This window comes from Pogona vitticeps, chromosome 6 (assembly GCF_051106095.1).
Source record: "Pogona vitticeps strain Pit_001003342236 chromosome 6, PviZW2.1, whole genome shotgun sequence".
NCBI classification, from domain to species: Eukaryota; Metazoa; Chordata; class Lepidosauria; order Squamata; family Agamidae; genus Pogona; species Pogona vitticeps.
In genome coordinates this window covers 25,839,435-26,127,792 of record NC_135788.1, presented here as the reverse complement: position 1 = coordinate 26,127,792, position 288,358 = coordinate 25,839,435, and the positions used below count along the sequence as shown (strand labels likewise).

General features: G+C 40.7%; 5 protein-coding genes across 21 annotated transcripts; 2 read left to right on the top strand and 3 right to left on the bottom strand.

Annotated features, from left to right (window-relative positions):
• Positions 1–26,662: 26,662 nt before the first annotated feature.
• Positions 26,663–37,930, top strand: PDK4 (pyruvate dehydrogenase kinase 4). Of its 2 annotated transcripts, none has more exons than XM_020785168.3 (11): positions 26,663–26,910; positions 28,954–29,095; positions 30,060–30,131; positions 30,542–30,726; positions 31,350–31,439; positions 32,140–32,217; positions 32,761–32,837; positions 33,244–33,342; positions 33,656–33,766; positions 34,861–34,974; positions 35,607–37,930. In XM_020785168.3, exons 1-11 carry the CDS (start codon positions 26,757–26,759, stop codon positions 35,748–35,750), a joined length of 1,266 nt encoding a protein of 421 aa, XP_020640827.1. In that variant the 5' UTR covers positions 26,663–26,756; the 3' UTR covers positions 35,751–37,930. The 2 variants fall into 2 exon arrangements, with proteins under 2 accessions (XP_020640827.1, XP_072859308.2); XM_073003207.2 differs by having other exon boundaries at positions 26,869–27,347.
• A 21,360-nt stretch (positions 37,931–59,290) lies between these two features.
• Positions 59,291–72,170, bottom strand: ASB4 (ankyrin repeat and SOCS box containing 4). 2 transcript variants are annotated; one of them, XM_020785215.3, is made up of 5 exons: positions 69,039–72,170; positions 67,069–67,371; positions 63,854–64,344; positions 62,142–62,255; positions 59,291–59,639 (listed from the first exon to the last, which is right to left on the bottom strand). In XM_020785215.3, exons 1-5 carry the CDS (start codon positions 69,214–69,216, stop codon positions 59,451–59,453), a joined length of 1,275 nt encoding a protein of 424 aa, XP_020640874.3. In that variant the 5' UTR covers positions 69,217–72,170; the 3' UTR covers positions 59,291–59,450. The 2 variants fall into 2 exon arrangements, with proteins under 2 accessions (XP_020640874.3, XP_020640875.3); XM_020785216.3 differs by having other exon boundaries at positions 67,069–67,368.
• A 14,421-nt stretch (positions 72,171–86,591) lies between these two features.
• On the top strand, positions 86,592–113,750 carry LOC110074724 (serum paraoxonase/arylesterase 2). Of its 2 annotated transcripts, none has more exons than XM_020785191.3 (9): positions 86,592–86,764; positions 96,011–96,081; positions 98,048–98,103; positions 106,340–106,505; positions 107,847–107,973; positions 109,031–109,231; positions 110,544–110,625; positions 111,748–111,876; positions 113,218–113,750. In XM_020785191.3, the coding sequence occupies exons 1-9, from the start codon at positions 86,691–86,693 to the stop codon at positions 113,374–113,376; spliced, it is 1,065 nt and encodes a 354-aa protein (XP_020640850.2). In that variant the 5' UTR covers positions 86,592–86,690; the 3' UTR covers positions 113,377–113,750. The 2 variants fall into 2 exon arrangements, with proteins under 2 accessions (XP_020640850.2, XP_072859307.2); XM_073003206.2 differs by lacking the exon at positions 86,592–86,764 and adding an exon at positions 92,034–92,481.
• Positions 100,252–104,986, bottom strand: LOC144583831 (uncharacterized). Its single transcript, XM_078378709.1, has 2 exons — positions 104,854–104,986; positions 100,252–104,648 (listed from the first exon to the last, which is right to left on the bottom strand). The coding sequence occupies exon 2, from the start codon at positions 104,528–104,530 to the stop codon at positions 100,964–100,966; it is 3,567 nt and encodes a 1,188-aa protein (XP_078234835.1). The 5' UTR covers positions 104,531–104,648; positions 104,854–104,986; the 3' UTR covers positions 100,252–100,963.
• A 4,276-nt stretch (positions 113,751–118,026) lies between the features above and the next one.
• PPP1R9A (protein phosphatase 1 regulatory subunit 9A) lies at positions 118,027–280,087 on the bottom strand. Of its 14 annotated transcripts, none has more exons than XM_078378706.1 (23): positions 279,949–280,087; positions 278,433–278,626; positions 275,760–277,413; positions 205,526–205,658; positions 202,974–203,094; positions 195,738–195,842; positions 181,466–181,601; positions 177,725–177,754; positions 176,579–176,647; positions 173,401–173,556; positions 164,162–164,215; positions 161,221–161,450; positions 160,508–160,604; positions 160,093–160,264; positions 148,685–148,842; positions 147,887–148,178; positions 141,046–141,133; positions 140,869–140,946; positions 138,460–138,646; positions 132,636–132,755; positions 131,514–131,537; positions 128,821–129,003; positions 118,027–125,090 (listed from the first exon to the last, which is right to left on the bottom strand). In XM_078378706.1, the coding sequence occupies exons 3-23, from the start codon at positions 277,203–277,205 to the stop codon at positions 124,878–124,880; spliced, it is 4,092 nt and encodes a 1,363-aa protein (XP_078234832.1). In that variant the 5' UTR covers positions 277,206–277,413; positions 278,433–278,626; positions 279,949–280,087; the 3' UTR covers positions 118,027–124,877. The 14 variants fall into 14 exon arrangements, with proteins under 14 accessions (XP_078234832.1, XP_072859296.2, XP_072859297.2 ...); XM_073003195.2 differs by having other exon boundaries at positions 278,433–278,731; positions 279,949–280,080; XM_073003196.2 differs by lacking the exon at positions 278,433–278,626 and having other exon boundaries at positions 279,949–280,080.
• Between the last annotated feature and the right edge of the window lie 8,271 nt (positions 280,088–288,358).

The window sequence follows — 288,358 nt, the reverse complement described above, 5'->3', positions numbered from 1 at the left end:
AGACCTCCACTGTGTACCCATATAGTGTACAGTACTGCTCCCACTGGTGGGATACAGTGGAAGATCTCCTAGCAACTGCAGCATGCAGACAAGGAGAAACACATCTCTATGAACTGAAGTTCCAGAAAATTTAGGTCTCCAGATGTCTAATGTGTTCTCTAGGGCAGTGGTCCCCAACCCTGGGCCTCCAGATTTTCTTGGACTTCAACTCCCAGAAATCCTGGCCAGCAGAAGTGGTGGTGAAAGCTTCTGGGAGTTGTAGTCCAAGAACATCTGGAGACCCAAGGTTGGGGGCCACTGCTCTAAAGCACTGGTTCTCAAACTTGGCTCCCCAGATCTTCTTAGACCACAACTCCCAGAAATCCTGGCCAGCAGAGCAAGTGGTGAAGGCTTCTGGGAATTGCAGTTCAAGGAAATCTGGACACCCCAGTTTGAGAACCACTGCTCTAGGAGTCAGAGTTAACTAGTACCAGGATTTCTAGTACAACTGATAGAAAGGTGCTTTCTCTAGTACTACTAATCAAAAGATACCATTAGGAACTCAGTATAGAGGTACTGAATGTGGGACCCCTGGAAATGCATAAAAAACATATGCTTTACCACTGATTTATTGGAACAGGAAAATGTTCTCCATATGCTTATATTTCCTCAAAACATTTCTTATCAAGAATTCTGCCCCCTTAATTTGCCAACTAAATTCTGTAACTACATTGCTGCACTTCAGTATTGTGGGAGATTAAGTGTCTTCCAAATGGAATGAACCTTCCTTACCTTCTCCCATCCAAAGGATCCATAGTATTTGACGACTGAGGTAGTGGCTTCCTTACATGTGATCTTTTGTTGTTATTAACTGGCCTTACCTGGCCTGGAACTTTTCAATTCTCCTCCCATTCTCAAACATTGAGAACTGGAGGACAAGAATGTCTCAATGGTAAAAACTTAATTTAACAATTTATTTAGTCCTGTGGTTTAGAATAGCCTTATTCTGCTTAACAATTTCCAGATGCCTTGCACTACAAATCCCACAGTTCCCCCAGCCAAATTGTTGGCTTTATTTTCCAAACCAACTGGAAAGCTCCAGGCTGGGAAAGGCAAAAGAAATTCCTTTTGAAGGAGCCAATAAAACAGAAAGCTTTCTAAGCTCCAAATTCTTCTTAGCAGCTTCATGGGAAAAGCTTGATGCTTAGAGAAGAATGTGCTTGCCTGCCTGCCTTCCATTAATTGGTCTCAAGTGATGTGAAATGAGATCTGTTTACTTATATCTGTGGACTGAAATAATGCAGTGCTTAATTAGTACTATATATAACTTAACTGGCCAAAGCTTGCTTGGCTGGAGAGTAAAGCAACAAGCAATGCACAGTGCCATTATCTCCACCAATGCACTGGCAACAAGCCGATAGGTATATATGTATTGCATAGTAGTTTGGAAGACATACAGGCATGAAGTCAGTTACCTCCAAAAATAGTGTCCCTAGCCATAAAACATTTGTCCTTTAAGCATTAATTTGACTTAATTTGGGTGAACTCTGAAATCTCCTGTAAGGGACACACAGGACCATGGACAGCAACATCTAAGTCCAGAACTGTGACGTATTCTTTGCTCAGCTTAAAATTTTTGGGGTTTGGAATCTGAGGACCAAACTAAACCAGAGATGAGAAAAGCTCTTTTTTGGGACTACCACTCCCAGAATTCTACAGCATGTGTGGTCTGTGGCCATGCTGCCTGGACATTTCAGGAAGATCTGGTCCAAACATTTCTTATCTCTGGGCTAGATGCAAATTAATGACATTATTATGTCCTGCATAATTTTAAGAAAATACATAAGTAGCAGCCTCAGGGATAGGGGCAGATAAAGACTGTTATAGACACAGGAGGAATGACTCTTTAATTCTATCATGGCCTTCATGTGGACTGTGAATGTTCACACCCACTATTGTATATGGGGAGCTTCTGCGAGCGTCAATGTACCCTTTCCTCTTGGGGCAAATAGCAGAAAACCCTCACTTGCTATAAAGTTGAAATTGCATTAATGACCCTTGATTTCAGAGATCTGAAAAGAATTAGAAAAACGCGGCATGAACATCTGGTGAAGAAAAATAATTGCTCCTATGATTGGGTAAACTTGTTTTTTAAACTCATATTTGGCCAGAATCCAGTTTTATGTAAAATTTGCCTAAGTCACTACAGCTCATTGGAGCTAACCAATGAAGAGCCAGGGTGCATTTTGGTCACATGTCTAATTGCACAACTGAGATGCATTCCAACACCTTCCACAAACATAAGTAGGATTCCAGCCATTATGGAATCCATTATGGTAATGGACCAGAATAGCCTATGGATGTTCATTAAGTGGGATCTAATAGTTGGGAGCCCCTTCACGGATTGCTGTCTTGTCATGGTGAAGGGGCTTGAGTAATTCAGAGAAGCTATTGGCTATGCCGTGCAGGGACACCCAAGACAGGCAGGTCATAGTGGAGAGTTCTGAGTAAATGCGATCCACCTGGAGCAGGAACTGGCAAGCCACTACAGTATCTTTGCCAAGAAAACCCCATTAACAGGAACAAAAGGATAGAAGGTATGACACTGGAAGATGAGACCCTCAGGTCAGAACACATCCAACATGCTACTGAGGAAGAGCAGAGGACAAGTACCAGAGGCTCCAGAGCTAATGAAGTGGTTGGGCCAAAGCCAAAAGAATGCTCAGCTGCGGACGCACCTGAAAGTGATAGGAAAGTCCGATGCTGCAAAGAAAAATACTGCATAGGAACCTGGAATGTAAGATCTATGAAACTTGGCAAGCTGGATGTGGTCAAACAGGAGATGGCAAGCATAAACATAAACATCCTTGGTGTTAATGAACTAAAATGGACGGGAATGGGTGAATTCAATTCAGCTGATTACCATATCTACTATTGTGGGCAAGAATCCCGTAGATGAAGGGGAGTAGCCCTCATAGTCAACAAAAGAGTGGGAAAAGCTGTACTGGGATACAATCTCAAAAATGATGGAACAATTTCAATATGAATCCAGGGCAGACCTTTCAACATCACAGTAATCCAAGTTTATGCACCAACCACCGATGCTGAAGAAGCTGAAATTGACCAATTCTATGAAGACCTACGACGCCTTTTAGAACTGACACCAAAGAAAGATGTTCTTCTCATTCTAGGGGACTGGAATGCTAAAGTCGGGAGTCAAGAGATAAAAGGAACAACAGGTAAGTTTGGCCTTGGAGTTCAAAATGAAGCAGGGCAAAGGCTAGTAGAGTTTTGACAAAAGAACAAGCTGGTCATCACAAACACTCTTTTCCAACAACACAAGAGGCAACTCTACACATGGACATCACCAAATGGGCAATACCGAAATCTGATTGATTATATTCTCTGCAGCCAAAGATGGAGAAGCTCTATACAGTCAGCAAAAACAAGACCTGGAGCTGATTGTGGCTCTGATCATCAGCTTCTTATAGCAAAATTCAAGCTTAAACTGAAGAGAGTAAGAAAAACCACTGGGCTAGTCAGGTACAACCTAAACCAAATCCCTATTGAATACACAGTGGAAGTGAAGAACAGATTTAAGGAACTCGATTTGGTGGACAGAGTGCCTGAAGAACTATGGATGGGGGCTCATAACATTGTACAAGAAGCAGCAACAAAAACCATCCCAAAGAAAAGGAAATGCAAGAAAGCAAAGTGGCTGTCCAACAAGGCCTTACAAATAGCAGAGAAGAGAAGGAAAACAAAATGCAAGGGAGATAGGGAAAGTTACAGAATATTGAATACGGACTACCAAAGAATAGCAAGGCAAGACAAGAGGACCTTCTTAAATGAACAGTGTAAAAATATACTGTGGAGGAGAATAATAGAAAGGGAAAAACCAGAGATTTGTTCAAGAAAATTGGAGATATCAAAGGAACCTTTTGTGCAAAGATAGGCATGATAAAGGACAAAAATGGTAGGGACCTCACAGAAGCAGTAATCAAGAAGAGGTCATAAGAATACACAGAGGAATTATATCAGAAAGATCTAGATGTCCTGGACAACCCAGATAGTGTGGTTGCTGACCTTGAGCCAGATATCCTGGAGAGTGAAGTGAAGTGGGCCTTAGAAAGCATGGCAAACAACAAGGCCAGTGGAGGTGATGGTATTCTGGTTGATCTATTTAAAATCTTAAAAGATGATGCTGTTAAGGTGCTACACTCAATATCCCAGCAAGTTCGGAAAACTCAGCAGTGGCCAGAGGACTGGAAAAGATTAGTCTACTTCCCAATTCCAAAGAAGGGCAGTGTCAAAGAATGCTCCAACTACCGTACAATTGCACTCTTTTCACACGTTAGCAAGGTTATGCTCAAAATCCTGCAAGGTAGGCTTCAGCATTTATGTGGACCGAGAACTCCCAGAAGTACAAGCTGGATTTAGACGGGGCAGAGGAACTCGAAACCAAATTGCTAACATGCGCTGGATTATGGAGAAAATCAGAGAGTTCCAGAAAAACATCTACTTCTGCTTCATTGACTACGCAAAAGCCTTTGACTGGGCCGACCACAGCAAATTACGGCAAGTTCTTAAAGAAATGGGAGTGCCTGAATATCATATCTACCTCCTGAGAAATCTAAATGTGGGACAGGAAGCAAGAAATAGAACTGGATATGGAACAACTGAATGGTTCAAAATTGGGAAAGGAGTACGACAAGGCTGTATATTGTCTTCCTGCTTATTTAATTTATATGCAGAATACATCATGCAAAAGGCTGAACTGGATGAATCCCAAGCCAGATTTAAGATTGCGGGAAGAAATATCAACAACCTCCGATATGCAGATGATACCACTCTGATGGTAGAAACTGAGGAGGAATTAAAGAACCTCTTAATGAGGTTGAAAGAGGAGAGTGCAAAAAACGGTCTGAAACTCAACATCAAAAAAACTAAGATAATGACCACTGGCCCCATCACCTTTTGGCAAATATAACAGGAAGATATGGAGGCAGTGACAGAGTTTACCTTCTTGGGCTCCCTGATCACTGCAGATGGTGACAGCAGTCATGAAATTAAAAGACACCTGCTTCTTGGGAGAAAAGTGATGACAAACCTCGATACAATCTTAAAAACCAGAGACATCACCTTGCCAACAAAGTCCGAATAGTCAAAGCTATGGTTTTTCCTGTAGCGATGTATGGAAGTGAGACTGGACCATAAAGAAGGCTGACTGCTGAAGAATTGATGCTTTTGAATTGTGGTGCTGGAAGAGACTCTTGAGAGTCCCCTGCACTGCAAGGAGAACAAACCTATCCATTCTGAAGGAAATCAACCCTGAGTGCTCACTGGAAGGACAGATCCTGAAGCTGAGGTTCCAATACTTTGACCATCTCATGAGAAGAGAAGACTCCCTGGAGAAGAAGCTGATGTTGGGAAGGTGTGAGGGCAAGAGGAGAAGGGGACGACAGAGGACAAGATGGTTGGACAGTGTCATCAAAGCGACCAACAAGAATTTGACCAACCTCTGGGAGGCAGTGGAAGACAGGAGGGCCTGGCGTGCTCTGGTCCATGGGATCACGAAGAGTCGGATACGACTAAACAACTAAAGAACAACAATAGTTGGGAGGTATCTAGAGATCTATTAGCTATCAGACCAAAGGATGGGTCTAGTGTGCATGTCTGTGAGAGGGGGGAGGGAGAGAAAGAGAGATGTTTGGAGGAAAGGGTCATAGAGGACATATAACTATAGCTGGAAAGACCCTGGGGTATAAAAAATTCTGTTACTTGACATATCAGTTTTAGTAAAACTGTTGCCATTTAGAGCTCAGGCTGCTTCCCTTCATCTATGTATTTTTTCAGATAAAACAAATAAGAGAAAATGTGTAAGTCTACAGTTATCTCTTCTGAAGGAAACCAACTCACACAGGGTCCCCAGACCCTCCCAATTCTTGAGAAAACAGTTAAGTAGGTATTCTTCTCCCCAGGTAGCCCAGTTTATAAACTGGCAGATTTATCTGTGAATATGAAGTACATGAGGCAGAGATTGCAGCTCTGTGTAGTGTAGTGGGTTCCATGCTGATACCAGACAGTATCTTTTGCTTGTTACTGTGAGAATCTGTCCAATATGGATCCAGCCCCAGATAATTAATTTGGCACTGTCCCTTCAAGTACAGACCAGAGTCTCTTCCCCTTTAAATTTTCCACCACTAGAAGTCTTAAGGCCATTCCTAAAAAAAGAAATGTATGTGTCTGCTGAACCACCCTCTTCTGCCTTGCAAGAAGATAATGAAAGATGGTGAGTTTAGAAGGAAGGGACTTGATGGCTTGGACAGGAGGTACTCTTGACTACATGGTCCCTTCAAAGTGGTCAATTTGAATTTAATAGGCAAAGTGGAGCAGCTGCCTCAAGCAGCAGGAGGCTATAGACGTTGCTATGTTCTATGCTAATGAGCACACAGTCAAGTCCTGACTGAGCATCTTCATTACCACTCATGACTTTATGCTACATGAATTTGCGAGAAAACCCTTATTGCAGGCCTGTCCTTTGATGGCCCTGCTGGGGATTGCATACACAGTTTGCCCATCATGAGAAGCATAACTCTAGAAGTCCTTAAAAGAGCTAAGCATGATGTTTATCATAGCGTGCTGCTAGGATCTACCTGTTGCAAATATGCTTCCTTCTGTTGTGTGATTAGTTATCAGGAGGCAAACATGGGCTTCAGGACTGATGAGCCAGACATGGCACTTTGAAGGAATCACATCCCTGCAGGGAAAACATGCTGTCATTTTCTAATGACGCAGTAACTGTATCCTGCATCATATGCTAACATTATGAAGACCCATGTGAAGTTGGTTCAATTAGCAACCATGAGACTACAGTATTTATAAATGCTGCAAGAGATCTGTCCCCTTTTTCTTAGTATGTATATATGGAAGCAGGTCCTACTGATTTTACTGCAAGTTACCTACAAGTAAATATTTGTACGAATTCCTTTGAACAAGTACATAACTGTTTTAGTCCAGACTGACATGTGCTCTTGTTTTGTAGAGACAGCAGCTGGCATACTTAGAAAGTACTGTATGAGGAACCAAATAAATTATCCAAGTGTCATCTTGCAGCAGCTTCTGTAGGGCATCTACGCTGGCTGTGACCTTTCACATAAAAACCTTTATATGCCAGATGGCCAAGAGGTATCAAAGATCTGTGAATTGCTGGGTATGAGGATGGAAAATCACAGTTAAGCCTATAACTCTGTTTTTAAAAGAAGAGACTGATCTTGAGTCATCACTGCGAGGAAGGTCACGCATGATGGCAATTTCATCAGCTCTGAAACTTGACGCCCCAAGTCACTCACTGTCTTAAAAGTGGAAACATGCTGGAAAATACAGGTTGTTGGCATGCTGTCATTGACGTCAATGGGAAGGAAGGCGGCCCTAAACAAAGCATGTTGTCACAGTAATTGCGGAAATTATCTCCTATTTCAGATAGGAGCACCATTGTTTTTGTAACTCAAATGGCCTTATCTATACAACAGTGATGTGTACCCTTTTGTAGAGATGCCTGATCTGGCTGCAGTAATGCATGCTTTAGTAACCTCCCATTTAGATTAATGTAATGCCCTAAGACGAGCTGTTTTTCAAAAGTGTCCAGAAACTTCAGTGGGTCCAAGATGCTGGTTTTGGTGACTAAAATTCATTATCGGAAGAACAGCATCCCTTGTTATGACAGCTTCCCTGGCTAGTAGTCTATTTCTGGGCATAGTTCAATGACAGGTGTTGTGCTTTTTCTTTTGTCACATTTTAAAAATACTTTTAAAACTGCTTTAAAGTAGTGCTTGCTTTCAATATGATAATATATTCACATGTTTCTACTATTACAATTTACTGGCTGAACTCCTGTTGCATAGCATAGTAAGTTGTAACTAGAGTAGGTCCACTGAATTAATGGATCTTATGAAGGAGCTGATTCACTATGCAACAGGATTCCAGACATTGTCTTTTTTATGTTATGAAACTAGATTAAGTGTAAAGAAAGATAACAGAACTAAAATGGCTAAGATGAAAAATACAGAAGGAAGAGAAAAGGCCAGAGAAGAGATAGTCTCTTGTGTCTCCTTTCTGTTGTATTTTAGTGGTGTGGAAAATACTCTACAATTTGTCCAACCATTTGGTGAAGTCAGTTAGATTGAAAGATGTCTACTGCAATCCTATTTGTATCTATATTGCTTGTTAATTGATGTAAGATGCCTCCTTATTCAATGTTCTTGTGTGAATTTTAGATACATTGTTATGCATTGCTATTTTGACTGGATTGTTTACTACTACTTACATTTTCTTCTCAGAGTGACATTTTTAATTGTTTGTACACTTATTGATCTTTGCCTTAATATTGCCTGTTAATTGATGGAAGATGCCTACTTATTTATTGTTCATAATTTTTAACTATCACTGTTGTTAACCACTGTTTTACACTCATTGAACCTGAGATGTTGTCTTTCATTGTTGTAAGCCACCTTGGGTCCTTTTCAAGAAGAAAGGCAGGGCAAAAATATTTTAAATAAATAAATATTTAAGCATAAACCTCATTGAGGCCTGTGTGCTTGCCTCTGAGGCTGTTAAGGCCACAGCCTTAATGTCTGTTTGCACAAGGTTTCAGCATGGTTTAACTTCACGCAGTCTTTTCAACCCCTGGCAGGCACAATTTATCCTCAGTTATGGGCAAAGTCATTTAACCGTCAAGGGTGTGCAGTGGCATATCCAGCCCAGCCCTACCATAAGGCAGAGTAAAGCAGTTGCCTCAGGGAGAAGATGCTGGGAAGTACCAGAAATGAGTTTTAGAAGAAGGCTGTGCTCCATGAGACCTTTACCACATCTCCTAAACTTACCCTGCTGTGATGGAGACACGCTCCCATTACTGATGTTGAAGGAAGAGTCAACTGTGAGTCTGGCTATCTTTTGTGCATGGAACAGAAGAAGGTATTGTCCTTCACCAAAAACAACAAAATGTCTAGCCAAGGGTACGACAGGCTAGCCAAGGGTACGACAAAACAGAATATTACCTCAGTCCTTCTGTATTCAAGACATACAGTACGTACATACAATCACTCTCTACAAGCTGACAAAATGTAAGTCTTCACAAACCTAACTGAAAGCTGCAGTTGCTGCAACCTGAAGTGTCAAGAGCCTTGGGAATGGGAGATTGGGAAAATGATGGATTCATTGATAGCATTATAAGTCCAAGAATCCTCCGGCCATCATGGTCAGTAGCAATGCTGTTGAGGGATTCTGGGTGTTAGAGTCACAGAATATCAGGCAAAAAGGAAAGAAAAACACAAAAGACGACAAAAACATTGTGGCACCTTAAAGACTAGCTGCTGTATTTTTATGTGAGCTTTTTTTGGACAAGTCCACGTCCTCAGGTCTTTGTTTTTCAATTTTTCATTTGTTTTCACCTGAAATGCTAGCAGAGTTAAAGGAGTAATTTTTCTAAGCTCTGCAAATGGCATAAGATTGGCTCCTTTTCTTCAATCTGTTCTTCTATGAATGACTTTCATTTGGACTTTGCTTTCCTTCTATCTTTCCTAATGCCCTTCCTTGTCTTTATGACACTCTGCCAAGTAGAAACAATGCTGACAATGTTTTTTTTTTTTGCTTTGCAAACTTCTTTGTTGCAAGAAGCATATGTAGGATAAAATAACATAAAATAAAAAGAGCAGTACAATGTAGACATGGCCACTAGAGGCTCTTTTGGTTTTGAAACTTCTTCCCCAACCACACTGCTAAAACTGAAAAACCACCTAAGTTTTAAAAATCATGTTTCTAAGCAAACAACTGAAAAGAAGAGGAAACACCTGCAAAATCAGCTGGGAAGTTTATCCAAAGAAATGGCACGTAAAGCCAAAAATCTTTTGGTTTGTTACATTTTAATACAGTCTTCAAAATTACATGCCACTGATTTTTGTATGAAATGCTTCGCTATTTGGAAGGAAACTTAGGATGTGGCAAGGAGCAAACTAATGTAGGTCACTTTGAAATGGTTGGGTTTGATTAAAGCAATTTAATCAATCCTAATGGTTCACACCCAAATCACTCCTGCATATATTGCGAAGTGGCTTAATAAACTAGCCACTTCAGGATATTGCCTCGCTTAGGGATGTTAATCTGTGCAGAAAAAATCGCTGCTAAGTGATAACATCGCTAAGCGAAAATAAAAAGCCCATAGAAATGCATTAAAACACAACTAATGCGTTCCTATGGGCTAAAAACTCACCTTTAAGTGAAGATCCTCCATAGGGACAGCCATTTTTGGTGCCTCTTAAGCGAGGAAACACAGCAGGCGGCCATTTTGTCTACCCGATGGCCATTTTGAAACCGCCGATCAGCTGGCCGAAAATGAAGGCTTTGCGACGATCGCTTCACTGCAATCATCGCAAAGCGAAATTTCCCCATAGGGACCATCACAAAGCGATCGCTTTTGTGATGGCAAAAATTCCATCGCAAAGCGATTTCATCACTATATGGAGCGATCGCTATGCAAGGCACCACTGTATTGGCAAATTAATTACTCCTCACCAGAAGGATAGGGGAAGTGGAAAAAATTGACGTTATATGGACTATCGTTGATGTATTGCATTGATGCATTTGGTAGAATAGGATGAGTAAGATGTCAGGCCAATATTATCTTTATCACTCTGGCAGGAATAAGTACTGCTCCTTATTTGGATCAGGAGGAGCAGTACTATCTCTTAAAATTTCACAATAGCCTAACTATTGGGGGGGGGGGTTTCCAGTCACGGAAACCTGTTTGTTTTGCTACATTATTCTCTCTGCATTAGAAGGTCTTGTCATAAATTACCAGCACATTATGCTTTCTTGTAGCTCCTTAGTGCACGTTCTCGATAACACCTATTTGAAATGGATGGAAATCCTGCTGACTGAGGACTCAGATGGGTCCTATTTTGGTCTGTGTGAACCCATACTTATGATTTCATGCCATTTGGTTTTATTAGGTTTTCTCCTAATGGGAGGCATATGTGTTTACCCTCATCCTGCTTCACTGACGACCAGCTGCCTAAGAGGTAGCTGCTTTCACACCTGTTTGCCTTTACTATTGCCACGAAAAGTCAAAAATAGAACACCATTGACAATAATCATTATACACTATAGAAAACCCAAAAGAGCAAAATATTTAGTCTTTGTTCTCAAAGTACTTTGGGCCTGATTACTACAGTGGACATTTCACCAGATGTAAGTTATAGCTCAGAATATATTAAATCAGACAGATACCTTATCCTGTGGATGCACACCGCTACAATTAAGAACAGTTTGGCTTCAATGTCATGCAACCATAGACACACCATGTGTTAAACAAATGGACAAACGTTTTCCAGCATGCCTCTTATCTGCAAAAAATCATGTTTATTAAAATATTCCTGACACAGGTACACAAGGTTGGCTTGTGACAGTGGTCACGCCAGGACTGTGCTGTTAAATCAGGAGCAAAGCAGTGCCCTACAGAAAATTAATGGTTGGAAAGTACATTGCCATGGCACAATGCCATAACAGACCACTTTTCATGCCAGTTCTTGCCCCAGATCATATACGATTACAGTGGTGCCTCGCAAGATGAAAATAATTCGTTCTGCGAGTAGCACCGTCTTGTGAAATTTTCGTCTTGTAAAAAACAGTTTCCCATAGGAATGCATTGCAATGCATTCCTATTGGAAACCTCGCAAGACGAATGAATTATTTTCATCTTGAGAGGCATCGGTCTTGCGAAAAATATCGTCTTGCGAAGCACAGCCATAGAAGAAGCTGTCTTGCGAGTCATCAACCCCATCGCCAAAAACATTCTTCTTGCAGGTTTTTCCACCAGCAAGGCGTTAATCTTGTGAGGCACCACTGTATTTGGCAATATGTAGAATCTGTGATGCCAGGGATGGCCATGCAATTAGGCAAAGTGAGGTTGTCAGCTCATCAAGAACAGCAAACTTGTCATCATTGCTATCTCTGAAATCTCAGCCACCTCTGATTGGCAGCTGCTGCTTTCCACAGAGCACACTATTCTTTAACTGCCAAGCTTTGATGACTTCTCTGTAGCAGGCATTTCTGACTGGTGGTCCAGAGAACTTCCCTGTGCTATGTAGAGTGATCACCCATACCTCAGCACAGGTGACTTCCCTGGACAGCCTGTATGAAATGCCTGTCTCTGACAAGTTCTCAAAGCCCAGCAGTTAGAAAACAGAAGTACGGTAGTTCATTTACACTGTTCAGAGACGTACAGGGCAATTGAGCATGGAGGCAGCATAGCAGCAGCACCAGAGGTGGGGAAGGAAGTGGTAGAGGGTTTGGACCACCCATGTATGTCACTCAACAGAATGTGGTCACAAGATACAACTGTAAGCTCATGGAATTTCAGTACTGAAGGTCCTTTAACAGGACCAGGTCAGACTTACTTATTTTTGTCTGCTTTTTGTTCTTTAAGCACCAGGTGCCTATTCAGCTAAACTGAAGTCTATGGTTGCTTAAAGTTAACCTGAAATTATTCCATATTTGATTAAATACATTTAAATGTATTTGACTATGAATTAAATATTAATTAATTTTAAGTTTAATTAAGTCTTGAAGTAAATACATGTGTATGATAGGGAAAAAATCCACAAAATTCTTCTTCTTCCCCTTAGGCCATGCCCTCTTTAGGTGTACAGACATTGATCAATCTATGTAGGCATCCTTCAGTCTCGAGAGATTATGGTAACATGCTCTGTATGGAGGACTTGGAACAACGTCTAGTGTGGCTGAGGAGTCCAATTTGAGAGTGACAATCCCTTGCACACTGAAGACAAATACAATCTGTCTCTTGTCCATCTCCCTGATTTTGCTGGTTTCAGACTGCCTCTTTGCATTGGCCTGCTGGACAAATGTCTCTTCAAAATGGGAGAGGCCATGCTGCACTGACTGCCTCCAAGCTGAATGCTCAGATGTCAAGGTTTCCCATCTGTTGAGGGCCATTCCTAAGGCCTTCAGATCCCACTTGCAGATATCCTTGTATCACAGGTGTGGTCTTCCTCTGGGGCGCTTTCCCTGCACTAATTTTCCATACAGGAGATCTTTTGGAATCCAACCATCAGCCATTCTCATGACATGCCCGAGCATTGATCAGTAGGCCATCTGGAAAAGTGGCCCCAACATTATGGAAGTTCTCCACCCCTGAATTAAAAACAGTAATAAACAATGTTTTGCACAAACAAAATGCTAAAACCAGTGCTACTCTCAACTATAGTAAGTGATTCTGTACAATCAAGTTGGAACTGGCTTATACAGACCATAATACAGTAAATGAGATATTTAAGAAGTGGTTTTACCAGTTCCATTTCCCCAGTCAGTTTCCATGAGCAAATGGGGATTCGAATCCTGGTCTGTCACTCTATTTATTTTATTTATTTTATTTATATCCCACCTATCTAGTCAACTCAGGACCACTCTAGGTGGCTAAACACTGCTCCACACTGGGAAGCTCTAAACCAGCAATCCCCAACCTTTTTGGGACCACGGACTGTTTGGGGGGTGCAGGCTCCGTCTGTGGACTGGTTGGGGGTGGGGGCACCCTCGTGCTAATGGACGTGCATGAGTGTGACACACTGTCAAAATCTGCCTTGCTTCCAATTTCAGCCCAACCGGGAGCGGGAGCAGCAGCAGCGACATCGACTTGGCAAGCACGGGCTTCCTCATCAAGGGCTCCCAGAAGCCCCTGCTTCAGAGTTGTCTCCCTGGTCCTGGATGGCTCAGGAGCAACTTCGCCACTGACCCTGACCACTTCATAGGGGCTGGGTCCCACCTGCCATAAGGGGAGCCTTCTCCCTGCCCAGCAGTCTTCCGCCTCCGAAGTGGTGGAGCTCGCGGGGCCAGGGATCTGGCACCACTGGGGCTTCTGGTTTTAGGTCTCTCTCTTCCACCCCACCCCACCGCTCTTCACGGGTCACCTGGCGAGGCACTCCAACGATGTGCCAGGGAGGGAGGGAAGGAGAGGGCAATGCAAAACCCTTACCTTGAGCACTTCGTCGGGCCACCCCTCCGGGTGCTGGTGCCACTGCTGCTGCTGCCTCGTCCTTTCTGCAACTGAGGTGAAGGAGGGCCCCCACTCACAACCTGGCCGCGCGCTTCTCCTTCCTCCTGCCTGGCGCTCCTCCGCTCCCTGCTCAGACGTGGCATGGGAAGGGGTGATGCCGAGAGAACAGCCTTCTCACGCACGGTCCCCTCCCCCCCCCCGGTTTCTATCCGCAGCCTGCTGTGGAGAGCTCACACCCGTCCATCCGTTGGTCTTGACGGTCTATCGGTCGTTCCCTCCCTCTCTCTTCCTTTCATTTTCCTTTCCTGCTGCTGCTTGTTTGCTGGGGCCAAAGAGCCGTGGCCAACAAGGGGGAATGAACGTTCCATCTGACAGAACAAAGCAGCCAGTAGCAGGCACCGCCGGCCCACCTGCCAGCCAATGGGGAGCCACGAAAGCGCGACATGCCCACCTGTGAATGTGACACGCCCCTCAGCCAACGCGACAACCCTCTTGTGCATGCGGGAGGGGGGTGGAGATCCATGTCCACGGCCCAGATGAAGGCAGCCCACAGACCGGCACTAGGCCGTGGACCAGGGGTTGGGGACCCCTGCTCTAAACTATAGTAGAGCCATTAAAATCAACAGAACTTAATTTTTTTGTGATGAAGTCTTTTTTGTGATTGAAGTGTGATTCTAGATGCAACTATTATTAGATTTAGAACACAACTGGGTAAAGTATCTTTTCAAAATACAGGATTATCTTATTGTCAGCATGAAATACCCAGATGTGCTTTCACTAACAAAAAGGCAAATGGGGGGTCAGGTGAAAATCATAGTTTATCATATGGAATTGTACATGTGGCATGCTATAAAGAAGAAACAATGCATGCTGAGCATGAGATGGACTGAAAAAATATGTCATTCAACCATATTATTTGTCATTACTGTCACAGGAAAGAACTTGGCTTTCCCATTTACACATTCTGATTGCTGCTACGTTAACCTTTGCCATCAGCTAATTTTTAATGGAGATAATTGGCTTTAAATTAAATTTCCACAAATAAATGTTATTTTTAAAATTCAGTACATATTGCAGACTGGAGGAAGAGGAAGAGGAGAAGGAGGAAATTGGAAAGGGACAGGTTAAATTATTTAAAAAGACACATTCTATGTTGCCTCTTTTTTCCAAGCAAGTGATACATCTAGTAACCCTTCTGACTCAGATTTCAGGGCTATTAAGACTGCTGGAAGTCAAATAGGCAACAAACAATATCTAGAGAGTTAATGTGGCTTACGCTGCAGTTGTAATTTTGCCATAATCCAGGCTACTTCACATCCATACTGGTGATGTCAGCAGAGATAACAAGGCTGAACTATGTCTTTCTTCAGTGTGATTTATGCAGGAAAGAACACTGCAGCAGCAATTTTGATAGAATGGAAAATTGAACTATTCATGACCTATTGTATTGGCAACCTTTGGTCAAGCTAAGCCTGCTCCAGTCCATCACTTAGGGTTCCTTTACATTATAGAACAGGAATGGGCAAGCTTGGGGGGGCTGGGGGTCATTTTTCTGGCCACACAGGCTCTCCAGAGGCTGCACCAAACCCTCAATGTGGCCCTAGAAATAACTAGAAATGGTTTTAAAAGAGTCCGCATACTTCTGATTTTGTAAAAGAAAAAACTATACATATAACCATGTGTCAGAATGCCAAGAGAATCATGCCCTTGGGAGCACATTTTCCCCATTGTTTTTAAAATCATTTTTAAAAGGATGGAATGTGGGACCTCAAAAAGATATTTCACCTGCATGTAGCCTATCCACCATGTACTTCTGATGTTATAAAGTCTGGAATTACTATATTTTGAGGTTGTTCATCTTATGGGACATATTGGCAAACAGAAGAGAACAAAACAGAATAGAATTTTCAGTTTTTAACACCTGGCTTGACTAATGACAGACAGATCTGTCAGTTTCATTTTATCCACATTACTTTTTTTTTCCAGTTTTGTCTCCTATCAAATGTATGAAGAAATGTGCACATTTTGTTAAACATGTATTTTAAAAATGAGGAAACAAAATTCTCAGACGTTTGAAGTGGTCAGATTCAATCAATACCACCAACTCCTGCCTGAAAAGGACTACATTCCACCTGCTACCTACAATACAGGTATTAAAGAAAAAGGATCTGTGTGTGGGGAAAGTGGCAACAATTATTCAGCATCAAAATTATGGCAATTAAAAATCTCTGCTGCTGGTAAAATCATCCTACTGGCAGCAATTTTTGGAAATTAAGGACTCCTCTCTCCCCATCCTTCAGATCCCAATGGCTTTTCCAGGAAGAAGGCAATCCTAAGAGAGCCTTTTGACATTTAGAATGGGTATTGAAAATATTTAATTTCCAAAATAAAAACCCTGCCATTGCTAATGCCATCATTAGCTTTACGTGGCATAACTTTTGGCAACAGGATTTCAGCCAGCCTCTTTTCAGGTTAAATTGTAAGAATCTTGTTGCTGATCATATACTACTTTAATGTCTGAAGTTACAAATAATATATAAATATCTGGTTGATTACACTTATATTGCACGTCTGAACTGAAAATAATTTGACTAATAGCTTCAGACGTGTTTTCCAAACAGGGCCTATAGATCTTCCCTGTTTCATCTGGCACATGATTGTCACATTTAGGAAAAGTACTGTACACTGACAAGGCCTGTCAAATATCATGCCTTACTTTTTTTTTAAGTCTCCAATCAAGCTGCTAAGTGTCAGCAGTCTAATATTAGCCTGCAACTACCGTAATAATCAACTCACTGACGTCTACTGGGTCTCAACGAAAGGTTCTTCCCAGATTAGTTGAAATGACACTTGAACATCTAATGGGTTCAGAATGTACTAAAGCAAATGCAGTAAACTGTTGATTAATATACAGAAAGTGGAGATTAACAAAATCCTTTTCATAAGAGAGAGATGGCTGGAAAGCATTCTGTTAGAAAAAATAATTAAAAGAGACCTCAATACATTTGAAAGATTGTATATGCAGAGTGTTAATCTGTTTCATAATTAGCTTTGCTGCGACTTAAGACTTAGTTAGAAACACAGTAGCACTGAAGACTCTCTTTTCTCCTTTGATATCCCTCTATTAATTTACCTACATACCCAAACATGTGGTCCTAACATTACCTTGCATGACCAGAAAAGGATATGGGTCAGACACTGTGTTACAGAAATGCAGAGGTACCACTATGAAAACAGGAATAACACTGATACTGAAAAGTTTAACCTTCCCTAATAATGCCCCCATAATGTCACTAAGTACAGAACATCCCTTTCCTTTTGTCTGACACAGAAGTAAACACCATTCTAGAGAACACTGTTGTCGTAAGGGCAAAAGCTAGCTTCCATTCATGAGGCTGGACAGCCCTAGTCTTTGTTGGCAGGAATCCAGAAAGTGGTCCAGTGTTCCTGACATGCAATGTAGATCTGAATACATGAATTCTCATTCTAGACTTACCTCACCACAGCCTGTTGCTAATGTACAGTGGTGCCTCACTTAGCAATTGCTTCGTTTAACGATGTATTCGCTTTGCGATGGGTTTCTTTGAGGAATTTTCCACATTGTTTAATAATCTTCTCTATGGGGGAATTTCACTTAACGATGTCCATTTTTGCTCATTTAAAAGTGTCTTAAAATGTTTGAAACCTGTTTTAAATGGTTGGAATAGTTAGTCCACCTTGTGAAACCTATGCACACTTAGTTTGGCTTTGTTCTGAGTCTTCATTAATTTTTGGTGAATTTTTATTTCCCTCATTGAAAAGTATTGGACGGCCACTTTCAAATGTTGTGGGATTAGGGAGCAGAGTGATGAGAAAACATGTAGTTTCTGAAATGGTGGTTCCTGGACCTCCCTTTCTATTATTTTATAATGGATGTGACCCATTAAGTTATGTTATATCTTTTGTGTGTGGAATCTCTCCTTATTCTGTAGGTTATTATCAATAGAGGCAATCTACAAGTCCTTAGACAGAAGCTTAACCATCAAGACACTTCTTGTGTAGGATGACATCAGCAGTACAGTTCGGCTGACATATAAAACCCTACATAACTGGGGACAAGGTACTGTATCTGGAAGACTATCTTCTCCAGCATAGGCTTGACCAGATTCCGAAATCTAGTGTAGGCTGGTGCGTACATGAGACAGGACTTTCTCTGTACCAACATGTTGATTGAAGATTACCCTTCCCTAGAAAGTTAGTCTTATTCCATCCCAGCTAGCTTCTGAGAGGCCATCAAAACACTCTTCTTCCACATGGTCTTTGCTATTTCAAACTCATTTTAAAAACTGGCTTTCAATATGTTTTAAGATATTTTATGTATTGCTTTCAGAGTTCGGGTAAACAGAAAAGCAATTAATAAAACATTTAATAAAGAAATAATAAGACCAATCGAAAGGAAATGACTTCGTATAACTTCAGTACTTTTGTAGTCTACACAGAACAATCTTAAAAATAAAATATTATTAAAAGAGAGCAAACATTGGATGGACAAAAACAGAGATGACACATTTTCACCTGGGAACAGAGAATCATGTTTCTATCTTGGGAAAAGTGCTTAGCTGTTAAAACTCTGAATATAAACAGCCTTGAGAAGTTCAAATACTGTATACATGGGTAACTTTATTTTGATTAGTAGCCCTAAATTCTTACTAGACAGATCCAGTTTTTTCCTTCCATTCTAAGACCATCAAGGATTACCAGAACAAAATTTTTTTTACAGTAAATTTCAGTAAAGGTCAAATGCAGTAAGCTTTCATAATCACACTCTTTGTATGTTTCTTTAAAGTTTGTTTTTAACATACCACTTTACTAAACCAAACTGTTACTTAGCAAGAGTAAATTGGTGCTTTTTCTATATAATTTTATGTCCTCTGTGAATCTCCTCCATTTTAAGGTCTTTGAGTGCTGGGCTCATCATCTAAAGGTAAACTGCAAAGGCCTAACTTAGGGCTTGGATAGATGGCTCAGTTGGAGCAGGCTAAACTGGTCAAAATAGGATAGCTTAAATTTGCATAGAGGTCCAGTATGCCAGAGGTCCCCAAACCCTGGTCCGTGCCCCGGTGCCAGTCTGTGGCCTGAGACAGACAAGGCCATGGAGACAGACCTTCCCCCCACCTGCACCTGCACTCCCCCCAGCCCCTTTGCGCATGCACCCGCACGCCTGCATCCGCACGAGCGCTCCCCCACCCTAGTGCATGCGCACGAGTGCCCGCAAGCACCAAGTGTGCTTTGCGCATGCACACAAGCGAGCACATGCCCGCATGAGTGCCATCCCACTCCTTCACGCATGCGCACAAGCGTGGGGGTGCCTCGCCTTCCCCAACTGCATGGTTAAAAAGGGGTTAAACTGCAGGGTTTTAAAAGGTTGGGGATTGCTGCTGAGTATGCCATTTGGTGTTAACCTTACATCCACATGGTTTACATACCTCAAGCAACCCTATTTGGCTCACCCCAATTACGAAAGAAAGAGAGAATAAATCCCTTTTCTCACCCTCTGCTTCTTCCTTCTTGGAGGAAGCTTTCAAATTATTTTTTTCTGAAAGGTACAGTGCATTAGCATTGCTCTAACAGGCTTAAGTTAAAAATTTGCTTCCTTCCTCTGTCCCTCCATCGTGGTCTCACCTAATGAGTTTCTGAAAAAAGCAACACTTAAAGTAGGGACTTTTTCCCAGTCTCTTGGCCATACCAAGCAGCGCACCAAGCAGGCCAACGAAAGATCTGGATCTAACGTAGATCTCAGGCTGATTTGCACCAGATCACTATGAACCTCTGATTCTCATCTGATCAAAATGACTATCAGCTCAGTGTTAAAATGAAGAAAGTTTGAGGGCAGCACAACCCAAAGTTGATTTTTCTGTTGAAGGCTTCTGACTTCTGTTGAGTTGCACATACTCAAAACAAGTTCCTGTGCTCAGAATTCGTGAGCTCTAATGCCATTGGCAGCAGTTCATAGATCTGAGATCCTCCTAGAAACAAATTAGTACTCTCAAGCATGAAGTTTGCTTGCTCTTGTACTATACCATAACAGTTCTCTAGTACACATATAAGCACATCAAAACCAGATCAGCCTACACCTACCCTTATCCCAGTTTGATGTGTTATTATCTTGAATTCTCTGAGGCCATTTTCTCCAACCTGGTGCCTTCCTGATGTTTTGGACTACAAGTCTCATGCTTCAGACTGTATGGCCTATGATAGGATATTACAGGATACCATATTGGAGGACACTGTTTTAAGTGTTTAATGTCATTGTTTTCAATGAAGCACTCGCAGCACAGCTAAGTCAGGATCCAAGGCAACCCAAGACATTTTGCTGAGGCAGAAAAGGCAGCACCCTTTCCCATTACATGCACAAAATGCTGACTGGACTAGTCAATGATTTTTTTCTTTAGCAATAGTGATGGCACAGCATTCTCCACTGCATCTAAAAGCAAAAGTAGTGGACTGCTGCCAAAGGTCAAATGGTTATCTCCTCCGATGCCTTTATACCACCTAGCAGTATCCTGAGGCGACTACATCATCTGCCCTCCCTGGATCCAAAATAAAATGAGAAAAAGCGTTGCTGTGAGAAAAAGTGTTTATCCTCTTTATTCACATCTCATGATTCTACAGCATTTGTCACATGGACAGGCAGGGAACCAATCCATGTGAGCAATGCATGGATAATGTGTTATTTGTTGAAACTGGGAACTTGAATGAACTAATTGTACATATGATTCAAATGCACATGCAGGCACATCCCTGTTTTTTTAACTAAAAGGTTAATGTGAGTTGACCAGACATGTTGAAACTGAATACCACATATGCACTATCTTCCACAGCAAATTAATATCCACATTCAAAACTGTGCTAATAATATGTATCTTTGAAGCACATGAACCTAACTTGTTATCCTTGTATCATCTCTCTTAGTATTATTTTGACCATCAATAGAACAGCCTTATGTTCTATGCCTGGTAAATATGCATAGGATCGCAGCATCAACTGGCAAAACAAGCCTTTTTAATGAATAGAGATGTAATGTTGTGCTAACTACTGTGTTTCCCCGAAAATAAGACAGGGTCTTATATTAATTTTTGCTCCAAAAAAACAAATTAGGGCTTATTTTCAGGGGATGTTTTATTTTACAGTCATGTCATCTTCTGGTTGCTGCACAATAGTGGAGGGTGGGGTTTCACTTAATTGGGGCTTATTTTGGGGGTAGGGCTTATATTACGAGCATCCTGAAAAACAATACTAGGGCTTATTTTCAGGTTAAGTCTTATTTTGGGGGAAATAGGGTATACTAGAAATAAGCCACACTGAACACATTAGAGCTTACCTCTGAGTAAACATTTATGTTATTGTTCTGCACATTTGGTAGGGGAAAAAAAAGGGTTATACATAATTCACTTCAGGATAAACATGCACAGGACGGTGCTGCAAGAGTGCATAATAATTCATTAATCTAGATGAAGTTATTTTTCTTTTTCTTTCCCAGTCTCTGCATAACTGCTAAAAATATTTAACTTTTAAATAGAGAACCTGTTTTTAGGCAAGGTTTAACCATGTTCTGAAGAGGAGAAATAAACAACTGTTCTACAAGTGAACACAAACACAAGCGGCTGTCTTCTCTCTAGGACATAAATGTTTGTTCCTGAAGCAGACATATTTTTTACATCTAGCTTGCAAGGATAAATGCAGTAGGAAAGCAATCCAAACACTGTACTGACTATTGCGAAAAAGGAGAAGTGGGGAGGATGCTGTTTAACGCCTTGGCAGCTAGAGATGACCTTTTCCCTACTTCTCCAGCTGTGGAGGCACTGTTCCATGTTCAGCACTGGGCAGACTAAATGGAAAGTCTTTGTTTGCAGCCTGATGAACTTTACTCTACTAAACTTCACATTGAGATAAAACGTCTGCTATGTCAGCAAGCTGACAAAGCTTCCTTATTTGTGCATTAAATTTAGCATAGCTTATCAATAGGGGAAAGCTGGACTAAGAACCTACATCTCTAGCTCACAATGTGTACGTAGAACAACTGAGGGTGTTTTTTGCTTGTTTGCTTAGTTGAGGAGCGGCTTCACAGTGTAGAAAATTTAAAATAAAATTCCATTTAGAATATTCTGACCAGTCCAAACTGGCTGTGTGATCAGACCGCAAACTTACTAAACCAATCTTTGCAGGGGGAAATCTACATATTATTTCCTTTGGATTACTTTCCAACTTTAGTCGATCATTACATGGAATGACATTTCTCAAAAACAACTCCATTAATGTTTATTGCCATTTGCAGAATAACAGCCTGTGCCTTGCAGGCAAGTTAAACAAACTTTAACTAACCTAATCCAAATAGCTTTCTCTACCAATATAATCGTATTTGAAAAGTAGCTGCCATTAATCTATGGTTTTACATGGTATGCCTACTGTTCAGCCTCTTGATTCTGCCTGCAGTCAATTTTGCTCCCCTACTTCAATTGGCTGGCTGGATAGCTCAGAGGTTGGGAGATCAATTCCCCACTGTGCCTTCCAAGAGAAAAGCTAACCTATGCGGACTTGGGCAAACTGTATAGTCCTACAATGACCCCAGAAGAAGGGAAAGGTAAACCACTTCTGAGCACTCTTTACCTAGGAAACTCTGAAAAGGGTCACTATATGTCAGAATTGACCTGATGGCACACAGACTACGTCAATGGGACTTATTTGTCAGTAGACATGTATAAGGTTGCAACAGTAACTGCTCACTTTGTTTATGTCAACTTTGCTACCAGGGAAACAGGAATTCACAGCTGTGTAAAGATCCAAAATGAGCAGAATATATTTAGAAAATGCTAGGCTTAAGTGTGGAAAACCAAGTGAAGTGAAATAAGTAACACCCAATAAGATAAAGCTGGTTAGTAACCAAACAAATGAAGAACTCTAAGAAAATGCCATTAAGTCAGCAGTTGTCCACGTTAGAATGAATACAGTATATAGATTCCTGAATGTGTTCACCAAACACTTGTTTTAATCATAATGCACCCTTGTTTAGAAGGCCACATGGTTTAATGACACTTAAATCCATGTGTGCCAATTATCCCAGTTTGGCAGGAACAGCACACATTTCCTGGTCCTAATCATCTTTATGTATTGTTTTCCTTTTACATGTATCTTATTATCAATTTTGTGTATGAATTTCTCAAGTTAGTAGTCTTTAATTTCCTTTCCTTTCCTGAGCATCTAGAATTTTTTTTACTTTTGTATACATGTATATAAATGTTTGCACATGCATGCTAAGCCTCCGTGCTAATTAGTTCACACACTGCAGCAGCTGAATTATACTGTGAATTATTGATAATATATTGTAGAAGTATATCTTTTTGCAATTGTATAACTCAGAAAACAAAAACCTTTGAAATCAGTAGCTTATTGATACATAGTGAATGAATGCAAAGTGTAGCATATGGAAATGTATTTAGGACATTCTCAGTGTGAGAATAAAAATGCAGCCAGTGTGCCTCTGTTAATCATATGTGGAATGTTTTTATATTCCAGATAAGTTTGCTTTAGACTGCAATCTAGCAAAGTCTTTATTTACAAATATGATTAACAAATCATGAGAATTTAGTACGGAAAATATCAGCTCCTTGTCTAATTGATTCACTGATAATCCCCCATTTTTCCCCTGCTCAGATAGGCAGTGTTTGATAGCAAGGCCTGGAAAATGTCTAATTCTTCCAGTCAGTCATGTGCATTACAGAAGCAACATTTTGCACCAGATGGAGGGCATATGTGGAACAGAGAACCAACCAGTACATACAAGAGAATAAAAGAAATGAAGAGAAAAACTTACATAAGACGGTACTTATGTAAACTGTACTTCCAGGCTGATGGGCAAAAAGTGAACCTGATGTATTTATTGCCTTGTGCACAGTCAATTTGATGGGGGAGGTACAGAACTGTTTAAATTCTGGTGCAGTTTCTCAACGCTTCATAGTGAATACTTTCTTCTCTTTTTTTGTAACCATGCTGTCAGAATCATGAATTATAATGAACAAATTTGCTGGTCCTTCAGATAATAACAAATGCCTGTAGGACTTATATCAAACATAATTAAATCAATGTTGTCCATCTGGGGAAGAAACAGATTTAAAAGGCAATGTTCTCTACAGATTAACAAGTAACCTACTACAGGGCTCATTTGTTAAGAAAGTAACAGAAATTCACTGGTTCTTATCTAAAGGTCTTAGCTCATAACCTTTTCCAGATGAACATCATTCCTTGTATAAATTTTAAGTGGAAAGCAAACAAACACCAACCTTAACCAGCTTTTCATTAGTAAAAAGTAACTACTCAACAAAGATACAAATCCCTGCAGCAAACCCCTGTACCAGCTCTATATATTTGGGCAGTGTTATTAGTTACAGGTTTTCTAACATGATATATAGCACCTTATGCAAGCAATGGCATTTTGTCATTTACCTAGGTCAAACCAGATAATTTTTACACAAGACTAAATGTATAGAAATCAAATATTAAAATAATATTCAGGAAAAAATTAAGAGACTCAGATGCCCTCTCTGATGTTCTACAACAGATTTGAAAGTCATACTTTCTTTTAAGTTTTCAAACAACTGGAATTCATTTGTACATTTGGAATAACAGACAGGGAATGGCCAGGTACAGGTCTTGACTACATTTTTCCTTGGAATTCCTCTGAGTTCAGAGGTGTATTGGCTACAGTTTTAACTATATTAGGTATTGCTTGAGGCCAGAGGGCAACCATATATTGTTTCTGTACTAACACAATCTAATCTCGTTAAGAGGTAAGATAATGATCTGTGTAATGTCTAAGATGAAAGTAAGTAAACCTGGTGCTTCTGCACAAAGGGAAAGTTTTATGAGGTGTATACCCTGATAAGTGGGGTTTAGGATTGCACCATTAGGACTGTGTTTCATGTCCATGTGTGACTTTTTCAGTGTATTGCAAAAACGCACATTCCAGACAGGTAACTTGATAATCTGCTGCAGAGGGGAAAGCAGTAGCATAAAAGCAGCACGTAGTCTTGTTTATTTAGGACAGCTTAACCTTCAGCATGAAGACCAGTCCCTGGGGAACTCAAAAGCTTGGTCACTACTTTGTGAGAGTTTAGTTACTGCTACCTGTGGATGCTGGGGAAAGTGGGGAGAGGGATGCTAATGGACCAATACATCTACCGCAATTGTCATTTTAGCATTCTCTCCAATGTTTCAATTTCCCAAACAAGAAGTTTGTGACATGAAAATTCCAAAAGTTGAGGAGAAAAACAGTAGTATGCAAACACTCTTCTAATTGTATTCGCCAAGGCCTTCACGGCCAGGGTCTAATGGTTGTTGTGGGTTTTTCGGGCTCTTTGGCCGTGTTCTGAAGGTTGTTCTTCCTAACGTTTCGCGAGTCCCTGTGGCCCGCATCTTCAGAGGACAGCACTCTGTGCTCTGGTGTAGTTGGCTTGGGAGTGGAGTGCTGTCCTCTGAAGATGCCAGCCACAGAGACTGACGAAACATTAGGAAGAACAACCTTCAGAACACGGCCAAAGAGCCCGAAAAACCCACAACAACAACTCTTCTAACTCATTCATTAATTCATTCCCCACCTTTCTTCTTAAAAAGGACCCATCATTAAATGGCAATATTTAAAAGCTAAAAAACAGTACACACACAAATATTTAAAAAGGCTCCTCTCTCCCCAGGACAGAGCATATCGCTATTTGTGCACGAAGTGAGGGGGTGTATTCATCTTTAGCACTTTCTGTGGGGAATGACAGGGCTTCGGAAGGCAGCTCGCATTCAGCAGGTGAGCGAGCAGCCACAACGTGCTGCCGCCCTCACACACCCACACCCACACACCCCTCAGCCTGATTTCCATGCCAAGGCTGGCAGGACGCCCCATCTCGGGCGCTCCGAATGTTCTCGCCCTTCTTGGAAATAACACCCCGCCCCGCTCTCTTCTCCCCTTCCCTCAGGAATCGCACCGACTTGTTTATCCCGCGGCCGCGAGACCCACCCGAAGCCAGAAAGAGAGAGAGAGAGAGCTCGAGCCTTCCGATTGGTTTTAACCTTTAAAAAAAAAAGGAGCTGTAGTCAGAGCAGCCAATGAGAAGGCGCGGCGCTTCCTTCCCGTTCTCCCCCTCCCCTGCAGCTTGGAGCGCGAGCTTTGACGGTTGTTCTAAGAACGGCGGCGGGGCGGGTGGCCTGGAAACACCAACTAAGAACACCACGGAGTTGGGGGCGTGGCTTGGAAAGGGGAAGTTGACATCGTGTCCTCCGTCCTAACTGTGTAAACAAGGGCAACGGGCTTCGGAGGGACCGGCCTCCCAGGCGGGCCGGGGCCACGCCTACTAGTCATATAAGGACAACGCCCACCTCCCTTCTTGTATAAGACTTCTGATTTATTTCTTTTTAATTAAGGAGTAAAGGTTATCACGTGATACCCTGCGCGGAGGGTGCCCCCGAAAGCCAACGAGTTCAGGACGGGTCCGACTTTTGTCCGTTTCTGACGGTTAGCCTGAGGGGGGCGTGGCTTGGCCCGCGGCTCCGCCTCCCGAAGGGAGGGCTCGAGAGGGTAAATAGGGCCTGCACGTGCGGGGGGAAGCCAGAGGATTCGAAGTGAGTCCAAGTCGGAAGTATTCGTTGCTATCCCTCCCTTTGTTGTCCCGAAGCATCCACGGCAGGAGCCATGAAGGCTGCTCGCATCGCCCTCCGGAGCGCGGCTCCCTTGGCCTCAGCGGGTGGGAGCCCCTCTGCCGGCGGGGGGCGAGTGACCCGAGAGGTGGAGCACTTTGCTCGCTATTCTCCGTCGCCCCTGTCGATCAAGCAGTTCCTGGATTTTGGTGAGGGAGCTAAACCTGTGTTAATTTGGGGGGGGCGGGGATCGGGTTTGCTGTCTGAGAAGTGACCCCCTGCAGGGTGATGGCACAGCGAGGAGGATGGCCTGCTGGTCGAGATGCCCGGTGGAGATGTCCTGGAGATCGCAGGTGGGGCGGTGGGAATCTGTATGAGGAGGTTTGTGCCTAGCTGGGGTTCTCCAAAATCTTGGGGTTTCCGAATTGCAGGTACCTCCTGGGAGACCAAGGAGTGGGTCAGGAAAAGAGCATACCCACATACATCTGTTGGTGTATCTCCCAGCTTAGTTGCCTACAGCGTGCACTAAGGGCAGGTTGGGCCAGGGTGAGAAAGTGGGCTTCTGGAAGAGGATCTCAGGGTTGGATGATAGAGGAAAGCTGCAGTATTCACATCTTTTCACCTTTCTCATTCACCTTCCAGCGGGGTAAGTGTGTTGAGTTTTTTGCGATAAAACTGTGTATTCATTGTAGTAGAAACTTCTGTAGTTTCCAGTGTGCTTTGCCAGGTACAAGAATCTGATCTGATGCAATTCAGAGTAAGCTTGCAGAGGTTTGCATTGTCAGTCTTTAAGGATTGACTTTCACTCTTAGTCTTTCAGTTGTTCTTGCACTCGGGTAAAAGTGTTTTTCGATTCTTCTCTCATTACCTTTGTATGTCAGTACTTGGAAGTATTGAAAAAAATCCTGTTCATCTGTAACCAGTTGAATATATAGACTTTTGTACAGGTTTTCCAGATGGTTTTCTTACACAGCAGTTCAGGTTTTGTCCGGAAACATATTTTGCACGAAATAATACTTGTTCCTCAATCTTGCTGCAACTGAGCAGTTAAGTAGCATTTCAAAAAATGCATAGTATATACAGTACTTTTGATGCAATCTGATTCTCATTAAATCTATTATGCTGTGGAATGTGAAGCATTTGGAAACAATACACCTAAGTAAACATTTCTTAGGAGGCGCAGCCATTAAATACAGGGGTGGCTCATGGACCATGGACAAGAGGGAATCTCATTCCAAAATTGGGGTGGGGCACCCTGTGTCTGGTCGTGAGCTTCCTAGGAGAATGCAAGTATCAAAATATAACCATTTTGATTGCAGAGATTGATCCCACTCTTGCTAAATGTTTTTAGACTGCCAAAGAAACAATTTAGCTTTTTTTGTTTTAAAAAATACATTTATTTTTGATCATTCTTTTTAGGCATTTTAGCCATTCACAATAGTCTCATCGGCTGTGTTTGTTTCTGTATTATTTTGAACTCTAAGGAGTCTTCTTATGACAAGATTCTATCCATTCCTTTGACTTAGGTTAAGTAAACAAAAAACTTTCAGCATTGCTTTTGTTGCTTCCATTGGTAGTCTTTTAATGGGCATGATGAGTCTTTTAATGGGTATGATGAGTATTAGTCTCATGTTTAGTTTGTTCATATATAGTTAGTTTGTTATACATGCTTGCAGTGACACCAAAGCTATGTAAACAATTAGTTAGGACAGCTTTTTTTCATTTGGGAATACAGTATCTGTTTTCTGCAGAGGCCTATGATTTTGACTTGGAGAAAAGCCAAAGGCATTCTTTAAACTAGATAGTCTTAAATAAAGTAACCACACTAAAAATACACCATGCTTAGCTTTGTGAAGTCCATTCACATTTAGGATTTATTCTAAACTCATATCGGAGAGGCGCACATACTCTATTTTCTTGAACATTTTTCTCTCTGAATCCTTATCCAGATAATTTGTCTATAAGATATATAACTGAATTTTCTTGTTACATTTTTGGTAACATACATGGAGTTCTGCTCCCTTAGAGAATGTATGACAAGCAAATCTAAATGCTGGAAAGAGTCCACCAGATTATTTTTGCTAATTTTTACTGTTAATCACTGTTATATAGAATTTTTTTTTAGAAATTAGCAGTTGCTTTACCACTCTTCACCTTCAGCAGATTTACTTACAGTGGGATATGAAGTTATTGACCTGAACTGTACCAGTGCACTGAAATGGAGAACAAACTATCTTTTTATGTTTTTTTAGGATCAACTAATGCATGTGAAAGAACCTCCTTTTCATTTCTTCGTCATGAACTTCCTGTGCGGCTAGCAAATATTCTGAAAGAAATTGATCTCCTTCCTAGTCCATTGCTGAGCACTCCTTCTGTACAGTTGGTTAAAAGCTGGTAAGTACCAGGCTTCTTAACAGATTTAATTATAATCAATTTTATGCTTCTTTTGTATTCTAATCTTCAGGACATATATATTTGTTCTGCGATAAAAATGAAACCCATTACTTGAATTATAAGAAAATATTATTTGAATGATGGTAAGGCTATCTAGGACAGCAGGTCACTGAATAGAATAGGAATTGCTATGGACACAGTTGGTAGATGCTCAGCAAAGTCATTTTGCAGTGTAAACAGGCACTTGTTAAACATGGATCAAGGTGATATAGACATGTTTTGATTTTTACAGGTGTAGTGATAATGACATTTACTCATATAAGTATAAAAGAACCAAGACAGCCTTTTTTTTTCAATTCCCTATATTTGTACATAGGTTTACAGGCACAAACTGGTTACCTAGCTGGATAGCTCAGTTGTTTAGGTATCTGACTATGGAGCCAGAGGTTGGGAGTTCAACTCCCTACTGTGCCTCCAGGGAGAACAGCCTGCCTCTGTGGTCTTGGGTAAGCTGCGGAATCCCAGGGTACTCCCACATGAAGGGAATGGTAATCCACTTCTATGTGTTCTCTACCTGGAAATCCCTGAAAAAGAGTCACCATAAGTCAGAATTGACTTAGGGGCACATGATTTAATTTATAGATATTGTGTGGTGCTTGGCATCAGATGATACTATATACATCCAAAATACTTGCAGCTTTATCAAAAAAGTAGAGTTTAGAAAGCAAAAGATAAAAACCTTAATAGAAATGTTTCTTGGTTTTTCAGTGTTTATAACCTTGATAGATAACCATGGGTTTCTTCTCCCCTCCCCACCCTCTCCTTGTTCTAAACCTATTCTGTACTTGTTCCTAATTTGGGGCCATTTGGGGACCCTAAATTGCTAGAACTCCCACGTACTATTCTGTATATTAAATTTTTGTATCTCCTGTGTCCCAAGACCCGTGTATTGTGTTTTTAACAGGTATGTCCAAAGCCTAATGGAACTAGTGGAGTTCCGTGAAAAGAAACCAGATGACCAGAAAGTTCTATCAGAGTAAGTTCGCTTATGCTGTGTTTTTATTGGTAGGTTATGAAGTTCAGTTCACATTTAATAACAGATTGACAGCGGAGAGTAACTTTGTCAATTCAGAACACAGATGGCTGGGTATAATTTAGTGAGATAAGCTTACAACAAACCTACAAGTGACATCTGACATTGCAGAAATTGTCACACAAGGCAGTGCTGAATTACAAACTGTCAAGGTAACATTCAGTTTTCTTGACAGAAGGATGGTGAAAGAAAATAATATGTACATTTAAGTTTTACGTAGTTTTGCTGTAGCTTTTCGTAGGAGAAACATCGTTTACTGAGAAATCATCAGTTAAGACTAATATGAAAATGTACTTCTGTTTTGATTTTCATTTCTTTCATATCTAAATAGCTGTCTCCTTCTTTCTCCACAGGTTTATAGATGCTATTGTTAAAGTCCGAAACCGACACCATGATGTGGTACCCACAATGGCACAAGGGGTTTTAGAATACAGAGACTCCTCTAGAATGGATCCATTCATTAATCAAAACATTCAGTATTTCTTGGATCGATTTTATATGAATAGGATATCCATCCGGATGCTAATAAACCAGCATAGTAAGTTGACACATAGGTTTTGAAGTTTTTCTGAAACATGTGACAAGGTTTTTGATGAAACATGGGTTTTATTAACCGTTCACCTTTGGGCTGTAAAAGGAAAAATACTTTATGTATTTTTAGAAGTCAATGTGACCTGCAAGATAGGTCAAAAGCAATCACGAAAGAGCAAAGAATGCAATAAATGAAATATGACACACTGCAGAGTGACATAAAGTAGCAAAGAAGAAGCTCATCCAGCTCAGATTTTGGGTTAGTTTTTATGAGAAAAAAATTCTTGTGCAGTTTACACAAAGCATTTGAAATAATGGAAATATATGATCCAAAAGCTAGAATTTGGCTTGAGGTTTTTTAAACCACAATTTGCTTGAGAACATATGATTCAAATTCAGTTTAGTTCAATGAAGCTCCTTGAGTGAACTTGAGTAAGTCACTGTCTGTCTGCTGAGCATACTTTACAGGGTAATAAAACTGAACAATATCCTACATGTCACCCTGAGTTCTCTGTGAGAAGGCTGAGATAAAAATGTGACCTCAGATACTACAACTAAAATTATTCTTTGACTAATAATCATTCAACTTGAAAATTTCCTTTGAATAATCAGTTTGTATCTTTTCAACAGCTCTACTTTTTGATAACAGTGACACAGTGGGTAATCCACAGCATATTGGATGTATTGACCCTTGCTGTGATGTTGTCGATCTTGTGCATGGTATGTTTAAGATTTTTAGTGTTCCTTCCTAGTGGCCTTCATGTAGTTAGACCTACAGATAATATTGATACAGTATAGTGATATATATGTATGCATTGACAAGTTGTAAAAGGTGTAAGAGCAGCTGAACTTTTAAGTGGCAAGACTGACCTAAGCTCTCATTGGAGAACAAAATTTTTCCTTACCTTTGCATCAAGGGCTGACATGCAGTGCTCATGTAAGATGCTCATTCAAAAAAATCTTATCTTAAATGGCCAGCTCATTGTAGTGATGAATTTGGCCATATTACCATAGATTGATACGGTTTGAGCTATACTTTGACAATATGAGGTGTTGCACATGTTGATTGATACCCTGTCCCACCTCCTCTTGTCTATGCCCTAATGTCTGTATGAGATTCTGGTCTAATTCAGTATTGGATTGGAATTTAGGCTGTAATCCAGTGCACACCACTTAACTCAGTGATGTATGAAATTGTTCTGTAAGGGTAATTCCCTCTAATCCTTCATAGTGGTGGTCTGTGTTTGTAGTATTTCAGTGTAGACAGCAGTGATATAACTTGCTATAAATTAAGAAGATATATTTCACAAATGTGTTGCAGTACTAAACAACACCAAGTCACATAATGGGTATTATGTGTAATGCTGTGTCTGTTTGTTTAAAACAGTGCTTAATCCTCCCCCCTTAAAATGAATTTCAGATGCTTTCCAAAGTGCCCAGATGCTTTGTGACCAGTACTACTTTGCTTCTCCAGACTTAAAACTTACTCAAGTGAATGGTAAGTTTTTCCCCCTCCCTCCCTATTTCTATAAGTTCCCCCTCTTTAAAAGACCTTCTGTACCTTAATTGTTACTAATCTTCCTTTCTCTATACATACCCTGGAACTGCAAGCATGTCCCTTTTTTCATTAGAGATACTGCTTAATTTTCATAGTTCTACTCATCTACCTAGACATCGCCAAGTATGCCACTGAGGGAAGAATTTTGACATATGATTGTAAAATAGTGGGATTCAATACTAGAAAAATGCACACAAATTCTTTGTGGAAGTAGTTTGAAAAAAAGACTCTCAGTTATGAAGAAGATTGCAGGGACCGTTCCCTGACAAATTACAGGAAAATACACATCTCTTCTGTATGGTAGAATCTTTGATAAAATGTCCAAAAATAAAGGGCAACAAATCTCAAATAGCAATTTTGAATAGAGATCAAAATTGCACTAAAAACAACTGGTGTGGACATGCTTTCACTAACATTTGCTTGAATTTAAACTTGGGTAATAAAACCAATGAGCTGAACTATGTTTGTGATTTCTCCTCCCAGGAAAGGCAGATGGACAACCTATTCACATAGTATATGTACCTTCTCATCTCTTTCATATGTTGTTTGAACTCTTCAAGGTTCGTATATGTAATTACGCAGCATTTGATTTTATTCTTCTTGTTCATGTGTGCATTAGATCTCCATGTTAACTAAAATGAAAGTGTCAGTGACTATAGTGATTCTTTATAAGCATTTAAAATGTAGCCCTTACAGTCGATATAATGCATAGAACAGAAGCAGGAAAATGAAAATATATGGAATTATTATTACATTATGTATAATATAAATAGGATGATAGCAAAATGAAATATCAAATGTATTTGTTTGGCAATTAAATAAGCAATCAATGTTTTTACTACTGTTAAAAATATTTTTCAGATTTCTCTCTTAGGATAAGAAATGTTTTAATAATACTTTGCATCAAAATTTTTAAAATGAAACCTTTTCATGTTGAAAATAATTCTTAATCTTCGTTTTTCATAGAATGCAATGAGGGCCACAGTTGAACATCAGGAAAACAAGCCCTCTCTTGATCCAGTTGAGGTGACTGTTGTGCTTGGAAAGGAAGATCTATCAATTAAGGTAACTTAGCTAGCTTTTTCATACACCACCTAGCAAACTGGGAATACAATAGATGCAGTTTATAATTCATTCACTGTTGGACAGTCTCACTGATGTAGGCAGGATTAGTGTGGTGGAACAGAAGCATTGTGGGCTATAGACAGTTACAAACAGACAAGTGGTCTCCAGCCAAATATGATTTGGGGCTGAGATTTATACATTAAGAGCTTTCAAACAGAAATATGTTTGTTAGTGGCTTTATTCAGCCAGCAATACTTCAAATTTATATAAATATATTTAGTCCTCGTTGATGGACTGTTTTGTTTTTATGTAGATATCTGATAGAGGTGGTGGAGTTCCAGTAAAGAAGACAGAAAACCTCTTCAGCTACACGTACTCTACAGCACCAAAACCCGTAATGAACAGCAAAAATTCAACTCCTTTGGTAAGAAATAAAGACATAAGACTTAAGCTATAAAAGGAGACTTAGACCATCATAGTTCTGCTTAGTCTTATTACTTCTGTAAAAACACACAGGGCATATCTTCTCTGGGCAAATTAACATGTGGGTGCAACTCCTGTATAAGCAAATTAGTATGTCTGGTATCTTTGATGAGTGCATCACTCCATATGCTGACTTTGGACAATTGAGAGAGGCATCCTTCTCATCACAGAGACCTAAACTGTTGCTGATCTGCACTGATAGAGACTGAGGGTGGTGACTTCCATCATTGAAAGCTTTGCCTTATTCCCTCCAAACAAAAAAACAGAACTGGAGACAAGAGTTTTAGATTCACCCATTCTGTGGTACCGCAAAACATTTAGTCATATGATCCTATCCATATTTGCCATCTTCAATTAAAATTTCAGGTAACAGTGGGCCAGTTAGCTGGTTCACGAAATAAGTACATACAGTATCTGGATATCTTGCTTCACCCTCCTTACCTTTCTATTCAAGATTGCTGAGTATGTATAAGCAAGTTCCTAAAAACATCCTGAAACAGTAATACTGCACCATTCTGTCCTGGTGTAGATTTAATTGGATCAAGAAGGTGAAATGCAACTGAAATAAGCACTTAGTAGGCATCCTTCAGTCTCGAGAGACTATGGTAACATGCTCTGAATAGAGGTCTTAAAACAGTGTCTAGTGTGGCTGAGAAGGCCAATTTGAGAGTGACAATCTCCTCTGTCCAGCTCCCTAATTTTGCTGGTTTCGGGACTGCCTCTTTGCCTCAGTCTGCTGAACAACTGCCTCTTCAAATTGGCAGAGGCCATGCTGCTCTGCCTGCCTCCAGGCTGAATGCTCAGATATCAAAATTTCCCATCTGTTGAGGTCCATTCCTAAGGTCTTCAGATCCTGCTTGCAGGATAAGCACTAGTGAAATAACAAAAAGACAATGCCTTTGTTCTCCTTACATCCTCTTTTTGAATAATCATAGCAGAATAGAGGTTTTCATTTTGGCTTTGTACCAGGAAATTATTTGACTCTTACAGTAGTTCTGTAAAAGAAAGTTTATTAAATGCCATATTTCTTTCTAGGCTGGTTTTGGTTATGGCTTACCAATTTCTCGCCTGTATGCTAAATACTTTCATGGAGACCTTCATCTGTGTTCTATTTCTGGTTATGGGACAGATGCTATTATTTACCTAAAGGTATGTTAAATTCTCCTTATTCCTTTCCTCATTTTCTAAATAATATTGTACTGCTCCAATTAGTCCTGTTGTTAGTTAGTATTTAAAATCAGTTTCATAGCAATGCCACTGCTATGAATTTAGGTTCACCAGTAACAACAGTAGGCTATCAATTTTAATTAGTTTGTGTGTGTTTATATATTTTTCTCCTGTTTTTTCCTCAGTTTTTAGACATCTTGAACTTTCTACCATGTCACATGGTATATATGTTGATATGACAGTACTATTGAAGTACCGTCTTCACAAAATCCAGCCAGACCACTTAATGTGAAAAACAATCATTCAATATTCCATAAATATGAAGGGAAGTTGTCCCATGTTGCAGAAAAAATCCTCATTCATGTTAGTCAGTATTCTATCTTTGAAATAACTAGAACCATGGACTGTTATAAACATCCACCTCAAAAGCTTGCAAAATGTAACATGATCATGATCATTTTTATGCTGGCAGGCCACATAAGTTTCAGATTTTCAACCAAAGTTTCCTCCAGAAAGAGTGCTAGCTAATAACCAGACCCAAATGAATAATACTTTCCCCCCCCCTCAGAAAATAATAGGGATGTCTAACTATATTTTTTTCTCTTCCTTTCTAGGCTTTGTCCACAGAATCAGTAGAAAAACTTCCTGTTTTCAACAAATCCGCTTGCAAACATTATCAGACTGCTATAGAAGCAGACGATTGGTGTGCACCAAGTAAAGAACCAAAAAATTTATCAAGGCAGAGTGCAACTGCATGAAATCTGCCTTTAACTAGGATGTTGAAAGGGGATCAAAAACCAGCGTTTCAGTTGGAACTAATGAAAAAAGTAACTTGATATCACTCCTCTTCTGTACTGGATGTAAGAAAGAAGTGGTCACATTGAACAGGAGATTACAGTGCAGACTGTATCAGTTATTTATGTTTCAGCATGAATAATGAAGATAGATGCATTAAGAGAAATGCATAGGAAGGTGTGCATATTATTTTTAATTTAGAGTTTAAATTGACACTCCAAAGTGTTAATGTTTTCAGACTTATGAGCTCGGTCTGTGTGTTCAAAACCTGCATGTTATGGTTGAATGCCAACACTCAATATTCACTAGATACTCCAGCCTATTACTAAAGTGTGACTTCTAGTTATATATATATTTGAGACACTCGCAGCCAGGGGAGGGCCTACTTGAAATGGCAACTATATTACCCCTGCCTACTTTGACTTGATAAAAATCTTAGGCAGGAGTACAGTGCAACTGTTGTCTAGAGGGGCGGGGTAAAAATCGAATAAATAAATAAAACTTACATCTTTCTTTTAGTACAAACAGTAAATATTACTTCCTTGTGCCTCTCTTCTAAATAGTTGCATTGATGCAACTTCGCGGTATTGCTTTTCTGAATGTGCAAGTTGTATTGTTAATAGTGAAGGATCTTAAGGATATTTTGGCTGTGTATTGCAAGGAGAAGTATAGCAACTGTATCTTGAAACATGGTGAACACTGACATAAGAGTAGCAGTACAATGAAAAGATTTCAGCATGTTCGGATGCAAACCATGTAATTCCATCTCTGAACTGATCAAGCAGGATATGAGGCTATATGTGAGCAGGGAGACTAGTTCTCTAAATGCTGTCACTCTTGTGTGCAACCATCAAAGTGTGTGGATTTACATCAAGTTTGAGGTCTAAATGTGGGGAGCACCTGCTGCCATTCCAGCCTTCAAAATGGTGATTTCCAAAAGAATTAAATGTCAAGCTTCTACCTGAGGCATTCACAGGGATGTGGTAATAAAAAGGCATGGAAAGTGTTGAATGGGATCAGGAAATGCATGGATGGCTTGTACAGATATACAAGAATTAGCTGTATGTATAGCAGTAAAAGCAAGGAAGGTGGGGGGTTGTTTTTAGTTTTTAATGAAGGGATCATAGGGAAAGTGCTCCATTCCAAATAATTAGCACTCCTGAAGGACTGGGAGCTTGAGAAGGGCCCAGCTAGTGACAATCTAGGTCAGTCTGTCTTTTTTAAAAGCAATAATATGCTTACAAACTAATCCTAGGTCTTTTTAAAAGGCTCACTGTGAAGATTTAATGTCTGTGCTCAGTTAACGGCAGTGTCGTAGCTGTCGCATTTGCTGACGTCCACGTCTGCTGTGGACATTGAATTCAATTGAAGAGGTAATCCCAGCCATGTGAGGCTATTGCATGCAGTTGGTACACTGTACCAATAAAGGCTTAAAAGCTAACATTGCTGGAGTGCTGGATGCTTTTGTTGTCACTGAAATGTAGTTCAGATCTGGAAAATACTGAAGATTTTAATTTTGTTACCAAATACCTATTTTTATGCTTTGATCACGAGAAAATGAATGTGTTTGATATGTTGATCAGAAATGCATTACTATGGTTGCCAGCTATATATTACTAAGTAGTTTCATCTTGATGCATTGCAAGAATGCTTACTATTGTGGTGATATTGCACTGAAGGCATTGGACAACAAGTGAACTGTAGAACCACCACCCCTTGTTTTTAGCCAATCTGATTTTGGCAGTTGTGATAAAATGTGTTCACTTTGACTTTGTACAGCACATGATATCTGTTAAAAATAAGTTATTTTGCTCATGTTCTAATAATTTGTACCAAGCTATGCATTGTGAAAAACAGCCAGTGGTGCCATCTTTTCTCTGTCACAGGCTATATTATCAAGTTAATGGGATACTAGGCTTTCTTTAGCTCAATACTTCTCTACTGAATTATTGGGCAGATGCAAAATAAACTTTTGGTGCTTGCTGTACAGTGTCAAACGTTGCCTGTGCAGTAAGATGCACAAAATGGATTTTACTTTTAGAAAACGGAAGTATTTCTGTTGTAGCCTGTCTTCTAGTGCTGAGGCACCTGAGATAGTTTGTAAGGGTTTTTTAAAAAAATAAAATAAGATTATTTTTTGAAATGTTGTTTGACTCTTCCTTTATTCCACCACACCCCAATTTTAAATCCTTTGTATATAGTCTTGCCTTCTCTGCTGATGATTCTCAATCTGCTTTTCATATTATTTGTTCCATTTATGGTCCAACAGTGTATTTCTCATTGTTGTTCTTCCAGTCCTGCTGTTGTCCTGCAGTCAACATCATTTCTATCTAGTAGCAAACTTTTATGACCGAGTGCTGTTTGCTGCTCAGATTGGGAACCTTCTAACTAACCCTTCTGCTAGTTGGGACCAAAGGGCTTTTCAGAAATAAAGTGATATCTCCACCCCACCCTTAAAGATTTGAGAAATGTCCTAGATGTGCACAGCTGAGTAATCAATCAGCATTTATTTGCATTAGTCATATGCCATAGCAAAGTACAGTATAAAATCTACAAAAATACAGAGACAACGCATTTGAGTCAAAATTAATGCAAAGCCTCCAATCAGCAGGCAGAACTTTTCCGTATAGTCCATGATCTATCCGGAGTTGGTCATAGTAACTGGCCTCCCACTAGCATCTCACCGGACCAATTTGCAGCTTTAAAAAATAAATAAATCAAAAGTGGAGTCCATCTGCCGGGATCTTAACCCCATTTGAAAACTGGATCAAGCAGAGACGTCCAGTGCTCCATCTTGCCCGATGAGACTTAACCACATTTAGCCTGTGACATCAGGCATGGCGGACAGAGTGCTTGACCGCTGCTGTGCCACCTCCTCCTCCCTTGACCCTTGCCCGGCTTGGATAATCAAAGCAGCCAGGCCTATAACATCTGAATGGGCTATGACAAGAATTAATGGCTCTCTCCAGGAGGACAAGGTTCCCCTTGCCCTCAGGGAGACACTCATTAGGCCCATTAGGAAGAAACCGAGCTTGGTGGCAGACAATATTGGTAATTATAGGCCTGTTGCCCACATTTCTTTTCTCAGCAAGGTAGTTGAGAGGGTGGTGGCCGATCAGCTGCAGGCTCTTCTGAATGAAACCAATGACCTGGATCCATTCCAGTTGGGCTTCAGGCTGTGCCACGGCACGGCAACAGCATTAGTCACCCTGTTTGATGACCTACTGAGGGAGGCCTACAGGGGCAAAATGTCTCTGTTGGTCCTCCTCTATATCTCAGCCGCCTTTGATACTGTTGACCACGGTATTCTGGGGAGGCTCTCCAAGATGGGAATTGGTGGCCTGGCTCTTGCCTGGCTCTGTTCCTTCTTGGAGGACCGTCCCTGGAGAGAGTTTCTCAGCCCCGTAGAGCCTCAATTGTGGGGGTTCCACAGGGCTCAATTATTTCTCCAATACTATTTAACATCTATATGAGGCTGCTGGGAGGGGTCATCAGGGGATGTGGGGCTTCGTGTCATCAGTACGCTGATGATACTCAGCTCTATATCTCCTTTTTTCCAAGAACAGTGGATGCTGTTTCGTTCCTTGAGCGCTGCCTGGAGGCTGTTCAGCAATGGATGAAGGTGAATGGACTGAGGCTGAACCTGGGCAAGACAGAGGTCCTTCGGGTGGGTGTCCCATTTCCTTGGGGGGGGTGACTCTTACCACCAAGAGTGAGGTTTGCAGTTTGGGTATACATCTGGACCCGGCACTCACCATGGAAACCCAGGTGTCGTCAGACATCCATTCTGCACATTTCCACCTTTGGCAGATTGCCCAAATGTGTCCCTATCTTGATGTAGGGGCACTCACCACTTTGGTCCATGCGCTCGTAGTCTCAAGATTAGACTACTATAATGCGCTCTATGTGGGGCTGCCTTTGAGACTGACTCGGAAACGTCAGATGGTACAAAATGCAGCACCAGACTTCTTACAGGGGTGAAAAGATACCAACATATTTCCCCCACTCTGGCTGCCTTGCATTGGCTGCCCATTCATTTCCGCATTGATTTCAAAGTTCTTATGATTACATATAAAGCCCTAAACGGTTTAGGACCTCGATATCTGGCAGAGTGCTTTCTCCCACCCAGTTCTGCCAGAGTCACTCATTCAAGCCATACTGGGCGGCTGAGGAGCCTAAAGCCGAGGGAGGTCCAGAAGGAAAGAAATAGGAACAGGGCCTTCTCTGCAATGGCCCCTCACCTTTGGAACAACTTGCCAGTGGAGATCTGCCCGGCTCCTTCTCTGGGTGTTTTCAGGAATAAACTTAAAACCTGGCTATTTGGGCAGGCTTTCCCTCCTGCCATATCTTAATTTCTTATTCTTCACCACCTTGGATCTATAAGATATGTTTTTGGTTTTATTGTTTTTAAATTTGTAAACCGCCCAGAGTAGACCTTTGGTCTAGATGGCTGGGATAGAAATCCAATCAATCAATCAATCAATCAATCAATCAATCAATCAATCAATCAATCAATCAATCAATCAATCAATCAATCAATCAATCAATCAATCAATCAATCAAAATAATAGATGAGTACAAACACATCGGATAACGATACCTACCAAAATTAGTCAGAAAAAACTACATAAGTTTACTCCTTTAAAATCATAATTTACCTAATTTTAATTGTTACCACTAAAAATTTGGCTATCTGTGCTGCTACTTGTTTATCTTGGTCTGTGAGAAGAAAAGACAAATAAAATTCAAATGAACCTCCTGGCTTCTTCATTAACAAAGGGCAATTTAACTCTTTGCGCAATTCTCTGTAGAAAGAACAGAACAATAAAACATGAGCAAGCATTTCAACACTCACCGCAAGGACACAGCTGAGTATAAAGTAAAGGAGGACACATCTAAACATCCCAAGTTTTCCAAGAAACCTGACAAGATTTCTGCTTTTTTCTACCCTGTATTAAAATCCAATTAAACATTAATGAAGATTTTTAAAATATTTTAGAAACATTTTAAAAACATTTTTAAATATCTAAATTTTATAAACAGAGCGTTCCTTGGACCCTCACTTACTGCTTAAAAGCCTGACTGAAAAAGAAGGTCTTTGTCCTATGACAGACATCTCGTGTGACACATATAGTACCCATACATAGTACCCATATTACAGATATATAGTAACATAAAGGTAAATGAGGACAAAAATAGATGACATACACCCATATTTTAAGAAAGTCTAGGATATATGACTTTATTTCACTTTTCTACAAGTACATATGCAATGAGCTTGGATTTATAAACAAGCCACGGAACTAATAAAATGTAAATTTACTAGTACTACCTCAAAGTATTAGCTGCATTAGTTTTTGGTTATTTGTACAGGAATCTTGAACAACGCACGTAAAATGCTAATTCACAGTTTTGTGTAAGCCCTTTCTGCAAACAGCAGTCCATATATCCAACACAAAAGCCTTTTGGAGAAGGCGTTGGACATCTGCAGAGCTTCACAGCTTTTTTCCATTCTCTTTATTGCTCAGCTAGATCTCATCAGGGAACATTTTGCTCTTTACCATGTGCTTGTTTACTTTACCGTCTTTCAAGGAACCTTATTATAAACATGGTAGTTAACAGCACACGATGTAACTTTCTTACCTAAAGTGAAACTTTCAGATAACTCTGATAGATAGGGACAGCTATGCCTTAGGGGCATGAATCCATGCATTACGTACAGATGGATATTGCTGGATTACAACAGAGCAATAGGTTCATGTGCTCAATGAGCCAAGTTCAAAGTTCATTCTGCCCTTCCAAGTCTCAGGGTGTGTTTTTTTCTGATTTCTTGGCTGCATTTCCCGTTTGGATTGATGATGGAACCAAAATATATAAAATCTTTAACTATTTCAGTTTCTTCATTGTCACCATTAAAGCTGTGTAGTTCTTCTGTAGTCATCATTTTGGTCTTCTTAACGTTCAGCCACAGTCGTGTTTTGGCACTTTCTTCTTTCACTCTCATCAAAAGTTATTTCAGGTCTTTTCTGTTCAACTGTTGTTACTGTTTTTCAGTTGTTAAGTCGTGTCTGACTCTTCGTGACTCTATGGACCAGAGCACACCAGGCCCTCCTGTCTGCCACTTCCGGAGTTTGTTCAAATTCATGTTGGTAGTTTCGATGACACTGTCCAACCATCTCATCCTCTGTCGTCCCCTTCACCTCTTGCCTTCACACTTTCCCAACATCAGTGTCTTTTCCAAGGAGTCTTCTCGTCAAATGGTCAAAGTATTGGAGCCTCAGCTTCAGGATCTGTCCTTCCAGTGAGCACAGGGTTGATTTCTTTAGAATGGATAGGTTTGTTCTGCTCGCAGTCCAGGGAACTCTCAAGAGTCTCCTCCAGCACCACAATTCAAAAGCGTCAATTCTTCAGTGGTCAGCCCTCTTTATGATCCAACTCTCACTTCAATACATCACTACTGGAAAAACCATAGCTTTGATTACACGGACTTTTGTCGACAAGGTGATGTCTCTACTTTTTAAGATGCTGTCTAGGTTTGTCATCGCTTTCCTCCTAAGAAACAGGGGTCTTTTAATTTCGTGGCTGCTGTCACCATCTGCAGTGATCATGGAGCCCAAGAAAGTAAAACCAGTCACTGCCTCCATATCTTCCCCTTCTATTTCCCAGGAGGTGATGGGACCAGTGGCCATGATCTTAGTTTTTTTGATGTTCAGCTTCAGACCGTTTTTTGCACTCTCCTCTTTCACCCTCATTACAAGGTTCCTTAATTCCTCCTCACTTTCTGCCATCAGAGTGGTATCATCTGCATATCGGAGGTTGTTGATATTTCTTCTGGCAATCTTAATTCCGGCTTGGGATTCCTCCAGTCCAGCCTTTCGCATGATGTATTCTGCATATAAGTTATATAAGCAGGGGAACAATATACAGCCTCATCGTACTCCTTTCCCAATTTTGAACCAGTCAGTATTTCCATATCCAGTTCTAACTTTTGCTTCCTGTCCCACGTATAGGTTTCTCAGGAGATATATAAGGTGATCAGGCACTTACTCCCATTTCTTTAAGAACTTGCCATAGTTTGCTGTGGTCCACAGAGTCAAAGGCTTTTGCGTAGTCAATGAAGCAGAAGTAGATGTTTTTCTGGAACTCCGTGGCTTTCTCCATAATCCAGCGCATGTTAGCAATTTGGTATTAATTTCTCTGCCCCTTCGAAATCCAGCTTGTACTTCTGGGAGTTCTCAGTCCACATACTGCTGAAACCTACCTTGTAGGATTTTGAGCATAACCTTGCTCTCTGCAAACTACTGGCAGAAAGATCCTAACATCAAGGAGACAACTGAATCCAACTTTTCTATCTTATTTCCAGGCAAACCATTTAAACTGAACACTAAAAGGCTTCCAACAAGTTTCATCACCATTCACATGTTAATTTCCAATCTCAGCAGGGTGGCAGAATCCATCTCACTGTGGCCAACTTCAGTATCCAGAAGCAGATGTATCTGAGTCAATTCTACGTTCTCCCAGGTTTGAGAACATGGAAAAACAAATACATTTGTAAAAGTTTGTGTTGCTTCATGTTTATGGTCTGGGCCATTCTTCAAATACTAGAAATCACCACCTTCAGCTCTTGTTTCACAACAGGTATGGAAGAAAACTTGACAACTCACTGCAAGAGCTCCAAAATTGCATGTGGCAATCTGTGCCCCGAAAACAGCGATTTAGAATGAAGTAATTGATGTGGCTATTGCTTTAATTTTCAGGGCAAATCAAGGGTATATCTATATTCTTTAGTCATCAAAGTTGACAATTGCCTAGAGCAACTCCTGGGAAGCAACCAAAGTGTATTGTGTAAGTATCATTGAATTATGAGGCCTTTTCTTGGTTCAGTCAATAAAGGAGTGTGAGACAGCAACATAGCTAATAACAATGATAGAGCTGAGGGTAGGAGGAAAAACATCCATCCTTGAAGCGTAAAGTAGAAAAGTACCTGGGGGATAGTTTGATGAATCTTTGATCTAGATAAAGCCCTGTGTATCTTTCAAAGCTTTTGGCAAACAAACCCATCAGATCTGCAGCCTCCCTTCAGTGCGACACGTAGAGTGGTATCCGCTAGCCTTCAAGTAGTCCTTTTGCCTCTTCTGACATGAGGAAGCTAGATGGACATTTGCACTGCTTAATATAAATGTGCACAGAGAATGCATTTTTAGTGAAACATTTTGTAAGACAAGTTTTTAGCCTCTTGTCCAGAAAGGATGAGGCACTTAATCACATGTTGATGTTGTATTTTACACAGTACAGGTTTGAGGACAGAAAGTGATCCATATCTCTTCTGGGTTTCTATGTTAAAGTTATGGGAGTCCAGGGATATTAAAAATTGTATTAAGATAAATGCCTGGAGTAAACAAAGCTAGGAGCATAAGCACCTGGGAACATAAGGGGAGTCCTGTAGGGTCCGACCAAAGGCAGAACTTGGAAAAATGTAGTATTTTGGACCACCCCTCCCAGAATCCCTCAGCCACAACAGCCAGTGCCCCTGCTGGCTAGAGGATATTGGGAACTATAGTCCAAAGTGGCAGCTTTTCCAAAATCTGACCAAAGGTCCAACATACTGTTTTCTACAAAAGCTAGCTAGCTGCTCCTAGGGAGCCCACAAGAAGGAAATCCACAGGAAGGAAACACACAGGAAGGCAAAAGCTCCCACCCACCCCCGTCCAGTGTTGCTTGCCAACAACTGGCATTCCATCCCATACTGCCACTGAGCATGCAGTGTGATGGCTAATTGCCATTAATAGGTTCCTTAACAGTTAGAACAGTATGGCAATGGAACCAAGTCCCTCAGGAGGTGGTGAGCGCTCCAACACTGGAGGCATACAAGAGAACATTAGATAACCATCCGCCAGATATATCGTATGTACTTTGATTGGGATTCCTGCATTGAGCAGAGAGCTGGACTCAGTGGGCTTCTAGGCCCCTTCCAGCTCTATTATTCTCTGATTCTGTTCTATGTGTCAAATCTCTCTTGAGGCCATATAAGTTCACACCCATGACCACACTTTAACAGTGTATCTTTTTTTTTCTATCTTGAATCTCCTGCCCATCAATTTCATTGGCTGACACCCTCTCCAAAATTCTCCTATAGCATCTGATTCCTGTGGTTAAAGTTCAGATACTGTATGGTGAAAGCTGAGGAAGGGGTGGATCTACTATGAAACTAATGATGCCTTAGCTTCAAGACCCCCTAATCCTGGAAGGGCCCCAAAAGTGACTTTCATCCACATTTTAAATTTTTTTTTAAAAAATGTGATGCTCTGTTGTGGAACAACTCCAATGAAAAAAATAATACTGCTTTTCCAGACTTCATTGCTGGTTACAAAGGGTCCCTCATAACAGTTTAAGCTTCACTCACCCACCCCACATTTAGGTCCATCTCTGGAATGAGGTTTCTTGTCTGTATAACAGGAGATTGGCACCAGGACAAACAAGTAAGGATTGCTGGCCATTCTATTACTTAAAGAAAAATGAGGATCTTTTATCAGAGAAAATGATAGATTTTCACTGTGTTCTGGTTTCTCCAAAAGGAAACCATGTTTCTTCTTTATATTTACAGAAAATATCGACATAGCTGGCAGACTCCTAGTGAAAAGAAACACTTTGCCTCAGTGTTGGCATTTTTTTTCACATTTGTTTTTGAATTGTTATCATTGCTTTTGACACAACAGAACAGAAGAATAGTAACGATTAAGGTATCCTCTATGATTTAGAACGGGTGATCTCAAGCTGCAATGAAGTGAAAATCCTGATGCTGAAGAAGAAATTATTTAAGCATCTAGAAGAATACCTAGGAAGGCAGAGTGCACCAAATTCTGCAAGCAGAATCATCTATATATACTAAATTTAATAGGTGTAACCTAATAACAAAACAATTATCTGATGTTGAGACAATTCTAATGGAGATCCTGCCCAGGGTTTTCTAGGTATAAAATCCCTCCTTCTGGTGGTGCTCCAGAACTCTGCAGCTTGCCCAAAGCCACACAGGCTGGCCCTTCCCCCAGGTGACACAGGAGAGATTCAAACTGATGACTTGGAGTGTTTCAACTCACAGATTTATCCAACCAGCATCGGTCTAACTTACTCTATTCATGAACTTGTTTTCGCTTTTCAAAAATCTTGGATACAGTCACAGAAATTAGAAGTGCACAAGAAGTACTTCTGTACACCGTAGGAACAAGACAGTTGTCATGTGAAGGCTATAGGCTGCTAGCAGGGCCAGCAGAGGAAGTGTGGGTGCTATGCATCCCATGGACCCAACCTATGCAGTGCCTATGGCATCTGATTCTGATCAATCAGATTCTGTCGGGCACCTATGCAGTTACTGATTATCATCTTTATGCTGTTTTTGCAGTCCAGTCAGGATGCAGCTGTATGGCGGTTGATGCAACACCTATGGGTGGAAAGAGGGCATAGACACCACCTACTTGCCAGTAGGGAACTTCTGACATCCTGCAGTTGCTGCATATTCTAGCTGTGAAACCCTCTACCAAGGGAGTCTAGCCTGGGCATCTCCCAGTTGTTCTTCCACCAGCAGAAGAGGGCCTTTTGCTTCAGGTAGACAGTTGGCAACTGAAAAGGGAACAGAAGAAGGGGTTTCTCAGGTGGAACACTCTACTCTCACTTTTTGATGACATGCTTTTAAAATTCTTTTTAAAATGTTTTATTCAGATATTGTTTTAATACAATTATGTTTAACTGAGTTCTGATAGTACCAGATCCTGCGGTATCTGTATGTTTATATTTTCATAACTATTTTATAGCCAGTTTGGTCTCTAAATGGGGGAAGAAAGGTAGGATGTAAAACAGTAAACAAAAAAACAAAGGACCTGTGATCACTGAACACAAAAGACTAGCTAATGACACCCATCAATCACAATCACAGTGAAAGATCATCTCCTCCCTTATCACAACAATACACCCATAGCAAAAAACAACAACAAAATACCTTGATCATCATAATCACCCAATCTCCTGAAATAGACAAAAAGCTGATCCCACAGCTACAAACACTCTACTATCCCACACACTACACCAGAACACAGACAGAGTTCTAACTCCAGTCCTCTGAAGATGCCAGCCACAGAGACTGGCGCAACATTAGGAAGAAAAACCTTCAGAACATGGCCAGACAGCTCGAAAAACCTGCAACAACCAACAAGAAACAAACTGTTCATAAATAAATATATAATTGTCATCACAGATGCATACTCCCATAGAACCCCACACATCGGTGCAGGTAGAACCAGAGAAGGGCTTTTGATGGTCAGAATGGATGGCCATGGAAGCTCTCATCAGACAATGATTATGTGTGATAACTTTATTAGATCGCTAAAATCTCACAAACAGAAGCTAGGTTTCGACTTCTGCAAGAGTCTTCATCAGGCCAGGGATGATAGATGTGCAGGTGGTACAGAAAAAACACAGAAGTTCCAAAATTCATGGCCAGGTGTACAGACCAGTTTACTTAATTTAAAGCAAATTCCAAAATGGGAACTGCAGAATCAGCTCAGAGATGACAGCTTTCGGATTTCACCACTAAAACTGGGATTAAAATAACGCTCCCAATCCTGTTAGATGGAGCTACCAGTCACTCAGCACTGTCCACTTACTGTATATGGAAATGTATAGTTCTTTTTTGCCTGGGAGCAGAGATACACTGAAATGTGTCAAAACCCATGTTGGGAAGCTGGGATAAAATTTAGTGTACACACTAGGTAACATGACTGCAGCCGGATTAAAATTATTGCCTGGTGGCTGGAGGAAGATGTGATCCTCAGTTTGCAATTCTGCTTGGCTGATACTAAATGACCTTGCTTGGTTATAGATACAGCCCTGGTCAATTATTCAGGTTATCTTCCATAGTCCAACAAAATAGAAAAATACAATCCTTGTACACAATCTGAAGACAAAGGTGAGTGTTAGCTGTTGAATGTTCTTGCAGGAATTAAAAGCTAGTGTCCCTTTGATATATTTTATTCTTTATTCTTTAGTGATCTAATATAAATATTACCACCTTTGTCATCGGATTGTGTATAAAGACCACACATGGTTATTCTCTTTTTTTGATGGAAACCCTCGGTGAGCAGGGGAACAGCCACTCGTGGGTAAGATTTCCTCCCCATATTTCCAAAAGAAATACAGAAAAGGGGGAAGAGTTTTAATTTGGAGTCACCATTTCTCCCCGGTGCATAAAGGCAGTAAGACCCCGGAGAGGACAGTATTCATTAAGCAAATTGCCTGTGCGGTAACAGAGGAACAAAAAAATGCAGTCTGTACAGCTGCCTTGCTACATTCAACACGAACCGACATTCAGGGACACATTTGCTCCGATGAGCCCTTGTTCCATTAAAGGATGGGAAAATCCCACCTTGACTTTGGAGAACCTTGACTTGACTTTAGCCAAAGAGAACCCAACCTCACAGTTCTAAACATCTGCAAACTCTAGGCATGCGGGGATCTGGAATAAATTTCTCCTGCTGAAATCCCCGTTTTTCAGCATCTTGTCCCAACAAGGTGTGGTAGCAGTGGGACTCCTGCCTGCTATGTCCAAACAGAAGGAAAGGAATACCTCAGAACAGTAGAAAGCTTCTGTTTATGCTGCCTGGCCAGAGGTTTGTTTTTGTGTGTGTATGTTTTTTTTTTAAAAAAGAGAAAGGATTAAGAGTTTCCTAATGCTTGACAATATAGAAGCTGGTTTCAATAAAGCTGGAAGATTATTCCAGCTGTTTTGAGGCTGCAGGCCTTTAAAAAAGAAGTTAAGCCTCCCTCCCATTAGCTCCAGACGCTTGGAAATGAATTGACCAGTTTAAATAAAGGGCAGATCAGCAGTAGACTTTTTCAGAGGAACTCGGCTGAAGCCGGGCAGGGGGACTGTGAAAAGATGACAATGTAAACACAAAAGTTACTGAGCTGTTGAAAATAACCTTCAGGGGAAAACGGAAGGCGGTTGTCTGCCAATCGCTGCCATTTTTGCTGTTGTTAAGAGCTTTCCTTCCTTTATTTAGGAATGGAGGGAAGGTTAGGGGGTGAGCTGCTACTGCTTGGTAAACACATACAATTCCTCTTGTTCTACAGCCGGCCAAGCACGCAGCCGCTTCTTTCTGGCATTGTTCTCCCATTCTCGCAGATATATTGGGCTGGTGGCAAAGAGAACAACGCGTTCCCTACCGATTGCATAAGGACTTAAAAACATGTTTATGTCAGCCAGTGGTGAAAGGATTAGTCACAGAGTAGCACACCCCGCCCGCACTCCAGTCCTGCAAGTGGGTGGGAAAACTCCTTGAAAGTCAAAATCTAGGCATATTAAAAGATTTGCCTCCAGCATGTTTTTATCTGTGTCTTACTTATTCGTCCTCACGGCCTCCTGTGGATATGCACCAATGACTTTACCTAATAACAGGTGCCAGAGCAACTAGATTAACAAATACAGAACTAGAAAGGGTACATTTGAGGTTGAGCTGCTTTCTAAGAATGGGTTCACGCCTTCCCTGTCACTTCTCCTCTCTTCGACAGTAGGCATGCTGTGATCCTTAACTATGTGTATGGGCACTAGAGACTGGGAAATATAGTTTCTTGGCCAACAATACCATGTCCAGTTCCAGCTAGACTGCAACTCGCTGGGGAATTCTGGAACTGGACGTCAGCAAGCCATGTTTCCAAAGCTCTAGCTGGCAAGCATGCAAGGAGATCGTATCTCATGAATTCTTGGAACAGGTAGGTATAAAGATATCACACCACTGGGGAAAAAAACACCTGCAAATGTGTTTTTTTTTTAATGGTATGTTCTGGAAATGTATGCACCCATGGACACACATTTAAGGCCTAAGCATTATTTTCAAAGGTCCAGTGCAAACATGCCTTGTGGGGTGAGTTGCCAGCTGTCACAGCACCCGCTGAAGTCTCGGTGAAGTGCTGTGATTTTTTTCCCCCTCTCTATATGGGGAGACATATTTCAGGTGATGAGCAATTGTGGTGGAGGAGAAAGTGTGTGTGTGTGTGTGGGGGGGTGTTTTCTTTTGTTTGTTTGTTTGATATGGCTCTAAAGCTGAGACACACATCTCCACGCAGTCCAACCGTCTTCCTGTGTTCAAAAACCGGGAATGCTCCTAACTGCTTGGTTCCTGTCCTTAAGTTCCTTCTGTTGACAGTGAACATCTGTAGTAAAATAACAACCATGTTTGGCTCAAAACAGTCACGATGCTCTGTTTATCCTCAGTGGAGCCATTCAATAGACACCTTCCCCTTGTCTTTATCTTTACATTGGACTTGGACCAAAGAGTTCTCAAAACAGAGAACACAATCAAATAGAGGACTTTCCATTTTAAGACGAGTCATAAGTAGAGATGGGGGTATTCATATACAAATAAGAATATCCCCGCACAGGTGGCATTAACGAGGGTCCAGCCCCACGAATGGCTGCACGGTGCGTGATCTGCTCGCCACTCTTTGACCTTGCAGTGAGGCTTGTCCTCCCACCTCCTCCAGGAGTGGTGAGTGGATCATGAGCCGTGGAGCCATTCATAGAATTGTGCCATCCATGTCTGTGTCAGATCGGTGAGTGGACCATCCAGCCCCATGGGGCTGGACCCTCATTAACACCACCTATGCAGGGATATTCTTATTTATATACGAATACCCCCATCTCTAGTCATAAGCCATTCTACAATGGAATATTAGGGAGTATAGCTGCTCATCATGACATTTCCTACAACCAGACCTCTTCCTATAAGAAAAAACAAAAAGTGCAAGGATGTTAACCAATGAGGAACAGGTCTTTTGTAAAGTTAATGGCTCTTAATTCCACATTCAAGAGCAAACCATTCTCAGTTCACAGTGCAATTGGAACAGGGAAAATGTATATATATATTGTTCCAGGGAAAATTTATTTACCCCTCAGATACTGCGACAATTATGGGAAAACTGTAATGAAAGAAGTTTTCATATTTTCAAAAAAAGGCTTTGATTTTGGATGATTGTTTTGACAATTCTGTACAGGACATGTGCATGTTTGGGATGAAATTCAATAGCAGCAGTTGCCTGCAGAGTGTAGATAGTTTGGGACTGTACACTGGTACCTCGTTAGACGACGACCTCACAAAATGACGAATCCACATGACAATGAGGTTTTGCGATTGCTATAGTGATTCACAAAACAGTGATTCCAATGGGCGATTTTCGCTTGACGATGATTCAGTTCGTGCTTCGTGGCCCATTTTTTCGCAAGATGATGATTTTTACAGCTGATCGGTGGTTTCGCAAAATGGCTTCCCTGTGTTTTCAGGACCGATGCTTCGCAGGACAGCCATTTTTACAGCTGATCAGCACTCGCAAAATGGTTTCCCTATGGGTGATCTTCGCAGGACGATTATGTTTTTTCCCCATTGGAATGCATTAAACGGGTTTCAATGCATTCCAATGGGGAAATGAATTTCGCATGACGATGATTTTGCTAAACAGCAATTTCTATGGAACGGATTATCATCGTCATGCGGGGCACCACTGTAGTTGAGGGTGGTTAGTCCAAACATGATTTTTCAGCAATTGCATATTTCTATCAGCCACCATTGTTTTCATGCAAATTATTTTGGAGTGGCTCAGTCTTGAACAGACAATGAACACCCACCAGCTTTATAAAAGTCCTGTCTCTGGGGGAGGTCAAAAACGGCTGCCATGCTGAGCATCTGCCTTTTAGAGTTTACAACTAGACCACCGTGGCTACCATTAGACTCAGTCAGGATATTGTTGGGCTTTTCTAAACTGCTTCTCTGCCTTTTCTTCCCTGGCCTTGTTTTATACTGCATTGCAAGACTGTCTTCCCTTCTCATCCCAAAATTCATGCACATTTTTGTTTGTTTCTTTTAAAAGGGTACTTTTCTGTGCTTTACCTAACACGCACATTGGCGTGTTTCCCCCCATTTTCCAGCTGTATGTAGTTTGGCCTTTTGGATTTTAAAACATGTACAGAATTTCTGTGTGTGCTTCCTTTCTCCGCAAGCCTTAGCAATGTGCAAATTCTCAAGATGAGATTAATTCCTTCTTGAAGTGGATCTTGATAGGTGTGAAAATGTCATCATCAAGACAGTTGGCCCCACCACCAAAATTCATTTCCACCACTGATGAGGACTGGTGTGCAGGGCGGGGAGGTGCTTAATCCTCAATACGCCATCCCATGTTATTGTCCCATGAAAGCGGCTTTCCTGAAGAATGACAGCTTTGCCAGCATCTTCATAATTAGCTTCCTCCATTTGCTGTATACTAGAGTCCCAATCATGTTCTCCATCTCCATCTCTGCCCATCGCTGCTCTTTGTGGATGAGGAGGAGGAAGAGGAGGAGGAGGAGGAAAAGGCATAGAAGTCCTTAAACATGTAATTTGAAAAAGCCAATTGCCATAATATGTAGTTTGGCCATTTGCCATTCAAGACACTCCCACGCGAACTCCCCAACATGTCATTTGTAACTATTCTGGGCTCTGACGTTTGAAGCGTGTAGCAAGCTGCACCTGCTGCCCTTAATTTAATGGCTGTGGCAAGGAAGATTTCTCTGTACAAGCACCTCCTCTGAAGAAACAAACACAGAGGCAAGAGTCCTCATAATGGAGGACCATATCACAAAAAATCACTTTTTAAAGACAGTGACGTTTCTGCAGAATGTTGGACAGTTGTTCTTGTGCATATTTCCATCATATATCCCAGTCTAGAGTTTGGATTCCCAGAATAAAAATAAAAATAAAAAAAAAACCCAACCAAATGCCTTCTTTCCCAAGTTCAGTAAAGCGCTGACCTGGCTAGCAAAATTTTAAAAAGGCAACCATGTGTATGTGTTTCACATGCCACTCAAAATTTCACCTACATTTTTTGTTCATTTTACGGTATGAGACTTTGAGTGTGATCAGATGGGCATTTAGCTCACTGTTCAGTCTGCTCCTTTTTCCAGTAGTCACACAACATAATTGCTAGAGTGAACTTGCCCATCCCCAGAGTGTTCCTACCTGCACCTTTCTGGGCCCGTCAGGGGCATCTACTTTTTTGATGCACGTAGGCTCACTTCATTTCATTTTGTTTCCAGTGCATGTGATCGCTGGAGATGAACCAGAGCAAACTTGCAGCTGTCAAGACTCCCTCTGCTGGGTATTTCCTATTTTGAAGACAGCCACTTCACAGTATCTGGAAATGAAGCACTTCCTCTGCTCTGCAGAAGGGCAGAGGAAGTGAAAAAAATGTTTAAGGCTGTATCAGAGCAGTACTAATGCACACACATTAAATAGAAAACTTCCTCCCGGAAACAGGAGGAGACAGGAGGGGACAATGAGGGGGACCTTTTTCCTTTTCTTTTGACTTCTCTTGTAGGTTGGGTCAAGAACCAGCCCACAGCAGAATCCACAGCTGAGTATTAAGTACTGAGTACTACTGTAGAAGTCGAGATCATTTCAGTGTTGTTCCCAAGCAGCATTCCATTATGTTCCCTGGGCACACCTATGTCTACCTAGCTTCAGCTCAGAAACTGCATTATAAGACAAATACCCTTTGCTAATAATACATCTTAATTATTTTGAAATCATAATATTAATAATTATTTATATCATTATTTTTACATTAATAGTTTCTGCTACAGTACTTGATATATTCAGTGGCATTGCCAATTTTTTAAAAACAGTTTTTAAAATTATTAGAAGTAACCAAGAACATATTTTCATTTTCATTATGTGGTGCAAATTAATCAAAAGAGCCCTGATTTTTTAAGCTTTTCAACACTGCATGATAGAGCAGTGCAGAGAAACAATCCTGTGCTGCCCCCTTTTGACCAAATTTTTATTAACAAATAAACTTTATGCAGAGATTCAATTTGCAGATAATCTGGAAACAGAGAGTACAGGGGGAAATAACCTGGTAAAGGGCCTGAAACAAAAGGAATAGCAGAACTTTCAGCAGAGCAATTTTAGCCATAGTACATGGCAAAGTCAAAGCTTTTCTGCCTATGCAATTATTAAGTTATGGAAAATTACTATCAAGTGCTAATATTATGAAAATTGGTAGAATTAAATAATTCTAGATGGACCAGAGCCTAGAACTTACCCATTCTACCCTAAGAACCTCACAGATCAAGATGTGAGGGGCCTGGCTTGAATAAAGGCAGTTTTCAAATGTTGAATAAATTTTTATAATCACTTGGCTTGATGTATCCCCAAAAGCTGAATACCAGCTTCAAGTCTGAATCCAGATTTATCATTCTTTATATAATATACCCACAACTGAGTTGCTAACCTATAGATCAGTGGTCCCCAACCTTGGGCCTCCAGATGTTCTTGGACTTCAACTCCCAGAAATCCTGGCCAGCAGAGGTGGTGGTGAAGGCTTCTGGGAGCTTTAGTCCAAGAACATTTGGAGGCCCAAGGTTAGGGACCACTGCTATAGATGACACCAGTAATTCTCAGTCTTTGCTTCCGGGTAAGTCTGCATCTCAGCTCGCAGTATCCTGACCACTGGCCATACTGGATGGACAACTGGACACTGAAGTCCAAAAACATCTGGAAAAAGAAACATTGGGTGAAATTCAGTAGTAAGTCACAACTAGAGTAGGCCCATTGAATAAATGGAATTTACCTAGGAGTTATTTCACCACATTCCCACTGAGGTTTACTCCACTTGTGATTTACTACTGGATTTCAGCCATTTAAAAACACATTCTTACAGTACATCACAGAAGTGAGTACACCCCGTCACATTTCATAAATGTTTTAGCATATCTTTTCATGTGACAACACTGAAGAAATGAAACTTGGCTACAATGTAAAGCAGTGAGTATACAGCTTGTATAACAGTGCAAATGTACTGTCCCCTTAAAATAACGCAACACACAGCCATTAATGTATAAACCGCTGGCAACAAAAGTGAGTACACCCCTAAGTGACAATGTCCAAATTGGGCACAAAGTGTCAATATTTTGTGTGGCCACCATTATTTTCCAGCACTGCCTTAACCCTCTTGGGCACAGAGTTCACCAGAGCTTCACAGGTTGCCACGGGAGTCCTCTTCCACTCCTCCATGATGACATCACAGAGCTGGTGGATGTTAGAGACCTTGCAAAGCTCCACCTTCCTTTTCAGGATGCCCCACAGATGCTCAATAGCATTTAGGTCTCGCGACATGCTTGGCCAGTCCATCACCTTTAACCTCAGCTTCTTTAGCAAGGCAGTGGTCGTTTTGGAGGTGTGTTTGGGGCCGTTATCATGTTGGAATACTGTCCTGAAGCCCAGTCTCCGAAGATCATGCTCTGCAACATGTCACAGTACATGTTGGCATACATGGTTCCCCCAATGAACTGTAGCTCTCCAGTGCTGGCAGCACTCATGCAGCCCCAGACCATGAGAATCCCACCACCATACTTTTGTAGGCACGACACATTTGTCTTTGTACTACTCACACCTGGTTGCCACCACACATCCTTGACACTGTCTGAACCAAATAAGTTTATCTTGGTCTCATTGGACCACAGGACATGGTTCCAGAAATCCATGTCCTTAGTCTGCTTGTCTGCAGCAAACCGTACACGGGCTTTCTTGTGCATCATCTTTAGAAGAGGCTTCCTTCTGGGACAACAGCCCTGGAGACCAATTTGATGCAGTGTGCAGTATATGGTCTGAGCATTGAAGGCTGACCCCCCATCCCTTCAACCTCTGCAGCAATGCTGGCAGCACTCATACATCTATTTCACAAAGTCAACCTCTGGATATGACGCTGAGCCCAGGCACTCAACTTCTTTGGTCAACCAACGTGAGGCCTGTTCTGAATGGAACCTGTCCTGTTAAACCACTGTATGGTCTTGGCTACTGTACTGCAGCTCAGTTTCAGGGTTTTGGCAATCTTCTTATAGCTTAGGCCATCTTTGTATAGAGCAACAATTTGTTTTTTCAGATCCTCAGATAGTTCATTGCCCTGAGGTGCCATGTGGAACTTCCAGTGAACAGTCTGAGAGAGTGAGAGTGATAAGACCTGCTTCCCCATCAGACCTGAGACTTGTGACACTAACAGGTCTCATGACACCAGGGAGGGAAAGCAGCTACTTAGGCCCAGTTTGGACATTGTCACTTATGGGTGTACTTACTTTTATTGCCAGCAGTTTAGACATTAATGGCTGTGTGTTGTGTTATTTTGAAGGGACAGCATATTTACACTGTTATACAAGCTGTATACTCACTGCTTTACATTGTAGCCAAGTGTCATTTCTTCAGTGTTTATGCCTATCAAACCTGCTTGCCTACAAAGTAACACAAGACTCTAGTTAGTTAGTTAGTTAGTTAGTTAGTTAGTTAGTTAGTTAGTTAGTCAGTCAGTCAGTCAGTCAGTCAGTCAGTCAGTCAGTCAGTTAGTGAGTTAGTTAATTAGTTTCTGCTGGAATGGACTAATACAGGCACCCCTCTGCAAAGGGAATTTCCGATGCACAAGCCTCTAATAATGGTAAATGTGTATCACAAAAAGCATAGGTGGCAGAGACTCCTGTCAACTTTTAATGTGGAAGAGAGACATGACAGTGTGGGCTGGATGCATTTGCAGTTGTCATGTCACCTAACCTGCATCTGACATGGCCGGTGTGTGAGATGGGAAAGCAAGAGAGTATAACTAAATCAATCCAGAGAATGCACAGCCATCAAAGCCGTAGGTTTTATTTCCTCTTGGTCTATCAGCCGAGTTGGGGGGGAGGGAAGCATTAAGAAAATGGGCTCAAGCCAGCATTGTTCCAATATTGATGTTCTTCAGCAACTTGAAACAGCTTGCAAAACCTTAGCACTATAATCAGCGCGCTCCTGCTGAGCTCCCTGTCAGCCGCCACAATGGGTATAATCTAGCACCTGCTTAGAACAAAACTTTGAAGTGAAGCTAGATGCCCACAGAATAAAAGAAAGGAGGGTGGCTACACAAATGGGAGGGTGCTGGGGGGGAAGAGCAGTGACAAGTTTTTGTGATGCTGGCGCAGCATGGAAGCTTTAGCTACAGTGACAGATCCAAAGAGCCTTATTGTTCTCCTGGAGACCTCCCTTTCCCAAATGCACTCTTTTGTCAGCCTCCAAGAATAAAATCATACATTATACATTCAGATTTTAAATATTACTCCTCCCCCATCATACCCTGCTTCTAGTAGGAGATTCCTCTCAGCAGCAGACACGTCTCCTTGAATCTCCTGTTTTAGGACTGCTTTAGCTGTTATGCTTTAGTTGAAGCGACGTTAAGTTTGTAATGTGTTCATGTTGGGTTCTATAAAATGAAATGAGAAAACAGGCCCTTGCCAATTGCATGTTCATGTCATAGGGATGTGGGAGAGGCCTTGATTCTGTGTCCTCATAGGGGGTATATTCAGGACCTTCCTCCCACCTGGCGCTGTCCAGATGTGTTGAGTTACAATGACTGTGGTGGCTGGGGATGATGAGAGCTGCACTCTAACATCTGGAGGGCACAAGGTGGAGAAAGTTCATACACAGCTCTTCAAAAAAAAGAAAGAAAGTGGGCTTACTTTATCCTTTTTGTGCATTATAGGGCAAAAAGCCTGCAATGACTTCATCACTGACTCACAGTTAATGATTAACCCTTCAGTTAATCACACTGATTTCCTTTCAAAATGCCAATTTTATCATTCATCTCTTCCACCGCTTCCTGCTCATTTGTAAGGACACAAGGATTCAACTTCATGATGCAATGGAAATGGAGGAAGAGGAAAAGGAAGAAAGAAAAGAGAACCTCAGTGTTCACAGGGGTAGAATGGCTTATACAGGCAAATAAGCTGTATATCCAAAAAGCCCACTTTCAAGAGCCTCAGGGCAAATCAAATGTTGCTGATACACAGTGGCAGGCAACTACTGTATGTCTGGAGTGGGGTCCTGTATGCAGGGGATGGGAGCTTTAGCCTGTTGCCCTCACTCTGGTAGTCACAAACTAAATCAGAGGAAATACAGGGAAAAGTCCAATTTGATTCTATGGTCAATAAACCCCCTTCCACATGCACACTTACACATTTTGAAGCATGTGCTACATGGCAAAAATTTGCCTCTGTGCAGCCACAGTTGACCATTAGGGTCTGGAACGACATGGTCTGTTCATGCAATTACCTCTTCCCACATTAATTATCAGTTACTCGCAGTCTTTCCCAAACCCTAGAAAAGCTTTCTCTTTTTCTTGGCCTACAACTCCTGGAACCTTGGAGCCATGTTGCTTGGGGTGGGGAGCGGATTCTCAAGTTGTAATCTAAAATGATTAACCTTTCCACAAACTGAGGTGAGCCACCAAAATGGTAAATTTGCTTCCTAGAGGTATACCCCACTCATTCCCTTAGCTATAGTTGTCTCCACCTAGTCATCCATAATAAACAGAAAGTAACAAAAGCCCAAATGTGCCAAAAGTGGTTTAATAAAAGTGGCACAGTACTCCTATCTACTGAAGAGGGAGGGATGAAATAATATACAAATACTGCAATGCTGTGTAATTTATGGCTTGTCTCTACCGGTGCTCTTGCTATGGGGTGAACAAGGTCATTTGTGGTTGGTTAGAAGTGTGATATGCTATTTAGAGTGATTCTTGCATCCAAATGGAGCTCAAGCATCCCTGTCTAGTCTGGCACCTTCTGGTGTGAATTTCTGATATGGTGAAGCTTCTTAATCAGCAAGCCACTTCAGGATGTTGGCAGATGGAACAATTTCTCTTCTCCTTGTTGGAAGGGCATAAGAAATGAATAATATATTTTTAACCTGTAGTACACCAGTACCGATGCCCTGCATCATATATATTTTTTTTTAAAAAAAACCTCTTTGCTTTGTCTTAAAGGACCAGTCAAGAAAGTGCCCCACAGCCAAATCTACAGCAGTTGCAGTAATTGATGCAGTGCATCAGCAATGGTCTGCTACAGGAAAAAAAATATCACTTCACCTGCCCCTCCGCCGAAGAGCAGAGGAAGTGTTCAATTTGATGATATCCTGAAATGACATGCTTCTTAAGCCACTTCACAATGTTGGAAATTCAGACTAGAAGGAGCCCTGACAACCAGAAGTCTTACTTTTGGTCCATGTGCAGCAATGCACTGGAAATGAACCAAACCCAAGTGATTCTGTCAACACCAAAAAAGTAGACGCCTCTGACAGAAAGGTACAACTAAGAATGCTCTATGGGAATATTTGGTTTGCTCCTTCGATTATATTGTGTGATCACTGGAAAAAGGAGAGAACCAACCCATCCCCAGAGCAGACCAAACAGTGGACTAAATGCTCATCTGATCATATCCTTGGTAAGGTTAAATGGTGCCACTAAACTATAAGCCTCTTATTTCATAATAGAAGACAATGCAGTATCCCTGAAGTTAAAAATTCATTAAAATAAGCAGAATGCTTCTTAAAAGTAACAATTTGACAGTTCACAATTCTCAGAAAGAAAGAATAGCCAGACGGAGCAATTAAGATCTTCAACAAAATGATGCAGTACATAGGGTTTATGTTCACGAGTTCTGCAAGCTAGCCATTTCCTTTTCCTAGATATGTTGTTCCTTTCCATCCCCATTCAGCTCACAGAAATCCTGATTTGAATTGCTTCCCTAAATATTACAGAATAAGGTTACAAGGAAATATATCTGACAAGCATTAGTATATGATTCCTTCTGGCTCTAAGAGCAAATAATTCTTTAGCGTCACTGGAATGAAAAGTAAAGGGACTGTTTGGTGACATTTGTAGAGCAATCGTTTCCGAATAGCACATCTGGCTAAATGTTTGAGGGACCTTGGCGTATTTGTGCATGTCTCCAAAAGAGACTCGTAGAAATCCTTGTACATCTGCAAAAATAAAACAAAATGTGGTTATGGGGGAATCTCTCTGCTGTACATGGGAAAATACTGGAAGAAAACACGTCATCATATTTTCTGTATCCAACATGACATTTTGCCAGAGTTCCCATTTAATTTCATTCAACAGCAGCCTGTGAGAAAGAAACCGATTAATTAATTAAACTTCCGTACAGACCAGCTGACTACAAAGGCCACTCTGGGCAGTTCACAACATGGTAAAACAGACAACACTTTAAAAAGCATTAAATGTTATATTTATGCAAAGACCACAATTAAACATATCAATCACTGTACATTAAAAACTACAGATCTACCTCATATTTAAGGTGTGACAAAATTCTCCTCCTGCATCAAATTAATGAAGAGCGTTTGGAGAGGGAGCACACCTGCCCCATCCAACACTGAAAGTCCAAATACTAAAATGAAAATGTATACTGATTTGCTTGGATATAAAATAATACAAAGTGCAGATAGCCAATTATTTTTAAACGGTTTTTCTATGAATCTGCAATCCTAGGACTTCCATTATTGTCCTCATACACTGTCTGCTCTTATGGTATCTAGTAAAATATTCTTTTAAAGTCACCAGACATTTAAGGTCCCAACCCAGCTGTTTTTCTTGAATTTAATTCTGTTTTTCTTATTACTGCGTTCTTGCCAAACAAGACAAATCTTACTATTTCTACTACTGATGAGGTGTTATAATTTGTTTCTAAAGCTGAAAACATAATGAAAACCATTCCAATCAGAAGTGGGATAACAGATTTATAAAAACTGATTTTATATCAGGGAGAAACTTTGGCGATCCTGACTTCAGAGATGAACTTTGAAGTACTATAAGAAAGTTGAACAGATGGGCCCCAGTTAAGGAGAGGTCAAAGAAAGGACCAATATTCTGGTCCAGCCATTAAACAGTATACAGTAGAATCAATTTTGACTGGAGAAATTCAACGTCCAATCAGAACATACCAATGTTCTGGCCAATTAAAATTTGAGCCCCCGAGGCCTTTCAGTTTTGCTAAGATTGCTCTGGATATAGCAGTCCTAAATTGATGCCCCAAGTTCAGCAGGATTGAGCCTGCCAAACAAGAGCAGGGTTCTGTAATATTTTGTCGATGGGCCTTTTTGGATGCAATTATAAGAACATGTACCCTCCTCCGGTGCAACTTTGAGGAGGAGATGCTTAATACCACATGAGGGGAATGGAGGGAGAGTGCACAAACCCAGGTTTTGTATATGCACTATTAAACCAGAGATGGGGAACCTTTCTTCTCTCAATTATTATATTCCAATGGCCGTTCTAACTGGGGGATTCTGGGAGTTGTAGTCCAAAAAATAACTTGCCCAAGCTCTTGTATCTCTTGTTGAAATTAGATGCCTCCCCCTGCTGCGGGGGCAGCTCTCCTTCATCCTATTTTCACTATACAGTACTGTACTAATGCCTGATTTTGAATCCAACATCAATGGTGCCCTCCTCTTCCCTTTGTTTTCTGTGTAGCTTTTTGACTTTAATACAAGTGAGTTATTTCCCCCAAATATCCTAGTGTGTTCATCCAAGCGGTCCATTTTATTTGCATTATTTACATGATGTATTTATATAAACTATATAAATGCAGTTATGCAAATTAATACGGCAATATATATTTATATAAATTAATTAATCCATTTATGCCATTTATATCCTGCCTTCCTCCCAATTCATGGATCTGAGGCAGTATACAAAGGTTTAATGAACAGCTAAAAAGAGTGGCTGAAATCCAGTAGTAAGTCACAACTAGAGTAGGCTAATTGAATCACTGATGATTTGGTGAGTCAACTCCTCCGTAAGTTCCATTGATTCAACGGCCTGTCTAATTGCAATTTACTACTATATTTCAACCAGTAAGCTAAAACATTAATATGTAATTAACTCTAGTGTCATATTGACACAACCACTGAATTAAAACACTGCAAAACTATTTAAAAGAGCGTTGGAAAAAATAAAAAGTACAACATGCCCCACACAAAACCCTTCCTTAGCTGCCACACAGATACCAAAGCAACTGCCACGAAATACTCCTCTGGGGGAGTAGGCGGGGTTAAGCAGTTTCAAGAAACCTTAGCCAATCAGCACACTCTGCATTAGATAGGGAGGAGTGGAAGGAAGTGGCTTTCCAGTTGTACTAGGAGCCAATTTGCCCAACCATCTTTTCTACAGGAATTAACAACGGATTATTTCTGAGCAGAACCTGAGGAAGATTTTTTACAAGGACCCATGGCTGGTGGCCTAATGCTACTGCTTTCTCCCCCTGGTTTGGCCTGAATCCAATTAGTAGTTGCAATTAAAGCAGTAGGCCCATTGAATCAATGGGATTTACATAAACATTGACTTTCCTTTTAGTGATTATTTCATTGACTCTAGTTCCACCCACTGAGTTTAGGCCTCTGTCAACATTCAAAAATCTACATTACACCAACGTTTATAGCCAGTCACACAAGAATCTGGTTTACCTCAAAGACATCATCAGGTATTGCTGTTCTCCATTTTGCTGTGGATTTAATATGCTCATATGTATTCACAATAACCTCAACTGCTCTGGGGTAAGAGCTACATGCTTGTAAAACCTGTAAAAGGAAACATATCATCTTTTGGAGTTTGGTCTGTGCAAGCATATCAGACAAAATCCAAAGGGAAAAAAGAACAAAAACATGTGGCACCTTAAAGATTAACTATTGTAGTTTAATGTGAGCTTTCATGGATCGAGTTCACTTCTTCAGACATATGGAATAAAATAAAATGAGATAGCATAGCAAGCCAGGCAATCAGCAAAATGCCCTGTCCATGCTTAGCTCTTGTAAACTCAAACTTATGGCTTACTTTAGGAGTCAAGCCATCTCATATTTGTTCTTCCTCTTTTCCTGCTGCCTTCAACCCTAAGGTAACTGGCATAAATCATGCAACACAGCACACAACAGCAAATGCCTGCCCTAACTACTTAACTTGTGGCAGTTCACGGATATGATGTACTATGCTGACAGGCATAATGAATAGGACTTGGGCCATTGTTTCCACCATCAGCCATTTCAAGGTGTGTGTCCCCCTCACAGACACAGAATTTAAGGCACAAAAAATACCAACAATCAGATGCAGAAATAAAGTTGATGACCTATGGTGTGGCTTTACAAGACCCATATGGTAGAAATTCCATGAGGACTTGCAAGAGTGTTTTGCAAACAGGAAGTGCATTAGTGAGATTTGATATTCTGAAATCAGTGATCCAGATTGAATTGGGACACGTTTTTCAATCTCTTTGGAAAGGTAGAAGAAGGCATCACACTTTTCTCCCAATTTGATCCAAACAACTGCACATATTTCATTTATTTTTATTTCCTTCGATTCAATCTTGTCTTTTCTCCAGTCAGTTCAAGGTAATATATATGACTTTCCTCCATCTGCTTTCCCAGCAAACTTATGAGGAAGGTGAGGCTGAGACAGGGTGACTGGCCCAAGGCCAGGCAGTATCTTTTCTAGCCAAATGAGGATTTGAATTCAGATCTCCAGAGGCTTAGTCCAACACTTTAATTGCTACATTACATCAGGTATACAGTGGTGCCTCACTTAACGGGTGCCTCGTTTAACGACAAATCCGCATAGCGATGATTTTTTTGCAATCGTTTTTGCGATCGCATAACGATGTTTCTAATGGGAAAATATCGCTTTGCGATGATCGGTAAGCTGTTTCGCTTACCGATTTTTGCATAACGATGATTTCCCAACAGCTGATTGGCGGTTCCAAAATGGCTGCTGGGTTTTAAAAAATGGCCGCCCGCTGTGTTTTCGCGCCCATTCCTTGCTTACCGGGCAGCAAAAATGGCGGCTGTATGGAGGATTTTCGCTTAAAGGTAAGTTTTTTGCCCACAGGAATGCATTAAATGGGTTTTAATGCATTCCTATGGCCTTTTTTATTTCGCATAGCGACGAATCCATATAGCGATGATTTTTGCTGCACGGATTATCATCGCTATGCAGGGCACCACTGTAATTGGCTCGATGTCAGTGGTTCCCAGCCTTGGATACCCCAGGTGTTCTTGGACTGCAACTCCCAGAAATACTGGCCAGCACACCTAGTGAACGCTTCTGAGAGTTGAAATCCAAGAATACTTGGGTTACCCAAGGTTGGGAACCACTGCTCTGCAGAAACACCAAGTTTTAAATTGTTTACCTTGTGGAACTGTGGAGGATATATCCTGGCAGCCCCAAAATTTAGAAGCAGCTGGTAACAACGCTCCATCTGCGCACCAGGATGCACCCCGGTCACCTTCAGGACATACTGCAAGGGAGCGCAACCATTGTCGTCCATGAAGTTGGCTTCAGCTCCAGCCAGAAGAAGCATCTCCATCAGCACATAATCACAGTTCCAGGCTGCCTTATGGAGTGGCGTTCTGAAATCCTCATCCCGCGAATTGAAGTCAGCATTGTAGTCAAGTAACATCCGACAAATCAAGTGGTGATTGGTGCTGTATGTCTGTTCTGCGTTGTTGAGGGCCCAATACACTGCACAAGCCAGAGGTGTTTCTCTGTGAGCGTTTCCACAATCAACCATAGCTCCATGCTCTACATAGAAGGACACCATCTCAGGGATACCACAGCGGGCAGCTGTGTGGAGGGGAGTTTCCTCATCTTGATTGTTCGTCCTTATGTTCACATCTGCACCTGTTTGGAAGGAAAAACAGAGGGAAATGGTGGGAGGAGACACACTTTTACTTGACCAATGCACACATTTCCTGAAGGCAGGTGAAAAATAAAATAACAGTGTAAGCTACATTTTTTCTTAAACAGCTATTTCACTAAGAAGAGTGTTAATTGTCTTGTACGTATCTGCCTGATTTACAGAAATCACATTCAACTGATCATATATGTTTGAGCTCATGGATCACTTACTGAAATCTACATATTTGCATATAATTAAATATAATTCCACTGCAGGAAATACATTCTTTGCTTTTTGTTGTAGCAGGCATAATCACAGGCAAAACATGCCCTGCTTTGTTACAGAAAAGGGAAATATTTATTTTAAGACAGTGTTCGCCTTTTCTAAGTACTTACATTGAACATTTGCATATACAGAAAAAACCCTGTTGCTGCCTATCTATAACTGAATATTATGTTAGACCATTTATAAATGAATGAATGAATAAATAAATAATCCCATTTAATAACCTTGTTGCTTTGTTTTGGACCATCTGAAGTTTCTGGACTGTTCGTAAAGGCAGCTCAGTAATCATACCTGTACATGCTTTGTTGCACATCCGTACCAAAACCACTATGTGATTTATGGTGTACCTCCAGGTCCATATATTATTCACTGTACAAAAGGGCTGTCTGTATAGAAATTGGTATTTTTTTTTTAAAAAAAGTTCTTTTATTCATGTATTATTCTGTTGAAGCAACAGCCCCATCTAGTGGACAATTTCTATGTATACCCTCATCAGAAGGGACCTTGTTGACAGTTATGTATTAATTCCTAACTAAATAATGCAGTAATGGTCTGAGTTATCACCAACTTACAATGCCTTGTGAGAAATTAATTACAAAAAAAACCTTTATAAAAGCTTGAATCCTAAATTCTAAAAGTAGCAACTCCATAAATTGCATTGATTCAAATGGGCCTACTCTAGTTGCATTTTACTTTAACTTGGTAATTCACAACTAAAGTAGGCCCATTTGAATCAATAGATCTTCTAAAGAAGCTGATTTAACTGATCTCCACTGAGTCCATGGACATACTCTAGTGCAACTTACGCCAATATGTAACAGGATTTTGGCCACTGAATCACACAGGTCATGTTTTTAAATATGTAATAGTAAGGTTCAGAAAATATATGAATACATAGGGAAGCAGTGGGGAGGGTTCGTATAATTCACAAAACATACAGTTGAGATGTAAAGCTCATTCATGTTTGTTTGTTTTTAACTGAGAATGTGATAGTGAAAAAGGTGAGTCACTGCATACAGAGCAAAGGCCATTTTTAAGTCTATAGACCAGACTTCCCAAATATATTGCTCTTCAAAAGTTGGATGACATGATTTATTTAATCAAGTGAAATTATAAGATTACTTGATTAAAATGTCTTTGAACTGAAGACTCCAGTGTAAACGTTTTCTTTAAATGTTCCCTTCAGTTGTCTTTGCTCCTGAGAAGTCCAGGTTTTACACCTCTCCTTTCAAGGTAGGATAGAAATAATTTTAGGATGAGGATGCAGCCTTTAAAGCATTCTTCATCCTGAAAGTAGGTCATTCAGAACATGTCGTTTCAGCTTACGCTGCCTTTTGCAAAAGTGCCTTGGATTTTTCTGATTCCTCATGGCAGCTGTCTTAGTCGTGGCAACAACTTTCATTAGCTTCATAGGGATTAACCGTGACACCAGCAATTTATGCTTTCTATCATTTGTAATAAGGTGCATCTTTCAACAGGAAGGAATGTAGATAACAGCAATATTTCCCAGAGCGTAAGAACTTAATCGCTTTTGAATGCGTTGAATCTTCTCTCCCGTTTCAATCCCTGTTCTTTATTGTGATGATAGTTAGTTTGGGATGAATGTGTGAATTTTTTTGTTGTATGCCGTCAAGTCACACCCAACTTATGGCGACTCTCACAGGGTTTCAGAAATATGTGAGATGTTCAAAGAGTGGTTTACCATGGCCATCACCAGTGAATTTTCATAGTTGAGTGGAAATTTGAATTCGGGTCGCCTGAGCCTTAGTCCTACCCATTGCACCAAACTGGCTCTCACAATGCATGAGCAAACTCTCCTAAATAGGTGGGGGAACAATGAGTCAGAATAGGAAAAAAAAAACAGTTACTTTTTTGGGGCTACAACTCTTACATGGCAATGGGGCCATTCTGGAGAGGACAGTCCAAAAAAAGTAACTTTTTAAAAGTTTTGCATTTAGAGCTAGCATTTTCTTGATTGTTATTCCACTTCAAGAATAGTATTGGGAAGCCTGGAAGCAATATGCTAACAAGATTTCACATTCTAATGTTTTTTGACTGACGCTAAATGACAATGCTCAACCATACTAGTTTTCTACGGTTAAGGGCTTGATAGCTCAGTGAATTGGGAATTTCATTGTACAGCCAGGGGTTGAAAGCTCACTTCTCCAACATGCCTCCTGGAAGAAGAGGCAGCCTATGTAGCCTTGGACAAGATGCACAGCCCCAGGATGTCCCCAGAAGAAGGGGACAGTGATCTCTGAGTATTCTGCCTCTAGAAAATCCCAGAAAGGGATGCCATAAGTTGGAATCAACTTGATGGTATATCATTATTATTTTTAATGGTTTTCTCCAGCCGTTCACCCACCCAGATACGTATGCATGCAGTTAACCCTGTTGCAGGATGAAAAGATACATCAGAGCTTGTCTATGATCAAACTTACCTCTCCAGATTAACTGCTGTGCACAAGACATGGACAGCTTTGTCGTACAAAAATGAAGGGGAGCAAGCCCGCTCAGGGAATAGCAGTTGGTTTTTGCTCCATGACTGCAAAGGATCTTGACACAATCCAGATTGGCCGCTTCACATGCGATGTGGATTGCTGCTTTCCCATTGGGCCTGCAGTTGATTGTGGCTTTATGCTTCAGCAGGACCCTTAGGCTCTCCAGATGTCCATACAAAACGGATAAGTGTAGTCCAGTTGCCCAGGAATGTTGGAGTTTGTAACTAGGCAGCCAATACCCTGCTTGGGAGCAAATTTTAAAGAAAACAGCATGTGACTTTTTGTGATGCATTATGACCTGACATAGCTGGCTGGATAACTCAGTGGGTTGGAGCACCTGGAGGTGGAGCCAGGTCTCAGGAGTTTGATTCCCTACTGTAGCTCTCAGGAAAGGAACCAGTTTGTGCAGCCTTGGGAAACTGCAGAGCTCCGGAGCACTACTAGAAGGAGAGATGGATACGCCTGAACACTCTGGACCTAGAGAACCCTAGGGAGGGTTGCTATGAGTCAGAATTGATTGATGGCACATAATTATTCTAAAGAACCAGCACAGTGTACTTTCCGACTAAAACACAAGCTTCATGGGAGGAAAAATATAAGCTTCCATGTACGTCATGTAGCACCTTTTTAAAAAATTGATTTAAAACATGCTAAATCTGATTCAAACATGTTCCCCCCCTTTTTGTAACCATGTAACTGTTGGGTTTTGTGCATATTAATTGCACATGCTCAAATAACTGTAAGCTGAAGTAGGTCCTCCCATGATAAAGACAGTAGTGGTTTTTAGAGTTCAGTTACTGAAAAACATTCCCCACACCAGCCGTGCTTTGTTTTCCCCCCGAGGTAACATGGCACTGGACAGAAGACTTGATATGTGTTTTGCATCAGGTTCCAGTTAGTGGATCTCGGCGTTCAAATAGATACAACAGTCTAATCTCTAAAATAACAAAATGTTTATTCAGCATTTCTTTCATGCTCATATAGATTTAAAGAGTTTGAGAAGTGGTTTGAAAGTTTAGCATTCAAGGAGTTGGAAAAGAAGATGGGAAAAATTACTGGTTTTCGACTACAACTTCCATAATTCCTTACTCCATATGGCCATGATTACTCCACTGGCCATGCTGGCTTCAGGGGTTTGAGAGTTATACTCCAAGAAAGAAGTAACTTTCCATGACCTGTGGGCTTAGATAGTGTGATACACCTACAAATAGAGTGTACGGTATATGCAGCTTAGGATCGCAGCTGGTCAGTGTTTGGGCTGATTCTTACATGAGGCAGATTTAACCACTGTGCCTTACAGCATGTTATGTGATCACAGGGAAAGCACTACCTTCTACTGTGGCCAGAATTTACTCCTGACCTAAGTTATTCTAAATGTGACTTGAAGCATAATACTCTGCTGAGCGTCTGGGCCATGTCAGGTCAAAGTTGTGTTTTAAAGGTGGCAGAATGGAGGCGAGAGCTCAAGCAATATATAATCAAAGTGTCTTTTTGGACAGTTGACAAGCAGCAAACGCATTCTGCCCCACTTCTAATTTTACATCTACAGAAAAGACCAGTGCGCAGGAAAATCCCCCACAGCGATATACATTTGGGGTTAAACTTGCAACATACCTATTGAGCCTCAAACATCTAAGATATGTGTTTTTGTTACAAAAAAAGTCTGTTGCATCTATGAAGAGGGAGACCTTTTAATAATCTGGGCACTTTCTTATTTTTTTTTCAGTCTTCCCCCTCTATCCTAATCTGTAAACAACTCCTAAAAGCTACTCTGTACCAAACCTAGTGGTTAGTCTGGCTTTGATCCAGAAGCTTAAGTAACACTATATGATACCTGCAAAACGCAAATATTAGCAGAAGACAAATAGTCCATTTGCTTCAAACATTCCACAAGCTGGAAGGCTCTTTACCTTGTTTGTAGGAGGCCAAAAGGAGGTTTTCATCTTCTACTTCAAACACAGTGTCCACATCTACTTTCTTTTGGGTCAGAAATTCCTCCAGAGTTCTGTAGTCATTTGATTGCAGAGCCTGCAAGAAAGCTTTTTTCATTTCCTTGGCAGTTTCCACCTGTGTCATTCTTTCTCCCATATTTTCCTGATGGTCTTATTCCACATGTGCTTTAAATGAACCAATTTGTATGTTTATGCTGTGCATAAAGCTGTGTTTTAATTTCTCTCAAGTGGCATTAGCCTGCAAACCTAGAGGTAATCTTAACACTAAGTAACACTGATCTCCTAGTTCTATTTATATAAAGGAAATATCAGCTGCTTACTAGTACTACATGCTTAATTCTGCCAAAAGGGACTCAGACAGATCTATGATGCACTGGTGTTATTATAAAAAATGCTTAAAAGGATTAGTCCATACTGTCCACTCATTCACATGTTAAAATGAAGATTAACTTGCAAGGATCTCAAGGCAGACAAAATTTCTCAAAATAGTACTAATCATATTCATATTCATAGGAGGAAAGCTGTCCTGGTTTTACCACTGGAAATCTTATCACCTCTCAACTTTTCTGCATGAACCTGAAGTTCCCATTTTCAAAGCTCCCCTTCTTTCCCATCTGTTCCCAAATGGTCCAATTACAATTTCACCCAAATTGACGGGGCAGATACAGAGAGAATAAATTTGTTGAGGCTTTAAAGAATTTTTCAGAAATACCATGTATAAATTATGGCAATTATACACAATTTACAGAAGACTGTGGGATGGGACACAATGAGAGCACATACATATATATGCCTGAAATCCTGTTGTGTGACCATCTCCATGACACATAAGGCTGATTACATCATCAGTCATGGACTTTTATTGGACAAGGATTGGTGGCAGTGATGTTTGGACATTAACGACTCCCCTCTCCATCCTGACACATGCACATGTGTATACGGTGGTGGAATTTCAACAGGCTTGGTGAGTTCTGATTACAGTACTTTGCAGTTACACTAGGAGACACTCCCTCTGCCAGTTCATGGGGAATTGGTTCCAATCTCCCTGTGGATGCCTAAAAACGTGGATAATATTGAACCCTCTACACAGCATGGTCTCTGGCTCCCTCTAGTGGACAGTTTTGATGATCACACAGGGTTTAAAAACATTTAAGAGTCAATTTAGATTCAGTGGAGCACTTCTAGCAGCAGTCAGTGGGACTTGAAGGAGCTACATAAACAGCTGGGTTATGTGTGTGCATATGTTATGTGTTGCCTGATAACCTGAGAGGCTCCAGAATTAGCACTGGCACACAAGGGAAATTCAGAGCTTGTGATCTCAGTACAAGAGAAACGCCTTTTGATAATAACATAGAAACACTGCATGCTCAAAGAAAATAACTACTTAAATATTAACCAATATTTCATATTTGTATTCCATTAAGCATTTTCTGTGAAGTGACCCAATACAAGAGCACACCTTGTATACAATCAAAGCTGTTTTAACATGTATTCAAATATATTTAGAACCATTGGCAGAGACTGTTGGCTTTCCTGTAGATTTATTTTCTTTTCCGCACAAATTTCTGTAAAGAACAATAGCAACAAAAATCTGATTTAATCATAGCCAGCTGAAGTTATTGTATTTTTCTGGGCTCCCTGGATTGGCCTTCCACTCCCCCACATTATTTCTTAGGCCTCCTTTTGAATATCAGAAAGCCTCCATAAGGGTGTATTCCTTCACGTACATGTGTTTTCCATCTATGTCCTTCATATATATACCTCAAACTGCTTTCTAGGGAGAAAAATACTATTTTAGGCTCAGTTGCCATAGCGATGAACCACTCAATTTCAGTGTCTCCTGCAGAAACACAGAGAAGTTGTCTCCTTTGTGCTTTACAACAGGGATTTGAAGATGTCAGCCTTGTGAGATCTACTTTTTCTCCACCCTCAAACAATCGAAGATCACCCAGCGCAGCCTATTGAAAGAAACTCTCTTAGAATTAAAGAATTATAATTTGAGGAATTTGCATTCAGTAACAGATGTCGAAAGAATTGAAAATCCTTCCACACAAAATCTACACTTCATTACCCTACGTTATCCAGCAGTACACATTAGAACAATGAGCCAATGGGAGTATTTTGTTACTGTAGTCACAGTCAGAAATCCCTGCCATTTTGCTGTAGATCACTCAGAGGTCAATCATTAAATCGCAGATCTAACCTCCTGCTTACCTCCATGAAGAGATCCCTGGAGTGGAGTCAGCTCTTAGATGCAATTTCTGGCTAGAAGAGATTCATCGGTCTGAAGTTAATTGTCAAACATTCCAAGAACACTTCTGAGTGTGTTGTACAAAGCAAGCTGGCTTCACCCAACCAAAGGTAATCTCTGAAGGAGGACTTGGAACATGGATGTATTTGGAATCCTGAAAATGAAAGATTTGTAGCACCTTAAAGACTATCAGATTTAGTTCACTGTGAACTTTCATGGTTCACAATCCAGTTCCTTAGATGCATGGAGCATAATAGTTAGGCCATAGAGCACATATATTGAGCATATGATAGAGAAATGGGAACCAAGTGAGACAGGAGAAAGAGGGTGGCCATTTCTTTTATAATGACAAGGGCACCAGTAAATTATCTGTCAAAATTCCAGTTACAGTACGTAGACACTCTGTTATCAGCAGTTCAATAGTTGTGCTGGAGGAAAAAAAAACCTTTCAAGTTATAGTTATACCCAAGATTGTGGATAAATCTGAAGTACAGTATTAATATACATAGGATGCTAACCATTAGGTAAAAGTTCCTCTTCACATTTTAGTCCAGTCATGTCTGACTCTAGGGCATGGTGCTCATCCCCGTTTCCAAGCCGTAGAGCCAAGGTTTGTCCATAGACAGTTTCCGTAGTCACGTGGCCAGCGCGACTAGACATGGAACACTGTTACCTTCCCACCGTGGTGGTACCTATTTATCTACTCACTTTTTAAACATGCTTTTGAACTGCTAGGTCGGCAGGAGCTGGGACAAGCGATGGGAGCTCACACCATGAACTGCTGATCTTTTGACCTTGCAGCCCAGAGGCTTTGCGGTTCAACTTGCAGTGCCACCATGTCCCTTTGCTAACGACCGTTAGTCCTTATTTAATCCTTCCAATGAATTTATGAATACAGTCTATACAACTGTTTATCTCAAATCTTCTTTTATGAACCTTTTTTGCTTCACAACTGTTGCTGTGAAATCTGTAACAGAATATCCTGGTAGGCTCAAATGTTCTGAAATTGGCTTTTGGGTGTTGCTGTTTCTGACACCAGATTTGGGTCCATTTGTTCTCTTGGGTCGAATTGACTTGTTTGGTCTCATGCAGAATGAAGAGAGGCACTGCTGGCAGAAAGTGGCATGGATCACATTAGCAAATGAACCAGCAAACAAGCCCCTGATGTAGATTTTCATTGGAAGGATCTGCAGTGGTGCTTCCAGAATAGATGCAGAACTGGTATCTTAGTAGTAGCAGAGCTTTTGTGTTATGTCTCAGTAGCTGTTGAAGATTGGGAGGTTATCTGTAAACAGATACAGACTGGTGATCCAGGGCCCAGGAGAGGGAAGTATGATTGTCCAGAGTGAGTTTTAGCTTATTGGTGATACATTTGAGTGGTTTCAGCTAGGAGCTGTAGGTGGCTGCTGATGGTGTTCTGTCATTTTCTCTTTCTCTTGTTTTGGGGGGAGTTCTCTCTCTTATAGTAGGTAGTTTCTTCATACTCACCTTGTCCTGTCAATTTGTTACCACAATTTGGTACTGAAGTTTCATAAATGCCTGCTGCAAATTAACAGCAAACAAAAAAGGGTCTCTTGCTCATTTAATGACAGTTCTGTCCTAGGGTTAGAAAGTATTGGATGGATGTGATTAGCAATATCACAACTATTACAGCTGGCTGTCCCTTTCCCCCAGTTATACTGTTGGGGTACACTAAAAATCAGATCCTAAAGGATGCTGAAAATAATGATACAGTATATGTTTATGCAACACTCTATAGTTCTGTGTGGACAAACAAACACATGCCAAGTTTTTTTCACCATGACCGGAGTCGGTTGAAGAGCTGTGAACCAGTTGTTGTACCACTTGCGGACATGACCCTGAACTTGACAGCTGTATATGTCACACAAAGACTTTGTTTTTGGGTGGGGGTGACTTTTTGTCAAGAATTGAAATTTAGGGAGGCTGTTAAGTAGGATAATGAAAATATTAAACAATAGCATTCTGCATCAGTAGAATTAATGATTCAACCTAAGAAGAGCCATTTATAAGGAGACAAAATCACTAGAGAAAAGTATTAAGGTGACACAGGTGGGGCTGAATTTTTTTAGCACCTTACTGTTGTTTCCTTTCAAAGTTTCAGTGGTCCACAAGAGCAACAATGTGGTCAGTGATTCAAGAGAATGCCAGAGGGTGAGAATATTTTTCTTCTGTTTGACTAGGAAGAAAAGATGTCAATCAGAATCATTCACATACAACCCATCCGTCATTAATACTATGTGAACACACAATTCCCCAAGCAAAAATAAAACCAGTTTAGCCAGGATACATGAGAAACTACTTATGTAGTTAAATATTACTTTAACTCATCAATTCCTTAACTCTTAAACTTCCTACTCTTCTCAGTATAGTTCTCAATGCAATACCATGCTTGTTGTCATATTCTGGGATTTTTTTCCTTTAAAACACGCACACTTCTAGTCTCAGTTCCAAACTAGGTAGCAGGAGAGCAAGGTCATCCACAATACTTCTAAAACAGTCTCAAACACTGTGTATTGTTCTAATGATCCATTGCATTAGCACTTGCATGCTTTCAGAGTTAGCCTAGGGGCTACCCAACAGTTTTTGTTGTGCAAGTGGTTGCACAAGGGTGAATGCACAGAGGCTTCTTATTCGATGGGGTAATCCAATGCAACTGATAATGGAAATTTTCTCACTGCTAGTGCTACATTTGGGTTGGGCCAATGATTTTATTTTATTTTGTTTTACAGTGTTCCTTATTGTTATTTGTCATGTATTTCTTACATTTTATTTAGTAGCTGTTTTACACCTTGTTATTCTGTCATTGTTGCTGTTTACATTATAGTGGAACCTCGACTTACAGACTTCTCTGGCTGCAAAATTTAGGTTCGACTTGCAGCTGGAGAATCAACTTACAGACCAGAAAAAAAAACCAAAATGGAACAAAAACAGAACAAAAATGGCCAGTTACAGATTAATCAGTTTTCAATGCATTGTAGGTCAATGGAGACTCGACCTACAGACTTTTCGACCTGCAGCCACCATTCCAATACAGATTAATTCTGTAAGTAGAGGGTCCACTGTATTGTAAAGTGTCCAGAGTGGCCTTGGCTGCCAGAAGGGTGGTATAAAAATGAAATGAAATGAAATGAAATGAAATAAACAAGTCCCTTTGGGCAATCAATGAATAGGAAAACCTACTATGGGTGCTCAGGGAGCCCTTTTTGGTCACCTCCATGAACATGCACAGGAAGCCCAATGAAAAAAATGACACACAAATCTGTGCTTGTGCCTGCCCATGGGTAAGAGCAGAAAATCAGACCTTTCCATCACCAGGATGCTCCGTACTGCACCCACTAGGCAAAGAATTACTGCCTCAAGGGGTCTTTGATGATTATCGTGGGTGATGGAAACCTCAAGAGCAGTGCCAGGTGGTGAGCGAGGAGCTTTCAACAATTACTTCTAAGTCTCTATATAAGTCTTCTTGTAAAGCATAATATTAGTGGCTGAGCTCTTCTAATGAAGAGATTAAAACAGATGGCATGTAGTAATTGGTATGAGGAAAATATCAGAAGCACATTGGCTAAAGTGAGTACCTGTTGCCAAATCTCACACAGCAACAACTTTGTAAGAAATCTTCAAGGAATAAATCTTCATCACTAACTTCCTGTGAATGAAAACCATCTGCAGCATTCATAGCTTTAAGCCTCAGGCTCTTTGTGGCTTTTAACTCCTGTCCTGCATCATGACAGAACTGGTAAGTAATATATGGGTGGACGGCTCACGTTTCTATGCTGCTTTGCAGCTTTCTGATGTAGGGTTGAACCACAATGAATTTTGGCCAGCAGGAGGCACCCACCTTCCCAGGCTTCCCTATTCCTTCTGAGCATAGCTGCTGCCCTAACAAGGGGTGTGTGGGATAGTTTTTCCAGCAGTAATATTGTTCACAGCAATAATGTCTCCAAGTTTTGACTTCATATTTCCTTCTTTCTTGGTCATTGAAAAGTGCCCTTGACTCCACCTCCCGAGGTATGCCCTAGCTCAGTGGTCCCCAACCTTGGGCCTCCAGATGTTCTTGGACTTCAACTCCCAGAAATCCTGGCTAGCAAAAAGTGGTGGTGAAGGCTTCTGGGAGTTGTAGTTCAAGAACATCTGGAGGCCCAAGGTTGGGGACCACTGCCCTAGCTTGTGTGTATCAGAATTCTACAAAGGGTTAAATGTGGGAGGTTTTATGTTATTTGTCTGTTTTCTCCCCATCCCAGATTAGATATCCATGCTGGCTAGGGATTCTGGGAGTTAGAGTCCAAAAAAGTAACTTTTGCAGGCTCCACTCACAAGTGTGTTCAGATTTCTTTTGGAAGGTCGTCTTGTATACTTATTTAGAAAGTAAACTGTCTTGCTTTTTTTATGTTATTTGCCTGTTTTCTTCCCATCTCCGATTAGACAGATAGATGCTGTTTGGTTAACTGGTGTTAACAGTATAACAGTTAATGATTAAAGCTATCATTCAGAGCTTTTAATATTGCAGTTCAATCTTGATTGTATCCAGTATTGCTAAGCAATATAAAGAAAGGGATAGTCTTAAAGATATCTGGGGCTTAAGCCTTTTATCATATTTTTAATCACACTTGTTCTTATAGTTAGTATAGCTCTGTGAACTGGAGCACCCGGAGGTGCAGCCATGGGCTGGGAGCTTGAATGGGCAGCATCCTTACCTGAGAGGGGCCAGCTGAGATCACATAGATCTAATGGGATTAAGTGCCCTTCCACCTGTGCAGTCTTGGGTGAGCCACACTATCCCAAAGCATCACCAGAAAGAGGGACAGATAAATCATTTCTGAATACTTTATATCTAGAACACAGTGATTGGATCTTCATTACTTGGAACTGATTTGCCAGAACCTAATTATTACTAATTATTACGTGGTGGCACTGCGGGTTAAACTGCTGAAACCTCTGTGCTGCAAGGTCAGAAGACCTGCAGTCATAAGATCACGTGATGGAGTGAGCTCCTGTCGCTTGTCCCAGCTCCTGCCAACCTAGCAGTTCGAAAGCATTCAAAATGCAAAAATGCGAGTACATAGATAAATAGGTACCACCTCGGTGGGAAGATAAACGGCATTCCGTGTCTAGTCGTGCTGGCCACGTGACCATGGAAGATTGTCTTTGCGGACAAACGCTGGCTCTATGGGTTGGAAATGGAGATGAGCACCGCCGCCTAGAGTCGGACACGACTGGACAAATTATCAAGGAGAACCTTTACCTTTTTAGGCTGTAAGGAGTTCTGAGTAAAGGACATGGTTTCTTCCCCATTCATTTTACCCTCTGTTACATAACAGCACTGATGTTACCTGTCTGTCATGGGTTTGGAGGGAAAGTTCCATCCTATGGGGAGTGGAAGGCGGGACATCAGGAGGAGGGGCTGTACTGTATAAATATGTGATGCCTGTGTGGAGAGTTTATGAGATGCTGAGACAGACTGTGAGACACTGGGTTGGGACGAAGCAGCAGCTGGGGAAGAAGAAGCTGTTGTGGGAGTCTGGGTGTCTGACAGGGTACTACTGTGTGTCAGAGTACCAGCCTGAAAGGTTCAGGGGTCTGTTGGTTAGCCAGAACTGATGGGTTCAGGGTCTGTGCTTTAAGTTAAAGGTTCTAGGTGAACCAAACTGTATGCTTGTGTGTGTGAGAATAAGCCACGTTACTTTATTTTATTCACCTGATTGTTTTATTTACCCTGTTTGTATTTAAAATAAACCTTATTCTTTTATTGTTTAAAAATCCATCCCTGGTCTGTGTGACTTATTATAGGGAATGGTTGGTGGCAGCTTAGTGTAACTGGGTGACATATCCCAGTAGGTCTGGGTTTGTCACATTGATTGGTGTCCAGCGTGTGGGATACGACTGGTCCAGTTGTCCAGCGGTCCAGCAAAGCCTTGGCAGGTGTGCCCAGAGCAAGGGGGGTCTAGTCAGGGACAGTCTGAGGCGCGTAGGTAATCTTCTAGGTGTACCTCACGGGGAGGTGCGCTAGTAGAAGAACGTGCCAACTGGGGAGACTTAGATTAAGGTGCTCTGAGGCAGCCTAGTTTTGGCGGGAAAACGCTGAGGCAAAACTGCGTAGCAACAGCGAGCTAGCTTGCCAGCTGAGAGGCCCAGCAGAGGGGGGTAGGCTCTGACTCGATACTGTTGCAAGTAGTGCTGAAGAACAGCAGCAATCTCTATAGGATAGCTGGTTCTGAGGCAAGCAGGGAAAAAAGTGGTCGTTTTATTTTGAGGCTTGACTTTTTAAAGCAGCCTGTTCTGAGGGGGGGTATGCCCTTGACTCGAAGCCAAGTAACAGAAATGAGTGAAGTGAAAGACCCCCAGATTGACCAAGGTTCTGAGGATGAATTTGGCTCAGTGCAAGGTGACAGCACAGGAGAGCAGGACCCAGAACTCAGAAAATTGATCCTAGCCCAACAGCATGAACTGAGGGTGAGGGAAATGGAGGAAAGGTTAGAGAGAGCGAGAATGGAGAGGGAAGAAAGAATGGAGAGAGAGAGAATGGCGTTTGAATTAAGAAAACTGGAACTGATGAACCAGAACAATAATAACAATAGGGATTCTGAGGGAGGCCAATTGTCTAAGGCTGACCTGAAGAAATTCCCTGTGTACCACAAGGGAGATTGTCCTGAGGTGTTCTTTTCCTTAGTGGAAAGAGCGTTTGTGGACTTCTCAGTGAGGGAAACTGAGAAGATGACCATCATGCGGTCTTTAATCAGTGGTAGCCTGGCTGAGGTTTATGCCGAGATGCCTGAGGAACTGATGAAAAATTTTGCAGAGTTTAAAAAACTGGTGTTTGCAAGACATGGGATAAATGCAGAGCAGCTGAGACAAAGATTCAGGTCCCTCACAAAAAAACCAGAACAGACCTTTACCCAAGTGGGGGCCCAATTGGTGAGGCTGCTTGAGAAATGGCTATCGCAGGAGGGAATAGAGACCTATGACCAGCTTAAAGATTTGATAGCCCTGGAACAGTTCTATTCAGTCCTGCAGGGGGAATTGAAATTCCAGGTGAGGGAAAGGAAACCGAAATCTGTGGCAGCAGCCGCAGAGATCGCAGATTTTATCTCCCAAATAAGAAAGCCCTTGGGTGAGGGGAAATCTGTAGGTAAACCCAAAGAACCCTACAGCAAGTACTCTCAGGGACCAGGGAAAAGCCAGCAAGGGGGAGGGGCCCATGGTGAAGGGAAGCCCTCAGACATGAAACCAAGACCTCAGATTTTGGAGGGAAAACCAAAGCAAGATGAGAGAGAATCAAAATACACTAGAAAATGTTATTTCTGTCAGGGAAAGGGTCATCTAATCTCAGAGTGTGAGAAATTAAAGCAGCTAAAAGGAATGGTGCCTCAGAATTCTAGTGGGACCAAGCCAAAAGCTGTGTTCTGTGTCCAGAAAGAGCAAGGCTCAGTGTCACAGAGGGAGCCTGTTGCCATGGCTACTCAGTCTGGGACAGCTGCCTCTGCTGATCAGGCTGAGGAAAATGGTCCTCTTCTGGAGGTAAAGCGCTGCTTGCTGATAAAAACAGATTCTCAGTTGTTTGAGACAGCAGGGGTGGACGTAGGAATACTTGACCGTCAGTATAGGGGGCTGCGGGACACTTGTTCCCAAGTAACCCTATGCCATCCAGATATCATCCCTAGGGAGTTTATAATCCCAAATGAGAGCATAAAGGTAGCAGGGATTGAGGGGCAGGTAATCGCTCTGCCAGTAGCAGAGGTACCTGTCAACTTTCAAGGCTGGAGGGGAGTTTGGAGGCTAGCGATTTCATCGACTCTGCCAGCAGCCGTGCTCGTGGGAAATGACCTGGCTGAACATGTGAAACGGGTGCTAGTGATTACACGCTCACAAGCCACCACAGGGACAGTTCAGGGGGGTAATGATGAGCCAGAGACGGAAGCAGAGGGGAGTTCAGAAGCTGTGGTGGAAACCTTAACCACAGACAGCAGATTTGGACAGGAGCAAAAGGCAGACGCCACTCTCCAAAAGTGTTTTGAACAGGTGACTGACGCCCAGCTAACACCTGAAACCCCAGTGAGATTTCTGGAGAAAAAGGGGATTTTATATAGAGAAACCCTGAGGAATGTCTCAAAAGGGGGAGATGGGATCAGAAGTCAGCTGGTGGTACCTGAAAAGTATCGCCCCATGATCTTACAAAGGGGGCACTCTGACATGTTTGCTGCGCACTTAGGAGTGAACAAAACACAGCAGAGAATCACACAGAATTTCTACTGGCCTGACATAGGGAAGCAGATCAGGGAGTTCTGTAAACAATGTGATGTGTGTCAAAGGCAGGGGAATAACCGCGACAGGACCAAAGCAAAGTTGTGCCCTTTGCCTGTGATTGACACTCCGTTCAAATGCATAGGGGTGGATATTGTGGGACCTTTGCCCAAGGCCACAAAGAGGGGGAACAGGTTCATTCTAACAATTGTGGACCATGCCACAAGGTATCCTGAAGCCATACCCTTGACTAACATTGAAACTAACACAGTGGCCGATGCTTTGGTGGGGTATATGTCCAGGATGGGATTTGCCTCAGAGATAATCACAGATTTGGGAGCATCGTTCACATCAAAGCTCATGAAACGCTTATGGCAGATCTGTGGAATTAAGCACAAGGAAACCACTGCCTATCATCCTGAAAGTAATGGGTTAACTGAGAAGTTCAATGGGACTCTAATGCGCATGATTAGGGCTTACTTGGCAGAGAATCCAAACAATTGGGACCAGAAGCTGCAATCCCTTTTGTTTGCTTATCGATCAGTGCCACAAGCCAGTACCGGGTTTAGTCCATTTGAACTTCTATTTGGGAGACGGGTGAAAGGGCCCCTTGATTTGATCAAACAAAATTGGGAGCAGATCACCCAGGATGACCCACAAGACGTTGTGACTTACATAGACACCTTGATGAATGACCTAAGGAGAAATCTAGAGCTGGCAGCAGAAAACCTGCAAGCTCAGAAGGTCAGACAGAAAACATGGTATGACCACAAAGCTAGAGAGAGGCACTTTGACCCAGGGGAGGAAGTGCTTTGGCTTAGGCCCTGCAGAGAGAATAAACTGCAGCTCAAATGGGCAGGACCATATAGGGTCATTTCCAAGATGTCAGACCTGAACTACCTAATAGAGCAGGAGGAGAACCAAGCAAGGAGGGTGGTTCATGTGAATGCCCTAAAACCCTACTACAGAGGGGAACAGAGGGTTTTATTCGCGATAAAAGCAGCTGAGAGTGAGGAAGCTGAATTACCCTTCTGGGAGGGTAGAGGGGAAGTAAAATACAACCCAGAGGAGGTAAAGATCAGTCCTGCACTCACCCAAGACCAGCAGCAAGAACTAAAAATGCTGCTTAGTAAATATCAACAGGTGTTTTCCAACAAGCCGGGGATAGTGAAGGGAGTGATGCATCGGATCCACACAGGGGATGCACCCCCGCAGGCAGTATCCCCATACCGAGTAACGGGACCCTATAGGGATAAGGTGCGGAAGGAGCTGGACGAAATGCTGAGGGAGAACATAATCGTCCCCTCTTCTAGTCCTTGGTCCTCTCCGATAGTCCTTGTGGACAAGCCTGATGGGAGCATTAGGTTTTGTGTCGATTACAGGAAATTAAACCGTGTAACCACTCCTGATGCCTACCCAATGCCCAGGCTAGACAACCTGATTGAAACCATAGGGGGTTGTCGGTTCATCTCATCATTGGACCTGGTAAAGGGATATTGGCAATTAAGAATTGATCCCAGGGATCAAGAAAAGACTGCCTTTTGCAGCCCTTTTGGTCTCTATGAGTTTCGAGTCCTGAGCTTTGGTCTCAGAAATGCACCAGCCACATTCCAAAGGCTGATGGACCAGACCTTGGCAGGGCTCAGTGACTTTACAGTGGCCTACATTGACGACATAGGGATCTTCAGTAATACCTGGGAAGATCACCTGATACACCTGGAGTTAGTGCTGCAGAGGTTAAGTGCAGCAGGGCTAACAGTAAAGGCCAGCAAGTGTCAGCTGGGTAGCCCAGAAATAAAATACTTGGGTCACATGGTAGGGGGAGGAATGATAAAACCCCTGGAGGCCAAAATAGAAGCAGTTCGTGATTGGCCCAGACCCAACACCAAGAAAAAAGTCAAATCATTTCTTGGGTTGGTGGGCTACTACAGAAAGTTCATCCCGAGGTTTGGCGAGATTGCGGCTCCGCTGACCGATCTGACGAGGAAGAAGACTGATGACAGCATCCCGTGGACCAGCGACTGTGAGGCGGCGTTCCAGAGGTTGAAGAAGGCGTTAATCAACTATCCTGTCCTGCGTGCTCCAGACTTCGACCGGGAGTTCATCATCTACACCGATGCGTCTAACAGCGGGGTAGGAGCAGTTCTGTGCCAGGAGGATGAGAATGGTGACCAGCATCCAATGTCCTACCTGAGTAGGAAACTTCAAAAAGGTGAGAGACATTTGGCAACCGTGGAGAAGGAGTGTTTGGCCATAGTCTACGCGATCCAGAAGGCCAAGCCTTACATCTGGGGAAGACATTTTATTCCGTGTACTGACCATTCACCCTTGCAATGGTTAAAGACAATGAAAACCCACAATAGCAAACTTATGAGGTGGGCTTTAAACCTACAGGACTATGACTTTGAAGTGAAGGTGGTCAGAGGGTCAGTGAACTGTGTTGCTGACGCCTTATCAAGAAGACCTGAAGATTGAAGACGGCGAAAGAACATGGACTATATGTATATAATGAGAACAAAAAGTTAAAATGTACCTGGTTTTAAATTGGTTTGTATTAATAAAGGTAAAATTGATGTAATGCATATGGTAAATGTTTGAAATGCCTATTTGCTATGTTTAACTTGGAGTGTAAGTATATGTAAGTATTATCTGGTATGTATAAATGTTGTTGTGTATTTTATGCAGGTTGTTTTTTTGGTGAAAAGCACTTTTAGCTTTCCCCCTACAAAACAACTTTTAAAGAGGGGAGGTGTTACATAACAGCACTGATGTTACCTGTCTGTCATGGGTTTGGAGGGAAAGTTCCATCCTATGGGGAGTGGAAGGCGGGACATCAGGAGGAGGGGCTGTACTGTATAAATATGTGATGCCTGTGTGGAGAGTTTATGAGATGCTGAGACAGACTGTGAGACACTGGGTTGGGACGAAGCAGCAGCTGGGGAAGAAGAAGCTGTTGTGGGAGTCTGGGTGTCTGACAGGGTACTACTGTGTGTCAGAGTACCAGCCTGAAAGGTTCAGGGGTCTGTTGGTTAGCCAGAACTGATGGGTTCAGGGTCTGTGCTTTAAGTTAAAGGTTCTAGGTGAACCAAACTGTATGCTTGTGTGTGTGAGAATAAGCCACGTTACTTTATTTTATTCACCTGATTGTTTTATTTACCCTGTTTGTATTTAAAATAAACCTTATTCTTTTATTGTTTAAAAATCCATCCCTGGTCTGTGTGACTTATTATAGGGAATGGTTGGTGGCAGCTTAGTGTAACTGGGTGACATATCCCAGTAGGTCTGGGTTTGTCACACCCTCACAATAAAGTGAGAGCACAATCTGAGGAGTGATTATACAAATATCACCCAGGGAACTTCACAGCTGAGTTGGGATTTGAAATCCACGTCAATTAGATCATAACATGCATACTGCACAGACTCTCAAAACAAAACATGGAAAATCTCCTCTACTGTAACTCAAAGTTTTTTGGATGGGACTTGAGCACTTTTTTTTAATTACTCACTTCTTACCACTTTAAGATTGCAATTCTATTTGTATACTTACCCAGATGAAGTCCAGTGGAACTTACCTTTGTGTACAGCATTGCACTACAACACCTCTGCTTTTATAGTTAAACCCAGTAATTAAATTTTTCCCTGAACCCCACTAAAAACCACTGTTGAGGATGAAAGTCTAGATAAATTACTCTCAATAACATGCCTCATCAGAAGAGAAGGCAGCCCCCATATAGAGCACACTGTTGTTGTCTTGAGGTTACAAAAGGACAATAAAGTTACAAAAGCAAAACGATTGCTGTGTCTTACTCGAAAAGGAATATTACTCGAAAAGAAATATCAGCAATATTCATGGAATATTCATGGAAATCAAAGAATACCCTTTATATGTACAGGACTGGGTTGAAATGTAGACATGGTTAGAGTCAATTATATTTCATAGGCTTCTTCTTAACAGGACTAAATCTGGATCAAACATTCTTCAATTATGCCTCCCATTTCAGAGATAGCTGCTACTAAAATCTACGTAAGATGGTTAAAATTTAATTGCACGATAATAATTTAAACATAAAGGTTAAATAATCACCCATCCCAAAGACATTACGGTACTTCTGTGTTTAATTTGGCACTATTTCTGATTTTTTTTTTCTGCTGAAGCAGCTGTCTGACTCTAACCCTGAAGGATACAAACATCAGCCAGCATATGGGAATGTACTGAAGGAGAAACATCTAGGTTTTTTTTTGCAGATGGAAGTCATCCAAATACTGATTAAGCTAACTGTGTGATACGCACAAAGGCTTCAGATAGTGCCAAGTGACAGGCTCTTGTACTGCACCCATACATTTAACCATGACCCGAACAGGATTTTTAAAAATATATTTTTGTAATACTTTGCTTTTCAACGAAGAACCCAAAGGTTACATCATAATAGACAGGAAGTATGTATGAGTGACTAACTTAAAATAATATTGTTTCCCCTTCACATAATCACAAAGGTTCAGAGGCACATGCAAAAATAACAATAGAAACACAACAAAGGTTGTCAACATTGCTTTTAACTGCAGGTCATCTACTATTTACATTCCAGCCACCTCTTAAAAAGACAGAAATGGGCCAGGAAATGGCTGCTGTGGTTCAGTTGTCCCAGCCAGCTTAGTTGTAATATAACACAAGAGTAAAAAGCAAAGTTTCATTTAATATCAGTGTACCAATCTCAGGCCTACAAGAAAATGCATGTGTGTAGGGAGCTCCCAAGCCAGCCAACTAAACCCTTTTCTATGGATGTAGTCAGACAAGCATTAAGCCTGCTGTTTGGTTGGCTGTGGGGATGGGTTGGTTTGCTCCTTCAGCGATTACACGACATAATCACCAGAGCGAACCAAATCATCCTCAGAGCATTCCTTCCCACACCTTTCTGAGATTCTGTCTACTCTTTTGGTGTGGACGGGATTGCTCTGGTTTAGTGTTTCCAGAGCATGGGATCATTGGGAATGGACCAAAAGTGAGCCTTCTTGCTATCAAGGCTCCATCCAGTTTGAATTTTTGATCACGTCAAACAACACCGTAAGTGAAACACTTCAGGATATCAACAAATCGAATACTTTTTTTTGCTTTTCAGTGGAGGGGCAGAGGAAGTGGTGGGGTTTTTTAAAGACTGAAGTAGACCATTGCTGATATGCTGCACCTATTATTATTATTATTATTATTATTATTATTATTATTATTATTATTATTATTATTATTATTATTATTATTATTATTATTATTATTATTATTATTATTATTATTAATCCACAGATTTGGCTGCGGGAAGTTTCTCAACCGGATGTTTAAGATAGGGCAAATGTTTTATTTTCCCCCCTATAACATGTAGCACATGCAATCTAATTTTCTTTTACTTCCTCTGCCTTATGTCAAAAAATTATCCTGAAGTGGCTTGCTTATTAAGCCACTTCACTATATTAGAAATTCCAGCCAGAAGGATCTGGACAAATACAATTGCTTGCTCTGATATATCCTCTGAGGATCAGATCAAATGGTATATTGAATCTTCACCTGTCCCCAAGCAACCCTATTTAGCTCACACCAGCCCACTCCAAAAAACCCCATCTTACTGCATGTGAAGATGATTCCTATGCTATCCCTGTTCTTTTTCCCTCCTCCAGATGTTTCACTTTCATTAGTCAACACATCTGCTTAGCTCTGAGTGAACTGTTTCGACTTTGCTGTAAAACCTCTCATCTTGGTGGGTGAATTCCTAATTTTTTAAAAAACCAATACACACTGAACAACTCAATTGACTTTATATTTTCATCCAACTTTGGAATGCTTTCCTTATAGAGATCCGCATGGCTCCAACACTTTTGGTTTCTTGGTACCTTTATGTTTAGCCAGCATTTTAATTAAATAGTATTCTTTAGCTGGCCATATGAGCAGCAGGATTTATTAATATTAATGTTTTAATGACTATTTTTAATAGAGGGTATTATTACAATATTACCTACTTTTAATGGTTTTAATGATTTTAAAGTTTTAATATTGTTGTATGCCACTCAGAGACCACTGGTAATGGCATGGCTAAAATATCTTGTAAATAAATAAATAAACTAATTAAGGCTGGTAATCTTAAACTCAGTCACACAAGGACATGCTGAAGCTAGCATTTAGACAAGCAGGGATACTCCACCACAAGGAACCATCAGCCTGCCAGATGTTCGGGGCTACAACTCCTACAATCCTTTTATGCTGATAATTCTAGCTGAGACCAATGGACATTATTGGCCAAAAACACCTCCGGAAGTCTAAAAATCCTGCATGCTTGCTTCGGCTTTGGTATTGTGTGACTCTGGACCAACAGTCACCACATCCTCTGTCTGACTTACTTAGGTCACCCTTTAGATGGGACAGTGCGATAGCAGTTTGACAAAGGATTTCTTTTCTTTTAATATTTTCAGACCATGGATAAGTGAAACCATGGATAATTGATCCCGTGGATAGGGGAGTCCTTCAGTAGATTTTGCTGCCTAAAACTGAATAGCAAAAGGTACCACCATCACCTAACCAAAGCTTGCATTACAGGGGTGGGTGGGTTGGGTTGAGAGGATAAAGAAGGGAGGAGGAGAGCCGCATGGGTCCCTTTGAGGTAACTGAAGGACGCAACGTAACTCTTAAATAAGAAAATAAAGCGAGAATTCGTTGGCTACCAACAGGAAACCTTCAAGTAACAATTTGCTGCCCTTTTCTGGTAACCCCAGTTGACTGCCCCAAGCAGCCTCGCTTTGCCTAACGAAAGGGCCGGGTCCCTGGAGCCACAACACTGCCTCTCGTTGCTATTCACATGGAACGCGGACCGTTCCCCCTCGTTGCTTCTTGGTTCATGCTCGTTACTGCCGCCTCCTTTGCTCCGTTACCTCATCTCATCGGGGGCGGGAGGGCCGGAGAGAGAGAGAGAGGGAATGGCTTTCTGTGGTTCGCCCACCAGGGGGACGGAGGTGGGAGGGCTGGTCGGGATCCGGGCTGGTGGGCGGAACTGGAGGAGCGAAAACTTCGGGGTTGATCCCGGCCGGACGAGGATCGTCTCCGCGTCGCCGAGCCTTGAGCCATGGGGAAGCTGCTGACGGTCGCCCTGGTCGGGATCGCCGCTGCCTTGATCGGGGAAAGGCTGGTGGCCTTCCGGTAAGTCTCCGGGCGCCGCGTCGTCCGAAGCTTTACGCAGGCAGTGGACTGAATGAAGGGCGCTGGGCTCCGCTTAGGATCGGGCGGAACCCCCATTTTGCACTGGACCCGCCCTTGGAAACCATTAGGTTCTGGGAAACGAACATAACAAGTGTACTCGTTCAGCCTCACTGTTGTCTTTGGGGCAGCGCATTCCCTGGCGAGTGCGCCTCGGAATTCAAGCCTTTGTCCCGTTTCCTCCGGAGTGACCGATCCGGATCGTTTATTTTATAATTTTATTAACTTGATTTTTATACCGCCCATCCGGCAGCCAAGGATTAAGTGGCTTGAACGGCGCATCTCCTTCCAGCTAAAAGATTTACTGTACTTCTTCCAACAGATCGGGGGATGCTGGGAATTTATAGCCCTAACAAGTAACGTGCAAGTTTTTTTGTAGTGCGGACGGTTCGTTAACGCGGGGGAACTTCTCAGGTTCAGACAAGCGCCCTAGAACAAACGAAAAGGCAAACAGGAGTGAATCCTTGGCAACTTGTTGCTTTCTTTGGTTCTCTTGGGAGAGACCGCGTTCCCATTAGCTGAGTTATGGTGAGGGTATGAAGGAAAGAGCTAGGAATGGGTTGGGGGGCGGGGGTGGTTGTTTCTTTTTGGTCCTTTGTTAGTTCTGGATGGGAGTTGGCAACCCCTGGCTGTTTTCCAGGTGTGTGAGCAGATCCCTGCTGTGCACAGAGCAAGACCCAGAGGCCCTCCAGACTTTGTTTTGTTCCTAATTTGAGCATGTGCTGAACTTTTCCTTGCTTCTGCCTCTGGATTCCGTCTGTGATCAAAAATGAGAAGTAAGCCCGTTTTTTGTGGAAATGGCTTCGGGAGGAATCTGAATGCAGGAGAATTAATAATAGCCATTTGCAAAGCACCTAAAATTCTTAGATGGTAGGGAGGGGTTAGGCATGGATGTGTCCTCCTGGGTGGATAATGGCTGTGTGTATGCGTCCATATGCACTGGCCTGCATGTGTGTGGTTAAACTAATACTTTTCTGAGAAATATGGAAAGCTGGCTGATGCTGAGTCAAACTGGTGGCCCACCGAGCCCAGTGTTTCAGCAGCAACTGGCAGTGGCTTTCTAGGATTTGGGGCAGGATTCTTTTCGATCCCTGGTGTAATAAGATGGGTCTCCTCTTCAAGAAGCAACCAAGCCCAACCTGGGTTAACTTCTGAAATCAGATCACACAGGATGTCTTCAAGATGACAAGTTTCATCCTGAGCAAACTTCACAAATTCGTCTAGGAAGATTGCTAAGTACGTGCCTGCCAAATATGTTTGCAGGAGCAGCAAATGTATATTTAACAATATGTCTAAACTCCTGTGCGGTCCCACATTGGTCACAGTTACTGCAAATGTGCTTAATAATTGCATGCTTATTCTGATTTATGGTGACCTTTTCCAGGTTTTTCCTGGTAGAAGTACTCAGAAGTGGTTTTCCACGCTCTTCTTCTGGGGGTGCCCTGGGGCTGTGCAGCTTGCCCAAGGCCACACAAGCTGGCTCTTCTCCCAGGAGGCACAGCGAGGAATTGAACTCCCAATGACTGGCTCTGCAAGGCGGAAACCTAAACCAGTGAGCTATCCAGCCACAAGTGCTTACCTCGATATTATTTCTCTGTGGACTCAAAATAGACATATTAAGTCTGTATAAAGTCTTTATAGGAGAGCGGACCATTTGTAGAGGTTAAAAGGACCCCTAGGTTAGCACCTTCCTTCTGCTTGTGGATTATCTCTCCACAATTTATTCCTCCCTTCCCTTCCTAGAAGAAAACAAACTGGGTTCCAGTACTGGTCGTGAATGTAACAGGGGAAAAGTTGCTAGTTACACCTCATAGTTACTGATCTGTTTCTTAGTTGTTTGCAAGATGCTGCTGCTTCCTCTCTCTCTTGTCTTGCAGAGGCACAGTAATCTGGTCAAGGAAGCAAAGTTACTCCATTATTCCTCTACCTTCTGCCTAATCATGGTGTAAGCTGATAGTCGAACTGACTAATTAGACAGCTAATTGGATGGGTGTGTGCTATATACCTTAGGTGAAAAGTCAGCTCTGTTTATTTGCTGTTATCTCCTTCCATACTTTAAGTTCTTTGTAATCTGAAATCCCTGTTATTCAAATGCCTAGTGAATACATTTAAAAGTATTTTTACCATGCTCTTCTGCCAACAACAACAACAACAACAACCCAGCAACAAACAAACCCTGCCAGAATGGCTTATAAAGATTATCAGCTTGGAGTCCTTGTACACTTGTGAAGAGTTAGTGAAAACTCCCATTTCTAGTGTTGTCACAAAGACACCCGTTCTGGCTGCTATCTTCCATACAATTCTGTGCAAGTTTAAAGAAGAAGCAGAATTTGAAAATATTTCTTGCCTGGACTACAGCCCTCAAAATCCCCTACCTAGCATGAGGAATTCAGGAAGCTGGAATGGTAAAAAGTTTACTTTTCTATTCTTCAGGAAGATGGTACCTAAATATCCCATTTGTTTTCACTTGTATTTGTTTGGAGTTTCCTCTCACATGTTTTGCTCAGGTTAGTTAGTATTCTAAAGTCCTCCATCTCACATTATTACACAAGACAGGAAATGTCTTCTGTAGCTAGGAGATAAAATGTCCAAGATACTGTAACATTTTAGTTTTTAAAACACAGAGCAGAAAGCAAAAAGGCTGTGCTGGTCAATACTCTGTGTAGGGTCTTTTGATGGTAGCCTCTGATTGTGGAGCTCCCTCATGAGGGAAGTGAAGTTGGCTCCCTGCTCAGTGGTTTAGCGATCTGGCCTCAGAGCCAGAGGTTCAGAGTTCGATTCCCCACTGTGCCTCCTTGTCAGAAGAGCCAACTTGTGTGGCCTTGATCAAGCTTCACAATCCCAAGATGCCCCCAGAAGAAGGAAACGGTAAGCCACTTCTGAGCGTTCTCTGTCTGGAAAAGGGTCTCCATAAATTAGAATTGACTTGATTTTACATGATTGTTATTATCATATGGGAAGATAAGTCAGCTTTGTGCCATCAGGCTTTTAATGCTGCTTGATATTGTTTTATCGTGTCTGCCTGCAATCTGTAGCTGTCAATTTTTATTTTGTTTTACGCTTGTGTTGCTGTTATGATGTATTTAATGGTGTTTTTAAAATATATATTGCCTGTTAAGCAGATAGTTTCATTTATCAATATAAACACAATTCCCACCCCCACCTCGCCAAAGCATGATTTACATGCTGAAGATGGTCAGCCAGAAAGGAAGAGCCAGACTGTTGCTTAGCAATGCGGGTAAACTTACTGTTTTCACTAGTGAAAGCTAGATAATTCAGATAGCAGCACACATTGTTTTATTGCAGATTAAAGGGGGAAATTGTGTAGATTGCCTTATAGCATGAAAATATTAAGTACCCCCTTCTTTATTTGTGCCCCCTGGCAAGAGGACTGATGTGAAGTAACTTCTAGTCAAACAGAGCTTTGTAAAATCCTTCTTGAACAGCATCAAACACAGCAGGAATAATGGGTTTCCATGTGGAGTCGTGTGACCAAAAGACAAATAAATCTCTTGAAAATGGCTAAAGAGAAAGCATATTTTCTCTGGAGAGTAAAGAGACTCCATAAAAAAATCAGATAGACCGTATTAACAATAGTCTGAGGTATTTCTGTGAAACATAACTAGTCCTGTGTATGCTGCTCTGGGATGAACCGTGCAGTCCGACGTATCTGTACTTAGAACAAAGTCCCATTGTGTTCAGGAATTAGTGCAGAGTAGGTGTGTCTAGGATTGCAATCCCACTGGAACGCAAACAGACTCTCAGGTGAAAGTCCTCTGGCTGGAAATGTATTTCGAAAGGTTGTATATCCCTTTATTGAGACCCTTTGTCTGTGTACATGTCCTCTGCCAGAAATATTCTGCTGTGAAAGCCCAATATGTTGCAAGTCTTGGTGCAGCAATAAAAGGAAGAGTGATAATGAACTGTAAGGTAAAGGTAAAGGTTCCCCTTGACAATTTTTGTCCAGTCGTGTTCGACTTTAGGGGGCGGCGCTCATCCCGCTCTTCAAGCCATAGAGCCAGCGTTTGTTCGAAGACAATCTTTCCGTGGTCACATGGCCAGTGTGATTTAGACACGGAACGCTGTTTACCTTCCCACCGAGATGGTACCTATTTATCTACTCGCATTTGCATGCTTTCGAACCGCTAGGTTGGCGGGAGCTGGGACAAGCGAGGGGAGCTCACTCCGTCGCGTGGATTTGATCTTACGACTGCTGGTCTTCTGACCCTGCAGCACTGGCTTCTGCGGTTTAGCCCACAGCGGCACCACGTCCCTCTCTACTGTAAAGCCAAGGGTTAAAGAAATATCCAGTTGCCCTCTGGGTCTCTTGGCCCAGTGTTGGAATGATAGCCATAGTTTGGCCTGCTGTCCTTTATTATTGGCTTCTTCCTAGCAGACTGGAATGACAGAATCAAGAAAAAATTGCTACCAGACATTTAACGGAAAGAGTGCAAAAAGAGAAGCTGGTTCTCAAAGGTGCCAACAATGAAAAATGTTTGCAACCCATCTTATTTTGGGCCAGGAAGACCTCTCTTGATTCTATGGAATGGGTGGCATCAGAGCTGCTGAAAGCTGGTGAAGAAGCTTAGCAGTTTTTGTCATAGAGTCACTTATATGTGTGTCTTTATAAACATATCATCCTGAAGTTTAAAATGTCTCTTTTTTTCTTCTTCTAAGAAGACCTCTCATTTCCTGTTTCAGGAACTACTGCCAGATACCCTTCTCCCAACAATAAATTCTCCGTTTTCCTCCAGACTAGGGAATTAAAACACATTGCTTTAGGCTGCTTCACAAAGGCATTACAGTACGTATTTTGCCTCAACCTCCACATACCCAGCACGTTATTTTAGGATGTTTCAGTGCCCTATTACAGACATAGGTTGCAAAGAACCAGATTTCCACATAATACATCACTCCTCCTTACCTTCCTTATATCTCACCAATTCCTCCACTTTGTTTTCTTTATTTTCCACGGCATCTTTTTCATAATATTTTCACCAAAGCTATCAGAAACTGGGTGGGGCACCCAACCACAAACACTGTACTGAGGACTGTAGCTTTGGCTGCCTGCAGGCGAACCCACCAGCCTAGTGTGGTATAATTCAGCACATACAAAACAGATGAATGTTGAATGTTGTAGAATCATTACTGGATGCCTGAAGCTGACCCCATTGATAAAATACTGGGTTCGTCACCCCTTTCTGACCACTGGTGTTCTACCGTGGCACTACAGTCACTCTGAACTAAAGCTTTGACAAGAACCAATGTGGTACTGTAGCAATGTGGTATATCTCATCTGATCTATTGCCAGTTTTTAAATTCACAGCCTAGTGCTAAACTAGCTCTTTTCTTTCATTCTAGCACTAACCTTGCCTGTTACCTCACATGAAAACGTTGTCTGCTACCTCACATGAAAAAGAGAGAGCCCTATTAACTTCCATCCAGTGCTGCTGTTAACTCCCATGATGAAAGCTAACCTGTTTCCCAATGCAACAGTGTTTCCACACAACATCCCAGTGGACAACAGTGAAATATTTTTTAAAAAAATTAAATATGGAATGCAATAAGGACAGAGTGCCAGAAAACAGAACCAATAGTAACAGAACGCATGTGCTAGTTGGAAGGATAGTTGGCTGGCATATCTCCATAACACAAGCAAGGTTGAACTATCAGTGAAACTCTCTCTCTCTCTCTCTCTCTCTCTCTTTCTCTCTCTCTCCCTCCCTCTCTCTCTCTCTCTCTCTCTCTCTCTCTCTCTCTCTCTCTCTCTCTCTCTCTCTCACTCTCTCTCTCTCTCTCACACACACACACACACACACACACACACACACACACACACACACACAGAGAGAGAGGGGGGGGGCATGCTTGACCCTGGGAGGATTATGAGGTGCGACAGTGAGCCAAATGTTAGGAAGAGTTGGCTGACCGTAGCTAAGTGTTAGTAGATAAGTTTGCCAAATCCTACTGAGAACAACAGAAGGTGGGGGAGGGTGAAATTTGGTCATACTTGCATATGGCTATGGCTGTCAGAGGCAGAAGCAGGAATAGCAAGTAGACAAGGCACGTGGAACATGATCAGCACTGGAGAGAGAAGACACTCCCACATAACAATACCAGAGCTAATGTAGCAGAGTGCCCACCAAGCAGAAGCAACCCAGATTGTTTCAGTAAGATATATAAGGCTGAAAATAGCACAGCACCAAACCCACCCACCTATACCTTGGTCTCACGAGTGGCAAATTTTTCTTTAAGGTATCGAATTCATAGGAGAATAACTCAGTATAATGTGAGATAAAATTAACATCATGTGGATGCTAGATACAAATCAGAAACAATCAATAAGAGAATGCTGCCTTTAATGGATACAAATAGGAGATTTGGTCCACATTTTTTTTTCCTTATCAATAAAAGAGTGATTTCAGTGCATGAACCTGCTCTGGTTTGTTCATTGTTTTGGGCAATGTTATTCTGATAAATTTGCATGAGAGTTTGGATAGAACATCTCATCTTCCCAGTAGCTTTCACCTTTCACTGGCGTAACTTGACCCCATTGATCCTTGTCTGGCCTAGGTGATCTGGTAAACAATTGCTCAACCTATACTTTGGTAATCTTTTTAAATAGTTGAGAAGGTTTTGTTTAAACTCCTGGTTTTTCAGGTTAAACATTTCCTAAACATTTTCTGTGTAATCTACCAAACCTGTTTCTACATGAGTCAGTGTAACTTCAATGGTGTGCAGATTCCTACCCAAGCCACAAACCCCACTTGTTGACCTGAGACATCATTATGTCTCAGCCTGAGGTAATCCGTAGGGCTGTTGGGAGGAAGAAGAGGAACCACACTCCACTGTGTTCCTTCAGAAGAGATCTGAGCAACAACTGCCTTTGCCTAAATGTTGTTGTTTGCAACTTCTGTTATTCCTTCTCATTGCTGTCTAGGACAGGCAGGAGCTGCAATCCAGCAAGATCAGGGAATTCAAGTGTTCCTTAGCCTTGCTCTAGAAGGGTGGTTCCCAACCTTGGGTCCCAAGATGTTCTTGGACTACAATTCCAAGAACCCCTGGCCAGCAAAGCCTTGCACTAAGCTGGCCAACAGAGAATTTACCAGGTGTGTTAAGGCTGATATGGTGGAATTAATGAATACTTCTGGTGCTGCTAGTCCATTAAAGGACTGTGGACAAGGTAGTCCTGCAGTAGGTAGAAGATTTAGGACAGGATGGCATCCAGGTTGCTAGGTTTCCTTTTGTGCTGGTGCTAGGGGCCTCATGCTTTGTGCACAGCAAGCAACAAATGTTGGGAAGATAAGAGTGACAACTACAAATGTTTGGAAAAGATTAAGTCTGCTCTAAAATGATTGCAGGCTAAACTCCTCCTCTTGTATGTCATTGGCTTCTGAAATGCAATTTTGGACTCTGGAACAGAAAATATCTGCGTTTTCTAAGAACAAGAGCAGTTTGTGGAACTATGAAACTATAAAGTAAAGAGCAGAAATGCCTGGATGATCCATATATGTTTATGTTCTTATTCTGTATTTGAAATATTTTAGATTATGAAATAAAGATAAATGATGTACAGTGATTTAGTGCTGAAGGTTACAGTCCTATGTATACTTTCATATCTAGGAGGAACCCCCATTAAACTCACTGCAACATTCCCTCACATTTTCTGGGGTGCTGCGTGGGAGCCCTGCCCCATGTGCATGGAGTTCCAGCCACGACAGGAAGCAAATGGGTGGCCCCAATCCGGCGCTGTACAACAATGCAGTCACACAGCTTAGAGGGAACATTGCCTCAGTGGGACTTACTTTTAAGCAGGCATATGGAGCCTTGCTCTGTATGGTGATGTTTCTCTTTATAATTTGTAATATATTTTGACAATTCCTTTTTTAGGCTGTAACTTCCAGAATCCCTGAGCCGGCATGCTCAGTGCCCAAACTGGCTGTGGGAATCTGGGAATTGTAATACAAAGTTGTTATGTTTCCAAGCTCTGATTTAAATTGGTTTCTGGGGAAAAGCAAACAGAAGCTGGTGATCATCCAATTTGGGATGATTTATCCCTAAGAGCAGAATGCATGAGTCTCAAGTTCTAGTCATCCAAATTGGAATGGTGTAAAAAATTGCAGCGAGTGTTGAGTAGGGCACAATACTTGTGTGTGTTATGTGTTGCCAAGTTTGACAATGACCCTAGTAGAGTTTTCAAGACATGTGAGACATTTAGGTTTTACCATTGCCCCCCACTCCATGAGTTTCTATGGCAGAACAGGGATTAGAACCCACATCTCCACAGTCCTAGTTCAACACTGTATCTGCTATATCACCAGACTGGCTTCTAAGATATGAAGATCAGTTGAAAAGGTCTATGAAGGAAAAGCCCTAAAGAGACAAATTCTAGGCGTTCATATGCCAATGTTAGAAGACTCCAATGTGATGTATCAGCTCTGGGGGCAGCTGCAAGACTGATTCATTCATTCATTCATTCATTCATTCATTCATTCATTCATTCATTCATTTATACCCCGACCATCTAGACCGAAGTCTAACAACAATCCATAAAATACTAACGATATAAAATAAAACAACAATATTCATATAATTCAAGATGGCAAGAAGTAGATTAGATGATGACAGGAGGGAAGGCCTGCCTAAAGAGCCAAATCTTAAGTTTGCTCTTAAAAACACCCAGGAAAAGCCCTAAAGAGACAAATTCTAGGCGTTCATATGCCAATGTTAGAAGTCTCCAATGTGATGTATCAACTCTGGGGGCAGCTGCAAGATTTATTTATTTATTTATTCATTCATTTATTTATACCCTGACCATCTAGACCGAAGTCTACTCTGGGCGACTAACAACAATCCATAAAATACTAACAATATAAAATAAAACAACAATATTCATATAATTCAAGATGGCAAGAAATAGATTAGATGATGACAGGAGGGAAGGCCTGCCTAAAGAGCCAAATCTTAAGTTTGCTCTTAAAAACGCCCAGCGAGGGATCCAGACAAAGATAACACAATTGCCTGCATTCCTGGGTTGGCAGTTGTGGGCTGGACTTCTTGATCTGACCTGGGGGGTGTGGGGGAGAGAGAGATTGTTCTTTTGTTACATCTTTTCCATTTGCATTGTGGCAGCTTTTCTTTTCTTTTCTTTTTTTAAAAAAAGATGTTTCTTCTGCCTTTTTCTTTCAGGCATAGACTCCGTGCCTCACGAGAAGTGAAAACAAAGCGGCTTCCAAATTGTCACCTGATTAAAGGAATAGGTAGGTTTGGTTTGAACTAATAATAATAACAATCATTGTGTGCCATCAATTCTGACGTTTAGCGATCCTTTTCGCGGTTCCCAGGTAGAGAATACCCAGAAGTGGGTTACCATTCGCTTCTTCAGGGACCACCTTGGGGCTTGCCCAAGGCCCCACAGGTTGGGTTTTCTTCCTGGAGGCACAGCAGAGAATTGAACTCCCACCCTCTGGCTCCACAGCCAGATACCTAACTCACTGAGCTGTATAACCTTGTTTGAACTACTGTCCCCTGAATGTTACAACTATTAAGATGTAAAGGTTCCACTTGAGATTTAGTCCAGTCGTGTCTGACTCTAGGGCTCAGTGGTCATCCCCGTCTCCAAGCCGTAGAGCCAGCTTTTGTCCATAGATAGTTTCCGTGGTCACGTGGCCAGTGCGACTAGACATGGAATGCCGCTACCTTCCCACTGAGGTGGTCCCTATTTATCTACTCGCATTTTTATATGCTTTTGAACTGCTAGGTTGGCAGGAGCTGAGACAAGCGACAGGAGCTCACTCTGTCACGTGGATTCGATCTTACGACTTCTGGTCTTACAACCTTGCAGCACAGAGGCTTCTGCGGTCTACCCCACTGCGCCACCATGTCCCTTACGGCTATTACAGACTCTAAAATTCAGCTTTTTCAGTGAGGGTAGCATTTAAGGCTCTCCACATACTCTTCTGTCAATCCCTCCAAAAATTCTGAGGTAGGTTAGGATGGAAGATAGTGACTGGACCAAGCTCATCCAAGTGAGCTTCATGGCTGACTGGGGATTTGAACTCTCCTTTCCAGCAGTTTCCAGAGTCCTAGTATGATACTCTCAGGTGCTACAACTATGGAACTGCCTGTTGATGTGTCACTGAGCTTCATTTGTCACAATGAGTTCAAGTTCATTATACAAGTTAGACATTCAGGCCAATAACAAACACTGAACTATTTTTAAGCACTTTCCTCTAGCTCCAGCCTTGGGGAACCCAGGTGTTCTTTGACTGTAATTCCCAGAAGATTTTCACCACCAGCTGTGCTGGCTGAGGTTTCTGGAAGTTGTAGTTGAAGAACACCTGGGTTACTGAAGGTTGGGAACCATTGCTCTAGCCGGATTGCCTCACAGATTGGTAGAAAAGTGCCTCCCTTGCTCTGGAGTGGGGGTTGGGTGAGTATAAAATGTCTATTAAGCAGCATGATGTCTTTTGGAGAATGACAGCATGGGCACAGTATGTTTCCCATTCCTGTAGTACAAAGTGGTGAGTGTGTGTTTCAGAGAGCTTTTAAATAAGAGTTGGATTTGTGTGCTTTGAACATGAACACTGAAGAGACATCGCAAGAGAGCTGATTCTAGTGTTTGGAAACATGATTTTCTGGGGCTCCTTTATTTCCACTGGCTATGCTGGCTCTGGATTCTGAGCATTGTTGTCTGAAAATTTAAATTTCCCACGAGACAGTCTTTCTCAGACAAAGATTAAGTCGTCTCCTAGTCCTTTGCCCTCATTGCAGTGGCTTTTGTTGAAGACAAACTCTTTCCATAGTAACAGAGAGAGCACATTGCAGCTTTCAGTCCACAGATAAAGAGTATTTTTCCTTCTACTACTAGGAATGAATTCTTACCTTTGTTGTATTTAAACTTAAACCACTGAAAGAAGGTTAGAATTTGATTGGGGTTCCCAATTGCTTTTGACCGGAAGTGCACGAAGACAGTGCTTGCTATTTTACAGGAAAGTACCAGTGATGTATATGAGTGTCTGTTTTTGGCAAAGAATAATATACCTTGCTATTTGTAACACCTAATGCAGTAATCCTTAGATTAAAGCTGGAAGTTTCATTTAACTCTTTTGGACTTTCAAATAAAGATGCATAGGATGAAGGTATAAATAATTTTGTATGCCACTGCAGTAATATTTCTCATGGCCTTCTCTGAGTAAGATGATTTTCTTTTTTTTTCCTTCTCAGAAACTGGCTCAGAAGATATTGACATACTCCCTAATGGCCTGGCTTTCATTAGTACAGTAAGTCTTTCTTGTGCACATACAAAGTAATGTTTGAGTTTATTGGGCAGAAGGCTGCTGGTGGTAAATTTCAGGCTATATCATTTTTAATAAACTTCTTTTTTGAAGAGTGGGTTTAATCCTGTCTGTAGTTTGATTGTACCAGTGGCAAGAGTGATGGGCTGGTGATGGTTCAAGGTCACAGCAGTGGGACTGGAGGTCTGTTCCTCTGTTGAACTGGCCTTGTAAGCAACAGCCTAGCCTGCTTTGTTCCTATATATTCTCCAAGCGTTTCACAGCCAGTATCTGATTGTTGTTGTGGGTTTTTCGGGCTCTTTGGCTGTGTTCTGAAGGTTGTTATTCCTAACATTTCACCAGTCTCTGTGGCTGGCATCTTCAGAGGACAAGAGTCAGAACTCTGTCTGTGCTCTGGTGCAGTATCTTGGATAGTTGGGTATTTATAGCTGTGAGATCAGCTTTTGTCCTTTTCAGGAGATGGGTGATTGTGGTGATCAGCGTGTTTTTTTGTTGTGGATGTATTGTTGTGATGAGGGGGAGAGATTGTCACTGTGATTGATGGGTGTTGTTAGCTGGTGTTTTGTGTGCAGTGATCACCACTCCTTGTGGCTGGGTAGAGTTCGTTGACCATTTGCAGTCTGTATTTTTCAGTGCTGGGCTTTGTTCAGGCTTTGTTCAGTTTCAAACTTTCTTCTTTTTTGTTGAAGCTCTGCTGGTGTTTGTTGATTCCAATGGCTTCTCTGTGCAGTCTAACATAATGATTGCTGGTGTTGTCCAGTACTTCAGTATTTTGAAACAGAATTTTCTTGTCTAGCTTGTTTTAGGGCATGTTCATATTTTTCTGGTTGTTTTAAGCTGCAGTGTCCCTCATGTTCTTTGATTCTGGTGTGGATGCTGCATTTTGTGGTTCCAATATATACCTGGCCACAACTGCAAGGTATCTGGTATACTCTTGCAGTGGTGAGGGGGTCCCTTTTGTTCTTTGCTGACTGTAACATTTCTTGTGTTTTTGTGGTGGTCCTGAATACTGTTTGTAGGTTGTGTTTTTTCAAAAGTTTCCCCACGCGGTCCGTGATCCCTTTGATGTATGGCAGAAATACTTTATTTGTGGGTGGCTGTTTTTCCTCTTCAGTTTGGTGTTGTTTTCTTGGTTTGATGGCTCTTGCGATTTCATTCTTGGAGTAGCCATTTGCCTGTAGGGCCCAGTTCAGATGGTTGAGTTTGGTGCTGAGAAATTGAGCTTCACAGTTCTGATTTTCACAGTCTACCAGTGTTTGGATTATGCCTTTTTTTGTTGTGGGTGGTGGTTGGAGTTTTTGTGTAGGTACTGGTCCATGTGGTGGGTTTTCTGTAGACCTTGTGTCCCAATAGGAGGTCAGTTTTGTGTATGACCATGACATCTAAGAAAGAGAGTTGGTCCTCTATTTCTTTTTCCATGGTGAATTGTATATTTGGGTTAATGCTGTTGAGATGGTTTAGAAATTGTTCAAGTTTTTCTTCATCATGGTTCCAAATTGCAAAGGTGTCATCCGCATATCGGAACCAGAGTGTGGGTGTGAAGGGTGCCGAAGCCAGGGCCTGTTTTTTGAAATGTTCCATGTAGAAGTTTGCTGTACCCAGGCTGAGGGGCCTCCCCATGGCCACTCCATCTGTCTGTTCATAGAAAATAGCTGGCCGTTAGGCAGTGTTGGAAAAGCTTTGTTTCTCTTAGTCAGAAAGAGGTGCTTAAGAGGGCCAGATTGGATTTTTGTCTGTCAGCCTGCTTGGTTTCAATGTGAGCCAGAGAAGAAGTGGATTCTCTTCCTTCACAGCCAACAGGAGACTGTCAGGCAAGGCAAAAGAGCAGTGTCCCCTCACTTCAGGATCCTCAACTGCCACCTGGATAGAATTCCTGGTTTCCTGAGGTGACTAGGTGTGTAGATAGAAAGTGCAAAAAAGAGTTAAATCTTGTAGATTTGAGTGTCATAAATGCATGTGCTTATTTCTTTAACAGTTAAATGTATGGCCTGCATTTCCTCCAGTAGGTTCAGGGTAGAATACATAGGCTTTGTCATCAATGTGACAAACCCAGACCTACTGGGATATGTCACACAGTTACACTAAGCTGCCACCAACCATTCCCTTTAAGAAGTCACACAGACCAGGGATGGATTTTTTAAACAATAAAAAGAATAAGGTTTATTTTAAATACACACAGGGAAAAATAAACAATCAGGTGAATAGGATAAAGTAACGTGGCTTACTCTCACTCATACAAGCATACAGTTTGGTTCACCCAGAACCCTTAACTTGAAGCACAGACCCTGAACCTATCAGTTCTGGCTAACCAACAGACACCTGAACCTATCAGGTTGGTACTCTGACACACAGTAGTACCCTGTTTGACACACAGACTCCCACAACAGCTTCTTCTTCCCAGCTGCTGCTTCGTCACATCCCAGTGTCTCTCAGTGTCTCCTAAACTCTCCACACACGCTACACATATATATACAGTACAGCCCCTCCTCCTGATGTCCCGCCTTCCACTCCCCATAGGATGGAACTTTCCCTCCAAACCCATGACAGACAGGTAACATCAGTGCCGTATGTAACACCTCCCCTCTTTATAAGTTGTTTTGTAGGGGGAAAGCTAACGTGCTTTTCACCAAAAAACAACCTGAATAAAATACACAAAAACAGTTATACATACCATATTATACTTACTTATCCTTACACTCTAAGTTAACCATAGCAAATAGGCATTTAAACATTTACCATATACATTACATCAATTTACCTTTATTCATACAAACCAATTCAAAAACAGGTACATTTTACTTTTTGTCATCATTATATACACATAGTCCATGTTCTTTCGCCGTCTTCATTCTTCAGGTCTTCTTGATAAGGCGTCAGCAACACAGTTCACTGACCCTCTGACCACCTTCACTTCAAAGTCATAGTCCTGTAGGTTTAAAGCCCACCTCATAAGTTTGCTATTGTGGGTTTTCATTGTCTTTAACCATTGCAATGGTGAATGGTCAGTACACAGAATAAAATGTCTTCCCCAGATGTAAGGCTTGGCCTTCCGGATCGCGTAGACTATGGCCAAACACTCCTTCTCCACGGTTGCCAAATGTCTCTCACCTTTTTGAAGTTTCCTACTCAGGTAGGACACTGGATGCTGGTCACCATTCTCATCCTCCTGGCACAGAACTGCTCCTACCCCGCTGTTAGACGCATCGGTGTAGATGATGAACTCCCGGTCGAAGTCTGGAGCACGCAGGACAGGATAGTTGATTAACGCCTCCTTCAACCTCTGGAACGCCGCCTCACAGTCGCTGGTCCACGGGATGCGGTCATCAGCCTTCTTCCTCGTCAGATCGGTCAGCGGAGCCGCAATCTCGCTAAACCTCGGGATGAACTTTCTGTAGTAGCCCACCAACCCAAGAAATGATTTGACTTTTTTCTTGGTGTTGGGTCTAGGCCAATCACGAACAGCTTCTATTTTGGCCTCCAGGGGTTTTATCATTCCTCCCCCTACCATGTGACCCAAGTATTTTATCTCTGGGCTACCCAGCTGACACTTGCTGGCCTTTACTGTTAGCCCTGCTGCACTTAACCTCTGCAGCACTAACTCCAGGTGTATCAGGTGATCTTCCCAGGTATTACTGAAGATCCCTATGTCGTCAATGTAGGCCACTGTAAAGTCACTGAGCCCTGCCAAGGTCTGGTCCATCAGCCTTTGGAATGTGGCTGGTGCATTTCTGAGACCAAAGCTCAGGACTCGAAACTCATAGAGACCAAAAGGGCTGCAAAAGGCAGTCTTTTCTTGATCCCTGGGATCAATTCTTAATTGCCAATATCCCTTTACCAGGTCCAATGATGAGATGAACCGACAACCCCCTATGGTTTCAATCAGGTTGTCTAGCCTGGGCATTGGGTAGGCATCAGGAGTGGTTACACGGTTTAATTTCCTGTAATCGACATAAAACCTAATGCTCCCATCAGGCTTGTCCACAAGGACTATCGGAGAGGACCAAGGACTAGAAGATGGGACGATTATATTCTCCCTAAGCATCTCGTCCAGCTCCTTCCGCACCTTGTCCCTATAGGGTCCCGTTACTCGGTATGGGGATACTGCCTGCGGGGGTGCATCCCCTGTGTGGATCCGATGCATCACTCCCTTTACTATCCCCGGCTTGTTGGAAAACACCTGTTGATATTTACTAAGCAGCATTTTTAGTTCTTGCTGCTGGTCTTGGGTGAGTGCAGGACTGATCTTTACCTCCTCTGGGTTGTATTTTACTTCCCCTCTACCCTCCCAGAAGGGTAATTCAGCTTCCTCACTCTCAGCTGCTTTTATCGCGAATAAAACCCTCTGTTCCCCTCTGTAGTAGGGTTTTAGGGCATTCACATGAACCACCCTCCTTGCTTGGTTCTCCTCCTGCTCTATTAGGTAGTTCAGGTCTGACATCTTGGAAATGACCCTATATGGTCCTGCCCATTTGAGCTGCAGTTTATTCTCTCTGCAGGGCCTAAGCCAAAGCACTTCCTCCCCTGGGTCAAAGTGCCTCTCTCTAGCTTTGTGGTCATACCATGTTTTCTGTCTGACCTTCTGAGCTTGCAGGTTTTCTGCTGCCAGCTCTAGATTTCTCCTTAGGTCATTCATCAAGGTGTCTATGTATGTCACAACGTCTTGTGGGTCATCCTGGGTGATCTGCTCCCAATTTTGTTTGATCAAATCAAGGGGCCCTTTCACCCCTAAGTGTGCAGCAAACATGTCAGAGTGACCCCTTTTTAAGATCATGGGGCGATACTTTTCAGGTACCACCAGCTGACTTCTGATCCCATCTCCCCCTTTTGAGATATTCCTCAGGGTTTCTCTATATAAAACTCCCTTTTTCTCCAGAAATCTCACTGGGGTTTCAGGTGTTAGCTGGGCGTCAGTCACCTGTTCAAAACACGTTTGGAGAGTGGCGTCTGCCTTTTGCTCCTGTCCAAATCTGCTGTCTGTGGTTAAGGTTTCCACCACAGCTTCTGAACTCCCCTCTGCTTCCGTCTCTGGCTCATCATTACCCCCCTGAACTGTCCCCGTGGTGGCTTGTGAGCGTGTAATCACTAGCACCCGTTTCACATGTTCAGCCAGGTCATTTCCCACGAGCACGGCTGCTGGCAGAGTCGATGAAATCGCTAGCCGCCAATCTCCCCTCCAGCCTTGAAAGTTGACAGGTACCTCAGCTACTGGCAGAGAGATTACCTGCCCCTCAATCCCTGCCACCTTCATGCTCTCATTTGGGATTATAAACTCCCTAGGGATGATATCTGGATGGCACAGGGTTACCTGGGAACAAGTGTCCCGCAGCCCCCTATACTGACGGTCAAGTATTCCTACGTCCACCCCTGCTGTCTCAAACAACTGAGAATCTGTTTTCACCAGCAAGCAGCGCTTTACCTCCACAAGAGGGCCATTTTCCTCAGCCAGATCAGCAGCGGTAGCTGTTCCAGACTGAGTAGCCATGGCAACAGGCTCCCTCAGTGAGACTGAGCCTTGCTCTTTCTGGACACAGAACACAGCTTTTGGCTTGGTTCCACTAGACTCCTGAGGCACCATTCCTTTTAGCTGCTTTAATTTCTGACACTCTGAGATTAGATGACCCTTTCCCTGACAGAAATAACATTTTCTGGTGTATTTTGATTCTCTCTCATCTTGTTTTGGTTTTCCCTCCAAAATCTGAGGTCTTGGTTTCATGTGTGAGGGCTTCCCTTCACCATGGGCCCCTCCCCCTTGCTGGCTTTTCCCTGGTCCCTGAGAGTACTTGCTGTAGGTTTCTTTGGGTTTACCTACAGATTTCCCCTCACCCAAGGGCTTTCTTATTTGGGAAATAAAATCTGCAATCTCTGCGGCTGCTGCCACAGATTTCGGTTTCCTTTCCCTCACCTGGAATTTCAATTCCCCATGCAGGACTGAATAGAACTGTTCCAGCGCTATCAAGTCTTTAAGCTGCTCATAGGTCTCTGTTCCCTCCTGCGATAGCCATTTCTCAAGCAGCCTCACCAATTGGGCCCCCACTTGGGTAAAAGTCTGCTCTGGCTTCTTGGTGAGGGACCTGAATCTTTGTCTCAGCTGCTCTGCATTTATCCCATGTCTGGCAAACACCAGTTTTTTAAACTCTGCAAAATCTTTCATCAGTTCCTCAGGCATCTCGGCATAGACCTCAGCCAGGCTACCACTGATTAAAGATCGCATGATGGTCATCTTCTCAGTTTCCCTCACTGAGAAGTCCACAAACGCTCTTTCCACTAAGGAAAAGAACACCTCGGGACAATCTCCCTTGTGGTACACAGGGAATTTCTTCAGGTCAGCCTTAGACAATTGGCCTCCCTCAGAATCCCTATTGTTATTATTGTTCTGGTTCATCATTTCCAATTTTCTTAACTCATACGCCATCCTTTCTTTTTCCAGAGCAATTTTCTCTCTCTCTAATCTTTCTTCTCTTTCCAATCTCTCTCTCTCTAATTCAAATTGCCGCTGTTTCTCTCTTTCCCTTTCCTCCACTTCAAATTGCCTCATCCTCAGTTCATGCTGTTGGGCTATGAGCAATTTTCTAAGTTCTGGGTTCTGCTCTACTGTGCTGTCACCCTGCACTGAGCCAAATTCATCCTCAGAACCTTGGTCAATCTGGGGGTCTTTCACTTCACTCATTTCGGCCATCTGGCTTCGAGTCAAGGGCATAATCCCCCCTCAGAACAGGCTGCTTTAAAAAGTCAAGCCTCAAAATAAAACGACCACTTTTTTCCTTCTTGCCTCAGAACCAGCTCTCCCTAGAGATTGCTGCTGTTCTTCAGCACTAACTTGCAACAGTATCGAGTCAGAGCCTACCCCCCTCTGCTGGGCCTCTCAGCTGGCAAGCTAGCTCACTGTTACTAAGCAGTTTTGCCTCAGCTTTTTCCCGCCAAAACTAGGCTGCCTCAGAGCACCTTAATCTAAGTCTCCCCAGTTGGCACGTTCTTCTACTAGCGCACCTCCCCGTGAGGTACACCTAGAAGATTACCTACGCGCCTCAGACTGTCCCTGACTAGACCCCCCTTGCTCTGGGCACACTTGCCAAGGCTTTGCTGGACCACTGGACAACTGGACCAGTCGTATCCCACACGCTGGACACCAATCAATGTGACAAACCCAGACCTACTGGGATATGTCACACAGTTACACTAAGCTGCCACCAACCATTCCCTTTAAGAAGTCACACAGACCAGGGATGGATTTTTTAAACAATAAAAAGAATAAGGTTTATTTTAAATACACACAGGGAAAAATAAACAATCAGGTGAATAGGATAAAGTAACGTGGCTTACTCTCACTCATACAAGCATACAGTTTGGTTCACCCAGAACCCTTAACTTGAAGCACAGACCCTGAACCTATCAGTTCTGGCTAACCAACAGACACCTGAACCTATCAGGTTGGTACTCTGACACACAGTAGTACCCTGTTTGACACACAGACTCCCACAACAGCTTCTTCTTCCCAGCTGCTGCTTCGTCACATCCCAGTGTCTCTCAGTGTCTCCTAAACTCTCCACACACGCTACACATATATATACAGTACAGCCCCTCCTCCTGATGTCCCGCCTTCCACTCCCCATAGGATGGAACTTTCCCTCCAAACCCATGACAGACAGGTAACATCAGTGCTGTATGTAACATTCACCACTTTGTTATCCTGTGAGAAGAGTTGGGCTGGGACAATGATTAGCTCACAGTCATGTAGTGAACTTTGTGGGATTTGAATTGTGAGTCTCTCACCACTACACTGGTGGAGGCACTGGCCCTCGCTCTGTGGGTAAATACGGAACACAACTCCTCAAGGCTCTCTGGGACCATTATGTGGCTTCTCCATGGTTCCCAGAGTATTCCATATAATCATTCACCTTCAATGGAAGGGTCATAGTGGAACATTTATTTGCTAAACAATGTGGACATAGTAGAATTAAAGATGAAAAGATTTCCAGTGGTGTGATGGAATCTTTGATACATCAGACAGAGAGCTGTAATAGTTCATGGAAAGTTCTGAAGTACAAGCAGGATCAATATGTTCTTGAATGGCCAGAAGGATAAATGAATGTCAGTGGCTTCCCTTGACTTTTGATCCCTTTGTGATGCAACAGAGAGAAAGGTGTCAGTGTCTATGTTATGGCAGTGTGTTGATCTTGGCACTCTTGAGAGAATATTTTTAATGTTTATTTTGTTTTTCAAGGGCTTAAAATACCCTGGTATGCAAAGCTTTGCACCTGATAAAAGTGGGCAGATACTACTAATGGATCTAAATGAAGAAAATCCTCAACCAGTGGAAATGAGAATCAGTCGTGGGTTTGATCTGGCTTCTTTTAACCCCCATGGAATTAGCCTATATGTTGACACAGGTATGTTGACTTGCCCATTTGATGGGGCCATAAAGTGGGCAGTTGCCAATAAGTCACTGGATGTCCTTCCCTCTAATTTTGCAACTAATTGGTCCGCTTGTTTCGTCACTGTGAGAAATATGAAACGCTGTAACAGTCAGTTAGAGGTTCTTGCAACAAAGGACAGCATAAGGAATATGCAGTTGTTAATTTACTCATATGTTGTGAGGTGAGGGTGCTTCAGGATTAGACCATATTTCCACCAAAGACAATTTAAATTAATCTATGTGGGTAGCTTGCTAAAGTGGTTATCTGGAGATCAGTAAGCATTTTTATGTATCCAGAATTAGCAAGCTTTGCATGCTGCAGGAAGGCATCTGTTCTTTACACCAGTGGTCCCCAACCTTGGGCCTCCAGATGTTCTTGGAGTACAACTCCCAGAAGCCTTCACCACCACCTCAGCTAGCCACGATTTCTGGGAGTTGAAGTCTAAGAACATCTGGAGGCCCAAGGTTGGAGACCACTGCTTTACACGGTTATGGCTAAGAATTTGCAGGTCATGTACTTCCAGTAAACTAAGGCAGGTAGGCTCAAAATCCATTTGCTCCTATATGCTCATGCATCTCATTTCAGAATGAAAGACACATTTGTCAACAGGTAGTCAACATTCCCATAGAAGTGTGCAGCTATGTTGTAATAGCTGTGCATCACAGTAATAGGTGGAATTCCAGGTGCATGTCGAAAAATGCTTCAGAAGACAAGCCTGCCTGTTTCACTGGCCCAAGTTCTTTTTATAGATTATGTCTGCAGCGGCACAATCTTAGCCTCCACGTAGAACCTTCATGAAAGTTGTTTTGATTTATATACACTATTCCATGTGCTATTATCTATGCATTATTTTATTATTTTAGTTTGTATGTTTTGTTTAAGTAGTATTTCACTAAGTCAGGCAGTCTAGAAACTCAATAAACAAACAAACAAAAAGTCTAAAGCACTCTCTGGATGGTTTACAGTATAATTATGCAAATAGCACTTTTGCCGTCCACTGAGCTGGGTGCTCATTTTAACAACCTCAGGAGGATGGAAGGTTAAGTCAACTCAGAGCCAGCTACCTGAGTCCTTTGGGATCGAATTCAAGTCATGAGCAGAAGTTTGACTGCAATACTGAAGTTTTCCATTGCACCATATGAAAATGTAACATGTTGTGAAACTCCTCTTTCTGTGGAGTGAGGTATCCACTTCTCTACAGTGCATAGCAGAAGATCAGTAAAGAAGGTAAAATGCTGAAAGCTGCCATATGTGTGTTGTATAAGCTCTCAGTGCAAGTGCTATCAAATGTATTTCACTGTTTGCTTTCCCTAGACGATACTGTGTACCTTTTCGTTGTAAATCACCCACAACACAAGACAGTAGTAGAGCGCTTTAAATTCATGGAAGATGACAATTCTCTCTTGCATCTTAATACCATCAGACATGAACTCCTGCCAAGGTAGGAAAGAGTGAGCCTTGCTGAATGCATGGTTGGGATTAGAACTTGGGGGGAGGGTGGAGGCAAGATATTGCTTGGAATATATAGCTAGCTGGATAGCTCTGTGGTTTAGATATCTGGCTGCAGAGCCAGAGGTATGGAGTTCGATTCCCCCCCATGTCTCCTGTGAAGTAGAGCCAGCCTGTGTGGCCTTGGGCAAACTGCAGAGTCCCAGGGTGGCCCCTGAAGAAGATAATGGTACTTCTGAATATTTTCTACCCAGAAAACCCTGAACAGGGTCACCATAAGTCCAAATTGACTTTATAGCACATTATTATTATTATTATTGTTGTTGTTGTTGTTGTTGTTGTTGTTGTTGTTGATGGTGATGGTGGTGATGATGATGTTGTTGTTGAGTTATATAGAGAGTATGTGAGATAAGACGGAGATTGAGGAAGGCCTGGAATGACACTTGTGGCCGGTGTTGCCCCCAGAACATCATGTTACCACTGCTCAATTATGGATGACTTCATCCATAGCTCTTTGCTGGCATGATGCGACATTGGTCCATTGACAGATGGGAGAAAGAAGCAAGGTGGAGGAGACATGGAATTAGCTTGGTAGGAATTGGTTAGGAGTCCACCAGGCCTTATCTCATTAATCTTACTCTTCACTTTGCTTTGAAGTTATAGGTTTTGCTTCTTGGATAAACCCTGTGATGTGTACGGTAATTGTCACTGAGACCATGGTTAAAGGTTTTGAACAACCGCCTCTTTCCTGCAAAATATATAAAACTGTCTTGTAGTCATCAGGGTTCAATGGGCGCTGAGAAGCGATGCTCAGAGATTGGCAGGCCAGCAGAAAGAACTGTGTTTCTCGACTTGTAATAGCAGGAAATACATATTTTCCATCATATGCGATTTGACTCCAGGTTGACAACTAACTGGTAGTGGCAGTTATGCAACAGGATATATTTTGATTGATTGGCCACAAAATAGTAAAGATACTTTGTAAACAGAACTTCCAGCAGCTGTACCGGATAGCCATCCTTACATTTCCATTTTACTTTTTGTTTTAGCGTGAATGACATTGTGGCTCTGGGTCCGGATAGTTTCTATGCCACCAACGATCGTTATTTCCCAGAGCCCCCCTTGCACTATTTGGAGATGTTCCTGGGTTTAACGTGGACAAATGTTGTCTACTACAGCCCTAAAGAAGTAAAAGAAGTGGCAGCGGGATTTAAATTTGCCAATGGCATTAACATTTCACCTGATGGAAAGTAAGTTTCTTATAGGCAAAATGACTCATTCAGTATTAGGTAGGATATGTTCATTTTTAAAATATTCACATCAGCAATTTTCCATAGCATGTTTTATAATAAGGCTTATATACATATGTACAAAACACTTTGGATTTTTAAAATAAATGCAATGGAACAGTGAAACAGAAATAGTGGATAAGACAGGAGTAGGATTTCTGCTGTTGCAGTTGGGCTTTTTAAAGGAGCTGCAATGAACTGACAATAGTTGACTATAGTTTCTAAGTAGACTCTTCCACTACATAGTCAACTCTCTGATTTCCATAGGTAGAGGCACTTACAGTAGGACCTTGGAAGATGAGGCCAATAAAGGGATAGGTTCCTGTGAAAAACAGCTAAATGGTGAAACATTTAGCATGATTGAGAACTAGACCTGGACTCTCTGCCAATGGATGATAATGTGTCTCTACTTGTACAAGACTACAGTATTCTTAAGATAAAGTGTATCGAGTTGTTTTTCTACTAGCACATCCTACCCAGAAAAGAAGGTGGGACATTTCTCAATACTCATTCAGAGCAAGATCACAAGCCTGGTACTACATTGGTGTGGCCACCACTACAGAATGGACCTGAACTTTGGTTCATCTCCTGTAATGAGCATTGCTGCTAGGCAAACATATTTCCAAGAAAGTTATGGGAAGACAGTACTGGGAGCAGTAGCATTAATATACCATGGCTGTGATGATGGTGACACAGATTGCCAGTGTAGGTTCCAGCCACAGCTTAGTTGGCATGTTAGTGGTGGGTTCTTCTGAGCTGTGGTGCCTTGTACATGTGGCCTGTTGTGTTAGCCTCTGAAAGTCATCCTGTTGGACTATGTGGTCCACCTCTAAGCTTGAGGAGCTAATTGGTGTGTTTCAAATGTTGAGAATGTTTCTGGCATGCTCAAAAATGGCTGCTGTGATGGCCATGGCTTGTTATAGAACACCCATTTTCCAATGCAGGCAGTATTAAATGAAATTCAAGATGTTAATATTATCAGCACTTTGAGTGCCCACTGCCTGCTGTAGCAGCTTCCTCAGTTGTAGCTTTTGCCATACATGTGACTATTTAACAGGCTAAACATGAATTGCCCAAGGACTAAATCTCATGGCAATGGTGATGGGTCTGAGCTGTCAAACACAAAGCCATTCTTCCGAACAGGAAGTGTTTCTAATTTTCCTCCAGTATCTATTTCATAGAAAGCAAGTTCATGAAAATCATGAATGATCACATGCAACTTTCACCCTGCCCCGTCCCCAAAGATTTTTCAAAGTTTTTATTTCATTTCAAGGTACGTCTATGTTGCGGATGTGATGGATCGTAACATTCATGTCTTTGAAAAGCATGAGAATAGAAGTTTGTCTCTTTTGAAGGTAAGCGTCTAGTCCTTGTGTGAAACACGAACTTGAGTTGAGTAGTTTCTCCATGCATTGATATAGCTATTTTTGATAGAACTTGTGTGCTTGTGTACATATACATTAACCTTTAGTGAATAAATATTGTTGACTCTTGGGCATTCTGTTCCCTTCTGACATCAAAGAGTTGTTGGTGACAGTCTCTGAAAGATCTCACGCCTTTACTACTTAGGAGTTTGACCCATGTAACTGACAGCTGTTCTGAGTTAGGCAGGTGAAAATGAGTAAGTGTATACTGAGGGCTTATATGCGTACACCAGTACATATGTGATCACTGTATTGCTGTCTCGGATATGGGGCACTTCCTTTGTTCTTTGCTTTCCTCACCCTAGGAAGTTGAGGCAATGGGTTATATTTATCTCTGGGTCATAATCCAGTGGTGGAGCACATGTTTTTCATGCCAAAGTTTCCACTTCTGATCCCTGCCATCTCCCTTTATAGGCTGGAAAAGATCTGTAGGCAGGCGTTGGATTGTGATCTCCTGGTAGACCTCAGGGTGATCTACAAGGGATCACTTAAGGTTTCTGACTCTGGGTTGTTCAATAACAGCAAACACAAAACGGTTCTCTTTGGCTCCTGCATAATTAGGTTGCTGACACTAAGAAAACTTCAAAGAATCTAGAAGTAGATTTCTCTTTTAAAATACCGTGAGATGAATCCTGGGACTGAAAAAAACAATAATTGTATTGATCTGTTCAGAAGCACCCTTGTTCTTTAATTCTCAACTGACATCCTGTTTTCCCAGGTCAATATTTTGCCATGAGTTCCTGTTGGTATACCTGAGGAATCTGAGAAAAATCCAAAGCAGGTTTATAGGTTTTTAATATAAATAGTACTGTGATCCATGAATAAGTCATCTCATATATAAAGCAGCTTCCTGTGTCCTTAAATAGCTCATCTTTTGTAGATTTTACTGAACATTGTGGTTCTGGTTAACTTGAGCAAATGTACCCTGATTTCATTCCAGCCTAAGAGAAAAATAAATAGGCTTACTATGGGGAAAAATAATTGTTTTCAGTATTGGGTATGGTAATTATAAATCTTGCTTGTACATTGCTTTGTTTCTTTTGTGTGTTTTAGGTTCTGCAGTTGGAAACTCTAGTTGACAACATATCAGTTGATCCTGACACTGGAGATATTTGGGTAGGATGTCATCCTAATGGCATGAAGCTCTTCCGTTATGATCCAGAGAACCCTCCTGGCTCAGAGGTTAGTAGGAATTGTCTTGGCAAAACAAATGATTCATTTTCTAAACTGGCATGAACGAGAGGGCACAGAAACCAATGAGTGCCTAAGAAAGAAGATATTGGCTAAAATTTATTGTGAAAATCTTTGGAAGATTTTAAACCTTTTTTCTTTTTCATTTCCTGAACACTTTTCAGGCCCGAATTGTCTTAATGTGGAATTTGAAATCTTGACAGAAAGGTTTCCATGGGTGTTAGTGTAGAGTTTAGATCAGAAGATGGTTTTATTGCTGAAGGCCCAAAAACATTGCAAAGATTCTAAGCTCACTCAAAACAGGTGATTCAGCAAATCACATTTGCAAATGCCATTACTGGAAGTAGGACATCTATAAGACACACACGTGTGTGTACACGCAATAACTAATAAAGTGATTAAATCAGAGAAAAATCATAGACAATTGAAGCTCTTCCTGATAACACTTTTGCTAGCACTGCCAGTCCAGGTATCCCTCACCTGTCCAAAAAACCTGAGCTGCATAAAGTGCCCCTTTTCATGGTAAAGGAAAGGAGGAAAATTGAAAAAAAAGGGGGGAAAACTAAAACTAAAGAGAAACCCACTAAGAAGTGAAAATGAAATGAAAATTTCTGACATGCACTTCTCTGCTGCCTATAGCTTGATTTAGTTCTGGAAATGTGTGAAAAGCACACACAGTGTTGTGGGGTGGTAACACCAGTAGTCTGTCAGTTTCACCACACAAAAATAACAATTTGAAGAGGGAGAGGCTGATCTGTCTGTTCGGGTTCCCCCTGTGAACTAGAACACAAAAGATGGTCATTCTGATTGACATGCAAAGTCTCCATGGATACAAATGACAGTCCTCCTTTTGAAGATGGCCTTTATTTGAAGGACTGCTCAATCCAAGTCTAATTTAATGATAGAAAAAGGGGGGCCAGGGACCTCAAATTTGTCCTTCCATGGTGGCCACTTGGACAGCTGCATCAGCAGGCACCCAATCTCCTGGTCAATCTCCTCCCCAGTCAAATGAGAAGCAGTATGTTTTTTTGGTTCCATTGTAACAAACATTTCTAATATTGTATCTGTACATATAAATAAGCATATGGAATCTTTAGCAATTCAATATCCTCTTTTGCCCTCCTTTTTTATAATGGGTATTGGTACCCTAAGGTGGGCCAGAAGAACAAGAAGCAATTGCCCACTAATCATGGCCAATGGCGTCACCTGAAAATATATAGGTGTAAAGCCTTGGCTTGGCTTAGGAGGCATCTGGTTATCCAAACATAAAGATCATTTTTATACATGCATAAAGAAAAAGGTCAACCAGTGTTAATGTTTGCTGTATTTCAGGTTCTCCGCATCCAAGACATCCTTTCTGAGAAGCCTACAGTCACCCAAGTATATGTGGATGATGGTTCAGTAATTCAAGGGAGTTCTGTTGCTACAGTGTATAACCAGCATCTGCTTATTGGCACTGTCTTTCACAGAGGCCTCCACTGTGAGCTGTAGCAAACTCATTGCAGACTTTGTCACAGTGGGAAAGGTCAAAGATAATCTGAGCCAAATTCCCCGCCGAGTTTACAGCCCTGATATCTGACTTCAACCTCTATTGCAATCGACTTGTTCTGGCCATTTCCATTTCAGTTCCAAGAAGGAAGTAACAGAAGAACTATTAATTTTTTTTTAAAAGGAATACGGTGATATGGAAGAAATGTTGGGTTTTTATAGTTGCACCACTATTTAACAAAGAACTTCAAATTATTCCTACCTTCATATGGTAATTGATCTAAAATTGCTTTCTCTCAATTTCTTTTCAATGGCCAGCTATCACTTGGTTTTGATGAAAACAGTGAAAATGACTACAGTAAATTGGTGCTAAAACAGTTGTCAAAATGTGTGCAGTTTTGTGGAGTGGATGGGTGATTTTTTTTTTGGTTTGTTAGTACTGTACTTGATTAAGTTATATCTAAAATGTCCAGAGACCACTTGAAACCTAGTACATTCATGTGTTGGTCATATCTTGTTTCCATTTTTCACTCTTTCCATTATTAAGAATCTATGGGTTGGATCTAGATTTAGTCCTATTTAGAGAGGATCCTTTGAAATGACTGGAGCAGGTGAGTCTGCCTAACTATGGGTAAATCTAAATCTAATTCCATGACTTGAATCCAGTTGGTACAGCCAATTAATGCATTAAATCAACAGGATTTGTGTTTGTGTTGACTTGCCCTTCAGCAGTTGGTGCAGTGGGTCCACACTAGTTGGGGCTAAGAGTCAGATATAGGTCAGAATACTTCAGAATTAATATATTTTGTATGTACTAATTTCTAAGCAGACGAATAAATAGAACTAGAGGTTGGGAGTTTGGTTCCTGACTGTACCTCCTTGATGTGGGCTGGGCTTGAAGATTGATAGGGTCCCTTCCAGTTCTGCAGTTCTAAGATACTGTTGTTAATATTTGGTGCCAGCTTTCACTGAGGTCTAAATAGAGTGGCCCCGATTCAACTTACAAAAAGCAAAAAGCGAACTCTTGACATCAGCAGTTGAGACACAACTGGTGGCGGGACTGATTTCACCACCATCCAATTCCCTTTCTTGAGCAGCTGACAGGTATAAATTTCTGCATTTTTTAAAAAGAGCTTTTCCATATAGTTTCTGTAGCTGTAAAAGAGAAGCCATGTGCATGATGCTGCCTTACAGCTGAATCACTTATAAGTGGCCTGTAAATGCACCTTGGTGGGTCAGGTTAGACATGATCATCCTGCTTTTTTTTATGAGTAAGACTTCCTATCTTAATCAGGAGTCACCCAATGTAGCTATTGGTGCACAGCCTGGAAAAATTATTTATGGATTTTGGTTTCCAGAATTGGTGGCCATCCTAGCTGAGGAATTCTGGAAATTGTGATCCAAAGAGTAATTTTTCCAAGCTCGTCCACTGCAGGGCATGCTGTGCCTACTTGAAGGTGTCTGGCGTTAGCAGGCCAGAGAGGGCAGAATTTTTCTTTGGAGTCCAGGAATATCACCAGCCAGTTCATTCAGGCAAATGCTGGTCTAGATAGTGATTTGATATTGATAATCAGCAGTTTTATACATCCTTCCAAGTGAAGCATGCTATGTCAGCGCATGAGGAAAACTGCATTGACCTTTAGTTTAGTCCTGGTTTTGGCATACACTTACATTTGCTTATTTAAGATAAAGAGTGTAATCAAACTGGATAATTACAGCTGGATAACGTCCCCCAAGGGTGAATGTTCCGATTTTACCTTGTCAGCGTTCCTCCTTTTCCTTTTGCAGAGTGCTACCTGCAAAGATTTTAATCCCATTGTGTTTAGAATGGCAATAAGCTGGCGAGGAGCCTAGAACAAGCGGTGTCATTGATGCAGTCACTTTATGTAAGGAATACAACACAGCATAGATGACAGTTTGACCTACACTTATCTCAGTTAGATGCTGTTCTTTTGACCCGAGTTGACTAATAGCCGTATGTTAGCTGCGTTTAAAAACAACCACAAAAAAGAGAGCTTCATTTCTCAAACATTTCTTGGTGATTGTAGGATTTCAGCCAAAGCTATGCAGTTTTAAGTATGCCTGGACCACAACACAAACCTTGGCTTTTGAGTCATACAAACTAGGAAGAGCAGTATTAAAAATGTTACTTGCAAATGTTACAAGCTAAAAACTGTGACATTTGGTTCTTCCATAAACTTTTGACTGTATGATTAAAACCTCCTTTAGAAGCATCCTTGTATATTGGGTGAGGGACTGTTAAGTGCCTGGTCTTAAACTGTTTCAAGCAATCAAAAGCATTTAAAGCAGTATTATTTTACTCATGAAGGTTCTCATTTACGTTTTCCTTCCCTTTGGCAATATTTGCATGTCAGCATTGATATAAATGGAGGTGTATTGATGCCTATTTTCTTAAACCGCAATGATTTAGTCCAGAATTAAATTCAGTTTTAGAATTAAATTCAGCTTTAAAATATTTCAGTTCTAGTGTTCCGCCAATAGTGCCAACTATTCTTGTTTAGAGTTGATTGCTGTAATCAGTATGACAAAATCACACACATCGTGAAGTCATCAAAGCCTTTAATCAGCAGCGACTTGCTGCAGCTGCTGACATCATCACTACTATGCATGTAGACCTGCCCAACAGGATTGTAGCTAGTTGTGCGAAGTATGGGTCTCTAAATGGAGTTGCAGTCCAGTAATATCTGGAATGCGGCACTTTGTCACCTCTGTTTTATATAGGTAAGATCCATGCAAAAGACCTCTTCCACATGCTTTGTAGGTGGGAGGTGGGTTAGATTGCATCTGGGCTGCAACCTAACAATATGCACACTCGATGCCCCTTGCAACTGTCAATGGCTGAACAAAGGCCTGTGAACCTACAGAAGTACCAGCATCGGCTTCCTCCACATGAGAAAACATGGCTGTCACTCACATGAAGGACATATAGTTATGTATAACCCTTCTTCACAATACCACCAAATTAGGGGGCTTCTGAAAGCATGCTCCCGCACAATACAAATACTTTTCTGTGCATGTATGTCTATTACAGCCACCCCAATAAGGAAATCCTAATCTTTATCTAAGGAAACTCTTGACACTACTATGCCTACCAGTTTTCTGGAGCATGAGCTAGTACATCTTTGTTAGGATTTGTTGCTTGCTGTAGCAAATTACACTAGAGTAGGCCCATTGAACCAATTGGGAATTTGGTGAGTCAGCTCTTCAAAAAGTTCCATTGATTCCAGTGGACCTGCTTTAGAGCATGGTGGGAAGTAACGGCATTCTGTGTCTAGTTGTGCTGGCCATGTGACCACCAAAGATTGTCTTCGGACAATGGAGACGAGCACCACCCCCTAGAGTCGGACACGACTGGACAAATTGTCAAGGGGAGCCTTTAACTTTTGGTGTTGTTGTTGTTTAGTCGTTAAGTCGTGTCCGACTCTTCGTGACCCCATGGACTAGAGCACGCCAGGCCCTCCTGTCCTCCACTGCCTCCCAGAGTTGGGTCAGTCATGTTGGTAGCTTCGATGACACTGACCAGCCATCTCATCCTGTCGTCCCCTTCTCTTGCCTTCACACTTTCCCAACATCAGGGATGGCCAAAGTACAGGAGCCTCAGCTGCAGGATCTGTCCTTCCAGTGAGCACTCAGGGTTGAGTTCCTTTAGAATTGATAGGTTTGTTCTCCTTGCAGTCCAGGGGACTCTCAAGAGTCTCCTACAGCATCAGAATTCAAAGCCATCAATTCTTTGGCGGTCAACTTTCTTTAAGGTCCAGCTCTCACTTCCATACATCACTACATAGTTTTGACTATGCATACTTTTGTTGGCAAAGTGATGTCTCTGCTTTTTAAGATGCTGTCGAGGTTTGCCATCGCTTTCCTCCCAAGAAGCAGGCTTAATTTTAATTTCGTGGCTGCTGTCACCATCTGCAGTGATCATAGAGGCCAAGAAAGTGAAATCTGTTACAGCCTCCATATCTTCCCCTTCTATTTGCCAGGAGGTGATGGGATCAGTGGCCATGATCTTAGGTTTTTTTTTTTTATGTTGAGCTTCAGACCATTTTTTGCACTCTCCTCTTTCACCCTCATTACAAGGTTCTTTAATTCCTCCTCACTTTCTGCCATCAGAGTGGTATCATCTGCATATCGGAGGTTGTTGATATTTCTTCCGGCAATCTTAATTCCGGCTTGGGACTCCTCCAGTCCGGCCTTTTGCATGATGTATTCTGCATATAAGTTAAATAAGCCAGGGGACAATATACAGCCTTTCCCAATTTTGAACCAATCTGTTTTTCCATATCCAGTTCTAACTGTTGCTTCCTGTCCCAAGTATAGGTTTCTCAGGAGATAGATAAGGTGGTGAGGCACTCCCATTTCTTTAAGGACTTGCCATACTTTACCTTTACCTAAATCAAAGTTACTGTAGGCCTATTTGAATCAATGAAACTTATGGAGGAAATGACTTATCAACTCCCCATAGAATGGGCCTATTCTAGTGCAATTTATTACACTAAACAACAGGATTTGGGACATTAGCCCAAGATGAAAGTCCAGTGATGAACATGGGTTGAAGCCTACCCCTTCCCCAGTATCTACAGTAAGGTGGTGAGTGCCTATCCTATCTCCCCCCCCCAAATAAGTTCTACTTACGAGTTTTCAACATTTCTTTTATTGCATTCATTGTCTAACAACAATAGTCATTGGCAATTAATGTATGTACACTAACAAATTAATCACAATTTTTTAAAAAATCTGTAAGAATACAAAGGGCCACTGGGCTGTTTGTTGTAATTTATTTTAATGCCTAAGTGTAAAGATATATTTTTTTTTCCTGGGAAGATAATCATCTAAAGAAGGACAAAGTAAGAAACCACAAGCATACAAACTCAGACACAGCATTGCAGCATCTTCCATGCAGATGATCTGACACCTAGATGTACAAAATTAAAATACAAAAAGTACATGCAATTCATACATTTAAAACTCCCAAACCCAATTCCCCATCCCTTCCCCTTTGACTGATAAACCAACATTTTGTTTTAAAGTACATACGTTGCAGTGCACTTTGAGAGGGTTGTGTTTCATCTATCTCGTCTTAACACTAGTTAGTTCCCAGAGATTTGTATTGCAATATGAATATAAAAAGTTGAACGAAAGCAGAACTAAACTTGTGAAACTGGGAAGAAAATATTTCTGTATGGGAAAGTTTCACTGTCACTATCATTTAATTTTCATTTAAATTCAACTTACTCTTATTTAAATCCTGTTGCATTCACTGCTTTCTGGGGTCCACTTTAGCAGTCTTGAGTTATCCCACTCATGAACAATTTAACTAGCAAGAAAGGCCCTACAGAAGGTGGCATAGGAACTAGGGCTAATCATATAGGCTTGCAGTACTATGCATCTCCATTCAAAGTAAACCATTGAGAGTCTAGTCCTATCTTGCCCTTCTGGAATTTAAAACTTGGTCCTGATAGCCAAAAAATCTCATCCACAAAGCTATCATTAAAGACTCATCTCACTGGAGGTCATCCAAGAGTTTCTTCCACCACGTCCCTTTCTTCTCATATTACCTTTGCAATATGGCATAGCTTCTTTCTGCATTGTGAAGGTAATGTGAGGAGGTCGAGCCCCGTGACTAAAGAACATACTGTGATCTCTCCATGGTGGCATTGCTCTGTTTTCTGGGAAGGGACTCCGGTATTGCTTGGAGCCTGAACATTGGAGTTGTTCCCATGCCATGGATCTTCTGATGCTATCTTCACAGCATGGTGAAGACAAAGAAATGGGTGTTCTGTAACAATACTGCCGAGTAGATTCCCAGTCCCCTTCCCAAGAAGTCCCACTATTTCAAAGGAAAACGAAACAAAACTCAGCACTTCAGTCTACATAAAGTCCTTGCAGCTTATGATCTATGTCTACAAGATTTACGTTCTTCACCAGTTAAAAGCATGTCTCTGGACAGCTCACTTTTATAATGGCGGCATCTCATGTTGGCATCCTTACAATGTCAGAAAATGCAACATGCCAAAGGAAAAAGCAAAAGAATTGTGCCATCCGCAGATGATCTACAATTCTATATATTGACTGGCTATGTCTTTTTTGAAGTCACAGTCCAGGGCATGAGAAAGTTGTTCCAAACTTTCCAACAGAATTTAAGCCTACAGCCTATAAAATGTCCTGGAGGTGGTTTATTCTAAATAGCAAATCTTTACTCCATTCATTCAGAGTGAAACCCTAAATGTTAATATGCATAAAGATTAATGTTTTTTTTTTTCTATCACTAATATGACAAATTGATTGCTTTCCTCTCTTGTGTGGAAGAGTAAACCCAGTTTTTGCTGGAATAGCACCCCCTAGTGGACTGCCTCTATGTTTTAAGGCTGCAGATACTGTGTGGGCTATTCTAAAATTAGACACATTGTATACAAATTAAATTGATGCATAAAAGTTATTTTTAAGGATTTCCTTTGAAAAATCTTCCAAAATTTTGAGTATCCTATTTTTCTTAAGCCGATTCAATGAAAAAAGGAAATATCCAAATAACATTCATGCTCTCACAGAGCTCTTATTAGTAGACATTTTCTGAACTTACTAAAATATCAATATTACAGCCTTTAGAAAAGTCATCTCACTAATCTGGATACAGATCCCCACCCCATACACACATAAAAGGTTAAAAAGACAGTAGGGCTTTCTTTGAGAAGGACAGTATAAATACCGTTTGCTAGGTTACAAATGCTGAGACACATGGAACTATTCCAAATCAGAGACATGTCTGGTAACACTCTGTAAACTGTTCTTAAGTATGTTTTTCTGACTTGGTAGTTCTTAAATATATGTTAACTAGTCTAAAAACCTTTTTATGCATAAGAAAGACTTCAAGGAGTGGGCTGAGATCTTAAAGTGCAATGCAGAAAGGAATACTTAGTGTTAATTAAAAGGAAAGCAAGACTGTTTATCGGTGAACAGAGGGACACAGACAGTCTTTAGCTGGAAACAAAACAATAATTCTCTGTCCCTACCACTGACCCTTTATTACACTTGTGAAAGTCCTTTTAAATGCTTGTACCCTGTGTCTAAAGATTTCTCTCTTTAATGTTTCAGTTAACCAACTGTGCAAACCTTCAACAGTGGTGCCTATACATTTTTAATGGCACTTATTATTTTAACGTTTACAAATTAACACTGATTCAACAATAAAGCAACAGTTCTGTCCTTGGTTTTATTTTTACAATTCTTTTCAACCCACAATGAAAAGATCAACAGCCTGCTCAACAATCCTTTTCTCAACCATCTTGGCCTTAGACACGTGTGCAGGATCAGTGATGCTTGCATTCCAGAAAGATTATGTGCAGTCATCTGTGATCCTGAAGTGTACAATAATCACTCCACAAACAATGGCTTTCTATCAGCAGCTCGGCTGGCCCTTAGCTTTGGAGGGCCCCCAGCTTCATCCCCCAACCTATTCTCTGTTGGAATCTCCTCTGGCTACCTCCTGGAGTTTTAACATGAGTGGCATGGGCCAGTTGATCGTGATGTGTGCTTTCTCTTTGATGAGAGCTTAGCTTCATCACCAGTATATGGTGCTCTACTCCTCTTTTACCCTATCAAGGGAATGATGGTGGCACTTGTGGCAGAACCTTTTGTGTCTCCCTGACCTTGCTAAATTCTGATCTTTGCCATTTTTCAGCTATGCTTTCACCATGTTTTGTTCTTGCAAATCAGAGCCTTCTGAGTGTTTGGCTTGCATCCTCTAAAAGAGGGCTCCCTCAACGATTATAAAGGCAAGTGCAGAGCTGATGAATCATCATCCTATAGATCGAAGCCTGGATATGGGGATGAATGAAAACTGAACCCCTACTATAGGGCCAGCACTCCTAATCATCTTTCAAGTCAATGGTTACAAGCATAAACTCTACAGATCAGTCCCATTTATGCATACTGCAGAATGCCTTTACCTGCTGTGGAAAGTTTCAAGATTGGCAATATATGTGCTAACAAAAGGGAAGGGAAAATGCTTTTTACCCTCTTTTTCTGCCACTGTATGAATCACCTCTACATATAATTTAAATACAAAATATGAGTCACATTTGTGCACATCCCATGCTAGCTATAGGAACAAATGGAGCCAAATATCTATGTTTGTCAATGTCTGACTCAACCTGCACTACATGAACCTTCAGTGGCTTTGTGGCAAGCGCATATTCTGCCACTATTAACAATGCAGGTGGGAGAGAAGCTGTAGTTGCAGATAATTAAAGGTGAAAAATCATACTTCAAGCCAAAACTGTGAGCAATTAACTATTTCTCCTATAATATTGGGAATATACTTCCAATCTCTTTTGAAGAGAAGATTCACAAAAAAGTAATTTTGTAAGAAGTATGTCTTTTGCAAATATGATAAAATATTTCAGAAAAAAAATAAGAAAAAGAAATATGAGCAGCAGCAATATGTAAAAAAATATTCTGTTCCCACAAGGAAGAGTAGACTTAGAGCTTGGAAAAGTTACTTTCTGGACTGCTGGGGGGATGATTCTGAGAATTGTATTTTGTTTTTTTTAAAAAAGAGCTTTCCAAGCTCTAAGCAAAACTCAGCAATTTCCTGATATATTTTGTCTCTTTCCTTCTTCAATACAAGAAGTTTCTTCTCTTTAAAATCTGGACTGCTTTTACAATGAGCAACATTAAAAACAACAAAAAGAGGTCCAGTGAATGCTCAGCTCTAAAATTACCACAAACCAATAAACAAAGTAAGAACATTAATCATATGACAAAATCATTTCAGTTCTCTGCACCATTAAAACCTGGTTTACATGTTTTAAATAACAGGAATGCAAAGTCAATGTACAACATAATATAGTCCTTCTGGGACCTTAGAAAAACAAAGAGAAGAGCATAAATAAATGTAAAGTAGAGGAATGTGCCCATAGACATTACTAATATATACACCCACTTTAAATTACCAGCATGTAAACATAACTTAAAAGAGAATACAAGCATCAAATGCATTTACCAACTTCATGGTTAACATAGTACATCACCAGTTTCTCCCAAATATTCTCTCTTAGCATAACCTTCCAGCCTTCTAAAATAAACCAAGAACACTAGTTTAACCAGGTCTCTTATTAGATTTTCTCTTGCATTTGCTTCCTGAAGTGGATTGCTGCTACAACTTTGATTCTTCTAATTGTTTGGCAGCAAAACCAAGTGCTATGACCTACCAGAACTATAGCTATCTAACGAAGTGTCGGCATAGCTTTGTTATCCTAGCTGCAGATTTAAATTTGAATGTTATATCAGCAACATGAAACTAATGCAGCGGCATGGCAGGAGGAGTAATGTACTGCTATTTTGAAGGAAACCAATCACAAACAACAATGTGTGTAAACACATACTCCCCCCCCCAAAAAAAAAACTATTGTGGAGGTGGTGGGGGTTGGACACCTGACTTCTCACAGTTCAGAAAACAGCTTACAGCATGTATGTTAAATCCAGATAGTCTTTAAAGCAAATACAGATGCAAAGGCCATATGTGGAGTTCTCAAGATTCCATTTGAAAGCGTTAATCATTTGAAACAGAGTCTCTGTCTCACCACAGCTTTAGTGCCTCATCCTGTGAAACTGCAGCATCAGTAGTTGACTAATCAACAAATTTAACCACAGAATGGTGGAATCATATCCCATTTTTATTCCTTCACTGGGTGAAACAAGAGTCATGAGTTGATGAAATACTGAAGGGCGCAACCCAGCAAAGTTAAAAATGTGTGAAGTCCTGTTGATTTCAAAGAAAGGAGTCAAACAGGTGACAAAATATTTCCAGATAAAATTTATGTGATATCTAAAATAATGTCGACAGACTGGATAATATTCCTTGCACCATGTATTTTTTAAAATTGAGATTTAGTAGAACCTACTTAGCTACTCTGCTTAAAAAAATCTGGGGTTGCATTTTTATGCTTTAGTTTTCTTACTGCATCATTTACTACCAGGACACTACATTATAACTTTTAAAAAGTCACACTGTCTTACTCAATATTTCCTTCTTTATCTTTTTAAAGATGCATGTTATAGAGAAGGGGGAAAATCTCTTTACTAGACTTCTATTTGGAAGTCAACAGCAGCAGTTGAAACACCAACTCTTTAATAACATTATTTAATTGGCCTCATCCACTACTTCCCCACCCCACCCATCTGGCCAGAGTTCTATATAATGCTGGTGGAGCAGATTAAACTCCACTTTCATGGAGGCCTCAGGACACTGCTGGGCTACTTCATTATCAAGAAAGTTGGCTGAGAGCCTCCATCTCTTCCATCTTGTTAATGAGCTACCATTTTGGCCTTTGGGAGAGGGCAGAGCTGCAGCTGAGACAGTAGAAAATGCCACCTTATGTGAAATCTGAAAGGAAAGCGTGCTGGCCAATGCCAAATGCTCAAAACAAATATAGGGGTGGTACATATTTCTTACAAAAGAAACCCAAAATAGTTTTCTGTGAACTTACTGTTTGGGGGAAAAAGAGGTTTATGACCTGATTCCAGAAGGTTAACTCCCTCAAAATAATAATAATAATAATAAAAAATAATAAAAACACACACACACACACCCCACATAAACCTGTACTGTTGAAGTCGAATACAAGCTAACTGCCTCATAACTCCAGTTTTACTCAGATACCCAGAGGGTAAATGTTACTCTCCAGTCTCACATAAGGAAGTTAAGGCTTTGCTTCCTTTTTGATCCAAATTGCTATGTAATTCACAAGAGGGTCACGGTGAGAGGAAGAGGAGCATGCCTTCCTGCTTAATGAACAGAAAGGACATTTCACTGATGTTTCTGACTCTTCTTCACAGTTATTATTTCAAGTCCTTCCTGAAACCATCCTGCAAAGGGACAGGGAATGAACACCTCTGACATGAGCCAAAGCCAGCTTTCAGAAGAAAAGACTTAAAAATTGCCGAAGCAAGTAGTTATTTCCTTAAAACTCAGTGGTAAGCGATATGCAGTGAATTCCAGTTTACTTGCTTTCATCGTCTATTGAAGCTTCTTGGGTACCACCCATTTCCAAGGATGCTAATACATTTGTATTGTAGCATCACCAACTATGCAATACTGTGTCCTACTGATCATGAAAAGGAGCAGACAAAACTAGCACAATACAGATGAGGACAACTTGTGGGGAGTGGGGAACAAAAAGCTCTCAGTGCTGGACCCAAGTTGAACAGCTGGTTTGCTAGTCCAAAAAAAAAAAAAAGTCATAGTTTTGGGCTGCTGACTATGTCAAAAGTACCAGCATGTTCTACAACAAAGTTTATTTATACAGTATTCAATTCCCCATTTATTCTAATTATAGACCCAAACATGGGGTACAGAGCTCTGTGTAATGAAGATAGGAAGGAAATACATTGTTTTCTTCTGTAATGAAGGAAACTCTAAGGAACCTTTGAGTTTCTCTCTAGAAACTGTCTTCATGTTCCAAAAAAAAGAGTTAATTCTCAGGATGTCACTGCTCATTAGTGCCCTCTGTTGTATCTGGTGATCTCTTTTCCGGCTTTCGGGATTTCCTCTGCAGTTGCTCTTTTTCCTTCTTCCGAAGTTTTTCCCTTTGCTTCTCCATCTTCTCTTGAGCTTTGCGTGTTTTCTCTATCAACACTTTTGCTTCTTTAATTTTCTTCTTAACAACAGCTCTATCCTGTGAAGAAGTCATACCAAGGGCCTAATATTGAAGAAAGAAATAGCAGTGATTTAATTGAATATGAAGTTGAATCATCCTCTGCTATGTAACTCAGATGTTCTACAGAATATAAGCCCTGCTGGATCGTGAAGAGGCAGCACCTTCTATAGCTAACATCCTTGCCAGTCTCACCAAAGCAACCCAGACATCTATGCCTAAGAATGGAAAGGAATTTTGATGGATTTGATAGCATCTGAAAAGACAAAGACTACGTGCAATAAGAAAGATATCTAATCTCAAGAATCTGCATGTTTGTGAGGCTTGCAGAACTTTTGAGAGAAATAACATGCACACAAACGATGTGCACACTTTAAAATGTGAATGGCTCAAATGTGCACAAGTGGTGGAAATGCAAATACACACTATACTCTTTACTGTGGAAAAAAAGCTTAAGTTAGGAAAAAAATATATTTAAAAATTCACACACATTTCCATGCGAATCCATTCTGCCCTGGAAATCTCAAAAACTAATACAGAAAAAGAACAGAAACAAAGATGTAGGTGGAATTTAAGAAATAGAGACTGAGATTTTTTCCCCATCCCTAACAATGTCTGTTCACAAATGACTGATCGGCTACAACGCCTAATACAGTACAGTACTTTAGCTCTGTGCAATGGTATTCATACTAGCAGTCCTTACTCTGATTTCAGCCTTCTGCTTCTTGAACTATGTATATCAGAGATGGGGGTATTCGTATATGAATACCCCCGCACAGCTGGTTGTAACGAGGGTCCGGACTGTCCACTCACGCGTCTGCTGCCACTGCCAGCTCTGCTCTCCCTTCCAATCACTCTGGAGCTCGCGGTCGGCTATCCACTCGTCAACCTGGCAGGGAGACTCATCTTCCCTCCTTCTGCCAGGAATGGATCGTAGACCACGAGCCCCAGAGTGACTGGAAGGGAGAATACAGCTGGCAGTGGCAGCAGATGCTTGAGTGGATGGTACAGACCCTCATTACAACCAGCTGTGTGGGGGTATTCATATACAAATATGAATATCCTATCTCTAAACTATATATATCAGCCTCTGTGAATAATCTCCCCAGTTTTTATTTATCAGCAAAATTTGATCAAATTAGTCCTGAACATCTGAGTTGTTCTCACCTGATGAGCACAGAACACTATTAGAAGTGATTTCTAACCAGAACTGTCCCTCCCATTAGGCAGAGTGAAGAGGCTGTGGCAAGTAGGAGATTTCTCAAAAGGACAGCAAATTGTTAGTCATTTTAGTAGTCATTTTACTGCTAAAGGAAGCGAAAGGTACGCGTTTAATTTTCTGTCCCCTGTGGCGGCTTCCTTTGTAGGTGGCACTTCCTTTTTAGTGAAGGGGACCACCATTTGCTGCCCCCCCGGGGTGGGAAAAAGTTCCCAGTATGTTCTTGTTTTTAATCCTGGCTTTCCTATGAGGACTGTATCATGCTGTAGGGTGACCAGCATACCAAGTCAATTTATTTATATACTGTATCTACATTTAAAATATTTTTACCCTGCTATTCTCCTTAAAAAGACCCAAGTCAAGGTGCCCAATGCCTGCAAATTAGATATTAACAGTAGGCATTCTTCAGACAGCAAGTCAGAGCTTAGAAAAGTTACTTTTTTTTAATAACAGGTCCTAGGAATCTAGAGTCATCACCACTGGCCAATAATGGCTGTGAGGATTTGAGCACTGCAGTCAAGCTCTGTTGCTAGTCCAGTAATAGTAGCGGGATGAATCTGAAGAGGACAGCAGCCATCAGATCTGCCCAGCATTAATGGCTACAAAACATGTGCAATAAAAGGCCATCTTTTATGAACTATTCTGTTACTCATTTCCTAGGTTGGTGCTAATTGCAGAGGATAAGCCATTTTCTGGAAGTGCCCATAGATATTTCTCTATGGAGTAATTGCTTTGGGTCCAGAAATCAAAGAGCTAGTCCTTAAGGTAAAGGTTACAAACTGGGTAGATGAAAGAGTGGAAAAATAAATTTATGTCCATGTATGTTTTTATGTACATCAATACAAATGGATACATGCATATCTTCCCATATGGAATAAAGAACCCATCTCCTCTACAGTGGGGTCTTGACTTGAGAACTTAATCCGTATTGGAAGGCGGTTCTCAAGTCAAAAAGTTCTCAAGTCAAATCTGCATTTCCCATAGGAATGCATTGAAAACCATTTGATCCGTATCTGCTCTTTTCTGTCCATAGAAACTAATGGGAAGCTGCTATTCCGCCTTCGACCACTAGAGGGGGGATATTTTGTTTCTTTTTTTCTTAGGTCAAGAAAGGTTCAGGGAAGGCAGGGAAAATACAATCCAGACAGTACAGTACCAGGCAGTCCGAAGACTGTCTCCCAATCCACTCTCTAAATGCTGGGAGGAGTGAGGAAGCAGACAGGCACCCTTTTCACTGGCCAACAGTTAACTGAAAGTTCAATTTTTGCACTTTCCCTGCCTCCCACGTGGTTTTTTTTCAGTTCTTAACTCAAATCTAAGTACTTAAGTCAAGTCAATATTTTCCTATGAGAATGGTTCTTAAGTCAAAATGTTCTTAACTCAAGCCGTTCTTAAGTCAAGACCCCACTGTATATACTTTTCAAAAATACATCTGCAGTAAAAATATATATACATTGTAATTGTATTTTCTCTGTTCAGAAACATCCATAGCAATTTAATTGGAAATTTTACTGTACAGTGGTGCCTCGCATAGCGAGGTTAATCCGTTCCGGATTAACCTTCGCTATAGCGAAACATAGCTAAACAGAATAAAAAAAGCCATAGAAACACATTGAACTTCGTTCAACGTGTTCCTATGGCTTGAAAACTCACCGTTAAGCGAGGTTCTGCCATAGCGCCGCCATTTTCGCGCCCTCGGTAAGCGAGGGCAGGGCGCGAAAATGCGGCGCGGACCTTCCGGCAGCCATTTTGGAACCGCCGATCAGCTGTTCTCCCCCGCTTCGTTATGCGATATTCACTAAGCGAATCGCTTAGCGAATATCGCAAAGCGAAAAATCCCCATAGGGGCCATCGCTGAGCGAATGCTCCAGCGATGGCCCAGAGCGCCTCGTTAAGCGATTTCATCGCTCAGCGAGGCGCTCGTTAAGAGAGGCACCACTGTACTATCTTAAGGCAATAGTTCTCAAACTTGGATCCCCAGGTGTTCTTGGACTAAAACTCCCATAAGCCTTCACCATTAGCTCTGATGGCCAGGACTTCTGGGAGTTGCAGTCAAAAAACATCTGGCAACCCAAGGTTGGGAAGCACTGTGATGGGATAATTTCAGGAACACAATCATTTAACAGCCCAAAAGACTTACAACAACTATCAATAATTTAATTCTTTATTTAATTCTTTGTTTGTTCAGAAATGCAACACCTGGCTATGTAGTCCATCTCCTTAATTTCCTGCCTTGTCCCTTTCCATATTTAAAAAAACCCACTCAAATTAAGACCTGTATATTGAAAATGTCTTCTAATATATAGCATGGTGTACCCAGGGCTTGAATTTCAGAAATAATAATATATTCAGTTTTCACCTGTTACTTTTTCACCTGTGCAATCAAAATGTCCATCAATTTGTACCTCCTCTATCATGCATTATGGTTACCACGGGCTTACTTTACAGTATAAAGATTTATTTTTATATCTATTCAGGACAAATATTTACCATAACAGACCCCCCTGGCAACAAACAAAATTCGGAATTGTACTTTCAATCCTTATAAGCAATTACCTTAAGTTTGCTGCCATCCAGCTGTAGGAGATGTTCTCCATTTATGTTTTGGGCATTGAATTCAGGAACATATTGTTCTAAATTCAGGCTTATTAACCAGTTGGAAACTTGCTGCACACTCCACTCCTGAACGGCGCTATGTGAGGACTGAATATGCTTCGGAGACTGTCCTTCATCAAGGATCTGTAACAAAATAATTTATATATGCAACTAGCATGGCAATAGTGTTGTGATGTGACAGTAGCACTATAACAGCTTATCTTGCAATATTATTTCAACTCTCTCTCACTCTCTTTGTTTTCTGTAAGATCAAATTACTGGCTTGCTGGATCAGTTCCAGCTCATCTAATTTGACAAGGCCATCAAGTGCGACAGGCAGAACACATAATCGAACAGGTCTATAGAAATACACGTCAAGGTAGATAACTCATTTGTAGGAGGACTTAACCAAACCACTTTATACTGCCTGGAGAACAGTAAAATTTTGTAAATTTCTTTCTGATGTTGAGAATACTAAAGGCTCTTTTGATCATCTATCACTTTACAGTACTTCCTTACTAAGTTAATTGTACTGATTTAAATCAGGCAAATCTGTCATGGAGAAAATCTCACTAGAACATGCCTCCTTATGGTGAGAGATGGTATTGCTTGTCAGGGAGCGTGTTCTGATATGCTTGTATCTGGACATCATGATGTGCTTGTACCTTTACAGCTATCGCCACAAGAGGGTGCCTTTCAGTGTTCCAAAGTGCCGATTTTAACATTTCACAAGGCAGCAAGAGGCATGGGAGTTCCTCTTTTGCACTGCATCAAAGTTCAGAAAAGTTACTTTTTTTGGACTACCAACTAGCATAGGCATTATCCATGCTAGCTAAGGGATTCTGGCCATTATAGTTATTATTACTATTTAAAAAAAACTTTTCTAAACCCTGCATTGCATCTTTGTTGTTGTAGCTTCTGTTTAAGGGAGAAAGTGACCAGGAAGAGACCGGAAATCATGTCTTTTACCTAGGAAGTATGAATGTAGCAATATACTTGCTGAAAGTTAAGAGCCCTGTGGGATCTAACCAAATGTCTGCCTAGTCACCATCCTATTTCCCACGTTGCCATCCAGGTGCTTCTGGAAATCCTCCAAGCAGGACATGGAATGCAACAGCGCCCTCCCATGCTGCTGCTCCTTGGCAACCAGCATTAGTGGCACTTCCTATCTGAACCTGGAAGTGGCATATAGCCATCATCATTAGCAGCCTCCTTCTCCATGAATTTGTACAATCCCCCATTAAAGCCCTATAAGCTAAAGTTGATCTGCTCATGTCGAAGTAGGAAATCCCATAAATTAATGATGAGTTCTGTGATGAAATTAGTACCGTATTTTTTGCACCATAAGACACACTTTTTCCCCACAAAACAGGGGGGTGGAAAGTCTGTGCGTCTTATGGAGCGAAGAAAACAGATTATATTATCCTGTTTTCTTCTCCTAAAAATTGGTGCGTCTTATGGAAAGGTGCGTCTTATGGAGCGAAAAATACGGAACTTTCCTTTTATGAGGTTTGTCTCTTCTGCAAATCTAGATATTTACATGTGATCCTAGGTGAAAGGTCCCCATCTCAAAAGGAAGAACTTACAAAGAAGAGAAATTAATAGCATGGGTAGGCATGTGGAGATGGAGATAAGAGATAATATAAGCAAGAAGCTCATCCCCAGAGATATCCTTAGTCCTTGTCTAGATAGGGGCAAAGTTGGGCAATTAGCCTACCTGGTTGAAGGCCAATCTGGACACAGCTGCAATCTGAGACTCCCAAGAGAGAGCTGAGTCCAGAAGAATGCCCAAATTATGCACTTGGTCCCTAAATTGGAAGGAAGTACCATCCAGCCTAGGGACCATCCCCCAAACCTATTGGAGGTCCCTCCCCCAGGAGCAATATCTCTGTTTTGTCTGGGTTCAGTTTGAGCCTGTTAGTCCTGGTCCATTTCAGTACTGAAATCAAGCAAAGCTCCAGCGTCTGGACAGCATCTACTGCAGAAGTGGTAATGGAGAGATATTGTGTGACATCAGCATACTGATGACACCTTACTCCAAGACTCCTGATGACCTTCTCCAACATCGATATTAAACAGCACTGGGGATAGTGCCGATCCCTGAGGAACTCCACACCGAAGGGTCCAAGGTGCGGACACCTCTCCCTGAGCTGAACTCTCTGGACACGGTCCTCGAGAAAGGATGGAGAAGGATCGGAGCCAGCTCAATGCTAAGCCCCCAATCCCAACCTCAGAGAGCTTGACCAGGAGAATACAGTGGCCAACAGCATCAAAAACTGCCGAGAGATCTAGGAGTACCAACTGGGTGCATCTGCCCCTGTCAGCTTCCCTTAAAAGGTCATCCTGCAGCACGACCAGTGTTGTATCTGTACCCTGTCATGGCCTGAATCCAGACTAGAATGGGTCAAGGCAATCCTGCTCCTCCAGGTACGACTGCAGCTGATTGGCCACCATTTAGTTTTTTGGACTACAACTCCCAAAATCTCAAACGCAAGATGGTCATCACTGCTCATCTCAGGAATCTTACTGTAATTATATTTTTATTCTATTTATACTGTATTTTAAAATAAGCTTAACATTTAGAGAATGTTACTTATGCAGCTGAAAATACCATGAATAAAACAATACTGAATTAATAAATATTGTTGTCTCACCTCATCATCAATCATATCCAAGCTCTGAGAGAGTCAGCAATAAAGGAATGGGAAGAAAACATTACAGGTGGAAATACAGAAAATATGACAACAATGGAATAACAATCCTTTTGTTAAAAGTGGAACACTACCATTTACTTCTTCATTAAGAAACTGATAAGTAATTATGGAGTACCTAGTTTTGCTCATATCTGCTCTGGAATCAGTGGAATTTACTTAATTATGAATGACTAGCACATCTGGGAAGAAGACACCATTATGGTCTCAATAGACAAAGCACTTAAGTGATCATAATTATACTGCGAAACCACAGAGACTAGAATTTACCCCACTGATTCCTAGGATAAGTGTCTGAAGTCCTTATCAGAAGTCACTAAATGTCTTGTGAATAAGCAATAACCTTTAAACTATTGTTTTTCAACTCAGTGACTTCCTGATGTGTTAGACTATAATTTTTATCATCCCTAACCAGTGTGGCTGTTGTTGTTGTTCAACATCCTTGAGCACACCAAGTTAATGAAGGCTGCCCTAAAACATCCATGGAACTGGGCAGCTATAATTAGTAAATGGGTGTTATTAAAACATATGCTTCCCCTCCCCCCAAATATGCTTTATTTCTAAGAACGTATAGAGATAGGCAAAGAATGTCTTAACTCTCCTTGAGCTAGTTCAACATGCTTCATTTACCCCAACAGCCCTTGAATGAACTGCTTATAAAGCAGCCGATACCACTGCACAAGAGAATCCATTAAATGGTAGAAAATTGGGCAAGAAGCAATCCTAAATGGACCTCCACACAACCGTGTGGTCCTTCCCCAGTACAAATGGTGCTTCACCTTTGCTTTCAGACAAGGGGCTCCAACATTTCCCCTCCGACTTAGTATGCTTTTGTTAAAATGTGGTTTCAACTCTCTGCAGTCAGTTGAATTTCCATCTTAAATATATGTAGGCTATGCTTTTGCAGGTGAATGTAATAATAAATCATCATCATCTTAGAACTAGCAATCCTAAAAGTCCATTTTTGGAAGCTATATCCGCTCAAGAGCTGTTTGGCCTATTATCTAGTCCACAAGAGCCACGGAAGTTGTTTTCTGCAGTACAAATAGTGTACAGGTAAGGTACCTCATCAGATGACAGTGCTATGGAGTGTGAAAATCCTGGGGTCTTGGTTTCGGTTCCTAATCCACTCAGATCAGCTGAGCTCGTACTACTTGGACTGAAGTCATCATTGAAAGTGAAGCTCTGTATAGGAGCAAAGAACAAAACAAAACACATCAGTCAAAAAAAGAAAAGAAAAAACACCACCAGGAATCAGGCCAGCAAGAAAGAAGAGAACTGTCTTTATCCCACCAAAAAGGCTTTCTTAGGTATACTGACAATTCATTGCGGGAGGGGGGGAGGGAGGGAGGCAGGAAGAAGTCATGTGTTTCTCAGTCTCAGTGGCTTTTTAAAATGAAGCTCAGCTCTTTTCTTACATGCCAATAGTGAAAACAGAGCTTTAGATACTCAGCTGGTTTGGCTCTAATAGATACCACTAATGCTTAATTGGAATATGATTGTACACAGATACAGAAAAGAACCCCTGAAATTGGGAATAGGGTGGGTGGTTTAGGATTTTGTAATGATTTACTAGATTACTGGTGACAGTGGTCAGTCATCTTGCCAGGGGAATTGTTATTTTCCCCTCTCTTCTGAAATGTTTAGCGGGCCTTCATTTTATTAAGAATATTTGGCTCAAGTGTCATTATTTCCTTGTAGAAAAGCTGCTGAGAAGTGTCATCACTACAGCACACTCCTTGGCATCTAACGTATTTTTCAAGACATAACGTCTGTCCTTAATTACTGGAGAATTGTGCTTCCTCCCCCCCCCCCTTGGTCTCAGCAACCAAAGAAACTCTGTGCAGAGCCTTGACTGTCTTTGAATTTAGGCACTACAGGTGCAAATTCAATAAATTCAATACATTCTCAAAGATACATCCCTAGTTTTAAACCCTTCACCATACCATTTAAGAAGTTTTTACTTCCAGCCACTGATACTATCTCAAGTGGATTCTGAATAGTTATTTGCAGCAGCCAAACTACAGGCTCTGAGTTGAAAACAGAATCAGGCTATCATAGTATTGCTGGAAACAACAATCTTCCGAAATGACTGATTTATGCCACAAATGGGATTTTCCCTTGGGGGGGGGAAACTGTTTAACTGTATCTTACAACTGACAAGTATACAGGGTTTTCTTCAAAGGGTAATTGACAGATTCCCAGAGTTCTTGCTGTCTTTTCTGACAGTTGTCTTGTATATTATTAGACAATTAATCTAAATTGCTTTCACCTTTGTTCTGCAAGTAAACTGGTCATATAAAAGACAGGGATTACTTTACATCCAAAGCAGGGACACATAACAAGACATCTTGCCCCTTATCAATGCAATGAACAAAGCATTACATTTTATTAAACAGTTAAACAACACAATACTTTGTGACATATACATTTGACAAAATTTATTCAAACTGCCATTAGAGAAATTCTGAAATGGCATATATTAGGTATGAAACACAGTGCAATTAGACTAACAGGAAAAGCCCCAAAATTTAGACACTTGTGACATTTTGAGGTTTGTTAAAAACAAATAAGCCATGTAGTACTCAAAAAACAGCAATGGGCATGTCAACAATATATGAAGATAAGCCTGTTTGAAAGGTGGAATTTAAATGATGAACTGAAAAAGGAAATCATTAATATATTAAATTTAAACATTTGGTTATCATATGTCCTACATACATGATGGATAATATTTTTGGTTAAAATGCAAAGGAAAATTCTGGAGTTAGTTTCTGTCAATAATTATTGCATTTTACAGCAAACTCTCGCCATTCCAGCTCTGGAAGTCTGTCCATTTTCCCCTTTATCCTGGAAACCTAAAAAAAGAGAGGATTTGCGGGGGTCTGTCTTGACACAGGTCAAATGATAACATTCCATGTTCAGAAGCTGGAACTTTTCTATGTGATAACCTACTTGATTATATGGAATTAAAAACAATGTACTGTCACCATGTCAATCTGTTGAAAAACTTGCCTGCATTTTCATTTGTAGTTTTTCTCAGCTGGTGAAGGGAGCAAACAGGAAAAGCAGACAGACAACATGCAATCAATATGATGTCTGAGTAGTTTCCTCTTTGATGTGGGAATTGCTTTTCTTCAAGGCCACACACACATGTTGTGGTGCCAGACCTGCTTTCAGCTCAGTACTGAGGTGGTGCAAATATGCCACTGAAACTGTTCCAACTTAATAAGGTGTAAGTTCTTAATTATCCAGGCCATCTGAGCTGAACAGAGCAAAACCTATGATGTATCAAGGTCTCCAAAATCCAATTTTATGAATGAAATCCAAATCTGCATAGAGATTTCCCCCCCCCTCAAATTAAGTTACCCATCAAACTTCTATTTTGCAAAATAAGATGGTGGTTCCTTTTTTTCCAGTTTGATTTTTATACTTGCCTGTTGAAATGTGTTTAAATGGTTGTTTATTCAAAGGAAGTTCTTTTGTGTTTATTTCTACTGGACATAAACTGTTAATGTAGACCTGTTTAAGGGCAGTTCTGCTTGGTCCATGTTTTTTTCACGCTGATTCCATTTGGCTGCTCAGAAAACATTCAGTTTATACACCCAAATGTCCAGCTTACGCATTAAAAAAATAACAGCCGAGTCAGATGTGGGGTGAAAAAAAGAGCACAATGCCCATCAAACAAAAGAAATATGCTATGGGTACAACTTACTGAGATTTGATCCTGTGTAAATGTTATTAATATGAATAGAAGATCTGTAACAAGGTTTCATTTTAATAGAGCTTGCATCAGAGACAGTTTCTGCCATATATCATTTGAGATGTGACTGCACAACATGAAATAATACTATTGTGGACTTTCATTTTTGCCCTCATGGAGGTCATGAGGTGCTCAATAAATGTTGCACAGAAATGAAAACAATTAGTACATGAAGCATCTAACACTGCTGTACAAAGTATTACTAGCAAGCGATCATGCTAAAAGCAACATGCACATACATAAAATAGCTTCAACATGTATTTTTAAACATTGCAATTCAATTTTTATTAGTTCAAAGAACTTCAAAATGAATTAGATGTTCTATCCAAGGTTCCATGATAGGAACATCTTGTCTGGTGAAAGGAGCAGGAGATGACAAGAAGTGGTACAACAGACATTTCAAATTTTGCTGGTATTTCAGTCAGATGTGTTACATTTGATCTGTAAATTCTGTAGTCAAAGCAACATATTTGTGTATGGATCAAAATGGTTACTTTGCTCTTCCACCATTTGATATAAGATCTGATGGCTTATATCAATGTCATTTGTAAAGATGAAGTTGGCAAAAATGAAGACAATTTTTTTGGAGAATTTGGTTTGGGGGGGTATGTGGGGCACAGGCATAGAGCAAAAGAGCCCCAGCAGTCAGCCCTTAGAACCTACTAAGCTCCCTTCAAAGTCATCAGTTTATACAGGTTACATTTAGACTTTACCTTTCTTCTGTGGTGCTCAGTGAAGCATAAAAAGGACTCAGTCTTTCTCACCGGATCTGTCATTTAGTACACTGGTTCTTAACCTTGGGTTACTCAGGAGTTTTGGACTGCAACTCCCAGAAGCCTTCACCACCAGCTGTCCTGACTGGGATTTCTGGGAGTTGCAGTTCAAAAGCATCCGAGTAACAAAGGTTAAGAACCACTGATTTAGTACACAGCTAGCAACAAGCAATTAGGACCTTCAAACAGATGAGTACTGTATATAGAACCTTATGCAGGTCAGTTGAGTGGACTGGCAAAAGTGGGACAGAAGAGTCTTTTTTTGTGCTTCCATAAAGCTATGCTGCCTATGGATGATGGAAATTACAGTCCAACATATCTGGAGAAGGGTACATTGGGATGACTACTGTAAGAACATTAAGAACATTGCCACATTGGGGCTCTATGTTAGACGGAAGAAGGCATGCATACTGTATATGCATGCATGAGTTGGTGGTGGTGGTGGTGGTGGTGGTGGTTGTTGTTGTTGTTGTTGTTGTTGTTGTTGTTGTTGTTATTATTATTATTATTATTATTATTATTATTATTATTATTATTATTATTATTATTATTATTATTATTATTTCTTAGAACTATAGAGATGGAAGGGATCCTAAAGATCATTGGGTCCAGTCCATCAATGAGGCACAGTGGGGAATCAAACTCCCAACCTCTGGCTTTGCAGCCAAAGTCCTAAACCACTGAGCTATCCAATACAGTACTCACAAATACTGTAAATAAGAGCTATGTTGGATCAAATGAAAAACCTGACATTATTTTCACACCGTGGGTGATCAGCTGCCTACGGAAGACCACCAGCATCAGATGAGCATAAAAACACTCTCCATACAGAGGCATGCCTGTAACTACAGATATTAAATAGCCACTGTGATTAGTAGCCACCGATAGGCTTAACCTTAGTTTGGAAGTACCCTTAGATTCAGCTTTGACTCCCAGGTTTCTACAGTGGATTATTGTACGTACCATGCTCTATATGGGGCTGCTTACAACACTATTTAGAAACTTCGGCTGGTGCAAAATACAGAAACCAGAATGTTTGCTGGGGCTAGTTACAGGAATAATACAACTCCGATCGCAACACATGTACTCACTGTTTCCTGGCATAATTTATATTGTTGGTTAGTTCTATATGACGTGAGTCCAGGCTATCTATGTTGCCATATGAACCTCCCGGGCTTTGAGAGCTATAGAAAAGGCTTGGCTCTTCAACTCTATTTGGTAAACACACGAGAGGGACCCTTCTTGGCGGCTGCTCTTAAACTGGGAACTTCTTTTTGAGAGAGGAAAGGCTGATAGCCTCCCCCTTGTTCCTCCTCTGGCATGCAAAGACTGTTCTATTCAGGTTGGCCTTCAGCAAATGACTTCTTGCTAAGAACAGAGATTTTAATAGACGTGCTGTTGTTTCATTGGTAAATTATTCTGACTGAGAAATTTGAAAAACATTTTTAATTTAATTGTTTATTTTAAACACTATCGCTGAAATCCAGTAGTGAGTTGCAAATAGAATAGGCCTATTGAACAAGGGGAGATTTGGTTCAAAGCCACACTTCCATAAGTTCTATTGATTCAATGGGCCTGTTCTAGTTGTAACTTACTACTGGATTTCAGCCTACATCTGTTATAATTAATTTAATTTTAAAATTTATAATCAACTGTCTTTTAATTTGTGCTTTCAAAAAAAATACTGTAAGCTGCTTTGGGTCCTAGGCCTGGGATAAAAATAAAATAAAATAAATAAATAAATAACCAACCAACCAAACGCCTTGAATTGAATACTAACCCTCCTTTAAAATTCACCATGTTGGCAGCCATCATGTTATATTGAGGAAGGAATTCTATAGTGTAAGTATGCACTGAAGAAAGAAGGACCACCTTTCTTGCCAGCACACTTATATTGCATATTTTCCTTATTCTCTTTGCCACTCCCCTATCTTACTTTGAGCGGTCAGGCTTAGAAAATCCATGTGCTCATTTCAATCTAGTAAAACTGGACAGGTGCAATAGTTGTTTGCCAACAATGAAAACAAACAAACAAACAACTGGCCTTTTCTCACACAGAGACAAATCATGCAAGTTCATTGAAGTTCTGAAGAAAGACTGTACGATCTTGACAAGCATGTTGGTATCATGTCCACACTGAACTTGCTATTAGGATGCAAATTACTCCAATGATACACTCCAAACAAAGCAGACAAAGGCGACACCACTTGGAATGTTTGTATTAGATTTTTGCTCTACAGTTAATGTGTTGCTTGTGGCTACTAACATGCGGGTCCTTTGTTTAAGCCCAGCAACATTAACTTGCTTACGCCACTCCATGCACCGGAGGACAAGGTACTTTACATTTTTCTACCTTGGACCCCTTTTTAGCTGGGCTCTGATTTTCAGAAGAGGGATCAGTTGAGCTGGTAGGTGAAGGCAGATTGCTGGAAGAGTTGGATCTCCTGCTGCTCTCTCCGTACCATGTAAATGGGAGAGAGGAAGACCGCTTGATTAAAGAGGCTCGATTTGCTGAGCACTCCAAGAGCTCCTTAGTTGTCCTGTTTAATGTAAGGCAGATAGGTTATTAGGCTTTAAAACTGTAACAAAAGCACAAGAAAAAAGGTGGAACAAAAGGTGCAATTAGGAATGGAGAAATCTGTCCATTTTAATTTTTGTTTTTCTTTTTTCCATCCATTCCATTCCTTTAATTACAGCTTAATATTTATAACAAGTTGTTTTTTAATATGTGTTTTTTGTCCTATTGCCACATCAGTTTTGAAACTGGAATATTTTAACACTGAAGGGTAACTGTTAGACATGGGCATGGAATCACTGGTTCAGTGGTTCATGGTGGTTCAGCCAGTTCTCTTCGTCCAGTTCCCTGCAGAAAGTGCCTACCCAGAAGCAGTGCTTGGAGGAGACATGGCAAGGAAGCTGCTTCTGAGGAGGTGCCTGCGGCAAGGGTTGTGGGGCACTGAATAGCGGAACACCTGTGCGGTTGTTGACTGAACTGGTGTGAACCACCAAACCAGTGATTCGTGCCCATCTCTAGTAACTATAGTACACAGGAAGTCTACATTTCTAAATTTCAACTCAAAATGTGAGCTAAACAACATTCTTCCCAAGTCTTATCTTCAGTATCTTGCAGGCAACACTAGTAATATACCTATCATCATATCAACATATAATTATCATAATCAAACATGGAGGAGCAATGGTAATTCTGTACTTTTTACACACAACTAATTTTCTACTGTACTGACTGTTTCGATTGTCAATGAATTATTATTGTATGAATTTATACTGAAAATACAAAGATGTAATAGGGAAGAAGAAGCTGCAGACTTCAAGCTGTTCAGGTTTTAGGTTTCATCTTGAATATGTTTCCTGGTTTTGCTGAGTAAAAGAAAGGCCCAGACTCCCAAAAACCCTGAACCTTCATTTTGAAAATACAAGACCCCCCTCTCTTTCCATGTTGTACAAATAATATGACATTCTTTTTTTCCTCTCTGTGTTATTCTGCACTCATTCACATCTGCCTTCTTCCCTACCTTGTTGGAAAAGTCAGCCCTGTCTCTTGGGTAGGGACCATAAATTACAATAACATGTGATAGATTTCTGGTTAGAATTTTGTTATCGCATCTTAGATATAAGGTTGTTATTCAAGGTACCTGAATGAAAGCCGAACAGGTGGCTTCAAGCTAGGCTAACAAGCTGGGTCGCTGCATTTCAGTGGGGCCAGAAAATTTTGTACTGTTCCTACTGGTGAGTGAGAGTGGAATGCCTCTTGGAAAATAGGTTTGGCAGGCTCATCATAAACTAGAGAGTATGATAATATTGTAAAAGAATTGTTTTAAACTGCTTGCTATCTTATGTCATCCATAAGTGTGCATAAGGAAATGAAATTAAGTAGCCTGCAGTCTATTAACATGAGAAGGATCTGCAGGGAGGAGGGAAAAAAAAAGGCTTAAATAAGGACTGCTGCAGAGGATAATATTTGATAATCAGATAGCTCTCTGTCTTCTGTTTTGGCTGCCAAAGGCATTACGAGATCGTTATCCAGTGGGACCAATTATGCTGCTAACTTTTATGTAAAAGTTCATTTGGATCAACACTCCTACTTTCTGGAGTACCCCCCACCAACATCGAATTAGTCATAAATGCAGTACTCTCCCACTGAGAATGCAAATGAGAGTGTTCTTGGTAGCTGCTCCCAGGCTCTGGAACTCCTTGTCAAGAGTGACTAGGCTACTGCTTTCTTCCAGCAGGCAGAAAATATAGTACAGTACTTTGTTCAGGCATACATTTGACATTTCACCTAGTTTGGTGCCATTATTTGGATATGCTTGAAACTGCATTTGTATATAAGTGCTGTTGAATAGAGTGGATCTTACTTTTGAGTAAACATACATAGAGTTGCTTTACAAGTAGTCTATATGGATAATCAACCGTATTTTTCACACCATAAGACACACTTTTCCCCCACAAAACAGGAGCGAAGAAAACAGATTATATTTTCCTGTTTTCTTCTCCTAAAAAAATTGGTGCGTCTTATGGAAAGGTGCGTCTTATGGAGCAAAAAATACGGTATATATTTATGAATAATTTAACTGAAGCACAATCCCATGCATGTCTATTCAGAAATTAATTGTACACAAAATGCATACATGTACCTATACGTGTGATACAGTTGTGTTCCAGTGCACAGAGGATGCTACATAAATTATACGTGGTCACAGACTGTGGCCTGAAATGTTATTTCCATCTCATCTGTTCATACCTGCAGCCAGTGGAGACCCTAACTGGTTCTTTCTCTCTTCGCTTCTTGCCCTTATTAGAACTCCTTTTCAAGTGAACCCTATAATATTAAAGGAAGCAGCATCAAAAAAGTAATAAGCTGTTGTTTTTTTAAAAAGGATATTTTGTTAATGAGGAACCAACACTTCAAAATGCTTACCCAAGGTCTATAGATGTTTGTTTTATAGTTCTTATATGCCCCAGAGAAGGGCTGCATGCTCTTGGTGAATGGACACCTGTGGCACCATCTAGGACATATTTGCACATGAAAAAATACAGGTCGTTATAATGATTTGTATTTTATCATTAAACCACACAATTGTGAATCACTTCTTACAAATTAAATAAAGTGTTCCTTATCCAAAGCAATATATAGAGTATAAATAGAGGATGTAAACAAAAAGACCTCTGCTGTGATTGGAAAAGTTGCACTTGCACACACACAGAAGAGACCAACACTCCTGTGAAATCTGAAATTTGAGAAACTGAGATCCAAGCAACTTGTTAAATTGCTCCTTTGGCATTAAAAGCTGCTATTGTAAACTTGCCCAAGGATGCCCTACCTGTGCAGGGGAATCTTAAAGCCCTAAAAGTTATGCAATTTGTAGGCCACAGCCAGTATGCTTTATCTACTGCATGTAACCCAAAGGCAAAAAACAAATAAATAGAAAAGCTGTAAAGAGTATGCTTTAAAATAACACTGTGATTGCAAAGGGAGAAATTACACATTTTAAATAATGTATGGAAGTAACCCAGTGGCCACTGTTATTAGCAGCCTTGCAGATATCATGGCAGCATTGCAGGAACAGTATTGTAGCTGAAAGTCTTGTTCTGTCTTCTTTTGGAGCAAGGAGAATTTTCTTTGTATTAAAACCTTCATCTCCAAAGAAGGAACTGTCCAGAGTTCTGCCTTCTGATATGACAACCCCAAACATTCTTTACATTTGTCCTAACAGAAGGCATGGGGATGGGCAAGGGGGTTATCCATCTCTCTTCACACCAGTTTGCTCACTCACCTGCATGGAATTCCTTGTCATCCATGGTAACCAGGTAAGTTGTTCGAACATAAGGCTCATTTATGTCCTCCACTAGACTGATTTTAATGTGCCAAATGCCATTATCTGATCAGGGATACAGAATTCAGCTTGAGCTTATTTTTAATTTATATATTCCAGAAAATTCTGAAGAAGTCTGTCTGAGTTTGAACAGATGTTGCCATGGTATCTGCAAGGCTGCTAATAATGGTAGCCACTATGTTTCTTCCAAACGCCATCCATAAATTATTTAAACTGTGTACCTTCTCAAAAGGATCGTGGTTCCCTTTGCAATCACACTTCGAGACATCTGTTTTAGACAACAGCCCATACACTGCAAAAGTTTTGGGTTCATCCCAAACACTTGCATAATGGCAGTTTAGGTAACAATAAAGACTCAGGAATATTGTACGGCTGTTCTACTTGCTGGTTTGAGTAAAAGTTACTCTTGTATTCTTGAAGCCATGACATTTCAACATTCCTATTTTAACCATTCATTTTGTTAAGGGAAAGTAATTTGACAGGTGTCTGTTTGACAGACTACATTTTATAGCTGAGCTGATTTCTCAACCCAAAATTGCTCTTCTCACAGTGGACACATGGAAGCCTTGAAGAACAGCAGTGTCTTTACCCCTGCATCTGGCTCCAGGTGTTTGCACACTTCTGCATGCATGTGGTTACAGGCACATGTTTTATAAAGCTCTGTTGTACATGCACTTGGTGTGGCTTTGTCTGTTTGTGTGAGATGTGCTTTTGCGTTTGTGAGTAATGAATTGTTGGCTGACTCATATGATTGCCTGTATTTGTACAGAGAATGGTAGACATGTAATATGTTGCTATGACTGCTGCTTGCACGTGACATACTATTGTGTGTCTGTGCATCATTGTACAGTATATGGATAGCTTATACTATTTTTACAAAAGTGTTACCTCAGCAGTGACTGAAAGGGAACTGAGGATAAGCTACAGGGTGGGGAGCATGTGCTGTGGAAAGGGTGTGATTTATTGGATTTTTAGGCTCTAGAATGTTATGGAGATATTTGCACAGGTACAGAAGGAACCTATTGGTGTGCATCACAGAGACCTCAAAGAGGAGCTGGTCATTTATGCATTTTTAGATTCAGGTAAAGGTAAAGGTAACGGTTGCCCTTGACATTTAGTCCAGTCGTGTCCGACTCTAGGGCGTGGTGCTCAACTCTGTTTCCAAGCCATAGAGCGAGTGTTTTTGTCCGAAGACAGTTTCCGTGGTCACGTGGCCAGCACGACTAGACACGGAATGCCGTTACCTTCCCACCAAGGTAAGGTAAAGGTAAAGGTTCCCCTTGACAATTTTTGTCCAGTCGTGTCCGACTCTGGGGGGCGGTGCTCATCCCCGTTTCCAAGCCATAGAGCCAGCGTTTTGTCTGAAGACAATCTTCCGTGGTCACATGGCCAGTGCGACTTAGACACAGAACGCTGTTACCTTCCCACCGAGGTGGTCCCTATTTATCTACTTGCATTTGCATGCTTTCGAACCGCTAGGTTGGCGAGAGCTGGGACAAGCGACGGGTGCTCACTCCGTTGCGTGGATTCGATCTTATGACTGCTTGGTCTTCTGACCCTGCAGCACAGGCTTCTGCAGTTTAGCCCGCAGTGCCACCGAGGTGGTATCTATTTATCTACTCGCACTTACATGCTTTCGAACTGCTAGGTTGGCAGGAGCTGGGACAAGTGACAGGAGCTCACTCCATCATGTGGATTCGCTCTTACGACAGCTTGGTTAAGCTATTTCTCAAAATTGTGCCGACTTGCCCCCTCACTCCATGAAATATTACAATTAAAACCTTTCCTAGCAGTCTATCATCATTTTTTGATCCAAGGCTCTGGAGGACCCAAGATGACGTACCACAAACCACCAAATCATCTAGATGCCATAAAGAAGTACAGTTAGAACAATGCTGATCCTGCTACTTGACTCTCAAAAGAGACAGAATACTTCAGGCAGCAGACGTTCATATCTTCTTTTCATACCTGGTGTGGATTCTCACCTACATAGTCTGTTTGTTATCCATCATGGAATAATGAATCAATAGCAAGACTGGATGTATATATGGAGTTTAATCCTTCCCAAAGTTGCATCTAACATATGTTCTGGGAAGTGGTATCATACTGCTACATTACTGCACAAAAGCTATGTCTCATGTGGCCAGAGGCTGCAGTTCAACACATGCAGAGGGCACTAAGGTTGCTCAACACACTTTGAATTTAAATTTTATAGAGCTGTGGAGAATTACTTCATAGTGGATGTCATCCAGGTCCTTGAGCAGTGCTGGCATCAATAATGGACTGGACAAAGACTATTAAGTTAAAGCTGAATTCTGACGAGACAGGGATCCTATTGTTGTTATTGCATTTTCTTGATCAGTTAGTATGAAATTTGCATAGTCTTGATGGGGTTAACACTCCCACTAACAAACCAGGTTTGCAATTTGAAAGCAATTCTTTATTGTTTTATCATACTAACTATTTGATTCTGTATTTTATGTGAACTGCCCAGAGTAGTGCTTTGGCACTAACGGGTGTGGCATATTAAAATGAAACAAACAAACAATCTTAGATCCAACACTTTCAATGGAACAACAAATTTCTGCTGTAACCATGAACACCTTTCTCCAATTTAGGCGGATTGCTCAATTGTGTCTCTATCTGAACAGGAGATCGCAGACAACATTTGTCCATGAACTGGAAATCTCAAGAATGTTCTCTATGTGGGGCTACCCTTGCAAATGGTATAGAAACGCCAGCAGGTCCAGAATGCGGCAGCCGGGCTGATTTCTGGCACAAATAAATTTGGCCATATCTCCCCAATCCTGGCTTGTTTGCACTGGCTCCCTGTTAGTTTCTGTGCCAGATTTAAGGTGCTGTTTTGACATACAAAGCTCTTAACAGTTTGGGACCTCAATACCTGTTGGAGTGTCTTTCTCAAAGAACAGCTACTTGTTTCACCTGATCCTCTTAGGTCTCGCAGCTAAGGATGGCCACACTGAGAGAGGTGAAAAGAATGACTACAGTACTAGGAAGTAAGCCTTCTAACTCGTATCCCTGTCCCTGTGGAATAGGTTTCCACTGGAGGTATGCCAGGCCCCCTTCTCCAAACATTCAGGAAAATGGTGAAGGCGGAGCTGCATAGAGAGGCTTTTAACAATGTACTCCTCTGAGGTTTATTCATGATCTGCAATTAATGTGCTATATCACATGTCACCATTTGGTTTTGATTGTTTCTTGTGGGGTAGGGGTTGAGGGATTAATGGGATTTATATTTTTACATTTCTTGTGTATTCATTAACTCAGGTGATATAGAAATCTCATAAAAATGAATGAATACATGATAGATAGATAGATAGATAGATAGATAGATAGATAGATAGATAGATAGATAGATAGATAGATAGATAGATAGATAGATAGATAGATAGATAGATAGATAGATAGATAGATATTTGACATGAAGACAAATCGTGGGGTTTTTATATGGATGTAAGCCCCAACAGACAGCATCCGAAGGAACTATTGATTTGGATTGTTTCCATATATAGCATCCCATATATACCTATTGCACAAAAAAACTTAAAAAAAATCCTGAAACATATGTTAATTCTTTCCTTTTTATTCCTACTGTCTCTGAGTAAGCAGAGGGACAAGTATACACTAGTGTACACAGGAGTGCCTGCTCATCTCTGAATGGGGTTCAAAGCCCCTTTCCCCTGGGGGCTGCTTTCTATGCCATCCAACAAGCCACCCTTGTAAATTGGAGAAGTCTCAAAAATGCTCTCTGAAGCACACCGAGAAGCTGCTATGATAAAAACACAGGAGTGAAAAACTTGCTGGGCATGCATGCCTTTGTACATATTGAAAAGGTCTCTTTGGAGCATGGCCAGAAGATATATTCAGGCTGTAACAAATGTAGTGCTATTTTTATAACGCACTTTGAACCGTCCCATTGGGTGGGAATGCAGCAACTGTGTTAAAACACCAAGGACAAGTCTGCCTTGTTAACAAGCACAAACAACTGTATATACCAAGAAAATCTTAGCAAAAAGGTACTTTGAAACAATGGCTGAGATTCAGCAAAGACACACACACACACACACAGAGAGAGAGAGAGAGAGAGAGAGAGAGAGAGAGAGAGAGAGAGAGAGAGAGAGAGAAAGAGAAAGAGAGGGAGGAGGGAGGGAGGGAGGGAGAGAGAGAGTCACATGCCTAAAAAGGTACAGGGTTCCTAAACTTGTTCTCTTTTATTTTTCTTTTATTTTTGAGATGAATATGAAGGTGACTACTATGACACTGGGCAGAATAGAAAAAAAGTGCTCAGGCAGAACAAACGATGCTTCTCTTCAGAACCCAGCCTTTCCTATAATTCTCAACCTAAGTAATTCTGATTTACTGCATTAGCAAAATACACTAATTGGAAAGTATTCCACTAAAATATTTGTTGAAGTACTTACCAAAATGAAATAACGTCTTTTGATTCTGCCCAAAATTCTTTTAAAAATATGTACACACGAATCTATTTTTGTTGAATAGTTGAAAAGATCAGCTGCATTCCATATCAGAAATACAGCAACAGATGCTACTGAACAGCTCAGCCATAAAGGCTTGCACACCAGTATCTTGTGGGCTTCACTCTAATACCTAGTTTAGTTTCGCGTATTCTTGAAATGAATAAGGAAGGAAACCTTGTTAATGGTCAATTATGTTTTCAAGCATATTTGTGCCCTTAGATGAAAATCTTTCATAAAAGAACATATATACCGTATTTTTCGCTCCATAAGACGCACCTTTCCATAAGACGCACCAATTTTTTAGGAGAAGAAAACAGGAAAATATAATCTGTTTTATTCGCTCCATAAGACGCACAGACTTTCCACACCCCTGTTTTGTGGGAAAAAAGTGAGTCTTATGGTGCAAAAAATACAGTACTTAAAATGTTTGTGTTGAAGGACCTTTCCTCACTTTGGTTGTAATGTGTTTATTGAAATTTGCTTTTATATAAAAACTTGGTATGAAAAGCATAGGATTCTCCACTGACTGAACAGTGGTCATTCCTTGAGTGTGGTCACTGAGAGTGACTGTATTTACTTTATATTTATTCAGGAACAAACAGGATGATAAATACAAAGGAGTAGTAGTTACTGTATGCCCAACCATATACTTTTACCATGATCCTCAAACCTTAGCACAGTGAGGATTAGAACTGACTCTCTCAATTCTGCATGTGGGTGAAGTCAGGACTAACCAGCCTTTATCCTGGAACGTTGGTTCATGTATAGCAGATTTAAGTGTTTCTGTATATGCTTTATATTGTTAGAGCATTAAAGATTGTGCTTTGGGAACTATCTATGCTAAAGCATTTGACTGAGCTATATTTCTTACACAGTGAAAACACATGAGATGCAACAATACTGTAGTTGACTGATGTCTTTACCTTTGGATTACTATATGCAGTAATGAAATCTTCTCCAAAATACCTGCAACAATTTAACACAAGCACTGGGTTCCTTCTCACAGAATTTGAATTCCTAATGTTTTATATAAGACCTTTATCCAAGTTTAAGAACAAGCTTTGAGGAAGTTCTCCACAGAATAAATCTTGGGTCCTTTACTTAAGGCAATGATTATATTCCTGCAATATTAACTCACAATTTTCCAATCTGAAAATAATTTAAACATTCAAATTGCTTTCTCCAATACTGTTGGCATCTTGTTCAATAGGCTCTATGAAAGAAACGTCTAAAAAATTATTTCTGGAAACGAGGCGCATAGAGTGATAAAGAAAGGAAGAAGAGAAATAATATTCTCCAATTCTGGAGGCACACAAAATGTTCTGCACTGACCTGTAAGCAGATAGCTGCTCATTAGAAATGGCACACCAACTAATGGCATGCATTGAGAAAATGGAAATAGCAACATGCGCATCAATGTTTGTACCTTCATGATGGAAGATATTCCTGGTGGCTGGATGATGCACGGGTGATGCTTCGTAGCTCTGACAGGACTTTGAAGGTGAGGAAAGTGGACTACTTCCATGAGAACACAAGAAATTCACATCCTGTTGTTCTTCATCCCGGTTTCCGGTTCTTTTGTCAAATGCGAATGTTGCGCTGCTAGCCACGGGGGAAAGGGAGGAAGCACCAGAATCTGATGCTGGTGAGGATGTTCTTATGCATATGGGCAGAGGTGATTTGGTAATGTGCATGGGGCTACCATAACTGTACGATGGCTGTTGATATAAAAGATTATGAAGAAGATTATGGCATATAGGAATCCATTACAGCAAGGTACCTGGAACACCCATTTCCTCCCTTTTAACACCTGTCCTTCATCCTGTGTCTGTTTCCGGAGGACTGTTCCAATTCATTTCAAATCAATGTCTAGCATATCCGTGTTTCCGTTTTAACAACTGCAGGATTTGCATTTCAAGCCCTTAAAATCCCAACAAATTAGCTTTTAAGCACTATTTAGCTTTGTTTGGATGAAAGAGTTAAATGAGCGGTGGGGAGAAAAATGTATTGACCTTCAACACGTACAAAACTGAATCGGAAGTCTCAAGATTGCTGCAAGAAAACAGATGGTTTACCTCCATAGAGAAAAGACTTGAACATTTCTTCATTATAAAAGTGCCATCACAAATATAACCTGCACTAAAATAAAACCATGCAGAAGCAAGAAAGGTCTGGACAGAAGTAACAACTAACAGGAAGTCAACAAAGAAGAAAAACAAGTCACCTTTCTTTCAAGGCTGTCCTCTCCATCTGTGGAGCTGATGCTATCATAGAGTCTTGTTCTAGTTGGTCTTGACCTTTTGTTCTTCACTGAAAGCTGCACACGTGTCTTCAGTGCTTTAGAATCCAGCCTTTCTGTCTCTGGTACTGCTTCATTAAAATCTTTAAGGAGACAAAGAATGCAAACTCACTGGATGTGTTTAATTGTTCCAGCATTTATGTATGTGGTACCCATTTAATGGATGCATCCCATATACATGAAACACATGCAAACCTTATTTAAAAGCAAGATTATTACTGTTTCATGCACTTATTTGACTGAGTGTATCAATTCTTTAAAAAACATCCAGTTTTGAATGTGGGAAACTGTGTTTCTGTATCCACTGTTCAGAATACAAGGAAATGGCCTGGTATTGCTGCACAATATCATTCCTGTGTTGCCAGCAGGAAAAAGGACACAAATTTTACATAGCAAAGAGCAGTGTGAACATTGACAACACCCATGTCAGCGGTCAAGATGTTCTACAACAGTGGTTCCCAACTTTGGGTAACCCAGACATTCTTGGACTGCAACTCCCAGAAACCCTGGCCAATATCAATAGTGGTGAAGGCTTCTGAGAATTCCCAGAACATCTGGGTTATCCAAGGTTGGGAACGACTGATCTACAAGATACTACCATTCATGATGAGATACCAAGAGGAGGAAAATCCTAGAACCTGACTCCCTTTTTCATTAGTTAACCACTTTTCACCCAAACACAAAGCAACTCTCAGGGCCGTTTTTCAACAAGTTCTCTAGGTATCACACTTTTGTACAGTAATAACGAATAGCTTGTACACTATTACTGCAAACCTTTAAGCAACTGAATGGAAATTGGAACCATATGAGATGATGCAGAAGCCTCAGGACTATCTGTGTTAAGGTAAAGAAGAAACAATCATTTAAAAAGTATCTGTATTGACCTAGGTTGACTTTGTTCAGCCACTGAATGGGGAAACTTTAGATAAACTACCTTGCAGTTCAACTTTGCTGAGTGTAACATATTTTAAAATAGAAGTCAGTACTAAGACATCTTCACCAGTCAGGTTTACTATCCATCTACAGTAATTACCTGTCTTCAGAACTTGGCAATTTAGTATGTAGTCAAGGATGGTGAGTCAAAACTTATCTTAATAAGTCCTCAAACTTAGGATAAATATTATGTTATATGCTATGAAGTTGCATCTCAAGTATGGCAACTCTAATTAGGTTTTCAGGATATTGAAGATATTTAAGGAGTGGTTTACCACTGCCAATCTCCAACATGTTTTCCTGGTCCAGTGGGATTTGAACCCACGTCTCCTGTGTACTAGTATGGTACTCTATCTGCTATACTATATTGGCAGCAGGTATTTAACTTGGTGCCAAATGAATGTCAGTATCAGCTGGCCTTCCAAGAATCAGTGGGGTTCTCCAGAAGTTTTGGCTTGCAATTTCCATCAGCTCCAGCTAGTATAATCAATGGATCAGTGTGATCTTGGGATATAATTCAAAACATTTGGAAAGCATTGTGGTGGGAAAGATTGGTTATGGCAATTCAGTTTTGGTTAGGATTTGACTCCTCAGGTTTTAGTAACACATGGATCTATAAGAACATATTTTATCCCACACTTAACTTTCATGGCTTTGTTCTTTGATGTTTTCTTCACTTTAGCTCTAGCCAGCAATACCACCAAATATCCATATAGTGAGGTGAAGATAGTCTTTTTGCAAGCAATGGGATGGGAGCGCCATGACTTCTAATTTATTTTTTCTAGTAGTAGTGTGGAATAAACGCGAAAAGAGCAAGAGAACAGACTCTGAGCAGAAGCAAAGATAACACTCCAGGGTGAAAGGCAGTTTAAAAACCAGAAAGGTAATCAAACTGACAAGGTCAAATGGGAGATAAAGTTGCCGACATATTCCACAGTACTGTTATGAGAATCACCAAACATAGGCATCTCTGTGATATTAGTTTACACGCCACCCTTGCAGTAAAACATGCACAACGGCCTTAACTGCGGAGAAAAGAATCACAGTGCAACTTGGTTCACAGCTAAAGTAATCAAGACATCATTCATGCTTTTAAATTAGGTAAAAAAGTATGGAGGCCATGTCTGTGTGTGACTCTGATGGTTCTGTGAGTCTTTTGCCTCCTCCTTGCTGCACTCCTGAATTTGAATAAGGACAGGTGGTGGTGGGGATGCCATGTGTTATTAGCACCCAAGGGAAATGCCCCTTTTACATCAGAGGGAGCTTTCCTTTCAATAGAAGGCCCAATCTGTATCAGGACCACAGTAGGGTTAAGTCCCCTCCGCCTTTCCCATCATGGCTGACATGTGAGTCACTGTGCTTGATGTTGTCGTTATGTGCCATCAAGTCGCCTCCAGTGTATGGTGACCCTATGAAATCATTCACACAACTGTGTAAATGAGGGCTATTTCATTTAGGCTTATGCAGTTCAAAGGACTGAGAAAAGCAAACAGCGGATGAGTCAGTGACGGCTGCACAGGGTGAAAGCACAACTGGGAAGGCTCATACACAGGCTAATCTGTGTGTGTTAGGATGTCCCTCTGTAGCAGGCAAGGAAGTATAAGAAGGCTCAAGGTCTGAGACCATCTGTCTTGTCCAGAACACTAGCGCCAGAGGGAAAGGTGGAAGTGGAATGACCTGAAAAATCAATCTGTGTGTCATCTGTTCATTGCAGTCTTTCCAAGAAGGAGAAACTACACTGTTAGCAGGGACAAGAAGAGGAGACAACCAAACCAGAAGACAAGGGCTGCCCATTGTCAGTTTAGGAAAAGACTACAACAATGACTGTCATATTAAGACAGGACACTAGTTTTAAACAGACTTAACAGTGATTCTCTTTCTCTAAGAAGCTCTCAGAGCTGCATTTAGGAGAATGGCTTGAAATCTCTTGATGAACTTCTCAACTAAAACTCCCAGGATTCTTTCCGAGAATCCATAGCGGTCAGCCTCAGTGTCAGAGCCAAACTAGACAAAATGTTAAGGGCATGGTTGCAAACAGAAGGTGTGGAGGGAAGGCAATATGGTTGGGGATATGGACAGTGCCAAGAAAGGGAATAGTCTCATACTCTGTGGTCCTGTTGCAGATGAAAACTCCCCTCACCCGATGGAAAACATGACCTTTAGGAGAAGCAAAAAAGGTGTATCCCTTCACATATGGGAGTCCTGATCCTGATCAAAGCCCACCACCCTCCGGGCTGCAATTTCAATTTTGCAAACAGGAGATGATAATCACAGTCCAGCAATTAATCTCTTGCCTAGCTGGGCCTTTAGTTTATCATGTAAATATGTTCTATAAAAAATTGTCATAGCTAGGCTCATGTAGCTGGTTTGCTTTTTGCTCATTCAAAACCTTGATTTCTTAGATGAAGCTGGGGTAAATAAAGCAAACTGCGGGAGGTGGGAAGGCAGGTCACCACTGCATAAATATGGTCTTGATGAAGTCAAATGCAGCTTTTGCCATGGACTGCACACACTGAATCAGTTACATACCCTTTTGTCACCATGGTTACCTAAGTCCAAAAGATCTTCATGAGGTGTTTGAAACAATAATAGCCTTAATGCCTCACAAAGAGTACTTAGTGAGGATTTCAGTTTAAAAAGGGAGGGGGGAGCATTAAATCCTGAAGACAATTATATTGGAACAATTATTTATAGTCAAAGAGGATTTAAGAACAAATGCAGTAAGTTAGGTTGATATTAGCTTATTTTGCCAAGCGCATATTAGATTAGTAAAGAACATGGAGGCCTGCAAAACAAAGCAGGAAGGAGAAGAGGTGCAAGCAACAATATACTGGCTGAAATCCAGCAAGGACTCACAGCTAGACTAGGCCCATTGAATCAATGGAATTCACATGGATGTTGACTCACTAAATTCCCACTGATTCAATGGGTCTAGCTGTAACTTACTACTGAATTTTAGCCTGGCGGGGTGGTATGTTTGCAAGTCCTGTCCACACACCCAAAGGTCCTGCATGGAAATTGTCTCACTTCCTCTCCTCCTGGCTCATTGTTTCTTAAATGTTATCAAGTTGAAGAAACAGTTTGGGGAATGTGCATGTACAGCAATCTGAAGGCAACTGCACTCACAGCATAACGTGTGCATGTACACATGCACATCCCCTTTGCCTTTAAGTGCTTTAACACCAAGTCCAAAAAAAACCTTTTCAAGCATATAAGAATTTAGAGAAAATGTGGAGAGTTCAGAGAAGCAGCATCAAAACTAAAACGCAAAGGGAAGTCGTGTAAGAACTTGGGCACACATTAGCTTCTTTTAGCTGTAATCTAAATTAATTCTCTGCTTCCACCTTCATTCAGAGATACTGATATCTGAAAAGTACTTTAAATAATATATTTAAATATCATTTATTATTTAAATATTTATCTAAATATTTTAAATAAATAAAATAAATAATACTTTCCACCTAACACAGAAACTGACATGTGCTGAACAGAAATGATGAAGTTTTATAACTAACTTGTAAAATAAATAGTAATGTGGCAATCATGCCTGCTTTCAGAAGGTAAGAGAAAAATTAAGGTACAAAAATAAAAAACTAGGCCTGTTTTTCAATATTCTGCCTCTTTCTGCCTACCACTACTTCTCCACTTTCCTTTTCTTTACCTCTACCACATTGCTTCTGACATTCTAAAAGTATATTTGTGCCTGTAGAACATTAAAGAATTTAAATAGCTGCTTTATGAAACAAACATAGCAGTGCTTTGAAACCAGCAGATTAAGAATACAAGATAATTTTGAACACAGCACGCATGCTGCCTCAGTAGCTTTAAAATGGCACTATAGCAAGGGGAAATGCCAATGGCTTTGATATAATAGGAATTTAGAGGCCAAAATGAACTGGCATTAAGGCAACAGAAAATTCCTGACTATGGATTAGGATTGCGAGCATGGAGCAATGAACTCTCCAGAGCTGGGGTGAGTGTCTACGTTTTGGAAATCCCCTATGCTGTCTGGGGAATTCTGGGAGTTGTCATCCAAAAACAAACAAGCAAACAAGCATAACATGCACCTTTTCCCAGCGCTGCTCCTTTCTTCACCAAGCCCACTTGCACAGAGTCTAAATCTAGTTCCAATGCATAACTTGTCATTACCTCCTGCTTGTGAATCTTCAGGAATCATCCAGGTGGCCATTTTCAAAAGATTGAATGCTATGAGCTAATCAAACCACTGTACTATTCTACAACATACAAGACTGAATGCTATGCTCTAATCCAGTGATACCCAACACTGGGTTCCCAAATATTCTTGGACTACAACACCCAGAAAACCTGATCAACACAGCTAGTGGTGAGGGCTTTGGGGAGTTTTAGTCCAATAACATTTGGGAACCAATGGTCTAATCAAAACACAGTTCTACTCTACAGCATAGAAGTCTGAATGCTATGATCTAATCCAGTGGTACCCAACCTTGGGTCCCCAGATATTCTTGGACTTCAACACCCAGAAATCCTGACCAGCACTGAGAGTGATGAAGCTTCTAGATGTCTTAGTCCAAGAGCATATGGGACCCAAGGATGGGAAGCACTTGTCTAACCCAACCACTGTTCTGTTCTACTACAACTAATTATGAGAGACACACAAAATACTAGGGGTTTTGCTTGAATTATGGGACTTCTCAGTCCTTCCTCCACCATCTAATAGCCTCTTGTGTACCCTTCCACTACTCTGTTCCAGACAGTTCCTCAAACCCTCAGATCATTTCAGTATAAGGAGTACTGAAAAAGGGAATTCCCAGGAACTCCACTGTTTAACAAAAATGATTTGATTCTATGGAAAGGACCTTGGACGGCAAAGAAATGTAACGGGTTGCTTTTGAGATTTCAAAATCCTAGACACAGCTGGAGAGCCACCCAGCTAGTTTTATATCAATCCAGTCCTTTTTCTTCGCATTTTTGTTCAGACACAATTTACCACTGCACTGTCCTACTCAAAGCCAAGCCATCAGTCCTGGGATAATGATAATGCTTCCATAGTATTGGTACATGTAAATATATGTGCATATGTAAGTAATTAGAATTATAGAATAACTGAGTTGGAAGGGGCCTATAAGGCCACTGAGTGTAACCCCCCTGTTCAATGCAGGAATTAAAATCGAAACATCTGGCAGATGGTTATCTAATGTTCTCTTGAATGTCTCCAGTGTTGGAGCACTCACCACCTCCCAAGGTAATTGGTTCCATTGTCACACTGTTCTAACAGTTAAAAAGTTTTTCTTGATATTCTCTCTTTGTGTAGCTTGAGCCCATTATTACATATCTTGCACTCAGGGATAATGAAGAACAGATCCTGCCCCTCCTCTGTACCTGGTCTCTGGGTGTCTGTGAATTTCGTTGTATGGGTATATTATGTATATACTTACAATGACAATAAGTTTATTATTATTTATTTATTATTTAAGTATTTGACAATAAATTTATTTATTATTTATTATTATTTATTTATTATTTAATTATTTGAAAAGTGCTGTCACATCTCCCGTCAGTCTTCTTTTCTCAGTTCCATTTGTCACTTCTTTCAGTCTTTCCTCATAGGGTTCGGTTTTCAGCATTCCAATTAGCCTTTTTGCCCTCCTCTGAACTTGCTCCAGTTTGTTCTTCTTAAAGTGTGGTGTCCAAAATTCGACACAGTATTCGAGATGAGGCCTAACCAGTGTTGAATAGAGGGATGACTGAGGATTTCTTTTTTTCTAAAGCAACAGTAACTTGAGCACACACACGGATTCTTAACTTCCCAGTCCTGTGCACCAACAACTTACAGAGCAACATCCAACCACAATGTCACAAGATTTGTCTCAGGACAGTACAAGACAAGATCAAACTACTGTTGAAGTTGACTAGAGGGAAGCAATCTTTCTTGTCACTCCGCTCTTCCTTCTCAGTAAAGGACAATGTCCTGACTTGATGCTCTTCACAGTAATTCAGCTATCCAAGTCTGCCTTAATATAAAATAGCTAGACTATTTTCTTAATTAATATGCATAGCATCTAGATTCAAATTGGTGTTTGTTTGGATTTTTTTTTTTTTTTGGCTGGTGAGAAGAGTAAATAGCACTCCCAGGAGTCACATGATTTTAAGCAGATTACAAAACAGAACAGGAAAAAAAATTATGCACAAGTACTAGGAATCATTACATAAATACAAAAGTGGTATCAGATAGTCATGTTCTAAGATGAGTTCTAACAGCAATGGGTCAACTCTTGCTGGGACAAGCAACTGGACTTAGGCCAGTGGGTGAAGATTTAAATTACATGTAAATTTAATAGAACATAGGAGATGGTACATTTGAAATTACTTTTGGAAGCCATCTTGTGAGCACAGACATGGGGAGGTATCACAGCAAGAATAGTTATCTGCATTTTACTCAAGGGTGGAAAGACTGTGACCAGTGACATGTGTGCCTGCTCAGTCAGGTGTCCTGATGCTAACTAGGCATTGGCATCTTCTGGGTCCCTGATTTCCCTATGTTTTCTTTTTCCTCTAAAAATTTTAATGAAGCATGGAATAACCAAGCTCCTGAAGTGCAGGTCACTTGCATTGTCTTACAGCAGCCTTTCAAATGAAAGATTGTGGCTCATAAATGTGGATTTTACAGGCATCTAGGATTCTTTTTCTGCATCTGTACCCAGATGGTTATACTAATTGTTTCTGGCAAAACACGTTTTTTATTGACAGGTTCAAGCAAGGTCGATTTTACCATCAGGCAGAGTGAGGCAACTGCTTCAGCTGGCAAAGGACGGGGAAGCAGCAGAGGTAGCTCCCAGGTGTTCCTTTTGGGTCCCCTGGCTTTTTCCTCCCTGGGAAAACACAGTTCAGTGTGCCATGTCTGTAGGACATTTACCTGAACTTTCCTGCTGCCCTCAGGTGTAGCAGAGGATCCTAGCCTATTGCTAGTATTGAGGTAACGTTTCATTGCTAGTCCAGACAACTTTTGTAGAAGGAATGATGGAGAGCATTACCTCTTGGGGCCAGCTCTGGATTCATTTTTCAAAGCACTGCAAATAAGTTAACAGTGGAAAAAATTCTCCACATTACACATTCCAGTCACACACAGACTATTATGGCTTCACCATGGGGCAATTCCTTCCTTCTCTAAAACACGAATAAATCATGCCTTCAGTGTATCATGCAGTCCCTGTTGATTACTGCTTTTTTCACATTCCTGTGCTTAGGCAGATCACGGGAGGATATTTGTTATCAATACTGTAGGGAAAAGAATCCAAGTGGCGTTTCTAACACAAATTTTAATCAAGTATCTATTTCTTGCAGAGCGTAAGAGGCATTAGATATTTTCCGCTCCTAGCCGCACATTTAAGCAGCTGGGTTTTTTTGGCCAGGATGGCAGAATAGTCTTATGACTCAGGAGGCCCCACAGGGTTGTAAGGCTAGGAAAACAATCACTTATTGTTTATGGTTATTTACAAAAAAGCATTTCAGTCGTACAAGTAATCTACAACTGCTGCCATTGTTTCAGCATTTTGCAAATTGTATAGTATGTGCATTTTAGGATAGATAAAATTTAGACCTATATCTTATTTTTGAATGTTCTTTGTGTGAAAACTCTTTGTGACTTGGAGGGGCATGCCACCCCTTGTTCTGGCATATGGAACCCCCCCCCCCCTTTCCTGGATCATGCCATTCCATTTTCATCATACTGTTCAACTGCACAAATATCAGTGGGTTTAACATAGGAGCAGGTCTAAGTATAATATGGTCATACTATGCATTCTTGACATGGAATATAAGCACAAGCTCAGTCACACAAATATATATTTCATCAAGGTGGGCAAGGCTATGCACCAGGAAACATGTAATGGCTCCCCAGTGTGTGCATAGGCAATAAAATATACACACATAGTGTGATGTCCCAACTATCCCGAAGGGCTTCCACCCTCCTTCTTCTGTAGAGAGCTGGAGTACAACCTATGATATGTTCATTGATATCAGGAGTCAGCATTTGTTAGCTAGGTTCTATTGACTGAGTGGATGAATTCTTGAGGGCTCTTCCCAAGATTGTTTCTAACTGGAGTGCCTCCATAATAAACTCCTTGGAAGGGATTTCACAGATGGAGACTGTTGAAACCAAGGTAGTTTCTTTAGCAATAAAGGTAAAGGTAAAGGTTCCCCTTGACAATTTTTGTCCAGTCGTGTTCGACTCTAGGGGGCGGTGCTCATCCCTGTTTCCAAGCCATAGAGGCAGCGTTTTTGTCCGAAGACAATCTTCCGTGGTCACATGGCCAGTGCGACTTAGACATGGAACGCTGTTACCTTCCCACCGAGGTGGTCCCTATTTATCTACTCGCATTTGCATGCTTTCGAACCGCTAGGTTGGCGGGAGCCGGGACAAGCAACGGGAGCTCACTGCGTCGCGTGGATTCGATCTTATGACTGCTTGGTCTTCTGACCCCGCAGCACAGGCTTCTGCGGTTTAGCCCACAGCGCCACCACGTCCCTTTTTTCTTTAGCAATAGTGTCCACCATTTTTTCAAGGATTTCTCCCAGAGAGAAAATCTTAAGTGGGACTTTCTGTTTTTAATGGCTACCTTTGTGAACTTACAGCAGATCTGACAATTCTGTTTGATGTCCCTCACCCAGGCAATAAAGGCATGAAGTGTCTGTCAGTGAGGGGGAATGTATTAGTGCAGGTAACACACTTCTTAAACCGACCCGCTGGGACCATAAAAGGTGAGAACAGCTGTTAACAGATGAACAACAAATATAACCAAGAATCTTTTTTTTTAAAATGATGAAGATGACCGGGAGAGGGTTGAAGGAAAAAAGGGGAATCAACAACAAGGTAAAATGAAATATATACAAATTACGTGGATTATGAGAAGAAATAAAGGCTCTACAGAAGCTCCCAGACTGCTCTCTCAGCAGTGGCAAAAAAGGAGCTGAGGATTAGTTACAGAGTGTGGAGCATGCACATGGCATGGACTAACACTTTCTTTAGGCTCTAGAGTCTAGAAGGTTCCGAAGATGCTCATGCATGTACAAAAGGAACCCATATGTGTGAATTCAGAGATCTCGATGAAGAAAAAGCAGTTTCATGTACATATGTGATGATGGCAGACAGTGGATCAGCCAAAATTACAGCTAAAGCACAATTTCGATTTTAAAAAGGGCAGAGGATGATTGTTGACTTACTAACCCACCCGACTCCCTGACAGTGATATGCACTTCCAGGTGTTTTATTACCTTCAAACACACTCTAAAAGCCTCTCCCCCTCAACACATGCATCGGTTTGGGTTGATAATGCACCTGATATTTGCAGTGGACCCTTGACTTACAGACGGCTTGACTTACAGACTTTTTGAGTTACAGACTTCTCTGGCCGCAAAATTTAGATTTGACTTGCAGACTGAGATTTGACTTACAGACCAGAAAAAAACCAAAATGGAACAAAAACGGCCTGTTACGGGATTAATCGGTTTTCAATGCACTGTAGGTCAATGGAGACTTGACTTACAGACTTTTTGACTTGAGAACCGCCTTCCAATACGGATTAAGTTCTCAAGTCAAGACCCCACTGTATATAAGTAAACCATCTATCTATCAATCGATTCATCCACAAGGGCTGCAATCCTGTTGTGCAATGTTACATCACATAAGGCTGATAATGTTGCCAGCCATAGCCATTTTTCAGGAATTACATGTTTCCTGTTCCCCCCACCAAATGTTCCCTCCGGTCCTGGGAAAGCCACTGGAGGCTATGGGACATGGAGGCACAGCTTTAATTTTTGAAAATTGCTGTTGCCAAGATAAATTCACCAGTGGCAGCAATTATTAGAAGTTAAATACTGTCACACACACCATCTTGCAGGCCTCAATGGCTTCCCTGAGATGAAAGGGATTCCTAGCTGAAATTTCCTAGGCAGTCTTTGAATATTTGGCTTGGTGGATGACAGTAAACTTTTAATTCCCAAAAAATGGTCATGGCTGATGATGACATCATTAGATTTACATAGTTTAGCTTTATTCTGTTGCATTTCAGCCACACATATGTTTATACAAATGTGATTTGTCTCTCAAATGTTATTTTGCCAAATCACTGGTTTACTTTTTAGACTGAAACACCATATCTTGAACCCTGGAACACAGAGTAAATGAAACCAGGCATAAAGATAGATAAGGAAGATGCACACACTTTCTTAACCTGTTTATTAGCACAGTGTAGAAACTGAAGAGTGCCACAGGCATTGTATTAGATGATACACTTCATCTAATTCATTATTTCAGTGAGACACCACATTGTGCATTACATTTTTTAAAACATTAACATCATTGTAACTAAGTCACAAAGAAAGAACAACATTCTCAACTTTATCATCTGGTTTAAACAAACCTTGACTTAAGGCATCCAGGCAAGACACCTGTTTTCCATCTAGGTTTTCCATTGTATCTCCTCTTGAGACTTCTCCAAGAGATGTCTGCTTTTCGAAAATGTTGTTGTTATTGTTAACTTGGCTCCCATTTTGCTTCAGTAGCCTGAAAACGTCTGTTTCAAGTTCTCTAATCTAGGAGAAATATGACAATTGTTTTTTTTTAAAACCTTGGTAACGCTTCCTTTTTTACCAGACAGAGACAACACAAGTGACTACCAATAACAAATTTCTTTAGCATCATTATCCAGCACAATGGTCATCTCCCTATTTAGTACTGTTTATTTAAAATATTTAAAATCTGCCTCTTCATAAATTGTATATACAGCCACTACCAAAGCATCTCCAAAATAAAAGGAAGTAATGAAAGCTACTTACACGAGCTTGTAAACTTTGGACTTCTACAAAATGAGCTTTCTCTAGATCTTCAATTTTTTTCCTTTCAGCTTCTTGTCGTTTGATAAACTCAAGTTCTCTTAGGAAAAATAAATAAATTTGCCAATTAGAACAAACTGCTAAATTGTAAAAGATATTAAAACAATTCACTGCAGCAGAGTGTTAAAGATTTTCTTAGGAAACTGATGTGTCGATTAGAGGTATCTTACTAATCTAACAATAATGAACCTGCACCAGCAAGAAAGACAAAAGCATGGAACAAATATTTCCTTGTTGAAAGGAATATGAACACTGTTTGGAACAATGACTGAGAGAAAGAGAGAAACAGATAAAAACAGAAGGATTGAAAACTGCTGTGATGGACACAAGTGATGAAGCCATCTAACATGATAGTATAATTTATCAAGGTACTTTTTATTGCCACTGTAAAGAATTAGCCAACTTTCTATTCCATTATTTTTCCCAGGAATGTAGGGTAATCTATGTGGCTGGCATTGAGTATCACAACAATCTGTCAGGTAGGTTAGACAGTGAGTGGTCCCATCATGAGTTTCATGGTTGAGCAGGAACATCTCTGCAGTCCTAGCTCAAGACTCTGACCACTTTACCTCACTAACGCTCTGCATACGTATGTCTTGTAAGCATTTTGAGAATTAACACTTGAACTGCCAACTCTGTTCGTGGCTATTGCTTACTTCTGCTGAAAGTCCTTAATCAGTTTCTTGGCTTTGTTGTATTTCTTCTCAAGGGCCTGATACTGGCTCTGGGTCTCCTTCAGATGTTCATTGACAGTATGACACAGGGTTTGTGCCTCAATCCAGTAGCTCTCGAGCTTCATCATCCTGTCCTTGTTCTCTTCAATGTTCTGCTGAAGCTGGTTCTTTTCCAACTCCCATCTTACTTTCTCATTCTCAGCAGCTTGTAGCTGGGCAAAATAAGACAGAAGCTTTTAAATTCAGATTCACTTGTTCAGAAATATCAGGACAGGGATTAGTTACTCTAGGCAGGTTACTAAATACAGTACGATACCATGTCATACAAAATCTACTGGCACCTTGTCTTTAATGTTCAGAACAGATATGAACAACATGTAGGGAACAACATGTAGTTTTCCAGATGTTGTAGAATTGCAGCTCCCATGATCCACCACCATTGGCTATGGTGAGAAAGGCTGATGGGAGTTGCAGCCCAATGATGTTTGTATGGATACATGTTTCCCATCTGTAATTATGCAGGCTGAATGTATTCTTTTCTGTCTATCTGCCTAGTATTTCCTGTAGAATTTAATGTGCAGGATGTACAATTGGGGTCATTAATGTGGAGGACATATAATTATAAAACTCTTTGTGGCAAGTAGGCATGGCTACCTCACTCTTAAAGCTCTATAGATCTGATTGTTTATAATAAGGTTGGGGAACTCTGGCAGGCCTGCAGGCCAAATTTCTGCCTCCATGAACTCTCATGGGCTGAACCAGGGCAAAAAAGGCCAACCAAATTAAGACAAGTCAACCAAAACCAAAACAAAACTGGAAGTCCCTGAATAGCCACCTCCAATTCCGATGTTTAGTTTTGGGGTGGGGTGGACCTTGGAGCCCCTCTGAACCCCAGAACAAATCCTGGAGTCTTGCCTGCACCAATTCACTTCTAAGAGCTCTACAATGCTTTCGGGTGGGGTGTCACACAAAATGCTCCTGGATACTTTGTACAACCAGGGTTCCCAGCCTTGGATCCCCAAGGTTCTTGGACTACAATTCCCAGAAATCTCTGCTCACACAGTTAGTGGCAAAGTCTTCTGGGGGTTTTAGTCTAAGAACATCTGGTTACCCAAGGTTGTGAACTACTGATTTACTGTTTACATTTAAACTTCTGTAGATATTTTAATATTGGTTCTGATTGTGAAGTTGAGTTTTGTTTGGTGCATCACGGCCTCCCCCTATCTGCCTCAGCCTGCTGACACTTGTCCAACAGGCTGAGGCAAAGAGGCAGTCACAAAAGCAGCAAAATCAGGGAGCTAGACGGAGTACAGATTGTATTTGTCTTCAGTGTGGTCACTCCTGAATTGGCCTTCTCAGCCACACTAGACGCTGTTCCAAGTCCTCCATACAGGGCACGATACCATAAGTCTCTCAAGACTGAAGGATGCGTAATCTAGAAAGCTTCTTATATGATGACTTTTTAAAACAGTGTGACTCACCTTGAGAGGGCTAGGTTGCCCTGGATGCTTAAATAAATAAAACAAAAAAGCGACTTAATTTTTTTAAAAATAAATTCCCACTAGAGATGAAAGAAAATTTTACTGGGCAGAATTCTGTTCATGAAATCTGGAGTGTAACACTGCACCACTACCTATAGCGCTCTCTGTGATCTCTGGCTTATTGTGGTGGAAGCCAGAGATTAACCCATTCAAAGCAACATGATAGTAAATACTTCCTTGAGCAAACGGCAGAGAAAGAGCAAATGGGCATTCAGCAAACTACTGAATATCTGATAGAAACAACCAGAATTTTGCTCTGTATATAATATGAAAAGATTTCATAGGTATGTGTTTTGTAATAACAATGGCTTGTATTTAGAACTAGTGTATTTATTAAACATTTTACACATTTTCATGCTCAGGAAAAAGCATTCACTTTAAAGGTTTTAAATTACTAGCTATTATATAGTGCATTCAGAATTTGCTTCTGAATAAATGGCAAAAATTGTAAGGAATGCACATATATTTAACAATTGTTACTGTGCATTCCAAAAGGAAGCAGGTATACTTTAGACATAATAAAATCAAAGGGACCTCCAGCTAAGCCGATAACCATGGGTTGAACTGATTTCAAAGTCTTAAAAATACACACAATACTTTGTGTGCTTAGAATTCTACAGCAGCGGAATGAGCCAAACGTACAGTAAAGAATCTAGTGGTTAGTCAACAAACTCTGAAGACAATAAGTTTTTCAGTGGGTACCAAATTCCATTTACATGGTTTTCTAATACTATATGAGAACTTACTACAAGATTTCTGAAGTTTTAAAATAATGCAAGAGGGGTGAACTGCAGAAGAAAAATGAATGATGCTAGAATGTCTTCGTATATCTGCCCTTTTACCCCAGTCTCACAAACATTCATAACGAATCAAACAATATGCATTCATTCTGCATATTCTTCATATCATCAAAATGAATGGCTCGACCATAGTACAAACAAGCAAGGCTAATTAATATAATAAATATAAAAGATTCCACTAAGGAACGTTTTGAAAAATTAATTCCTAGTTGAAGTCTCATGTTTTCATCTATGTGAGAAGAGAAAAGAATACTTTATGCTTCTCAAAACTGAGGCAATATAAAGAAAGCAATATATAAAAAGAAACTGAGGCAATATATTTTCTTTCAAGCCTTTTAGTGATCTAATGATGTAGGAGAGGAATAAAAATTTAACATGTAATTGTAGCTACGTATTTTCTTTCTAATAATAGGCCTCTTGGTTCCTTCTCAGGTTTCGTTAGAGTACTTCTACCAAAACAAGCTCTCTTGAGACACTGTGTTTTCTGGATGAGAATTTACTTTTCTTTCCCTCCCTTTGAATTCACCCGACAGCAGTTAAAAATAAGAAGACTGTCATTTAGTCACGAGTCGTCATCCTTACCTTTGTTTTCAGCTTCTGAATCTCAGCTTCTGTAACGGCATGCTTGATTTGCAGCTGGAAGAGCAAAATCACAAAGTGAACAAGTGAACCACAAATGCCAATGTTCCAGTGTATTTTTGTTGAAGCGATACTTCTACGATGCCACCTGAATACTGTTGTACGCACAGCAGAAGGCCCACCAAAGTGCTGCAGTGCAGTAGACTGTAAATTAAAATATCCAGCTTGGAAAATGACTCAGTCTATGTAAGTTAATTAAAGAAAAAGTGTTGCTGGCTAGCCTCTCAGAATATCAGAGGAGGGTACCCAATCAGCCTGGAAAGGCCAAACGTTTTAAAGGAGGAAAAAATATCAATGGTCATACTCGGCTTGTTAGCTAAACCAGAATTGAATGTCTCAGTGCACAGAAATATTCTTAGAAAGCTTTACTGCATGGATTAGGCAGGCATGTCAGAAGGGACAACTAACACAGAAGCAGCTTATTAAAAGGCTCCAGTACTACAGAGGACACAATGATCACATGTATTTACTGCAGCAGCAGCAATAACAACAAGAAAGCTTATGTAACTCTCAACCTGAGCTAAAAGAACTTAAACAGATCCCTGGTGAGGTCTCCCTTGCACCCAGTTCCTCCCCAAACCTTTGAGACAGAAATTCCAGTCCTGGGCAAGCTGCTGTTTAAGATGGATAGTGAATCTAACTAGAACTATGGCACACTATAAATTCATTCACTGTCCCAAGGGAGTAACATCACAGCCTACAGTATACATGTTTTTGCTTATGGGCACATTTGGATTTGTTAACATATACATAAACATATGCCAATGGGGGAACTAACCAGTACATGTATCTCCATTGCACTACTAATCATCAAGTTTTCTTCTATTCACTATTGTAGATGGTTATGAACCTCCAAAGATTTCAGGAACCCACTAAACCTCCTCTCTGTCTCTTGACCCAAGTCTATGATCATAGAGACCCCTAATGATACTATCTTGTCTACCTGCTGTGAAAATTCTGTTTTCAAGGTCACATGCCTGCTAGTTTTTCAATTAACTATAAATTTCAATTAACTACCCTTTCTATAAAAATGTATCCAAGACAGCTAACAGAACATACAAAGGTAATGAAATTAAATAATGGCAACTATCAAAATAATACAAGCAAGTGGACAAAACCAAGAACAAATCAAAAAGAGTGGCTAGCTGAACTAAGGTGAACAGCTAACACCAGGAAATCCTAATCAGCTTGTCAGGATGAGTGAAAATGCCTTTGCCTGCTGACAGAAGGCCACCACAGGAGTGGAGAAGGTGGGGAACTTGAGAAGGAGGGGAAAATGCCTCCATTTCTCCTTTGTCCACCAAATACATTTCTGGTATCAGCAAGAAATGAAGTAGAGACTCTCTTACAGAATCCAGGCATGGTCCTATTAGAAAAGATAGCCTTTTAGGAAATTAGGCCCTATAAATCTCTTAGGACATGTGCATGAATTGGGAAACAGGGACGTCCCAAATCTAATTTAAAAAAAAAACAGTCAGAAGTCTGAAAAGACTTCTTGTGGCCAGTCAAACATTTCAAACTACAATTTTAATTAAAGCAAAGCCTCCCACAGGAAAATAAGAAGCTGTGACCCAAGTTCATAGACAGAAATGGCAGCGTGGTGGCTGTCTGCCATCTCAGCTCTTTGCATCCACTGTGTACAGTACTTTGATCCATTCATATGCAGTGTCTGATATGAGAAGCCATCATTTTCGCTCTGAAACTGCAAATCATAGTACTTTGCATAGCTTCTTACCCTCTTCTAACCGCCTTTCTATAATAAATCTACAAGCAAGTCAGCTAGTTTTATCCCCTTTCATAAATGGTGTAAAAGAAAGAGACCCTCAACCAATTTTGCTACTAAAAGACTGCTCAGGTGCAGGTGCATTTATTAATGTTTTCTGTGATATTAAAACAGACTCTCCTATAATAAACATAAAATAGGTGGCACTCATTTCTCTGTCTAATAACTGAATCAAAGCACACCATAATTGATATCACTCATTAAGAAGCACGAGACAGGAAAATTCTCCTAGTACCAAACCTAAGAGCTTTCTGTGAAATCAGAAAGAACCAGTGTGCACATAAGAAAGTTCCTTTGCCATGTAAAGCCTGTGAGAAGCTACTAAGCAAAGCTAAAATATAGCAACTAACAAATGAACAGAGCTGTCTCAGGCGGCAATCTTTGTTGCCTTTACTAGTGATTATGCCTCATCTGCCATGATGGTATTGTTTTCTGAATAAGCAGACACTGGGTGTCTGGTAAGGTGAAGGCCACTCACCATGAAGAGACCCTGCTACCCATCTGTTCCCACTATTATTGTGACATCCTTAGCTTTCCTTGGCCAAAGAGATTTAAAACAAATTTGACTTATTCTTTTGAGATAAGGGAAATGGATCCTCTTATTTAAGAATCTAACAGTTCCAGAACCCCATTTGGAGCAGTAGCTCTCAGCCCTCCATAATCAGAAGACAAAGACGTAATATTGTACAACGGCCAAGGTCAGCATCCCATTTGCCTCCTCCAATTTTGCATTTATGACACACAAAATTCAGACACTTAAGATCCTCTTTGCAAAAGATGATTTCACATAAAAATGGCATTCATCCTCAGATAAATTTCTAATCTGACATCTGATTAAATTTTCAATTTAGAAACTGGGAGGGAAAGGATTCCATTCCCCATTCCTCAACTTTACTTTACTTTATTGGTTGATTGCTTAAAACCATAGGTCATTGCAATATATCAGTGACAGCATCAAATATATGTGGCACTGTCATATCACAATTACACTTAAAAAGTAAGATTTAGGATTTTTGATGCTTGGCACGAATCTTCTTTGCTGCCAGGGCAAATTTTGCTACTTGATGGGTAGCAATTACATCCCTGCCCACAAGCAGCATACAAAGTTGAGCCAGAGGAGGGCTGTCACAGAAAATTCTAAGTATGCCTGCAAGGAATTTGCTCCTTGGGTGATCATATAAAGGACATCTTAACAAATAATGAGAAACATCTTCAACTTTGATCAAAAGGAACATTTTCATACCTTCCTACTAATATAGCTGTTGGCATACACTGAAGGTGCAGAGCTGTAAACACTTTTCTAAGAGGGGCTGAGGTTAAATTAACAAAGTAGTCCTCCAAACAGAATGAAGTTTTATACAAAGGGAACCAACAGGAATAGGACATTTCTGAGATGGAATGGACATCCTGCCTCTTAGAGTAAAGACATTTTTTCTTTAACCAGATGCTTAGCTTTATTTGAAACAAAGGTAGGAAGGGAGTCTGTGTCAATCCCATAGTTCTGCAAAATGAGTCTTACTAAATTCACCCAGGATTTTCAAGATGGATTCTGAAGCTGTTCTGTGTAGCACTTCCTAGGAAGGCGAGAATAATTCATGCTGGCCAATTTCAGCCAATACATGGCCAGCGCAATATCAGAATGTGTTTCAATTGGAATCAGTCCTACTTCGGCCCTTAGATATGCAGAGGGTGTGTTGTGAAGGACAGTTAGAAGAGACTAAATAAAGGAATTTTGGATCACTTCTTCAGTGTGAGTCTTTATATATCACCATATCTCTGCCCCATATGTTATTTGGGGTACTATTTTCTTGGCAAACACCTCAACTGCAGGGACCACCAACCTCCTGCCATGGGTTGAAGTAAACCGCAAAAGAGACTGAGAGGACTGAGATGCTTTTAGATTAATTGCTTTCAGATGATATTTTCATGAAAGTTGCGCATTGAAACAAAGACCAAGATATCTAAAATTGCATAGCTGCTCGATGGGTTTGCCATCAAGCTTCCATGTACGGAATTTCCTCTTCTTTCCAAAAACTAGAACTTTAGTTTTGGTGTAACTGATGGTCAGGTGTTCTCTTGCACAGAATTGGCTCAAATTGGTCAAGAGTTTTCGCATACCAATGTTGTGGAGACCACTGCAATATCATCTGCATATAGAAGGACTGAGAACTTGACATCCCTAATTGTGGGTCGGAAAAATTCCAATTGGCTCAATTCTTGGACTATGCTGTTAGTATAGACATTGAAGAGGAAAAGGGCCAACAGGCATCCCTGATGGACTCCTCTTTCTGTTGGAATTGACTCAGACAACAGGCCATTTTTCCCAAGCCTTACCCTGAAGCTGGTGTTAAAGTGAAGCATCTGGATTAAAAACAACAGCCTCCTATCTATATTGGTGGCAGAAAGTGTTTGCCACAGATGGGCTCTATCTACGAGGTTGACGGCTGAACTTTTTATTGCATTTTTATTGTATTTTAAATGCTGTAAGCCGCCCAGAGACCTTCGGGTAGTGTGGGTGGCATATAAGTTAAACAAAACAAAACAAAACAAAACAAAACAAAACAAAACAAACAAACAAACAAACAAACAAACAAACAAACAAACATATAGCTCCTTCTTACCTAATTGAGAATATTTTTGTATTAAAAGGTGGAGTACAAAACATTGGTCTAAAGTAGATTTTCCCTTTTGGAACCCTGCCTGTTCTTCTGATATTACTGACTTTTCAACAGCCCAGCGCTCTAATTTGTCCAGTAACTATTTGGAGTACAGTTTGGAGACTACATTGAGAAGACTGATTGGTCTAAAATTGTTTGGGTTAGCTTTACAATCTCTTTTGTGAATAGGGATGATTATACTTACACCCCACCCCTGAAGTGTTTTCCCATGCTGGTTTATACCGTGTTTCCCCAAAAATAAAACAAATTAATATATTAATTTTTGCTCCAAAAACACATTAGGGCTTATTTTCAGGGATGTTTAATATACAGTGGTGCCTCGTATAACGAGTGCCCCGTTTAACGACAAATCCGCATACCGATGCGGATTTTGCGATCGGAAAAGCGATCGCATAGCGATGTTGCCTATGGGGAAAAATCGCTTTGCGATGTTTTCCCCATAGGCACCATTTTCCCCCAGCTGAGCGGCGGGAGCCTCCCAAGGAGCGCTCCCGCAGCTCAGCTGGGGGAAAATGCCTGCGGTGGCCTCTGAAGGACCCTTCTGAAGGGTCCTTCAGAGGCCACCGCCGGGATTCCCCTTCCCCGCGGTCGGCTTCCCCGGCCATGGTCGGACTGTCAGGAGTCCGACCATGCCTGGGGTAGTCGGCTGCGGCTGGGATCCGAGCCGCGGGGAGGGGGTGGAAGGCATGGCCGGGCTCTTCAGCAACTGCCGAGGCTTGGATCCAAGCCTCGGCGGCTGCCGAAGAGCCCATCTATGCCTCCGATCCTCTCCCCACAGCTTGGATCCAAGCCGCGGGGAGGGGGTGGAAGGCATGGCCGGGCTCTTCAGCAACTGCCGAGGCTTGGATCCAAGCCTCGGCGGCTGCCGAAGAGCCCATCTATGCCTCCGATCCTCTCCCCACAGCTTGGATCCAAGCCGCGGGGAGGGGGTGGAAGGCATGGTCGGGCTCTTCAGCAACTGCCGAGGCTTGGATCCAAGCCTCGGCGGCTGCCGAAGAGCCCATCCATGCCTCCGATCCTCTCCCCACAGCTTGGATCCAAGCCGCGGGGAGGGGGTGGAAGGCATGGTCGGGCTCTTCAGCAACTGCCGAGGCTTGGATCCAAGCCTCGGCGGCTGCCGAAGAGCCCATCTATGCCTCCGATCCTCTCCCCATAGCTCGGATCCCAGCCATGGGGGGAGGGTCGGAAGCATAGCCGGACTTCAGCCGGCTAAGAGGCCAGCGATCGGGCAGGAGGAGGTGGGAAGTTTCCCCCAACCCCTCCTGAGCGAACGCCGGGTTTTCAGCCGGCTAAGAGGCTGGCGATCGGGCAGGAGGTGGTGGGGGAATCTTCCCACCTCCTCCTGCCTGATAGCCGGCCTCTTAGCCGGCTGAAGTCCAGCTATGCCTCCGATCCTCTCCCCACGGCTTGGATCCAAGCTGCGGGGAGGGGGTGGAAGGCATGGCCGGGCTCTTCGGCAACTGCCGAGGCTTGGATCCAAGCCTCGGCGGCTGCCGAAGAGCCCATCCATGCCTCCGATCCTCTCCCCACGGCTTGGATCCAAGCCGCGGGGAGGGGGTGGAAGGCATGGTCGGGCTCTTCAGCAACTGCCGAGGCTTGGATCCAAGCCTCGGCGGCTGCCGAAGAGCCCATCCATGCCTCCGATCCTCTCCCCACAGCTTGGATCCAAGCCGCGGGGAGGGGGTGGAAGGCATGGTCGGGCTCTTCAGCAACTGCCGAGGCTTGGATCCAAGCCTCGGCGGCTGCCGAAGAGCCCATCTATGCCTCCGATCCTCTCCCCATAGCTCGGATCCCAGCCGCGGGGAGGGGGTCGGAAGCATAGCCGGACTTCAGCCGGCTAAGAGGCCAGCGATCGGGCAGGAGGAGGTGGGAAGTTTCCCCCAACCCCTCCTGAGCGAACGCCGGGTTTTCAGCCGGCTAAGAGGCTGGCGATCGGGCAGGAGGTGGTGGGGGAATCTTCCCACCTCCTCCTGCCTGATAGCCGGCCTCTTAGCCGGCTGAAGTCCAGCTATGCCTCCGATCCTCTCCCCACGGCTTGGATCCAAGCTGCGGGGAGGGGGTGGAAGGCATGGCCGGGCTCTTCGGCAACTGCCGAGGCTTGGATCCAAGCCTCGGCGGCTGCCGAAGAGCCCATCCATGCCTCCGATCCTCTCCCCACGGCTTGGATCCAAGCCGCGGGGAGGGGGTGGAAGGCATGGTCGGGCTCTTCAGCAACTGCCGAGGCTTGGATCCAAGCCTCGGCGGCTGCCGAAGAGCCCATCCATGCCTCCGATCCTCTCCCCACAGCTTGGATCCAAGCCGCGGGGAGGGGGTGGAAGGCATGGTCGGGCTCTTCAGCAACTGCCGAGGCTTGGATCCAAGCCTCGGCGGCTGCCGAAGAGCCCATCCATGCCTCCGATCCTCTCCCCATAGCTCGGATCCCAGCCATGGGGGGAGGGTCGGAAGCATAGCCGGACTTCAGCCGGCTAAGAGGCCAGCGATCGGGCAGGAGGAGGTGGGAAGTTTCCCCCAACCCCTCCTGAGCGAACGCCGGGTTTTCAGCCGGCTAAGAGGCTGGCGATCGGGCAGGAGGTGGTGGGGGAATCTTCCCACCTCCTCCTGCCTGATAGCCGGCCTCTTAGCCGGCTGAAGTCCAGCTATGCCTCCGATCCTCTCCCCACGGCTTGGATCCAAGCTGCGGGGAGGGGGTGGAAGGCATGGCCGGGCTCTTCGGCAACTGCCGAGGCTCGGATCCAAGCCTCGGTGGCTGCCGAAGAGCCCATCCATGCCTCTGATCCTCTCCCCACGGCTTAAAGCCTCCCCGCTCCGCCTACCCCGGCTGTTCTCGGACACCTGGAAGTCCGAGAACGGCTGGGGAAAGTGGCGCGGGGAGGTTTCAAGCATCGGGGACAGTGTGGGGGGGATCGGGAAGGCTTGAAGCCTACCCGCGCGGCTTACCCAGGCCGTTCTCGGACTTCCAGAAGTCCGAAAACGGCCTGGGTAAGCGGCGCGGGTAGGCTTCAAGCCTTCCCGATCCCCCCCACACTGTCCCCGATGCCGGTAGCCTACCCCAGCGTTCATCCCACCCGCCGCCGGTTACCCTTGGGTAACCGGCAGCAGGTGGGATCCAAGCCCAGGATGCCTGAAAGGCATTCCAATCCCACCACCCTCCCCCCGCGGCTTGGATCCGAGCCGCGGTGGTTACCCCAGCCATGGCCGGACTCTAGGGAGTCAAGCCATGGCTGAGTTAGCCGCCCTGGGTCAGATCCAAGCCGCGGAGGGAGGGAGAAAACCGGATAATCCATTCCTATTGGAACGGATTAACCGGTTTCCAATGCATTCCTATGGGAAATGGTGCTTCACATAACGATGTTTTCACATAACGATTTTTTTTTTGGAACCAATTAACATCGTTATGTGAGGCACCACTGTACAACAATCTACATGTATTAAAATACATTCATGTCATCTTCTGGTTGCTGCACAATGGTGGGGGACAGGGTTTCACTTAACTGGGGCTTATTTTAGGGGTAGGGCTTATATTACGAGCGTCCTGAAAACTCATACTAGGGCTTATTTTCAGGTTAGGTCTTATTTTCAGAGAAACAGGGTATATGTGAACATTCTAGCAAGCACTGCACACTACCAAGTGGTATTTGACTTAAACAACTCTCCTGGGAGCATATCTTCACCAGAAGCTTTGTTACTGGGCAAAGAGGAGATCAAGTCATTTATTCCTAAACTGAAAACTATTGTGTCACACATTTTTACATGAAATTTACAAGCATCTCTCTTTATCTACACAGGGAAAATACACATGTGTATGCCTCTCACACTTGACAGTAAATATGTTGAGTATAAGAACATGTGATATCCTGCTGGAAATGTGTCTTCTGCAAAGGAGAGTTACAGCATAAAAACTGGCATGGCACCTGATGTCTGTATGCTGATATTTGTATGCCTTCAGTGAGCAATTTATAGTGTTCTACAACCCTAGATTACTTCAGAATCTGAAGCCATCTGCTTTAACTTGTGAAATACTTAAACATGTACTATCAGATAACATTATACTTCCATGTTATCTGGAGTGACAAATAAGATTTAGGGAGCATGAAATAGCTCAAAACAATCCTACGCAACTTTATTTGGAAAAGTCTGATTACATTAAATTAGGCTTGTTTCCCAGGCACATATAACTGAAGCTTTGATCTGAATTCAGAATTGGAGATTACACATACAGATATCTTCTTTATCATGTGTGGTGAAGTCAACAGATTAATATAACCAACGGTCAGAAATAAGTTAAGAAAAGCAAATAAATTTGTTTCCTGGAAAAAGAGGAGGCAGGATTAAATTAACACCTGCAAAGGCATCAGATCTACAGCTGCAGCAATGGTGGTAAGAACTGGACAATTTACTCTCAAGGAGTTCCACTGAAATTAGCAGGCCAATTCAATAAGTGCTTTTAGGAATATAGATCCTGCTGTAAATGTTAGTAATAGTTTATTTGTGGACCTTTGTCAAAATGACAAGCACTATCTTACAGTGTTAGCCATAGCAACAGATAGTAAAAAAGAAGTGGCAAAGTATGTCTCCATTAAGGTGAGAAGTTCTGCTGAAGCCATTTATATATCTTTATTATGAAAGTCACTGGGAAATCACCCAAATCAGTCAGGAAGAGGACTCTACATCTGTGAAAAATCTATACTGTTGAGTTACCCACTCTCTGCTTTTCAGTTTACCTCTTTGAATTTGTGAGCCAGTTTGCTAGTGTCCAATTCTGCTGGAGAAAACATGTCATCATTTTCAGGAAGCTCAAACACTTCAATGGCCATATCTCCTCCTGGAAGGATAGGCCCCATATCATCCTCATCTTCATCAGTGGCATATTCCCCTGTCTTAGAAATACAGAAGTAGAGAATTTCTGTCATTCTTTTATCAATAATGAAAGGTATGTCTTTAGTGCACAAAGGCATTTTTAAAAGCACACAATTTTAACAGCAGCTAAGGGAAACAAGCGTGGAAAAGACAACAGTAGCAGGAAACACAAGGTAGAATTTTATGGGAACTATACCATGTAAATGGATGTTCTAAATCCTAAAGCAGTAACAGAATTCTAAGGGCTGGGACTACAATAACCATGTGCTATATTATGCAGTTTCTATCTTTGCACAGGTCCCATCCTTCCTTTAGCAGATATATTGATGTTCATAAGATTATATAATTTCAACCTCACAACAATCTTGCTAAGCAGAGGAACAGGCTATGTACAATTATTTGCAAAGATATCTAATGACAGCACATCCACTTCCCTCTACCTTTGGCAGCCAATTTGAGCAAGTACTGAAGGTGGCTACAAATGAAGAGCATTCTTTCCACCTTTTCTTTACCTTGGGTTTCTGCTAAGAAGAACCTGCATTTTCCTGCCAAAGAGCAGCCTTGCCTTTTACTTGCCATAGGAAGAAGGACGCTGCAGCTTTGAACCCGGATTCGCCAGCCTGTGTGTCCTTGGGCAGGCTGCACAATGCCAGGATCCTCCCAAAAGGAAGGAATAATAAACCATTTCTAAGTACTCTCTACCTCAAAAACCCTGAAAAAGGTTGGCGTACATCAGAACTGACTTGATGGCACATAGTTATTATCTCTGACGCTGACTGCTCTAACCTGACATTAGAAAGGGAAATAACAAGGAAAGTAGTTGCTTGAAAAGAGAATAAGGGAATACCACTCGCAAAAGGGAGAGAAAACATGGATAATAATAAGCACTGAATTATCTGTTCCAGCTTGGCAATATGATAAAGGAAGTAATCTTGGTGAGAGTATAATAAGATACTGGTCGGACAGAAGCTCTTCAGGCACAGCTGCCTCTTGGAACCTGTGGCTACTTGACTAAAATGTGGCCTCTCATGGTCTAGGCTATTTTGGAACAAGGCCAGTAAGACAGCAATGTTGCCTTGCCACTTTCTAGATCTGAATTACAGTTCTGCAATCACACAGAGATAGATGGTATCCTGTACAGATGTGAGTTGATGGCACCATCCAGCACTGCAAACTGATGGCTTCTAAGCAGCTATAACTGAGCTGCAACTTCCCTAGTCAAACTGGTAGCGGCTTGCATTTGCCTTAACATGTTGATGACACTTCAGTTCACAGAAATATAAAATAAAAACAACATTGTCTTGTAAAAAACCTAATGACTGACAAGTTTTATCTGGCACTAAGCTTTCATGGATTGTTCTGCTTCTTCAGATGCATACAGGTCATGAAAGCTTATGTGGAAAAAAAGTGTTTATCTTCAAGCTACTGCAAGAATACTTGCTTGTGCTGCAACTGACTACTTCTTTGATAATATAAAAGCATATATTCTAAAGTACAGCCTCTCTCTCTCTCTCTCTCTCTCATCCTCCTGTCTCTCTCATTTCTCTTTCTCCCCCTCCCCCAGTCACAGTTATTTTCAGTTCTTTTTGGACCAAGGTGCAATATTTATACATGTCTACCTCAAAGGCCCACTGAATTCAATGGAATTCACTATCACATAATGACTATATGATTGTGCCCAGGTTCCATCAGATCTTTTTGATCTCATCCCTCTTAAATCTCAACAGGAGATATTATAAAAACTCATTCTGTAGCTCAATGTGTTAAAAGCATTAAGACCAAATATTTTCAGCTGACCATGAACAAGTGTTGCTGAATTAAGAAAAGTAAAGGAGAGAACTACAAAGTTCTGCTGAAGGACTCCCTTCCATTTTGCTGTTTCCACTAAAAAGGCTTTAGGGAGAGGCAAGGATATCAATGACCTTCCCTGCTCATAAAAAAGGTACCAAAAATGTATGGTGTAACATTATGATACCTTTTCCCCACTGCTACTAATAGGTACTACAGTGGTGCCCCGCATAGTGATGTTAATCCGTTCCAGGAAAAACGTTGCTATCCGGATTCCTCGCTATGCGGGGCAAAAAAACCCATAGGAACTCATTAAAACATGTTTAATGCATTCCTATGGGGGGGTAAACTCACCGCTAAGTGGGAATCCTCTATAGGGCCGCCATTTTCGCTGCCTTGGTAAGCAAGGAAACGGCGCCGGTGGCCATCTTGGAACGGCGCCGGTGGCCATCTTGCAAAAATGGGGCCTTTGGGAGGACCGTGGGGGAGGGCTCCCCCACGGTCCTCCCAAAACCCCATGCTGGCATTTCCGCCCAGCTGACCGGCAGTCGCTTCGGAAGGAGCACGGGGGAGGACTCCCCCGCGCTCCTTTCCAAGTGCTCAAGCCGGCTTTTTCGGCTAGGTGACCAGTGGTCGCTTCGGAAGGAGCGCGGGGGAGCCCTCATGGGGCCTATGGGGAAAAATCGCAAAGTGATTTTTCCCTATAGGGAACATCGCAATGCGATCACTTTTGCTATCGTGAGGCACCACTGTACTTGCTAAAGATAAATATAATTATATCATTTCATACATTTCTTACAATGGAACTTATGAAAAAGACACACGAGTGCAGCTACAACAGCCATATCTCCCACATAATTACTTTGTTCAGCACATAATTGGTTCAAGTAAATGTACCAAATGACACGTTTCCCAAAAATCTCCAGGAGCTTCCCATTATTTTCAGTGAAACTGTTAGTAACCTTTAAGCATTTTGCTGAATAATCTCCCATCTTCCAAGTTTCTCAACTCCAGATATATTATGACAGAAATTAAAGAATAACTCCAGACAGACACCAATTAACCTTTGAGAAATTCAAAAGGACAGATCTCAAAAAGGAACCAAATTTTGGCCTGTAACCAAATAAATGAAGGAGGGACAGTAGCAATATTAGTTGTTTAGAAGCTATGCTGAATTAATAAGGTATATATTAGAATATTATTAGTAGAGCATAGAAAGCAATGTATCAGAGACAAGTTACTTTCTTCACAAACCTTTTTAGGGTAACAGTTGTTATTTTTATTGTAGTTGCCTGAGGCTCCATGCAATTTTCTTTCAGTTCTCTAAAACAGTTGATAACAAACATTAAATAAGACCTCTTCTATTCATTAACATTCTGGTCAATAATTACAGCAGGGTTATTTAACCTCTGTTACAGTGGTGAAGAAATTGTGGCTCACTTATCACCCCAGTCATGCTGGATAGGACTGATGGGAGATGAAGTCACACAATATTTGAGGACCAACTGTTACCTACACCTACTCTACAAAAATTCACCACAAAAACAAGGAACTTACAGAACAAGGGAGGTGAGGGAACTGTGACCCTCTAAGCGAATAATGTACTACAGTTGCCACCTGTTCTATTCAGCACAATCAATAGTGAAAAATCATGGAAGCTGCAGTCCATCAACATCTAGAGGCCACAGCTGCCCACCCTTGTTCAGTGGTTCCCACCCTTGGGCAACACAGGTATTCTTGAATGACAAATTCCAGAGACCTCGGCCAGCACAGCTAGAGTGAAGACTTCTGTAGTTACAGTCCAAGAACATCTGGGTTACTTGAGGTTGAGAACTACTGTTGTAGAACATCTCCAACCACTTTCCTTTCTTTTGCAATATACTCCCAGAAGTGCTTCTTGGCATTAATTCCTGCTTCCTACTATGGGGAGGTGTCACTGCATCTCAAGAGACAAGATTGATGTATGTATGTGACAGGACTTTCTCTACAGTGGCACCTAAAAGATGGCACTCTTGTCAAAGGGCATTCCGGGTAGCTCCATATTTGGTGAGTTTTTGGTGTGAAGCCAAAACTATACTATTATGGCCTTTGGTTTTTAAAACTAATTATTACAATTGGCTTTTAAAATAATTTAAAAACTGATTTTAAATAATGTTTTAATCTGTTTAATTGTGCTTTGCTTTGGGAGCCTTGGAGAGGAGAAAATCTATTAACAGATTCATTTAATAAATAAATTAATCAAAACATCATACATTTTAAGGAAATAAGAAGCTGACATGCATGGAAATGAATGGGGTATATATTTACGAATGAAGTAAAAAATGAGCATATGCTATCTGTCTACATTTTTACTCATTTAGTAAGGACTGTATGGTCCTATGTTAATTCACACTTACATACCTGGAAAACATTCTCCATATTTCTCCATATCTGATGAGAAAGTGAGGGGACAATTGGGAAGACCTTGTGAAATAACATTCAATATTCAGCACACATAGTGGCATGGAAAAAAAGATGGAGTAATGATTGTATAATTTCCTTATACAACACTACTTTCAAAACTAATTAGAGGGAGATAATACTGATCCTGTGGCTAGACAGATAATGGTGCTTCTGTGTATTAACAAACCCCACTCTTAATATAGTGGAAACATAATCCTATGCAAAAAACCCATCATTTATAATATCAGCTTCACCAGGGCTTCATAATAAAATGAACTCAATATCTAACATCTCCACAAACTTTTAAAATATCAACTATGCATTTTATTCTGGGAAAGACTACATTTGTTGCTTTCTTCTCCAAATCAAAGCTAGACACTTTCTTAGATACTATTGTTCATATGTAATCTCAGGGAACTTGGCTGCATGTAACTTGCCTCTTTAATTGGATGAAATTAACATATCAATTTCCCAAATACAGAAAATGCCAAGCTATAATAAAGGCACATGTGAGCATTTATTCTAAATTTCTTACTATTCTATGGTGTTGTTTAGAAAATATTTTAATCTCTAGAATTATACAAGCAGATCTAGGACCTAGTGGTCTGAGGATCACTAGAGTTGATCGCTCATGTTTAAGCTGCTTCTATCTCCTATACCTGTTTCTATTGCAGTGGTCCCCAACGTTTTTGATTCCATGGACCGGTTTAGCGTGTGTGCGGGGTGTGTGCATCTCTCTGTGTGTGTAGGTGTGAGGGAGTACGCCTGTGCATGCGTAAGGGAATGTCTGTGCATGTGGATGGTGTGTGAGCATCTGTGCGCATGGGGGACATGCATGTGCGTGTGTGTGTGAGAGAGTGGGGGTGGGTGGGAGATCTCTCTCTGCAGCCTGGTCTTGCCAAGGCTGGTACTGGTCTGCGGCCCAGGGACCCCTACTCTATTGTACTGTTCTGACTTTTTTGTTTATTTTATTGTACTCCTAATTTTTATGATTTACTAATCATAAAATAATCCTGCATTGTTGCTAACCACGTAGAACACGCTAACTACAGTGAAAGCATAAAACACAAATTTCTGCACAAAAATAAATACCCTGGGTGAAGTTTGGTGTGTACTTCAGCCTTGTATGCTCCCAGTCCTATTGTGCTTCTGCTTTTTTTCAGTAGGACAAAAGAGATACTAAGCAAATCAGAATTCCTTCCACATCTCTATATACTTCCTGTAAGTATGGTGAAGGGGATGTGTGGGAGGGAAGACAAAGCCCAAGAACCTTGGCCTTGAACAAAACTTGAGGGGCAAAATATTTTATGAACATACTGTCAGCTTCTTACTCTCTAGTGCAAAAGGCTTGACTAGTCCTTGACAGACAAATCTGAAACCAAGCTGCTATTACTAGCTAACTTGAGAATGCTTTGAGATAAACTCAACATTCTTTATGCACCCTCGATATGGTGCAGATCACTTTTTACACCAATCTCCATTAGGGTACCAACTGTATCCCCATCTGGCAAGAAACTGTCAAAACCGGTGAAACGGCCACAGCTTAGTTGCAGAGTACAGTATATGTTTTGTAAAATGATAAGTAATGGATCCAATGTCCAGGTAGAGCTAGGAAATCTCCTGTCTTCAACCCTGGAGAGCTGCTGCCGATCTATGTTGATATTACTGGGCTAATGGACAATAATCTGACTCTGTAAAAGCAGTTTCTTATAATCTTCATTTTCTTGGTGTAACACATATTTTCACTGTTTTAACGTGTGCATATGTTTGTGTTTGTTGATATTTCAACATCAATAGCTGGCTGGATAGCTCAGTGAGTTAGGTATCTGGCTGTGGAGCCAGAGGCTGGGAGTTCAATTCCCCACTGTCCATCCCAGAAGAGTGAGCCTATGTAGCCTTGAGCAAGCTGCACAGTCCCAGCAGTTCTCTACCTAGTAAACCCTGAAAAGGGTCATCTCAAGTCAGAACTGACTTGACAGCACACAACTATTATTGTAGGGTGATGCAGAACTAGAATAATTTTTTTTAAATCCCTATTTAGAAATGTCAGCTGTTACAGAATCTACTGGAGATTATTAACTGGGATTGCTATAGTGAAAAATTTAATCAGTACAGTACTTTATTTCCAGGTACAATTAAAAGCCCCTTTCTCAAACTATAAACAGTTTGGGGCCAGCAAAGCATGGGAGTTACTTTTTTGTGCCACTATGCTGGCTAGGGGATTGTTGGACTTGCAGTCCATTTTCCCCTAAGCTCTGGAAACTGACTCCTTCCTTCTATGAATCTGCTCACCAGCAGCTGCAGGACTAGCTCCAAATTTCTCACTTCTGAAATCAGACTCATGGCTTGCAGAGACAGGACCTATCCTCTGGGTGACACTGCCTCCCATCCCAGAACAGAACAGGAAGTGGCTTCCTGGGGCCATACTTCAACAATCCTATTCTTCTGATACCTGGGCATCTAGTACATAATATGGAACTACTTATTAACTGCTGTGGATACTATTATGTAGTTTATTTTGGATGTTAGGTTGCTTAGTTTCGAACTGGTTTTTTATTTTGTGTCAACAGTAAACCACTATTAAGCCCAATTTTAAAGAAACACAGAGAGAGAGAGAGAGAGAGAGAGAGAGAGAGAGAGAGAGAGAGGGATGTATGTACGTATATATACATGTCTGTCTGTCTTTAAAATTGGGCTTAATTGTGCCACAGTTCTGGAGTGCTTTGTATGTAGAAGTTTCTAGTTACATATATACATACGAAAACCACCACTAAAGGTTTTTATTTTTAGTTTTACGTGTAAATAAGGCACATTTGTTAAGATCTCATATTTACCAAAGTTTGAGAAAGAAGTTGATTACTTGATAACAGTAAATATTGCCATAATGTTACACAACAAACATCCAGAAACTTGCCACGCTTCTAGAGTGCTTGGCATGTAGACATTTCCAGATTTAGTTGCTCAGATATCCCAGTATGATTGGGAAATACTCCAGTCTGAAACACTGAAGAGCTGCTACCATACAGTGCAGACAGTGCTGACCTAGAGCAAGAGAAGGCTATGTATGGCTATCCAGATATTATTGAAGTGCAATTTACCCCTAGCCAGCAGAGGGAATATAGGAGTTGCAGTCCAATAATAGCTATATGGTTGCCAGACCCTGATCTAATGATTGTTTGCCACATACGATAATATGAATTGGATGTCAAGAATGCATGAAAATGACAAGTCTCTTCCTTTTTTCATTCATCTTTCTTCTGTAGTTTTGGCCGTGAATTTGCAATGACAAAGACAGCAATCCTCCCCTCCTTAAAATCAAAGCAAACTTCGCAAGAACATGACATCAGTATGAGAATCTGACATCAGTGCACTAGTGTACTGAAAACCATAAACATCAGGGACTATGTGGAGTCCTAGCTGCTGTCCAAAATTGCAATTCTGGGGCTCTGTTTGAAAACGAATTTTATATTCATCTTCTGTTCAGCAATAACAATATTACATATTTAAAGACAGATTTTTCAGGCACAGCATGACTATGATTACCATGATGCAGGGTAGAACAGTCATGCAGGGCTTTTTCATTTGCAAAAGGAACTGTTTCCAACTGTGATTTGACAAAACATTAGACAGAGAGTGAAACGCAAGTAGACAAGGAAAGGCTACTTCACGAAGTTAGAAGAGAAGGAACAAGCAGGTTACCTCGTCATCATCTGCGTCATATTGTGCATAATGTTGTTCCAAAAGCTCTCTCTGGCGACGCTCCTGCTCAAGGGTTTGGCTAATCAACTGAGCCACTTCGCTTACTTGTCCTGGCTTTTCTCTGCCAATTATAAACCTGAAGAGAACATCAATGAAATGTAACTCATTTCACATCTTCTCCTTATCAAGCACTAAATGTTGCCAAACAGCAAAAAGTCTGAGGTCACCTTAGAAATGAGTGTGTGTGTGTGTGTGTGTGTGTGTGTGTGTGCGCGCGCGCACACGCGCATGCACACACGCACACACACACACACTAGTTGCCCTGGCTTTGGGGTTTCATTAGCTGAATGATTTTTCCCCCATATAAATGTAGCTGCAACTGGAATCCTGCAGGCACTCTGAAATGCTTTAATTTGGACTATACACAAATCCAACTGGAAATCAGAGGATAGTACTTCAAAAAAAGAGAATCTCCAATGCAATCAGCACAAAAGAGTGGCCTCTCAAAGAGAAAACCAGTAGCATATTGCATATAATGTAATTAATAGCAAACACCAGCCATAGTACGTACAAGCTTTTGCAGAATGTACTGCTGCAAGAAGATGCATGAAGGCAGCATAACAAATGCCAAAGCTTTTATTCTAAAAATAAATATGTAAACTGACACCTACAATAAGCACATTATTGTTTTAGAACAATGCTGTGCAGAATGATGACTATTCCATGGATCTACTGTGATTTGGATTAGGTGATGACTATTTACTATTTTGCTTGTCCTCTTTGAAAAAAGCTGTCCCAACACTTCAAAACATCCTGTTAAAAACTGTCAGCTCCTGAAAGTTTTTTTTTGCTTCTGCATGAGAACAAGATGACCTTGCCTTTTTCATCATCATCATTTTAGCATTAGCTAAAAAACAACACACTGCCACCTTTTGTTTTGCCCACGTTTTTTATTTTGTACAAAAATCCTCTGCATTCAGTACTAAAAATGGAATTCTGTTTAAAAAAACCCCTTATATTTAATGCAAAATACAAAATAGAAAGCTTTTGTACAAAATACATATTGTGCCAAGTATGTTTTTGCGCAAAAATATTTTAAAAATGCACAAAAATCCTTGTGATCTTGTCCAGCAATGAGGAAACTTAAATCTTTTTGTTCTCACCTGTGAGAATGAAATAAGTGAAGATTTAAATCCCTGCATAATATACAATAAATTAGAAGCAATCAATGCAATGGCTCAAGTTTCAATTGCCAGTCTCTATTTCTAGGTCCCTCCGTCTAATAAGCATCTGGATTTTTGACTCCTAGGTTACAATATTAATGTAAGCTTCATTTATAAGTAATTTCAGCCACAGACAAGTAAGTACTGAAGCAACGTCTCCACAGACTTTGGGCTAAATCAAACTCCTAATACAAATCAGAATACAGTACACTAGATCTATGGAATGAACAGTACTTGTAAGTCCTATTGATTCAATGACTCTAACTGGAACTTAAAATTGGACTTAGCCCCTTGATCTCAGATAGGAGCACCTGGATGGAATAAATCAATAAAGCAATTTGAAGAAGCAAACCAATGTTGTTAGGGATCTGTCCTCTAGTTCAGTGGTCCCCAACCTTGGGCCTCCAGATGTTCTTGGACTTCAACTCCCAGAAATCCTGGCCAGCAGAGGTGGTGATGAAGGCTTATGGGAGTTGTAGTCAAAGAACATCTGGAAGCCCAGGGTTGGGGACCACTGCTCTAGTTAGAGGCACAGCTCAGTGATCCACCAAAGCTGGAAAAAGCCAGAGTGTACCACATCTAGTCCCTAAATATTGATATAGGATACTTCATGGCTTGGACTGAACACACACACACACACACACACACACCATGCGATATACAGCTGGCCTTTACACAGACACACATGAGCGTGTGATATACAGCTGGCCTTTACACAAGCCAGATATTGTCCTCATGAACAAAATCTCTTGCGCTGTATAATATATTGTTCCTGAAACCTAACATATACAGTATTTGTTACATTCATATCCTATCATTCTTCCAATGGGCTCAAGGTGGCACACATGATTTTTCTAGAGTAACGTAGGGGACATGCCTGGAAGCAACTACATACGCAGAAATGGGGCGGAGGATCCCCACCCTTCTTTTGAAACTATGCTGTCTCCATTCCACCCATTGCCTTTACAATTAGAGAATTACTTTTACAATACATATGTCAGTAGCCCTGTGATATGCTTACAATGCAACACAAATAAAAAGATCCCTGGCATACTAAGAGCTTCTTTCCTTGGCACAGAATGCATACCCAGATGTTTTGTTCCTTTCTTAACTGCATAAATTAACACTATGCCCAAATGCTATGTATGGTCACAGCTATTACTTTTTGAGTCAGAGTCTGCCTCAAAATATTTCTGTTGTTCCCTGATTATCCAAAGAAAATGGTTTCTTCCTTTGCCCTTTTGAAACATATAAATTTAATTTTTGTTTATGCTGCCATTAAATTTGTTCAGACTGCAAGTTTTGTACATACTATCGCACAATGTAACTCAATAAATAATCTGATAAATTCAATAGTCTTTTAAATTGGGAGAGGCTCCAGACCACTGGCAGAGCATATGTTTTGCATACAGAAAGTTCCAGATTCACTTATCAGATAGGGCTAAGGGGGGGAAAAACCTGCCTAAAATATTGCAGAACTGATGGTTTAACACAAGATAGCTGCCTTTGTTTCCTTACTCACAAATGTAAACATGGGTTTGAAAAGCTGGTACAGCTGCAATCATTTTCTATAGCCATGTTCTAAGGCAGCTGGAAGTGAACCAGTTTAGGAAAAACTGCTCACAAGTCTATATTGCAGAGCAATACGTACTAAGCAGCCAGGATTGCTAAGGATAGATACTTCCAACTTTGCTTGAAGATTATTTCATATACTGTACTTATATTTCACTTAGAAAGGGATATCTGTTTTTTGTATCATAATATCCAGAATCCCCAGCACCTATAGTCAGGGATTATGGGTGCTGTAGTCTCCAAAGAAATTCTTTTGATTTCTACATTTATAAAAAGAGTGTTCTCCTATCATGGAACTCAAGGTGGCAGACCCAGATTTTCAATGATACCTATCCTACGAGAAAGACTGCTTGAACTGAGATGCCACTCCTGCAGATTTTCCAAAGACCTTCAAGATTCTGAATCATTCTGTAACACAAAGTTTTCTTTTGCTGAGTCATTTGTCAGACATGAAGTCACCGAGAAGCAGAGAGCAATGCAATTTGGCATCTATAAAAGTCACCAACATAACTTCCAAAGGAGAAAGAAAGATAGCTAAAATGACACATTCTGAAATGATGCAGTTGAGGGCATATTGTGGGACAAATACATTGACCCCCTAAATCAAAACAAACAGACCAGACCGAAACTCATAATATAAGTAAATATATGCCTATCAATCAAAGAGCAGCACAAGTCTTCACAGCTTTTCTCACAATAAAAAAGAGTTTCTCCACATTTTGAGACAAAAAAATGGACAGCTGCTGCAAGATTTTCTTCTACAGAAAAGGAAAAAAACTGGCACATTTTTGTTAGCAGTAACATTAGCAAAAGCCAATGTTTCAACCTTAAAACTATTTTTTTATTTAAAATATTGTATTTTTTGCAGAAAAAAATAAATGGGGGGATTACAGGAGAAGCACTCTCCAATTTATGTGTTTGTTTGTTTATTTATTTTGAAAAGAAGTGACAAAATACAAAACCAACAAACTCTCCATAGTTTCACCAAGGACAGAAAAAACTTCAGAAATTTTTCATTCTAGCTTTCAGGAATAAAATATAAAATCCTGTAAAAGTCCTTGTTCACTTCTTCAGTATGTTTTTCTCTCATACAATCCAAGGCCCTTTTAGTCACTTACTTCCCCCTTCTGCTCTTTAGTACTCCAGTCCGTTATTTCTCTGCCCACTAGCCAAAACTACCTACTGGGAAGTAGAAGACCATCAGAACATAAAAAGATCCATGCTGGGGGACAGCAAAGGCCTACATAGTCCATCATTCTCTTCACTCAGTGGCTAACCAGATGACTGTGGAGAACTCGTGAGCAGGAAACTGATATAACAAAACCCTACCACTTGTATTTCCCATAAAGCAGTGGTCCCCAACCTTTTTGGAACTGCAGACCAGTTGGGGGGGCGGGCTCAGTGTGTGGGAGGGGAGGGTCACCCCCGCGATCGTAGGAGGATGTTTTGTGCTCACGGGGTGGGCGTGTTGTGCTTGTGGGTGGGTGTGCTGCTCTTGTGTGCATGCCCCCCACGAGCACGACACCTCCCACAAGCGCAACACTCCTGCTTGCTAGTGCAACACCCCCTCCTGTGCATGTGTCTTAAAAGGTAAAACATTGTAATATACAAATATAATGGGCAGCACTACTGAAAGAAGCCTTTAAAGACAACTCTCCCCCAACCCAGGTTAATTATGTATATGAGTTGCCTGGCCCTGCTCACATTTAGGTTTCAGTTAAATTTTGGTTTCTGGTTCAATTTTATTTACATTGTTAATGGATGCTGATTCTGTAGTGTTATTGTTAACCACTGAGGGTAGAGCTTATGAAGTAGTAAACAAACAAACAAATAAATAAAGCATCATTTTGGAAAGATAATGGATTATTATGACAACTGTATTATTGTTTTGTTTGTTTATTTTAGAATTCAACACAAGATAAATAGTTATATTGCACTTTCTCAACACAATGTTTTATTTTTAAACTGTTTTTTTAAATGACTGGTAGCTTTGTTCTACATGAATGTACCTCACCCTGTCTCTAAAAATGGCCAAGTCGCTGACTATCATTATATCCTATAGTGGCAATCTGCAGAGTTTTAACTACACACTTGCCTATCTGGATGTTCTAGATATAGTCAGGCCTAGAAAGACATCTGCTGAATCTTTCCAGAGATAAGAAGCCAAAGACAAATAACCACAAAACCAAGGGCTTTCCAACTGCTGTTTTCTTTTTCATTGTGAGAGGTTAAGAGGTTAAAGGAGTACAGTACTGTTATGGACCTATTCATTCCAGCCAAAGAAAAAGTATAAATGGCTACCTGTTGGAAGCCTACAATCACTAGCCCTCCTAACCCATATGTATGCAGGAAAACAGGCAACTCTCCTTCTGGATCTACAGTATGTAGTTGTTTTAGATGGCTCTGTGCCCTGTGTTTCCTCTTGTTGCTGTTCTTCTCCACCACAATACCTCTAAGTTTAAAGCAGCCAAGAGGAGACAGGGAAGTTCAGAACTTGGAAAAATAACTTTTTGGCCTACAGTTTCCAGAAAATCCTAGCTGTCATGGTCAAAATCCTGCAAGTTGCAATAACAATAAATAAAAACAACCACCCACCACCTTTTCTAAGCACAGAGAGAAGCAAGAGTCATCTCCAGAATACTGGGGGCCAAAGTCAGAAAAATCCAGTTGAAAAATCAGTTAGCAAAATCCAGATAGTAAAATCAGTTGAAGCAACTGATAAGAAGTATGAGAAGACTGTAATGCGCAATAATGTGCAGTTTTAATGGACATTGCATAAAGTTACATGCAGGAAAAATCACATGCTGTAGCTGCAGCTCGCATGAATTGCCTTTATTTAACACAATTTAAGGGGAATGGTATCTGTGATTGATCTGAATGCACAAACTAGTTTGTTGGATGGAAGATGCATTTGCATTTTCATTAGTTGTCTTCTGCAGCTGAACTCTACAGCTTGGGACCAAGAACTATAGAGACCCACATGTTCCATCATACTACGAACAAGGCTTTAAAAGAAGGTACACTGCAAATATAAACTTTGATGAGAAAGAATTTCTAAACTGGAAAATGTTTAATTAAGTATTTAAATGTATTCCAGATCTGATTATGAAGTCAGAAACCAACATAAAAGAGACATAATATTCTGAATCACTGCTTGAAAGATTAGCCACTGAAGCATAAGAACACTTCAATAACCTAGCTAATTATATACTTCCTATTACTGGTTCACTTTAACAAGACATGTACTTTAGCACTGGCAAGACAATATTAAGAGACATAAAATATGATTACAGAGAACAGAAAGTACTGCATAATAAACACTGAATTCCCAGAAAAGAAATGAATATAATACAAGAATAAACAAAATATTTCCATGGTAAAGATTAACGTATTTATTTCAATAGCTGAAATTCAACAATAAGTCACAACAAGGTAAGCCCACTGAATCAGTTGGGATTTGGTAAGTCAACTCCTCTATAACTTCCACTGGTCCAATGGATTTACTCTAATTGTGACTTACTACTGGATTTCAGCCTATGAGACATTTCACGGATTACAATTCACTTCCTCATATTACAAACACTGCCCTAAATTGAAAGAGTGTTGTGCAAGCACTTTGTGTCCTCTGACGTTAATACTTCTCTAAAATCCAGTGTAATATCTCAGTGCAGGATACTATGCACAGGAAGTTACTACTTATTTATGCAGAGGGAACCGGAAACACAAAATTTATGGAGCCTAAGCTGTATGGATCTGATAAGAAGCCTAGATAGAAGACCACCTGGAATGTCATATATCCTTTTGTGGGTTCCCATGAAGGGAAAATAGTTGTGTATAAACAAAGAGATAGGCATCATAATACTAACAAAGTGATTGTGTCTGCATGAAACTCAATTAAATGCAACAGTAGTTCCCAACCTTGGATAACCAAGGTGCTCTTGGTTATCCGAGAGCTTCCAGAAACCTCAGCCAGCACATCTGGTGGTAAAGACTCCTGGGGATTGCAGTCCATGAACACCTGGATTATCCAAGGTTGGGATCTGCTGAAATAGAAAATAAACCTCAACATTAGCACTTAAAAGCAAAACAAAATATTTGGCAAAAATAAAACTAAGTCAATAATGTAGAGCCTTGGGAGACTTTTCAGTTCTTTTTTGGATCTCTGAGGCTGTGCTTCTTACAGCTTCCAGAATCATTTTAATACTATCAATTTAAATGGAAGATGTTTTCAATTGTATATATATAATGTATCTGTAAAGGGCATAATCCTATGGATCGATGTGATGAAAATCTAGTGCATTCCTGAGAGCAGGCTGACTAATGATAAGCACATTAAAATCAGCATTTCAGTACAATAGAAAAGAGGTCTGTTTCAGAGAGCAGTGGTTAAATCCTGGTACTGTATATAGAAGATGCAGAACTCCACAACATCAATATATGCAACCCAGAAAACTTGTTCGAATGGGAAGGATATTTTAGTCACTCCAGGGGAATATAATTAAACAGCCTCAGAAAGAATTATGCCAAGTAGGATTATCTTAAAACAGTATCAACACAATACACTGAGGGAGGATAGTTCAGTCGCAGAAGGCTGTCAGGCTGATGACCGTGAACAATCTAAATTCTGTCAACTGATAGTATTTGGAGCCATTAAAGATACTGGAAAAAAACTGTGCACACATAAAATTTGGGCACATTTTGCACGTTCAAAAGTCAATTCCGCTGGAGTATTCAACCCTGTGACATGGAACTGACATCGTACTTTCCCTCCAGACGTCACTAAATCACTAACTCCCTGTATTCCTTATCATTGTCTATGCTGGGCAAGGCTGATGGGAGTTATAGCTCTGTAACATCTGGAGGGCTGCATTTTGCTTATACCTGATGCAAAATTTTCATAGCAGGACACTATGGCTTTCCCATCCACCTTGTAAAACATAAAAACACATCTTGGAAAATAAGAAAAAGAACTCCACTAATCCAGCAAGAACCTCTGCGCAGAACCATTGGTATGTACAGTATTCATACAGGCCATAAAGAAGAACCAGTTGCCAGGTAACCTTGGCTGACTAAACCTCCCTCTCTAGCAATTGTTCCTGGGCTATGTTTCCATTAGGAAGATATAGTTATCTAGTACACTGGTTCTTAACCTTGGGTTACTCAGGAATTTTGAACTGCAGCTCCCAGAAGCCTTCACCACCAGCTGTGCTGACTGGGGTTTCTGGGAGTTGCAGTTCAAAAGCATCTGAGTAACAAAGGTTAAGAACCACTGATCTAGTACTTTGAGAAAGTTCACTGGACTGATAATTTAGCCATTTGTAACAAACACAATGTAAGGGTCACAGCTTACAAGCTTTCAAGCCAAAGGTGAAAACTAGTTTCTCTTTTTTTGTTTGCTTCTCCATGTTCGCCTATGTGCTTTTTTGAATAAATCTAACATTTTCTGAGGAGCTCGTTCACCACCTTGGCTGTCTCTTCTAGTATACGTTTCACTTGCACATTTTACAGTGCCATTGTTACACCGCGCCAAAGTGTTGTTTGTTTAAATGTTCAACAGTGGTATAAGGAGGAAGTCTGGCCTTATGGGTCACCATTTCAGAGAACATTTCTAAATCTCAGAATAAGAATATTCGTTTTTTAAGCCCACATTATGATTCCTATGAGGCTATAATAAAAGAGGAATGTAGCAGCAGAGTTTGAAAGTCTTAAAAACTTCTGTTCACAAAGTTTGGTAACTCATCACAGCTAAGATAAAAATTAATTTAAAAAACCCATAGCTGATATTTTGAAATATAACCCCTTTGGATTTTTTTTTTAAAATCAAATGTAGGATTTGGAGAGGATACCAAGTAAACCAGAACATAAAGCAAAATTTTTCAGCAGGCCATTATATTAGACAGAAAGCATTATCATTTGTTTATAAAAAGTCTACTTCAAACCCAGAAGTTACATAATTTTTTTTAATCTTCTTTGAAAAACCAAATCTGTTACAACAGTGATTTCCTGTAACACAGATAAACATTTTAGGCTCTTTATAAATCGAGGCTAATATAAAAATGTTGAAATGATGGATTGCATATGAATAAATTTTGCCCTATTATTTTTGCCAAAACTAGAGTAGTTGAAAAGGTAAAGCCCATATTACTGTTTCTTCACTTTGTCAGCTAAAGACAGTTGAGCTACATTATATCCGGAAGCTACAATGAAGAATCTATTCTAGGTCACTGACTACTATTGTCATGACCATTCAAAAATGCTCATGAAGCTTGGCAGGAAACAATGTCACTAAACAGCAGCACCACAAAAGCATTCTAAAGTGATATTGACCAAATTTTGATGGGAAATCAAATAAAACAGCTGCAGTTTAACTTCTTTCAGAACCCTCTTCTCAAAGGGTCTGTCACATACAATTTCTCATATACAAAATGTCCTTCATTTATGTTTGGGGGGGAAAAATAGGAAGGGTTGCTTTAGGAGGTGATTACCAGTGACACTTGATTTTACAGTACAGTATATGTATCTACAACATAGAAATGATAACAATGCTAATGAAAATGGATTATTTAGAACTGATTTGATGCTGCTATTCAAATAAATTTTATTTAATCAGTGTGAAAATGGAAACTTAACTATAAACAATTCCAGGGTGATCATGACTAGGGTTCTGTCAAAAAATTCTGCCCTAAGAATTTCGGACATTTTCAGTCAATCTGACTTAAAAGAAATTGGCTTTGGTAGGATCCTTGTGCTTACCTAACGTACAAGCGGGATTGGAGTGTATATGATTATCATGTCTTTCATTGTACAGTACAGGCATCTCTGTGGGAGCAGATAACTCTTGACTCCTTACCCTCCCACATTACCATTAAAGATGGAATAAAGTAATTCATTCCATGGGGCTTTTTCAAACTACAAAGTATAAGGAGCCAGGGAAGTGCAAAGGGATGATTGGAGGGTGGGGGACACACCACACATGCAGTACTTCTCATTACCTGGAACAAGATGAACAAAAATATAATTTAAAGAAAATGTAAAGTGACCTGAGAAGGACCCAGAATAAAAGAAGCCTCTTTCATGGAGAAATAAAGCTTTGGGTGAAATGGATGACAAAGTATAGCACAGAAATATTTCCCTTCTTCCTGAAGCTTGACAGGAAGCTCCCTCATACCGATTATAGGAATTACAGAAATGAAGCTGGATAAGTATTTGCATCAAATACAAAATGCATCTATCATGACCCCTGAAAAATGTGGCATTTGGAAAGCCTGGGGAAGGTGCCAAAGTCTGACAAATGACTATGTGTGGTGACTGAAAATTTGTTGGAATACATTTTTCTCTGAAACATTCTGAAATCTTTTTATTACTTTCCTAGAAGGTCAATTTGCAGCATTGCTTCCTTCCTCTCTCTATCATTTTGGAAGGGCTACCACCTTATCACCACAACCACAATGCCCTAGTATGATACTAGGTAGAGAGCACTGTGAAGGAAACAAAATGGTAACTGAATTCCCAACACAGTCACTATTGTCACTGTTTGCAGTGGTACCACACAAAACAAGACACCTTTGAAAAGAATGAAGAAAACTATGCCACAAACACAGTTAAAGGTGACCACCCCTGAAATTACGGGATAATTTTTTTCCCCTGAAGAAATTCTGTGAAATTGCCCCCTCAAATTCTTTTCCCACAGTAGGGTAAGGAAATCTGAAAGGTGATTTAGGCACAATTACTGTACATTTATGCATGACTGTCAAAACTAGAATAGCCGCTTTCTGATCTTCACTACTTCCAGTCATTGATCACAGTGACAATACTGGACTTTCCAGACAGAAAGTGCCCAATGCACTATGAGAAGTGGAAGTGCAGAGGCACTGCACGGCTGGCGGTAATCCGACAGCTGCAAGTCTTTCTCCTCTTTTTGGAAACAAGTCAAAGACCTAATGACATCTCCCCACTTCCTACAGCAGCTACAGAGAAGAGAGTCATGTTCCACATGTTTTGTCCAGCATAATCCTAAGGCTCTTGCTTTACTGCAGTGCCCTGGGAAAAAGCATTTATAAAAGAAAGCAGAGCTAAATCTTTTTGGGTGAATATTGGCACCCATTGAGTGAAGAGAGGGATATTCCTCTGATCCTAAAGAAAATGTTGGGAAAGGTCTCCCTTTATGTTTCAGCTGGAAAAGTGCTGTGGAAATATCAAGTGCTCAAGTCTCCCATGTCATGTCATCCCATACCTATCTAGCAGTGAGAGAATTTGGACCACTGGAGTGCAGCCAAAGAAGGTCAAGCATAGTGCTAAGCATACTTCTTTTTTCATGAACTGCTGACCCACAAAACTAGTATTAGCTTTAATCTACTGAGACTAAAACATTCCATTAAAAAAAACCCCACATAATCCTATTATTTCGGATACTTTCCTGGCTCAGTTTGGAAAGTTAGACAGCCCATAAAAAGAAACAGTACAAATCTAGACTGCAGCTCAGAAGTACTGAAACAGTACAAACTGCTTTGCTGTATTCAAGTAAAGGTCCATCAAAACAAGCACTCTCTCACTGCAGTAACTAGGTAAATTCCCCCAGGACAGAGACAAACAGAGCATAATGTGGCTAGCTGTTCATCACCACAAAGTCCCAGCTCCACTGTCCTCACCATTTTAACTATCTTTCTTTGTTGTCTTCTCTTGCAGTATGATCAACTTGGTGACTCAAACTGCACACGTAAAAGGTCGCAGTGGCATAGATTTATATAGCAACATCACAGTACTGTACTTGTTTCATTTTCGTTTCATCTTATATCTCCTTTCCTTTTTATTTTAATAGTTTCAATAGCAAGCATTGGCTTCTCTATTTCAAATCCAGCATGCACAGACATCTAGAAGTCCCCTAAATGTTTAAGTTTATATAAAATCTATAAATACTGGGCATTAAACATTATTATGACATGGGGAAATTTACTTTCAAATGTAGTAAAACTGACAAAGACATTGAAGTCTTTACTTTTCAGATGTATTTCTCAAAGTATAGCAGCTCAACACAGACACAATCTTAAATTTTAAATGTTTGACCATTATTTACATGATGCTTGCAATAAGGCTATGGCGTCTTCTCAAAAGAGACAACATTGTCCCAGTTATCTATGCTCTGATAACATTCAGGCTGTATTAATGTGATGTGCTATACATGGAGCTTTGTTTGAAGAGTATAAAACACCATTTGATTAGAATACAACAAACATATTAATAACCTGTAATTATTTATGAAAACTGATGTTTCCCAATAACCAGGTTATTACTTTGGCAACTTTTAAAAGCAGAAAGCTGGATATAAATACTGGTTTGCATTTTGATTTAGGCACTGGACTTCCCTTCCAAACTATTTTAAGCAAGCAAGCAAACAAACAGGGTAAAGAAAATGTCCTGTCAAGTTTTAAAAGTAGATACAGTGGTGCCTCGCATAGCGACGATAATTCATGCAGCAAAAATCGCTGCAAAGCGATTTCATCATTATGCAATATTAAAAAGCCCATAGGAATGCACTGAAACCCCTTCAATGCATTCCTATGGGCTTCAGACTCACCTTTAAGCGAAAATCCTCCATACAGCGGCCATTTTCGCTGCCTGGTAAGCGAGGAATCCGTCCAAGAAAACAGCGGGCGGCCATTTTTTTTACCCTGTGGCCATTTTGGAACCGCCAATCAGCTGTTAAAAAATCATCGCTTTGCAATGATTGGTAAGTGAAACAGGGTACCGATCATCGCAAAGTGATTTTTCCCCATAGGGAACATCGCAAAGCAATCGCAAAAAGTTAATCGCTATGCGATTTCATCGTTAAACGGGGCGCCCGTTAAGTGAGGCACCACTGTACAAGTTTTAAAAGGAGATAAAACTGTAGAGGTATGAACGAGATGCATTGACTCAGTAAAGAAAGCCATAGCCTTAGGTTTGCAAGAGTTTAAACAGGTGGTTAATCTTAGGGCAATCTGGAGGTTACTCATGCATAGGTCACCATGGGTCAGAGGTGACTTGATGGCAAATGACAACAACAAAGGTACGTAGTTACCTGTTACTTTAAAAACATTTCTGAGCTCTATTATGAGATGTGAAATTGTGCCAACAATATAAGAAGATTAAACTGGCTGAGTCTAAGACAGTGTAGTGGATAGGATGATGGAGTAAGACTCAGGAGACCTAGGTTCAATTCCCCCCTTGACTATGGAAACTCATTGGGGGGTGGTGATGGTAAATCCACTCCTTAAATATCTCTCATACCTTGAAAACCCTATTAAGATCACTGTAAGTTGAATGTGACATGACAGTACATAAGAATAAAAAACTGGCCAATAGGTTAAATGGAACACATAAGGAAACCCACACCAGGTAGATAACTTGTTCTACTAGCCATAAAATGAGGATGTGAAGACTTTTGAGAGAAATAAGTTTATGAGATAAAAATTTTTACAAAATACCCAACTGGTTTTCAAACACTATGTAATTCTAACATTAACGTGCACAGCCTGTTTTACAGAGAAAGCTCCACATTTTTAAGGTTACTCCAGCAACTGACTAAAAGCTTGCAGACTTCTGTGACTGATAAAAGGAAAACAGCCAGAAGCCAGCAATCCTTATATTAAATAGATCTGACAGTTTGAAGTAACAACTGACAGAATAATATCCAGCACATTTAGTTTAAATAGGTAAAGATGGCACCACTACAAATAAGACTTAAAGATACACTTAAGATCTCCGGAAAACTCTGTAGACCACTTACAACAAATACTCCTCTCCTCAAGCCCTCTTAGCTCTTCCCTAGATGTCAATGATGTATTGTAGTAAAAAGCTTTCTTATTCACAGCTTGGAAAGCTAACTTTTTGTAGCACAACTCTCAGAATCCATCAACTGATGCAGAGTACTGTAGTTCAAAAAAGTCATTTTCCCAAATTCTGTTCTGACCAAATATGTCATTTCAGTCCATTTACATACAGTGTGTTATGTGTAGCACCAGAAAGTATGATGGAAGTATCAAGTACAGTGGTGCCTCACTTGACGAGGATAATCCGCTCCAGCAAAATCGCTGTACGAAATTGTCATCAAGCTAAAGTAAAAAATCCATTAGAATGCATTAAAAACCGGTTAACGCGTTCTAATGGGCGAAATACCTCATCGTCCAGCGAAGATCCTCCATAGGGCGGCCATTTTCCGGTGCCTGTTAAGCGAGGAATCCGACCTAAACACAGCAGGGAGCCATTTTGCACAACGGGTGGCCATTTTGAAACCCGACGATCAGCTGTTTTTAGATCGTCGTAATGCGTAGAATCGGTTCCCGAAGCAGGGAACTGATCGTCATGAAGCGGAAATCGTCCTTTGAAACATCATTTTGCAATCGCAAAAACCCCATCGTAAAGCAGATTTGTCGTGGAGTGGGGTAATCGTCAATGGGTCACCACTGTATTTATAATGTTCACTAATTTTTCAAGATTACCTGACTTTTCCTTTGGTATTTCTGAGAACAGTTGCAGCAAAGTTTTGTGTCACACCAACCAGACTGATTCCATCAACTTCTACAATTTGGTCATTCACTTGGATCCTTTCAGGGAAAACAAAAAGAACGAAGAACATCTAAGTAAGGAATATTCCAGCAAAACATAAAAAGATAGTATTTTTTAAAAGATAAAATTGCCATTTGGAAGCAATAAATGATTAAATCTGCAGCGTGCAAATAAGGTCCTGCAGTCGATTTAAGTTACAATGAAGAGGGTTTCAAAGAGAAATTATCAGTGAATTCCAGACATACTTTTTCTCTACTTTTAATAGAATAAACTAAGTAAACAAACTAAATTGGAATTATTCAGTATCAGATACAATGGCAAATTTGTAAGTATGGCGGTATGAACAATGCAAACACATTAATCCCAAATGCGTTGTGGTGAGTTACAGAGCAGTACATGGCACTGAAGTTTCACCTTTCTTGGTTATAATGCCAACGCCGGGAGGGGGCCCAACAGGAGGCGTTGCCTTTGCCAGCCTTCCCGGATGCCATGCAAGCCTACAGGATTTGCCCGAGATCAGCCGAGGTGCGTGGGCCGAGCAGGGCATATTTAAGGGGGCAGCCACGTTGGTAGCTCCCCTTTTGTTCTTGAGAACGGCATCCCACCCGCCCGCCCTATAGACTAGTGCGAGAGTAGCTAGTCGCCCTTTGCTGGGGGCCGGATAGGGATTTTTGAACCGCCTCCTGATTGGCAGGTGGAGGCAGGGATTTTTCGCCTATCCCGCACTAGGTTAGGAGGTTTAGTTTTAATAAGGGCAGTAGAACATGGTCACGCAGGGGCGGGTAATGCGGATTCAAGCGGTATTCGAACTTGATTATAGGTTAATGACGGAAAATGGCAGCGCGTCTCAGCTCGCAGCACTGCCGATCAGGCGATCTCAGTGCTGGGAAGCTGCGATGTGCTGGGGATGCACCCGGACCCAAGGTCGGCACAGAGAGAGCGAAAGAGGGTCTGGGAGAATGGAGGCCGATAGTGATCCCTTGGTAAGGAAGAAGGGGGTGACTGAGGCCGGAGCACAGCCGGCTGGCTGTTAAATGGTCATTTGATGATCAAGAACTATCCTGAATCTGTACTACAGCAGGACCCCCCTTTTTTGCCAGGAGTGGCAATGTTTATGGAAATGGAATGGATTCCAAATAAAGCATGGCCCATGATTTACCCACAAACTTCGTCTTGCGTGGTTATTCCGGGTGGGAGGGCAAATCCCGTCCCCTTTGTTTCTGAGATTTTGTCAGGAATTGCTCATAACTAGAAATAAACAACTATGAAACCAAGCAACTTTCTACTTTTCTTGGTTTGCAGGTCAGTCTTTCACTCACCTTGCTTCATATTAAAGTAAAGTTCACATTTAAAATAGAGAATCTCCCCTGAACATTATTATCTGGAGTAAGTGTGCCCTACAGTGACAGAATTGTATGATTCAGCAAGTATGTGCAGGATAAATAACATTTTCTACCAAATAATTGACTTAATTCAACAGCATAGTCACATCATACCACTGCTTGTATTTGGGGAAATAAATCTCCCAGCCTTTTAAAATATCCCTTAACAAGTATGAAAGGTTCCCAATATCTGCTTTGGCAGCTCCAAAGGTTATGTTTAACAGCACTAACAAATGAGCCAGCACACTTCATATGCTGTGACATTTGATAAACAGAAATGTGTCCAACTGCTACTAAACTGTATAATTACAAATAGCCATCTTACCATCATTTCAGAACTGAAACTTGTACTTTGAGATAAGTTAACCAAACAAAAGATATACTGTAGTAGGAAAGTTTCACACCAGCTTCTCCTTTTAGCAGTCAAACGTCTCTCAGGAAAGTGAGCCAAAGTCAGGCTTGAATTCCTATCACAAATTGGTCAGGAGGATTTTCCAACCATCTGAAGAAGCTTTTCAGGGGTGGCTTGAGACTCACTACAGAGGGAGGGAAGACCTGGAAACTAACCTTACAAAAATTATGTAAATTAATCTAGGAACTGAGCTATTTTGTATCAGTTGACAGGAAATGTTCAAAAATCTACTCTAAGGAGATTTCTGAACATTATTATTTAATAATAATATTAAATGGTGCAATTACTGTATTAGCCAAATTAACACCTTTTATTTTGGAACTACATGTCAATCAAACAAGAGGTTCTAAAACAGATCTAGCTAATATATTTTTATTCTGCACAAGTTCATAACAGTAAAGTCACTTGGCCTGTGCTGCTTTGTTAAACTCTTCCTTGCCTATGGCATGGTTTGCCTCCCCCACTTTTATCACAGCTTCTGGTACTCTGTAATTTGGAGAATGTGGGTTCATCTGTAAGGGGGTTAATTTGTGCACAGTCCTGCCTTAGGGCAGAGAATGGGATGAGATGACTTTCATGGCTCTTTGAGCTCTATAATTCTCTGTAACAGAAATAAGCAGATAAACATACCATTTCAGCTCACATTTCATTCTCCTTCTATCTTTCTGTTCTCACCTGCATTGTGCTACCCACTGCCAACTGCCATGTCCTCCAGTGAATGACTCATTTGTTATTTTACTTTTTGGAAGGTGCATTAAAAATGATGTTGTCATATTTCATGTCATATACGGGATGTGCTTTATAAATTTATTAAGTCATGAATGTTACGGGTACTATCGCAAATACATTTTCCAAAAGAACAGTGTTGTACTATTTTTGCATATTTCTATATTCTTAAGATATTAATCTTCAAAAAACTGATATTCTCTTATTTGTGCCTAATACTGTACACTTCCATACTATACAATGTTGTTGGTGTTAAGCATTAAATAACATTGTTCACACATTGGTTAGTTAATTAATTGGGTTACTGCTGCCAAATAACTTAACAAATAACTTCTGGCAATATACTGCTGCCATCTGCCATATTATCTGCAGATTTATAAAAGAAGCTTAATATATGTTAACATTCATTATCTGAAATTTGAAATTAAGCTCTTCAATATGCAGACATACTTCAAATAAATAATAAACTGATGTTCTTCCAGCTTACAAAATTCCATAATCAGTGTTAAAGTTAAGGGTTTTTATCCAGCATTATTGTACACCCAAACAATGAGACAAGTGTTCTGTTCTTAACTAAGAATACATAATTGTAATTGGGCACGACACACCAAGAAGGTTCCTCTACAAGACCAAATGAAATGAGTAACTTCTACTAAACAGGACCCAGTAGTTCTGAAGCTTTTCAGAACCTTCCATACTTCTCAATGAGGCTTGAGGAGGAGAATTTTCCAATAGACATTACGATAATCTGTGCTGGTTTATTATATATCACTGTTAATACAGTTATTAAAAAAACAGACTATTTTTTACACTTTGGTTTGAACTATGCCTTAAAATATCCTCTCCTGTGAATTCTGAGATTGCTGAAGAAGAAACTGGAGATAAAAATAAAATCCCTAAAAAACAACTCAGAACTAAATGTTACAAAGTTATTTTCATTTCTAATTTCCTACTTGTTAATGCCTGCCTCCTGTTTCTGATTCATTTTTGGATGGATTGGCATAGTCTCATCTGTATAATACGTTCTTTCTTATGGGGCTCCAAATATAAGGGAGATATTTTCATGTCCAAGGACACCTAGGTAGCTAAATCTAATTATATTGTCACTGTTAGTGTGTGTGGGAGTACCCTTTAACAGCCAGAGCTCTCACACATTTCATACACGTACGTGTGTGCATGCACACACGCACACACTGGCATTTTACCTTCAGCATGAGTTGCTTAAATTTACTGTAATTTTGCAATCCTTATAGATACAAAGTGGCATTTCTTTAGGACTGGACTAATTATATTAAATGACTGCATTTGAGATAAAGTTAAAAAACAAGTCTTTACATAAGATATTAAATTTCCAGTTGCAATATATTAGTCAGCATGTGGGCGTAATTCATTCTTGTTATCAGAGAAAACAAATTTTAAAAGGAGAGCTTGCTCATGTAACATCCCCCCAGTTCTGTATAAAAAACATATTACAGTATGATCCAGTCCATTGTAGGCACAGTGCATATGCACTAAGCATCCCCTTTCTCCTCGTACTGGAATACCTACGTACATGTAAAGACAAAGGGATGGCCCTTAGGGAGACATCGAAGGTGAATGCATGCCTCCCACTGTTCACAGCAAACTATTCATGCTTCTTCTCTGTTCACAGCAAACTATTCATGCTTAGGAACACAAAGGGTTTCCGAAGAGATGAAGCACTGTTCTGAATGGGGACATTTCCAAAAACATTTCCCATTCCATATATGGCCTCTCATGCTATCTACATGCACACCAGTGAATGTGCACACCGAGGCCCAAACTAGACAAGACAACTTTCAGTTACAAGACAATAAAAATCTTTTCCCTACAAAAAACCATCTCTATGCAGTCAACTTGAAAATGAAGCTGTGTGCTTATCTGCAAAGACACATCACCAAACAAAAGCACCTGACAGAGGTGAGAAATGTACAGTTTTACAATTTCTATGAAACCTCACACTGGGATAAACAAATGAGCTTTATCTCTTAAGGGAGCTCCACTTCTATGTGGTCAGTGTAATGTCTTTTTTTACTCTGAGGTGGGAGGAAAACAAGCATTTACTGATTCCCTTCAACATCCTACAAGTACTGCTGCAGCACTTGTGGTGAGCTGAACCAGGCCCTTCTTTATTCTTTTTTAGTTGTATTTTAGTACATGTAGGGATGTATTTACTAGTTGTGTGTTTTCTTTACTGGCATACACATCTGCTTCACTGTCAGAAGCAGGCTCAACATTATGCCAGTTTAATTTACTCATGTGAATCCAGACATTTGTATGAGGCCTCAGTAACAGACTCACAGATGCGTTATCAATATTCTTTTCTGTGCATTCAGTAAAAATACACTCGTTACCAGCAGAAATGCCTTAATGATTTGTAATTCTTTCATTAAATTTAATTATTTATTTGATTTGATTTGTGTACTGCTCCCATTAGTGCCAAGGCACTACTCTGGCAGTTCACAATAAAAAAGCAACACAAAACAGAAACGGAAGTAGAACTGTTGAAATCATAAACAATTAACCAATAAGACAGTTGGCTGACACAATAATGCAGAGAAATGGCAGATGAAAAAGAGTGATCAATGAGGGTCAGTGTGAAAAAACACCCTGACAAGCCATGTCTTCAGTTGCCTCCTAAATTTCCACAGGGAGTGGGACAGGTAAAGCTTCTCTGTAAGCTGGTTCCACAAAGTTGGAGCCACTGCAAAGAAGGCCAGACCTGTTCAAAATGACTTATGGACCTCCCTTGGGATGGTAACTCAGAGGCGCCTTGCCTGTGAGGATCTAGTGGATTGGGCAGATGATGCTGGGGAACATATATAGACATATTCACACAGACACCTACACAAACACAGAGAAATTAAGTAAGCTGCCCGTAACCAACAGTCATCTATTCCTTCCCTAGTAAAAAATTTCTCAGAGTAGGTGGCTTATTTGCTTTTTTTTTTAAAGTATAGCCGAGCCACTTCAAAATAGTGTCTTGATCCATAAAAATAAATTTGTGAGGAGCAGCCTGGAAAAATGAGATGACCTGTCCCCCATAGATTCAGGGATATTCTGCCTAATCTCTGAAGATAAGGCTCCAATACAAAGCCAACAGTACTCTTTCATTTTGTTTCAAAAGTAGAGTCTGCATATTAAGAATTTCCAAACAGGCAAAACTTTGCTTGCACTTAAAAACTACAGTACTAAGGGAAAACATGAGGTTCAGGAAGCAGGGAAAGACCTGATAGCAATTAAATTTTCCAACCAGGAAAAGGTCCTGATTCAGACAGGAAGTGTGCTGAAGCTTCCTACACAGACAGAACGAACTAGAAAACATGCATTATAAACCAATGGAATGCAATGAATGCAGACAGCAATTGAAACCTTGAATAATTTTTAATGGACCATGAAAACAAAGAGCAGCAACAAGAAGTGTGGAACAGGTAATACTGATTCTAGGATGTAGCTGTTAAAATTCCACTGAAGGCTGCATTACCTCTTTAGTGCCAGTATGATTTCCATTTCTTTATAGCTCCACTTTTTCAGAAAAGTGAAAACCTGCACATCCAGAATAATTAAGAGCCTGTAATAAAGGTTCGCAGCCCAGTGGCAATCTCCTGAACTAATTTTACTTCATTTACAGAATGGGCACACTTCTGTGAGCACAGTGGGATATAGGTCAAAATCCTATTGGTGTTTGTGTAAAGTTTGTGGAATTCCCCATGACTGATTGTGGCTAACTGATAAGATACCAAGAGACAGTGCAATCAGGAGCATGGCCAGGCATGTGATGAAGACATGCCCCAACACCTCATCAGTTAGACTCAATCAACCACAGCAAGTTACACAAACCTTGGGCAAAAAACAGTAGGATTCGGGCCACAGACAGAAATTCTTGGAATGTTTGATCTCTCAACTTCACCTTTTTATTCCAGCCTTTAATACTTAGACTGGAATCCTAAGGAAACAATGGGATTTGCATCTGAGTAAACATGAATACAGTTGTGCTATTAAATCAGGAATTCACCATATTTTTGGAGCCGCATGTGATTTCAGCTCAAGGATCAGCATATGTACACACATATACACAAGCATACACACAGTGATCTTCTGTCCTTTCTACATTCATCATCAATCATTGGTTTCCAGACCAGCCTATAAACAACAGTTAATTCCATAATGATCAGCTTCCACTCCTCATAACCTGGGCCCCTAAACATGTTGGAAGACTACTTGCTGTCTACCAGAAAATATTTTCTCTGTGAATAAAATTTTTTTCTCTCATGGAATCCCAGCACTGAAATAATACTGAAATCTATACTTGCTGTAAAGTTAGAAGGATGCAGCCTTAATAATTAGTAGTCTTTTACAATCTCAGGGCCTTCAGATGTTGCTGTACTAGAACTCCCACAGCTTCCAATGACTGGCCATGCTTGCTGGTGGATTCTGGGAGTTGTAATCCAACAAAGTTATTTCTCCATGGCCAATTTTCCTATCCTTGATCCGATAATGCAGTTTATGGAATGTAGACACATTTCCAAAAACAACATAGCCCATGAGAACTAGCAGTGGTGGTTCACGGTGTCGTATCAGTTTTACTGTTTCAGAAATGGTAAGCTAGGAATAGTCAATTTTTGATTTACCTGCCATCTCTTTCGGCTGCCCCACCTTCTGTTACAGTTTTGACGAAAATGCCCAGTTTCTCAAGGCCTGCATCTGCTCCAACACCCATTCCAATAATACTGATGCCAAGTCCATCTTCATCTGAGAAGGGCAAAAACAAAGTTAAGCACATTTTTCACTCAGAGGAATATATCTTCAAGGTTGCTCTCTCTGTATTTGAATAAAGCCTTCCACAAAATCTTAGTGTATGGTTTTATAACAACATGCTCAAAGGACAAAATGATGATGATTCAAAAATACTAGGCACAGTGAATCAAAATTAGAAAAGCATTGGCTGGTATTAAATTACAGATACAAATTTAATCAAAAAATTAGTAACTGTTAAATATTGACATAGTATATATGCTTTTCCTAATACTGCTGGTTTTTATAGATCTGATGATGTTATTTCTGGAATCTGCAACTGCTTATAATACTGTGTGAAATTGCTTGATATTGTTCCCAAAGCCCCGATGACGACAATAATGATGATTAGATGATTCTCCTCAATGTGATATACATTGTGATACACTTTAAATATAAAAGTGATACACTTTAAATATAGGCAAGTTCTACCTGATTCAGCGAACCAACTTCCTCTTTATTTCAAAACAGGCCCAGCATTCTCAATTATTATTCACAAGGGAAGGAAAAAGAGGTCTCTGTTCCTTCTGCCATAGTTGCCTTCCAGAACAGTTGTTCTCCAGAAGGGAAACTGAAGTCACAGTGTGGGTCAAACACAAATACAAATCTAGTTCTACATGGCCAAAGAGGTACTGAACGAATAAGACTGGCCCTCTATGGCATTTGGCCAACCTCTTCTGGAGCTAGGGGGAGTTTACATGAGTAAATGAACTCTGCTGCATTACACCAGAGGTCTATTTAATTCAGCACTCTGTTCCTTTAATTCAGCACTCTGTTGCCTTGTCATCCACAGATGACAAGGCAACATAGAGAAAATGAAAGCAACAATTGCCTCTCACTCTTTCTCAGCAACTGCTGGTCAAAGGCATTCACCCTATGAAGCTAGAAATAACATTTATTTATTTATTTATTTATTTATTTATTTATTTATTTATTTATTTATTTATTTATTTATTTAATATGCCACCCACACTTCCCAAAGGTCTCTGGGTGGCTTACATGACAGCTGGTAGTCACTGCTATTCTTATCTTCCATAAACATACCTAATCCCCTGTTAAAGCAATCCAAATTGGGCATTCACTACCATATCTTCTGGTAATAAATGTTGAAAGTTAGGTGAGGAGCCAGTAAATAATTACTTCATTTTATTTCCTGAATCTCTCCCACTCAGTTTCACTGAATGATCCCAGGTTTTAGTACTGAGAAGGGGGAAAATGTATTTCAGTTCTTCTTCTCCACATTATGTGTGATTTTATGCATTTTTTATTATGCTGTAGCAATACTTTCACTCAGCTATTCACCACAACACATAAGAGTCCCTTCCTGGTCAAGCAATGCCTACTCAGTACAGTGGACCCTCAAATTACAGACGGCTCGATTTACAGACTATTCGAGTTACAGACTTCTCTGGCTGCAAAATTTAGGTTCGACTTGCAGCCACAGAATCGACCTACAGACCGGGAAAAAAAAAACCAAAAACAAAATGGAACAAAAAACAGCCTGTTATGGATTAATCGGTTTTCAATGCATTGTAGGTCAATGGAGCCTCAACCTACAGACTTTTTGACCTGCAGCCACCGTTCCAATACGGATCAATTCTGTAAGTCAAGGGTCCACTGTATATATTTATTTAGGATTTTTCCCCTGCTTTGTTTATTTACTTACCAATATATTTACTATATTTATCACCTGCTTGCCTATCAGACCACATAAAGGAGCACACAACAGGGAGATGAAAATACTTAAAAAATATATTTAAAACATTGTCCAGAATCCTGTTGCAATTGTGCAGCGTAAACTGGAAATCACACACAACCACTAAGTTTGAGCTTGCTGAGGGCCCAGTGCATGTTGAAACATGCCTTGTGAAATCCCTTATGCACACGACAAAACAATCAGCAAAATACAGAGGCTGCTTCTGTAACTGCCTCTACATGATCAGTATTTCAAAATATAATTTTGGCCACTATTTTTTTTTGAACTGACAATGTTTTTTGAAAGCATATTTGAAACATTCTCCAAGAGCCAATTTTAAAACCAATTGCAAGGGACAACAGATCTTTGAACAATACCGTTTTGGCTGCCTGCCAGTAGCTTATCAGGAATGTAGCTAATCTGATTTCCCGTGGGAGTGAATGCCATAATACAACCACTTTATAACCACATACACCGAACTACATTTGTCATTTCAATGCACATTCCTTGACAGTGCCTTTTGAAGGATTGTCTTGGAGTGGTTTCCAAACCATATATTACACCACTGTTCATTTCTCAAAGCTTCCATGGAACAGTTTCATATCCATTTTTTTTGAAAAGTGCTACTACAGATCTGAGCAGTAGTTCATATCTGTAAGAAAATCAGAAACACAGCATGTGTAGAATGCAAACCTTTTTCAAGCTCTACTGGGAAGAGTTCCAGTTTCTCCACACGTTTTTCAAGTTCATACTCAGCTGAGGCCGCCACTGGGTCAACTTCATCATTTCTCCTGTCATAGTCTTCGTTAGAGTATGTGTTAAAAACCTGAAATGAAATAAAGATAATGAACAATTAAACTCTAGAAATCCACTACTGAGATACCTGTATTCTGTATACAAAAACAGAACACCACACAACATAACGACTATACAGAAGAATGATGACAACTTTGGACATTACAATTCTTAAAGGAATGCTGGAAACCACCCAAAGTAGTGGCACACCACTAGATTATGTGGTATACAAATTTAATAAATAAGGACAGAGGAAAAAGCAGGAAAACCAGTATCTGGAGTGCTGGAGTCTTAATATACCACACAGTTTACAACTGGTCTAAACGTTATTCCATGAGGAGGCAAATATTGACACAAAAACCATGTGATGTTGATCTCTAAAAATCAGAACCAGCTCTTGCTTTAATTCAACAATACGGACACAGTAACAAAAAAGATACTGCAATTAAACTTCCAATATAGTCGTATTATTAATGGCCTCAAAATGGAAAATATATTTCTTTTAACAAGGCAACTCCCATATTTTCTGTCTATAAGACACCCTCGTGTATAAATGCCCCCCGCACTTTTCTAACCCCAAATTAAGAAAACTTAGCTTTGAATATTCAACCTCTGAGCTCAGAACACTCGGACATTACGAGTCCCTGTTGCATCTGAGCCTACAGGTTCCAACTCCAATGAGGTAATGAGGTATGTTCCAATTAGTTTGTGCCGCATCAGCTGACATCAGTTACATAAGGTTCATGATTGGAGGAAACTAAGTCTCCTGACTGTAGGAAGCTAAGCCACGTGATTGGAGGCAGCCTGTTTGCAGAGGCAAGGTATGTGCCATTTTGTTCTCTCCTCAGCTTACTTCTGTGTATAAGACGATCCTCAATTTTTAGTCTAAAGATTTTAGACAAAAGTATCATCTTACACATGGGAAAATACAGTATGTTAAGAGCACTGATATTTAAATATACAAGGGCTGAATTAATGGGCATACATTTTTATACTGTTGTTAGACTATACATTCATTTCACGGTTCCACAATTGTATTTCTCTAGCAAGACATTTTTAAAATGTTATAAAGTTCACACAATTCTTTTACTCAATTGTGGGCCCAAATCAGAGTTTTAAAAAATGTTTCTGAGATATTGGATACTTCGCTTATTTAAACGTACAAAACTGATAAAAATGCTAAACCGTACTGCATCCAAGGAAAAGCTTAACATGTGAAGATTACTTGAAAACAAAACCAAAAAAAGCCATCAAATTAACTGAAACTCAGTGTTATCCTTTAAGTATACATAACTGACGGATGTTCAGAATGTATTTTCCTATGAAAAATACCTAAAAACTGGCAATAATTCTATGTCAAAGCTAAATGAAAATACAAGTACCCAGTATTTGCTATACAAGCAAATGCTAATAATCAATAATTCACTTTATAATTGGCACAACCAAATAATTTAAAGCAAAAGTTCAAATTAAATCGGCTATAATCTGTAAATCTCATGAATAGCAGAAAATCTCACTAAACTGCATTTAAGCTCTTATTAAACAAGGCTAGAAATTACAAGACAGTTGTTTCCTGGGAAATGCCTGAAGCAGATTTCATCCTATACAGCTCGTGTTAAGAAGGAGGTTTTAATAGAGAACAAATTGAGTTTTCATCAGTGTTCAGCAGGGATTTACAAACTTTCTGGTACCATAAATTCTGATTCTGAGTGGGGGACAATCATGTGTTAACAATATTATGACTCATTCAAAACTGGAAATGATAATTTCAAAATATTTGAAATAACCAATGGTAGAAAGATGTAGTAACAATATCACAAGAAAAAAATCAACATGATGTTGTTGAATCTTCTCCATCATTGCCTCCAGCTAGCTTTGCAAACCTTGTTGTTTCCAAGGTAACAGATACGGATGCTGTGCCATTTTACGGTTATCTCTAACCTAAAAGGGCAACAAAGTCATCAAGAAAATAAAAGAGAATCTTTCATTAAAGCAGAACTCTTCTGACTAAATTGACTACGGGATTAATCCTTAAAGCGTTACAGTAATATGAGTGGCATTTATTGGAAAGAGTGATAGCACAGAAACAGTAATCCAAAAAATTGAGAAAAAAACAAACATGTATGAAATATGTGGGTGTCACACTCACACAAACTCAAGTTGTGTGTTTTATGAAAGAAAATATGCATGCTTCTTTAGCAGAGATACTTTTGCCCCAGAGTCTGTAGCATATAGTGTATTAGCTAAACAAGTTTTTGTACCTCACTCTGCTACTGTTAACACCAAAAAGTGCAAACTCTCCCACCTTTGTGATTCTCAATACCTCAGTCACAATGGCATGTTTCTTTCATGAGAAAGTGGTGGAGAGGGTGATGGCTGACCAGTTTCAGGCCCTTTTGGATGAAACAGATGCCCTGGATCCGTTTCAGTTGGGCTTCAGGCCGCACCATGGTACAGAAACGGCATTGGTCGCCCTGTATGATGACCTGTTGAGGGAGGCTGCCAGGGGTAAAAGATCTCTGTTGGTCCTTCTCGACATCTCGGCGGCCTTTGATACCGTCGACCACGGTATCCTCCTGGGGAGGCTCTCCAGGTTGGGAATTGGTGGTGCTTGCCTGGCTCCGTTCCTTCTTGGAGGACCATCGCCAGAGGGTACAGCTTGGGGAGAATGTCTCAGCTGCGTGGAGTCTCAACTATGGAGTTCCACAGGGGTCGATTATCTCCCCAATGCTGTTTAATATCTACATGAGGCCACTGGGTGGGGTCATCAGGGGGTGTGGGGCATCGTGTCATCAGTACGCTGATGACACCCAGCTCTACATCTCCTTTTCACCAACTGCAGGAGATGCCGTTCTGTCCCTCCAGTGCTGATTGGGGACCGTACTGCAATGGATGCAGGAAAATGGGCTGAGGCTGAACCCAGACAAGACGGAGGTTCTGAGGGTGGGTGCCCCCACTATCGGCGGCTTGGGTGACTCTGTCTTGTTTGGGGGGTGACCCTTGCTGCAAAGAGTGGGGTTCGCACTTGGGGATCCATCTGGACCCGGCGCTCACCATGGAGACTCAAGTGGTGTCGGTGGTCCGTACTGCCTTTTTCCATCTCTGGCGGATAGCTCGGCAGCAACCTTATCTCAATACGGGGGCGCTCACTACCTTGGTAATGCGCTTGTAATCTCAAGATTAGACCACTGTAATGCGCTCTACGTGGGGCTACCTTTGAAGTTGACGCGGAAACTCCAAGTGGTGCAGAATGCAGCCAGACTCCTTAGTGGAGGGAGAAAATACCACCATATTTCTCCTATTCTGGCCACGCTGCATTGGCTGCCCATTCGGTTCTTCATTGACTTCAAAGTCTTGATGCTTACATATAAAACCCTAAACAGTTTAGGGCCTTGATATGCGGCGGAACGCCTACTCCCACCAAGCTCTACCCGTGTCATTTGAGCGAGTCAGGAGGTGAGGCTGAGGAGCCTGATGCCAAGGGAAGCTCGGAAGGAAAAAACAAGAAACCGGGCCTTCTCCGCGGTGGCTCCTCGCCTCTGGAACAATCTGCCTCCGGAGATTCGCGTGGCTCCCTCACTGGGTATTTTCAAAAACCAATTAAAAACATGGATGTTTAGGCAGGCCTTCCCTCCAGTTAATTTCTGAATCTCTCCCTTTCTTTTCTTCTTTTATGGTTTATTTTTCATTTTTTCCATCTTGAAGAATTGCTATTTAGCGTGATAATTTCTTTTTATATTTATTCTCATGTTATGTGTTGTAAGCCGCCTAGAGTGGTCTCAGTGACCAGATAGGCGGGATATAAATAGAATAAATAAATAAAAATAAATAAATATAATCTCTGATTCCTTACAAGAGGATGTGTTTGAAGACAGCAGACTAAAAACACAGGCACAACTTTCTGCCAACCTTTTCTCTGAAAAAGGTAACACAATTTGAAACTAAAGCAGGAGTGTATTTGCCTGTCTGTTCAATAACTTGAACCCCAGTTGCAATCAGATAAAAAGAGCTGCTGAAAACTGCTGCTTCAGTTCCTGCTGAATCCATACTGTACTTTCATCCAGTGAAACACTTTCTTTTTTTTAATGCCGTTTCCATTAGATGTGGGAGAACTCCTGCAGTTATAACAAAAATGCATTCACTTTCAGGCCAAGGTGTGCAAAAAAGTGGTCACTTATCTTCTTCAGACACTTCAGAGGAAATTCATTTTCCAGCTCCATTTCAATCTGCCTTTAGGCCAGGCTTTAGTATATACATAGTAAATATATTATATATATATATTCTATACATCTTGCAGGATGATCTTCAACTGGACTGGGACAAGGGAGTGTGACATGGTAGGTTCTCTTGAACCTCTCAGGGCTTGTCTATACAGTAGTGTTGTCTGTAATTGTTTGAGGGATTGTTCTGGTAATTTTTTGTTGTAGATTTGATCATTTTTGTTGTAGATCATTCCGATCTTTGTATCCATACATGGAATAGTAGTGGTTGTTCAATGTACTGAGATGCACTGGGTTGTCTTGGGACCACCTGTTCACACAAATCTGTAATTGTTCCCAGATGTCTCATTCCTGACTCTTTCCTTACATCTATTTTCCTCTTCCCGTATGTCTATTTGCTCTGCCTTCTCCTCATCCACATACAGTGGAGTCTCGACTTGCGGTCGCCTCCACTTACGTACTTTTCGACCTACGTACTTCTCCGGCTGCAAAGTTTCACTTCGACTTGCGGCCAGAGAATAGGCCTACGGACCAGAAGGGGGAGGCGGGAAAGCACCAAATTCAAATTCCTGGACTGTCCAGGAGTCCGAGCATGGCTGGGATCGCCCGGCGCGGCGCGGCTCCCAGCAGTGGCGGCGGCAGGGGGGGGGACCTCCAGATGCCTTCCAGAGAAGCCCTGGACTCCTGGTCTCTCTCTCTCACTCACTCACTCACACACGCACGTACACTTTTTGCTGGTTTTCTTTTATTTCATCCTGTGCAGTATTTGCTTAATTTTGTTTTGATGCCTTGTAGTTTACTTCCACACCTAATTTGTATACCACAAGAGACCTTCACAGATTGGTCAACTTAAAAATGAACAAAAGAAAACAGATAAAAGAAATATAAAATATTTTTTGCTTACTCTGTATTAAAGTAGAGCTGATGATTTGTATTTTAAAACTGAAAGCTTCCTTTCTGGAGGAGAGAGAAGACAGGAGGGCCAACAATGGGATTTTTAAAAAACTTCCTTTGTGAATTTCTTAAAGGTCAGGTTGAAAACCTGCCCACAGTGAAATTCACCACTGGTTGGTACTTGATGATAAATTTGGCTGCAAGCAGATTCTTGACCCAGCTTTCAAGAAAAGCCATAAAGAAATGGAAAAAAAAATCCCTATTCATTGCCTTCTTCCACCTTCTCCCACTCCCAGGAATTTTTCACTCAAAAAATTTCTTTGTAAGCAAGGCAGTACATCAGTGCTGCCATAAAGCCAACTAAAAATATTTATTTCCTCTGTCCCTCCACAGAGCAGAGAAAGTGTTTAATTTTCCAATACAGTACTATGAAGCGGCTGCCTTCTTATGCTACTTCACAATATGGGAAACTGAAAGAATAAGGTGCTGGACCAAATAGGTTTACTTGAGGTACAGATGCCATTTGGATGCAAAGGCCACACCAAATGATAGTGGACCTCTGCCTGAGCTAAAGCAAACCTATTTAGCCCACTCCAAATGAGCCCATGCAGACAAGGCCAGAGATATCCAGTCAAGAAAGCTTCCAGAATGAGGGCTTCTCACGCTACCAGGCAGAAAGCACAATGTAGATATTCTGTCATTTCCTTCTTCTTCTTTTTGCCACAAAGAAAGAGATGGAAACAGCAATGAAAAAACAAGATAATGTTCTGCTAGTAAAAGGTAACATTGCCTAAAGTCTCTGTAAAATCTAGTGAATTAGGACAGGGAAATTATATGATAAAGGCCTCATCTGAAAGAGCTAAAAAATTAAACATGGACTCCATCATGTAGATCAGAAGTTACATTCCATTTCCAAAAAAGCTGAAGAGTACTGCTCTATGTGTCACAGCCTTTGAGAGACATTTAGATATCTGAACAGAAGAGGATGTCTAATCCATGTGATGGAAAGGAACAACCAATATTTTAACAGATTTAGAACTTTGACATTTTATAGATCAGGATTCTACTCCATGTAAGTTTAAGAATGACATTTTGAGTCTTGAGTCTGAGCACTTGGCAATCTTATTTTGCTTGTAGATCCTCAACTGCAACTCAGTTCAAAAACGTAGTACCACCTGAACTACTTCCATAACATAACAGTCAAGCAATTTTGCCAAAGATTAACTGATACAAGGAGGAACATACTAGATTATACCTTTTCATGGCTTTCTCATACCAGCAGATGGTTGTGGAGGCCATCATGTCTAAAGCCCTTCAACCATGCAAGGCTTCAGCAGGACTGTGAAATTTTTTAATGATTTATTTTTTTATGATTTATTTAATTTATACCCCGCCTATCTGGACTACTAGACCACTCATGAGTTCATTTTATTCATTTTCCTCACAAGTGGTAGCTAAAGATCTTTGGAGGTCTTCTACTTCCATTTCATCTTTCTCGGGAGACCAACATGCTGACATGTCAGCATCTCAGAGACTCACAAGCCAATCATTGCCAACTGTGCTAGGAAGTGTCTATATTGTCTACAACTAGGTCAAACATACCAGCAGTAAGTCCCACACATAATCAGCAATGATTGCTCCAAAATCTTAAGGTCAGAGATATCCTTTCTCATAGATGCTTCCTGCCTTACTACTTGGTTTGCAACCATAATGACAAGAAAAGCTGAGGTCTGGCATCAACCACAGACTATGCCAGTAGCACTGATGAGAACCCAATTTACTGTACAATTTCACCCTCCAAACACAATCACACAATCTTGTACTGTCTGTATATTCAACCTTCAAGTGCACTGTCAATATCTGACCTCCCTTCACATCCTTTAAACATTCTTATGCCTCAGTTTTCTATTGTAAAAACATGAATTTCAGGATTTAAAAAGCAACAGAAGAAAGACAGCAAGAGAAAGACATACAGTGACTCAAATATACTGTATTTATATATCAAAGAGAAAATGTGATCTCAGGCACTTCAGAGCATCAAAAGGCAAAAGAACTTTAAAAATCAGTTATTTAAATATAATTCAATCTATAGAATAATTACACATGTCAAAAATTAATAGATATTAATATCATATTCTTCATTTTACAATATAATCTAAATGGTAATTATGAGAATAAAAAAATAATCTCAAGCACTCTCATCTGAGCAGAATCTTGTAACATTATAATATGTTGAAGTGGTGGTAATATGCAAGTGACATTTTAAACGTCAATTAAAGCCTTAACACCCAGGCGCTAAGTATGACAACACACAAGCCATATGCTGATTTTCAGAAACATACGTTGGCCAACCACATATGCAAACTGACTTAAAAAGATTTATCCTGATGATTTTATTTCTAAACCTACAGGAACAACAACAAAAATTACACTATCCTTTAGGCATTGTATCTACTCGTATAGTCTGTTTAATGCCTGCAGTCTCCCAGGAAATCCTCATAAGCAAGCAAGCCCTCAGTGAAATTCAGCAGAGCTTTCCAAAAGCACAGATGAGTTCTTCTCAGCTTCAAAGAAGGTTTAACATGAATAGCTCAGTGAATTGTGGCCACTGTTATTGCCAATAATGGAACATGAGTCTCTGTTTGGCATATTAGTATCACAAGCCTTGTACACATTTAAAAAACCAAACAATTAGGCAGTAACAAAAAAGCTCTGGAAGGGAAAAGATGTTTTACTGTATCAAAGCTGCAGGGTTATTTTTTAAATAAATTGTTTGAACATAATATCTGCTTTGTAGCTCCCAGCACTAAGTTAGTCCTTGCTTATTTGTACAATGTAGATTTAACTCAACTCTACCTGTAGGCAGAATTTATTTTGGCTGACTTGGATTTTTGTTAAAACCACTTAACGATGGTTTATATTCTTGTTCTCTTTCTTTTTATCACAATGAGCTGCATCCAAGCAAGATAGAAAGCTATCTACAGTAAGCAAAGGAATGTTTATCTTTTAAGTGCTCATACCAACTACATATTACATTACATTTAATAACATCAGTGCCTCAAAAATCAGATGGCTTTCTATTTCCAGTAGTTTAGCCTCATAATACCTCCAAATATGGCACTCAGGGCAAAAGGGGATATGAAACAAGTAAAATATAAGGGCTTATCCGGGATATCTGTCTAACCAGTATGCAAGTACCAGCTGTAAATATAATTCAGAAAAATAATGATGATTAGACTGCAAACAGAAGGTCACAGATGTGCATGGGAACATCAGCTGTTTAAGCAAAACATTATCATCAGACTCAAAAATGTTTTTAAAGCCATGTTTCCAAGATATAATAAGTCACAGTAAGGACTGAGAAAAATAAGCATCCAATAGCTCTAAATCATATATATGCAAAAAGAAAAATGCCAAATAACCACTGTGTTCACATGATAAGCTTAATCAATGTTTATTATCATTCCAAGTTCTGGAGGAGTAACAAAATATTAAAGAAGATGAATAATGGGAACATTCTAAGTAAGCTTGTTTAAAACCTTCTATTTTCAACATTGCAATTATACCTCTTCAACTGAAATTAATGGGACAAGCGTCTAAATGAGATCTGCCTATCAAAATAATGAAAAGTCAGGAATTGTCCAACAAAAAACATCCCTTCATCTCAAAACTTGTTCCTTCATGTTCTCTATCTCCATGTACTCAAAATCCATCAATATCAAATCAAGAGCATTGACTGGCATGCAACTGTATTTCTGTATTTCATAACTGTGCCCACAGTTCTTTGCCAGCAGTATGAAGAATCTACAAGAGTATATCGAGAAGTCTCGCATATATTTTTTATTATTGGCTATTAAGTATCCCCCCAAATACAAACAGCAACACATTGCCATTATATAATAATATATGTTGTGAAATTATTACCCAGCTACTTTTCCATATAGTTACACTGAATCCTTTTGGGGGTGGGGGGAGATATTCCAGAAATAAGGAAGACACTAAATAGTGGGAATAAAATTTTTGATGATGCACCAGAAATGAGGAGAGTAGAACAGGAACCTGCCATTGGATGGGAAAAGACAATAAATAAACATCTGGAGGGAATTACCCATAGTTTCAAATGTCTCTATATCAATGCACAGAATATGGGAAATAAGCAAGACAAGACTAAACTCCTGACACAGGAAAGCACATATCATAGAGGCATTAGAGAAACTAGTGGGATAAGACTCATGAGTGAAATGTAGTAATTGAAGGGTATACATTGTGCAAAAGCAATAAATCAAAGAGGAAGTGCGGATGAGTGACACTGTATTTAAAGAATGTATACGACTGTAAAGGAGATCTATGAACTGGTAGAAGGTAAGGTCTTTGAGAGCGTTTGGGGAAAATTCAGAGAAAAAATAAGAATTACATCTAATAGATAGCATGCTTCAGAAGTCCTAACTTCACTGAAGATTTGGATAACCTCCTAGATCAGATAATCAACTGACTAGAACAGCTAAACAGCTATTTTCCCTGTCTTTTTCTAAAAGGAACATGTTGCTCCTTCTAGTGAACCCAAAAGAAAGAAGACAGTGAGACAGTCAATATCCAACATAAATTATGAGGTGGAACAAGAACACTTTGCAACTTTCAATGAATTGAAGTCTGCAGTGCCAGGTAGGTTCCATCCAAGGGTATTAAGTGACCTTGCACATATTACCTCAGGGCTCCAACTACAATCTGGTGACATCCCTGAACACTGGAGGCAGGCAAATATCATCCTCATCATCAACAGGGGGAAAAAGCAGCTACTGACCAGTTAGCTTGACATCAGTACCAGGAAACATTCTACAGCAGATCATTCAACAGTTACTTGGGGAGCATTTAGAAAATGATGTGATGATCACATCCTTCTCTCTGTTTTTCATGGAGTCACAAACTTGGTAGATGAGGGGAATGCTGCAAATGTAGTCTATCTTGATATTCTGAGAAGCCTTGCCAGAAGCCATAATCTTTCTTGATTGCAAGATAGACTACAAGTTATTTATTTGATTGATTGATATACCGCCCATCCGGCAGCAAGGCCACTCTGGATGGTTTACAACAAATAATAAAAAACAACAGAGTAACAAAATAGCAAATAGGGACATTAATACATAGAGGTGAAAATCAAAAATCATAAAGTGAAGTGGGAATAAAATTATAATACAATAAATATAATTAAAAGTGTAGAAAAATAAAAACATGAAGTATGGCAGTATGACAGAACTGGGGTCATCAACCCCCGGTTTGCGGCCCGGTGCCAGTCCGTGGGCTTGCCGGAAATGGACCTAACTGGAAGGAGGCACTCAGCCAGATATTGAGGTCCCAAACTGTTTAGGGCCTTATAGGTTAATACCATCACCTTGAAACTGGTACGGACGTGAAGAGGTAGTCAGTGTAAGGCAGCCAAGGTGGGGGAGATATGTTAGCATTTTCTAACCCCACTCAGAAGTCTGGCTGCCGCATTCTGGACTCGTTGCAGTCTCTGTAGCAGTCCCAAGGGCAATTCCACATAGAGGGGGTCCAATCTCGAGATTACCAGAACATGGACCAGCATGGTGAGGGACCCGGTGTCAAGGTAGGGACATAGCTGGGTGATCCACTTTAGGTGGAAATAAGAGGATTGGACCACAGACGCTATCTGAGATGTCATTGATAGCAATGGGTCCAAAAAACATGCCCAAGCTACAAACCTCATCTTTCATGGAAAGAGTGCCCCATCAAAAGATAGGGAGGCACCCAGACATCAGACACAAGGCTTCTCAGAATATTCCTATGGCTAGCTTGATAAAATATTGGTTAGATAATGCCATGGTTAGGTGGACTCGCAGCAGCTTGACTGGCTGTGCCCAATGGTTCCCCGCCATCCACAAAATAAATGATAAGTGGGGTGTCACTGGATTCTGCTTCTGTCTTTGGTGTTGCTGAATTTTTTTTAATAAATAACCTGCATGACTAGGAGTGGTACCTAATATTAATACTTGTGAAAATACCTAAAGATCTTAGGGCTTGCTTATACAGGTCTTTCCCCGTGGGCTGGTATGAGTTAAATAGGATCTGTCAGAGGTGCTATATACTATTTGGTTCAATCCAAATGGCATATTGAAGTTCAAGTAACCTTATTTGGCTCAGCTCCTTCTGATCTGAATTTCTGATATCATGAAGTAGCTGAACAAGCAAGTCATTCAAGATATTAGCATACTGCACACTTCCTCTGTTCCTCAACAGAGGGCAACAGGTAGTGAATTTTTTTAAAGACAGTGTTAGATTATCACTGATGTACTGTGCTACATATAATTTTTTTTCTGAATCATTGCTTTGTCTTACATCACTAGTTGAGACACTGCCTGCAGCCTACACTCTGAACAACAAGCTGTTGTAAGGACAGAATCTGAAGAGAAAAAGTTGTTAGAAATTGATGAAACTGTCAGAGAAGGAGTCTTTTATTTTCCTATCTGTTCAACCTATATGCAGAACATAGTATATGAAAGGAGAATAAGATTCAGATGGAAGAGGAGTGAAAAATCTATGAAAGAAATAAAATGTGGAAGATGACACCATATCACTGTAGGAAAGTAACAAAACAAAGATTTTCTATATGGTGGTTTAACCATAAATGAAAATGGAGATTGTAGCTAAGAAATTAAAATGCTGAAAATACTGAGGAAGGTTATAGAAGCAAGAGCAGAAATAGGATTAAAGTTGTACATTAAGAAGGAAAAAAAATACTATGGAAGCATTATATAATTTAACATTAACAATGCAAAAATTAAAATTAATGTTTTTTACAAATTTTCTATATGTTGCTTCAACCATCACTCCAAATGAAGACTGCAGCCAGTAAATTAGAACGCTAAGACTTGAAGAGCAGTTTTAAAGGAAACAGAAAAGATCCTTAAGTATATGTATGTGTCACAGAAGACCAAGACCAAAATTATTCATATTACAGCATTCCCAGCTACTATTCATGGATATTAAAGTTGCACAGTTAAGAAATATTACAGGGAAAAAGAATACATTAACTAAAAAAATAGTGTTGGATGAGAGCTTTAGGGATAGCATTGACTGTCAGAAAGACAAATAAGTGTGTAGTAGATGAACTCTCACTGGAAGCTAAAAGGAATAAATTGAAGCTATCATAGTCAGGTTTATAGAGAAAGAGAAGAGAAGAGTCACTGTAAAAGATTAACTGGTGAAAGTGGAAGGTAGTAGGAAAAGAGGAAGACCTAACATGGATTAACTCAATAAAGGAAGTCATGGCTGTAAGTATGCCTTAAGACCAGAGCAGGGGGTAAGTTGAAAGTGACCTGATGACGCATAACGAGTAATATTTTCTAATTACTTTCGAAGCAATTTGCATTTGTTCTAGAGCTATTTTGAGCATGGCTTGAGTCACCATATAGTACTTGAATAACATAGATTAAAAGTAAGATGTAAATGTAAGTTAAAACTTGGAGGGCAATCAAATACTGTAGTAGAAAAATGGAAAGTCCAGTTGATATTATGCAACATGAAAAGATTGGATGTCAGAACATTTTGTGTTCTCCTCCCCCTCTTTTTTTTCTCCCCTCATATCCCCCTTTACCTTCTGTACCCCTTACCTTATCCCAAGTTGTTAATTTAAAAAAGAGCTATTTTGAGCAAAATATTTCAATTTTATGCCATATCTTAATGTGTGTTTGAGTAATGAAAAAATAACAAGCAAAGTTATGAGATAGTAAATATAATAAGAATTGCAACAGTAGCTGGATACTTTGGGGGGGTTATAAAACATGTTACAGTACATTAGGCTTAGAAATAACTTCCAAGCTCTGCTGGAATCACTATAAATAATTTGAAAATGTTTTTTTTCTCAGTCCTATACCAATAGTCCAGTTACTGTACCATAGTGGTTCCAGCAGAGTTCTGATATACTAAAGTAACTAATAATGCAGGCCTGAAGCAGGAGAATCACATTTTCAAATGGTCCCTCGTAGGAAAAAAGTCCTTATTAGCAGGAGATTCACCCAGCAAAGCTGTCACAAAGATGAGAAAAATCTGAAGTCCTGCACCCCATTCTTCCACCTCACTCTGCTGCATTCCTACACTAGGAAATGACTTATGAGTAAAAACATCAAAATTTCATTGTCAGTCAATTATGGAGAAAACTTAATGCTATCTTTTAGCTTAAGCAAATCGGTGAAAAGCTATTTGCATAGAAAAAGCTATGGCAGAGCAGAAGGCCTTGATGACATCCATGTAGAATGGATAAAAACATTTTGGCAAAGTAACAAGACAGTGATGCCTTAACTTTTAAAATAATCGTCTCTCTCAGGAATCTGAAAATTTGGAGAAAGGCACAAGTTATTTTTATTTTGAAATACAGTAAAGAACCCACAGGCCCAATAAAACTTCAGGCCAATCTTACTACTATCTTGATTAAGTTGCTGAAAGAATTATTCCTAACTATTTAATAAAAGCAGTGGAACCCCTTCTCAGTCCAGGTCTCTATTTAGACTAGCAAAGAACTGTACAGCACGAATCCTACATTTAATGCAACATATTGAGGACGGCTTTGATACAAGGAAGATCATTGACTTCTCAGCCACCTATGATACCATTCGTCATCAAGTACCCCGTTTCCCCGAAAATAACACAGGGGCTTATATTAATTTTTGCTCAAAAAATGCACTAGGACTTATTTTCAGGGGATGTTTTATTTTTTCATGTACAGTGCAACAATTTATATTTATTCAAATGCAGTCATGTCATCTCCTGGTTGCTGCACAATGGTGGAGTGCGGGGTTTCACTTAACTAGGGCTTATTTTTGGGGTAGGGCTTATATTACAAGCGTCCTGAAAAATCCTACTAGGGCTTATTGTCAGGTTAAGTCTTATTTTTGAGGAAACAGGGTACCACTGCAAAAATAATATGATCTAACCAAGGATTCTAGACTAACTCAAGTAATAGCAACCCTTTTGCAAAATCACAGATTTTTCATTAACTTTCCAGGCATTTAAAAAGTACATGCATTCCACAAGCAATGCAGGGGGCATGCTGTCTCACCTGCAGCACTGTCATTTTTATCTTGCACAAAAGAAACTGAAGAGGAGGTACTGTCATAAGGGGTGAGGCTCTACACTCGAGCCAGAATGTTAAACAAATTTTCAAGCAGTCACAGGATGAAAGTGACAATGGAGGATTGATGGTTTCCTCATAGGCCTTTTAATACCTGGAGAGAGTATACATGTATATGTAACATAACTTGGAGGCAGTTATATGCATGTGTTTTAACACATATACAGACAACTCAGCAAGCCACAAATCCTGTTCTGTGTCCTTCTCTCATAAAACAAATTTATCCATTTCAAACATTACAGCACACACCAAACTTACAGTCAGTACTCTAATTTTTCTTAACTCTCTAATATGGGAAGTAGCCCTAGTACAAGGAAGAACGTGGCCTGGGAAAATTATACTCAGCAGGAAGCCAAGTGTACAGTAAATGGGTAAACATTAAACTTCAGCTTAATCTGTTAAAAATTTATAGACTGAAGGAGGAAAGAGGTCTTTGAGAAGTTAACAAAAAAGTCATGCTTCAAAGGATCGGAGCATAATCCAGTCCCACAAGCTCCATGCATAGAGTAACAGAAATTTGTACTCAGATCCTTTGCAGGTAACAAAAGCTAAATAACAGTTTAGACAGTAGCAAGTAAAGTGAGTAAACCATGTTTACATATAGGAGGCTCGAATTAGCACAGATCAAATATTAACATATTAAGACTTAATATGTAACTATTTCTCAGTGAAAGTATCTCAGCAGTCAGAAACACCAGACTCAAAATATTATTCATTAATATTGTGTATACTGTAGTTCTAAAATAAATGTCATATATATGCTGTAATTTATGTACAATTAAGGAAAAGTGGTGTGAAATAATTAAATTATTGTTTCACACTGAAAATGATTAGAGTCCATGTCTTAATTGCTAAAATAGTAACAGAAACTTTAAATTCACAATGCTTAATAATGTTAAGAAGGTTACAATTGAGAGAAAGATAACCTCTTCGGGCCTGTTCAAGAATTTATATCCGCCCAACAGAACTTTTGATTATTCTTTTTGAACAGCATTAGTTGTTAAAAGTATATATCTCTTTTTTGTTGTTGTTCTTTTTAACTACAGTACATCTCCTTGGACCTCCAAGATGCCATAGCTACTTGTCATGTTGGCTAAGGGATTATGGCATTTGTAGTCCAGAAGACAATGTTTGCAAGCTCTGAATGCACGAGGTTTCAAACATGGTTTCTGCACATGGAAAATTAAGAATGAAAAATCGATAGCCCTTAAAACAAAATGGCAGCATAAATCCAAATTAGGAGTATACTAAGCATGATTCAGAGGGACAGAGCCACCTGTTGTCACAGGTTCAGCTTCGTTTCATTAAAAATACGCACAAGCCGTCATTTAAACTCTCAGGTTCAAAATGAGGCTTTGTAATAAGGCTTGAAAAAGAATTGTAATTTGGCAAAGTGAACAAAAACATGATTGCATGCACATAAACAACTCAGAGGATTTGTACCTGTACTCCTACACACACAATTTGTACCAGCAGATCTGCATTGTGCCTTAATCTGGGCATTTTTCCTCCAGTCATGCTACTTCCACTTTTACAACTGCCCAAACTTATATGTGATTTTTTAATTCAACAGTGGAAGCATGCTCAGCTGCATAAAATCTCTATAGATAACAATCAGAGAATAAGCATATTAAAACTGCCTGACACACTACACCTTTGTTATGGACCATTAAGAAAAAAATCTCTTTCAAAGTGCATATTTTTTTAAAAGGCAGATTTAAGAGGGAGCTATAGAGTAAGAGGGAGGGAGAAGTATATAATTATACATTACCCATCGATTTGGCTAGCTATTACATTACCTATGAACTCACCAACTCCCAATTATAAAAACAGTATTTTATTCCAGACATCACAGCAGTTTCATCTATTATGATGTTCTCCCAGCTGCTTACAAAACAAATACATGGAAAACTGCACCCAAAGGTGCCACTTCATTTAGGATCAGAATATTAAAAATGTCTGTTTACTTACTGATTATAGCACATAATTATTTAGTAATTATAAACCACAGTGGTTTACTAATTAGGAGCTGTAATGATTTACTTATTAGAAAAAAATTATCATTTACAGTGCTAATGCCTAACTATTATTATTGCTGTTGTTTTGAAACATCAATCATTTTATTCAGTTGTTAGTTTTCCATGAAAGGATAAAAGCATTCTCCTGGTATAAAGCAGTCAGGTTTTGTAGAAACTATAAATCATGCAGATTTTACATTTCACTGGAATATCTTAATTTATTTCTTTAATTTGCATGCTTGGCCATCTCTCCAAAAGCAGTTGCTGTCAAAATGTATTTCACCTTCTATCTTTCAATAAGAAGTGTGGTGCCACTTTTTCTTCTGCACAATTTGAATTTTATTCTGTCTAAGTGCTTTAAAAATAACTCAGGACAAAAGGCACAATAAAATATTAAACAGTTGGTGTTATACCCTTACTGCACTAAACAAGTTTACTTTGCTTCAAAACCTGACCTGCAAAAAGAAATTCTTTTTCTTGGGTGATCTGTTGATGGGATTTTAAAATCTTTATTTAATTCCTGACCCATACTTTACAAACATTTGTCAAATATACAGAAATCTCCAGCAAACTAACGCATTATCATTCTTCAAAACCGTGTAGTTAAAAACAGATTCACACATGTGTTATTTAACAGAGATAAAACAACATATTTTCCTCTCTTTGGTGAATTCCAGAATAGCATGGGGCAGCCATGTTTTGGTTTTCTGCAACAGATACCAATATCCTTGAAATAATGTTTTGGGAGAAAGCTCAATCAGCCTATTGTAGCACAAACAAGTATTGTGTTATCTTACAGAAGAGGTAGGCAAAGTGTGCTCCTGCAGATGTTGCTGGATTGTAGCTCCCAGACTTCCTCACAACTGGCCATGCCATCTACAACTAAGTTGAAATCCAGCAACCTCTGGGACACACATTGTCCATCCCTCCTTAAACATCAACAAGCTGTATTTGGTATAGTTCACTTCATCAAATGTAGGTAATCAAGTGGACTGTAACCTAAAAAGGTAAAGGTAAAGGTTCCCCTTGACAATTTTTGTCCAGTCATTTTCGACTCTAGGGGGCGATGCTCATCCCCGTTTCCAAGCCATAGAGCCAGCGTTTTGTTCAAAGACAATCTTCCATGGTCACGTGGCCAGTGCGACTTAGACACAGAACGCTGTTACCTTCCCACCGAGGTGGTCCCTATTTATCTACTTGCATTTGCATGCTTTCAAACTGCTAGGTTGGAGAGATCTAAAAAGAGGACATACTAAATAAAGCTTCCTAGTCATTAAGACACCACTGGACTAGTTGATGAAGACTAACAACTTTACAATGTTGCGGGCTTTTGTGGGATAGAGAGAGATTTAGATATTTTGCAGAGCAGAAAGGAAAAGAATAGTTGCTTACGTAAAACAAAGAGAGGCCATAAGCCAAACAATGCAAGAGAGAAGAATGGCTGTATCATAATTATAGTATTTGGTGATTAAAACAATATAGAATCAACACAGCACAAAACTAAAGAAATGTGAGGATGATTGATTCTTCTTTAGCAACTGAAAAGGACAACAAAATCCAAGTGTGAGATGTATGCTTCCTACACTATATACAAATGTTTCAGCAAACAAGGAAGAAAGACATGCACATTTTTCATTTCCTACTTTCCACAAGCAGCTATAAAACCAGCCCTTGGCCCCAGCTGTGCACACTCTAGTTTTATAAAGCACAGTGTAGGAAGATTTTGAGGGGGAAAGATGAGGGGGGAAATATATTATTTTCCTCTCACCCCAATTCTACCCAAACAATTCTGCTTCTGGCTGACTGGAAATGGTTAAGAGAGGCTCACCTCACTATTTTATTGCTGTCCAACTCACAGGTATAGAAGTGTATGCTGATATAAGATCTGTACACGTTTTGTATGCTAAATCAATAACCCTTCTCTAATATAAATACCATATTTTTTGCACCATAAGACGCACTTTTTCCCCTCCAAAATGTGGGTGGGGAAGTCAGCGCGTCTAATGGTGTTAATGCAGCAATTTCGTCGCTGCTGGCCCCGTGGGGGGGAGCGTCGCAAGGGTCCGGGTGAGCCTTCCAGGACCCTTGCGAGGCTCCCCCACCCCACCCCACGGGGCCAGCACTGGCGAAATCGCCAGCTTCCAGGTGGGGGGAACGTCGCAAGGGTCCTGGAAGCTCACTCAGATCCTTGCGACGCTCCTCCCACCCACGCACGGGCCAGCACTGGCAAAAGCCTCCAAACACTCCCAGAAGCTGGCGATTTTACCCCCCCCCTGGCCCCATGGGGGGGTGGGGGAGCATGGCAAGGGTCCAAGGGAGCCTCCCAGGACCCTTGCCAGGCTCCCCCCACCCCACCCCCACGGGGACAGCGGGGGCAAAATCGGGAGCTTCCAGGACCTTTTCTGAGCCTGGAAAGGCTCAGAAAAGGTACTGGAAGCTGCCTATTTTGCCCGCTCTGTCGCCCGGGGGAGGCAGGGTGAGTCTCCAAAGGGTCCTAGGGTGTGTTCTAGGACCTTTTGGAGACTCACCCTGCCTCCCCTGGGGGCCAGAGGGGATGAAATCTCCACCTTTGGGGGCTCTTCTGAGGCTTGGGAAACTTCAGAAGAGCCCCAGAAGGTGTCGATTTCACCCCCTCTGGCCCCGGAGGGAGGCAGGGGGAGGCTCCAAAGGGTCCTGGAACACACCCTAGGACCCTAGGACCCTAGGGTGTGTTCCATAAGATGGACCTCTCCATCAGGCTCACTAAATTTTAGGAGAAGAAAGCAGATAATTTTTTTCCTGTGTTCCTCTCCTAAAAATTTGTTGCGTCTTATGGAAAGGTCCATCTTATGGAGCGAAAAATACGGTATATGCTGCCAGTAGTGGTGTCTTCCAAGATGCAAAAGAAGGCTGAAAATTCACACTTATGGTCACTGAACCTGCCAATGTCTGTTCCATATTTTGAGAGCTTTACAAGATGGTAGGATACTGTAACTCTGCCAGTACAACATATAAGTGGTTAAAGAACAGTAACATTGTAATTCTTCCCTTTGAACACTATAAAACCTGCATGACTGCACATCTAGTGAAACCAATGGCTAGAACAGATGCAAAAGTTAAATGTGGTATAGAAATGTCTCACTTGCAGTTATTGTATTTCATTGCAAACTTTCTCCTTGAGAAACAAAATTGTAACTTTAGGCTTATAGTAGCAGAATTCTGGATTCAGGCAAAGAGGCAGTCATTTTGGAACCTGCAAAAGGGAATGAAGGACTGTGCCACATAAAGGCCCTGCCACTGTGTTTCAGGAAGGCTTTGCTTTGCACAAGCCCATGGAACATACACTGTACCTGAAAAGGTTCTGTTCCAGCAAATTTCAATGGTACTTTCCAACATCACAACTTAAGTACGCTTAAAAACCACAAGAAGTGGTTTCAACAGTTCCACACTAGTGAGTTTCCACGGCCAAGTGAGGATTTAAAGCAAGGTCTCCTGAGTCTAATTCATCAGTCTTTTCGCTACATCACACTTGGTCTTGAACGGAATACAGTGGGGGAATTTTGCTTTGCGATGATTGGTTCCCTGCTTCGGGAACCGATTCTCGCAAAGCGATGATTTTTTAACAGCTGATCAGCGTTTTCAAAATGGCCACCGGGTAAACAAAATGGCCACCCGCTGTTTTCTGGGACGGATTCCTCACTGCACAGGCAGTGAAAATAGCCGCGCTATGGAGGATCTTCGCTGGATGGTGAGTTTCCAGCCCATAGGAACGCATTAACCAGGTTTTAATGCGAGGCACCACTGTACATGTACTGTAAAATGCATTATTGCTGTCTTGACCAAGTTTCTTTAAGTAGAAAGCAAACTCTATCAAAACCTCTCTTCAGTACTCTACTCAGAATTTGGGGAACAAACAGTATCTTTCCTTATAGCTCACTACATCTTTTGGGAAGACTACAGAAAGAGCTATAGAGTAAGGCTGAAGGATTTCAGGTCTAGCTTTCTGCTCATAACTCAAGCACTAGTTTTGTAATCAATAGACTGAAAAGATTTCTGTAAAGAGCAGGCTGCTTTTAATCATGTTTATACTTTGCTGTAGATGCAACACAGGGACCCAGTATGCAAGAATGGTCAAGTAAGATGAATATCAGCACTACTGAGGGCAATCTTATTAATAACTCAACAACAAATAAGTTTTTTTAATTAACTGTTCAGAAGTTAATCATCTTTACTCTTCATGTTGCTTATTTCAATAATGGTATCCCAGATGCCATAACCAGATGATCAATCACTCTCTGGAGAAGAAAACCCTCTCTGAATATATTGCTGATGGAACCACTTGGCACTCTATTGGTTAGCGCCTATGTAATGATTAAGTAACCAGTTTAATCATGAACTAGAGCACAGGGATGCATAGTCTCTCTCGCCTCTTGCATGTGAGTTGGCCCATCCTTCTCTGTACCATAGTTTTGTGTGATTTATGGTAATTTACACTCCAGTTGGAACTAAAACCTGGACCCCTGTAAAACTAGAGTCACTCAGTAGCTTCCACTGGCAAAGGCTTAATACAGCATTCTGTTTCTACAACAACCATCTAGATGCATCTGGGAAGCCAGGAAGGCAACAGAACTTTGGGATGTTTCTCTAAATTCCTTCACATCAGTCTATCATATAACTTTGAAAAGGATCACCAGAAGGATTGTCAATTGGATCTAGAAAAAAACTGGCAACCAATGTTACTGGTGTTAATATTGTGTTATATGTCCTAAACCTCCTATCTCAATCAGAATACATGGATGTTGTGCCAGGCCAACTTAAACACCCACAAAACACATTATAGTAGTTGTCTGGATGTCACTAGTGCACAAATTACTAAAGCTAACACTATCCTTTCTATATATCTAGATTTCATCTTATATTTAAAATATATTATGAAATTATAGGTGACCAGAACAAATGTATTCCAAATAGCACAATAGTTACTTCCTGTGCTTTGTAAAAGCCAGAATAGGCACACTTAACCTTAGAAAACATCTGTGTATTAATGTTTTATAAGCCTCCTTTCTTTTGACCTTGGTCGTAGAGAGCAAAATAAAGAGCATTTTACCGGGAGAAGGGAGTGAAGTGTTCTTGTAAGTTCTGATCAAGTTTGTATATCAGGAAGCTGAGCAATCTTTTTTTTCTCCTGGGCATTTAGGACTTAGCCGTAGTGATAAAAGTTTTAGATGGTTGATGGAATACCAGGCCTCTGTTGAAGGTTATATAGTTTCAGGACATTGGAGAGGGGATAGAAGCTAAGTTAATTTTTTCTTTTTATATTGGGCTTAAGGCCAGAAGACTGAAAAAGATCAATCTACATCCCAATCCCAAAGTAGGGCAGTGCCAAAGAATGCTCCAACTACCGTACAATTGCACTCATTTCACATGCTAGCAAGGTTATGCTCAAAATCCTACAAGGTAGGCTTCAGCAGTATGTGGAACAAGAACTCCCAGAAGTACAAGCTGGATTTCGAAGGGGCAGAGGAACTAGAGACCAAATGGCTAACATGCGCTGGATTATGGAGAAAGTCAGAGAGTTCCAGAAAAACATCTACTTCTGCTTCATTGACTATGCAAAAGCCTTTGCCTGTGTGGACCACAGCAAACTATGGCAGGTCCTTAAAGAAATGTGCAATTTCCACAAGAAATGAGATTTTAAGTATGATGTGTCACTTCTGGAGAGTATAAAGAAAGGGAGGAAAAGGGAAAAAAATCATGCACATAACAAACCTCCAGGAGAGGGGCACAAAAACAAATGACCTGCCTCTTCTATAGTGGGTGCAAAGAAAGCTTCATGTCAGTTTCCAAAGGAGATCCTCTCTGCATGCCCCTTCCCTGGCTACCTCAATGTCCTTCCACTCCCTGGTCCATCTTTCAAGGCCTTTGCCTTCTCCTCTTCCTACAGTACTTTTAACCTCCCCCAATTTTGAACTGGTGGTGGCAGAGTTGGCAGCAGGAGCAGCAGGAGGGTGAGCAGAAGCAATATGGATGGTGCTGCCATGTTGGGGAAAGACAATGATAGCTGATTTACGCAAATGTGATTGCATAAGGGTCACAGTTACTTGGCTATGATAAAAAAGGGTCATGACTTGAAAACGTTTGGGAACCACTGATCTAGATATTTCAAACCAAGGGACCATCAGAGCCTATCACCAATACTTAGTGAGATAAGTATTGTCTCTTCCAAGGCCCAGAACCTCTTCCAAGGAGTTTTGCCTCTGAATGGGAAATGCTGACCCTATCGTTAAGCAGACTTGCATATCTGCCTCAGGGAACAGAATTTTCATACTGAATAAACCATCGGTGTATTATTATTATTATGCCAATGTTGGGATGGAGGCAAATAACACAAACGTTATCATAAAGTTTTGCAAAATTAACTTACAAACTCATCTGTATGTTTAGAATCTGTGGTTACAGAGATATATCTACTTTTTTAAAAAAAAATCCATTGGTATTTTAAAGTGGGAAATGCCCTCAAGCATTTGATCTGTTCAAAAAAGCAAAGTGATTTCTTCCTCATGGGATAATTTCTAAACCACAGCATTAAATGGAAAAGTTAATGCTTCCTTGCAAGATTAAAACATGGCAGCAACATGAAACAATAATGTGTGTAAACATCTAGGGCAACTATATTGGTTAATCTTATTATCCTCTAGTGCACTGATTAATTCACTTGGTATGTTAAAAATGCCACCAGATCTCTCTTAGCAAAAGAAAGAATAACACTTAGAGTCTTAAGAGGTTTGTTCTTCTTGACTGCTGCCAGAGTCTAGACTAGGAATAACTATGATTTTATTTAGAACATTTTGCAGAGCAACTATAAATTTATCACTGCCATTTTAATGAGGGTTTTTTTCCAATTTAGTTTTAAGTATCCTGAAAGTGATAGAAGAAATTAGGAGAAAAGACCTTTTTCCTGATCTATTTAGTAAAAGAATTAGCAATATAATCCTAGTCCAAACAGGAAAACTTTATAGTTGTTCCTGGTCAAAGGGCTCAAAGGGCCAGTTGGAATGTGATGTCTCTTATAGCTATCCATTCTCATCACAACAAGAAGCATGTGTTACATCTGTAGGATTTCAGATCTAGTCCCAGCAACTTTTGGCAGTGGCTTCCTATGCAATATATGTGATTGCATGTTGGAGGAAACACAGTTTTTAGATAAGACATGGAACCGACTTACAGTGACCCTAATAGGGCTTTTTTGAAGTACCTCTGGCGCTGTGGGCTAAACCACAGAAGCCTGTGCTGCAGGGTCACAAGACCAAGCACTCGTAAGATCGAATCCACGCGACGGAATGAGCGCCCGTCACTTGTCCCAGCTCCCGCCAACCTAGCGGTTCGAAAGCATGCAAATGTGAGTAGATAAATAGGTACCATCTCGGTGGGAAGGTAAACAGCGTTCCGTGTCTAAATCACACTGGCCATGTGACCACGGAAAGATTGTCTTCGGACAAACGCTGGCTCTATGGCTTGAAGAGCGGGATGAGCGCCGCCCCCTAGAGTCGGACACGACTGGACAAAAATTGTCAAGGGGAACCTTTACCTTTACCTTTAATAGGGCTTTCAAGGTAAATCAGATGTTTAAGGAGTAGTTTTATAAGTTCCACACCCCCAATGAGTTTCCCTGGCAAAGGGGAATTCAAATCCTGTTCTCCATAATCTTAGTCCTTCATTCTGCTACACCACACTAGGAATCCAGAATGATACCAGTACATGTACAGAAATGTACTTAATAAAACTAAAGCTATATTTATTAAAAGTCTAATCCCGTGCACAGTGAGAGTGAATCTCCTTGAAAAGCACAATATTTCTTTTTTCTAATTAAAAACACAAGAGACTGCCAGCAAAAGCAATATACTATGTTTCATAAAAAACAGACACAAGAAAGCCAATATCACAATATTTATCCAGCTACTAACATCAAATTTACCATATGCTGTTAAAACTGTCCTCAGGATATTAACGACAATATAAAACACACTGCAATATAACATTATAACAAGTTAGTTGAACCATATGTTTTGGTACTATTCTATTTATAAAAATTCCATAATTATATCATGGTACATCTCTAATTAAGAAGGAAAATATTCTACCTTACTTGATCTACCTCTGATTAGAGAAAACAGTATATAAAGACTAATTTGCCCTCTCCCTGTCCACTAACCATTTAACCAGATTAGCTGTACAATTTTGTTAAACACAATATTGCAGATTAAGTGACTCTGCTATCTATAGCCGCACATCTTTGCAGACCACTGCAATTTAATTGGTCACAGCAAATACAGAAAGATTTAGTAATCCAACAACAAAATAAAAACAAAGAGGAAGTGGATAATCTCTTTGTGAGGAACTCTGAAGAAGATTAACAGATGGCTGAATTGCAAGAACAGTAAAATCTCAACCACAGGACGTTTCTGTGCTGCTTTTGAGAAGTATCTTCAGTAGAAATCCTTGTTTCATATGTGCAAGCAAGAATGAAGAACGGCAATATTCTTCTCTTTGCTATCACATATGGTGAGGAATTTTCTCGGGCTTTCAGTATGTTTCCTGCATTGGTGAGATTATATTTTGCATAAAACTATGCCTTTTGCACAAAACTGTGAGTTGTGTGAAATGCCCAAAGTTCGGACAAGTGCTTTTTTTAATTTAATAATTTGAAGCATTAGATTGGTTGCTGGCATCTTCCTTAATATCAACAAGCCTTCCTGTGCTTATTAGATGTGTATGATTTCCTCCCGTGCCAAATTACACACATTACATACAAATTACAGAGAATTTGAGGGTGAAAAGCGGTCTTCAGGATGGAGAAATTTAAAATTTAAAACTCTTGAGGTGCTCTGTCCTGTTGAGCCAAATTAAATTTATGGGACTGAGGAATGTAATGAGTAATCTACCCATCTCTAGCCTTGACACAATTCCCTTATTTAGGCGCTGCGGTTTAAATCACAGAAGTCTCTGTAATGCAACGTCAGAAGACCTGCAGTCGTAAGATCAAATCCACGCGACGGAGTGAGCCCCTGTCACTTGTCCCAGCTCCCGCCAACCTAGTGGTTCGAAAGCATGCAAAATGCAAAAATGCGAGTAGATAAAAAGTACCACCTTGGTGGGAAGGTAAACGGCGTTCCATATCTAGTCACCCTGGCCATGTGACCACGGAGGATTGTCTGACAAACGCTAGCTCTATGGGTTGGAAACGGAGATGAGCACCACCGCCTAGAGTCGGACACAACTGGACAAATTTGTTAAGGGGAACCTTTACCTTTTAAAAAGACAAAGACATCCAATACTTCTATAAACCAATGATCAAATTGTAATCTTAAAATAAGAGTCAAGTAGTCCTGCTGACTTACTCTTATGGGATATGTTCAGGCTGGGGAACAAGCAGTCTTCTCAAAGTCATCTGACTGCAACATGTACTCCTGGCTATGCTGGTTAGGAAAGAATGGAATTACAGCCCAGCAATACCTAGAGAGTCACATTCTCTGCAGCTCTGGAGTACATTTTAGTCCCACGTTTCTGGGACTTTTTCACCCTTGCAGCTTCAGAATATGTTATTGTTAAAAGAGCTAATGTACACAGTAATGCTGCTGCTGAAGGGAGCACCACAATATTTCCATTTAGATGCAGGAGGGTAATTGTTGCTGGAGGTACTGGGTTGCCCCAGTTCAATCTGCTCTAATGTTCTGAACTATCTATCCCGATATCTCACTCCGCACTCTTGCTGCCTTCTTTTGCCTATCTTCTCTGTGTTAACTGTGCCCAGTCTGGCCTCTTTCCTCTTCACCTTGTTTCTCCCACCCATTATTCATCCATATCATACTTTCATTATCTTAAAATCTTTCAATTTTTACTTATCTGCCTTGTTTACTTGCACCACTATATTTCCTGTTCAATTTTCCTGCTTTTGTGCTATACTGGCAGATAGGTCTGTAAGTTTCTTTGTGAGCAGTAACATCACTAATATCACCCACTTTATTCTAAATAAAACTTTGGTCCTAAGTCTATACCAGTGGTGCTATAGTACTACTTTAATTCCAAATTCCTATGGAAAACTGGAAGAAAGAAGACAGAAAGAGGAGAATTGTTGTATGAAACAAAGCAGCTGGGGAATGGAAAAAAATGTGTCTAGCAAGTTATCATGAATGGAATAATTACTTTTTATATTCTGTTTGCCTTTACCAAGATTTGGGTGGTTTAACTCTAGTTCTTCACTCTGGAAAACATATTGTAGCCAGTGTGTTCTTCCCATAGTCTGGTTTATTCCAGGACTTTCTGTATTAGAATTTTATGGTCTTCCCAAGAATTATACAAAGGCTTTCATGGCTGGGATCCAATGTTTGTAGGTTTTCCGGGCTGTTTGGCTGTTTCCAAGAAAAAAGGAGAAACATTTCTATCAACTATTCTTACACATTGCTAAGCTTGTTTCAGTTGTTCTGTATAATAAAGCTGAGTGCAAAGGCTCACTACAAAGAGCTGCTATATCTTCCTAATTGAGAGCATCAATTGCAAATTACAAGGAAATGGTTTCCAATGAGTCAAAATTACCTCTTTTTCCATAAGGAGCTACATTGTTGCCTCATCATTTAAGGTTTGTGCCCACTGCTCATTTGCTGACCTTGATTCTGTCTTTCATCCCAATACAGATACAGTAACCATCTCTCAGAAGCTTCCACTGCTTAGGCACACAAAATTATTTAGTGCTAGGAAGAGGCACCAGTGATATTGCTGCATTTACCTTAATAATTCATGAGGATTAAAAAGCAGGTACGGAGAGCAGAAGGAGGAATTTCATTTCAAAAAGATACTCCACACTTAAGTCATACTGTAATGAAACGAGTTCAAGAAGGTGCCCTACTGTCACTAGAAGTTTTTTTTTAGAGATTAAATTTATATATTATCTTTCAAGTACAGTAGATGATCAGATCTGCCAACTACCAGTAACTGGAAAGGGGAAATCAAGCTTTGGGGTATTCCCAGTAATGCAGGGAATGAAGTAATTAATTTTGAAATTCTTAACTTATCAAAGATCTGGCTACATAGTTTAACGTCTATTACCTGCGTCAGCAAGGTATTTCCATCTCTTATAACAGCAGAACCCAGTACCATCCCATGAGGTTGAATGGTAGGAATTAAGAGCAAACATACTGTACTTCCTCACCTACTGTACAAAACTTGGGGTCACAAATAGTGGTGACAATCACCATTAACTTAAATAGACTTAAATGAATCTTCAAGGTTCAATTTAAGTATGTTTCTGAATGCTACTTGCTGGCCATTCAGAGCTGAGGCAATGGCCTCCCACCTTCACATGCTTGCAGGCTTTCCAGAGGCATCTGTTTGACCTCAATGAAAAAGTCTAGACCGTACGTTAGGATGCTAAAATAGATAAGAGCTTAGGTATTAACCAGCAGAGCTGCCTTTATTTTCTTGAACATAAGAGTGACCTTCAGCCATCCGGACACTATCTCTTAGCCTTCCTTGTCTCACACAGTTTTGTAAATTTAAAGGAAGTCATGGAGTAAAATCATGTATGCCATCTTCATCTCCTGAAGTATCAAATAAACATATTCCTAATAAGAAATGTGCAATTCCAAGGTAGGCATACAACAAACAAAGCCAAACCTCCTCAATTCTTTTCCAGTCTAAGCATGTGGGTGGCAACAGAAAACTTATTCTAGGCTCAGTTTACCATATGAAATACAGACTATATCATTATTCAGGTGTAACTACTTTCACTTACATAATAAAAGGATCCTGCAAAATAAAAGCAAGGGTCATGACTTCCATAGTATTATTAAAATGTCTGCAAGGCCTCTGTGTGTCTCTGTTTTCTTTCTACAAAAGGCTAGCATAAATTGTCACATGCGAATTAGATCTATTGAGTGCACGGAATGAACGCCTTTTCAAAATATTATGCTGCTTACAAAGCTCTTTATTCATCAAACAGATTAACAACTGTTCTTTGAACACTCTTGCTTCTACACAATGGGCACCTAGTACAAGTCCACAGTTCTCCATAAAATAAATGCAAAAGAATACAGAGTTTGCATCCAAAAGTTCCTGTTTGCATATCACATCTAAAAAATAATCCAGTTAGAGAGCCTTAAGGAAAAATTGCTATATAAGATTTCCTTCAATCTCTGAATACAGCAGTGAATACAACATAAATACTCTACAAGACATATAAATCCTAATGGAGATTGATTTTTTCCCCTTCACAATGACGCTGAAGAAATCTGAATACCATTTTAACTACATACTTCCTCATTCACTATACAGGTCAAAGATATTATTTATAGAACATACACTGCAGTTATTATTGTTGTTAAGATTATTAAGTATCACTGGCTCTCTTTCAATTCAGGCTGGGGGGGAAGGGAAATGGAGGCACACTTCTGCCATCTGCCTACTGTAGTATAATTGATTCTGAGAGTAAAATAGTGAAAATACAGAGCTGGCAGACCTGGTTTGCCACACAAGCAGATTAGACGCAATCCTCTAAACAGATTAGAAGTAATCATCTGAAATCACACTTATTTTTCAAAATGCTGAGGGGCTCTTATATTCTTGACTTTAAAAGGGAAAAATTTTTATCAATGTCCCCTCAGTCATGATCTGGGGCAGCAAGCACTCCCACCCCAAGGGGAACTATATGTGTTGGGTCTAGAAACAGAGTAAGTCATTCTCACTGCTGAGGTTCCTGGCCCATGGAAGAAACATCAGTCCAAATGGATTTCTTCCAGCGGTATTCTTGCAGGGCCCTTTGGAACAGAGTGATCCAGCAAACCCATGGTTGTGAGCCATGGGCATTTTGATGACAAACACTACCTGTTGGACTACAAGGAAGACTCTCGTCTCCAAGATGAGGAAGAGCAAGTGGTCCATGTCACTGAATGACTGAAAGATTCCTGGCATTATACTACCACAAGACCAAAATCTACCATTTCCACCAAAGAATGGCTCTGCCTGCATGATGCTCTCAGATGTCTTTTAGCTGGTGTAGTTCCAATTTGTGATTGTGTTTACCACCTTCTTGATTGGATGTGTGGAGTGCAACATTATCTTTGCTCACTGGACTGTCAATCAAATGTATCTTGGCGGCTGCCGTTCAACAGGAGCAAAGTGAATGCTTGTTTTAGAAGAGAAATTATTCTAGCCTGCATTGTACACTACGTTGCTGGATATGCTCATTTTCTGGTGAAGAGAGAGCAAATGAGACCCCTGGGCCCCTATGGAAAGCCTCCGGAGCTGAACCCCAATAGCAAACACAAGCTAATAATAAACAATTATTATCATCTCTTGTTGATATGGTCTAGAGATCAGAAGGATTTTCCACAACCTTCATAACAACCAGCATATAAAGTAACCTGGGACTATATGCCATGGGACCCAAAAACTGTGTGACAAGATTCTTGTATGTATTCCTGACCAGCCAGACTCCAGATCACCCTGTGTGACCTGAGAGTAGACACCCCTCTGGCTGCATACTGATTGGTAGTGGTGGACAAGCTGTCTTCCAGAGGCATTTGCTTATTTATTTGATTTCTGCGCTATGTGTTGATCCATAACCATCCCAGAGCAGCTTAATATATTTACATTATGCCTTCTACTCCTTCCTACACATAGCATTGCTCTCAAGTATCAGAACGCACACCCCACCCAGAATAGTTCTCATTTGATTGTTCCTACTTTTCCTGTCACCTTTTATCCCACCTCCCTCTCCCGGCTCTTTATAATCAGTTGGCCTATTGCCTGGCAACAGGCCCACTAGTCTCTTTCCCTCAAGACCAGATTTTGTTCATAATCAAGGGATCGAGAGGGAAAAGCTGTGCAATGGATGCCAGATGCTACATGCTGTGTTCTCCTTTGTCCTCTTCACATCACATCACATATATACATAAAAAGATACGTGACAGTTGCCTTCTGTAACAGGTTTCTTCAATGAATAGGCCTCTGAATAACCCAACAACTCCTCCAGACCTAGTTTGGAAAACACTGGTCTTGTACACATTTCTTTTCAATACCTGCATGCCATTACTTTCTGAAGTGGAGATGATTAAATTTAAAACATGTTCATACTTTCTTCTACCTAAATATTTCAAAGTGGTTTACAAAAGTGATATGATAAGGAACAGTAACAGGAAATTCAACATTGGCAGTTAAAAATGTCAAGAGTTCAATTTAACAACATTTTAGTTACACAAACTGATGTAACCCTTGGGATAGAGATATGTAAAACATATTTCACCTGCAATTTTGGAGCCAATCCTTTACTTGTACTGTTTTAAAGCAAAACTTTTACTTTTAAAAGGTACTTTTACTCAGAAGACCCAAAGAAGATTGAGTTAACAAAATGATTTTAAAGAGAAGAGCAAAGATTTTCATCAGCAGGCAAAGATTCCTTGGTTTGTTTGTTTTTAAATTAAAATTGTTTTTCATCTTGGTTTTAATCTGATTTTTAACGTGTTATAATTGTACAGTTTTAATTGTTATGAGCTGCCTTGGGTCCCTGATGGAAAGAAAGGTGGCATATATAAATGAACAAACATAACGTAAGATAATTTAATAGGAACATAATCATATTTAATGCTACTTCATGCTCAAAAGAGGTTTTAATGGAGGGCAGGATGAGATAAATGTATCATTGTTATATTAAACTTTAAACCCTTAGGAATTCTACAGATTTATAAACACTTCCATAGACTCTTTTACCATTAATATCCTCAGGCTATATAGCAGAGTAAACTCCTGTCCCATTTAAAAGCATACTCTGGCTGCCATGAATAGAAATACATGCACACAATTTTATAGAAAATTAAGGATACATTTGTCAAGGTACTGAGGACAAACAATCTATATTTGTAGTTAAAAACTACTGTTGTTATTATTTAGAATGTACTAATACCTGACAATAAACTGAGCTACAAGGAAAGTCAATATAGAGGAAGCAAAGCAGTTAATTTCTCTTATCCAAGTCTCTCTCTCTCTCTCTCTCTCTCTCTCTCTCTCTCTCTCTCTCTCTCTCTGTGTGTGTGTGTGTGTGTGTGTGTGTGTGTGTGAGAGAGAGAGAGAGAGAGAGAGTTTACATTCTGCAAATATCAGAATGGCAGTACTAACTGTAAAAGGTACTACCAGTATATTGACCTAATTAAAACAGAGAAGTAAAATTCAAATACCACAAAATACCACAAACTGATTATATTTCTGGCATGAAAAAACTGACAGATCAGTAACTGAACATTTGCAATCAACTAAAAGGCCGAGAGATAAGATGGCAGAATATTTAGCAGTTTAGTAATGAAACAAACTGCCATTATCATAACTAGATGAAACCAAAGATCCATCAAGTTCCTCCTCCATCAGTGTCAAGACAAATATCACAAGAAATTAGTATTATAACCATATCTCATTTCAAAACCGATTGTAAGAGATAGTACACCTTTTTGAAGGTTCTATCTTTGGTTGCTTGGTTAGTTAAGAGGACAGATCAATGCAAGATGGCATTTGTTCACATCCAGCATAATGTCCTGTAGCAGTGGTCCAGTTGTCAGAATCTTACTGTCCTACCTTGATTGTACAAGGCCAATCATTTGAGCTAATCTGCCTCCTCAGGCTTCCTGCTGGCCAGGATTTCTGGGAGTTGCACTCCAAGAATATCTGAGGCCCAAGGTTGGGGACCACTGATCTAGAGGATGCATGTCCATGTCATCCCAGTCTAGCTGACCTGGTTATTAATGAATTTAAAGGAAGCTCTGTAAAAGGGGTCTATCCTCCATATATAATATACAGCTTATGATTTACTAAATATTAAACTAAAGTTATATTTGTAACACATGGACAGTGACCGCCTAACTCTAGAGAACACAAAGAAAAGGTATCTTGCACTCTGCCCTGTTTTTCAGGGTTGAAAGTGTCACACAGATTTTTGTCACACATTCCAACAATATCAGGAGGGCTGCATGCTCCTCATTCATATATTAAATGGTGTTAATGGAAGCTCTTAGAGTAGTTTATTATTTTCATAGTTTTGCTCACCACACAGAAGTTGCTCCTTTAGTTTCGTTTATTTTATGGCAAATGCAATACATTTGGTCATCTGGAAATCCCAGCAGCAAATGCTAAGAAATATTCCTCCAACATTGGATTCAAGGAAATTTTAAGACGGAAAAAATGTGCCCAAAAGTACAATATTTGCACTCCAAACTTTTAGTAGTTATGCTTCCTCAAGCAGAGATCCAAAAAAATACTTGGTTTCTTCTGCACAGTGCCATTTGTTCTCTGATCTAAATGACATATCCTTCTGCCATCAAAAATAGCTGTAAATTAACATAGATAGGGACTCAAGTCATGGGACTTCCTGACAAATTGGACTTAAGTCGCACCGGTGGCTTGATTCAGATTCAGCTCAGACCTCCCCCCCCCATGACTCAGACTTGAGTTGTGACTTGGAATCCACCCATTCACTTCCTTTTTTCTTGGGAAAAAACTTGTTTTTAATAGGTACTTGGATTTGCGGCTTAGGACTTGGCACCAAAAACTTAGACTTGGGACTTGAACCCAAAGACTTGCCATAATCCCTGTAAATTAATCACTAATATTTTAATCCAAGTCTATTGTTCTGTTTCTTTATGTTTTTCTCTTTTAACCACAACATCCAGAATCCCCCATCGCATAAGCTTCAGCTCTGCTATGCTTCAACATCACACCTCATGCAAAACTGCAAGGTTTAACACTGCCCTTGTATGTGGAAATATCTGAGACAAACATACATACAGAAAAATCATAATAAAATGATTCTTTCATTTCAAGAAATATGCCGAAATATTATTTGACTGTGTCATTGTGAGATTCTATATTCACTGAAAGCCTGTATTCAGAAAGTACACTTTTCTTGGATTAAAGCACATCAATTCACTATGTAGGCTGTAAATATGATGGTGATGGGAAACATATTTTAGAAATGCTGAGTACAATTCTATTATTGCATTGTGGTTAGTATTCCACCTACAGCAAACCCCACTATACTGAAAAGTCAAAGAGAGCTATGTTAATGCACCAGCTTGAGTCCCACAGAAATAACAGTTGTTCCCTTTGTGCTCAGCTCAATGGCCTTTGTGTATCACTCCAAGTTGTCTACAGTCAAGGCAGTATTACCTTGCTTTTAAATGCACTTCAAATTTAAAGAAAAAATGTATGTTTAGAGGACAAAAGCACACATTCTTCTATTGCAAAAACTAGCATGGTACATAGGATACACATACCAAATTTTAAAACATTTTAAAAAGCTGATCTTTAGTAAATGTGATGCAGCACTAATTTTATGTTAACACTCACAAAAAAAGACATTTCCTTGTGTTTCCAGAGTTACTTTTATGTAACACAAATATTAAAAGACACCTGCTTCTTGGGAGGAAAGCGATGACAAACCTCGATAGCATCTTAAAAAGCAGAGACATCACCTTGCCAACAAAAGTTCGAATAGTCAAAGTTATGGTTTTCCCTGTAGTGATGTACGGAAGTGAGAGCTGGACCGTAAAGAAAGCTGACCGCCGAAGAACTGATGCTTTTGAATTGTGGTGTTGGAGGAGGCTCTTGAGAGTCCCCTGGACTGTAAGGAGAACAAACCTATCCATTCTAAAGGAAATCAACCCTGAGTGCTCAATGGAAGGATAGATCCTGAAGCTGAGGCTCCAATACTTTGGCCATCTCATGAGAAGAGAAGACTACTTGGAAAAGACGCTGATGTTGGGAAAGTGTGAAGGCAGGAGGAAAAGGGGACAACAGAGGATGAGATGGTTGGACAGTGTCATCGAAGGTCCCAACATGAATTTGACCCAACTCCGGGAGGCAGTGGAGGGCAGGAGGGCCTGGCGTGCTCTGGTCCATTGGGTCACGAAGAGTCAGACACGACTAAACAACTAAACAACAACAACAACACAAATACAGTGGGGTCTCGACTTACAAACTTAATCCGTATTGGAAGACGGTTATCAGGTCGAAAAGTTCGTAAGTCGAATCTGCATTTCCCATAGGAATGCATTGAAAACCATTTAATCCGTATCTGCTCTTTTCCGTCCATAGAAACTAATGGGAAGCTGCTATTCCACCTTCTGCCACTAGAGGGGGATATTTTTATTTTTTCCTTTTAACCTAACTCTTTTCTTTCCTTTTAAAAAAGGAAAGAAAAGAGTTCGTAACTCGAATCTAAGTTCGCAAGTCGAGTCCATATATTCCTATGAGAGCGGTTCATAAGTCGAAAAGTTCGTATGTAAAACCATTTGTAAGTCGAGACCCCACTGTAAGCCCCAGAGAGTCAGTCCTGGGTCAAATTAAAACCAGTTGTGTGTGTATATTAAGTTTCCATTGGATGCCTATTTTATATTGTGAACATGGATCATGAGAGAAAATGGAGAAAATGTAAGATTTTCATAAAGTAAATATTTCACTTAATTGAACATATTGATAACCACTGTTTTTTTTCAAAAAATCTTTTGCCTCTTAATTTTTTCAAAATTCTGAATGACTTCTGTATAAACAAAAGGATCTTTTCACATACATTTCAAAAATTTGCTAACAAAATTACTACACTTTAACATTCTGAAGCAGAAGCTGCAAGATGTTTATTCAGGTTTATAGTAAATATTTACAATCTACTCAGCTGTTGGGCAGACAGGCAAAGAATTTTTAAAAGATTTTTACTTCAGCTGATCACCCAACAGAAAGGGTCATAGCATTTAAAAATCTGGCGTGTTTACCAGTTCAATCAGCTGATTTCCAATGAAGATTTAAAAATTTTGAAAAGCTTATTGCTACTAAAGACCTTTCTGTGCCTGTTTATAGTCATTAAGATCTGTAAACATCGTAAAAACAGCACATCTCCATATAATTATATTTCAGCTTGATGTGTGCCAATAATCCGTTTCCTTCTGAATGTAAACTATATGTTTATACAACAACAACAAAGACTGCTTCAAAGTACCAGGAAATAATAGGTTTATCCTATTCTCCAGCAAAGATAAAAAGATTTTTTGAGATAAAGTGTTTTAGTAACACATCCCTTCGTCTCTTTTGCTGTGGCAAAGAACCTGTAGCTCTTGGCCTAATTTCCTGTTGAAGGGCAGAGGGAGGGAGGGAGATCATGTGTGCTATGAAAATGACACAGCTGCACATTCTGCACAGTTTTGACTCTGTCTCTATCTATTTCTTGTTGCTCTATTACCTGTGGCCTATAGGTTATTTGTGGGTCAACAGTCCTTCACAGAAAGAAGACTCTCCATTTCTGCTCCAATGGTATCATTCTTCACATGGCCTAGGGCCAAACGGCATATTACAGGGAGTGTGTCATTAGATGCTGAAATCAGGTTAGTATTTGAGAGACATGATCCCTACAGACATTAACGACTGAGCAGTTACGCTCAGCAAACAAGGCTTGGACCAGTCTTCTGATGACAGAACTCTCTCTCTCTCTCTCTCTCTCTCTCTCTCTCTCTCTCTCTCTCTCTCTCTCTCTCTCTCTCTCTCTCTCTCACACACACACACACACACACACACACACACACACACACACACACACACACACACACACACACACACAAAGGTAAGCTCACTGGCAAACTACAAGAGATGTGAAAACCTGCTGTTTGCCAATTGCATGTTTTCAACATTTTAGGAATTTTCTATTCCTGACTTATTTGTAGTATATAATCATTGTACCAAAGAATTAGCATTTTCCACTCCAGCAAACCTTACGCTGTTCTTTGACCAATAAAATGCACATGAAGAAATAGGAGTTTTCAATTAGCGCAATCTCAGCATTTCACCACATTGAAATTTCCAAGAGTCTTTGGGGAATGGGCCATAGTTAAAGTAGAGTAAAACCAATAAACCCTTTGTTCTTGATTCATTGCTTGCACTCTGATGAATAGATAATATGCCACAATAATTATACTCTTGAAAAAAATTGTTCTTATTTTCTGCAAACTATATCTTCTACGTGCTTAATTTAAAAGCTATATTCATTCATCCATCCATCTATTCATTCAACTTATATAATGCCCAATAGTGTGATATACACTCTCTGGTTAACAACCAACATAAATAATCTACAAAATAGAAGATAAGCATTAACAGGAATAAACAGTAAAGGAACTACATGACTCACCGAAACCTAAATCAAATAAACAAATTTAAACCACTGCTTGCCTATAATAATAATCACAATAATTACAGTTATCAAGTCCATTCTGACTTATGGTTAGCCTTTTCAGGGTTTTCTAGATAGACTCAGATTTATCATTCCCTTCTGGGGGCAATTTGGGATTGTGCAGCTTGCTCAAAGCTACACAGACTGGCTGCTCTCTTAGAATCCACAGTGGGGAATCAAACATCCAACCTTTGCCTCCTCGGGCAGATACCTAACTAACAGAGCTATCCAGACTCATCTCTAATACATGTCTGAACTTAGTTGGTGATATATTACAGTGGTTCTTAACCTTTGTTACTCGGATGCTTTTGAACTGCAACTCCCAGAAACCCCAGTCAGAACAGCTGGTGGTGAAAGATTCTGGGAGTTGCAGTCCAAAACTCCTGAGTAACCCAAGGTTAAGAACCAGTGATATATTAAATATTTTAGGTCAGTGGTTCTTAACCTTGGGTTACTCAGGTGTTTTTGAACTGCATCTCCCAGAATCCCCAGCCAGCACGGCTGGTGGTGAAGGCTTCTGGGAGTTGCAGTCCAAAAACACCTGAATAACCGAAGGTTAAGAACCACTGTTTTAGGTCACTTACAATGATGGGTACTGGCTCACATTTCTATGTGCAAAGCTATGCAAGCTGCCTAGAGTAATGTTTTCAGTCAGTAAGTTTGAGACTAATCAATAAACGTTGACTTGATGTAACTTGAATTGGCATCTAAATCAAGGTCAGGAGCAGCACTGAGAGGGTTCATAGCCTGGCTATCACACTTGCTGTCTGAGAATTTCTTTTTAATTTGTGCTCAACTTAATCAGTTTCTGTTCACAATCGTCCTGGACACAAAATCATATAATGTGCACAAGTGAAGAACCATAAGCAGTTAAAAGAAATATTTTTAGCAAATGCAGTTCTCTAGAAGCTTTCAGAAGACAATTATTTCATTGATAAGGCATTTAAACTTTCATCCGAGGGTCAAACTATACAGGTCACCATTAGAAGGGAAATTCTTTACATGCTGAAAAAAATGTGTGATCATCACAATAGGAGTATACCACAATGTTTCACACTTCCAGAGTCTGAAAATTAGTTTGTTTTGTGACCAGTCATTGCAAATGAAACTGAGGTTTGTTTGCAGGTCTGTTTTTTCAAACACGAGTGTTGGAATCACTGGATTACTTAACAAGATTTCAGTTCCTAAGGACATACTGCATTTATTTTGATTCTAGAAAGTAGGTGATCAAAAAGAGTTTAAGCATATGAGGGATCATAAGGTGCTGCTTCAGAAAACATTTCAAGCAGAACTTAGGAAACTTACAATTTGGAACTACAACTTTTTCCAATTTACAATTCTCTTATTGGCCATGCTGGCTGTGAGATACGAGACCTATAGGCCAGGTAAGTAATTTTTCATAGCTCTGATATCTACTCTGAATGACAGATTTCTCCAGAATCTCCAGAACTTTTTTACCAACCACCCTCTAGTCCTTTTAACTGAAGAAACCAGAGGTTCACCTGGTGAGTGCTTGCTGTGCAAATCCTTTATACAGTGGTACCTCACGAGACAACGACCCCGCTAAATGACGAATCCGCATAACGATGACTTTTTGCGATTGCTATAGCGATTCACAAAACAGTAATTCCAATGAGGGATTTTCGCTTGACGACGATTTGGTCCGTACTTTGCGAACCGTTTGTTCGCAAGATGACGATTTTTACAGCTGATCATTGGCTTCACAAAATGGCTGCCCTGTGTTTTCCGGACCCATGATTTGCAGGACAGCCATTTTTACAGCTGATCGGCGCTCGCAAAATGGCTTCCCTATGGGTGATCTTCACTGGACAACAAAGTATTTTCCCCATCGGAACACATTAAACGGGCCTCAATGCATTCCAATGGGGAAACGGATTTTGGATGATGACAATTTCGCTAAACAGCTATTTCAATGGGACGGATTATTGTCGTCATGCGGGGCACCACTGTATAGCTGATTCTTCAAATTAAAATGTACCATTATGTCATTCAAAAGTGCATCTGTAAAGAACAGTATCTAGGCTACAGCAGGAGTGTTTGATTTAGTACTGGTGAAAATGAAGAGCAGATCTAAAAGGAACAAGGTTGGGAAAAGGCCATAGGTTAAGAGATACATTAGCAAGAAGATGGAACACAAAACTATAACCACAGAACAAGCTCTTTCCTGTTCTCTAGAAAACAGAAAACTCCATTACTGCTGCATACACAAAAACTGCTAGAATGGCATTCTTGTGTTCTAACAGAAACATAATTAAAGTGTTACAGGCAGCTGTCTGATGCTGAGTCCTTCCTTATTAAGCAAGATGGGATTTCCCTCTTCCACTTAAAATGCGTAATTGCAATTCTCTACAGAAAGGAAAACAGAAAATGCAAGCCAAACATTTTCTGGCCTATGTATTTTCATACAAGAACATTTACATTTATTTAACTCAACTGGAATTTCACTTGTTTATTGGTCAGTACATCTTTGTCCATAAACATAAGATTTCCAGATAGAAGGAAAGCAAGGAAACTTAATCTACTATCTAATTATTGAAGGCTTACTGTAATGTTTTTCAAGATAATCTTTAAAGCAATTTGTTATGTTGTGAGATAATCTTTAAAGCAATGTGATTTACATCATGCCACTACTAGTGTGAGACAGAGAATGAGGAATATATCCAAGGTCATTTATAAAAATTTCAGAAATATATACTTTATTATGATTGCTACATCTTGCCTGAATATGATGCGCTGGCTAAAATCCAGTAGTAGGTTACACCTAAAGTAGACCCACTGAATCAACTGAACTTACATTGGTATTGGCTCACCAAACGTCCACTGAGTCAATGAGCCTATTATAATTGCAACTTCCTACTCGATTTCATCCAATATAAAATAAAGAGAGATTTGGGAACTTTCTATAGTTAGATCTGTACTATAAATCAAAACAACAGAACCATCAAAATGATTTCTGAAATGCATTTTATTGATATTAATTGCCACAACTCCACAGCCTACATAATTTCTAGCACTAGAGAGTCAGATATTGTGAAAGTGTAATGGTTAGAGTGCTAGGCTGGGATCTGGGGACTCAGCAATATGATAGTCAACTGTCTAATGAAGCTAGCTTGTATAAAGTTTGGTATATCAGGTAGATGGGTGGACCAAAGCGTCTACCTCCTTACTGATGAAGGGGAAGGTTAAGTCCTTGAACGTGTGTGTCAGTGCTAAAGATGGGGATGAACCAAAAAATGGGGATTTGTTTTGACCTGTTATTCGTCAAGATTAACAAATCAACAAATACGAATATATGAATATTCTTCAATGAATTGACGATTCGATCCGTCAATTCATCTGCACTTTAATTGGCTTTAAACACTGGCCCCTGACAACCTAGAGACATCAAATGTGCAGGGCAACTTCCTCAGACTCATTTATACACCTCTTGAAAGTTTGGTGAACACTGAAGCACAGACCCCCCGAGTTATATAGTCACAAAGAGGACCCCCCAGGAAAGCTCCCCCCAGGTACTTAGAGACTCCAGAATCACAACAGAGCTTCCTATGTCTTTCCCCAACATGCCTGCCAACCTTGGTGAAGATTGGATATCGGAACTCCAAGTTATTCACCCACAAATTGGGCCCCCCAGGAGTTTACCACATTTGTCTGTGAACTGTCTTACATGACCAATCACAGCTGTGTGTGTGTGTGCATGCATGTCTGTACATACATACACACATACACACATACACGCATACACACATGCACGCACGCACGCACGCACGCACGCACGCACACACGCATACATACATACATACATACATACATACATACATACATACATACATACATACATACATACATACATACATACATACATACATACATACATACATACAAAATCTCTTTCAAAGTAATTGTCTGGCTTTATTTGTAAAAAGTACTACAGTATTCAGATATTTCCTCATTATTATTGAGATAAATGATCTGATCCTCTGCTTAGAAATAGCTTCAGTCTGACATTTCAAAACATATTTGCATAGGGCTGCAACTGGTCAAAGAAATCCTATGTTCTAGCTAAGATGGCCACTGCTACCACAGAGCTTGCATTAGTCTAAACCAGTGATTCTCAGACTTGAGACTGCAACTCCCAGAAATCCTGGCCAGCACAGCAAGTGGCGAAGGCTTCTAGGAATTTCAGTCCAAGAACATCTGAGGATCCCAGTTTGAGAACCACTGGCCTAAACAACTCTTCCTCAACAACATCAAAACTCACAATAACAGTATTGGAAAATCAGGAAGCAGCAACAATTGCAATTACTCTCATGAAATCACTTGTCTAACTCTGTCATTATCCATTATTCAAGAGCAAGTGAGGGTGCAGAAACATAGCCAAAGTTCACAAGACTCCTGTAGTTCAAGAAAGGCCCAAGTGGAAAAGGAAGTCACCTTATACACAGCCCACTGGAGATGGTCATTGGAGTAACTTGGACAAAAAGCAAGAAGCCTTCTTACACTCAGTTCTGTCCAGGAGGATACAGCAGTCAGAGTCAGTCAAGGGCTGTAAGGTACTTCACTGAGAAGCCATTATCTGTAGACTAGTGTTCACTACATGGGGCAACCACATTTTCAACAGCTTCTGACACTGACAGATGAAATCCACAGAGCTTGATCCAATATAGTTCAAACCACAGTTCAACGTGAAATGTATATAAATAAATTCTGCATGAAATATCAGCACCAGAGGTCCTTTGGGTTTGAGCATGAACACAGATGCTTTACCAGGCAATAGCCAGACTCACACAGATAGGAAAGGTCTATCATTCCAATCAGAAGAGTTAGTCAACCGAGGAAATGTCTTCTTAGAACACGCAGAAGAGTACACCACCGAAGAGAAAGGCTTGAGTTGATCCAAGGACTCCACATGGACAATACTAATAACTTTGCATGAAGTGAACAAGCTTATCTTAGTTAAGAGAGGACCCGAAACCACTTGGTTAAGGAATAATATAAGGTGCAATATCAAGCTCACAGGTGGCCCCGCTATGAACTGCTATCTGCCCCACAGATCCGTGGGAAAAAAAGTCAGGCATGGGAAATACAACAGGAGATATGCCACATGTGTGAGAATGGAAATAAATTTTCTATCCAAATCAAAAAAAAAAAAAACCTCCCTGTGGGACAACAGGAACAGACTAACAATAATTTAAAATGAGAAGGGCAGCAGAAATAGAAAAATTACACTTCCCACACCACAGGACAGGAATCTAATCACACATCTAAAAAAAAAAAATTAAAAATAAGCAACATGTCTGAGAACATGGCCTTGAAGAGCCTGACTAAGGACATGGTCCCTCCCACATAAGATGCCACCCACTATACTGTATCTGAATACTAAATATCTTCTACGTTGCGCTCTGTTCTACAGCTCAATGAAACACCGCAGGAGAGACGAACAAAGGCAATCTGCTAGCTGAATCTATTATTAAAACAACCAAAAGGCTTAAACCTGCAACACTGGAAAATCAGGCTGTAATAGCTAAACACTAAAAAAGAAAAATAAGCTCTTTTCACAGAGCTGCAAAGAAAATAAATCTTCACTGAAAAAAATGATTATTTCTCTGAATATTTTGCTATATAGTGGAGAACAATGGCAAACTGAAAATCCATCAGAAATCACCATGCAGAAAATTTCTGTTAATGTTCTAGCCAGCTAATTTCCTGTTGTTGTGGCACATGAAATTTTTAATTACATGGAGATAATGGTCTTTTTTTGCAACATATAAGAATTGTGTTTTCCAAAGAGACTTGCTAATACTTTTGCCTGCTGAATGAAGGAAAGGGGAAATGAAAGAAGAAAATATATTCAATGTGTTCTCGAAGGCTTTCACAGCCAGGATCCAATAGCTGCTGTGGGTTTTTCAGGTTGTTTGGCTGTGTTCTGGAGGTTTTTCTTCCTAACGTTTCACCAGTCTCTGCGGCCAGCATCTTCAGAGGACAGGAGCTAGAATTTTGTCTGTGAAATGTTAGGAAGAGAAACCACCAGAACACAGCCAAAATATACAAAAACCCCACAACAACCAAAATATATTCACTTGCACCTGAATAAAAGCAAAGCAGTTACTACAGAGAGGCATTAAAGGAAACATTTCCATTTTGAAATTGAAATCTGAATTGGAGAACAGGATCAAACAGCAGGCTGCTGCAGAAATGTTCAGTGACTTGAATATATTCAGTGAACCTTTAAATAGTCCAAATGATAGATATAACACTTTGGGGGAGGGTGTCCAACATCATTCCCCCACCTCCCACTTCAGCGTTACACAGGAGAAATCAGAAAGTGAGGTATCAAGCCTGAGTAAACTTTCCTCGGTACCTCCCACTGTAGAGCAGTTAGGCCAAAATACAGCACCAAGGCTATTTCTACTGCAATCAAACCCAAAAGAACCTCTTGTCAGCCTTCACAAGACATCATGAAAAGCTCTCTTCCTATTCCTGGAAGCAGTTTTTATTTAAGGATACTATAGCTCTCTCAATTGCAATTCCCCAGAACCAGAAAAATTCAGAATTTAGAAATGGATGTCCAGACACTTTTGGCTTGAGGTTTCTCCATTTCTGGGCCTGCTGAAACTCTCTACACAGGATGGTGACGTTGACAATTCCAGCCAGCCAACTAGCTCCGGAAAGTGTCTATTTACAAAGACAGCACTTCTTCACCTCTAATATGAATTAAGTAATTAAAATTAAACTGGGCAAAATTTCATGGCATGCCACCCCAAGACAGATGGTGCATTTGTACATCATCAGCTGTGGAAGATTTGACCTGCTACATTCTGTAGTGTCAGTTATGTATTGACATCAGAAAACATTATTTAGTTCCCTTGTTAAAGAGAATGAAGCATTGGAAAATGAAAGAAAAATTGGGCTTCCTATTTCAAGGGACAAACCAATACATGACCAAAAATATTGTCTTGTTTGTGGTAAAAACTGCAGATGCAGAGAAATTTGTAGACTCTATCACTGCAAATCATCACAGAGATGTAAAAACATAAAGAATATGACTATAACCTGAAAGAAACTGTTAGTGACATCTCTTAATAGTTTGTTTTCTCTGCATTTGAGTAATTTTTATGATCATTTTTAGAGGTATGTATATTCAATGTATGTGCATGCTAAACATGTATACTCATGTATCCATTCTAACTGTTATCTTCCCATTTTTATGTTAGCTTGATTGACTGTATTTGTTTTAATTTGCTGTGGACTGGTGCAATAAATATTTTTCCCTATGAAAAAATATAAGAGGCTAAGACAGCCTGCATTCAGATGACCACAGGAGCCCCCATTCCTACCATGTGTTCTAACCCATGCCAATTCTGGCTCCTTTCTGATGTAAGAAAAACCTTACGGGATCAGGCCTGCTCAGTCCAGCATTCTATTCCCACAGTGGCCCAATGTTTGCCTGTAGAAAGCTCACCTGCAAATTATTGTTTATATTCCTCAGCAACTGGTACACAAACAAGGACAAGCATGAGTTGAGCTGGGGGAAAAGCACAACATACATGTAAACATCTTTGCATTGGACCACCAAGCCTAGGCATCAGCTGGGAATGAGAGCAGATGCGCTTAAAGACATCTCACAGAGAATCAAACTGGCTCTTCCTCCAGAACCATTCCCTCCAAGACCTATTCTCCCCCTTCCAGGGGGAGACATGAGGAAGCACAGTATTTTTTTTTTTTGAGAGTTGGGGCCTTGAGACTTGCCAGTGCTAAATGTGTAAAGAAACTCTTATTTTCTCCATCCTGCTTCATATCAGGGTTTATACTGGGAACTGGGAAATCTCAAGTCCACAGGCCTGTTCTGAACTGGAGAATTCCTGATCTAACCCAGTGGTTCTTAACCTTTGTTACTCGGATGTTTTTGAACTGCAACTCCCAGAAACCCCAGCCAGCACAGTTGGTGGTGAAGGCTTCTGGGAGTTGCAGTCCAAAACTCCTGAGTAACCCAAGGTTAAGAACCAGTGATCTAACCTACCAAGTTGGTCAATCAGTCCACTGGGGAGTTGCAACTAAGACGGCGGTGTATATATGCATGTAAATACTTCTATGCATATTTATGAACAGTATATCTGTGTATGGACAAACGGCATATGTGTGAGGACTGGGTGTGTCAGTGCAAAAAAGGTGTGTGTGAATGGTGTATGCCATCGTCAGTCGTGACAATATCAGACTCTAACTAGAACAAATCATGTTGTCACTTTCCAGCCTTTTGACTAAGACAAAGTGTAGCACAAACCATGTTTATATAACCATGGTTTCAGTTTTAGCTTTGCATAGCTATTACGAATCATCATTTCTCATGCAAATGTTACATTTTTAAATCTTCCCTAACATAATTCAGACAACTGAATTACGCTAATAAGAAATCCTGGTCTGGAGCAATAATAATTCTTTTTATGCAATAGCAATTTCAAGACAAAGAGAGAAACAAAAATAATGTTCAGTTCAGACAGTCATTCAGTTCAGATAGACCAACTGAAATCAATGGAATTAAGTTAATAATTAATTCTTAATTATTTCAGTTGGTGAGTTCTAATATGACTAAGAGCAGATCTAGCTAAAGGAAATATGAATCAAAATTTATAATGAGGTGCTGTGACTGGCTCAAAGGGAAGCAGATGTTCAACAGAAGACATGCTAAAAGCAATGCAATCCAGTTGTTTACTGAATTCATAGACAATTTTACAGACAGTTCCTAAATTACCTCCAGGTACATCATACCAGTAAGTTGTTACTGGGCAGTTCTCCAGTTCACTTTCACCTCCATCCCCAAATTGTTCTTCCTAGGATAGCTATATACATTGATTTATCTTGAATAGTTAGAACTTACAACCTCTTAAATCTCAGAAAAGCATAGGTCTGCAGAAAAATCCTCACTGCATTTTTATGTATGTTCATATTTTTCTGGGCCTTCAAGTACTAAATGTTTTAATGAAAACCCTTTGCATTTCTCTCAGAACCATCCATAATTCAGTACTGAGCGCTTTTCTATTTTTAAAAAATTACAAGCAGGAGTGGTCCAAATGCAAATCAATACTGCAGTAATAAAACAGACAACAATAATCTTTCAGGAGTGCTCATCTCACTAAAGCATTTGTAAATGAAACTAATAAAAACTGAGGCACTGTTCTAACCAGCTTCAGCAGAATTAGTGAAATTTTACCAAATCTCTCTATTAAAATAAAAATAAAAGGGTGATATTTTAAAAAATTAAACAAACAAACAAACAAAAAAACAAAGAGGCCCTTAATCACACTAGTCAACCAGCACACATAGCTGATGGAGTTTGGAAAATGAGACATCTGTTCAATATTTCTTTTTATCTTCAACATGCAGTATATGGCCATATGCCTTAATATCCAAACCCCTCACTGAATGTGAATTAATTTCCAACCACCTTTTTATCGTTGTCCACACTGTCAATCAGAAAGGCTGTGAAATTGCGAACATGTGCGTGCAATATTCTTCATGTTTGTGCATAGGTAGATTTCTGCCAAAAAAGGGGAAGCCAAATTATCTGGCACTTTGGCATATCTTGGTAACTGATCAATGCAAATTATGTGTCTCAAGCATAACACGTCAGAGAACAAGGCATAAATGACATATGGGCTTATTGGGGTTAGAAATAATTAATGTTTGCACAGTCATTCTGCACCTGCCTCCCCTTCCGCTTTTTTATTCAAATGATAAAATGATATACAAGAAGTACTTGCGGGAGTAGTTCACACAAGTTATGTACTATGAAAAGTACTACCAAACCCTAAGGTTCCTCCCCCCCCCGCCTCAATATGATGACTTGGTGTTTTCTGACATGGAATACAGAAAGTGCGTGCATTTAGCTATGCTAAATGTGTGGACAGACATCAGCTTGCTATGGAACCTCTCCCTGCACCTGCACGGCTTAGAAAAGTTACCTTTGATATTAAAACTCTCAGAGTCCTGCAGACAATAAAATCACTAGACATGGTGGCTGAAGGATTCTGGGATTTGTTATAAAAGAAAAAGAAGTTTATAAATTTTGTTCCTCCATTTCAACAAATACAAGACTCACATAGAAATATTTTCCAACATCTTTGTAACAGAGCATGCTACAAGCTTGCCTTTCACCAACACACCGCCCCCCACCAAAAACAGGCCTCAATTCAATCTGCCTTTCGTGATGTGTGCAAGAGCTTCCCAATGCAGTATTCTATTCTTCTCATCCCAGCAATAACTCCATGCACGTCTCCTGCCGCCCCAAAGTGTCATTAGAGGCTCACCTAGTTATAAATCAACCTTTCTCTAAAGCAGCTGTGTGCATGCAGTTTCTATTAAGACTATGGCACAATGACAAGGTGCCCCAATCTTGCAGACTATATGCACCGCACTTTTAAGCCTGATCAGCTACCCATTGCCATAACTGCTATTTAAACAAGCAAATGAACAAATCATGCATTTACAATGAGATCATAAATAGCACAATCAAAGTAGGTCCAGCATTTGTTGCCGTCCTTTAGTAGTTTAGTCGTGTCCGACTCTTCGTGACCCCATGGACCAGAGCATGGCAGGCCCTCCTATCTTCCACTGCCTCCCGTAGTTGTATCAATTTCATGTTGGTTGATTCGCAGACACTGTCCAGCCATCTCATCCTCTGTTGTCCCTTCTCCTTTTGCCGTCACACTTTCCTATCATCAAGGTCTTTTCCAAGGAGTCTTCTCATGAGATGGCCAAAGTATTGAAGCCTCAGCTTCAGGATCTGTCCTTCCAGTGAGCACTCAGGGTTGATTTCCTTTAGAACTGATAGGTTTGTTCTCCTTGCAGTCCAGGGGATTCTCAAGAGCCTCTTCCAGCACCACAATTCAAAGGCATCAATTCTTCGGCGGTCTGCTTTCTTTATGGTCCAGCTCTCACTTCCCTACATCATGACAGGAAAAACCATAGCTTTGACTATTCGGACTTTTGTTGGCAAGGTGATGTCTCTGCTTTTTAAGATGCTGTCAAGGTTTGTCATCGCTTTCCTCCCAAGAAACAGGCGTCTTTTAATTTCAGGGCTGCTGTCTCCATCTGCAATGATCATGGAGCCCAAGAAAGTAAAATCTGTCACTGCCTCCATATCTTCCCCTTCAATTTCCCAGGAGGTGATGGGACCAGTGGCCATGATCTTAGTTTTTTTGATGTTGAGTTTAAGACCGTTTTTTGCACTCTCCTCTTTCACACTCATTACAAGGTTCTTTAATTCTTCCTCACTTTCTGCCGTCAGAGTGGTATCACCTGCATATCGGAGGTTGTTGATATTTCTTCCGGCAATCTTAATTCCAGTTTGGGATTCCTCCAGTCCAGCCTTCCGCATGATGTATTCTGCATATAAGTTAAATAAGCCGGGGGACAATATACAGCCTTGTCGTACTCCTTTCCCAATTTTGAACCAATCAGTTGTTCCATATCCAGTTCTAACTGTTGCTTCCTGTCCTACATACTGTATAGGTTTCTCAGTAGATAAAGTGGTCAGGCACTCCCATTTCTTTAAGGACTTGCCATAGTTTGCTGTGGTCCACACAGTCAAAGGCTTTTGCATAGTCAATGAAGCAGAAGTAGATGTTTTTCTGGAACTCTCTGGCTTTCTCCATAATCCAGAGCATATTAGCAAGTTGGTGACTAGTTCCTCTGCCCCTTCGGAATCCAGCTTGTACTTCTGGGAGTTCTCGGTCCAGCATAACAACCTGAATATAACTTGTTGTACCCTGAGGGGTATTTTGTTTAGGATTTGATTGTAGCTCTATTTCTTCTTTCCCATCTCCTATCCTTTCCTTATCTTTTCCTTATCCTTTCCCTCTAGATCACTATTTTTCCTCATAGGAACATTCATGTAAATATCCTGCGTTGCTAAATGAAAAACAGAAAATCCAACCGTTATCCTGGCAATTGTAGAAGTTATGTTAATTCAAATAAACTGATTTGACTTCAGCCTTGTAGCTTGCAGTAGATTCCTAACAGATCTCAGTGTTAAAAGCACTGTCTGCTTTTAAATGTGATAGTTATCCACCTGGCATCCTACAGATATGTAGGGCTACAACTTACATCATCTCCAATCAGTAATGGAAGATGAAAGTACATCTGGAGGGTACCAGCTTGGAGAAAGGCTACACTCAGACTGTAAGAATTAAGAACAGGAGTGAGCACACTGCTGACAATCAGTTGTGAACATGCTGATCTCGGGAACTGAAACAGTAATAATTACAAAACTGGTTCACAACATTCCTTAGACACCCAAAAGTTGATCTGAAGTCACTCACTGATAGATGATGCTTTTCTTTAGATGCTCAATTAAGACTTCTGTCCAAAAAGTCTTTCATCATCTGCTTCCAACTACAAGGCCTATATACACACACACATACACACACACACCTTTCCAACAGAAGAGTCATTTTATTTTATACCATGACATCACAGACATAAGAACTTACAGTTGGACACAGCAGATGCTGAGTAAGAAAAAAAGAACAACAAACTGCAGAAGTGTTCAACCCAATGTGATCTGGTATTTATGACAAGGAGCCAAAAGATTGCTCTTATTTATTTCATAGATTGAAGGGAAAATGTGTGCGTGGGGGGAGTGGGAAGAGGACTAAAATGACAAAATACTGGACCTGAAGGACAGCAGGGCCATTTGGCCTGGGCTTCACCTCATGCCTCATCTCAGTCAAGGTGCATGACTGTCATGCATTTTACAAAATAAAATAAATAAATAATTTTTAAATCCCACTTCACAAATAAAAGGAGGGCTCATAATATAAATTGTGTGGGTCTTATCTGAACTCTCAGAAGGCCTGTTGACACCTTAAAAATTAACAGCTTTGTGCTACAGGGCAACAATATTTCATTCTCTGTTCCCCCCCCCCTTTTAATTTTGTCAATATGTTGAAACAGACTCACATGTTACCTCTGCGAAAATCATTTCACAGATATTTCCCAGCCATGTGGGAGATGCAACAGTCCTCAGTAACCATAGCAAGAAAAAGCTTCTGGTATGCACCCAACTAGTTCTGCCACCAGAAAGTGAGGTGGACAGCAAACATACTTACAAACTGAAACATACAAACTGAAACATAGCATCAGTCTGAAGGAGGCTGAAGGAAATATGCATGTAGGTATAGTCTGAAGGATATGGATGTATTGCAGGGGACTTCTTCCATGGGAGTGGGAATCAAGGAGTGGATTAGTTGGGTGCATTCTCAGTGGCCTCTTGATGTGTCAAGTACCCAAATATATACTGACAATGAACAAGCATTGTTGGTTTCAGAACTCTGGTGTTTGTAATTTAGCTTTCTTGTTAATACCAGAGCTTTTAACACAGTCCTGCAGCAGGGCTGATAGACATAAAAGGCAGAGAAAGAGGAGAATCTGAAGACTAAATGTTAGAGGATTGGCTTCATCTTAGTAGGAGCTGGAGCCCTATAGTTCCCATGTATGGTTTGACCCCAGCTCTCAGAAGTGTCAATCAAAATGGCCAGGGATTAGAGGAATTGTAATCCAGGTTGCCATCTGCTAATTTGAAGGAGCCAGTGCATAGCTAATTCATTCTTCCTGAATGCATCCTGGGGGTTTTCTTTTCAAATAGCTTTTTAACTCTTTTAACCATCCATCTTGGTTGCACAAAATTGTAGTAGAACTGTGATGTGATGTGGGGGCAAATTTTTGAAATAAGACTAGCTACTGGATAGCTCAGTAGTTTAGGCATCTGGCTGCAGAGCCAGATAGGACGTTCGATTCCCCATTATTACTCCTCTGCACAGAACCAACCTGTGTGGCCTTGGGCAAACTGCACAGCCCCAGCATTTCCCCAGAACAAGGGAATGGTAAGTACTAGGAAATCCTGGAAAAGGTAGCCATAAATCAGAATTGACTTGACTGCACATGCTTATTTTCACAGAATCAAAACTATCTAGAGAAGAAATAATTTTCAGTCTATTCTTTGCATGTCAGTCTATTCAGTTTTTCCTCTACGCAATATTCATTTTATTATTTATTTATTTATTTATTTTATTATTTCTATGTTGCCTTTCTCCCATAAAGGGCCTCTAGGTGATTCACAATTAAAATACAAGAAAAGTTAAAAACACAATAGCAACAATAACACTTAAACATAGAACAGTATAAAAAAGAATAATCTAAAAACATTTAAACACTTCTAAAAACACACTTTAAAAACATTATACCCCAATGTAGGGAATGGCAGGGAATGGCAAGGGAGGGCTGATGCACTTAAAGTTATCTCCTATCCAGTAGCATTGCATAGTTCACTGGGCTGATGCACAGGGATAACTGGCATCATCTGCCAACCCACTCAGGCTTCCCTAATCCCTCTGAGTTTAGTTGTAATGCCTACAGAAGATGGCAGGAAAATCAGTTTTCCCACTAACACTATAGTTTTGTTTCCATCATTATATAAAATATCTTGACTGGCTTGGTCTTCAATAGGCAATTAAGATCTATCAGCTCTAAGAAATACAGTATGCCAAACTAGCAGGGATAAAGATGACTAGAACTTGTTTGCTGATATAGATCATCCTGGTTGCCTGCATTCTTGGACAATTCTTGAACACTGGTTTTGGGGACTACTATAATAACCACCTGCACATCAAATCTCATCACTGCACTATTAGTATTCAAAATTCTTTGATTTAGATTTAGAACATAGCTGCTTTATTAATTTAGCCTCTGATCCTGCCACTTCTCTGCCAAAGATTTAGACTGCATATTTCTAACAATTTCTGAAAGCTCTGGACTACTTGAGGCAACATTTTTGATAGCATTAATGTGTTCTTGTGGGAGAGAAGAGGAGAAAACTTGTAATTTAAGAAAAACAAAAATCACCACAAATTGAACGTGCAACTATTAATACACCAATCTGCACAACATTTAAACAGGAGATTGATTTCCTGGATACAAGAGAGAACCTAAAGCATTTTGAGTTATATCCACAATGTCAAAGAATTCGAATCTGGCTGGAAATCATCTAAATGGAGATGTGTTCAAAACCAGTCTAAGATGGCTTGCTTGTGTAGTTGAAACTAATTTTTAAAGAATTTTTAAAATTTGGCTTTCTTTCTTTCTTTCTTTCTTTCTTTCTTTCTTTCTTTCTTTCTTTCTTTCTCTTTCTTTCTTTCTTTCTTTCTTTCAAAACTCTAATTCCAGACACTGCTGCTATGTACTTTCGTACTGTTACCACTGAATTCTTACCTGTGATGCACGTGGTTAATACTGTCCAAAGACAGTAGGAACATTCATCACTTCCTTCCTAAATCTCTCCTTTTCTTTTCTGTGCCATATCTATTTTAGATAGCAAGTCCAGCTGGTTCATCATTACAACACAGGTATGAAGCAATCCAACCCCAAACCATGAGCCACCATTGACTATAAGTCAGCGGCTGGTCTTTGTGATTTTCAATTACTACTGTAATAATATCAAGTATTTTGGGAGTAAACAAAGGATGGTTGGAAGCAGAGTGGTATAGAGGGAAAGATAAAGGAGATCCTAATGAAATTCAGAAGCCTAAAATCAATTCATCTAAATGTCCTTCTCTGCTAGCTCACCTAAAAATAGTAGCAAAGATAGCTGCCATAAGAAGCAAACGGGCTGAGCCGGGCCTTGGCTGGCCTTTGTGTAATTTCAGCACTATTTAGGGGGAAAAAGGAGACAATTGCTAAAATAAAACCCCATTCAGCTCGTGTAGCCTGAAAGCATGGTGAGAAACACATGTAAACCTCACATCATCAGAACCCCTCACCGGAAAATCACTCAGGCTTTTATGCAATGAGCTTGAAGGTCTAAATAAAAGCTTGTAAGCATGTTTGCCTCATAAGAGGTCCTAAGCATGGGAGCTTTTCGACTAACTTGTGTAGGATGTTTTATGCTCAGCATGGTTGTAGCCCTCCATGCTTTCAAACTGCAATGACTGAATACGTCTTCAATCTGATAAGCCTCAGACTGAGTTGTGAGAGAGACTGTTTCTCCCAACCTCACTTCTTCCCTATCTTGGCTTAGCACTGCCAAAACCAGTTCAGCTATGGATCGGGGGCGAGGAGTAGGGGAAAGGGAGAGCAGCATTTAGCATATTGTATCAAGCTTTCCAGATACTGTTATTTTTCAGGATTTCCAGTCTGGGTTAAAAGCTGTCCCTTTATAATCAAGCTTGCCCAGCAAATCAACTGAAGTGACATTACTGTGGCTTTGAACAATGAAAACTAAGTGACATTCTTTCAGTGATCAGAAATGTAAAACCTTTTGCAAATCTATGTTACGGTTAAATTATATCACTCTTAACAAAAAATTCCCAGGCCTATTGTGACTCCTGTGTTTACTCATTAGGGACAGATACAGCTGAAGATTATCTCGGATATAAATAGCCTAGCAAGGTTAAGCAGGTGCTTTGGGCAGTGAACATCTGAAAAAAAATGTAAAACCAATCCATTTATTATCTAGCAGAGAGGACTCGGCACAGAAGAAGCTTCCTTTGTTTTGAAGTCCACTGTCCAATATTTCATGTTAATCCTCTGAAAACAATTTGCTTTATAGTTAACAGAGTCCTTAAATGGTTACTAATGAAATCTGGACTCAGAAGTCACTTTCCCTCACTATTTATCACTATATCAGTCAGGCTTCCCATCTTTCTCAGTGGAACTCTAATTACAGCTTATTTTTTTCTTATTGTGCTTTGGAAAAAACGGTTCGAAATGTGCCTCCACATCCACCTAAAATGTTCTCTCTTTGTTTCCAGCCATATCTAAATAATGTCGAGACAGCTTTGCTATGGTGACCACGTATCCTATTTCCTGAATGATACTCCTGTGTTTGAATAGCTGTCAAGAGGACAAACCTCTGTTTGAAGACATCCTTTGTTTTACATCTGGGCAAAATGAAGCCCTCCAGTCGTTGCTGGATGGCAGCTCTCATCATCCCTACCCAACACAGCCTGAAGTTAGAAATGCTGAGAATTGCAATCCAACAGTCTCTGGAGGGCTGCACTTTACTTCCTCTGTCTGAAAGACTGTCCAGTCCATGTTAGAATTAAAAGATAATGAATGATAATAAAGAAAAGAATGGAAGGGGCAGAAAGCTGCTCATTAACAGTTACCACCAGGAAAGCAGCCTGAACAGGTGAATAGGTCACCGTCTTCCTCTCTTTGTTGAAATGGACTGTATTTCTAGTTCAGTTGTAGGAATTGTTTTATTTCTAAATTAGCAGGGACCAGAGACAGCAAATTTATCAAAAAGGGGTAAACCATTTAATTAACTGTTAATAAGCTCAATATCTGTTGTGGTATGAACTCACTATTAACTTAACTTTTCCTACAAACTTTTCCCATTTCTGGCTTCTTTTTGGTGAAGCATGCTCTTCATTGTGGGAGGAGGGCAATGCATATATAACCATTTTTCTTAGGGCGGGCAAGACTGGAAAAAAAACCCAACAACAACAGTAAAAATTATTGCATTCAAGGTTAGATGTTCTGGGTTAAAATCATGATGGAGCAATCAACCCTTCCTTCTGCTTTCTTGTACTTCAGCTTTGTCACTGTGCTACTCCCCACCCACCCCCCCATTTTGAGATTTTTCTCACTGGACCAAACTATAGGGAATGAGCAGTTCTATAGTTGTTTGACTTTTTTTTTAAAAGGAAAAATAAATGAAACTGTGGCTATAATACTGTTGCACAGTTGCACATGGGGAATGCAAAGCTGTGGCAACATTAGGGGAAAGCATGGCAGGGCGGAAATGCCACTCACAAAACCCTTCCACATGTGTGCCACTCAATATGAGAAACTGGGGTTGTGTAGCCAACTGTGCAATCTAACTGCAAAATCTGGACCGCCTGGGTGTAATGGGCAGCATGCTTATGCTGTTGTAAGTTTACTTTACATGAAGACAAACAGGATTTCAGCCTAGTGGGCAAAGGAGAAGGATCTCCACTGATGATCTCAGCATAGCAACAGGCCAATACAGGTAAAAGTGGTCCTTCAAGTAACTTAGCTTCAGCCAGTTAAAGACTTTAAAGGTTTAAGCCAGCACTTCAAACTGAATTTAAAAATCCACTGACAAATGGTACGGCAGCTGCAGCCGAAGTATCACATGAATCAGCCACCCAACTGCCACCGATCTGTGCTAAGTGAAGTTCTAAGCTTTCGTTTAATGTTTTCTATATAAAGCACATTACAGTAGTTCAGCCTCCAAATAAATCTAGAAATAGAGAGCTTCTGAGTATAGAAAAATAGAGTGATTAAATATAACACAGCATATGGCATGCTACATTGGCTTGATAAGAAAGATACCAGAAATATAAGCTGGAGAACCATCATGGGTCATCACTGGAAACAGAAAGTGGCAGGCTCCCAGATCCTAGGGAAAACAGACAGCAGGCAAATAGCAATCACTTACAACAACACACCCAATACTTATTTTAGAAGTCAACTGAGACAGGATTGAAAGGCAAACACTCCAGCACAAAATTTAAGCATCGCTAGTGTCACTGACTGCAATGCTTCTGATATATGTGCAGTATTTCCTATACAAATACTGCAGCCCAGACTCAGCAACAAACTACCTAGGTCTGGCTTGGGTCCAGGGCATTTGAAGGTCCGTATCTCCCCTTACGATCCTTCTTGGCTCTTAAGATCCTCAGAGGAGGCTCTCTTCTCCATCCCACTGCCATCACCGGCATGCTTGATGGGGACACCAGAGACAGCCTTCTCTGTCACAGCTCCCAGATTGTAGAATGGTCTCCCTCGGAAGATTAGGTTGGCCCATTCCTTTATCCTTCTCCCGACAGCTGAAGACCCACCTTATAATTGGACAGAATGCATACAGTACATGCATATTCCACTCATGAACAACTGCCACATTTGGCAACTGCAATCTTGGTTACTTCATGATTCTTTAGCACTTCAAGACAAAATGAAGCAACTTGTATGAAAATTTCACAGGATACTTAATACAGTGAAGAACTACCAAGTTACCCATACTTAGAAGAATTCATGCAAACTGGCACTTGAATGTGACACAATAATATGGAATTGAAAAGGAAAGCATCTATGCCTGAACCAATTAAGAATAATCACAATAGACACGTATTTTTGCCACAGCATGTTGCAAGCTAGCATCGTTCTTTCCTTTTATATCCTTCTTATCTTGATCCTTTTAAGTGCAGTGCTAGCCATGAATTTGTAACTGGTTAATAATTTCAAGTGAAAGACGAAATGTGAAGATACTTTTAGAAATTTAAATTAGCTCTTCTTTCAGCTGTTCAACACATTTTGTGCAATTAACATCATTTATGTTCTCTATCATTGTAGGAAACTGTATGAATAAATTAAAATTAAAATGCTAATAACGAGAGAAAACTAAATAGAAAGAATACCTTTAATATTTTCAGTGAAATAACCACAGAAAAAAGATATGTCAACACATTGTCAGTCCATACTTTTCCAGTTCTAATTATAAGATTAGTGTTAGCATGGACAAAAGATTCACTTTTTAAAAATGTATATGCCTCTCTCACAAATGGTGATTTTTTTACCATTAGTACTTCCGTGGGTTCATATAAGGTAGCTAGAAGGCAGACTCAGATCTACTGATAGATGCTCAGATGATTTGCTGTAGATTGACAAGACCTCGTTTCCCAACAATTTGATAAAAGCATGTCCCATCCCCAAATTACATGGCTGAAACTAGGAAAATGTACAGTGGTGGCAATAATTAGGCATAGTTTTTATATGAAAGGACTGTAAGATATTTTTAAGTCATGAAAGCAAATTCTTGGGCTAAGTATGTGTTCAGGAACAGTCAGGTCCTTACGTAGGGTTTGCAAAAAAATCATGTTTTCAGTCATATTTTTGATGCCATGTGCATTCAAAGCCCTTTGTATCATGGTTTTGCATCTGAATGGTGGATTTCAGGGTTGTCCTATAGCCTTCTTCAATCTGATGCCTTCCAGATGTTTTCAACCAGCAGCTATGATTTCTTACCATTAGATGAACTGGATGGGAGTTGCGGTTCAAAATATTAGAGGTTCAAAAAGTTGTTGGAATGAAAAGACAATCAATCAAGCCTGAAGTCTGCCCATCCACTGGCTAAATTGTGCAAAATAAATTTTATACTTGCAATTTACTTACAGGTTGGTCCATATTTTTCTATTATTCTAAGAACTAAATTAGATGTGATAAGAGATGTGCAAGAATGTTACTTTTGTTCTGTTGTAGACCATCAAGAGAGTAATTTGGACTGAGACTGAAAAACGCGCTGTAACATTTCCCCTTATGCTGCAGCCAGAATTCAATTTCCCTATCTCTGGCATTATTAAGTGTAGATGGCAGGTACAGGCATTTGTATTGCACTTGTATTATTTTGCCCTTGCAACAGCAGGTGGGGAGACATTTGGATTGAGAATGTAGGTGGAAGGAAAAGCTAGATTTTGATCCAAATTCCCTTCCTACATTGAGAAACTATTTGCAGAAGAATCTCAAGATATGACTTCACATAACTCCTATCCTTTCTACTCTGACCATCAATTTACTCTGAAAGATTTCATGTGGTTTAAAAAACTATTTGTGCAATGGAGTTTCTAAACATAAAGTAAAAATATACCATATAAAATGTCTATTGTGGATTTCATTTACATTGTAAATAGCAGATTTGGGGGCTGTGCTAAAGCCTGACCAGTTTTATCATGGCATAATTTTTTGTGTGTACACTGTCCATTTCATCATTGCTATCACTTTGGAAATAATTACATCATATTCCTAAATAAATACTGATGTATTAAAACACTGTGTTCTTTTTTTTTTAAGCTACCTACTTAAAACAACAATAGGAAATTGTAACTTGGCATGGCTTCTGTAACAGGAAGTCTGTCAAGGCTATTTGGTCTGTTTTATTTTATAGATACTCTCTTGCATACACATAGATACACTTTTAAAAAAGTCATTCAAGAACATAAAAAGGATCAAGTTGGATCAGAACAAAAGAACAACAACAAATGACTCCAGCAATACAAACTTAGGAGTGCATTTGGATCCTTTTTGGTCAAACTGCTTGTGCAATATCCACAATGTGACATGTTTGACTTTTACAGAGCCTGCACAAAGGAGAATCCAGGATTTCTTTTTACAGGCATAAGGTCACCTACCCGTCATGAGGATCCCCACCTGACAGAGATCCTGTGTTGTTTTGCTACTGCAACTTCATACTTTGCTAATGTCAAACAGGCATCTTATGAGTTCAGTGGAGATGATTCCCAGATAAATGTGTGGATGACTACAACGCAAATCTGAAACTCTGAAATCTGAAAGCTTAGCAGTTTGCACGCATAACTATTTTTTTCTCTAAAAGCAAAATGACTGGCCCTGCGCCAATCCATACAGCCGCTCAATAGATACAGACAAATCCCCAGGCATGCGGAAAAATATTACTTTAAAAATAAACATCAGAATGTTAAAACTGAGGGCATATGTCTGATGACTATGTGCTGTGATAGAACCATGGCTTCATGAGGGCAAAGCTCAAGAGGAACCCTCAGTTTATATGGCAGGGGAGGTTACGTTGGAGAATCCCAAGCCTCCTAATACATGCTTCCCTTCAAACTAGGTTTCAATGAGAAAAAAAACCGGATAGTCTCAACCCCAGCCCTACTGCCAGTTTTATCATAGCTCCTTGGGAGGTGATGAATTGCAATCAGGAAGAAAAGTCATACTGCTGAACCAAATTAAAACATTCATCGATGATGATTTCATCTGAGGAGAAGCACAACTGTTCCTGGAGGGAAGAAATTAATGAGCCCAATATTCCCACCACTGCTACTCTCCCATATAGCACAGAAACAGAGTTAATTCCACACACACACACACACACACACACACAGACCAATCTGTGAACTTATCTCAGGATGGCTTCCCAAGCCCCAGATCTGAGCAATCTAGTGTTTTGGGGTTTGGTGTCATCAGTATGCAGATGACACCCAACTCTACCGCTTCTTGCCACTTAAATCTGATCAAGCTACTTTGGCTCTAGATCATTGTTTGGTATCAGTAATGGACTGGGTGACAGTGAATAAATCAAAACTTCATCCAGAAAAGACAGAGGTGCTCCTGGTCAGTCAAAAGGCAGATCAAGGAGTAGGGATGCAACCGGTACTGGATGGGATTATACTCCTATTGAAAAAACAGGTGTGCAGTGTGGGGGTGCTCCTGGATCCAGCCCTGGACATGCCCAGGTCTCAGCGGTAGCCAGGAGTTTATTTCTACAATTAAAACTAGTACGCCGGCTACATCCATTTCTTGAGAGATTTGGTCTGGCCACTGTGATATACACCCTAGTTACTTCCTGGCTCGATTACTATAATGCACTCAATGGGGGGCTGCCAATGGAAAGAGTCAGCAAACTTCAATGAGTCCAAGATGCAGCATCGATTGCTGACTGAGGCTGGTTACAGACTTTAGAACTCCCTCCCACAAGAGGCCAGGCTGGCCCCATCTCTGTTGTCCTTCCACAAGCAGGCAAAGATCTTTCTCTTGAAGCAAGCCTTCCCTCAGTAACAAGCTACCTGTGCGTGATTTTAAGACAGATTGTTATGCATTATTGCTTTGACTGGATTTTCAGTATTGTGTTTTCCATTTTTGTGTTTTCCATTTCTCAGAATGACTTTTTTTTAAAAAAAGTATACTTAATATTGCCTTAATATTGCCTATTAATGATATAAGATGCCTCCTTTTTCACTGGTCATAGTTTTAAATATTGTCTTTTAATGATGTTAACCACCATTGTATATTCATTGATTTCAACTTTAAATATTGTCTTTCATTGTTGTAAGCTGCTTTGGATCCTTTTCAAGGAGAAAGGACGAATAAAAGTATTTTAAATAAAATTAATAAATAAATGAAATATTTCCCCATCGTTTAATTATTTTCTCAATAAATCTTCACAACCTTCACTATACACTGTACCCCTTCTCCAGAAATACAGAAGACAAACAATATGTTTATTTCACTGCATAGCCCAGGAAGATCTGTTTTAATTATACATAACCTATCACCACTGAAAAATTAACTGAGACAGTCCATGTTCCACACATGATCCTTGCCAAAATAAATAGATTATATATAAAAGCAGCTGCAGAAAAACAAAACACAATGGTGGGCAATACAGTGGTGCCCCCGCTTGACGATTACCCCACTTGACGCTGAAATCGCTTGATGAGTTTTTTACAATCGCTATGATTCCAATGGGACTTTTCACTTTATGACGATCGGTTCCCTGCTTCAGGAACCAATTTTTAGCTTAACCATGATTTTAAAACAGCTGATCGGTGGTTCTCAAAATGGCTCCCCACTGTTTTCCGGACCTATTTCCGGAAGACAGCGATGCAAAATGGCTTCCCCATGGAGGATCTTCGCTGGACAAGCAGGTATTTCCCCCATTGGAACGCATTGAGCAGTTTTCAATGCATTTCAGTTGGGTTTTTTTTTTCGTTTGATGATGATTTCGCTATACAGCGATTTTGCTGGAATGCATTATCATTGTCAAGCGGGGCACCACTGTATCTTACTTTGTACCTTTTTTGTGAGCAGCACCAACCTGAATCAACAGGCTATAATTATTACCACTTCCACAAAAGATGTAGCCATAGAGTAAGAAAGATATGAAGCTATAGGTTCCAATTAACAAAGGCACTTTCACTTAGCAGTACCACAAAACAATCTAGTTCCGTATTCAGTTCTGGATCCAACTCATCAAAGAAAGGCGTACCAAAATTTTATCCATGGATATGTCAGATGTTCTCTTAATTATCTGCCTTAACTGATAGATATGTAGTGTACTTCTAGATCAGTGGCGGTGAACCCATTTGGGCCCAAGTGCCCAAACTGAGGGGGGGGGGAACAGAAGGCCATACAATCTCTGTTTCAAAATCTAACCATTTGGAAAGAATCCCTCTGTTACTACAGGCCCAGGAAGAAAATAAGACAGTCTTCGGTTTTATTTGCTTAAAGCTCAGAAAACAGCACTTTTTTTAAAAAGGGGGGGCAACCTTGTGTAATCCTGTGAATGCAGTGTGTAGCATAGCTGCCATGCAGTCTTCCAAAAGAGGAGTGTTTCAGTGGTATATTTCCTTCTGAAACACTGCATGCAAATGTTCAGACAACACAAAAATGTTATTTGAGTGGAAAAGACAAGTGAAGAAGAAGAGGAGGCAATATTCACACAGGCAAAGGTAAAGGTAAAGGTTCCCTTTGACAATTTTTGTCCAGTCTGGTTCGACTCTAGGGGGCAGTGCTCATCCCTGTTTCCAAGCCATAGAGCCAGCGTTTTGTCCAAAGACAATCTTCCGTGGTCACATGGCCAGTGTGACTTAGACACGGAATGCTGTTACCTTCCCACCGTGGTGGTCCCTATTTATCTACTCGCATTTGCATGCTTTCAAACCGCTAGGTTAGCGGGAGCTGGGACAAGTGACTCTGTCACGTGGATTCGATCTTACGACTGCTTGGTCTTCTGACCCTGCAGCACAGGCTTCTGCAGTTTAGCCCGCAGCGCCACCACGTCCCTATTCACACAGAGAGGGTGCCAAATCAGAAACAAAAAAAGATCTCACTGAGCTGGTTACCTGGCACCTGGGTGGAATTTTGGGAACCTGCCTTTCTGACATCCATGGTCTATTGAGCAAATCATAAAATTAATTGGAAAGTTAATTATGAAAAGAAAATATTATTATGGAAAAAAATGAATAATATCATGATGCATAAACAGGATTTCTCTTTCTTCAGCTTTCTGGTAGAGTTCCAAATTACCAGAAACTCTGGGGACACTGTTGAGCTTGAGGAGAATACAGAACTTTGCCATAGCATGGAATTCTGCTTTTCTCGGTGACTACATGGGTACTGAGACCTGATTTATTTATATTTTAATTAAAGTACACACTGGCCATTTCAGAGTGATCAGGAACGTGTACTGTGAAGGCTGAAGCCAAGCTATGGGTTGGGGAAGAATCACAGGATGTGCTGCAGTTATTAATGCCAGGAAAAAGAAAACATAATTAATCTTTCTCATCTTTTTCCTCCACACGGTTCCTTCTTTTCCTCTAGTGTCTTCTCTTTTATTGTTCTTTTTTTAAACACAGCAATTACCCTGCAAAGGAGTTGCAAGCTATTTTCTCTCTGAGTATAACTCCTGATACTTTTCATCTTCACAGCACTGTGAGGTGGAGGAAACTGTGAAACTAAAATAGTTATAGCAACTCTCTTTCAAGAGAAAGCAGCTTAGCAGAACAGAATTTTCCACTGGTGAATGCCTCATTAGCTGTAAGAGTTTAAATGCTGGAACAAAAGTTTAAAAGGACAATAGAGTGACTCATTTCAACTCCCACTAAAGGCAGTAAGATAGTTCCTGCCCTCTGCCAGCTAGCAACCAGCTGTTACAGATCTGCTTCCTACATCAACTCAAAATATAACATTTCATGGCTGGAAGACATAGATTCAAAACTTTATGCACATATTTGTGCAGTTTAGAGTGAGTGAGAAATAAGTAGGATTAGCACATTTGAACAAGCTCAGCATATACTGTTTTCCACACACCCAAACAATGGATGACGACACTAATTTTTGCATCTTTTCCAACACTAGTATTGAGCATCCCTGTCCGTTACGTATATCTTTAGCAGATTTTCTTTGATAACAACCACCAACACATAGTTGACGCATGCCTCCAGATGTGCTAGATAAATACTGTTTAACACAGAAACAATAAATCTCTTTAGTAACATTAGATAAGACATTATTTTCAATAATATGCAAATTAGCAGTTTCATATAAACCAGCAATTGTTTAAGAGTGTTTGCTTTGCTCTGCTTAATTCCTCTCCCATTGCCCTTCCATGAGCTCATCATCTGACTCTTTACAATTTGACAATTGAGCCTCAATTAGAAGAGAAATGATTACTGCAGCTGTAACAGATTATGACATTCAGCTCTCTGAAATTCTAAGTTCTGATTTTCCTCATCTGAAATAACGATGTGCCAAAAAGCATGTCAGAAAAAGCAGCATTGAGCTGCATCATCCCTGGCAATAAAAACCCACCATCCATTAAACCTGCGAAGATACCGATACAAATGGTCAACCCGCTATGCATCTTATTCTGTATTGGCTGCTCTATAAAAGTCAAGAAAAACAGCATAAATTCAAAGGCATAAGAAAAATCTTATAAAATACCTTTCTTGCTCTCTCTCGCTCTCTCTTGCATTTATATAATAAGAATCTCAAGATGGCATACCTGGTTTTGTCTCTCACTGCCCCCTCCAATTATAATTCTCATGTCAGCCACATGAGATAGAAATGTTGTTGTTTAGTCGTTTAGTCGTGTCCGACTCTTCGTGACCCCATGGACCAGAGCACGCCAGGCCCTCCTGTCTTCTACTGCCTCCCGGAGTTGTGTCAGGTTCATGTTGGTTGCTTCGCAGACACTGTCCAGCCATCTCATCCTTGGTCGTCCCCTTCTCCTCTTGCCATCACACCTTCCTAACATCAAGGTTTTTTCCAAGGACTCTTTTCTTCTCATGAGATGGCCAAAGTACTGGAGCCTCAGCTTCAGGATCTGTCCTTCAAGTGAGCATTCAGGGTTGATTTCCTTTAGAATGGATAGGTTTGTTCTCCTTGCAGTCCAGGGGATTCTCAAGAGCCTCCTCCAGCACCACAATTCAAAGGCATCAATTCTTCGGCGGTCTGCTTTCTTTATGGTCCAGCTCTCACTTCCATACATCACGACAGGAAAAACCATAGCTTTGACTATTCGGACTTTTGTTGGCAAGGTGATGTCTCTGCTTTTCAAGATGCTGTCAAGATTTGTCATCGCTTTCCTCCCAAGAAGAAGGCGCCTTTTAATTTCAGGGCTGCTGTCTCCATCTGAAGTAATCATGGAGCCCAGGAAGATAAAATTTGACACTGCCTCCATATCTTCCCCTTCTATTTCCCAGGAGGTGATGGGACCAGTGGCCATGATCTTAGTTTTTTTGATGTTGAGTTTCAGACCGTTTTTTGCACTCTCCTCTTTCACTCTCATTACAAGGTTCTTTAATTCCTCCTCACTTTCTGCCATCAGAGTGGTATCATCTGCATATCGGAGGTTGTTGATATTTCTTCCGGCAATCTTAATTCCGGCTTGGGTTTCTTCCAGTCCAGCCTTCCGCATGATGTATTCTGCATATAAGTTAAATAAGCTGGGGGACAATATACAGCCTTGTCGTACTCCTTTCCCAATTTTGAACCACTCAGTTGTTCCATGACCAGTTCTAACTGTTGCTTCCTGTCCCACATATAGGTTTCTCAGGAGACAGATAAAGTGGTCAGGCACTCCCATTTCTTTAAGAACTTGCCATAGTTTGCTGTGGTCCACACAGTCAAAGGCTTTCGCATAGTCAATGAAGCAGAAGTAGATATTTTTCTGGAACTCTCTGGCTTTCTCCATAATCCAGCGCAAGTTAGCAATTTGGTCTCGAGTTCCTCTGCCTCTTCGGAATCCAGCTTGTACTTCTGGGAGTTCTCGGTCCACATACTGCTGAAGCCTACCTTGGAGGATTTTGAGCATAACCTTGCTAGCGTGCGAAATGAGTGCAATTGTACGGTAGTTGGAGCATTCTTTGGCACTGCCTTTCTTTGGGATTGGGATGTAGACTGATCTTTTCCAATCCTCTGGCCACTGTTGAGTTTTCCAAACTTGCTGGCATATTGAATGTAGCACCTTAACAGCATCATCTTTCAAGATTTTAAATAGTTCAACTGGAATGCCATCACCTCCACTGGCCTTGTTGTTAGCCAGGCTTTCTAAGGCCCACTTGACTTCGCTCTCCAGGATGTCTGGCTCAAGGTCAGCAACTACATTGTCTGGGTTGTCCAGGATATCCAAATCTTTCTGATATAATTCCTCTGTGTATTCTTGCCACCTCTTCTTGACGTCTTCTGCTTCTGTTAGGTCCCTCCCATTTTTGTCTTTTATCATGTTCATCTTTGCGCAAAATGTTCCTCTAATATGTCCAATTTTCCTGAACAGATCTCTGGTCTTTCCTTTTCTGTTATCTTCCTCTATTTCTTTGCATTGTTCATTTAAGAAGGCCCTCTTGTCTCTCCTTGCTATTCTTTGGAAGTCTGAATTCAAGTTTCTGTAACTTTCCCTATCTCCCTTGCATTTTGCTTCCCTTCTCCTCTCTGCTATTTCTAAGGCCTCGTTGGACAGCCACTTTGCTTTCTTGCATTTCCTTTTCTTTGGGATGGTTTTCGTTGCTGCCTCCTGGACAATGTTACGAGCCTCTATCCAAAGTTCTTCAGGCACTCTGTCCACCAAATCTAGTTCCTTAAATCTGTTCTTTACTTCCACTGTGTATTCATAAGGGATTTGGTTTAGATTATACCTGAGTGGCCCAGTGGTTTTTCCTAATCTCTTCAGTCTAAGCTTGAATTTTGCTATGAGAAGCTGATGATCAGAACCGCAGTCAGCTCCAGGTCTTGTTTTTGCTGACTGTATAGACTGTATTTCTGTATTTCTAGATAGACTGTATTTATATCTCTATATACAGTCAGCATAGAGATAGAAATAGACTAGCCCAAAGTCACACACCATAGTTTATAGCCCAGTACTGACTCAGTTTATGTCCCAGTTCAACAGCTATTTCTAGCCTGAAGCTATTCCACTCATCTGCCATTTTGCCCCTCATAGTTCTACCAAGATTCCAGCTTGGCTTACCATTTACCTGCCTATTTCACCGGCAGCTTGGTTTTATGTAGATATATTCCACACTTATGCTGCCTCTCAGCCGTAATTTCTTTCAGACTTCTCATTCAGTGACTGAAATTCTGTTGCTTAGAATAGTGAGACACACTAGACTAGGACCACTGGATCAGTGGGGATTTGATGAGTAATTCCTCCATAGGTTCCTTTGATTTAAATGGGTCTACTTTAGTCCCAACTTGCTTTAACACAGTAAGTCGCAGCTAGTCGCCCATCTGAATCAATGGAGTTCATGCAGGAATTGACTCACGAAATCCCCTCTGATTTAATGGACCTACTCTAGTGTGACTTACTATACTAGGCAACAGGATTACAACAACTATAGATGTTCTGCCTCTCAGACCTACCTAGCATTCAATGCAATCACTGACTAGCAGCTGAAACAGCTCATGCTCTCTTTTACTATGCAACTCTGGACTTCCATTGGGACCTCTGATTTCTGGGTCAGTTTGCCCTAGATCAAATAATGAAATCACCACCCTTAATCTTCCAATTTGTTATCAGTTGTACTTATAAATGCACATACAGTAACTGAATCCATACAACCAAAATGTAGAAGCAAATTATTATAAAAGTTAATATATTCACGAAGGCAAATATTATAAAAGTTGAAAATGGCTATGATATTTACATACCACTTTTTAAAAGTCAGCAACAATATAATGTTAAAAAATAACTTTAAAATTAAAAGAGCAATGAAGCTTCTCTGGAAGTCCTTATCCTGCACAATTTGCTAATTTCTACTACATTCATTTTTAAAAAATATATATAAATGTCAGATAAAACAAAGACTGAAATCATCTTGCTTAGCATAGGAAGTCACAACTAGAGCAGGCCTACTGAATCTGTGGGGATATGGTGTATCAATTCCTCCATGAGCTCCCTTGATTCAATGGGCCTATTCTACTCAAAACCTACTACTATAGGCAATAGGATTTCAGTGCAAGAATACTATTGCCTATACTTCAGCATTGTATAAAGAATATAGAATCTAGCTGTTATTTTTTTTACAAGGAGAAAATTAATGATCCAGTAAAAGAACAGCACGGTGCTGTTCAATAAGCTCATACATTTGCAGTATTTTACTAGAACTCAAAAGGACATGATGTGAAAAATTAAATAATGGGTCAGAATGTATTATTTATGTAATTCTCCAAAGAGATGCAAGTTTTAATGCTATGCAGACTATATCACCCTGATACACAATTCATAATTCAATGAACTACTGAGGAAATGTTGGTTTTGAAGCCTGACTAAGAGAAAGAGAAAGAGAGAGCAAACAACCATATAAATTACACCTCAGTTCAGAACAAGGTCAGGAAATATATGACCTCATAATTACTGAGCTGCAAGTCACCTCAGTCCTTGCCTAGTCACACAGCATCTGGAGGGACATACAGCAACACTACCTGAGCAATTCTGTATAAGTGAATTCTCAGCCTATGATGACCCTTTCCAAAGTTTTCCAGGCAGAGAACACTCAGAAGTAGTTTATCAGTCACTTCTTCTGGAGGTGTCTTTGGACTGCGTAGCTTGCCCAAGGTCACACAGACTGGGTTTTCTCCCAGGAGGCACAACGGGGAATCAAACTTCAAACTTCTGGCTCCACTTCCAGATACCTAACTCACTGAACTATGCAGCCAGTTTTAAATATCATCTGGACATATACAACTTAAGAGTGTTTCTATTCCTATTTCATTCTTCAAGTATGTAGAACACTAATGGGCAACTGTGAATTGTCTTTGGATTACATATCAAATGGTCCAAAACAGGCCAACCAATAGTGAGGCATTATGCTGCAATTCAAAAACACTTGGAGTCCAGTGATTGCCCACTCATGGTATAGAAGCACCTATCTACATAAACACGATATCCACATGTGAGTCTTCAGTGTAAATTAACCATTTTAACATTTCCATAAAGAAGGGCACTGTTCTATGCTACAGAATATGTTCTGTACTGTATAAGGTCTCTAATTCAACTCTCCATATCTTCACCAAAGAAATGTCAAGTTGATGGGACTGAAAAATTCCACCCAAGTCTCTAAAGACTTGCTGTCATTCAAAGGAAGCCACTTCATATAAGACATTGTCTTATCCCTGTTACAGAGAAGGAGCTAAGAGTCTGCTAAGACATATATAATTAGAAAGATACAGTTGAATTTGGAAATGTGGCCATTATGTGTTTTCAAATATTCAGTCTTCCCTAGACCTAGTTCATGACCCTCATGCTTTATTTCTTATGGATTTTGATTCATAAACCAAAAATTACGTAAACTGGTGCGTTCGCAAACTGAGGTACAGTACTACTGTACAAAGACAGCAGTCAAAAGATTGGAAAAGTTGAAAAAAATAATGTTTCCAAGTTCTGTGGGGCCCTTTCTATGACTATTCATCATCTTCGAAGAAGAAACAAAGTCTGAATGGGATTTATAGCACAGCTACACCACTAGTTTAGTCTGCAGCTATCCAAAGGATAGCACATAGAAAGCCAAGAGGATTTATGGAGTGGGGAGGTCTTCTTTTTTTCAAATCCCATTGTGCCACACCTCCTCAATTTGTAATTATCCAAACAATAGGCTACAGAAAATACAAACAGCCAAGTGCCTCATTGCTGCAGTGCAATTAACATCAATGCAGTTAGTCCATTTTGGAGACAGTTACTCTGTGATCTATCAGCGGGACCCCTCCTTCCTGGATGTTTTATCATTTTTGTTACAAAATCTGAGTGATCTGGGTCACTACCAGTTGCGCTCTCTCTCTCTCTACATATACATATACATATATATGTGTGTGTGTGTATACACACACATATATATCCATATATATCCATACACATACACACACACACACACACACACACACACACACACTCACACACACACACACACACACACACACACACACACACACACACACTGCATATAACTGGCTACCTAAAACATACCTAACAACTTGTTCACAGGTCAAGGTGAAAGTCTTGTAATTACTGCTCAGCTTGACTATTGATGTAACAATTGAAAATGAATTAGCGTTTGGAATCTTGATGGTTGTGATAAAACTGTGTTGGAACAACCATAAACCAGCTTTTCTGGAACTGTGGGAACAAGTCTTTATAAGAGCAGAATATTTGCTTTAATCCGTGCTTGTTACTGACTTTGTTTTTCTATTGTATGGCATTGTAATACAAGCTGCATAGTGATCCTGTTCTGGAGCTTAAAGGCAGGATATAAGCTATTTTATAAATAAATGAATAAAACTAGTCCAGACAGCAGAGAGAATTTTGTATGATGTATAAATAATGAGCTTACAGACCTTTTATATCATGAAGAAACATCTCACCATCTAGCTGTGACAGGTGGGAGGAAATGCTCCTCATCCTTTCTGTTCACCTTCCTGGAATTCTGTCTTTAGAATTCTACCAATAATTCAGCTCATCTGTACCATTTGATTCCACCATAATAATGTGCCTCACGGTGGGTCATCTGGTTCAGTACTGTTGACAATGGCAGACAACAGCCCTGCAGGGCTTCAGGCATCTAACTGAAGATTTTAGAGATTAAATATGGGCGCTATAGCATGTCATTGCATGTTTTACTCCTGAGCTATGCTCCTTCCTTCCTCCAGCCATGAATCTCATGTTTGGAAGGAGATGCCACCATATCATACTTGTGGGGCAGGTTATACATGTTCATACCTTTGTTGTACTGAATTTGCTGCTGTGATACTAGGGAGAAAAAAAACACCTTTAAACCTTGTTTACAAACAAAAAGATACTCCTAGAAGTACAGTTCCAGTTTTAATGAGGAGCATGCCTCTCACTGTGTAAACAAACTCTTTTCTGCTTCTCCTCACCCCCCCCACCCCCAATTCAATAGAGCGATCAGCAAAACAAGCTGGAGGTTTCTAATGGGGTCGGGAGGTGACAATAACGTCCAGATGTTGCCCATTCTTGTTTTTAAAAGGCTAGCAACAAGAAGCATGAAGTCCAATTCTGAAGAGCACCGACTGCCCTCACACATTAGCTGGAACAGTGCTAGGAATGATGTGTGGAAGGAAGAGGCATGGCTATGGCAACTGCTGCTGTTCCCTGCAACGAGGCAATGAGAAGTGGCCAACAAGACTCCCCTATCTTCTAAAACTGCACTCCACACAAAACAAGTAGCTAACCGAGTTACTGAATCAGTTACTTTTAGCATCTGACTCATACCTGACTTTCAAAAGGGCACTTTTCTAAGTAACTCTGGCCTAACAACTTTGCACCCTTACTTTAGCTCTCTATGTGGTTTTATTCCACATGAACAATAACATTCAATCCAGCTTCCTTTGTTCTTCTGAATCATAGTTAAGTGATGAAATGAACTTAGCCACTGAATTCCCACCAAATAGTACCTCTCAAGATAACACAGAGGTTGGATTGAGGACTGTTTGCCACAGTCAAGGTCAAGATGGCTCACCTGCCCATTGCAAATATAGCAACCTAAAAGACTTCATCAAGCCCATGGGATGAAAAGCAGTATTAAAATTTAGAAAATAAAATAAATGTCTACCAAAGACACCATCTTAGGTCAACCACAAAAATGTATCATTAAAACTTAGAACATGTTCAAATATTTAGAATAATCCTCATTTTCCTGTTAAAATCAAAAATGTAACTAGCCCAAAGTCAATGTCTGAATTAAGCTTAAAAACTAAAAAACACTACTACTAAATAGAAACTGGAATGAGTACATGCACATTCAGGAAGCAGACCATTGAAACTTACCTTTATTGGAGCAGTGCTAAACTTAATTTTTCTCTTTGCTGGGATTTCATCTTCTTCCGGCAATCCAGTAATTTCAGAACTTCCTGTGTCAGGTTCATAACAATAATTTTCATCACTGTCTTCCTGATCATCTTGTTCTGTTCCTGTCTCCCCCCAGTCAGAACTGTATCTTGATCGTACCCTGTAAACGTTGTAATCAGAGTGCATATACACATGAGAACTCTGAAAGTTATTCAGGTCTTCCTGTGCTTCCTTTCCATTTGTATTTTTGCAGTGGGAGCCGACAGAATGTGAAGTTTCAGCAACTGCAATGTCATCACCAGCTATTAAGTTTCCTGATACTTCCGCAGTTTCACCTCCATCTGAGAACTGTTTTTGCTGTGAAGACGTTACTTCAGGTTCTGTGTCTGCCTTATTCTTCATAAAGGTCTCACCCGCACTCTGCCTGTCAAGCCCATCTGTTGGTTCTTGCTGAGTTGTTTCATGTGTGTCAACAGATTCATAACAGGTACCCTTATTTTGTATTCCACTTGTTTTTAAAATAGGTGAAGAGCTTTTAGAAACATCATTAACCAATGATGACTTACTGCTCACTTCCTGAGAATTCTCAACAGATGCTGTAGCAGTGCTTTGTTCGGCTACTGGAGGCCAAGCACTGGCATCTTTTATGGGGCTAAAATTATCAAGGTTTGAAACAGTGGAAGACAAATCTGTCTCAACTGAAGAAAGGTTTAATGGATAGTGACCAGTTACAGAGTACTCTTCATCATTCTGAGCCTTTTCCAGGACATTTTTTTGTGAATCAGTATTTTCAAAGACGGCACTAAGTTGACTCACCGTTGGAGAAACAGCCTCTGTCCTTGAACTAAGACTGTCCAGTGAATCTGAACTTCCTCTGTTAGACTTAGAACTGCACAATTCATCTTGAAGTTCATTATTAGAAACTGACCTCTCTTTCTTTGGGGAGTAGCGATTGGAATGCCCTGGTTCACGGGTATTTCTTTCGAACAACTTCCGTGTTTCGGTAAATTTGGAATAAGAGGGACCATCATGCATAGCATCGAACCTACTAATCCTTTCAGAAACTGAAGACTCTAATTTCACAACTGATCCATCTCCCTTCTCCACAAACTCTTTAGGTCTAATTCTTCTTTGAGGGGATACAGGGCCACCTTTACCTCTGGTTTTTGCCATGCTACCAGCATTCTCATTGGGCTCCATGCCCATTTGCATGAATAAATTTTTAATCCTGTTGACATTAGATCCATATTTCCTTCCCCTGGTTTGCTGAGAAGCCTCTCCTTCTTCTGTTGTCTTTTGTTCGCCATCTGACTTAGGCTTGTCAAAGGTGCTTTTCAATGCCTGGAACTCAGTTCTATAAGCATTCCTGTGAGGAGAGGCACTTCGGAGGGTTGATCTTTCCCCTGAACACTCAGTCTTCATCATGTTTATTTTCGGAATGTTAAACCAACAGACATAGTGGCTGCTGTACCCAAACAATTCCTGTTGAGATTGTGGGAAATGCTTAAAGGAAGCTAGATTTTGCCAAGGCCATGCTCACAGGTAGACAGACAATCCTCCAGACGCGGCCCACGACAAAACAAAATTCCAAATGGAAAACAGGGTTACTTCCAAAAGAAAATGTTGACTGCACCTGCAATACAAAGAAGCAGCTTCATTACATTGTGGGTTTTAAACTTGTCATCCTTGTTTAATTTTTATATCAATTTTATAACAATTCTTCCTATAAAAGGGAAACGGTTATAATAGGAAGGCATCTGGTGTCATTTCACCTCTCAATTTCATCTCTCAATAAAGCACATTGATCCTGGCAATGATGTAGGTGAGGTATGACCTGGGAAGCCCAATGACACTTATTTCCAGCTGTCTGGAAGGGGGGAGGGGTAAAGAAAAGGAATAAATAATGGGACTATTTCAAGTCTTAATTACAATATGACAACATGGTCACCTGCAGTAGATTCAGAATTTAAGCCAAGGCAAAAGCAGGATTCTACCCGATTTCAGCATCCAGGCCCTAGCTATTACAAAGATGTGAAATTAAGTGTTTTCCTGTCACAAATGAGTAATTATCTTGTTCCCAGATGTCCAAGATTAAGGGACACAGCTTTGAACAGAACCAAGTCCCAAACCTTTTTTTTTCTACCAGCTGGTTATTTGATAGCCTGTGAATAGCTCTACATAGCATATCATATAACAGCACAAAATCAGTGTAAGCAGAGGAAAACACATAACAATGATCCAGTCAGAAAAAGTTGATGAATATACAGTCCACCATGCATACTGTTTAAGATGTTACTCTCCACCCTTGAATCATTTTTATGTGTTAAAGATAAAAAAACATGCCAGTTATTGAAGCCTAAAACAGCACTACAGTGTAGATATATATTCCATTGCTAAAGTTTCCTTCCAATGATGACAAAGAGCCAGGTAACTAACATTTCTTTACCATGGAGATAGTGAAATGCAGCCATGAGTGACAGGTAGCACTTTGCAGTCACCACCAGCTTCATTTCCAGACCACACCACCAGCAAATGGCCAAATTAATACACCGGCTTGCAGAAACTGGGGGAAGGAGTATAAGGGGGAAAAATCGCATGCAATGCCATTTAAAACTCGCAGAAAGCAAATAATTTGATACGAGCAAGACTTGCCTGGTCCCTCTCTGGTACATTCAGCGCGACAAAGCACCGTAAACGGTACAATGAAACAAGGAAGGGGGGAGAAAGAGGGGTTTAAAGAAGAACGAAACGTTCGATGCAGGCTTGACCTCTCAATTTCCCAGCCTGGATGTCAACGCCATTGGTACATCCCATGCATTTGTATGAATTCTGAGGGTCCCCGTCTCCTGCAGAGGAAGAAACGGGAGCTGGCAGTTGTCCCTCGGCGTCGTTGTGAGAGTGGACGAGGAGGAGGAGGAAGCGGGTTTCTCTCCCCGCCTTAGCAAGCAGCCCTGAAGAAACGATCCAGAAGAGGAGCGCATGACTAATAATAATAAAGGGGAGCAAAATCTCTCATTCGCGCCCTTCTGTGGCCGCCGCCGCGGCGGCTAGGCTATAACTTCGCTGCAGCTACGAGCTCCTCAAGGGACCCTCGCCGCACACATGTGGGCTTGCTCGGATCCTGCCTGCCTACCTTCCAGCCCGGACTGGGCTCTTCCTCCCCTGACTCCCGTCCACCCCGCAACGCCCGCCCGCCGGGATTGTGTGTGTGTGTATGTGTGTGTGAGAGAAAGAGAGATTAGGAGCCTCGCGCGCCCGTATTGCGTCTCTCTTCGCCCGCCTTGACGACTAAGCGCCGCTTTGCTCCTAAGCAACATTCGGGGGTGTGTGGGGGGGTAAGGATGGCGGCTCATGCCCACCCCAAATCCCTTCTCTCCAGAGCGGAGCGCCCGCCCGCCTTTCCCTCCCTCTCATTTCTCTCTCTCAACCGTGGCGGGTGTGTGTGGGGGGGGGGGAAAGGGCGGGCGAGGGAGGGAGAGGTAATGACAACCGAGAAGCGAGAGGAGACCTGGAGCGTGGAAAGAGCCCTTTGCAAACCCTCACGAAGGGAAGGAAGAATGTGCAATAGGTGTATTTTGCACAAGCCGTGCAAAAGGGAAGGGTGAAAAAAAAAAGACACCCAGAGAGGAAGTCTCTCTGAGGTGACACGAGCAGCAGCGAGCGAGGAAGTGAGAGTGGAGTCTCTCTCTCTCTCTCTCTCTCTCTCTCTCTCTCTCTCTCTCTCTCTCTCTGTGTGTGTGTGTGTGAGAGAGAGAGAGAGAGAGAGAGAGAGAGAGAGAGAGAGAGAGCGAGAGAGAGAATGAATCTTTCGTGCTTTCTTTTTCTCTCCTCACGCCCCTCACCCGTGGCGGGAAATTGTCGCCCAAGGTAACCGCTGGTGCCCCCCTCGAAAGGCAAAGCCGCGGCCGCCACGCTCCCCGGGAGGGAGGGAAAGAGCACCTTGCAACAGGAGGGCGAGCGGCGGCGGCGCCTGTATAAGAATGCAGAGGACCGTGCAAGGGAACAGCAGCAGGGCAGGTGGTGCTCCAAAGCCCCGCCAGGAACCACCCGCTTGGGGGAACCAGTAGGAACAAAAGCTGCCGCTCCTGCAGAAGGCCAGCGACGGAGTCCGCCCCCCCCAAAAAATGCTTCCCCCCCCTTCATTTGCAAATTCGCCTCGCTACCTTACCCGGGAGAGTGGGCGTTACAAGCCCAGCTGCCTTTCCTCCTCTGCTTTTTTTTCCCTCCACGGCTCGCCGGCTTGTGCAGCAGCAGCAGCAGCAGGAGCGGCTACTCCTCCTCCTCCTCCTGCCGCCGTCCCTCACCCCGGCTTGCCAGCAGCGCCCGGCACCGCGCTTGCCCGCCGCTCGCCCGGCCAGGCCAGCCGCCGAAGCCGCCGACCGGGTTCCTCAACGCCATTGCAGGCAGCGGCGGCGGCGGCTGTGTTAGGAGGCTGCGCGGGGGCACGGGATGGGAGGGAGGAGGAAAGGTTCCCGCGCTCGGTCCCAGCCGGGCTTCCTGCTGCCCGCTCGGCCTCCGGAGGGCTGTTCAGACGGGGCGAATACTCCCTCCCGGGGGAGCCGCCGACCCACCGGGGCCAACTCGGGTCGGCCCGGGGGCCAAAGGCGCTTGACAGGTGCCCTCGCTTCCTCGGCGCGCCGCAATGGTTTGCCCCACTGGGCGAGAGGGGGGGAACTGGGAGGAAAGGCGCCAAAGCCACGCTAACCGCGACCCGGCTAGTTGGTCGGAGCAGGCCGGCTTACTTCCCCAGCGCGCCCGGCCTGGGCGAGCTTCGCCGCTGGGGTTTGGCCTCCCGGGAGGTCTTGGCTCGCCTCCCCTCCCATTCCCCGCCGTCCCGACCTTCATCTATAAAGGCTCGGGCTCTTTCGCAACCTTGCCCAGGCGAGGAAGCCGTAGATCAGAGCCCAGGAATTCACAAGGGACCACCCCAGGGCTACACGCCTTGCATGACGGCCGTGCCCCGGGGCTGGAAACGTTCTCCACCTGGCTGGTTTTTCGACTTCAAGGCTCACCTACTCAGCATCCTGTTTCCCACAGCGCCCTTTGGGAAACCCTCTGCCAGGGCTTGAGAAAACAACAATAACCCTCGCCTGCTGGGATCCGATACATTTATTTATTTGATTGATTTAAACTGTTTTTACCCCCCTTTCCCCTTAAAAAGGACCCAAGGCGGCTTACATCCTTTTCCTCCCCTTAAGTGGCAGAATACTTCCAGGAAAAGGGTGCCCTCTAATCTGAGCAGAAGTTCCAGATGGAAAACAAGAAAAATGCTAGGATAATTTTGGATACTGTATTACTTTGCCCAAAAAATCGTGGGACGACAAAGAAAAAAATATCCCATACTTTTCTCCTTTGTGCAGAAAAATCGAATGGGTGTTTAAGCTTAAATAAGGCCTGTTGGACCCAGATAGTTATGGCCTGATCTTTAGCTTGCCTGTACAAGTCTAGGAATCTCTTCCAAACCTGAATCTTCCACAGTGCTGATAAGCAGTGCTTTTAATCATATGCAGAATGCTTGTCCACTTTAAAGAATGCTTGCTTAATCTGATATTTACAGTGGTTTTGCAGGTGAAATATTTGCATATTTAAACATTTTATTTATGTATTTATTTAAAACATTTTCCCCCTTTGTCTTAAAAAATTCCCCCGACACTATTTTAAAGTGTGTGCAGGTCTATAACACCTTTATTGGCACCAAAGGCAGTGTGGGAACTCTAGTCTTGAATTTGATTAGTCAGGTATCATGTTCCACTGCAATTTCTCTAAGCATTTGCATGACAATAAATATATACAGGCCTCTCAGTCTAAAGTGTAAAATGCCACATTCCCACAAGGAGAGTAGACAAGGATGTAACTCCTGACACCACAATTTAGCAGTGAAAAAAGTATCTCCATTTTTTAAAAGATGTATTTTCCTTGAGGGCATGGTTTAATCCCTCTGTGATAACTTAGACTCACATATTTAGACTAAATGTGTGGGGTACAAATTCAATAAATAAATAAATAATGTTTACAAACTGAAAAGAAATATACTGAAGAATGGAAACAAAAGTAGACTATACTGAGATTTTGTGCTTAGGGATAGATGTAGGCATAGTCATGCTTAAACAAGTTTTATTGAAACAATTGATTTGTGTGTCTCAAGTTCAATGGAATTCAGGGGGTGTTCTAAAAATGATTAAACCTAATGTATGTACTTCTGCATTAGAGCAGACTTGAGCATAAGAGCAGACTGCACAGCTGCCTAAGTTATAATGTGGTCTCAAAACTATGGTTATTTTAATGTACTTAGTTTAATTTAAGACAGCACTACACATGATACTGGGCACCATGGATATGCCATTAGGAGATAGACCACTAATTTGATATATAGGACAATCCATCTATTCAGGTAAGCAAAGAAATTCCAAAAGGTAAGGAATGGAATAAAAAAGTGAGAATCCTGTGGAGGAATAGGCTGCAAAGTGAAGTGTATCTAAAGCTGATTTTGGAGCTGTGTGATAGCAGTGTGGCCAAGAATATGCCCCAAACTCAAGGGCTGTTATGAACTTTAAAACGCACAATATGTACAAGTCATTGCTTTTCAAACTGTATACAAGATGAAGTAGAACAAAAAGGACCAACTGACTGGGGAATGAGTAAAGCGTCGTGGAGATTGCTGGTTCTTTCACTGAATTAAAACTAAACAGATTGGCCACACTAAAGCCAGCCAAGGTCTGAAATTTTCCAGTTAATCTCTCTTTATAAACAGGGAATTTAGCAACATGATGGACTGGAACAGCAATGGCCAGGCTAAAAGATCACCTATTCACTTTTTGATGAAAATCATCACCAGGTGAGGATCCATAAGGGCCAGCCATGCCATTAAGCCACATGAGGCAGCTTCTTGGAAGAAGCTGATAATGGATGTTTTGAAGCACTGCAAATGTTTGATTACGTAATTCACTAGTATCCTATCTCCATTACCAGGAAAGGAGAGAGATGTTTAGAGGGTTTGCAGTCTTAAGGTACCATTTCTCAACTGTGAAACATGTTATTTGGACAATGAGGTCTTTAAAAATGCAACATGCACGCAAAGTGGCTGATTCAAGAAGGGAGGAGGGACCCAAAATGAGAGTAAAGCACCTGATAGTTTTCATGACATAGTGAAAAACACCTTTTTTGTTCTTTGTTCAAATGAAAGAACTTGTGTTGCCCAAAGGGGAAGGATGGTTAGGTCTTTTTCTGGGCTCAGCCAAGGGAGAGGACTAGGATCTAGAGTTTCAATCTAGGTCTTGTCTACTCCTGGAATACAAAACAACTGAAACAGGGAAGCAATAATTTGGAACAAAACAGGAATAAAGTTATTTTACCCCTAATTACCCTGTTGGTGTCACAATAACCTTTTAACAAAAATTAATGATGATGATGTGCCATCAAGTCAGTTCTGACTTATGGCAGCCTTTTCAAGGTTTTCCCCAGACCAAGAACACTCTGAAGTAGGTTGCTATTCCCTTCTTCAGGGGGGCACAGTGGGGAATTGAACTCCCAACCTCTGGCTCCACAACAACATACCTAAACCACTGAGATATTCATCCAATGTCACTACAATTGCAGTGCTTTAAAGAAATATATTGTACTGTACTTGGGAACCATAAATATTAACTGAAACAATTGTTACACTATAGGCTTTAATTTCCCATCGACCCATTCATATATGTACCATGTTTCCCCGGAAATAAGACAGGGTCTTATATTAATTTTTGCTCCAAAAATATATTAGGGGTTATTTTCAGGTGATGTTTTATTTTTTTCATGTACAGCAATCTACATTTATTCAAATATAGTCATGCCATCTTCTGGTTACTGCACAATGGTGGAGGGCGGGGTTTCACTTAATGGGCTTATTTTTGGGGTAAGGCTTATGAGCATCCAGAAAAACCATACTAAGGTTTTTTATCAGGTTAGGTCTTATTTTCAGGGAAACAGGGTAAGAAATCAAAGTTGACTGCACCTTAACATGTACAGTATTACAACTTTCTGAATAAGCAGTTCTTAGGCTAAAACTGTAGGGATCATTGAAAAGAATGGGACTTAAATATTGGGTTTAAATGCATAGGACTGTACTGTTCATATACTGTTTAAAGTTGTTTATCACATTGCTGTAAGCCACAAGCTGGCTTGGCTTGATTTATGCATTTATTTAATTCACATGTACTCTTTTTTAAAAAATAAAAAGGCAGTGTTCAAACCACATTTTTACTGAGTTCCCCTATTTTCCAAAAATGTTGTGAAATTAAACAACACTTGGGTGAATTGTCCATTTCATTTCCCACAAATCTGGTGGGCACACTACGTGTAATTCCTTGTTCTGAATGGTAAGTCTTAATTAAAAAGGCTTATTGGTATTTGAGAGATTGTGTAGGATTTACTTAGGAAATAATAACCAGTTTGTCAGCTTGGAAACTGCATCAGAAAGGTCTTTTCCTAGGGGAAAAAAGCAACACACTGATACTGTTAAAAAAAAAACAGTATAATTAACAATTTATCAAAAAGGGGTAATGTCAGGCCACATTTGGTGACCTACTAAGGACACATTGTGTATTACTACAGTGCAGGTCTTTCTGCTGTTTCCCAGTTGTTTTAATTTCATTAATATTGGAAGAATTTTCAACACCAATCATGGAATATCCATAACAATCATGACCAGAGTTTCTATAGCTGTTTAATGAATGAAAATCAAACCAAACCAAACCCTCGAAACACGTAGGTTTTACTATAACTACTTTTCTGTCTGCAGTGTGGGTGGCAACAAAGACAGTGCCCAGCTTTAACTTCTGTCTTGGATCCATAATTCCAGTACCTCTATTTTTCCCCCTTTCCTTGCTATCAGAGCTGCTTCCTGTCTACTTACACAGGGTTCCAGCTCTTCCCATTGCCATTGTCTTCATTGCATGTACAGTATCTGGTTGAGAATAGTTCAGCTCTAAATAGTTGTCCCTGTCCATCTTCTTTTTTTTTACCAGAACCAAGATCCTCCAGTCAGCATGGACACACTGAACAGTTTGTGGAGTTGTGGTCCAAAAAATTGATTTGTTTTCTGAATATCAACTATATTCATAAACTGGATTTTGATGGGGTGGATTCCCTAGGAGCCAAAATAGGCTCGTATAATAGATCACGGCACATTATAGGGGTCTGTCTTTTTGAGAAAAAAACCAGTCCCTTCTCTCCTCTAAGGGGAAAAAAGAGACCTGCACAAACTAATGGATGAAATCAGAGGAACACGTTCAAGGTGTCAAGAGTAGCGACCATTGCTGTAACACAACAAGACAGAGATAACCCATGTTTATAGTTAGAGGCAGTTTAAAAGCAAAATGCTCTTGATAAGAACCATACACACAAAACACGTTGGGTAAAGCTGCCTAGAGTGGTCTTAATCGACTAGATAGGCGGGATATAAATAAAATGAATAAATAAAAATAAACTAAGCAGTGATCTTGAATATGAACAAAATATTCAAGACTTTAAAGGAGAGATGGGGATGTATAATCTTCCAGATGTGTTTGCACTGCAACTCATTTTTCTCCATTTGCTGTGTTGTCTTGGGTTGGTGGGAGTTATACTCCAATAACATCTCTAGGTCTACATATCCCCCATCTCTGTTTTCAAGACTCCAGCTAGTACTTTAAATATCTCTTTATGGTGAGAAAATGGACACAGCAGATGCAAAGTTTGGCTTAGTACGTATAGTAAAACTGGTCATCAGTTTTTCCAACACATATTTTGGCATAACCTGTAGTTTTCAGACATTTTTAAAGGCACCTCTTCATAGAGAACATTGATGTAGTATAGCTCATGCAGCAGCAGTACATGGCACTAGAAACTGAATTTAAGACTTCTGTGCTCTAAAATGGCAAATATTACTTTTCTGGACTTCAGCTCCCAGAATATCCATGGCAATTGGCCACAACTCTGTTATGTAACTTTTGAAACATGACTGTTGTGGTCTCAGTACAAATAAGTACAAACTAATTACAAGTAGATACATTATGCATAACCCTTCCTAATGGTACAAGCATGTAAATATAAATGAGTATACATAGATGAAAAATGTGTCATGCTATTATTCAGTTACCTTGGTTCAGTATAACAAACCACATTCATTTTTAAAACTTGCCCATTAGTGTCTATAAACAGGCATTTTATTATGTGGGAAGAAGCTGCACTGTTTTCTTCTCAGCTGACTAGGTAGTACATCTAATGACGCAGATAACCCAAATACAGCCATACTTTACCTCATCCTCACTGCTGAAGAAGAGGGCTGTTTATCTTGTGTAACCTATAATGATCCCCTAAATGGCCTACAACCTTCAGATATGGAGATGAATACTATCCCAGCACCAGAACTGAAGTCCAGTCAGGTCTTACATGTGAAATAGGAGAGTCTTCCAGCAGCAAGATGCCCTGGACACTTCCTATTAGGAAAATATAGGAAAGCAAAGAGTGTATTGCACTTCTTCCTTCCTTCCTTTGTCTTGCTACATGTACACTGGGATACCACAGTTATTTTCCCCAGGCCCATATAGTGTATGCTACATGTATATACGCTGGTAAACATGCTTTCTCTGCAATTGTCATATGTGATGCTTGTGATTATTACATATGGTGAGAAACATGCTTTCTGAGCAGGAAAATTATAGCATCTGGTCTTAGGTCATAAGGGCAAAGCTTTAACTACTAAATGGAAAGCCAGATTCTTCTACGTGTATGCTGAAGTGATAGTAGGGAAGATACTGTGTAAAAAAAGGGGGGATAGTTTTAGTCAAGATTAAAACTGCTTATAGGTTTTCTTCCATGCCACCTGCAAACCATTTTCTGTATGATGCTGTTACCCCAAACTGCAGAGAAATTCATTTCCTTCTTGACTACTAATGCCTTAGCACTGTGCCACTGACCCTGTGCTCTGCCTTCTGTTTTTAATGATCATCATTTTTCACATGGCTCTCCACATCTGCAGAACTGTCAAGTCTCTGCCACATGCCTCTAGAGAGATTTGTACAATGCTGGAGGGAGGCTGCACAGTATATGTTTTTATTTACTCCATATCATTTCTTTGTCTCCCTTTTTCCTTTTTTGTCCTTTACAAGTGTGTTCATGGTTTTTTTTCTTGACAATCTTCCAAAGCTGTCACAATCAGCTGCCAGGCTTGCTCTCAACTCTGGAAACATCACAGCTTCAGAAAGTGCCTTTCTGAGGGATGGGCAGGGTCAGGGGGACTATAGCTTCCAGAACAGTCAGAATACCCACACTGCCCATGTTGACTGGGGGATTCTGGGACCAGTACTCCATAAAAAGAACTCTTCCATTCTCTGAGAAACTGATAAGAAAGGGAATAATGTAGGAGCCTTTTATGAAGACACTGATCTGGTCTGATTTTGGAAGCTAAGCAGAGTGAGATGTGGCTAGTAGTTGGACTGTAGATTGCCAAGAAATACCAACAATCACCAGGTAGAATAGAGAAAAAATCCTACCTGCAACGGTGGAGACCCACTGCCAGTCAGAGTTCACAATACTAGGCCAGATGGAACAATTATCTGACTCAATATAAGGCAACTGCCTGTCTATCTTCCTTGGAGAAATGCTCTCAGCACAAGCCAGTACAGTGGACCCTTGACTTACAAACAGCTTGACTTACAGACTTTTTGAGTTACAGACTTCTCTGGCCGCAAAATTTAGGTTTGACTTGCAGCCTGAGAATTGACTTACAGACCAGAAAAAAACCAAAATGGGACAAAAACGGCCTGTTATGGGATTAATCAGCTTTCAATGCACTGTAGGTCAATGGAGACTTGACCTACAGACTTTTTGACTTGAGAACCGCCTTCCAATACGGATTAAGTTCTCAAGTCAAGACCCCACTGTATGGTGTCTCCATACTGATGCAAAACTAATGATAAAGCTTTTTCACCAAGTCCACTTCTCTTGGTCTTAAATGGGCAGGCAAGCTACAGTCTTCCAAATGTGGTTGGACCACAACATCTAGCATTCTATAGATTATGCTGAATAAGGTTGATGGGAGATGCAGTCCAATAGTGTCTGGAGCCTTGATTTTTTTTTTAATCAATAGGTTCAGTTCAAGCTAAAATAATACACCTTAATGCTTCACTCTAAAACTAAAGATGTGAGTATTACTCAGTGTCTACTCAGAAGTAAATTCCATTAAGTTCAATGGCAACTCCTAGGTAAGTGAGCACAAGACTGCAAGATGAAACACTTGAACTGGTGACTAGTCTTGCTTTTTCGGTATTAGAAAATGAGCCAGATTCCAGTTAACAGATGCCACAATTAACCAATAAAATATTTCTAAACCTTATACTGGCATGTCTTCCCCACCTACAACTCCACAGATTAATATCTAAACATCTTCCTGTCAGGTGCATACAGAAAATTTGCTAACAGTTATCTGCATAGTCCACATAATAGCTCTTGTGAGGCTGATATATCAATAACTGCTTGTTAATGTAATCCTAATAGTGCACCTCTAATATTTTGAAAGCAGGTGCAAATATGATAAAATTAATTCTAAACAGGCTAAA

Excerpts from the sequence above, each read along its gene's own strand:
- ASB4 (XM_020785215.3), bottom strand. The coding sequence starts at position 69,216 with ATGGGAGAAAGAATGACACAGGTGGAAACTGCCAAGGAAATGAAAAAA. Across the intron at positions 67,372-69,038 it reads TTTGGCCTCCTACAAACAAG|CAGGGTATTGGCTGCCTAGT; the intron begins GTAAAGAGCCTT and ends TTTGCTCCCAAG. Across the intron at positions 59,640-62,141 it reads TACCTGATGATGTCTTTGAG|ATGTACAAGGATTTCTACGA; the intron begins GTAAACCAGATT and ends TTATTTTTGCAG.
- LOC110074724 (XM_073003206.2), top strand. The coding sequence starts at position 92,309 with ATGCAACAGTGTTTCCACACAACATCCCAGTGGACAACAGTGAAATAT. Across the intron at positions 109,232-110,543 it reads AACATTTCACCTGATGGAAA|GTACGTCTATGTTGCGGATG; the intron begins GTAAGTTTCTTA and ends TTTCATTTCAAG. Across the intron at positions 111,877-113,217 it reads AGAACCCTCCTGGCTCAGAG|GTTCTCCGCATCCAAGACAT; the intron begins GTTAGTAGGAAT and ends GCTGTATTTCAG.
- PDK4 (XM_020785168.3), top strand. The coding sequence starts at position 26,757 with ATGAAGGCTGCTCGCATCGCCCTCCGGAGCGCGGCTCCCTTGGCCTCA. Across the intron at positions 30,727-31,349 it reads GATGCTAATAAACCAGCATA|CTCTACTTTTTGATAACAGT; the intron begins GTAAGTTGACAC and ends TCTTTTCAACAG. Across the intron at positions 32,218-32,760 it reads AAAACTTACTCAAGTGAATG|GAAAGGCAGATGGACAACCT; the intron begins GTAAGTTTTTCC and ends TTCTCCTCCCAG.
- LOC144583831 (XM_078378709.1), bottom strand. The coding sequence starts at position 104,530 with ATGGCGTATGAGTTAAGAAAATTGGAAATGATGAACCAGAACAATAAT.
- PPP1R9A (XM_078378706.1), bottom strand. The coding sequence starts at position 277,205 with ATGATGAAGACTGAGTGTTCAGGGGAAAGATCAACCCTCCGAAGTGCC. Across the intron at positions 205,659-275,759 it reads TTAGCACTGCTCCAATAAAG|GTTTTTAACACATACTCTAA; the intron begins GTAAGTTTCAAT and ends ATTTCATTTCAG. Across the intron at positions 195,843-202,973 it reads GCAGCCGAAAGAGATGGCAG|GATCCAAGTGAATGACCAAA; the intron begins GTAAATCAAAAA and ends TTTCCCTGAAAG.